The sequence below is a fragment of the Lutra lutra genome, chromosome 2 (assembly GCF_902655055.1).
Source record: "Lutra lutra chromosome 2, mLutLut1.2, whole genome shotgun sequence".
NCBI classification, from domain to species: Eukaryota; Metazoa; Chordata; class Mammalia; order Carnivora; family Mustelidae; genus Lutra; species Lutra lutra.
In genome coordinates, this window is record NC_062279.1 from 203,720,549 (window position 1) to 203,986,459 (window position 265,911).

At 39.9% G+C, this 265,911-nt stretch overlaps 6 protein-coding genes across 15 annotated transcripts; 1 reads left to right on the forward strand and 5 right to left on the reverse strand.

The window, feature by feature from the left end:
• Positions 1-1,036: 1,036 nt before the first annotated feature.
• Positions 1,037-32,158, reverse strand: SDAD1 (SDA1 domain containing 1). 2 transcript variants are annotated; one of them, XM_047719558.1, is made up of 22 exons: positions 31,941-32,158; positions 29,256-29,360; positions 28,695-28,793; positions 24,476-24,586; positions 22,718-22,789; positions 22,487-22,587; positions 20,798-20,855; positions 20,125-20,199; positions 18,899-19,000; positions 18,288-18,357; positions 17,506-17,609; positions 15,432-15,489; positions 14,283-14,341; positions 13,440-13,516; positions 13,180-13,277; positions 12,999-13,075; positions 11,923-12,049; positions 9,707-9,801; positions 9,378-9,568; positions 9,187-9,271; positions 8,191-8,352; positions 1,037-3,663 (listed from the first exon to the last, which is right to left on the reverse strand). In XM_047719558.1, the coding sequence occupies exons 1-22, from the start codon at positions 32,028-32,030 to the stop codon at positions 3,616-3,618; spliced, it is 2,064 nt and encodes a 687-aa protein (XP_047575514.1). In that variant the 5' UTR covers positions 32,031-32,158; the 3' UTR covers positions 1,037-3,615. The 2 variants fall into 2 exon arrangements, with proteins under 2 accessions (XP_047575514.1, XP_047575515.1); XM_047719559.1 differs by having other exon boundaries at positions 28,695-28,864; positions 31,941-31,958.
• Positions 32,159-45,618: 13,460 nt separating this feature from the next.
• Positions 45,619-57,656, reverse strand: CXCL9 (C-X-C motif chemokine ligand 9). 2 transcript variants are annotated; one of them, XM_047719568.1, is made up of 4 exons: positions 56,763-57,656; positions 50,834-50,960; positions 49,213-49,297; positions 45,619-48,007 (listed from the first exon to the last, which is right to left on the reverse strand). In XM_047719568.1, exons 1-4 carry the CDS (start codon positions 56,857-56,859, stop codon positions 47,903-47,905), a joined length of 414 nt encoding a protein of 137 aa, XP_047575524.1. In that variant the 5' UTR covers positions 56,860-57,656; the 3' UTR covers positions 45,619-47,902. The 2 variants fall into 2 exon arrangements, with proteins under 2 accessions (XP_047575524.1, XP_047575525.1); XM_047719569.1 differs by lacking the exon at positions 56,763-57,656 and adding an exon at positions 52,551-52,660.
• On the forward strand, positions 56,873-208,233 carry ART3 (ADP-ribosyltransferase 3 (inactive)). Of its 5 annotated transcripts, XM_047719560.1 has the most exons (13): positions 56,890-56,976; positions 176,890-177,002; positions 178,387-178,464; positions 185,136-185,847; positions 197,006-197,038; positions 197,933-197,965; positions 198,974-199,003; positions 201,285-201,317; positions 202,213-202,245; positions 202,829-202,861; positions 204,119-204,151; positions 205,429-205,461; positions 207,845-208,233. In XM_047719560.1, exons 3-13 carry the CDS (start codon positions 178,396-178,398, stop codon positions 207,976-207,978), a joined length of 1,176 nt encoding a protein of 391 aa, XP_047575516.1. In that variant the 5' UTR covers positions 56,890-56,976; positions 176,890-177,002; positions 178,387-178,395; the 3' UTR covers positions 207,979-208,233. The 5 variants fall into 5 exon arrangements, with proteins under 5 accessions (XP_047575517.1, XP_047575520.1, XP_047575518.1 ...); XM_047719561.1 differs by lacking the exon at positions 176,890-177,002 and having other exon boundaries at positions 56,873-56,976; XM_047719562.1 differs by lacking the exon at positions 198,974-199,003 and having other exon boundaries at positions 56,888-56,976.
• Positions 76,522-78,842, reverse strand: CXCL10 (C-X-C motif chemokine ligand 10). Its single transcript, XM_047719571.1, has 4 exons — positions 78,718-78,842; positions 78,077-78,203; positions 77,764-77,853; positions 76,522-77,309 (listed from the first exon to the last, which is right to left on the reverse strand). The coding sequence occupies exons 1-4, from the start codon at positions 78,776-78,778 to the stop codon at positions 77,291-77,293; spliced, it is 297 nt and encodes a 98-aa protein (XP_047575527.1). The 5' UTR covers positions 78,779-78,842; the 3' UTR covers positions 76,522-77,290.
• Positions 88,294-101,893, reverse strand: CXCL11 (C-X-C motif chemokine ligand 11). 2 transcript variants are annotated; one of them, XR_007125353.1, is made up of 6 exons: positions 101,623-101,893; positions 100,729-100,855; positions 100,544-100,616; positions 100,100-100,310; positions 99,229-99,231; positions 88,294-88,304 (listed from the first exon to the last, which is right to left on the reverse strand). XR_007125353.1 is itself a non-coding variant. In XM_047719570.1 (4 exons), exons 1-4 carry the CDS (start codon positions 101,777-101,779, stop codon positions 100,269-100,271), a joined length of 399 nt encoding a protein of 132 aa, XP_047575526.1. In that variant the 5' UTR covers positions 101,780-101,893; the 3' UTR covers positions 99,763-100,268. The 2 variants fall into 2 exon arrangements, 1 of the variants encoding a protein (XP_047575526.1); XM_047719570.1 differs by lacking the exons at positions 88,294-88,304; positions 99,229-99,231 and having other exon boundaries at positions 99,763-100,310.
• Positions 208,234-225,706: 17,473 nt separating the features above from the next.
• On the reverse strand, positions 225,707-261,549 carry NUP54 (nucleoporin 54). Of its 3 annotated transcripts, XM_047719572.1 has the most exons (13): positions 261,406-261,524; positions 260,597-260,758; positions 257,685-257,768; positions 257,441-257,587; positions 251,903-252,129; positions 249,458-249,645; positions 247,854-248,050; positions 246,489-246,543; positions 245,953-246,046; positions 233,503-233,610; positions 229,326-229,445; positions 228,727-228,837; positions 225,707-226,550 (listed from the first exon to the last, which is right to left on the reverse strand). In XM_047719572.1, the coding sequence occupies exons 1-13, from the start codon at positions 261,470-261,472 to the stop codon at positions 226,422-226,424; spliced, it is 1,689 nt and encodes a 562-aa protein (XP_047575528.1). In that variant the 5' UTR covers positions 261,473-261,524; the 3' UTR covers positions 225,707-226,421. The 3 variants fall into 3 exon arrangements, with proteins under 3 accessions (XP_047575528.1, XP_047575530.1, XP_047575531.1); XM_047719574.1 differs by lacking the exon at positions 260,597-260,758 and having other exon boundaries at positions 261,406-261,549; XM_047719575.1 differs by lacking the exons at positions 225,707-226,550; positions 228,727-228,837; positions 229,326-229,445; positions 233,503-233,610 and adding exons at positions 234,679-234,761; positions 235,940-236,075 and having other exon boundaries at positions 261,406-261,529.
• Positions 261,550-265,911: the final 4,362 nt, after the last annotated feature.

Sequence of the window (265,911 nt, forward strand, 5' to 3'; positions counted from 1 at the left end):
ATAAACAACAGAGTATGGGGCGCCTGGGTGGCTCAGTGGGTTGGGCCGCTGCCTTCGGCTCGGGTCATGATCTCGGGGTCCTGGGATTGAGCCCCGCATCGGACTCTCTGCTCAGCGGGGAGCCTGCTTCCTCCTCTCTCTCTGACTGCCTCTCTGCCTGCTTGTGATCTCTCTCTGTCAAATAAAAAAAAAATAAAAAAAAAATAAAAAAAAAAAACAGAGTATTGCCTCTTGGGCCTTTATTATTCATTTTTTAAACATGCAGTTTGATTATGCTATAAATACCTTAGTTCTTTTCATTTATAATAAACATTTCCTATTGTAAACATTTTTATGGCTTCAAAATCTTCCATCATGTGGATAAATCATAACTTAACCATTTCCACAGTGAGGTTGGATGGACAGTTGGATCGACGGAACAATGAAGGCATACAAACCCGGTGTTTAAGCAGTACGGAATTAGCTGTGCTCTGTTCTTACCTGAATTTTTAAGTAAGTACCAACTAAAGACTATACCAGGAGAGAAAAGCTTATTTCCTTATAAAAGAGAAAAAGCGCCATGTCAGTGCTTTGCTTTTCTATTAATTTTCAAGATCTTTTTAAAATTTCATAAAATACATTAAAAAATAAACAGTTAATTTTTAGTTTTAATTTTTATACAGTAAAAGGCTGTCATTTGGTAGAACTGTACTATTCTTGGTAACACAGTTTAAAATGTATTTATCTACGATAGTTTGAAGAATAGAATATTTTTTTTTAAAGATTATTTATTTACTTATTTGACAGAGAGAAATCACAAGTAGGCAGAGAGGCAGGCAGAGAGAGAGGAGGAAGCAGGCTCCCTGCTGAGCAGAAAGCCCGATGCGGGGCTCGAACCCAGGACCTGGGATCATGACCTGAGCCGAAGGCAGCGGCTTAACCCACTGAGCCACCCAGGCGCCCCAAGAATAGAATATTCTAATTAAACATTCTGATTTAATGCTGAGTTGTCATGTGACACTTTAAACGGATTATAAATTTTCAAAGAATCAGAATATGAGGTTATAAACATTTATTTAATGTTTTCATTAAAAACACAATTTATACATAACTTTTAAGAAATTCTACCACTTTTTAAACCATAACTTTTATGATTCAGGAATATTTCCTACTGCGTTCCTGCTTATCGAAAGCATCAGTTTGTTAGCAAACAGCCGTTTTACTCTCTGGCCGGCTGAACTTCCCCCTTTTTAGGATGCTCTCAGCCCTATGTTATGCCTTTTCTGATAGCTCCATAAGCAGCCTTGTGTTGTCCAGTCATTCTGTAAGTCTACCTCCCTCATTGTGTCATACGGCACAAACACTGTGGCGCGCTAAGCATTCCATATGCATTTCTGTATTTCAAACTAATCCCCCCCAAATGGAGGAGGGGTAAAACAAATAATTGTTACAACTATAATCATTGTTTCATTTCACAAAGATGAAACAAAAATAAAATAAAAGCAGGTACCTAATCGTTGATGAGAAATTTACTGAATGCTCACTTTGTGGCAAATACCATGGTAAGTGCTTAGAACATTCTCAAATTTTTCAAAACAATCAACGAGGTAGGTGGTATTATATTTACAGAGAGAGAACGGAATAAATCATGTATTCAAATACTTGCTAAGCCCTTAACTTCCTGGGCACTGAACCAGCACCAGTGATACGGCAGTGAACAGACTCTGCCTTCTGTGGAACCTGCTGGGGTCACATACAAAATGGGCCAGAATTCCAGGTTCAAACATCACTTTGTAATCATTCTGAGCTTGGAAATGGGTGTTCGTCCCTGAAATGGATCCATACTCCGGACTGACAGAAAAGCAGAGACTGAAAAGTTGAAGCTCAGACCCTGATGACCTCTTCTAGGTATTTTTACCTTCTTTGACCGTGAAAGATCACTCTGCCTTTGCTGACAGCATCCAACTTTGTGAGAATCTGATCTTCAGGTTTACAGAACATATTCTCAAGGGAAGATTTATACAATAAAAGGCATCTGGCAGAATTAAGATACTATGTGATTAAAGAAATAAGAGTTAAGACTTTCACCTTTCAACTAGCTATTTTTCTATCTTGCATATAAACCTCAGTTAAGAGCAGGGTGAAGTCACAGTAGAACAGGAGTCCGAGCACAGTACGGTCTTTGGCCTCCAGGCCTCTAAGTAGGGTCCGAATGTCCTGAGGAAGGAAGGGGGAGACTTCCAGGAACCATCAGAAGTCATCCGGCAAAGCTGTGAACCCTAGGGGCTATGCCATTTCTAATTTTATTTACCTCTCTCAAGGAGACACCCAGTTCAAGAGTACAAACAAAAAAGGAGAGAGAGAGAGAAAGAGAAGTTTCAGGTCTGAAATATCAAATTTGCATCGGACACTTCCTGTTTAACCCTGAAGCCTCTGAAGTTGACTCTAAGAACAACTCTCACCGGGCCAGGGCGACTCAATCCCTGAACTTCAAGATTTTCACAACGAAGGTCCAGTGATCTGAGGCATCTTTGCGGAAGGTCCCAAAGTTTCACGTAAAACCAAAAGTGAACACAGAGAGTGAACAAGAGAAGTTTTAGAAGCTACTTTCTAATTCTGGTGGGCAGAAAACTGCCTTTTACTCTAAAGTAACAGAGAACACTTTTCTCATCTACCACAATATGACCCAGGAAATCGGAGGCAAAGGCACCCGCTATTTCCAAATCAATGACTTGCAAACAGAGGCTGACCATGGCCCTGTGTCCCCTGAAGTCTACTCAGCCACACCAAGGGAAGGGAGACCAGCACAGCAGTCAAGACACACAACAGGACCTATCTGAGATTAGGAAGCTTTTATTGAGACAAAGCACACAGTGGGCTGAAAATACCACAGCATGAAGGCAGGCTGGGGAGACCAATCTGACTTCTTTTTCCTCTATGGTGGTCCAAATGATGAACTAAAGACACTCCACGATTACTATATACTTAAGGCAATTAAAAAAGCAAGGTCATAACCAAAAAGCCTATACCTGGCATTCAAAAAAATACTTACAGTTTTTGGATGGACTAAAAGAGCTTAATTGGCTATGAGAAACCTGTACAGCAGGGACCTGTTCTGAGCAGGTAAGCCTATATACAAGTAAGAACCTCTTACTCTTGTAACATTGTCCCGTTTAAAGAGAAAATCTTGAACTCCCATGCCCTGCAGAGGCCTCTACGACCCCAGTGAAACAAAGACCTACCTCTACTAGAGAACTATTTACACTGCGCTCCAGATACACATCCGACACACCTCTGCCCCCTCGCATTTCCCAAACAGGCTGCGAATGCCTTCTGGGAGCGTCATGGCTCACTCATTCTTGTATCCACAGTGCCAATCAGCAGGCACCCAACATTTTTCTCCTTTGCATGAATGCGTAGTGAAAATGATTTTACACCACCACTACCAGTGACATTTCACACATTCCCACTACTACCCATCTCCAAAACAGAAACACTAAACTGCTACCAAGTTTACTGTGTTTTTCACAATAAAGTACTTTAGGACTCTTTAATGTAAACAGACAACCTTGATTAATTTTCAAAATAATGATACAAATGTAGCATTCTTCTTGGGATGGAAAATTTGCTTGGAAGTTACTTCATTCTTTTTCTCTTTTTCAAAAGTGCATCTCGTAGTGCCAGCTGGAACATAAGAAAAATTATTTAAACGTGGGAGTCTTAGGTACCCCGTTATACTAATTTGGTTATACAGCAGTGTAGCAGAATGGAATCACTAAATCAACACATCATCCTGAGGTGTGAGTGTGTCTTAGCTGTGTGACGGATGCTATTCCACGAATTCCCAAGCACTGTTCTTTGATTCCTAGAAATTTTTTAAGACCCCTAGCTTTTGAATTTTAACAATATAGATACGTGATTTTATTTGTTTACTTTGAAGAATTTTGGGGGGTGGAATTGGCCTGACTTTCTATCTAAATGTTCAAATTTTTTGGATTTTATGATTTTTAAGTTATTGATTCCTTGCCTTTATTCATATCTGGGTCTTGGTATGTCTTTGTAGACAGGCAGAATAGCTAAGGGTAGACACTTAAGGTAGAAAAATTAAGTTCATTTTAACCTAATTTGTATGGCTGAGGAGGCATTTCTCCGACTCATCCATGTCTTAATTTCTCATCTGTAAAATATAGAATCACAGTACCTACTCATATTGTTGGATACTGATTGAGTTAAAAAATGGAAAGCTTTAGAATAGTCAAGGCACAGAGTAAGAACTGAATGTCAGAGGATGATGTTATAACCCAAGGTTACGTAGGTTTAATTCTGCTCATTAAACTTTGTAATAAACATCTCAGTTCCCTTCCCCCTTCAACCGCCACCATTTGAACACAAGGAACCTGTATATTCTCCCTCCTCTTCCTTTACCTTTCTTAAGGCTGCACTGCAAGATCCTCCTCTCTCTGCCATAAGCTTTACCTTCCTTTTCTAGTCTCACCTTTTTACGTATTCTTTTTAAAATTAAGATTATTTATTTATTTATTTAACAGAGAGAGAAAGAGAGAGAGAGTACACACACACAAGCAGGGGGAAGGGCAGGCAGAGGGAGAGGGAGAAGCAGGCTCCCCCAGAAGCAGGGAGCCCAATGTTAGGCTCAATCCCAGGACCCTGGGATCATGACCTGAGCCAAAGGCAGACGCTTAACTGACTGAGCCACCTAGATGCCCCACCTTTTCACATATTCTGTGAGTATACTCCAAAAATGTGTAACAAGACCTCATGCCGGGTGTCTGGGTGGCTCAGTGGGTTAAAGCCTCTGCTTTCGGCTCAGGTCATAACCCCAGGGTCCTGGGATCAAGCCCCACATCAGGCTCACCACTTGGCGGGGAGCCTGCTTCCCCCTTTCTCTCTCTCTGCCTGCCTCTCTGCCTACTTGTGATCTCGGTCTGCCAAATAAATAAATAAATAAATCTAAAAAAAAAAAAAAAAAAAAAGGACCTCATGTACACTTGTCAAGCCATGGAAGGCCCTTTTATTTAAAACAACAAAATATCATGGAGGAGTAGAAGGGGTATGAAATGTGATTTTTCCAGAGGGTGCTTTGGGTGTGAAAGAAGAGAAAATATACACTGGTCTCTAGCCCTGGATCCTGGCACAGAGCTCCTAAAACTGGTAATTTCCTAAGTGATAAGGGCATCTCCTGTTAATATTTGTCTTTGACCCTGTCCCTGACACAAGGCTCCCCAAACCCTTGTAAATTCCCCGTGATAAGAGCACTAGGAGCATCTTTTGTACTGAGGCAACCAGACGGGTTCCTGGAAATGGGCTGGTCTAAGAAAGACCTTCGAATTTTTGGCACCTTCCACCCTGAACACACATGATTTTCCAGAGAGGGGAAAGAGGCTGGAAATGGAATTAATAATTGATTATGCCTATGTGATAAAGCCTTCAAAAAATCTAGGGGTGTCTGGGTGGCTCGGTTGTTAAGCGTCTGCCTTCGGCTTGGGTCATGATCCTAGCGTCCTGGGATAGGGCCCCACATCAGGCTCTCTGTGCGGCGGGAAACCTGTTTCTCCCTGTCCCACTCCCCTGCTTGTGTTCCCTCTCTCGCTGTGTCTGTCTCTGTGTCAAATAAATTTAAAAAAAAAAAATCCCTTTAGTGTGAGGCTCTGAGAGCTTCTAGGTTAGTGAACACATCTGCACTGGGAGGGTGATGTATCCCACGTCTGTCCACAGGGACAGAAGGTTCTGCATTCAGGACCCTCCCAGACCTTGCCATATGTTTCTCTTCACCTGGCTGTTCATCTGTACCCTTTAATAAACTGGTAAACTTAAGTAACCATTGCCCTGAGTCCCGTAAGCAGCTGTAGCAAATTAATCAAACCGAAAGAGTGGGTAACTGGTCAGAAACACAGGTTATCACCTGGGCTTGTGACTGCTTTCTGAAGTGTGTGTGTGTGTGTGTGTGTGTGTTTTCGGGGAGGGGAGCTAGGGAAGGTGGCAGGTGCAGTCTCATGACACTGAGCTTGTGGGATCAATGAATCTGTGGGATCTAACACTACCTCCAGGAAAACAATGTCAGCACTGAATTGTAGGACACCTTGCCAGTATTATAGAAAATTGCTCGCATAGGGACAAAACATTCACATGCTGGGTGACCATAAATGTCAGACGTGTAATGTGTGAGGAGCAAAAGATATACACAAAAGGTAGACTGAAATGGGTTCTTCTATTTTAGATCACGTGTCCATTTGGGGGATACTCTGAAGTTGCATGGCCGATCCAGTAGCCATCAGTTACACGAGGCAATTAGACATTGGAAAAATGGTTAGTCCAAGCTGAGATGTGCCACAAGGGTAAAACACACTGGCTTTCATTTACTTCAAAAACAAGAAGGTACAGTATCTAAAAACTTTTATACTGATCACATATTGAAATGATACTATTTTGGATATATTGGGTTAAATAAGATATATTACTAAAATTAATTTTACCTCTTTTTATTTATTTTAAAATTATTCATGCAATTTGTATAGAATTTCTATTGGGAAGGGCTAGTCTAGAGAGAAGAAGAGAGTAAGAGAAAATCAGGAACCCAGAGTCAAATTTTGTAATGAAGAGACCTTGAAGAAAATATGGGGCAAGGACCCATAAACAGAAATTCTACTCTTAAGGTTCTAAATGACAAAGAAACTGGAGAACAAAGGAAAGACATTCTTGAACCAACAAGTCCAATGTCCCATGAACTCTTACTTTTAAATAAAAAATCCTTTCACCTCATGACTCAAGAGGTGCTGACGAGGAACGAAGCTAGGCTTCCATATCATGCCAGAAAAAATCTTGCTGAAACAACAGAGAAGCAGGGAGTCGGGGAACATCCTCGGTCACAAAAACTTCATAATAAAGGAAGGAACAAACCATGCTAAAACTCAGTGGTTACTGTTCTTCAACCCTACCATCCTACAAAGGTCTGCTGCAGGACAAGTTAACAGACTGAATCAATTCAACTATGAACTTAAATTGAATTGGCAAAGTCCAGATATTTATTTATTAAGATTTGTTTACTTAGAGGGAGAGTGAGAGCAGGAGGAAGGGGCTGAGAGAAGAGAATCCAAGCAGACTTCCTGCTGAGCGCGTGAGCTCAATCTCATGACCTTGAGATCCAGAGTCAGAGGCCTAACTGACTGAGCCCTGCCGCACCCCACAACTCAGGTATTTAAAATCCGAAAGGGTACTTTCTTTACATCTCAATTTTACCAACCTCTCTTCAAAATGCTGTCGCTGTATTATTTACATGATGTTTAGAACCAGAATAGTTTAGAACCAGAAAAATGAAGTAAGCAGATAGATTTTATTTTTTAAGTATTTTATTTATTTGACAGAGCCGAAGCAGGAGGAGCAGTAGAAGGAGAGGGACAAGCAGGCTCCCCACTGAGCAGGGAGCCAGACACAGGGCTTGATCCTAGGATACTGGGATCATGACCTGGGCCAAAGGCAGACACTTAACCGGCTGAGCCACCCAGGAGCCTCAGGTAGATTTTAAATGGCACCTTAATTTAGTCAATACTCCCGTGGTGCCCCCACAGATGGAACACTGCCCTGGAAATTGGGCCATTAACTTTCTGGCCTGGCAGGCTCATCCTTGGCTAGCAATCTAGGAACACTGGTTTGCTCTTGACTTGGTTTCCTGGCGATCCTTCAGAATACATTTAGAATGCTCTGGCACATTCCCCGTGGAGAAAGGTAAGAAAACATGAATCTGTTTTATTATTATAATGAATTACTAAATAAGCCAGCCAGCTGGGCAGCACGGGACTACACAGCAAAGCCTGTACATGGATAAAATGAAATCCCTAAAACCTGTAAACATAAAAGCTTTGCAAAAGGGCACATAAGGAAGGATCGTATTGTATTTCACAGATGCAGTGTCGAGACCGTTAGCATAGGGCTGACCTTACAGACCGTCTAGCCTCCACTCCTTTGATTAGAGAGGAAGAAAATGGACTCCCCTTTGGTCACACAGGTGAACTCAGCCCAGTCAGGTGTAGGTTTTACATGTCCTGACCACTTTCCCCTGTCCATGCTCTCCAATAATGCTCCCCATTAATCCTAAGACACACGTAACACAGGGTCCTAAAGGCACAACTGCCTCAAGAGTAAAGAAGTCTTAAAACGAAAACAGCGCTCTAACCAATCAAGCTTCACTGAACTCACCTGCTTTTCTCGGAAGGAACGCTTGTTTTTTGACCGGACGTTATGGCTGTATCGCATCATCATAAAATTCTTCTGTTTTTTCTTCTCTTTATTTGTGGAACTGGAAAATGGGTTCATTTTGGTTTTCTTCCTCACAAATTCTTTTCGGTCTGTCTTTCCGGCCTATTAGCACACACACAAGAACATTTCAAGGGTTACCTCCCCCACAGATGCATCTCCGCTATGCCGGGCACTCTACTGGATGCCAAGGACAAAAGGAGGATGGAACTCAGTCCTTGTTCCCCAGTAACTCGCTCGAGGGGAGAAATGACCATGGTACATTGAAATGGGGCAAGGGAGCTCAGTGGAAGAAAAGGACATAATTCAGCCAGTCAGATCAGAGGAGCTTCCTAGAAAGGAATGAGTGTTTTTGGCAGGATGAAGGCATGCACGGTGGGAGAAAGGAGGGGGAGGGTAGAGACTTTCAGGAAGTACGGACAGAGAATGAGAAGGAGGAGAAGGAGAACATGGATTTTTAAACTCATCTGAACAGGTTCCAGTACCAATGGAATGCAGAGGGTGATGTGGAACCAGTATGGGATGGTGCGCAAAACAAATAGGGTGTAGACACCGGAGCTGGCAAGACAGGAGGCTGGAGAGGCTGGAGAGGCTGGAGATGTGCAACCAGATACGGCCACAGCACCTGCCAGAGGCTTTTCTTTAATGACTATAAACATCCCCCTGCTTTCCTAATAGCTTGGATAAATGCACTGAGCCGCCCAGATACCAGCACAGGTGAAGGCCCTTTCTGTGTTCCACATCTGGTTTTGGGTTGGTGGTTTCCTGGCCATTTGTTAAAACTCCTCTAACAGAACTAACGCCTATGCATTTTCTTCTACGCTATTTATACCTTTATTTAGAACATCAGAATAAAATACTGCTCTTCATTTTAGTTCATTTTTCACCTTATTTGCTTTTTGTTTGAAGAACCAGGGACTGAAATGGTACTTCACTTACCATGGCTGTTGCTAGCCGTGTCTCCTTGTCAGACTTCGGTTTCTTATGAAGGCGTTCAATGTCCCGAAGAGAAAGCAGCTCGCCCCTGCAGTGAAGGACAAGTCTCGTCTGAAACCAGGGCGGAGGCCCTTCTCCCGATACGCTCCACCACAGGAGCGGGCGGGAGCAGCGCCCGGGATGGGTCGTTTTACCTGGACTCCTCATCACTATCAATTTCAACGTATTTCCTCTTTTGGGCTTTCCCCGGGGCAGCATCGAGTTCCTTCCTCATTTGGGCCATGCGGATTTTCTGGAAGTCTTCCTGAGTTAACACGCGGCTCGTGCTAACGGCTGCAGCTTTGGCTTTCCGCTCCTCCACGGGCATGCTGTTGAGTTTCTGCGACTTGAAAGCACACGAGAGAGGTTTAAAGAGCTACTAGTTCAAGTGAGAGCGAAGTCATCCCCACGTCCCCGCCCAGCACGAATTAGGTCTTAAGAAACATCGGAGTGAGGCCCTGTACGAGGACATTCCAGGACTTACTATTTCTTGCTGTTCTTCGTCAGAAGAGTGGAGCACATCAACCCACTCGCCGTCGGCATCTGCCTCCTCACTGAGACTGGTACTTTCCCATCCGTCTGTGTGACACACAAGACATTGTTAGTGCTGTCACTTTATGTTGTACTCACGGTAAGTCTAAATAAATTCAGCAAAAGTAAGGTAAAACTCAATGGAGCTCTACTGACCAAGAATTGGACAATGTTTATTGTTAAATAAACCACATCAATTTAACTAATTTATAGAACGGGAAATAAGCACTGACCATGTATCTACCATATGCTAAAACCTTATAATCACTTTTTTTTTTTATTAACTCTCATGACTCAAAACAAGAGGAAGAGACCCTGTAAGTTAAGATACCTACCCCAAGCCACATTGCTAGAAAATGTGGCCGTACGGTGAAATCATAAAAATCATGTCTGAATCTAAAGCCAATGTTCTTTCCACCAAAACAGCAACCGGACATTTCTCTTGGCCTCACAGCAAGGGTCTGACAACTTGTCTAAGCGCATTTATACATGTTTTTAGAAACTCGTTAGAAACAGTCATTCAGAGAACGGAAGAGGAAGATTCTGGATGTGGAAGGACCTTGTAGATACCTCAATGAGGAGGAAGTAGTTCTTAGTGGAGTCACGGCACAGTAAGCTTTCGAAATCACAGATACTTGCAATTTTTCAGTTGTTCCCCACAAGGAAGTGGTTCATCTTTCTGGTATGGCATATACACAACCACCCCTGCGGAGGCCTCAGCTCTAGCGCTGTCTGGTCACTTGCTACGTTCCATCCTGTGTCCTACACTGTAATGGTTTCTTTTTTTTTCTTTTTTTTCTTTTTTTAAGAAGATTTTATTTATTTATTTGACACAGACAGAGAGATCACAAGCAGGCAGAGAGACAGGCAGAGAGAGAGGGAAGCAGGCTCCCCGCTGAGCAGAGAGCCCGATGCGGGGCTCGATCCCAGGACCCTGAGATCATGACCTGAGCTGAAGGCAGAGGCTTAACCCACAGAGCCACCCAGGTGCCCCCACTATAACAGTTTCTTATATCCTTCAGGGCTTTGCTCAGTTTGCCTGGAAAATCTCCACTATTCTACCATTCCACGCTTATTAGTCAAGATATAGCTCATGGGTCAGCATCTTTGAGGTTTTTTTTTTTAAGATGTATTTATCTGAGATAGCACACAGGCCACTCGAGCAGGTGAAGAGGCAGAGAGGGATTCAAGGAGACTCTCTGCTGACTGGGAAGCCTGACACAGGGCTCAATGCCAGAACCCTGAGATCACGACCTTAGCTAAAACCAAGAGTCAGATGCTTAACTCACTGAGACACCCAGATGCCCCTCTTTGAGACATTTTTTGAACTTCTGAGGTAGACCTGACTTCTCTCTTGCCCTTAGGCCCCATTTCAATCATAAATCCTGGTAACACTTTATTGCTGAGCTATTTAAGAAAGGTCTTCAAGGGGTGCCTGGGTGGCTCAGTGGTTGGAGCCTCTGCCTTCAGCTCAGGTCATGATCTCAGGGTCCTGGGATCGAGCCCCGCATCGGGCTCTCTGCTCTGCAGGGAGCCTGCTTCCTCCTCTCTCTTTGCTTGCCTCTCTGCCTACTTGTAATCTCTGTCTGTTAAATGAATGAATAAATAAATAAATAAATCTTTAAAAAAAAAAAGAAAGGTCTTCAAGAACAGGACACCATTCATCTTTACACTGACAGTGGCTAGCTCACAGGTAATGCTTTACAAAGTTTTGCTGATACAATTAATGAGTTAATATGAAGAAGGCAGGACTCTAGTAATCAAGGAATAAAGGCTAATCCTGGAAATCAGAACGGAGTCTTTTCAAGCATTCAATAACGTTCAACAAGTGTTCTCCTTCAACAAGGGGACTGCTTGTTGAGGGACTGCTCAGGACTAATCCTCATCATTTTTTCTAGGCAACAAAAAAACTATTATTTTTCCCAAATGCCCTGCATGCTCTATATAAGGGGCAGCCGTCCTGAGGACGTGACCTCTACACTACAGTGCAAGTTTCCTAAGAGCAGGAACCATGCTCATTTTGATTCCCAGTGCCTGTTAACAGTGCTTGGCACACAGTCCTTGCTCAGTAAGTACCTGTTCAATGAATGTTCAGTCAGCATAAAGATTTCAAGGTCAATACAGCATAGGAGTGATTTTATCTCCAATAATGGTGAAATGAAAACGAACCTTCATCGTTTTCAGCATCCTCTTCTTTTTCAACTTCTAGAACTTCTGCTCCTGGAATGTAATCTTTAGCATCCAATTCTCCATATTCTTGCACTCTTGCTTCTAGGGAGGCCTCTGTAGGCTTCCCCTAAAGGAAAGAACATTGATTTGAAGATTTATTTATTTGAGAGAGAGACAGAGTACGCATGGGTGCTTGTGCTCGTGGGGGTAGAGGCAGAGGGAGACAACGTCAAGCAGATTCCCTGAGGGGCACGGAGCCCAAGCATGAGGATCAAGAGTTGGATGCTTAACCAACTGAGCCCTCAGTCACCTCCTCCACCCCCTAAATTAAGGGTTTGTTTGTTTGTTTGTTTTTTAAATAAGGTTTTTAATAAGCTTCTTAGCATTATTCACGAAAAGGATTCTTAAGGCACCTGGGTAGCTCCGTCAGTGAGGCATACACTCTTGATCCCAGCTCAGGTATAAAACTTAGGGTCAGGAGTTTAAGCCTCCAAAAGAAAGGACTCTCTAAGATGATGAAAGTAGAACGGAGAATCATGAACAATGGAAGTAATCAAACGACAGAATAGTTGACTTATGCCTTGGGGCAAAGTAAATCCCTCAGCCGGGACTCTGCCTCCTACTTCCTTGCTCTCCTCTGATATGATCCGGAAACTGGCAGTGAGTAGAGAACAACTACTCCAATTCTCAAGTCTTGAGATCGCCAGCTCTCTTTCTGTTTCACACACACATTTCTCTTCCTTCCCGCTTCCCAAGAGGTCCTACCTGGCTGGGGAACAGCCTGTTCAATACTGGCATCAGTGACTGACTGATCTCTGGAATTCTCATCTGTTAATGATGTCACAAGCTTTCAAGAGCAAACAGCTTGATGGGTCTGTAAGACTCAGTCAGCATTAAAGAGAGTGTGCCGACTACAGAACAGTTAAAGCGACGAGATTTAATTCAATTGAGTTCTGAGAATAAAATTACCAGTACTCATAATGGAAGCTTCAAAAACACTGAAACTCACACTGTAGGAAGCTAGTCTCACCTTCTGAGAGTGTAACCTTTGATCAACATATGCATGTCTCACTCACCCGGAATTTCTTCTGCAACATCTTAGGATTCAGTGTTCGGAAGAGCTGAATCAAAGTTCTAGCAGACATCATCACATCTGTAAAATAACACCTTTAATTAGGAACTTCAGAGCAAAGAGTCTATTGATAAAAAAGAGTCACTTGATATTCTTTGATCTACGGAGAAAAACAGGCATCTTACTCTTATCTCTGTGTGTTTTATACTGAACCAGGTCTTGGAGAAGTTCTTCAGTCATGGCTAGAGGACATCGAGCTGTTATCTCTTTTATAGCATTGATTCTAGAAAAGGAAAATGAATTTAAAAAGCCCAAACATCAATCTCAGATGGTTTAATCTAACGTTTCCTAAAAAGACTAAATCAAAAGGTATATAAATTGGGGACTTCCAAGGTCAGCAGTCCATTAAAAACATATCCTCTGCCTCCAGGTACATTCTACATACCCTACTGTCATGACCTCCCCAGAGTTCTTGTCGGTGACAAAATTGTTGGCCACAGTCATGAGCACTGACTGAATGATCTGAATTGGGAATAAAAGAAAAGAGGTGAGTGCTGATAAAATGCCTCTATCTACTCAAACATGTGAGGACGAAGGGACAACAGACTGTTCACGTAAAACTCTTCCATCCTCAGTCTGGGAGTTGGAAGGACTCAAGACTGAGAAAGATAAAAATACTTCGGGTAGCAGTCTTCCTGGCTATCCTTAGCTTAAATTCTGCTCTCTTTTAGTATTATTTTTCAAGTTGGATTTAAACAATTGCTTTGACTCAGGACAACCCAATGATTTTGCTTTATTTTATTCTATTTTATTTATTTTTAAGTAGGCCCTACACCCAGCATGGAGCCCAAAACAGGGTTTGAACTCATGACCCTGAGGTCAAGACCTGAGCCTCCTGAGATCAAGAGTTGGATGTTTAACCAACTGAGCCACCTAGGTGCCCCTCTAATGCTATTTTAATCAAAGAAAGGAATTATCAGCGTTGAAAAATAATTACTATAAATAAGTTTACTGGTACTCTTTTTAAATTTACTGATATTCTTGACTTCTCTGACAAAAGGTTTAGCAATTCAAGTCAGAATTCTCAACAACTTTTCTAAAATGAACTTTACTTTTCTATAGAAAAAAATTTTTTTTCAGTTTCTCTAACTAAACTTGTATGTCCATCTCTTTAAGAGTTAGTGTCTCTTCTCATTTTGAAGAAAAACCGGCTCTGCAGGAAAAGCCACCATGATATAGTTTGTAGTGGCACTGCTAGGAGACAAAAATAAGGGGTAAGAGTTCTCACCTCGGGGGGTACTAAGTGATGAGATGCTTGGGCAGCATACAGAAGGATCTTTGTTACTTCTAAAAATGTAAGAGAGCAGAAAGATCACAGTCGGTTTACTGTTCTGCCTCTCAGGACTACTATTAAACACGGCAAGCATGTTCTCGCCTTAGACGCTACTGCTGCTTAACTCCACCTGGAGCCCCCAGCCCCAGAGCCCTGCATGGCTCACATCTCACTTCCCTCAGGTCCCTGCTCAGTCGCTGCCTTTTCAAAATGCCTTTCCTGATATATTCTAACCTAGAACCTGCCCCAGCAATCTGTATTGTCTTTATTCTTCCCTTTTCCTCAAAATACTTATCTTCACGTAGACATTTTATACACAGCACTCTCCGGACCTCCCTCCAGACTGTAAGCTCTACGAAGGTGAGGACATCCTTTATGTTCTCTGTGGAATTCTTAGCGACTAACTCAGTGTCCAGCCTAGAAATCACTAAATAAATAACTAAAAACATAAATATATATGCATGCTCTCCCTTCAAAGGGGCAGCGTATATTAGAAACAAGACCTCCGGCCAAAGGAAGAAGTGAGGTGAATCCCAATTTGCCATTTATTTGCCGAGGGACCCTGGTCTTTTTATTTCTACTCCTCACAGGACTGAAGCGAGGATCTGGTGAGATGATTATGTAAAGCACTTAGCACAGCACCTGGCTCATGTTAGAAGTTCAATAAATGCTGGCTTCCTTTCTATCTTGGTTCAAGGTCAAAGGCAAAAGCGACCATCTCTTCTTTCCTGCCCTTATGTTGTTTTTAACTGAGAATACATGTGAGGACAATGATAACGTAACATAAAATTCTGGTATCTATTACAGTTACAGTAGGTCAGATTTCTTGTTTAGAACTTTCCACCTGTTTAAAATATTACAAAAAGACTTGCTTTGAGAATCCAGTCTTTTGTCTTCTAAAAATAACTGTTTCTTAAAGTTGATAAGCAGAATAATTAACCCATGACAGACTGGGGTAAAGAAAACAAAAGGGTTTCCCTCCCCTCTTCTTAAACAGAACACACTTTACTCTTCACTCTTGCCTTTAATAATTCCAAAACAAAAGGCATGGGTAGTTATTCCAACCCAAGGTCAGCAAAGGAACGTGGCAAGTGGGAAGCTTACCTCTTTGGTGAGGCTGCAGAAATCTTTGCAGAAAGGGGTAGAAATTGAAGAGAAAAAGCTGTGGAAAGAAGCATAATCTTTAATACTTACGTAACTGATGCTCTAGAGTTTTATTTTTCCCTAACGCAATTTTCTCACCATGCTCAACTAACTAGGGATCATTTTTTATTTTTGTTTTTTCTCAACAAGTATTCATGATCCAATGTACTGTGTTACCCAAGGAAAGGGAGGGCATGCTGCTGCCATCCTCATTATGTCAAGGAAGAAGTATATGCACAATAAACTAGGAGGAAAAAAGGCAACCAAAATGTAACATTCTTCTACTTTTAAAATCGGTGTGGCTGCAGAACTAACTTTTTTAAGTCTTCAAAGATAAAGAGGATTCTAGGAAGGAACAGCAATGATATTAAGGCTCCAAAGCAAGGGATAAAATAGTTAACTCGAGCCTGAATAGTACCTGGTATAATTTAATCACCCAAACCCCCATGGTTCTCATTTTATTACTGGATACCAGTCTAATCACACTGCAGGAAGCTCACTATTTAGCTCAACACTACTCTGAGCTCTGTATTTTACAGAGAAGACACTAGCAGTCTGGAGTCTACCTAAATAAAGGTGACAGAGTCTAGTTACTAAAGCAACTGTAGTTTAAAAACGGTAGTTGACATACAGTATCGTATTAGTTTCAGGAGCCCAGCATCGTGATTTGACATTACCATACATTACAAAATGTTCACCAAAGCAGCTGTAATCTTTAACTACAAGGAGAGAAACTTTGCACATGGACTTGTCTTACACAAAGTTCAGAATAAATTAGTTTTTTCTATTTAGCCCCAAAGCAAAACCAGGACCAGACCAGTAATAAGGAAGATGTAGATTCAGTATAAAGATGGATGCTCAACTGTAGTCAGTTGTGAAACTCTAGTATCACTTCTATCAAACCATGCTTAAATTACACATCACCTCTGCTTTTCTATGAAGCTCAAATTCAGGCCTGACATGAAATTTCTGCACAAATATAACATAAATTCATCTGGTAATCCTGCGTAGGACTAGAGCCCATGGAGAAAAGGCATTTTATTCATTAAGATGTTAAGTTTTTCTTAGAAAAAGGGAACAAGTGCTTTCACTCACATGTACTTTAAATTTTAACTGAATACATGTTGACACTGCTAGATTTTCAATAAATAAGGCTGTTTTACTTTTCTTCTTTGAATAAAGTTTTTGAAGGGGGTGCCTGGCTGGCTCAGTTGCAAGAGTATGCAACTCCTGATCTCTGGGTCACGAGTTCAAGCCCCATGTTGGGTGTGATTACATAAAAATACATACATACATACATACATACATACATAATACATACGTAAATTTTAAGAGCTTTAAAAAATAAACTTTTTTTTTTTTTTAAACTTTCCGAAGAAGGGAACACATTCAATGATGTACACAGCAGCAAATCTCAAGAGTGAAATGATAGGGAACAAACTCAATGCCATTTCTTCACGGCCTAACTTTCTAGAAATCTCATTTTCTACAATAGCAGTTGGTCTGTGAGTATGTGTGAAGTTTCCATATGTACGCACTATACAGATATACGTATATATGTATACAAAATACCACCAAGGAGCTCCTACAATTTAATTCAACATGAAATAAATGACCAGAGAATTCAGGCTTGCAAACACTGAAAATCTCCCACCAGCGTGGTCTGGAAGTCAGTAAAGCTATAAAGGGATAAAGAAACTGCAGAATGGAGTAATAGTTGATAAAAATACATAGGTTATGATGGCTCAGAAAAATGTACATGTCGATCAAATAAAGTAGAAAATCAGAACACAAAATAGTCTGTCCATAAAAATACGTGTAGAATTTAAGATCCATATTTACTGATAAGAAAACAAAGTGATAAAAATTGCTATTTTCAGAGTGGAAGATTTTATTCTTCTCTAAATTGTATGGGTTTAAATGGTTTTGAGGGATAAAATTAAGCCACTGTTCTACCTTAGTGGCTTTCCTTTCACCAGGAATAATTCTATTTCTAATATTCTCACCAAAATGAGAAACATAATGTAATTCGAACCTCGTGAATTCCCACCAATCTGGAGACGAGGTTCATGAGCATCATTTTCACCTCAAACCTCTCCGTAGAGCTCTCTAGCTGCTTTAGCAGTTTTTCTGCAAAATCTGGAAAGCAGAAGATCAGAGAAGTACACTGTGAGTCCACGGTCTGTACAGCATTATCTGACAGGTGTAGAGAGAGGCAGTCGTTAGATCAGTGACTGTGGTAGTGAGTGTGGCAGATCAGTGATTGTGCCTGAAATCACTCTGCTGAACCAGGACGGTTACGAACAGCAGCAACACAGAAGGTGAAAAGATTCACACACAGGGGAATGGACTTTCACTGGTGCCCAAAGTTAAGTCTGAAGGATCCCCAAAGTTTTGAGCATCCACATCTTGACTGTTTGATAAGAGCCCCACTTAACAGTTCTCAGAGCCTTGCTTCCCAAAGTGGGGTCCACAGACCATCGGCAGCTGGTCTACCTGGTAGCTTGTTAGAGATACAGTATCTCAGGCCCCACCCTAGACCTACTAAATCAGAATCTGCCCAATAAGAGATTATCAAGTTTTCATTTAGTCAAGCACAATGTCCTACCACTACTGTTCATTAAAGACATAAAGAACTCTTCTTCCACATTCTTATTTTGCTGTGGACAGGGAATTACAACTTTAGAACACAATTCCCCAGGCTACAACCAACTAGTAACAACAATTACTGTTTATTAAATGCCAGGGAGCTTATATTCCTTGGTAACAGCCAGAGAAAAAGCCAGAAAGGAAGTTGGCAAGTCATAATTATAATACCTTGGGGATCATGAATCAAATGAATAGCTGAAAAGTTAAACACCTCTGGTTTCTTCTTCTTCTTTTGTTTCTGAAATAAAATGAGAAGAAAAACATTCACATTATATCACACTATTGCAGGAGGGGAACCTACAACAAATTTCTTTCAAAAACTTTCTTTCAACTAGAACTAAACGTGGTTTTTGTCTTTTTACATTAAACCTCGGAAATGTTCCAGCAAATAGCACCTGTGAGACTTAAAAGAATTTAGAAATATAGACATTTAAAGACAAAGAAGGGCTAAATTAATGAGGTTTCAGACTAACCATTACAAAATACAAAATGTATTTCATTGGTATACTCTTCTGAGAAGATGAATCCAGCAAAAACACCCTATTATAGGCCATCTTGATCACAAGTGAAAAGTGAGTTTAATCAAATTTATTCAAGTCACAGGCTTTGCTAGAGCTGAAAACATTTCATCATCTAAAAAACCAGTACTTAAAAATTCATCACACATTTCTAAGTTTTTCAAAAATTCTATTTATTTCAAATTCTTAAAAGCTTTTGCTAAAAACCCCATATTCTACAGTCTAATGATTCCTACCTCATTTGCCAGGTGCAAGTCTCACCTTGAGTACTTTCATAGCCTTTTCCAACCTTTTCTTGTGTTTGGAGCTCTTCTTCCCTGTGGCATATTGCACTAGCAGGTCTCTTGCTGTTGGTCCTTCATCCTGAAGAAGAAACTACTTTGTAAACAAGGAAAATCTGCATAGAAGCAAATGGTAAGGCTTTCAGAGACTTCTTTGCATTTATACTCTGCAACTGCTATCAAAAATGAGCACGACTTAAAATTCAATAAAAAAGATTTGCCTATGTGTACAAACAGGTACATATAAAGACTGTCACTGCAGCACTGATTTTTGTTTTTATATTCTGCTTTTAATTCTTATGCAAGTATAAAATACAACTTTGTTTTTATTTGAAAAAAGAAACTGGAAACACTATCATTAGGAAAATGCTTAAGCTATAAAACATTCATATTCTGGAATATATGGAGGTTAAAAGAAGGAGGTAGATCTATATGTACTAAATGCATTGGTATATCTATACATACAACACAAAGAAAGCAGGTTGCAGACTAAGGCACATATTATTTATATATATTTCAAAGATCTAATATACATAGAACACATACACATAAAGGCATGGGAAATAAAATGGTTATCTGTGAAGATGAAACAGGGAAGTGGGAATAAGACAGGATCAAGAAAACTTTTACCTATAGTATCTGTAATTTTTTTACAATAAGAATATATTATTCACACATTATTTAATGACAAAATGAATTAAAAGAGCTTATTACATTGTCTCGTACTGTTACCACAATGCTAATATGAGAAAGGATATTTTTTCTTAGAATTTTTTGATTTTACTAAAAAATATTTTTTAATAAAGAAAATTTCATGACATATATCTTCATTTTGCCTTTTAAAAAGATGCCACGATATTACTCCTCTCCTTCTCTGCACACCCTGTGATACGGATACCATCTCAGAAATTACACGGGCAGCAATCTTCATTCTAAGTGTGTATAATGAGTTACAGGTACAGCTTTCGAACTAAGAACAAGGCTAAATGAATCCAATTAGTTCTTTACCCAATCTTAGTGAATGTAAGTGACAAATTCTAAATAGAATAAAATCTCAGCATGGCAGAACACAATCGAAGATAAAGGTACTATGTAAGCGTCTTTCTAACTTGAGCAGTCATGGATTTTATAATCTGTACTGGGAGCAACAATGAAATCTGATAGACTACGGTCAAGTTCAGAAGCATCTATGGTTGAACGTATAACCTCAGATTCTGAGTCGCTGTCCTGTTTCTCCTCTTCATCTTTCCCAAGGAAAAATGTCAAAGCAGCAACCAATATCTAAAGACCAATCAGAACGAAGTCAATTACTCACCCCAGCTTACAACAAAGAATAAATACTTCTGTTTATGCATTATTCTCGCACAGAACTAGGATCTGAAGGAACAAAATCAGACTGATGGGATTTGGGCCCATTTTTCTCAATTAAAATATAATGTTGTAACATTATTTGTCCCAAAAGTATATATAATTTTAAAAAGATATATTTAGATAAGAACAGCCAGGCTCTACGCAGTTACCCTTTAAGTAGACTATCAGGAATTTCTACATCCCTGCCCCTACCCCAAAAAGTGACATTGTAGCCTTTCTAACAAAAAGTCAAACATATTCTTAAATTTCTTTCAGCTGTGCCCGGGCCCAAAGGAATAGTCAAGAATCACAGGAGAAAACAAACACTAAGGCTATCGTTGACTACAAAGCTTTTAAAAAACTCCTAACTTCGTTTGCCTCCTCTAAAGCACAGATGACCAGGGACCCAGCCTAAACACAAAGGGAGCGGCACGACCAAACGCGAACTGCGAGCCCATACGGGCACCTCTGCCACCCATGCCCATCTCCTTGCTACTCGCGGCCTCCACACAGCCCTGCGGACGCTCACCTTGGTGACCTTGGAGAAACACGCAGTTGTGATCACATTGACCGTTTTGGCATCATTCCTGGGGTAGGACAGATGAGTGTTTTCCAAGTAAATTTTCATTCTCTTGCATTTCAAAGCATTGACAATGGCACAAAACAGACAATATATATTCCTGCATGTTAGACTCCACAGTTTAAAAAGTTGTGGGTTGGGGCGCCTGGGTGGCTCAGTGGGTTAGAGTCTCTGCCTTCAGCTCACGTCATGATCCCAGGGTTCTGGGATCGAGCCCTACATCAGGCTCTCTGCTTAGTGGGAGCCTGTTTCCTCCTCTCTCTCTGCCTGCTTCTCTGCCTACTTGTGATCTCTGTCTGTCAAATAAATAAATAAACTCTTTAAAAAAAAAAATAAATAAAAAAATAAAGTTGTGGGTTGCAAAAAATAAATAGTAATAGGAAAAAAAAAAGTGATGGATTGCTAAATTGTCAACCATAGGTAAACAATTAAACTTTAGCCCAGTCTTATGTCAGAAAACTTTGCAGCCATTTAGTATGGGTTGTTTTGAGGAATTTTTAATGACACAGGAACACAGTCAAGAGAAACAAAAAAAATGAATAAAAACTTCATAGTACGGCAAAATCCAACCATACCTAAAAATTCGTATGTTAAAGGGGGCATCTGGGTGGCTCAACTGGCTAAGAGGCCGGCTCTTGATTTCAGCAGGTCATGACCTTACGGTCTGGCATCTAGCCCCATGTGGGGCTCTACATTCAACAGGAGTCTGCTTGAGGATTTCTCTCCCTCTCCTCTGCACCTCCCCCTGCTTGTGTGTGCACGCCCTGTGATACAATAAATAAATCTTTTATTTTATACAATAAATAAATCTTTTATTTTTTGAAGATTTTATTTATTTATTTGACAGAGAGAGACAAAGCGAGAGAGGAAACACAAACAAGGGGAGTAGGAGAGGGAGAAGCAGGCTTTCTGCCTAGTAGGGAGCCCGATGCTGGGCTTGATCCAACGACCTTGGGATCATGACTGGAGCTGCCATTTAACGACTGAGCCACCCAGGAGCCCCATAAATAAATAAATCTTAAAAAAAAAGATTACATTAAAGAAAGATCACATTAAAGAAAAAAATAGAGGAGAAAATATCATAAACTATTAACAGTGATCACCTCTGGGTGGTAAAGCTATAAAAAAAAATTGAAAAACCTTTCTAGCTTCTCCTAATTTTTTGTTGCAATGAATATTACTTTTATAGTAAAAAAGACATGAATTGGGAGCAATGTACCAATAAACCAAAGTTTACAGAGCCTGATACTTTACATACATGGGATTAACGAACTTGAAAATCCTCAGAGTGGCAGAGTAGAAAGAGCACAGATTTCACAGTCTGACTCTGGGTTTGAAGTTCAGCTCTGCCCTTGCCTAACTACTAAGCTTACACTCCATGAACTTTAGTTTTGTCACCTATAAAATGGGGATAATGCCAGATAAGCTGCATTATGTTGTTCTAAAGGTTGAAAGAGATCATATGAGGTGTAGGCGGCTCAAGGAATGGTTGCCGATGTTATTAGTTATTTGGATTGCTGTTTTTAAAAAATTTCCAACTTAATCTGTAACAGAGATCAAGAAAAATATTTGTCTATATACTTTGTAGTAATTATAAATGAATGAGAGTCTCCTTCTCAAGAAACACATATACGTTACCAGATGTTTCTTCTGTAGAGCTCAATCATCACATCCAAAGATATCTTAGCTGCAGTTGCATTGCTGTCTCTTAGCATGGTGTACATGAAATTCTGCAACACCTTAAGAAAAAGAGGAGAAAGAAGACTTAATATAACACTGTATTATATGTATAACATGTACAATGTATAATATGTATAACCTGTACACTGCTGGTACATACTGCGAACATGGGAAATAAAAGGTACTTACTATGTTCACCTTATTGTTCTTGTGTTTTGCATTGATATTCTTGATATCGGTGACGATATGTGTGTATAAAGTCTAAGGAAAGGAAACAAAAACATACACATTTAACTAACATTTCTAATGTTGTTCAGTTTGGAGAAAAGTACAAATGCATGGGAGAATTTAATTTTACCTACTTTTCATTATATAAGCACCATAAATAAAACATAAAGCAGCAGCAAAAATGCAAAAGGGAAGTTGCCCTAAAAAGGTTGAACAAGGAGTTACCATATAACCCAACAAATCCAAGAAAAATGAAATATATTTTTACACAAACATTCACAGCAGCATTATCCATAATAGCCAAAAAGTGGAAACAACCCAACTGTCCACTAACTGATGAAAAAACAAACAAAATGTGGTACACCTATACGACAGAGTATTACCTGGCAACAAAAAAGAAGGGCGTACTGACACATTCAACAACACAGAGGAACTCTGAAAGCAAGATGCTAAGTGAAAGAAGCCAGACACAAATACTACATGTTGGGGGATTCCATTTGTATGAGATACCCGGGACAGACAAATCTATAGAGACCAAAAGTTGATTAGTGGTTACTCAGGCCTGAGAAAGATGGGGAAATGGGGAGTGAATGCTAATGGGAATGGGGTTTCTGAGGGGGATAAAAATTCTCCAAAATTGACTGTAGTGATGGTTGCAAACTCTGTGAATATACTAAAAACCACTGAACTGTACATTTCCAATAGATGAATCATATGTGAATTATATCACAATAAAGTTATTTTTATAAAGGAAAATTGCTCCATTTACTTAGCCCCTAACCGGTATGCCAATACCACAGGTGCCCAAAATATGCTCCCATAGACAACTTTTATGTCACAGTGAGGCCCAGAAATACAATTGCTAAAATCAAATGGTGGCAGTCTCTAATACTCGGAAAAAAAGTTTTTTAATAAATGCAAACTTAAATTTTTCTTTTTCAATTTCTTTTACAAACTTTCAGCCCTAGTATTATTACTTATACAAGCAAATACGAAGTCACAGGGAAATCTCAATAACAAAAGAAGTGTTTGGGAGATAAGGTGGGGGCGGTTAGAGTTAGCGGTGTCCAGTCCATGCTCTGATTTAGCTCGCTGGTGAAGTACAGTTGAAAAAGGCACGGGTTCCAGGGCCATACTGCCCAGGGTTATATTCTTGCCTCCCCTTAACATGGCCCGTGACTCTGGGCATCTTACTCTACCTCCTCGTGCCTCAGCCTTCTCATTTGTAAAATAACAGTAATAATAAACTGGATCTCATGTTGTGAGTAAACAAATATTTAAAAAGCTCTGAATGGTAGCTGGGAAAAACCAAGCACTCAATAAATGTTAGCTATTAGCACCATGTTGTATGCACAGAAGCACTGATTTTTTTCCTATTAAAATTATTCTTAACTGCATCCAACAACATGAAGTATTAAGAAATTAATCTATAAGTTTTAGGGGCGCCTGGGTGGCTCAGTGGGTTAAAGCCTCTACCTTCGACTTGGGTCATGCTCAGTTCCTGGGATCGAGCCCCGCATCGGGCTCTCTGCTCAGCAGGGAGCCTGCTTCCCCCTCTCTCTCTGCCTGCCTCTCTGCCTACTTGTGATCTCTGTGTATCAAATAAATATATAAATAAATCTTTAAAAAAAGAAAAAAAGAATTCAATCTATAAGTTTTAACGTCACTGCAAGGAAAAATGAAAATATAAGGGGGGAATAAAGCAATTTTGCTGCTCACCTTTCGCAGAAGCTTATCATGGCAACGCAGAAGTTCAAAGAAGAGTTCCAGCAAACTCGATGGGTTGATGAGATTCTTATTTCTCAGCAAGATCAAAGCTTTGCAAAACGTCTAAGGAAGGAAAACATACCATGTGATAATGATGAAATAAAGATGAGAAAAGGGAGCATGTATGTCCCAAAAGAACATGCTACCTTCTACTAATTAGAAACTATTCTGGGCATTAGAACAGAACAGTCTCTGCCCTCATGGACCTTCCACTGGGAGTGGGCAGAAGAGCAGACAGAGGAGCAAGGAAGCACATAAACAGGTGTATCTCAGACAGTGACATGTGCCATGAAGAACGGTAATATCACTGATACGCAGTGACTGTGGGGGGGCTGCTTTACACATGGAGGTCAAGGAAGTGTCAAGATAGGACAAACCCGGGGCGCCTGGGTGGCTCAGTCGTTTAGGTGTCTGCCTTCGGCTCAAGTCATGATCTCAGGGTCCTGGGATCAAGTGCCACATTGGGCTCCCTGTTCAGTGGGGAAATCTGCTTCTCCCTCTCCCTCTGACTCTTCCCTGCTTGTACTCTGTCTCAAATAAATAAAATCGTAAAAAAAAAAAATGACACCCCCTAGTGACCCATGAATGCACAAAGATAAGAAAGGTGGGGTAACCAGAATAAACTGGAATCATCAATCTGAATTTGTGACCTTCCAAGACAGCCCTTGGATATACTGTTAGCACCAAGAATCAGCCAACAGCACTTACAGCCTCCCGCTTACCACCAACTTTCACAAGTACCCTTATCGATCAAGGTTTGGCTTCTACTACCGTTCTGCATTAATGGAACAAGTAATCCTTGGAGAGTAGTTGATTCCGAGTCTTGTAGCAGAAAAAGCAGTAAAAAAGGTTTTAGAATGATTTCTGCCAGAATGTAAGGATGCTTTCAAAAATAACAAGGGCTTAGGGGCACCTGGGTGGCTCAGTGGGTTAAGCCTCTGCCTTCGGCTCAGGTCATGATCCCGGGGTCCTAGGATTGAGCCCCCGCATCGGGCTCTCTGCTCAGCGGGAAGCCTGCTCCCCCCCCTCTCTGTGTCAAGTAAATAAATAAAATACAAAAAAAAAAAAGAGGAGCTTAGTCAAAAGGACTGAGAAGCTCCCACTGGCCAGGTGATAATAATTTGAACAAAAAAATAAATAACACTTAAAAAAAGAAATGAATACAAGGGGCATCTTTGGTTAATGCTGGTTAAGTGTCTCACTCTTGGCTTCAGGTCAGGTCATGATCTCAGGGTCAGGAGATCGCCCTGCGGTGGGCTCCAAGCTCAGCATCGAGTCTGCTTAGAGTCTCTCCTTCCCTTTCCCTATGTCTCTCCCCTCTGTACTCTCCTCAGCACCACAAAATACATGGGTATTTTCTTCCTTCCATTAAGAAACAAAGTCTGTTCGATCTGTATTAAGTAGGAAAAAGTGAACAAAAACTTGGGAATAATTCAAAAGTCCTGGGAAAATAACAAAACACTAGGCAGAAAGTCCAGCAGCTGCTAAGGACCGGCGGTCATCACAATCAGCTGTTAGAAAGAGGAGCCACAGGTTTGTTTTAGGGATGCCCAGGTGGCTCAGTCAGTTTCGTGTCTGCTCAGGTCTGGATCCCCGGGTCCTGGGATGGGGCACCGCATCAGGTTCCCTGCTCAGCGGGGAGCCTGCTTCTCCCTCTCCCCCTGCCTGCTGTTCCCCCTGCTTGTGCTCGCTCTGTGTGTCAAATAAATAAATAAATACATAAAATCTTAAAAGGAAAAAAAAAAAAAAAGGAGGATCCACCAGCTTTTTAAAATGAATCCTTTAAAGAGGAATGTTAATTACACAGACTCAATCCCTTGTTTCCGAGGAAAGGAAATCTCCATTAATTATTTTTTAAAGACCTATTAATCATGATAAAAAACTATAAAGAAACACACACATTTACTTATTTAACAATGCCTGCAGACCGGTTTGGTTGGGTTCTATGAGACACACAAAACTTAAAGGAAACCTAATTCCTTGGGAAGACAGTAAGTCTCATACTCAAAATCCCAATCTGTATGACCCATAGGGACTTGAAGTTTTATGACGTAAGTAGACGTCCTTTGACTAACAGTCTAAAGTCTCTTTGACTAACAGTCTAAAGTCTCTTTGGCTGTGCTGCCAGGTCCCACATCCCAACTGCAAGTCATTCAGTTTACAACCCAGACCTTCAAACTCTAGCTTGTCTGATGATATCTCTTCTTTAGGGCCTAATCAAATTAATAAAATCCTAAAGAAGTATAAAAACAGTAGAATTATAAAAAGTCTGGGAAAATGTAAGAGAAAGAAACAAAACTGAATCTACACAGGTAGTATAAGTTTTGGCAGAAGATATTAACATGTTTGTGATCATAGTATTTGTGTCCGTTCTACCTGCTGTAAGGGTGTCTGAAAAGCAGATGTATGAAATCGGAAAATGCCTTAGGCTGCGTTCCCAAGAAGCAGAGGCCGATTCATCACAGTGATTTGTGGAGGGGTGGTCTCTTCTAGAAGAGAAGTAAAGGAAGCAGGGTAGGGCAGACCAAAGAAAAGCCGAGCAAGGATACGTCCTCGGCTGGAGACCAGCTTTAGTCCAGTCACACAGAAGCCTTGGAGCACAAACTGTAACACAAAGTTGGACCCACAGTGAGAGAAGAGGCTGGGCTTTTGTACCTCTGGGATAGCCAGGTACCAGTGACAAGCTGAGAGGGCAACCTCTCAGATGCTAGGGCTGTCACTTAGCCGGAGACAAGGCACAGGAGAAAGGATAGCTGGGGGCCAGTAACAGCCAACATTCACCACAGGTGAGGGACACGGGAGCACGAGGCTGGTAAAGGGGATCTCAGCCAGGACTGAATATCAACCACTAAAGCGACAATATTTAAATGCTCAAACTGGCCAGTTAATGAAGAAATTTACAAAATCAAGCATTATAGGAATGCTCCTAATCAATTCTCATTTGGCACTGCCCAATTCGAACTGAATTTTATTCAAACTCTTAAAATTTATTTATTTATTTATATTTTAAAGATTTATTTCTATATTTATTTGACACACAGAGATCACAAGTAGGCAGAGAGGCAGGCAGAGAGAGAGGAGGAAGCAGGCTCCTTGCAGAGCAGAGAGCCCGATGTGGGGCTCGATCCCAGGACCCTGGGAACATGACCTGAGCCGAAGGCAGAGGCTTTAACCCACTGAGCCACCCAGGTACCCCCAAAGTCTTAAAATTTAAAAGTAAATGAATACATAAAGCACTGTAAATTATAATTAGGGTTCTTAACACACAAGAGATTTGAGTGACTAGAAGGAATCACGTATTCAAAGGAACATCCTGGCAGGGTTAGCATGCTGGAAGAACAGAAAGATCAGACAGAGAGGAGTGCAGCAAAAAAGGAGATGAGCTCAAAAATACTGGCAGGCTCCCCTGGCTGGCTCAGTCGGTAGAGCATCCAACTCTTGATCTCAGGGTTGTGAGTTTGGACCCCACACCGGGTACAGAGATTACTTAAAAATAAAATCTTGGGACGCCTGGGTGACTCAGTCGGTTAAGCTGCTCGCTGCCTTTGGGCTCAGGTCATGATCCCAGGGTCCTGGGATTGAGTCCCGCATCAGGCTCCTTGCTCAGCACGGAGCCTGCCTCTCTCTCCGACTCTGCCGGCTTGTGCGCGTGCGCTCTCTCTCTGATAAATAAATAAATAAAATCTTTAAAAATGAAAAATAAAATCTTTTTTAAAAAAACCCCAAAGGGCACCCGGGTGGCTCAGTGGGTTAAAGCCTCTGCCTTCTGCCCACGTCATGATCCCAGGGTCCTGAGATCAAGCCCCACTTCGGACTCTCTGCTCAGCGGGGAGCCTGCTTCCCCCTCTCTCTCTGCCTGCCTCTCTGCCTACTTGTGATCTCTCTCAAATAAATAAATAAAATCTTAAAAGAAAAAAAAAAACCAAAAAACAAACAAACAAAACCAAAACATTGGCAAAAAGCAGATCATACAGGGACTTACAGGCCATGTTAGTAATTTTGAGTTTTACTCTAAGTATAGATGAGAAGCCACAGAAAGATTTTAAGGAACAGGGGACACATTCTGATTTACATTTTAAGAAGATGTTTAGCTGAGGCTGCCCTCATTTAAACACATATTATTTGCACACGTAAACACAGCACAATAGATCAATCCAAATACTGGACCTACCATTCGAAGATCTGGGTCCAAGACAGTGTGATTGTAGGAGAGAAGATCTTTCAGCTCTTGAGGAAAATTACTTAAATGTTCTGGATAGCAGTGACCAATCTGTAACAAAGCAAAGGTTCTTCTGAAGTTTCTTTCTTTCCTATAATTCATATGCACATACACATGATGCTCTGCAAAAGGAGAGTAAAAGGCTGTTTCACAGAAGTAGATGGTTTCAAATCATTTTTCTATTCTACATGCCAATTTCCTGACTTCTTTCATATTTCTTCTAATCTTAGTAAAACATGTGTGACACGAATTAGAATCTGCTCTTATGATGAATTTGACAAAAAAAAAACAAACAGCCTCAACGTTTTGCTTTGGTTGGTTCTGCGAAACGCTCCAGCAAAATCTTCTAATTCAGCTTAGGGAGAAAATAAAATTTGCAAAAAGGGAAACTTTAAAAAAAAAATTTAAATTAAATTTCCATTCCTGACTGGAATAAGGTTGGGTATTACTGGAAAAATGTTCTGCAAACTGTATAAAACAACTGGTCTATGTTTTACTCAGAAATTATCTTACCTGTGCCATAAACATCACCAGCTCTGCCAGTTCTTTGCTAGGTTTATTTGGTTGTAATTTGAAAATCTCCACATTGGATTTGTAGTGATTATACTGCTGTAGAAACTGTAGGAAAATAAAATTTAAGTTGGTCACCTTCTATTATATGGCTTTCTCAGAAAAGAATGAGAAATTACTTAGTAGACATCTCTGACAGCGGCATGGAGAAAAAGGTATGGCAAAAGTGTGCAGGAACATCTTTTCCTTACCCGCATTCTTCAAAATAAGTTTTGAAAAATGTGAGCACATCATAGGTAATCTAAAGACCCTTTCCTTTATCATTAGAAACGTAGGTGATGTGGTGTAAAGCACATTAAAGCAAGAATCAAAAACTCATATTCAATATGTAGAACACTCACAGCAGCAGAAAAATATAGGTCAGAAAAAGTAAATTTTATCGCAATGATATAAAATTCTCCAGTCAAAATCCCCATCTTCCTTCAAATAATGATTAAGATTTTATCCTGGAGTTCTAGATAGGATGTGTCAACAGCAAAAGCAATACACAAAAATAATAACAGCTTCCACTTATTCAACACTTGCTATATGCCAAGTCATTATGTACATTATCTCATTTAATTATATTTAATTCTAACAACCCAGCAATCTAATGTTGGAACTCACCAGGCCTCAGTTTCATGCCCTATATCTACTCTCCAGCCCCAGAGCACAGTTTTATTTTATTTTATTATTTTTTTTTTTTAAAGATTTTATTTATTTATTTGACAGAGAAAGAGATCACAAGTAGGCTGAGAGGCAGCCAGAGAGAGAGAGGAAGGCAGAGAGAGAGAGGAAGGGAAGCAGGCTCCCTGCTGAGCAGAGAGCCCGATTCGGGGCTCGATCCCAGGACCCTGGGATCATGACCTGAGCCGAAGGCAGAGGCTTAACCCACTGAGCCACCCAGGTGCCCCCAGAGCACAGTTTTAAATTGTGTGAGTGTATGAGAGACACTGTGAAAATGAGTATTTTTTTTTTAAGATTTATTTATTTATTTATTTTTAGAAAGAGACAGAGATGGGGCGCCTGGGTGGCTTAGTGGGTTAAAGCCTCTGCCTCCAGCTCAGGTCATGATCTCAGGGTCCTGGGATCTAGCCCAGCATCGGGCTCTCTGCTCACCAGGGAGTCTGCTCCCCCACCCCCTTCTCTGCCTGCCTCTCCGCTTGTGATCTCTCTCTCTCTCTCTGTCAAATAAATAAATAAAATCTTATTAAAAAAAAAAAAAAAAGACAGAGAGCATGAGTGGGAGGAGTGGCAGAGGGAGAGACTCTCCAAGCCGACTCCCTACTGAGACAGGAGCCCATGACAGAACTCTATCCCAGGACCCCGAGATCATGACCTGAGCCAAAATCGAGAGTCAGGTGCTAACTAAGCCACCCAGGTACCCTGAGAATGACTACTTGTATTAGCCGCCGACTCCCTACTGAGACAGGAGCCCATGACAGAACTCTATCCCAGGACCCCGAGATCATGACCTGAGCCAAAATCGAGAGTCAGGTGCTAACTAAGCCACCCAGGTACCCTGAGAATGACTACTTGTATTAGCCGCCCTAAGGAGCCCCGTGCACTCCGTATTCATTATCTCCAATTGGCTGGCATCTGTGTTAATAGCCATCTTAAACTAGCATGGTCAAAAAACAAAACTCCTGATCTCCCCCAACAAAACTCTTAGGCCTCCGCTTTCTCCAAGACCAGGAGTCAAGAAAAAGACCTACAGCCCCTACATGCTTCAGATAGGACTGTGCTCTCCTGACTCCGCATCACCACTGACAGGAGTGAGGAGAGGGCCCCAGAAGTCCATGTGCTCCCGGCAAGATCCTTATCTCACTTTTTCCCCCTCGTAGCCATAGTCCAGCCGCCACTCTCTGCCTTGAGATTGTTAAGAACTGGTATCATCAAGACCCTTAACGTTCATCGGTCACCACAAAGGTCCAGGACTCCCAGGCCATCCCTTATTCCCCTCTCTCTAATCCCCAAACCAGAGGAGTTAAGGACTCTTGGGAGCGGCCGGGACATAATACTTTTTAAAGCACCCCAGCCATTCCGATGCTTCATGGAAAACTGCTTCTCTCCGGGGGACACACTGCGGCCCCGTTTTCTTCCGCTCAGCAAGTGTCCTCTTTGTTCGTCGGTGCTGCTTCTAGAGCAGTCACATCCCTCCAGACTGGGACCCCTTCCTGCTCCTTAACTGTCCCCACGGCCAGCTTTGAATCTTGCGTCTGGAGGTGCACAGACGTCCGCTGGCAGGCTTTCCGACACACGGCTCATCCCGGGGCACCGACTTACTCAACTTAGGGGTCTCTGAAAGCAAAAGGGTGAAAACCTACGTGGAAGTTGGAGATGGGGAGGGGGCATTTGTTCCTCCATCTCTATGAGATCGGGAGAGAAACCTTAAAGCAAAATAATCATCATCATCATCATCATCATCATCTCTAAGGGTGTTCCCTTGGCAGCAGGGACTACAGAATAGTGACGGGCAGCAATTTCCACGACGTGGGGAACGAAACCAGAGACATGTCCCCTCCTCAACCTCCTCTCTCCACCCGAAGGATCCCTGGACCTAACCGAAGAACTTGGGGCGAGCCAGGACCCAGCTCCCTTCCACGCCTTCCCCCCTGCCCGGGCCCCGGCGCCGCGCCGCACGCCCACCTCCTCCACGTAGGCTGGCGGATCCCGCTTTATCAGATTCTGCAGCTGCGGCAGGTTGCTGGGCAGCTTGTTATTGTTTCTGCTAGACATGTCGGCTGCTGACGGACTCCGCAACGAATAGTTTCAAGAAACCCCACAACACCGGCAACCGCCAACAGTGTCTGCCGCGTGGGGGACTCCTGCTTCCGAGAATGACCGGAAACAGCACAAGGGACGCCCGGTAGGCGGCGCCATGTTGGCTCTTAAAAAAAAAAAAAAAAAAAAAGGCAGAAACCGGAGAGCCTACGGGAGCCTCGGAGTGTCAAATTTACTCCCACCGCCGAACTGCTTATTAGGGTTTTGATTTCCCCCCCAGAAACATTAGTTTATATCGCCATTCTGACACTCCTATGAAACAAATAGATAAGAATTAATCGTTTTTTAAATCCCACAGCCTAAGGACAGAAGCTTTTTCCTCTGGGAGTAGAGAGCACTATCTATCCCATTTTCGGGGGGAGGCGGGAAGAGCGATGAGTTGCGTGATGCTCTTTTGCTGTAACTTTAAATCGTTTTTGTTCAGTTTTTGGTTGTTTCAACCCAACGAAGGTCACCCAAGGGAAAAGGGGTGTGGCCTGGATAAAATGTAATCGTGCTGATTGATTTTAAAAATGCAAATTAATTTGTATGTAAAGGACCGCCTTTGTTATAAGCTTTATAGGGACTCTTCGGGCACAGGTTGCTGGTAATTCGGAGAGAATACGTTTCTGCAGTTTCACGGTGTGCAAAAACAAGTGTGATGAATGAATCCATTAACGACTTAGGGTATTGTTCACACAAAAATACGCGTGATCGCTCACTCTGTGCCAGGCAACGTTCAGGCACTTCGCTTGCATTACTCATTTAATCCTCGGAAAAGCCCTCTAAATTAGGTTCTGTAATTATCTGCGCTGCACAGAGGAGGAAGCAGGCTCGGTCAAACTGACTGCCCAAAGTCATACATACTGGTGTGGGAGCTGAAGATTTCAGTCCAGTTTCGGCTGGAACTAGATGAGAAAGAAAAAAAGGAGCCTCACAGCTGTCACCTAGTAACCGATCCGGCGTTAGTAGAGGGATAGTGGTATCCTCTTGCTTAAGGGAAACATTTCAGGTGCACCCGGCTGCCTGAGTAGGCCAGAGCTTGCCACACTTGATCTCAGGGGTGTCAGTTCAAGCCCCACGTTTCGGTAGAGATTACTAAAATAAATAAATTAAAACAACAACAACAACATCAATTTCACAAAACAGCAACTTCATTTCACTTCAGGTCATCACAGAACTGGATAGAATGAGCCCAAAACAAGATAACTGTAATCACACCTGAGCACAGACAAAATCAAGACTGTGTGCAAACCACCATTAATTTCTCAACTAGGTTTGGAAAATGGCTGTTCTGTTTATTAATTGTTGAGTCAGGTTCTTGTGACGTTATTAAGAAGTAAATGTAGGCAGTAAATATATATATTTTTAAAGCCTATTCAGAAGGGCATCTCGCTGGCTCAGTCTGTAGAGCCTGAGATTCTTGGTCTCCGGGTCATGAGTTCAAGGCCCAAGCTAGGTGTAGATATTATTTACATGAGTAAATAAATTTTAAAAAAAAATAAAAAAAAACCCAACTCATAGATTTAAATTAAAAATAAGTCTATAGGTTGTATTAGGAAAAAAGTATCCTCAAAATGAAATATATTAAAAAACTTTTTGAAATTATTTAATAGAATTCCTGTCAAAATCACAAGCTTATGTACTATGACTCTTCCATCGCAAAACTATGACATGAATAAAACACTCAGGCCATATCACAAACTTTTATTTGCCACCTGTATGTCAGGAACTAGGGTAGGTGCTAGGAATCTAAAAATAAATGAGGCATGGGCATTTGCCCTTGGGGAACTCACAGACTGAAAAGGGAGACAAATAGAAAAGCACTTTTAAAATGAATAAAAATGTTCTTACAGTAGAGCAGTGGAAGCCATGGAAAGAAAAACGCAGCCTAGAGGAACCAGAATGTCCGGTAGTTATGGTACTACTTGATTGAAATCCTGAAAGAAGAGGAGCTTTTCTGGAGGAGGGGAAGAAAGGCTTTCCACACAAAGAAAAAAGCCTATATAGAGGTACAAAGGCTTTAAAAAGTCTGGTGGATTTAAGGGATGGCCAGAGGTTTGGTGTGACTAAATGTTGGGAGGGGGATGTGCAGCCCAGAAGGAGCTGAGAAAAATGAGTCAGGGGAGGTTATGGAGTCTTACTGATGGGAGGAGGGTTTTTGTGCTCGTCTAAGGAGGGCGTATAAGTCTGCTCAAGAGAAAAGGAAGGCTGAGAGTGACTAACTGAATGCATATTTTTAAAAAAATTTATTTGACAGAGAGAAAAAGAGAGAGAAAGAGAGAGTGTGCCCAAGCAGGGGGAGCAGGAGAGGAAAAAGCAGGCTTCCCACTCAGCAGGGAGCCCGATGAGGGGCTCCATCCCAGGACCCCGGATCAAGAGCCGAGCAGCTGCTTGACTGAGCCACCCAGGCGCCCCCATGTTTAAGTATATGAGCCAGATCAACACCAAGAGAACTCCATATTCATTTCTATATTTAGAAATACCTATAGAAATATATATATTGAATTGGCAAAGGAACTTTCCATCTTTTCCTGATCCCTAAATAACTTTGACCTGAAGTGAGTTATTCTAGGAAAGAAAATCCCCTTTCTACCTTTGCAAAAGAGACCCTATAATAATTATAATATGGATCCGATCATCTGGGTTCAACTGGAGTAAAAATCTCAGTATTACAGGCGCCCAGACTAGGGGCTAGTTGAAATTTTGATTGCATAAGAAGTACCCTCTTCTCATATCTTTATTTGGGGTTCCTTTTGTGGGAATATATTCCAGACAGCAGCTTGAATGCCAGCCTTGAGCCATTAAATCTTTCTTACAAGCAGTGGGAAGAAGGAAGATGTGGGAAGGCGAAAGGGTGCAGCTCCCAGCTGAACTAGCCTTATAAGAGTTCTGAACAATGCAACACTAATGCATTTATCTCCTTGGTCAGAACTTTGCGAGACGGATAGTCCTACCAAGGGGTGTTCTGGCCCGGTACAATGAAGCTTTGGCTAAAGGAAGGAGAGATTGTGTTTGTTTTGAAGGATAAGGAAAGGTTTCATGAAGATGGGTATACAGCTGGGTCTTGAAAGCGTGTAGTTTTGTTATGGGGGAGGGATACATAGATGACAAATAATAACTTGATTGAGACAGGCAGTAACCTCCCAAGAGTTTATTAGTATCATCTGTGTAAGAGAACGTCATGAGGCTCCTTAGGGAATATTTCCTTCTTTGTAAAAGGAGAATGTTGAACAAACCTAGTTCTCATGCCAGCTTCATAACTGGAGGTACGATCTATATGATGATCCATGGAAATTTTCCAGTAAACTGGTGCTAAATATATTCTCTTTACTTATTCAACCTTACATAAAACAATAATACCTGGGAATGATGGGTTTGATGTGCTACTGGTTTGATGTGGTATTTTTTGAGCCCATCTAAGGCCAACACCTCTGCTTCCACAGGGGATCCTACCCTTTGTTTTTTTATGAACATGTATTTGTTTTACAGATTTATTAAGAGGTAATTAGTGTGCAAGATATTGGCCATAAAGTGTACAACTTGATGAGTTTTGATATGTGTATGCACCCACAAAATCATTATCACCAGGGTGCCTGGGTGGCTCATTGGGCATTAGCTTTAAATCTGAGTGAGGGGGCGCCTGGGTGGCTCAGTGGGTTAAGCCTCTGCCTTCAGCTCAGGTCATGATCTCAGGGTCCTGGGATCGGCCCACGCATCGGGCTTCCTGCTCAGTGGGGAGCCTGCTTCCCCCTCTCTCTCTGCCTGCCTCTCTGCCTACTTGTGATCTCTCTCTGTCAAATAAATAAATAAAATCTTTTAAAAAAATCATTATCACCATCAAGATAATGAATATATCCATTATCCCCAAGTTTCCTTGTGCTCCATTGACCCCAAACATGCAATTTGCTTTCTGTCACCATAGATAAGATTGCATTTGTAGAAATGTTATATGAATGGAATCATACATTTCTCTCTCTCTCTTTTTTTAAAGATTTTATTTATTTATTTGAGACAGGGAGAGAAAGAGAGAGCGAAAAGGAGCGGGGGAGAGGAGCAGAGTGAGAAGTGGACTCCCCACTGAGCAGGGAGCCCTCTGGGATCACGACCTAAGCCAAAGGCAGATGCTTAACTGACTGAGCCACCGAGGCTCCCCATACATTATTCTTGTGTGTTGGACTTCTTTCATTTAGTATGATAATTTTTTTAATGAGAGGTTTTTGGGTTTTTTTTTTAAGATTTTATTTATTTACTTGAGAGAGACAATGAGCACAAGTAGGGGGAGTGGCAGACAGAGGGAGACTGAGAAGCAGACTCCCTGCTGAGCAGGGAGTTGGACATGGGGCTCAATCTCAAGACCCTGGGATCATGACCAGAGCTGAAGGCAGACGCTTAACCGACTGAGCCACTCAGGTGCGCCTAGCATAATAATTTTGAAATGCATCTGTGCTGTGTATGTATATCAATAGTCATTCCTTTAATTCTTTAGTAATATTCTATCATATGTGTATAATGCAATTTGTTTGCCCATTTACCTGTTGACTGAATTATTCCCAGATTCTGGCAATCAATACTTGTGTTAAAGTCTTTATGCAGGCGTACATTTGCATTTCTCTTGGTGAATGCCTAGGAGTGGATGGTTGGATCATATGATAGGTTTTATTTAACTTTTTAAGAAACTGCCAACCAGTCCTTTGCTTCCACCATTCCACTAAAACTGTTTTCATCAAGATCACCAGTCATCCTGATGTTGCTAAATTCAATGGTCAATTTTCATCCTTTTATCTTATCTGCAGCATTGGATACAGTTGGTCTCTCCCTCCTGGAAACGTGTTTGGTAACTGGCCTTTAACTGGTCTCTCTGCTTCTTCCTTTGCCCCCCATTATATGTGTCCTTATAGCGGTGGTCGGAGGGACCCTTTTACCCCCCCAACTTCTGTTCTCACTCAGATTTTTTTTTTTAAGATTTTATTTGTTTATTTGACAGAGAGAGATCACAAGTAGGCAGAGAGGCAGGCAGAGAGAGGGGGAAGCAGGCTCCCCGCTGAGCAGAGAGCCCGATGCGATGCGGGGCTCGATCCCAAGACCCTGAGATCATGACCTGAGCTGAAGGCAGAGGCTTAACCCACTGAGCCACCCAGGCGCCCCCTCACTCAGATTTAAAGCTAATGTCCTTGAGTGGCATAGAAGGGCATACATAATCTGACCCCACACTTCCTCTCTTCTCTCCCATCACACTCCCCTTTGCCCACTCTGTCCAGGCATAATAGCTTCCTGTCTTCAATGCATCAAGCCTCAGGGCCTTTCCACTTGCTGTTTCCTTTTTTTTTTTTTCCTTGAAGATTTATTTATTTTGAGAGAGAGAGAGAGAGAGAGCACGCAAGCACATGATGGGTGGGGCATAGGTAGGGAGAGAGAGAGAGAATTTCAAGCAGACTCCCTGCTGAGCGTGGAGCCCAACACCGGGCTTAATGACCCTGAGATCATGACCTGAGCTGAAACCAAGAAATCAAGAGTCAGATGTTCAACCAACTGAGCCATCCAGGCGCACCCCTCAGCTTTTTAAAAAGATTCTTTAAATTTATTTTTAAAGAGATTTTTTAAACATTCTGTTAGAAATATATTTGCTTTAATTAATTAATTAATTAATCATTTCAAGTTTTTACTTAAATTCTAGTTAGGTAATATATAGTGTAATACTGGTCTCAGGTATAGAATTCAGTGATTCCTCACTTAGTCTCACACCCAGTGCTCATCACAAGTGCCTCCTCTGACATAAGCACCCCAACCTTTGCTCCCTCGGTTTCCTCACATGTCTGCTCAAGAGACACCTTGTTGGCAAGGCCTTCCCTGATTTTCTACCCTGCCTGCCACCCCACACTTCCTTCTTCTGCTATGTTGTTCTCCATTGCTCTTGTAAGCCCCTGGCCTAGTGTGTATTCACTAGCTCCGTTGTTGTCTCACTGTCTGCCACTAGACTATGATGACGGTGACTTTGTTTTGTTCACTGTTCGATCCTCCACACTCAGGGCAATATGTGGCACGTAGTAGGTCATCACTTAATATTTGTTGAATGAAAAAATACACAGTCTCTTGTGTCTTCCGCCTCTTTAGTTGAGTGATTTGATTTACTAAAGTAACAACTTAAAATATCTTAGACATCCGCAGGCAAAATTTACTTCAAGATCAGTAAGTGACTAAACCGTGAATTCTAATTATTGTCTCTCTTTTAGAAACCAGTAATAGCGGTCATGTTTAGAAAAGCCAGGCATGTGTTTAGTCCTTTTCTAATGAAAATATCTTGTTTTTAAGAACTATTAGATTAGCCACTGGAGGGAGCTCATGCTTTTTTTTTAAACAGGAAAATTTTATCATTTGCCAAAATGACCACAGGCAAATGTGGTGACGGCAAATTTCTTTTCAAGGTTAATATAATTTTTTTTCTCTGAAACAACCACAGCCAAGTTCTCATGTCAAAATATTCCTCAAGATCGGTCTAGTGACTTTCCTTTTTATGTCTTTATACTTCAGACTTCAAAGGGTGATAACATTTTAGTTGGATTTGGAAGATAGTGATTTTGTGAATAGTGGGGAATAGCTCCTTTGAAGATAAAACCGCAGCGCATTATATCAATATTTAATCTCATAAAGGGTACAGAAGCAGAAGCTGGCTCTTATCCTTTGGCCAGATATCTTGGGTGTGCCAGATAAAACCAGTGCGGTTCATTGCCTTATTCTGTAAGATCTGCTGTTACTGCTGGATTAATTTGGAAAATGTAAATACTATTAATGTGGTTGAGTCTTTTCACTGTCAGAGGAACCCATTAGGAAAATTCCCATCTTGGACCCAAGATATTCTAATACCACTATATAATTCTTCTATTGCATGAGAAATAAAATATATGTGCTGCCCAAGTGAGTGCAACATGAGAAATAAAATAGACTATGGCTAATTTTTTGTTTGTTTTGTTTTAGCAAAGTATACAAACATTTTGGGGTCCCATTCAAGAAGACAAGTTGCTAGAAGGGGAGAGAAGATGTCCTACGTATAAATTCTCTTCCTTTGTTGATAAATTATCCTAGCTTTTTTTTTTTCTTTCTCTCAATATTAGGAAAAAACAAATCTCTTTGTGGCCCAAATGATATGAAGGTTGTGGTGAGATATTCTCAAGGATCTGCAACCTCAAGGATCACATTTATTTTAGGAAATAAATCAAAGTGATGAGAACACTTTTCTCCTTTCCTATTAAGGAAGGTCATTGTAAGATGAGAATGCCAGTGGACCTGGGAGCTGGACCTGGGAGATCGGAGGCTCCTCACCCCCTCTCCACATTCCGATGTGGGTTTCGCTTGCTTTTCCAGCTCCCGGAGGCTGCTCCAAGGACGTAGCCTTGAGATAATGGTGTGATGTTGAGAACACCTGCACAGTATATGGGACTGAACTCAGTCAAGGCCTCTTTATAAATTTTTAGGATTTGGTGGGCTAGTGGGGATCCATTCATCCTGCTGCTGCCCAAGACAAACCTAGTGTGTAAGTTCTCTTTATTTACTAAAACCGCTACCTACCAACCTGCAGTAGCCTGCCTCATGCATTGGTCTCTCCCTGACTTCTGCGTGAAGGGGGCTGGTCTCAGGGGGCTGGTCTCAGATTACACCAAGGATGCTCTAGGGAGAGCTGTGAACCTATACCTTCCGCAGAATGTTCTTCTTAGTTACAAAAGGAATAGCATCCCCTCTGTTGTCTGACCCCCTCCTCGACCAGAGAGACCCACAGAAAGTCACTGGACGGTTGGAAACTCTCACTTTCAGGCAGAGGAATGGAACAATGTAGAAAGAACCTGGACATTACTTAGCATTGTATTTGATAGGAAATTAAGAAATAATGAAATTCTTAGAAATTCTTTTCTAATTTCTATCTCATTGCTGTCAAAATAACCTAAAATAACCTAAGACCAGAGAAGTAGTCTTCTCGCATTTTGGCAGTTCTAGATTAGTTCCCTACAGCAGTTTTTGAATATAAACATAGTTAAAGAGCACTGGGAGCATCACTGTAAAATGTGGCCAGGTGAAGCCATCAGGTAGCCATTAAGTCAAAACCATGGTGTACTGGAAAGAAGAGTGAACACTGAATGCTTTGCAAGACACTTTAGAGGTCCTAGTCCCTCATGCTTTAGTTCACAGATGAGTAAACTGCTACTCAGAGAGGCCAGGAGACTTGCCAGAACTGCTTGGCCGGTGTGTGGCAGACAGGTAATATCACTTCATTTCCAGAATCTTCATTGTACTTTCATCTGTAAGCTTCTTCCCAGTGTTAAAAGTCTGTGTTTGGGGATGTAGGAGAGAATAATAAAGATAATGCAGCTAACACTTAGTGATCAAAATGAAAAGTGTGTGTAACCTGTGTCATTTGGGTTCTCTGGGAAGCAGGCATGGAGATAGAATCAGACGTACCAGAGGTTTACGGGAGGTAACCCTCACAAAAATGAAACAGGGAGGCAGCAGAACTGGGCAGAGATAGCCTCAGACTGTGAGGCAGATCTAACAAAGTCTTAGGTGACCCGGTGGGGAGCTCCCCGGTAAAGACTGCCCAGAAGGGGAATCCTGCATTTGGCAAACACGGCCAGGCCCTAAGTGCTCTTTCTGTACTCAGTCGTTGGCTGGAAGCTGCCCAGTAAGAACACGGCCCGAAACCGGACGGGAGCCAGGCTGCGGCTAACGGGCCTGCTGGCCACTAAATGGCAGGGTCTTTGTTGCTCTGAGCGGCACGCCTCCGTGGCCGCCACATAACCCAAGTGGCCCCAAAGTGCTCTAGCCTTCTGGAGTCACCTTCAGCATCCACGTAGGGTGATGAAAGCCTCTATCCACCAATGAGAAATCCAAAAGCTTTCCCGGTATTTCCAGAGTCCCAGGAAGGCTCACATTCAACATGGAACGTTGCACAGCAATGTTTTAGAGCAGGTCATCGCGACCCAGGGAATCTCCCGCCGCCCCTTTCTACCTTTACTCCAGCTTGTTGTGTCCCTTCCCATCTCCCCCTCCTGCCTCTCTTTTAGCTGTTCCAGGATCCCCAACACCCTCCCCAGCTGCCAGAGATAATTCCTGTTTCTTTATTTTTCAGAGAAATTGAGCTCACTCTTGCTTTAATTTCCATTCCCCAAAAACTCCTGGGGCAATCTGGTCCTAATCTAAGGCTCCAGGCCAGAGATATCGATCTGCCTTGAGGTCAATTCTGCTGCTGGTAATTTATAGAAATGATTGATCACAATTTTAAGTAATAAAACTTATTTCCTGTTATATGGTTTATTTTTGACATTTCTCTCATAATTACAGATTTTGGTGTTCAGTTCCTCCTCTGGAGGAATTTCAGTGTGTGTGATGGTTAAGAAAGGCTGAGTCCAATCTGTCCCGAGCTCTACACAGAAGGCAGAGGCCAGGCTTTGTCCCCTCTAGATGGAAATACCAGCAACCCCCATCCTTTCTAAAGCAAAGTGAATTCTTTATGAAAACAGTCAACTTGAAACAGTATAATAAAATACTATATTTAAAGAATGAAATTTCTTTATTCATATAGCAAGCTTTTTAAAAAAGATTTTTTTTATTTTAGAGAGAGAGAGAGAGAGAGCGCATGAGTAGGGGGAGGGGCAGAGGGAGAGGAAGAGAGAGAGAGAGAGAGAAGCACTCCCCGCTCTCCACACTCCCCTCTGAGTGCGGAGCCTGACACAGGGCTCGATCCCACAATCCCACCATCCTGAACTAAAATCAAGAGCCTGATGCTTAACTCACTGGGCCACCCAGGCGCCCCTCATATAGCAAGCTTTTAAAGAGAGCAAATAGTTATGGAGAATTTGACATCTTTCCCTCTAATCTTGTATCAGTTTGGTCCAGTTCATAATGTTATTCACAGACTTAGATTTAAGGCTTTTTGTGATTTAATTACTTCCTTAAAATGTAGGGTCAAAAATCCTCCTAGGAACTTTTAAATAACTTCATATCAAAATGCCTCAAGTGATCTTGGCTTAGTGACTACCAAGAACCTCATTAACTCCTTATCAGCAGGGAAGGTTGCTTTCCCCCCCATCACTTAATTTCATCTTCTCTCTATACAGGCCAAAAAAGAAAGCATCTATAATTGCAACCTCCCCCTGTATCCTCCTTTCTTTGAAGAAAGTAACTTTCTGTTTTCCCAGGACGGATAAAGAAATCCCAAATAGCTTTCCCAATGAACTGACCTAGAGATCACTGACGTTTAAAGTCACAAGCACAGTTTACTGACTAAATATTTTACTGATTTCTTTACCAGCTGTTCTAATACAAAAACTTTGTTCAGATGCAAACTGCTTTCTGGTAGAGCAAAATAATTTAAATTTTAAATCAGGGAACGATTCTTAAAGTTTATGACAGGGTTGTCATAGTGGGAGGATTTCAGTGTTTCCAGGAGCATTCTGGGATGGAGTCCTGGGTGAGATGGGAAAGCCAGATTTGAATCATGAATTGGGTGGGAGTCAGATTGGGGTGAGGGGTGAGGGGAACAAATGAATAAAAGAGAATTAGCAAAGCTGAAGGCAGAAGTGAGCGTGGAAAGTTTAAATAATAGCGGTGAGAGTAGTTGTGAGTGATTTGGGAAAGACCTAGAAGAAAATTTGTGGTGAAGCATACGTCATTTAAGTAAAAAAAATACATATTAAGTCCTTCCAAATTGCCAGGCTCTGGTCTAGGCACTGTGGATGCAGGGATGAAGAGGACGACGTTTTCTGCATCAGGAAACTTAAATTAGCATTTGTGGTGGGGTGGGAGACTGGCAATTATCACAAAAGTATTCTTAAAATATTTAAAATATATAAAATATATAAATGTATTTAAAATTTCAGATTGTGATGAAGTTTGATTGATTTATCAGATTGTGATAAAGGAGAGTGAAACATTATAGTTTCCAGATCTTCAAAATTGTGTGTCCTTCTAGATAAAATTATAATAAGAATCCTCTGCTTGTGTGTCTTATTCTATGGTTAGTTTATGTTAGCATTCTTAATATTATCTCCCATTTGAATTTCTTAGTAGGAATCTTTTAAAGCTGCTGGCCCGTTTTGTGAAGGATGGCTCTGTTAGCACTCTATTTTATAATCCTTGTAATCCCAGTTCTCGTTTAGAGGTAGCCAGAGAAGGCTATGCCCACTAAGTGGCAATCCATCGTTGCAATGTCTGGAAGTGACCGGATGGGGGCATGTGTCAATGTTTTCCAGTTGTGGGTGTCTCACTTTTTGCTCAGGAAAGCTCCACAAGATATGACCACCTGACAAATGCATTGAGTGAAGCTGGGTTCAGATTTAGAGAAAATCCTCAGCTTTTTCTTTATAAAAAAAATTTTTTTAAGGAAAAATGTTATAAATATTCTCATTTCATCTGTTCTAGAGGGTACACATGCCTGACTTTGGAAAGCACGACAGTAGAGAGGGTTTGGGGACATGATGGCTATTTCATTAAGCTTGAGAAGGGACAGAGACTCTGGGACGTGACATTTGAGCTGATACTCAAATGATGAGGCAGGAACAGTCATGCAAAGAAGAAGGCACAGGCATATCAGGGAAGCAGAGGCTATCTGAGTATTATGGGAATAATGGGTTTACTGTAGGAATCAGATCTTATGCAATGAGGAAGGACCTTTGGAAGTAAAAGTCTGGGAGCATATTCAGGGAATTGGAGAAAGGTTCACCGATCAACCCTTCAGAAGCACTAGGACAGCTGGACAAATCCGACCTTGTACGAAAATCCAAGAGGCCTTAACCCATCCAGTGCCACAGTGGGACGGCTAGCGGCCTATGGGGAGCGGTTGCTTCCGTGTGACTACGGCCTCTGTGGGTGCACTTCCAAGTATCCAGTGGAGGCTGTTGGCCGGTTGTTAGTCACAATGACAAGTTTGTCATTTTATCTAATCAAGAGTAATAGCCACTCCCTCACTCCTGGCTTCCAAATCTCACAGAAGTGCCTCTTGGGTTAATTCTGACTTAGAACCACACAGGGAAGGAGATTCTGGGAAACAGAGTTCCCAGGTTAACCAAGTTGGTATAGCACAACCCAGCACGACAGGGAACAGCATGTGCCAAGGCCATGAGAAGGAAATGAACTCAGTGTGATTGAGAGACAGAAAGATGAGGCTGAGGCCCAGTTAGTGAAGGGGAGAATGGAGGGAGCATGGTCAGGAAAGCCGGCAGAGCCTAAACTCAAAGGGTTTTGTAGGTCCTGGTATGTTTGATTTAATTATAAATTATAGTATTTTAAGCAAAGGGGTGATATCCTATGAGTTGTACTTTGAAAGGATTATTCTGGCCGTCAGAATGGTAAGGAAGAGAAAATTTGATCAAAAGAGACAGGAGAGGGTGCCTGGGTGGCTCAGTGGGTGAAGCCTCTGCCTTCGGCTTGGGTTGTGATCTCAGGGTCGTGGGATCGAGTCCCGCATCCGGCTCTCTGCTCAGCAGGGAGCCTGCCTCCCGCCCCCCTTGCCTGCCTCTCTGCCTACTTGTGATCTCTCTCTGTGTGTAAAATAAATAAATAAAATCTTAAAAAAAAAAGAGAGAGAGAGAGAGAGACAGGTGAGAAAATAGGAGGCTATTACAGTCTAGGAAAGGGACAATAGTGGCCTGGACTATGAGTATAAAAATGTAGATACAGAGAACTTGTCAGATGAGCTTTTGGCCTTTTCCAATGTATTTTTTTCAGTCCTGGGAACATCTCTCTGTGTATGAGATGTGGAACCCTCTGTTGCAAGGGAGGTACACCAGAGGTGAGTGGTTACTGAAGGTTGGGACTATGCATCAGATCTATGCCGGGCCCATTCCTCACAACAATCCTGAATGAGCAAACTGGTGCACAGGCAAGTTAAACAGTATACTTGAACAAGCTCATGTAGATAGTAAGTGGTGGGCTTCTGATCTTAACCTAGGTATCTCAGAATCCAGAATCATAGCTCCTTCCACAGCCTCCTACAGTCTCTCAGCTTAAAGCTTGTGGGGAGTCATGTCCATTGTCAGCGGCTGCTTCCTGTCCAAACATCACACCTTCTGGCCGCCTCTCACATGTACATCAAATGGCATCAAATGGACAAGGCTGACAAGGTCTTTGTACATTCTCAACTTTCTTAGTCCACACTGTGTAACATCTCCAACTTCGTTTCCTGGACCCTTAAAGAACTTCTCCGATGTTTAGATCGCCACTAAAACTAAATTAGGCTTTATGGTATTTAAATATATATACTTTCAGAATATGGAAAAGAGGGCATCTTTTGTTTCCTAGGTGTATATCTCACTGAAATAGCTTTATCTTTCAGGATTAGGAAATAAACTGCCGTCTACATAACTCTTCAAAGTCAATGCTGCTTTAAGGCATTGTCGTCATATTCTCAGTTGAAGTTTTTTTCTGTCCCCAAAGAAGTCCATGTCTTTATCTCAATTATACCCTATCTGATGCAGAAGAAAATGAATAAGGACACATGAGAATTACCGTTAAACGTGTTAACAGTTGAGGTACATGTTCAAGACACTAAAAAAATAAAATCTGTATTTATTTTCTGATCAATGGTCTTTTTATTGATGCTATTGTCTTTTAACAAAGAAAGTATTTGAAAGTACAAGTTATATATGCCAAAACTGATTTGAACTTAATTATTGCTTAGAGAGTATACGTGCATATATAAGTAATGAATGATTATCATGTCATACATGTCATAGGTACTTAGTTAAAGATGTGGTCTCTGGTTATTTGTTATGCAAGATCCATTTTTTAAAAGATTTTATTTATTTGAGGGAGAATGAGAGAGAGAGAGAGCATGAGATGGAGGAGGGTCAGAGGGAGAAGCAGACTCCCGGATGAGCACGGAGCCTGATATGGGGCTCGATCCTGGGACTCCAGGATCATGACCTGAGCTGAAGGCAGTGACTTACCCAACCGAGCCACCCATGCACCCTGCACTACCCACTTTACCTGTGAGATACATGGTACCTGGGTCCAAACTCTCAAACTATGGAATGTTCAGAGTTTTCGGGGGTTACATATTGAAGGAGCTGAAGAGTTTCAGGATTAGATACGATGCTGTTTGGATGGGATCACCTCTAGGCAGCACTAGAAATCTCCTGCAATGTTACAAGTGACAAAGTCTGGCAGAGTAGGTGTAAGTTTAAATTCTGGCCAGAGATGTTCTCTCCTACACAATTCACTGAACCTGCTCTTCAAGAGGGTTTCTAGGACCTGTTGAAGCTAAATGAGCACCAGCCATGCCTCCGCCAACAGGATCTCCCGCTCCCTCCAGCTCTTGGTGTCTTAATTCTCACCCTTCCTCTGAGACCTGGTATGGTAATTAGTAATCACAATACTCTACAAACTCTGAAATGGACAATGACATTTATAGCTACCTAAAATGAGTTTTCAAAAGGCACTTGGTGGCTTTCTTGTCAGACATAGAAAACAGGCAGGTCAGGAACGGTACTGGAGGAATTTTTGTACTGGGTCGGGAAAGGTTGCACAAAGCTCCTTCCTACTGTAAATTCTATGATTCTAAGTATCCTGTACTATTTCATGAAAACAGTTCAGAATATCCGGTGATTAAACATTGTCTTCCTATTTGCTGGAGAGGCCACGTTAACATCCTGTCCTAAGGCAAGACTGTTGCATCAACCCCATTCCCGCAGTGACAATGGCCTGAAGATAAGGAATAAAAGAGGTTACCAAGGGTTAGACAATACGGAGTAGCCAGTATAGACAGTTCCTGCTCTGAGATGGCCTGGTTGCCCTCCTACCTGTCAAAACGGCAACTGACAAATTATTCAAAACCTGGTTCACAGTCTACTAGGCATGGCGACAGATTCAAGGAAATAAACTGTGGTTTGCTGCCCTCAAGGAGCTGGCAATCTGGCCGGAGAAATAGAATAAACATGCAAAAATTAATTGGAGAACAGTCAAGTGCTCAACTGTATGGTACTGAACACGTGAAAGGAGAGTTTTAAGAGAATTCAAATGTCCAGAAGGTTTTGTTTAAGAGGCAGGATTAAACCGAGCCAAAGACTGGTCCAAGTAGGATCAGTAGGGAGAAGGCGGCATTCTTGTGGAGTGCTGGGGAAAGAGTGATGAGGAGTAGAGCCAGGTGAATGACCTGTGTAGCTGAGACAGTGAGAACAGGCTTGATGGAAGCAAAGATAAACAGTAAGACATACAGTGTGAGCTTGGGCAGCTAAGATGGGGTCCCATGTCCTCAGAAGCTGGACATAAGCTTCTGAAAGCCCAGTGCTAGTGTTCTTCGGTGGTGGTCCCCAGAAACAACCAGCATGTGTCTCTCAGAAACATGGTGAGACCTGTAGGCGGGTTCAAGTACAGATGCTAAATGGCCTGGCAGCTTGGTGAGGTCCAGCTCGGTTCCAAACTCCTTGGCTTCCTAACATGTGAACAGGCTGGGGCTTGCGGGCATGAGCCTCGGAATATCCTCTGGAGGCTGGAATCTGTGGCCTGGGAAGCACAGGGCTGCTCTTCCAGGAAGCTGCTACGTGTGGGATGGGACCGTGTACAGGATGTGATTGTGTGTGCGTTTGTCCAGATGTGGGTGTTAAGACTGTGATCTTCAGCATGATGAAAGTCAGTTGGTTGGTGGTAGAAGAACAAAGTCCAACTATAGCCTGTAACAACTCTTTACATTTGGATTTTGAAAGCAACTTTCTAGCTTTAATTACAATTTCACAACAATGTTTAAACTTCTCTAGAAAAAAAAAAAAAAGCTTATGTATTAAGTTGCCATCCCCTTTTAGAATTATTTCAGTATAACTAAAAAGAACATTTTCACACAAAACACTTGCTGGTAAAGTGGTTGTTTATGTGGTCCTCTTTTGACGAGGATGTTGAGATTTTTTAACTTTTAAAACTTTCTTGCTTTTTTTATATCTTTTCCCTTTTTTTTGCTTTTTCTTTTGGTTGACCTGTGAGGAGAAAGAAAATGAGAGTAATATTCCTTTATCTTACCAGTTTTCCTTCCTTATATTATATTTGGACTCTCCAGACTGTTTTGTTTTAATCTTCAAAAATGGTTTAAATTTGCTTCACTCTCAAAAGGGCTTCGATTCTCTCTACTTTACTGACTTCGAGGAGGAGGCCATAGCCTCCTAACTGGTCTTCTTTCTTCTATTCTCCAGGCTTATTACTGCCCTTACTCCCACTCTGCTTGTCCAACCCACAACCTTCTGAGGCTAGCACTACTATCATCCACTTTTTACAGAGGAAGAGACAGAGGCTTGGAGAAGGTGGCTTGCCCGAAGTTGAGAGCTAGTATTCGGCAGAACCACTACACCATCAGACTCCAGAAGCAAGCTCCTGGCTTTGTCCTGGTCTACTTTTCTACCTCAGTCTCTTCTCTCCCTTCACGCAAACTCCAGCCACACTACCTGAGGCTCCCTGAACACAGCAAGCTCTCCTGAGCCCATGCTTTTTCATGCTGTCCTTATTCTCTTGGGGAACATATGAAAGGAAGACATATGAACAATCTTCCTTAACACTCTCTCCCTGCCCCTCCTTCTGGCAAGAAGAAGGATTACTCCTTCTATAATCCTCAAGATTCTGGTACATATCTTTATTTTTCTCACATTGTACTATAATTAATTGTTAGCACATCTGCTATAGCAGGAAGGAACTACAGCTTTTTTCCGTCTTCAGTGTCTACCTTTCAATCCAACACATATTTATTATATTGAATAAGAAAGGTAAGCTTCCTCTCCTCACGGAAAACACTTCTAGTGGGGGATACAGACAGGTGATGTTATATGCAGAAATACAATTACACATTACAATGATGACATTATTCTAGGAACAAAGTAGGAACACAGTAATTTTTAAAAAATATCCTTAAAGAAACTACATGGATTCTTTGTTTTCCAAAGTCAATTTCTAAAAGAAAGGAAATTTTTTTTTTTAAAGATTTTATTTATTTATTTGAGAGAGAGACAGTGAGAGAGAGCATGAGCGAGGAGAAGGTCAGAGGGAGAAGCAGACTCCCCATGGAGCTGGGAGCCCGATGCGGGACTCGATCCCGGGACTCCGGGATCATGACCTGAGCCGAAGGCAGCCGTCCAACCAACTGAGCCACCCAGGAGTCCCAAGAAAGGAAGTTTTGTTCCTCCTGGTCACTGACCTGTTTTTCCCACTCTTTAATCAATTCTTGCACAACTGCCACGTCTGGGTTTAGACACGTTTGAAATCCATTCCTCATTGTTGCACTGCCAAGGAAATAGCAATGAGGTTTTTTTTTTCTACTTTCAGTAATTTAAATGCCTCATTTTATCTCCAGATTTCAATCCCCTGGTTACAATGTATTTATGTCATCACTATAAGCATCTGAGACCTTCAGTTTTTCTTCCCAATTTTTTGTTTACTTAATGAGTGGGGGTACTTAGATAAATTCCTGGGAGAAACACAACCCTAAATTATTTAAACTAAAAAAATTATATGAGCATTTCTAGAGTCATTAAATATTCTTTGAAAATACATATTTAATGGCTACATAATATTCCATTGGAAGGCTACATAAGAGTTTATCAAGTTTTCATTATTATAAAATAATTGTTAAAATAATATTTATATTATAAAAAATAAAAAATCCAATAGGTACATGCAATGAGAGAAGCTTATATCTAAAGATAATATTAGTTGTGCTGTGGTGAAAATAGCCATTTTTGTTTAAATGAAGAAGCAAAATAGAAAAGTTGTCGATAGAGCTATTTTTTTTTCCAGAAACAATGAAAATCAGCATGAAGTTTGCTATATTTTCTAATGAAATTCCCTAAAACATAAAATTTTTAAAGACATGACTAACAGACTGGTTGACTATTTTAAATCACTTATGGCAGACTGTCCAGGAATAATTTAAAATTTTTTTCTTTAATTTTTCTATGTAATCTGAGAGTAAGAACAGTCATTCTATAGATCAGCCTTAATTTAGGTTTCAAAAGATTGAAACTAGCAATTCTAATCTTTAAAAAGGTTATTATCTTTACATTTTTATTTAAATTCCAGTTAACATCCAGTATAATATTAGTTTCAGGTATACAATGTAGAGATTCCACACTTCTGTATAATACCCTGTGAAAGTTATTATTAATAGGAAAGAACTAAAGACATGATACTGACATAGTAAGTTTGATTTCAATAGCAAAGAATTGTAAATAATCTACATTTAGGCATTGCTCATATGGATTATGGTACATCCATATGATGGAATGTAATTTGGCCATTAGGAATGGCATTATTAGAAAAAATGATATTACAGAAGATTTACTGACATGAGGAAATGTTCATGATATAGTGTTAATGAGAAAGCAGACTATAAAAGTATGTAACATATAATTTTGTTTTTATGTTTACATACAATACATATGTACATGTGTATATATATGTTGTATCTATAGACGTACACAAATGTAAATGAGGGAAATTTGGAAGACTAGAGGCCAAGAGGTGATCAGTATTTGTCACTGTAGAAGTGACACTGTAGAAGTATAAATGATTTTTATTTTCTTCTTTTGAGTTATTTGCATTAAATATTTTCTACATGCTTGGTGATATATTCTCCTTGGTTTAAATGTCTACCAGAAATTCCTTGTTGTTTAGAAGAAAAAAAGTAGACCACACTTATGGAGGGACAGCCATCTGAATTTTAAGTGTCTGTACGGGCAAGGGTCCTAAGGGTAATTCTGACACTAAATTTAATGTTCCTGCCAATATGGTGCATGTGTGTTGGATGAGGTTTTACTTACATGATTTCAGTTTTCTCACAATAAGAGCTTGGGGCAAATTGTTTAAGATCCTTTAAGAATTTTGACTGGATTGCTCCTTGGGTGGTGGTGATGCAGGAACAGCGTCTATTCCTCATTGTTGGGGTTCCTAAGGGAAAGAAAAAGGGTAGAGAAAAAGGGAGAGAAAAAGAAAAAAACACTGATTAAAGGGAATGTCTCAATTTAGATGATCCATCAAAATGATACATTTGACTTGGTCATGGTTGTTACTGTCACATACTGATTATGTTTGTTGGGGACTGTGATAAAAAAATAAAGTTACCACCAGTGGACCTGTGAGCTGGACCTGGGCCCTGGAAGACTTCTCTTCCTCTCCCCTGTACTTATAGTGTGGGTTCCACTTGCCTTTCTGGCTCCCAGAGGCTGCTCCAAGGACATAGCCTTGAAGTGGTTGACATGAGGTTGAAAATACCCACACTGAACACATGACTAAGCCCAGTTAGGGTAGCTTTTTAAGTTTTTAAGATCTGGTAGGCAGCTATAGGGATCCATTTGTCTTGCTGCTGCTCAAGACGAGTCCATATGTAAGTTTCCTTTGCTATTATTATTATTATCATTATTCCATTGCTATTATTAAAACTGCCACCTATCAACCTGGAATGGCCTGTCTCTTTTTTTGGTCTCTCCCTGCCCTCTGAGTAAAAGGGCTGGCTTTAGACGAGAGTTGTGAACCTACACTGTTAATCATTACCACAAACTTTTGAAAGAGGAATTATCTCCATTTTATAGATAAAGCAGCTGAGGTTCAAAGAAGTTACAGAAAGAAAGTCATTCAGCATTTACGGGGCAGGTGCGAGGTTTTACCCCAGATTTTCTTGAGTCCAAAGATACTGCTCTTAATTACCTTATCTTACAATCTTAGGAAAGGAGCCATCAAAGGAGTCACAATATTTAATAAAAGCCTATCATAGGTCAGACACACAGATATCTGATTCATGTGTGCAATGTGGGCCACAATTCCTTAGGCAACTCCAGAAGCCATTTATTATCTGGCCTTAGTGGAATGGAGTTGGTGTTGGTTTGGGCAGAAAGATCTACTTATAATAATCAATTACAACCACCAACCTCATCCTCCCCACTGCCTTGCTTTTTGACAATACTTTAAGCTTTCCAAAACTCTTTGAAATACATTATCTTCATTCCTTAATCCTTTAATTCATTCAACATATATTTACTCAGTGCTTACTATATGCCACACATTGTGTGGTTGGTAGAAAAAGCATAACTATAAAGTCTCCATTTTATAGGTGAGAAAACTGAAATCTAGAAAAGTTCATTAATTTGCCCAAAGGTGGTTAGTAAACAGATTTGGGACCTCTCTGATTATTAGACCCTTAATTGGTTAACCACAGACATACTTATCAAGAAACAATATCAGGGTTACAAAAATAATTTAAGAGACAAATTCTTTGATCTCATTACCACCCAGTTCAACAAACATTTATTGGACACTTACTATATGACAGGAATTCACATACCTGGACTGAGATGATTTATGTTTGACTTAGCAGTCTAAGATATGAACTCTGGATAATGAACTACAATACTGAGAAGCTTTTATGAACGACTCATATCACCTACTGATGCATGCCATCAACTTTATTGGGCAAGTCATGAGACTTTTATAGCAATTCACATTTCTGATTTTACTAACCTAATATAACTCCGAATCCCTTACCTTGGCCTCCAATCAGCGTCAGGAAGATGATACTCAACAAAAGAGGAATACCACCTTTCTTCATAGTGGTAGTATGGAGTTCTACTGAATTACTCCTGTATTGGATTTCACGCCTGAGAACTTCTTTAGAGAATATGCTCTTGGGAATCATATTTATTTGGGAAATCCATTTCCCAAACTAAACTCTGATTGGCTGTTCTTAGCTGACTTTGCTAAACTGACCACAAGCCCAGTGGTGCTGGGAGAAACCCTGTTCTCAGATCCAAGGGAATTTCTGCATGTTTTATTTCCATTTCACATAAATGGGTAGTTTACAGAAAGGATGTGAAACCAGCATCACTGGCACCCGTTAGCACACTCACACCTACTCACCTGGGTGAAGAGTACATTATATAATGAATATAATATTATACAACAAGGGTTAGAGATGTTGTTTTTGGATGGAAAATACTAAGGTCCAGATAAATAATTCATTTTTTTTCCACTTTTCTTACTATTTACAAAATATCCTTCTGTATAATATATAGCTACAATTTTTTTCGTCTATTGTCTACCCGATAATCGTAAATAATCAGCATCTTAATTTCCTCAGCGACCAGGTGATTTCCTACTGTAAGCATATTTTTAAAAGATTTTATTTATTTATTTGACAGAAATCACAAGTAGGCAGAGAGAGGGAGAAGCAGGCTCCCCACCAAGCAGAGAGCCCGATGCGGGGCTTGATCCCAGGACCCTGGGATCATGACCTGAACTGAAGGCAGAGGCTTAACCCTCTGAGCCACCCAGGCGCCCCTACTGTAAGCACATTAAAAAATTTATTTATTTATTTACTTGAGAGAGAGAGAGAGTACATGCGCACGCATGACTGGGGGCAGAGGGAGAGGGAGAAGCAGACTCCCCACTAAGCAGGGAACCCGACATGGGGCTTGATCCCAGGGGCCTGAGATCATGACCAGAGCCAAAGGTAGATGCTCAACTGACTGAGCCACCCATTTTGTTTTTTATATCACTGCTGCTATAGCTTATTACTATTTTTTAAGTGGTTTGACTAGTTAATACTGGGATCAGTTGAAAAAAGACAAATGGGACTACATCAAACTTAGAAATTTTTATGCACCAAAGAGAACAATAGATGGTAAAAAAGGAACTTACAGAATGGGAGAAAATAATTTCAAACTGCCTATCTGATAAGGAGTTAATATCCAAAACATATAAGGAACTGGCACGACGACAACAACAACAAAACCCCAAATACCTGGATTAAAAAGTGGGCAAAGACTTGAATAGACATTGCTCTAAATGAAATTTACAGATGGCCCATAAACACTTGAAAAGATGCTCAACATCATTAGTCAGTAGAGAAATGCAAATCAAAAGCATAGCAGATGTCACCTCATACCCATCAGGATGCCACTATCAAAAAACCAAACCAAACCAAACCAGAAAACCACAAGTGTTGTAAAGGATGTAGAGAAGTTGGAACTCTTGGACACTGTTGGTGGGAATGTGAAAGGGTGCAGCCATTATGGAAAACAATACAGAGTTTCCTTAAAAAATTAAAAATGGAATTACCATTTGGTCCAGCAATCCCACTACTGGGACTGTCTAAAGGAATCCATGACAGGGTCTTGAAGAGATGTTTGCACACACGTTTACTTGGCCTTATTCAGAATAGTTACGAGGCCCAGCAGCCCAAATGTCCTTGGCATCTGAATAGATAAATAAAATGTGGTACTTACGTAGAGCAGATTATGTTCTCTCTTTTTAAACATTTTTAAAAGATTTATTTATTTGAGAGAGTGTGAGAGAGAGACGATGAGCACAGAGGGAGAGGGAGAAGCAGACTCCCTGCTGAGCAGAGACCCTGATGTGGGGCTCAATCCTAGGACCCTGAGATCATGACTTGAGCCAAAGGCAGCCGCTTAACTGACTGAACCACCCAGGTGACCCAGATTATATTATCTTAAAAAAGGAATCCTTGTCCCATGTTATAAAATGGATGAACCTTGAGGATATCATGCTAAGTGAAATAAGCCGGTCACAAAAGGACAAATATGAAATATCTGAAGTCAAATCTTAGAAACTGAAAGTGAGAAGGTGGTTGCAAAGGGCTATGGGAAAGAGTGAGCTGAAATTAATCTTAGTGGGTATAGAGTTTCAGTGTTACGAGATTTAAAAGTTCTTGAGATCTGTTGTACAACAGTGTGACTACACTAAACACTACCGAACTGTGTACTTTGAAATGGTTAAGATGGTAAATTTGAAGTTATGTGTTTATTTGAACCACAATAATAAAATAAAAAGGGGGTAAGGGATCAGTTACAGGTAAGGGACACCCAAATTAAAGGTGACTAAACCAGAAGTGTATTTCTCCCTGACAAAGGCAGGTGGACTAGGACTTAGATGGTGGTTCCGCTTCATGGAAATCTCCCAGGCTCCTTCTATCATTTGTTTTATTGCCACCTCTGGGTTGGTGTCTCCTCTAGGTTGGTGAAGGGGTCTTTCCACCATATCTAATTTCCAAGGACAGGATGGTGGGAAGGCAGAAAAAGGGCATGTTCCTCATTTTTAGACCTATCCCAGAAGTTGCACTCATCACTTTCCAGCACCTTCTATGGGCCAGAACTTATTCACATGGCCACACCTGGCTGCATGCAAAGTCAGGAAATGTGTTTGTTCTGGTTGAACAACTAAGACTTGGAGGTTCCAGTACTTGTGAAACATCTTTTTTAAAGTTTTCAGTTAAATTCCTATTAACATAGGGTGTGATATTAATTTCCAGTGTATAGTGTATAGTCAACTATTCCATATGTCACCTGCCGCTCATCCTAAGTGCACTCCTTAACCCCCATCCCTTATCCACTCCATCCCTCACCCATCTTCCTCTGGCAACCATTAGTTTATTCTCTCTAGTTGGGTCTGTTTCTCTGTTTGCCTCTCTCTCTTTTTTCTCCCTTTGCTCATTTGTTTTGTTGTTTAAATTCCACAAATGAGTGAAATCATATGGTATTTATCTCTCTCTGACTTATTTAGGTTGGCATTATATTCTCTAGTTCCATCCATGTTGTGGCAAATGGCAAGATTTCATTCTTATTTATGGCTAAATTATATTCCGTAGTATACATATAATCACTTTCTTTATCTAATTATCAATTAACAGACACTTGAGGTCAGGACAACATTTAATCTTTTTTTTTTTTTTCTTTTTTGGTTACTGAGTCTCCTGAGACTAAACTGAATTAAATTAACTTAAATCTAAATTAAATTTCTCCCTAAAGAGAATGATTAAATTTTAAGAAATAAGATTTTGTAGGGTTCAACTTCAGTGGACCACCAATTAGTGTGTTATCTAAGATTTTTCAGTCTCCTCAAGGACCAGTTTTTGTTCCCCGAGGGCAATCTCCTTCCTCACCCCACTGAGAATGCAAGCTATAGGACAATGGGGAACGCATGTTAGCATTGCCTGTAACATGGTGCACATTTTTGGACCGGCACAGAATACTCTTTAAAGAAAACTGTGCTGACCTTTGATACAGCTTGTTGGCTTGGTTATGCTTGATTTTGGTAATGGCTGCGGCCACGCACAGAGCTGGGTTTAGGTCCCAGCTTTGCTACTTAATGACTGCCCAAAATAGTTCTACAAGCCTCAGTTCCCTCTGCTGATAAAACTATGACTGACCCCACAGGTTTTTAAAATTAAAGGCAAAAGTTCATTGTCAACTGCAAAGCACCACAAAGCTAGAGATCATTCTTTCCAGCAGAGAAAGAGATGGAAATTCTTAGGATAAATACTGAGGTCCTGCATGGCCTGCCCTTGCCCACCTTTCCAGACTCTTCCTGCATAACTCCGGCCCAACACCCTTCCTTCCCTCTGTTCCTCAAAGGGACACATGCCTCCCTCCGATGGCGCTGATTTGCTCATGCGGCTTCCCCGCCGGGAGCGCTGGGCCTGCTCCGCCTTCTTACCCTACCCAGCTTGGATACCCAGGTTGGCACTTGCCCTGGGAAGACGTTCCTGACCCCCAAACCTGGTCAGGATCCCACATATGCTCTCACAGCACCGCGTGCTGACACCGGAGGCAGCGTCGCCTTTGCCTGCGATCCTACGCTCCAGTGTCCCTGCACCACAGGAGAACAGGAACCGCGTTCGAGGATCCACGCAAGCGCACAAGACCACGAGAGAGCGCGAGTGAACAAAGGCTCCAGGCCTACCTCGATACTGCGCCTGCGCGTGCGTATCCTCCGTAATTCCCCGGGGTGGGGCGGCCCAGCTGACTTCCCTGGGGGCCGAGACGCGCGCGCTGCGCATGCCCAGCCAGCCGTCTTCCAGAACTTTCAGTGGGGACGCTACAGGCACCTCTCACGCGGCTGCTGGGTTCTCGTGCTGCCCGCGCTGATCCGGCCGGAGGAGCGCCCTGAGATAAAGGTAGTGGCCGCGCTCCTCGGAATGTCTGCTCTCTGCCCGCGTCCGGTCCACGGTCTCCCGCTCCGGAGGCTTTGGGCGGGAGGGGGACGACGCCGGGCGCGAGGCCCGTTTTGCAGTTTCCACACGAGGCTTGGGTGGATGCCAGAAGGGTCAGGGGTATCGGGTCAGGGGCTGCCCGGCGAGGCTTCGTAGGGTCCTTCGACCACAGTGTGTAGTGACCGGAGAAGGCCTTTTGGACAAGAGAAAAGAGGTGCTGGGGTCAGTTGGGAGCCACGGAAGGCCCACCTCGTTTAGTACACGGGGGGTGGGGGTGGGTGCTGGAGGCCCCGCAGCATGGCCGGGACCGTTCCGTACCGGGCATGCGCAGGCTGGCGTGACCTGTGGGAGCGGACAGAGGCCTGGGCCGCTGCCCGCCGCCCAGGCCGTGCTGTCCTCGTGTCCCAGGCTGCCCTTTGGAAGTCGCCTGAAAGCTCTGAGAACACTTTCCTGTCTGGGCAGGACGGAGAAAATCCCGTCGATTAGCGTTTATGGCCAGATGGGGCTTTTAGGAGAAACAGAAACCCAGCGAGAGGATGTTGCAGGCGTTTCTCACAGTCCGGGAAAGGAGCCAAGGCTCATCAGCACTTTGGAATCAACGATAAATTCTCACTTTCCCTTTGGACATGGCCTGAACCTGCTTGGCTCCCAGCAGTTCGTGTTCCCCAAGGAACCCAGCGCTGATGTAACTCTCCAGAGCCTCGCGGAGGCACGATTGTGTCTCCCCGTGTGTCCCGGACTTCCCCCTTTCGCCCTGTTTGGTTATGGAATTAGTGTGGTCAGTTTAATTATGGACGGTTGTACAGACTCTGTCACAGTGAAAATAGGTCTTCCTTTTACTTGTGAAAGGGGAAGTTTCTTTCAAAATGAAATCCCCAGGCCTGTTCGGATTTCTTGCAGGGTGGACTTCCCCTTCTCTCCGCAGCGATTGCTAGTATGAAAGGATGCTGACTTGAAAAGGGTTTATTTCTTACAAGTCTCAGAAGCCCCTACTTAGCCTTCCGATTTTTATTTTTTCTTCTTTTTTCCTCATGCAGAGAGTCCTTCCTTCATTCCAAACCATGCTAAGGTGTCTGCAGGCAAGTCATAGTTGTGTGGGGTTGCAAGTCCTGTCCACGTCTCAGATAACAGGAGAAACTTTCTTCTTTTATTGATCTTGGATCAGGCCTCCTGGCTTATATCTTTTTTCTATAGCTGAAGGACTAGGTTAAATCTGTTAATAAACCATGCTGAGAGGGAACGTTAGGACACCATTTAAAGGACAGCTGTGGCTGAACGCAGATAGTAACAACATTTTTGCTCTGTGATAGTCTGATGATGTGTTACCGTAGTTATTAAGGAGCTGCTGCCTAATTTGAAGAAAAATTATCTGCAGAGGGAGAAAATATTTTGCTTTAAAAACCATGTTTATTTAAAGTGATTTACATTAAAATTTCTTCTCTGGGTAACTTTACAAGAAAAAAGTCCATATTCTTGAGACTCTTAATTTAGTGTTTATCATGCATTTATTTCATTTACCAAGCTTTTAAGGACACAGATATGAACAATAATTTCTGCCCTCAAAGAGCTCACAGTTGAGTGTGGGGGGGGGAGTGGCATTTAAATTAGTGATTATCGTAGAAGTGGTATAATAAAGGCTTATACTCAGTTATTAGAGGTGTAGAAAAAGTCACAGCTCTGGTTGAATTAGGTCTGGAAGTGAGAGTTGGTTGGAATTTATTACTAGAAGAAGGTGATGGGGAGGCATTTTGTGCAGGAGGAGTGAGGAAAAGGATGCCAAAATTTGGAGACTGTTAGGAACTATGGTAAGGGTGAAGGGTACAGTGATAAAACTGAAGTGGTGAGAAATAAGGCTGGGAATATAGCAGCAACCAGAGGATGAAGGGCCTTGTAAATCCCTATGTGGAGAGCAAACCTTCAAGGATTTTGACCAAGGGAGTGAGGTGAGGAGATTCAGAAACACATAGGTACACTCAAATCCACATCAGACCCTTGTCACTAAGCAATATATTTAAATAGTCTTATTTTACATAAACATTTCATAATATTTACATAGTTTATATATTTTAAGAGTGGCTTTTTTTATATTGTAGTCTATTCTCTGACCACTGGAGTTGCTTCTGTTGGAGTTGTTTCTATTTCATTAATTCAAAAAATCTCTTATTTTTTCAAAGATTTTACTTTTTTGGAATATTTTCCTTTTTGGGAAGCATAGAGACAAGGGATAAAAACATTTTTATATTTTCTAAAACATTTTGACTGATTACTTGCCAGAAAGATTGGATTAATTTTGTAATGCCCCCGTCTGTACGTAGATGTACCAGTTTCCCAATTTCTTTGTTTTTTGTATTTACTTTTGTTTATTTAATGTTGAAACTTGGCACCTGAGATCAGTGTTTATTTCAGTTTCTTATTGAGCTTTTAGTTTGTCTTGGCTTAGTACCCGCATCTTCTGTCTTCTCAAGATCACATGTCAAATGGGGTCAGAATATTGACTTTATGAATGTAAGTCAGTTCTTTACATATTTTGAATAGGAAGCTTTAATTCATTTTCAGTTAAAGGTTCTGCTTTTTAAAATTTAGTTGTCTTTTCTTACATAATTTTTATTGAAGTATATTGCATGTTCTAAGCTGAATTGTGTTCTCTCAGAATGATATGTTGAAGTTCTAACTACCAGTACCTCAGAATGACTGTATTTGGAGACAGGGTCTGTAAAGAGGTAACTGAGTTAAAATGAGGTCATTAGAGTGGACCCCAATCCATTATGACTGATGTCCTTATGAGAACGGGTTAGGACACAGACATGTACAGAGAAGACCATGTGAAGACACAGGGAGAAGAGGGCCATCAACAAAGCAAGGAGAGATGTCTCACAAACAGACCAACTCTGTTGACTCCTTGATCTTGGAATTCTAGTCTCCAGAATTGTGGGAAAATAAATTTGTTGCTCAGGTTGCTCAATCTATGGTATTTTGTGTGACAGCCTTAGTAACTCATACAGCCTATATACAGGGGGAAAGTATGTATGTGTACAGTAACATACACCAGCATCATGACTCTGGATTTTCCCTGTCAGTGGCCTGACTGTAGCATTCCCTTCTTCCCCAAAGATGTATCATAAATTAGTTTGCCTATTTTTGAACTATATAAATGGCATTAGGTATTTCCTACTTAGTGTCTTGTCTTTATGTCTTAATGTTTTTGAGATTCATCCATGTCATGATGGAGGAGTTCCATTTTTTAAAAAAATTTATGTATTTGAGAGAAAGAGAGAGAGTGAGAGAGAGCATGAGAGGAGAGGGGTCAGCAGGAGAAACAGACTCCCTGCTGAGCAGGGAGCCCAGTGTGGTACTCAGTCCTGGGACTCCAGGATCAGGACCTGAGCTGAAGCCAGTCACTTAACCAACGGAGCCACACAGGCACCTGAGGATTTCATTTTAATTGCTCTGTTGAATTCTGTTGTATGACTTACCACAAAGTGTGTATTGAGCTAATGGGTATTTTGATATTTTTCCCCTTTTGGGCTAAACTGAGAGTTGCTTTTATGAATGTTCTTGTACATACCTTTTGGTGCACATATATATGTGTTTCTTTTTTTTTTTAAAGACTTATTTTTATTTATTTGACAGAAATCACAAGTAGGCAGAGGCAGGCAGAGAGAGAGGGGGGAAGCGGGCTCCCCGCTGAGCAGAGAGCCCGATGTGGGGCTCAATCTCAGGACCCTGAGATCACGACCCGAGCCGAAGGCAGAGGCATTAACCCACTGAGCCAACCAGGCGCCCCTATATGTGTTTCTTTTGAGTGTATTATTAGGAGTGAAATTGCCGGTTCATAATGTGTGTGTATAGTCAATGTGTACTGTTTATGCTTCCACCACCAGTGAATAAAAATTTCATCAACCCTCCATTCTCATCTATATTTAACAGCATTAGGCTCATTGCCTTCTTTTTATCTTAATTTTTTGCTCTTCAATGTTTAGAAGTTTTTCCTTTCTACATAATATTGATATCTGTTTATTTCTGTAATGTATAGATATACTTTCCTTTCTTTTGCTTCCTTTTCCTGTGCTGGACAATTAAAATAGTATCACAGGCCACCTCCTTGTGGCCTCTTTCCCCAGCAGTATAGCTCAGGTATTAATTGGCCCAAGAAATCTCCATGTGGGCTCTCTAACCAGCAATATATCCTTGGCAGTGGCAGCTCCTCTACCTCCTCCATCTTTACCCTCCATCCTTCCTTCTTCTTTTCCTCTTCCTCTTCTCTCTTCTTCTTCACTATGTACTTTTACCATTTTTCTGTATTTCTTCATAGTGCTTCAGTTTACTCTCTAGTGTCCTTTCATTTTAGCCTAAAGAACACCATTTAATGTTTCTTGTAGGGCAAGTCTGATGGTATTGAATTTATTTAGCTTCTGTTTATCTGGAAATGTCATCATTTCTTTTTCATTCTTAAAAGGTAGTTTTGCTAGATACGGAATTTTTGGTTGACAGATTTTTTCCTTCCATCATCTTTAATATGTAATCGTATTTTCTGGCCTCCATCATTTCTGATGAGAAATTGGCTATAATCTTATTGAAGATCCCTTATATGTGAGGAGTCCCTTCTCTCTTGAATCCTCTTTAGAATTCTTTGTCTCTGAGTTTTGATCATTTAACTCTTGGGTAGATCTGTTTGGGTTGATCCTTCTTGGTTCATTGAAGTTCATTGAGCTTCTTGGATGTTTGGATTCATGTAGCCCAGCCCATAATATTTGGGATGTTTTCTGTCATTTAGGCAGGTATTTTCTCAGATCCTTTTTATTTCTTCTCTTTCTGGGCCTTGTATTATGAATATATTGGTTCATTTGATGGTATTCTAAGTCCTTTAGGCTCTGTTCACTTTTCCTCATTTTTTTTTCTTTCTGCTGCTCAGACTCAATATTTTCAGTTGTCTTATTTTCACATTGCTGGTTCTTTCTTTGGCTGGCTCACAACTGCTGATGAATCCCTCTAGAGAATTTTTCTTTTTAGTTTACTACTTACCAGCTCCAGAATTTCTGTTTGGTTCCTTTTTATAATTTGTGTCTTCTTTATTGGTGTTTTCATTTTGTTCACACATCATTTTTCCAATTTCCTTCTATTCTTTGAGCATATTTAAGGCAGTCGCCTTAATGTCTTTGGTAGGTCTGGTGAATGGACTTCCTCAGGAATGATTTTCCGTCAGTTTTTTCCCTTTGATTGGGCAGTATTTTCTTGTTTCATTGTATGCTTTGTGAGTTTTGTTGCTGAAAACCGGACATTGAGTATTGTGGTAACTCTAGAAATCTGATTCTCTCAATCTTTAGGGATTGTTGATTTTGCTTTTTGACCTCTGGAACCATCTGTTGGTGACTTTCCAAAATATTTTTTGCAAAGTAGGTATTCCTTGTTTTGTGTGGTTAATGAAGTTTTCATTTCAGTGTCTCTGTGGTCAGCTAATGACTTGACATATCTCTATAAATGTAGGTCAAGAGAAGTGGAACAACACACAAACCTGCTTATGTGTGTTAGGGTAAAATTTATTTGAAGTAAATTTCAGTAAATTGAGACCTGAATCAAAGTTGAATTCCAAATGTTACTTTTGTATATCTTCTCTTAAAATGAGGACATTACATCTCAGGCTTTGCAAAATATACTTAATTCATACCTGAAATAAGGAAATATTTTGTTCCTTTTTTCTACATATCCATGTTTACAACCTAGGAACCATCCCCTTCTAATCTCATCACTCAGTGGTACTTCAGGTTAGTATTAAATGGTATAATTTTGAAAATGTGCTTATTTTCTACCTTTTAGAGTCCAGGAGATCTACAAGTCATGAAATACAGGAAATAGCAATACAACAAAAGTTAGCTTTTGGGAACTAAAAATCCCTTTGTAATGTACTATAGCACCACACACACAAAAAAAACACAACAAAAAACAAACCTTGATTTTAAAATAAAATATATTATCTCACACCTGTGTCCTGTATTTACATGGTTACCTTGATTTGACCCCCTACAAGCTTCGTGCCCCAAAAGCAGATAATAGGGGTGCCTGGGTCTCAGCTGTTTAAGCATCTGCCTTTGGCTCAGGTCATGATCCCAGGGTCCCGGGATGTGGTCCCATGTCAGGCTCTCTGGTCAGCAGGAGTCTGCTTCTCTCTCTCCCTCCCCCGCCCTATACTTATGCCATGCATGCTCTCTCTCAGTCTTACTGTGTCTCAAATAAAATCTTAAAAAAAAAAAAAAAAAAAAGAAAGCAGATAATAACCTTAGTGATGAAGAAAGTGAGACCCCAAAATTCATTTTTTTTCAGGGACATACATCTAGTAAAAGCAGAGTTAAAAATCAGTGATAGTTCTTCCTTAAACCATTTTCCTAACTCATCAGGCTTCCCAGATCACTAAATAGGTCTCTTCTTAATTTCACTCAAGCCATTCCTGACCTGCAGTTATTTTGGCTCTCTAGCACTCATCCCTAAAATCTTTCTGGTTACAGACTTTGTGCCACAGGATTTCTTCTCATTGGAGCTGGAAGAAAATTTTTTTCAAGTGCTTTAATGAAAGATTGCGTAGAGTTGCAAGTAGCTATGGTTCCAGTTTTCTCAAGGAAATTAAATCAACTTCCTGGAGACAGAAAGACTGCAGAATTAAGAGGAGAAGAGAAAAAGTCAAAGACCTGAGGGTGTTTGGACTTTTCAATCCTCCATATCTGACACAGGCTCTCCACCCCCTCACCCCGCTTTCTGCAATTTAGTTACATGCAAGATAAATTCCCCATTTTTGCTTAAACTGGTTTAAGTGGGTTTTTGTATCTTGTAACTGAAAGAACCCTAATAAAACCATGTACTTCATACATTTTTTTCCTATACAATTAAAAAAAGTCATGGGGGGTGGGTTGTACTTACTCTTACCTTTTTAGACATTGAGGATCTTAACTTTCACACGTGTGTATGTATAGAATGTTAGTGTGACTGGGGGAAGAGATGTGGAAGGATCTCAACATTGGTTACAATGAAAGAAGGAGAAGGGAATTTTTTCTTTATAAATCCTTTCATTGTTTCACATATTATTTTTGTTCTTTAAATTTTAATAAAGGAGGGATGCCTTGGTGGTTCAGTCCGTTAAGTGTCTAACTCTTGATTTTGACTCAGGTGGTGATCTCAGGGTCATGTGATTGAGCCCTGGATAGGGCTCTGAGCTCAGTGCAGAGTCTGCTGGAGATTTCTCTCTCTCCTTTTTTCTCTGCCCCTCCCTGCCTTGAGCACACACGGGTGTTCATGTACTCTCTAAATAAATAAATGCAGTCTTTAAAAAATTTTTTAATGAAACAAAGCATTTAAAAAATAAAATGGGGCGCCTGGGTGGCTTAGTGGTTTAAAGCTTCTGCCTTCGGCTCAGAGTCCTGGGATCAAGCCCCACATCGGGCTCTCTGCTCCACGGGGAGCCTGCTTCCTCCTCTCTCTGCCTGCCTCTCCGCCTACTTATAATCTCTGTCCAATAAATAAAATCTTTAAAAAAGAAAATGTACTTCTTTTGAGTTCAGATGTGCCTATTATGTTTGTAACAAATGAATGTTAATGTATAGCATTAATAACAAAGTTTATTCTAAACACTTTTTGTTTTACTTTCTGAGAACCTTTCAGACATGAGGATTGTATAAGCTTTATTTTTTGTAGTTCTTAGTTACAAAAATAATAGTTGTTACTGTTTTTCAAATTACAGAATTGAATGTGCATTTTCAAACTACATTTGGCATTCACTGAAAGATTAAATATACTTCTGGTAGGAATTGTGCTTGTGCTCCCAGTTGAAAATTGTGCTCTAACATTTTCAGCTCCTGTTATGATGTCTGCCATTGTGGATCTGTTCTATTTTACTTTTTTCCTTAGTTTTATGGTATTTGTTAATTAGGCTTTCTGGTTTCTTGCATGTCGTTTGTTGAAAATAATTCATTCTTATTTTGTGTTTATTTTGAGTGATTTATCTAGAGGTAGACATGATACATTATAATACTCATATTTCTGTTTACTAAAAATGTATAATTCCAATTTAGTTTTTGTTTACATATATATTACATATATATTTGGAATAAGTAAACAAAAACATGTATATATTATACACATATATATGGTATACTGTGTCTGATGTCTGTGACTTGAGATTTTAATGTTTCTAGTATTTTTTTCCTCAATCCTCCTTTCTCTCCAAGCTAAATAATTGTCTTAGTGTCATAGGTATGTTGAACTGTTTACAGAAGTCTGTATGTGTAGAGGGATGATGTATATCTGTAATGCTGATTCTGTGATTCTTGCTCCCTGGCTAACCTGAAGTTCTGCATGCTCCTCAATAAGAGGTTCACTTAGAGTTAAGTTACTTTGAGCAGGCAGCTACACATTCTGCTTCCTTTGTCAGATCTTCCCTGAATATACTACAATTTTAGGTCATCTATCCCTTTCCTGAATAATTTTACACTTATTTCAACATTTATAATGTTGACCATCTTACCCTATTCCCATTAATGTTCCTTTTGGGTAATGATCGAGCATTGACGAGATTAGACAAGACAACATAAATCCATATAAATTTCATTTATTTGTATTGATTACCCATCATCAGGAGATATAATTGCTCTTTAAGACCTAAATTCATGAGCAATATGTTTAGTATAATTTTTTATAACTTGTAATTGATCATTTCATTATGGATTGTTGAAGTAAATAAACAAGGAGGTTGTTACATTGATGTTGCTTGGAAGCCTATGCAAGCAAATCAAAGTCTGAGCCAGAGCCAATGCACTTGAATCTCAGAAAATTAAACTTAAAAACAACCAATCACAGACAGACAACTAGATTTTCCCAAATAAGGCAATTGCAAAAGTTATAGCCAATCAGATAAGTTCCTTGATTTGCCTCTACGTCGTCTTTATAAAAACTTCTTCCTGAGCTTGTCTATGGAATGTTCCTAAGCATTTTGGTTTGGCGCTACCCAATTTGAATTGATGTACGCTCAAATAAACTCTTAACAATTTCAGTGTTCCTCAATTTGCCTTTTAACAGGACTATTCTTGTTGATTGCCCAGAAGTTTTCCAAGCTCCTCCCTAGAACTATTAAGGCAAGGCTAGGCAGATCATATATTATTCCATCCCTACTTATTGTTGACTTCATTGCTGCATGGAATTTTATTTTTTCTTTCCTTTTCCAAAAAATTTTATTCATTTGAGAGAGAGGTGGGGGGGCAAGCAGGGGGAGGGACAGATGGAGAGGGGAAGCAGACTGCCTGCTGATTGGGAGCCCGCTGCAGGGCTCCATCCCAGGACACTGAGGTCAGGACCTGAGTTGAAGTCAGAGACTTAACCGACTGAGCCACCCAGATGTTCCTGGAACTTTCTTATAATATCATTGACAAGAAGAGAAGTTCTATTACTTACACGGTATAGAGTGGCACATTCATGGTTTAGTCTTGATTTTACCCTTTATCCCATTTAGGCAAGTTATAATTTTGATTTCTATTCATTTCAATTTCATGATTGTAAGAATATAAATATTGTTTAATTTTATCTTTAAAACTTTACCTTGTTTTATATCCCTACAGGATTTTAGTGATATTACATGTTTGTCTGATTTAATACATATTTCTACTATGCTCAACACATCTGTTACTTCCAACATAAAAGAATTCTTTTTCACCTGTTTTATTTACAAATACCACTTAATCTGAGTATTAGTATTTCTTATCTTTTATTGGTGATGACATTTGTTTTATATACATGTTTTTTTTTCTTCAGCTAGATTTTTATAATTTTGAGGTCAGGTACCATGTCTTGTTTTTGTGCCATTCGATCTTGATTAGTAAGTGCACAGTAATTATTAAGTTGAACTTCATTGCAATTGGAAATATTCTAGGAATATTTCCCTCTCACCTCATATAATAATTTAAAGGAGGTCTTTAATTTCTAATCACAAAGTTTTTGCCTGAGTGGTCCTAGAGGTTAAAAAGGGGGGATGTTATTTTGATTAATCAAATAGGCCAGATGGTCTTGGAAATTTTAGGAATACCTTGGAAATAACCACAAGTGTCTTCTTCAGGGCCCAGATCTTTGAGGTCAGCTTAGGTTTCTTAAATAAATCCCCACACTGACCCAAGTATTTTCAGTATAATTTGCATGCAGGATTTCCCAGATACGAAGTAGTATATTGGTAACCCTATGGCTGAGATGAATGCTCTGCAAACTGATATGGTTGAGGTTATAGAACTCTGAGAGTCTGGTAAAAACTATGAATTCATGTATGTATTCATTTGCTTATAATTTTAGGGAAGTTGCTGATCCCTAAAAATGACACATCCCAGGATGATCTGGTCTGGGAATACCAGCATTGCAGATTCTTTAATTCTTAAGTTCAGATTGATGTTAAGCTTTTTTCAACTCCCCTTTTTCTTTTGTCCCCCTTTCCCATTCTAAAGTTAACTAAGGGAGTTTCCTGCATCTGTGCCTAGGAAATGAGATAGCCATGCTATTTTGGCTTTAATTAAATTTGAGTGTCCTGGGAAAATGTTGCATAATATGTAAACAGCATGCTCTTCTCTATGTCAAGTGAAAATAACAAGTTTTTTTTTTTTTTTTTTTTTGAAAGAATTATCTTACAGGATGAAATTCAGGGTGGGAGAGACTTTCCCGTCCTCTGAACAGCTGTTGCTATTAAAACATTAAACTTAGTTTTGAAACATTTTTATTTTTGAAAGTCAGATAAGCCCATGCTTAAAACCTTAATTCTCTTCCCACGGGACTTCGTAGTCCAATAAACAGTTTGCCAGTGCACATGTTGGATATTGTAATGGGAGAAGGTCATCATTCCTTCTTTGCTTGTGTGGTGATTCAACAAGACTAGTAAGCTTCTCTTTATTTCCAAGTTTAGTTTCTCCTAAGACTCAAGAAGTATCTAAAGTCTTTGGAAAGTTGTCCTGTCCTTGGAGCGAGTATGTTTCCAAAGGATTCTAGCTATGGCAAATGCGAGTAACTTTTTTATTCATTAAGTGAGTATTGAGTTATTATGTGTCTAGTACTCTTGTAGGTACCAACAATAAGTAGCAAATAAGATAGGTATAGTTTCTGCTTTTACAGACCTTTATGGAGATAGAGAATAAAGACATGAAAAAATACATACTATGTTTACAGATGGTGATTGATCAAGAATGATAGTAGTGCTATTTTCTTTTCTTTTCTTTCTTTCTTTTTTTTTTTTTAATTTGTCAGAGAGAGCGCAAGTGAGCACAGGCAGACAGAATGGCAGGCAGAGGCAGAGGGAGAAGCAGGCTCCCTGCTGAGCAAGGAGCCCGATGTGGGACTCAATCTCAGGACGCTGGGATTATGACCTGAGCCGAAGGCAGCCGCTTAACCAACTGAGCCACCCAAGTGTCCCAGTAGTGCTATTTTCAATAGATTGGTGAGGAAAGCTTTCTCCGAGAAGGTGATAATTTGAGTAGAGACCTGGATAAAGTGAAGGAATATGCTATGGGAATGTGTTTGTTGTACTTGAGAACCAATAGGATGCTGTATAGCTAGAATGGAAACGTGAAAGGGAAACAGTAGGAATGATGTGGGAAAGTTATGTAGAACTTTACAGACTGTATACTGTTGAAGGGCTGAGACCAGGGGATCTATAATCTCATTTGTGTTTTTTGTTTTTTTTTTTTTTTTAAAGATTTTATTTATTGATTTGACAGAGAGAGATCACAAGCAGACAGAGAGGCAGGCAGAGAGAGAGAGAGGGAAGCAGGCCTCCTGCCGAGCAGAGAGCCCGATGCGGGACTCGATCCCAGGACCCTGAGATCATGACCTGAGCCGAAGGCAGCGGCTTAACCCACTGAGCCACCCAGGCGCCCTCTCATTTGTGTTTTAAAAGTATTACCAGCTATTGTGTAGAGAATAAATGATAGCTGGCAAGACGGTGAGCAGGGAGACTAATAATGACATATTATTACTTAGTGACCTGAAATATATCCAGTAGTGGTTTAGTGATTTTTTAATATAAGCAATTAAATTTTAATCTAGCATTGGACAAAGAAGTTTTGATACACACACACACACACACACACACACACACACACGTATGAGATATATATGATATATATAGTCCTGTTTTCAGTTCAGATCTTTCTGAGAGTTCAATAATTTCATGGTCACTGAGAACATAAATCCTAGCCCTTTAAGATTAACACTTACTGTCTTTGACAGTTGGTTTTCTTTTGCTTTAATTTTTTTCTTATTAGTGAAAATGTTCTTTGTAGAAAATATGGAAAATAAAGTAAAAAGTAAAAATCACCTATAATTCTATCATCTAAATACAGTATTTTAACTAATTCTTGACAGTTATTTTGCTCACAGTTCTGGAGGATTTCTATTTCTGGTTATATAGGTGAGAAGACAGAGGTGCAGGCAGACTTTAATTACTTGTTGAGAATCATCAGAGTAATTATTGTCATATTTTTAGTGCTTTATTGAGGTTCTCAGCTAGCCCCTGAATGGAGTGAGAATGATGGTAGTTGCCAAGTTCTAGATACAAACAGTGAATTATCTAAGTATACCATGACAAAATCAAGAGACACAATTATAACCATTTTTTTCCTTATCCTTAAGGCCAGTGTTCTTAGATCATGTTGCAATATAGAGATCATTGTGCATCGTGTATTTCCTTAGAAAAAAGAGATTCTGCCCCTCAGGTATATAATATGAATATAGAGGGGCACCTTGGGTGGCTCAGCTGGTTGGGTGACCAACTCTTGATTTCGTCTCAGATCATGATCCAGGGTCCTGGGATAGAGCCCCACATGGGCTCTGTGCTCAGTTGAGGTGCAGGTGGGGGTGTCTGCTTGGGGATTCTCTCTCTCCCTCTGCCACTCTCCCTGCTTGTGTGCGTGCTCTCCTTCTCTCCCTAAAACAAATAAATCTTAAAAAACAAAATAACATGACTATATTACAGTAGATGTGTCTATTTGTTCACTGTGTACTTCAAATTTTACTTACATCTAGACATGATGATCTTTAACTAGAAAAGGAATTCTTCATTTCTGATTTAATTTCTCTATTTTTAGCCTTTTAAAAAAATATCTGTGTAGACTTTTTCTGAGCTAGATTTCATTAGCCTTGTTTTTTGCCTTATAATTAAAAAACTCATTTAAAAAATTACCTGGCTGTGGCAGAGACAGGTACACTTTCTCTTACAATTTCTATCCCTTGTTGTGATTAGGTAAGGCAATACCTTATGCTGGATAAGGTAGTATGGACTGTAGCATTTTCAAGCCAGTAAGCCACTTCCATCCTTGTATTTCCTTTCATGGCAATCTTCAACTGAGAGAGAGAGAGAGAGACTGTATTCCTGAGTCAACATAGAAGCATTGCCAACCTACGTGGAACTTTGTATGAGCAAAAAATAAGCTTTCATTGTGTTAGGTCTTTAATATTTTGGGAGGTTTAGGACTACAGCATAGTCTAACAATCTTATATGTTATTTTTTGGGTATGTTTTATAACATGTAAATAGTTTATAAATATACAATGGTGATGGCATGCTTAGCAAAAAAAAAAAAAAAAAAAGGGTGGGATACTTGGGTGGCTTGGGTCATGATTCCAGGGTCCTGAGATCAAGTCCCACATCGGGCTCTTTGCTCAACAGGGAGCCTGCTTCTCCGTCTGCCAGCTGTTCCCTCTGCTTGTGCACGCAGTCTCTCTCTCTGACAAATAAATAAAATCTAAAAAAAACCCAAACCTTTCATAATCTACATCTTGTCTCTCCATCATTTTCTGCAGTATTACTATCTCTAATTTTATATTATTTCAGGTTGAAAACATATTTTTTCTTGTCTTTGATCATATTCTTTCCTCTGCTAGAGTTCACTTTTTTCCTTTTACCTATTAGATACAATGCATCTTTTAAATTCCAGATCCCCATTATACTTTCCCAAGAAAGGCTTTCCTAATTTTCTGTTTTCTTATACATTTGGAAATTTTTCAGTCTACAGCATTTTTTTTTGTTCAAATTTATTTACCATTATCTCTCTCACTGATAGTAACTTAGGAACACATGATATATTCATTTTTATAACTTGGTATGTAGTGGATGCAATAGATATTTGTTAAATGAATGCTATGCTTTTTTTTTAATGCTATGCTTTTTGAACAGAGCATTTTACATCTCTATTGGTTAATGCCTTTGTGAAAATTAGTAGGCAATAAAATAGGGGACCTTTTGGGTAGATTTAGGGGTCAGGAAGAATAAATGAGAGAGCAGGAAGGAGAAATTTTGCCACTTCATATTTTTCCCATGATTCAGTTAAGGGTTCCATAGTAATGGTTATTATGTACTGTATTTCTTTATTATATATCAGAATGTTGCAGCACTCTTATGCATGCTCTCCCTTCTCTTTTTTTGGTATTGCATTAGATTTTAATTTTTTTCCCCAAGTTTTTCTAACTGACATATAATGGATATAAAGTATTGTTCGTTTCAGGTATATAACATAATTCGATGTTTATGTATGTTGTGAAATGATTATCCATAGTAAGTCATTATCCATAGTTACAAATATTTTTTGTGATAAGAATTTTTAATATCTATTCTTCTAGCAACTTTTGAATACTCAATCCAGTACTTTTTTTTAAGATTTATTTTTATTTATTTGACACAGAGAGAGAGAGATCATAAGTAAGCAGAGAGGCAGGCAGAGAGAGGGGGGGAAGCAGTCTCCCTGCTGAGCAGAGAGCCTGATGCGGGACTTGATCCCAGTACCCTGAGATCATGACCCGAGCCGAAGGCAGAGGCTTAACCCACTGAGCCACCCAGGTGCCCTCTATACAGTATTTTTAAAAAAGATTTTACTTAATTATTTGAGAGACAGAGGGAAAAGCATGAGCTTGGGGGAGGGGCAGAGGGAGAGGGAGAAGCAGACACCCTGCTGACCAGGGACCCTTATGTGGGTTGTGTTTCAAGGTTGTTTTGGCTATGTGAGGTCTTTTGTCATTCCATACATGTTTAATCCATGTTTTAGGATTATTTGTTCTAGTTTTTTGAAAAATGCTGGTGGGATTTTGAGAGGGATAAAATGTGTAAACTGCTTTGGGTGGTACAGACATTTTAATAATATTTGTTCTTCCAATCCATGAGCATGGAACGTCTTTCCATTTCTTTGTGTAATCTTGAATTTCTTTCATCGTGGTTTTATACTTTCTGGAGTATAGATCTTTTACCTCTTTGGTTTATTCCCTAAGTATCGTAATGGTTTTTGGTGCAATTGTAAATGAGACCGATTCCTTAATTTTTCTTCTGTTGTTTCATTACAGCAACAGATCAGAGTGCCTGGGTGGCTCATTCGGTTGGGTGTCTGCCTTTGGCTCAGGTCATGATCTCAGGGTCCTGGGGTTGAGACCCACATAGGGCTCCCTGTTCAACCAGGGATATGGGAGGTTCTGCTTCTCCTTCTTCCTCTGCCCCTCCCCCCAACTTATGTGTGTGAGCACGTGCTCTCTTTCAAATAAATTAAGTCTTAAAAATGCAACAGATTGGGGCACCTGGGTGGCTCAGTGGGTTAAGCCTCTGCCTTCGGCTCGGGTCATGATCTCAGGGTCCTGGGATCGAGCCTCACATCGGGCTCTCTGCTTAGTGGGGAGCCTGCTTCCTCCTCTCTCTCTGCTTGCCTCTCTGCCCACTTGTGATCTCTGTCAAATAAATAAATAAAATCTTTTTAAAAAAATGCAACAGATTTCTGTGTGTTGATTTTGTATCCTCTGACTTCATTGAATTTGTGTATCAGTTTTAGCAGTTTTTTCATGGAGTCTTTCTGGTTTTGGTGTAGAGTATTATGTTATCTACAAATAGTGAAATTTTGACGACGACTTTGTCAATTTGGATGCCTTTTATTTCTTTTTGTTGTCTGTTAGCTGTGGCTTCACTTCCAGTACTATGTTGAATAAAAATGGTGAGAGTGGACATCCCTGTCTTTTTCCTGACCAGAGAGGAAAAGCTTTCAGTTTTTCTCCATGGAGGATGATATTAACTCTGGGTTTTTCATATAAGGCCTTTATTATGTTGAGGTATTTTAGCAACTTTGTTGAGGGTTTTTAGCTTGAGTAGATGTATTTTGTCAAAAGCTTTTTCTGCATCAAAATGTTCCTATGGTGGTTCTTTTTATTTATGTGGTGTATCATAGGAACTGATTTGCAGATATTTTATTTTTTAAGTAGGCTCCACCCCCAGCTTGGAGTCCACTTTGGGGCTTAAACACATGACCCTGAGATCAAGACCTGAGCTGAGATCAAGAGTTGGATGCTTAACTGACTAAGCCACCCAGGGACCCTGATTGATTTGCAAGTATTGAACCACCCTTGCAATCCAGGAGTAACTCCCATTTGATCGTGTTGAATGATTTTTTTAAATGTATTGTTGGATTTGGTTTGCTACTATTTTATTGAGAATTTTTGCATCTGCACTCATCAGGGATATTGACCTGTAATTCTCTTTTTTAGTTAAGTCTTATTTTTTTTTTTTAAGATTTCATTTATTAGAGAGGGAGAGAATGCACACGTGTGCATAAGAGCAGGGTGAGGGGCAGAGGGAGAAGCAGACTCCCTGCTGAACAGGGAGCCTGATGAGGGGCTTGATCTTGGAACTCTGGGATCATGACCTGAGCCGAAGGCAGATAGTTAATCAGCTGAGCCACCCAGGTGCCCTCTTTAGTGATGTCTTTATCTGGTTTTGGTATCGGGATATTGTTGGCCTTACAGAATGAATTTGGAAGTTTTCCTTTGTTTTCTATTTTTTGGAGTAGTTTGAGAAGAATAGGTATTAATTCTTTTTTTTTTTTTTAAGATTTTATTTATTTATTTGACAGAGAGAAAGAGAGCATGTGCGCACATGTGCGTGCACAAGCACGGGGAGGGACAGGCAGAGGGAGAGGGAGAAGCAGGCTTCCCACTGAGTAGGGGACCCATGTGGGACTCCATCCCAGGGCCCTGGGATCATGACTTAAGCTGAAGGCCATGCTTAATCAATTGAACCACCCAGACCCACCCCACTTCTTCTTTACATGTTTTGTAGAATTCGCCTATGAAGCTTTCTGGTCCTGGACTTCTGTTAGTTGGAAGATTATTGATTACTGATTCAGTTCCTTCGCAGGTTATGGGATTTTTTCAAGTTTTCTATTCCTGTTTCAGTTTTGGTAGTTTATGCATTTCTAGGTATTTATCCATTTTTTTTCTAGGTTGTCCTATTGGCATACAGTTTTGCATAATATTTTCTTAATAATTGTATTTCTGTTGGTTGTTATTTCTCCTCTCTCCTTTGTGATTTTATTTATTTGGGTCCTTTCTTTTTTCTTTTTGATAAGTCTTGTTAGAGGTTTATCAGTTTTATTAAGTTCAAAGAATGATCTCCTTTCATTAATCTGTTCTTTTTTTTTTAGTTCTTATATCATTTATTTCTGCTCTACTCTATTGTTTTCTCTCCTTTTACTGACTTTAAGCTTCATTTGTTGTTATTTTTCTAGCTCTTCTAGGTGTAGGGTTAGGCTCTTTATTTGAGGTTTTTCTTGCTTCTTGATGTAGGCCTCTATTGCTATATACTTCCCTCTTAGGACCACTTTTGCTGCATCCCAGAGGTTTTGCACAGTTGTGTCTTCATTTGTTTCCATTTATTTTTTATTTCTTGTTTAGCCCATTCATTGGTAGCATGTTGTGTAATCTCCATGAATTTGTGATCTTTAATGTATTCAAAGAAATTAAAAATTTGTAGATAAAAATTTGTAGATTAAAGAACAAATTCTCATGTACCACCTAAGCTTGTCACCTAAGCTCACCATCTAATCAAAAATAAAACTACCATAATTCAGAAGCCTCCTGTGTGTTCCTCCTGAACTGCATTTGTTTCTTACCTTCTGATGTAGTTACCCTCCTGAATTTTATGGAAGTCATTCCTTTGTTTTTGCTTGTTTTCATCATATATGACTTCATTTCTGAATCCAGTGTTTAATGCCTATTTTAAAACTTCATAATAAATAGAATTATGGTGTATATAGTTTTCTGTGACATGCCTCTTTTGTGCAGGATTATTTTTGAGATACATCCATGTTTGATGTGTATAGTTATATTTTATTTCCACTGTTGTATAGTATTCCTTGGAATTCATATACCTTGATTTATTTGTTCGATTTATGGACGTTTGGATTGTGTCCGGAGTTTTGCTGTTACGATGTTGCCGTGATCTTCTCTGATATATGTCATATGCAAGAATATATCTATGGTGTATACACAGTAGTAGAACTGCTAGGATATGGAGTGTGCACATGATAAGTTTTTTTATTTTATTTTATTTTTTAAAGATTTTTTCTATTTATTTGACAGAGATCACCAGTAGGCAGAGAGGCAGGCAGAGAGAGAGAGGGAAGCAGGCTCCCTGCTGAGCAGAGGGCCCTATGCAGGGCTCGATCCCAGGACCCTGGAATCAGGACCCGAGCCAAGGGCAGAGGCTTAACCCACTCAGCCACCCAGGCGCCCCTGCACATGTTAAATTTTATAAGATAAAACCAATGTGCTTTCCAAAGCAGTTAAAGCTGTTTCCTCTTTCACCAGCAATGGAGTGGTATACCTCATTGCTCTCCAGCCTTCCTGTCACTTGGTATTTATCCACCTTAAAAGAGTTTTGTCAGTCTGGTGGTGTCAAATGGTATCCCCAAATGATTTGAATGCAGAAGTCCCTGATTATTAGTGATGTTAAGTATTTTTTATATTCAACTTGTGCATTTTCTTCTTTCTTTTCTATTTTCCATTTTTTATTTAGCTGTTTATCCTTTCCTATTTTATTCATAGGAATTCTTTATATATTCTAGATTCTACTATTTTTTAAAAAGATTTTATTTATTTGAGAGTGAGAGACAGAGAGAGCATGAGAGGGGAGGTCAGAGGGAGAAGTAGACTCCCCATGGAGATGGGAGTCTGATGTGGGACTTGATCCTGGGACTCCGGGATCATGAACCAAGCTGAAGGCAGTTGCCTAACCAACTGACCACCCAGGCACCCTAGATGCTACTAATTTGCCATCTATAAATGCATTGCAAATACTTCCTTAGTAACTAATTGGATATTGGAGGTGAGGCAGAAGTCATATAAAATTACTTCCAGGTTTCTGGTTTGGGCAACTGAGTGGTTGCTAGTGGTATTAAACTACGACGTCGAAAATAGGAGGAGAAATAGATTTGGGGAAAGGGAATTTGAGGTATTTTGGAGTTTGATGTTTCTGTGGGATATTCAGATGTCTATGAGACATCTCCACATATGGGTCTGAAGCTCCGGCACACTGTTAGACCACATCAGTCTAAAGGAGTCTTATGTGATGGGCCTTTCCGAACACTGCGGTTGGAAGGAATATCCTAGTTCTCAAACTCATTTGTCATCTACCCATTGGATTCTTTTATGAAATACATGTCCCAGTCAAATGACCCACCAGACACTTCGTCTTAGTTATTATTTTATTACTTTTTTGATCTGCTAACAATTATATAATTTTTCTTAACATCTCTAGGAGAGCACAGTGTTTTAATTTTGAAACACATCTAGCATATTTGTCTTACATAACACGCAGGGTATATATCTAGATTTAAACATTTTTCATTGTACAATCATGTGGTATTTAGTTATACAAGTTACTCCATAAACACTGAAAACAATTAGGAAACATTATATCTAAAATTCTACTTTTGTAGCTTTTCATTAAATAATAGTATTTTCATGTACATTTTCAGGTAGTTCTAGGTTCTTCTGTTTATTTGGAGTTGCATATACATAACTGCTAAAAGAATATGAGGCCCCTTGGGAGGGGATAGCAGTAGAAGCCCATGGAGCAAAAGTTTTTCTTAAAAAAGCAGATTGTATTATGGCTATTTTGTGAAGTTCTGAGAACTCGGTTAAGTCCAGACGTGGAAATATCTCTTAATAACATTTAGAAGATAGGACAGGTGAGGAAAGTGTCAGTAGCAGGGCTAGGACCTGGTACATTCACTAAAAATACAGTACCTCAGCATAGCTTATAGTACCAGGACAGAGTGATGACCTGTCCACCTCCCTCAAGGAGTAGTAGCAGCTAAATTGGTGACAGTGGTTGGTCACCTTTTAGGAGAACTGCAATCCAGGAACAGTTAGGACTTGCATATATTGTATGCAGGAACATGATGGCAGAGGTAGTCTCTTTCTGGTCCATCTTTATCAACATTATAGTGGTCATGCTTCTCTGTTCAAGGAGATGTTTTAGACCTGTAAGAAGAGAAAGGAGGTATGAAAGTGTGTTACAATCGGCTCTGGCTTCAGCCTGGGTTCTGCTTGGAACATTCTGAGCCCCCAGGCAAAGTGTTTGGTGAGCTTTCCTGCTACTATATCGTCATTGTAGATTATAGGAGCGGCTTTAAGGCCAGGAAAGGCCTTAAAAAAATGGGTAATTTTTTACTGTATTTGGTAGGGGGATTTTCGGTAGCTTTGCTTGAATAGTTAAAGCTCTACCTCAGGGTCGACAGTTCTAGATAGGTAAGGTAACTTTTGATACTACACAAGATGACATCTTAGTATAAAAGTAAATCGAGGTAGAGGCAGGCATGGTGGTAAACACTTTCGAGCCAAGGATCCCACAGGAAAACTCAATGCAAATATTTCTGAATTCCCCAGACGGACATTTCTTAAAAAGCAGTTCTTCCGCAAAGAACAGCAAACCTACCTTTCCTTGCTAATTGCTTTCAATAAAATCTTGATTTTCTTAGACGCAGGATTCAGGCATCTTTTCTCCCCATTCTTTTTCAGTGTGGCACTGTAGAAGTAAGAAAGAGTTAAAATATTTAAAACCGTCTTGGGTCAGTAAAATAGATGGGAATATAGTTTTTAGATCAGACATTTATGTTTCATTCTAGCTGTTTCCCTTTGTTACACAGAAGTCTTAGAATCATTACAAACCCTTTACTGATTTCATGATCATACTACTCTAATATATGATTACAACCAGGGAAGTGATATTCAGATGGCATTTCACTCACATGATCTCAACACGTGGACAAGATTGACTTGCTGGAATCACCTCAAGTTTTTCTAAGGATCTTGGATTTATAGATCCATCACTGATCTTGATACAGGTACAGCGTGTAGTTCTAGAGAAAGGTATTCCTGTGGGAAAAAGAAGTACAGACAGCAAGGGAGGTTAGTGCAGTTTTCATTTTAGGCATTTAATGTGGATTGGGTAGTGCTTAGCAGAACCAATATCCCCGTGTCATTTGAGTCAGAGAAAGAATAATCCCATTGTAACACAGCTCTGAATGATTAATTAGTTGTTATATGAAAGAATGGAATTGCAACTTGTGAAATGTAAATTCATACCCTTGAGCCCAGTTCTTATGGTTAATTAAGCTGAGTTGACTACAGAAGTATCTGTGTCATCCTCTTTCCTCATTCTTTTACATTTTTTCTGTCTGTCCTTTTACCCTTCCTCTTCTGCTCCTCTGTTTTATTCCATTTGCTTTTCTGACTGTCCACTCTGTTGCCAGAGGGACTCTCTTCTTACTTACCCTTCATTTATAGGCAGGCTGTAAAACTTTTGCAAAGACACCGTTCCCGTAATTAATCGAATTTATACCCATTCGTATTTCTGATCTTACAAATTAAATCTCTTCATGTTCCTTACCTTGAGTTCCATTCAGAGTCAGAAAGATAAGGCAGAAGATAAGAACAGCACTTCGGTTCATGATGCTGTGACTGGAGGTTCCCCTGCAGTGGGCTCAGAAAGTCTAAGCAGTTGAGTGTCTCAGAAGATCTGGAGCCAGGATGTCCTATTTATTTGTAAAGGCGCTTTCCCTCGATAACTCTGATTGGATAACATTATAGTTGAGTCAGCAAAACCTGTGGCCTGTTCCTTGGGGAAGTCCCGTGTTGCAGAATCAAAGGAATTGTTAGTATTTATTGTGACTTTGAGTTGTGGAATTTCCCTCCATCTCCTTTTTTCACTAGGAGTGAGTTAGGTTTCACTTTCCAAAATATGACTGGTTTCTTGAAAAACAGTTTACTGTGTGTAAGTTTTTTTAATGAAAAAAAAAAATTTAATGAATCTTTTTAAATGAACTTTGTTTCTCATCTTTTGCCTCCTGCAAAATATAGATGTCAACTTAATCCTCAAGTCAGAGTCCTAAATACAGTTTTTTTTTTTTCAAGATTCTGTTTAAATTCCAGTTAGTTAACATTCAGTGTAGTAGTAGTTGTGGGTATAGAATTTAGTGATTCATCACTTACATACAACACCCAGTGCCCATCACAAGTGTCCTTCCTAATCCCCATCACCTATTTCTCCCCACCCCTGCCCACCTCTCCTCTAGCAACCCTCAGTTTGTTGTCTCTATGGTTAAGAGTCAGAAAGATGAATCCCCAACTTTTGTATCAGCATGGGTAGGACTGGAGGACATTATGCTGAGTGAAATAAGTCAAGTAGAGAAAGTCAATTATATGGTTTCCCTAACTTATGGAGTGTAAGGAATAACATGGAGGACATTAGGAAAAGGAGAGGAAAAGTGAATTGGGGGAAATTGGAGGGAGAGACAAACTATGAGAGACTGGACTTTGAGAAACAAACTCAGGGCTTTGGACGGGAGGGGGTGTGGGGTGTTGGGTGAGCCTGGTGGTGGGTATTGGAGAGGGCACGTGTGGCATGGAGCACTGGGTGTGGTGCATAAACAATGACTCTTGGAACACTAAAAAAAAATTAAAACATTTAAAAAAGCCTGTTTCTTGTCTTGCCTCTCATTTTTCTCCCCATGTCCATTTGTTTTGTTTCTTAAGTTCTACATGTAAGTGAAATCATATGTCTTTCTCTGGTATAATACTGTCTGGTGCCGTCCACACCATTGCAAATGGTGAGATTTCATTCTTTTTTATGGCTAAGTAACAGTTTTTTTTTTTTAAAGATTTTATTTATTTATTTGACAGAGAGAGAGAGAGAGATGATCACAAGTAGGCAGAGAGGCAGGCAGGGGAGTGGGAGGAAGCAGGAGACCATGACCTGAGCTGAAGGCAGAGGCTTAATCCTCTGAGTCACCCAGGCTCCCCAGCTAAGTAACAGTTTTAAAATGAGTATATCTTAATACTGTGTTTTGAATCTATTTTAATTTGCAGCATTAAGTCATGAATATAAATATATTTATTCACTTCATGGGTTCCAGGGATATCATATATTTTCTCTTTTTATCTCTACAATAACCTGTAAGAAAATATGAAAATTATCTTTATTTTATATATGGAAGAACCTCAGGTAAGATTTGTGTTAGGTCATACAAAGGTTGAAATCCATTTAGTTTACTTATGATGTTTTTTCTCAATATTTGTTTTAAACTTTTGTAATTACTTTTAGAGCCTAAGAAAGTTTTAAAAGTTCTTTAGTAATAGCAATTTTTCATCCTTTGTAGGTAAATCTAATTTTTGGAAATAATAGTTTAGCCACACATTACCTTTTGATCAAATACTATAAATAGGTTTGGTCTTCTTGAACAAGTTCAAAGATCTGGAATTGGTAAGTTTCAAAGAATTCCAGAATGTTTTGAACACTCATGACATCTTTAGAATAAGTGAATAGTCTCCTACATATAACTATTTTGAGGGAAAACACTACTTGTTTGGATATCTGATTTCTGTTAGTGTTGGTAAGTAAAGTTTGTGTGGTTTAGAAAGATCCCTGAATGAAATGTCATAAGGAATGTCTAGAATGCCATAAAAAAAGGATTAATAGCTATGATAAGATTATTGCAAAAAACAAAGGATTTCCTTTTTGAAGAAAATTTTTATATTTTATTTTTTTAAAAAATTTTAAAAATATTTATTTATTTATTTATTTGATAGAGGGAGAGCGTTCACGCACAGGCAGAGAGAGCAGCAGGGAAGGGAGAGGGAGAAGCAGGGTTCCCACAGACAGAGAACAGAGAACACACTGACAACATGGGGCTCAATCCCAGGACCCTGGTATCATGATCTGAGTTGAAGGTAGACACTTAACTGACTGAACCACCCAGGTGCCCCTGGAGAAAAATATTAAAAAGGGACATGAATAGAGAGACCTTGGGAGAACAGGATGGAAACAGGTTGGTTTAACATTGATACAATTCAAAGACATTGTCAAATGCAAAGCAGAGGATAAAAAGTGTCAGTTGTTAAACTGGTAAAGAAATTAGCACAATTTTAACAGGGCAAAATAGGGGCAAAACTCAGTTTCTTAGTGTTCATGTAGCACTTGGCTGATTATTCACAGCAGGTAACATCAGTCGGAAGCAGGTGATAGCCATATGGTGTAACACATGCTGGGTCTAACAGTGGAAATTCAGTATCCAAGGGATATAGTAGTTTTTTGTTTTGTGTGTGTGTGTGTGTCAGTGATTGGCAGTAGGGGACCCAAGGCGAACTGCTGTTCGGAATGTAGGCAGGCGCAGGTGAACACTTGGAACCTGGGGAAATAGAAATAGGAAATTTCATAGTCAGTTGAGCTGCGGCAGTCTGGAGATAGGCCAGCTTGAGGCTGAGTTTCATCCTCGGATTAAACTCGCTTAGCTGCTAGATACTGGTGTAGAACTTGGCACAGATACCATGAGGAGCACATATCTGCAAACTGGGCACACGTAAAACTTGACACCTCAAATGTAGGAATTTTGTCATCAGGACAATGACAAAGTTGTTGCTTGGGGCAGGCCAAAATTGCTCAGTCTGTTCCAGGGCGAAGCTCTCAAGTCAGCAAATCAGGGGATCTAGCTGGGGGAAACTGGAAAGACAAAAGGAAGGGGAATGAGACAGGAACTGCTAGATCCCAGAAGACTTTCACGCGGCAAAGAGACTTTCTTCTGCTAAGGAGAGAGACAGTGATATGGAAGGGAACTCCCATAGCTGTTTGTGCAGAATAAGAAACTAGACTGTGAGTAAAAATGCCAGAATTTTTAGAGAAATGTCTGACATCAAGGATGGAAGAGTTTCTGAACAGTTCAACGTTAAAAAAAAAGTGATAAGTTTACTTCTGTTTGTATTTAAATTCTCAGCTAAGATGCTCTCTCAGAGTTTGAGGCAGATTAGCTAGAAAGTGGACTAGATATGTTATTAATGAGAAAATATTTCTTATTTAATTGATTTTTTTAAAAGATTTTATTTATTTATTTGACAGACAGAGATCACAAGTAGGCAGAGAGGCAGGCAGAGAGAGAGAGGGGGAAGCAGGCTCCCTGCAGAGCAGAGAGCCCGATGTGGGGCTCAATCCCAGGACCCTGGGATCATGACCTGAGCCGAAGGCAGAGGCTTAACCTACTGAGCCACCCAGGCACCCCTTTAAATTAAACATTACAAAGCAAAAACTGTGCCAGGCTATGTTTGAAGTGCTTTATGATTATTGACTCAGTTATTCCTTAAATAATGACTCATTTAACCCAGAAATGTTAATTCTAAAGGCCATGTTCTTTTTCTTTTTTTAACATCTTAATTTTATTTTACTTTTTTCAGTGTTCTAAGATTCACTGTTAATGCACCACACCCAGTGCTCCATGCAATACGTGCCCTCCTTAAGACCCACCACCAGGCTCACCCGTCCCCCCACCTTCTCCCCTCTAAAACCCTCAGTTTGTTTCCGAGTCCAGTCTCTCATGGTTCGTCTTCCTGGGATCCTAACCCTTTTATCACATATGTCATTTACAAATATATTTTTCCATTTAGTAGGTTGCCTTTTAGTTTTGTTGATTGCATCCTTTGCCATGAAGCAGCTTTTTATTTTCATGCAGTCCCAATGGTTTATTTTTGCTTCTTTTTCCCTTGCCTCAGCAGACACATGTAGAAAAATGTTGCTACAGCCAGTGTCAGAGAAATTACTGCCTGTGTTCTCTTCTAGGATTTTTATGGTTTCACATATCATATTTAGGTTCTCAGTCTGTTTTGAGTTTCTTTTTTGTCTACCTGGTAAGAAATTGGCCTACTTTCTTTTGCATGTAGCTGTCCAATTTCCTCAACACCATTTGTTGAAAAGACTTTCCTCATTGCATATTCTTTCCTCCTTTGCTGAAGGGTAATTGACCATAAAATTGTTGGTTTATTCTGGGTGTTCTATTTTATTTATCGATGTGTCTGTTTTTTGTGCTGTACTATACTGTTCAGTTACCACAGCTTATGTAACATAACTTGAAGTCTGGAATTGTGATGCCGCCAGTTTTGTTCTGCTTTTTCAAAATTGGTTTGACTCTCTGGGGGTCTTTTGTGGTTCCATACAAATTTTAGGATTATTATTTTATAATTCTGTGAAAAATACTGATAGGGAGTATATTAAATGAATGCTTTGGGTACTATAGACTTTTTAATGATTTTTTTTAATAGTCCATGAACACAGAAATGTCTTTGTTTTTGTTGTCTTGAATTTCTTTCATCAGTGTTTTTGTACTTTTCAGAGTACAGGTGTTTAATCTCTTAAGTTTATTTCTAGAAATTTTATTTTTGGTACAATTGAAATTGGAATTGTTTTCTTAATTTCATTTTCTGCTGCTTCATTATTTGTGTACAGGAATACAATGGATTTCTATACAGTGCTTTTTTTTTTTTTTAAGATTGTATTCATTTATTTGACAGACAGAGATCACAAGTAGGCAGAGAGGCAGGCAGAGAGAGAGGGGGAAGCAGGCTTCCCGCTGAGCAGAGAGCCTGACGTGGGACTCGATCCCAGAACCCTGGGATCACGACCTGAGCCAAAGGCAGAGGCCCCAGCCCACTGAGCCACCCAGGCACTCCTATACAGTGCTTTTATATCCTGAATTCATTTATCAGCTCTAGTAGTTTTTTGGTGGAGTTTTTAGGATTTTCTGTCTTTAGTACCATCTCCTCTGCAGAGTGATAGCTTTACTTCTTCCTTGCTAAGTTGGATGCCTTGTATTTCTTTTTGTTGTCTGATTACTGTGGCTAGGACTTCCAGTACTCTGTTGAATAAAATTAGTGAGAGTACACATCCTTGTTTTCTTTCTTTTTTTCTTCTTGTTGCTGACATTAGGGAAACCGTCTCTGTTTTTCAGCAGAAGTTTGACACTGGTGATATATAAGGCCTGAATTATGTCGAGGTATGTCTCCTCTAGACCTCTTTTGTTGAGGGTTTTATTACGAATGAATGTTCTGCATCCTGTGGTTCTTTTCCTTCATCTTATCGATGTGTGATAAATCGCACTGATTTGTGAATATTGATCCACACTTGCCTCTCATGAATAGATCCAACTTGATCATGGTGAATGATTGTTTTAATGTATTGCTAGATTTGGTTTACTAGTGTTTTGTTGAGGATTTTTTGCACCTATGTTCATTGGAGTTAATGGTCCATGGTTCTCTTTTTTTGTCGTGTGTTTATCTGCTTTTGGTATCAGGATGATACTGATCTCGTAGAATGAATTTGGAAGTTTTCCTTCCTCCTTTTTTCTTTCTTTTTTTTTTTTTTTTGAGTATTCAGAAGAATGAGTATTAACTCTTCTTTAAGTGATAGAACTTGCCTGTGAGGTCATCTGGTCCTAGAGCTTTGTTTTTGGGGAGGTTTTTTTTTTTTAATTCAATTAGCCAACATCATTAATTTCAGATGTAGAGTTGAGTAATTCATCAGTTGCATATTAAAACCCAGTGCTCATCACATCACGTGCTCTTCTTAATATGCATCACCCAGTTACCCCAGCCGCCCACCCACCTCCCCTCTAGCAACCCTCAAGTTTCTTTCCCATAGTTAAGAGTCTCTCATGGTTTATCTCCCTCTCTGATTTCTTCCCATTTGTTTTCCCTCTCTTCCCCGATGATCCTCTTTGCTGGTTCTTTTTTTTTTTTTTTTTTTTAAAGATTTTATTTATTTATTTGACAGAGATCACAAGCAGGCAGAGAGGCAGGCAGAGAGAGAGGGAGAAGCAGGCTCCCTGAGGAGCAGAGGCCCGACGTGGGGCTCGATCCCAGGACCCTGGGATCATGACCTGAGCCGAAGGCAGAGGCTTTAACCCCCTGAGCCACCCAGGAGCCCCCTCTTTGCTGGTTCTTACATTCTTCATATGACTGAAACCATAATGATAATTGTCTTTCTCTGACATATTTTACTCAGCATAATACCCTCCAGTTCCATCCCTCTTGATGTAAATGGTAAGATTTAATCTTTCTGATGGCTCAGTAATGGAGTTTTTTTTTTTTTTTTTTTTTTAATTATGCTTCAGTTCCATTGCTGGTAACCCATCTGTCCGAATTTCTATTTCTTCCTGATTCAGTTTTGGTAGGTTATGTGTTTCCAGGTATACCATTTCTTCTGGATTGTAGAGTTTTTTCACATGTAAATTTTCATAATTCTCTTAAAATGGTTCATATTTCTTTGGTGTTGGTTGTTTCTCCTTTTTCATTAGTGATTTTGTTTATTTGGGTCTGCTCTCTTTTTCTTTTTGTTGAGTGTGGCTACAGGTTTATTGATTTTATTGATGTGTTCAAAGAACCAGCTGGTTTCATGATCTGTTCTATTTTTTTTTCTTTTGGTTTCTATATCATTTATTTCTGCTCTAATTTTTGTTATTTTTTTCTGGTTTTGAATTTTGTTATTTTTCTAGATTCTTTAGGTATAAGGTCAAGTTGTTTATTTGAGTTTTTTCTTTTTTCTTGATGTAGGTCTGTATTGATAATAACTTCCCTCTTTGAACTCCTTTTGCTGCATCCCAAGGTTTTTGAATGGTTGTGTTTTCATTTTCATTTGTTTCCATGTAATTTTTTATTTCTTCTTTGATTTTTTGGTAGACCCATTCATTGTTCAGTAGCATGTTATTTAACTTCCATGTATTTGGGCCCTTTACAGATTTTTTCTTGTGGTTGATTTCTAGTTTTATAGCATTGTGTTCAGAAAAGATGCGTGTTATGACTTTGATCTTTTTGAATTTATTAAGATTTGTTTTGTGGCCTAATATGTGATCTTTCCTGGAGAATGTTCCATATGCATTTGAGAAGAACATGTATTCTGCTGTTTTAGGATGGAATGTTTCGCATATATATGTTAAATTTATCTGGTCCAGTGTGTCATTCCGAGCAAATGTTCTCTTATTGATTTCCTGTTTGGATGATCTGTTCATTGATGTAAGTGAGGTGTTAAAGTCCCCAACTATTATATTACTGTTGATTATTTCCTTTATGTTTGTTATTATTTACTTTATGTATTTGGGTTCTCCCATGCTGGGTGCATAAATATTTTAAATTATATCATCTTTTTGGATTGTCCTCTTTTTGATTGTGTAGTGTACTTTTTTTGTCAATTGTTACAGTTTTTGTTTTAATCTGTTCTATTATAAGGATTGCTACTCTTTTTTTTTTTTAAAGATTCATTTACTTATTTATTTGAGAGAGAGAGAGAGAGCATGAGATGGGGGAGGGTTAGAGAGAAGCTGACTCCCTGCTGAGGAGGGAACCCAGTGTGGGGCTTGATCCCGGGGCCCTGGGATTATGACCTGAGCCAAAGACAGATGCTTTACTGACTGAGCCACCCAGGCACCCTATACTCTGGGTTTTTTTTTTTTTTTTTTAATTTTTTTTAAAGATTTTATTCATTCATTTGACAGAGAGAGATCACAAGTAGATGGAGAGGCAGGCAGAGAGAGAGAGAGAGAGAGGGAAGCAGGCTCCCCGCCGAGCAAAGAGCCCGATGCGGGACTCGACCCCAGGACTCTGAGATCATGACCTGAGCCGAAGGCAGCGGCTTAACCCACTGAGCCACCCAGGCGCCCCTCTGGGTTTCTTTTGACATCCATTTCCATGATCAATGTTTCTCTGCCCTCTCACTGTCAATCTGCAGGTGTCTTTAGATCTGAAATGGTTCTCTTGTAGGCAGTATATAAATAGTTTTTTTTTTTTTAATCTACTTTGTCATTCAGAGTCTTTTGATTTGGATGTTCATTTATGTTCAAAATAATCATTGATATATGCATATTTATTGAAATTTTGGTACTTATTTTATGGTTTTTTGTTGTGTTATTTTTCAAGGCTAGTGTGTAGAGCGTGGGAGAGGGGAATGAGAACAGGGCAGTGAAAAGTGCCACAGAGTTCTGTTCTTACTGAGATAAGCTGTGTCTTAGATGTTTTCCGTACTGCTGCAAACTTTTGGCTAATTTGAAGAGTTCTGAAAAAAGTTGGTTTTGATAGATTTTTTTCCCCCAATGCTCTTTTTGCTTTTACAGAGATTTTCAGAGGTCATTACTCCATCATTCCAGTATACTTTCTATTGAGTTAGTTTTTTTGTTTTCCTTTTATTAAAGACTCTTATTTATTAGAGAGTGAGAGAGCGCACAAATACATGAGCAGAGGGAGAAGGAGAGGGAAAAGAGACTTCCTGCTGAGCAGAGAGCCCAATGTGGGGCCTGATCCCAAGACCCCGGGATCATGACCTGAGCTGAGGGCAGATGCTTAACAACTGAGCCACCCAGTCATCCCTATGTTGTTCTTCTTTTTCTTTCTTTTTTTTGAGGTAAAATGTGTGTGTGTGTGTGTATGTGTGTGTATAAATGTTTCGATCTTCATTGTACTATTAAATGAATCTCACAAGTGCATACAGTTGTATAATCTAAATCCTTGTCAGGTTATAGAATATCACTAACACTCCAGAAACTCCCTTCATGCCACTTTCCAGTCTGTCCTCACGCCATCTTCTCTACTCCTGACACTGTTACTCTTCTGAATTTTTTTAACTATAGATTTGTTTTGTCTTTTTTAGAACTTTGTATAAATAGGACCATTTCAATATGTGCTATTCAGTGTAAGCCTTCTTTTTCTCAGCAGATGTCTTAGATTCATCCGTGTAGTTGCATGAATCCGTATTTTGTCTTTATTGCTGCATAGTATTCCATTGTGCAAATATACCAGTTGGTTTATCCATTCTCTTGTTGATGGACACCTCGACTGTTTACACATTTTAGTTGTTAGTATAAAACTAAGCCCGTGGAAAAAGGCAGAGTCACATTCCTCTAGGGACTAAGTTGCCCCACCTGGAGGCTTTGCTAAGGGCAAAGGTCAATCCTAGCCTGACTGACAGTTAGCCCCAACCAGGATCCTGTAAGTCTACTTTAACTATTCCTTTGGAAACTTTATCTCTAAACCCTCCGAGACACATTGACAAACATTCCCAAGCATATGGCCCACTGATACACATCTAAAGGGTCTCACATAAAGATTTTATTACTGGTAATGAATAACCTTTTTCCCAAACAATCGCTAGCCCCTCAAGGTCTTGGAAACCTTGCTTCCAAAATTCCTTAGAGACTTACAACATCCCTAATCCCCTCCCAATTTGCAAGTATGTAATGGACCAGTCCTCACATCCCCAGGGCAGCAGCTCTAAACTACCGTTTTTTGCACCAAAGACGCCTCAAGAATTCTTTCTTGTCAGTTGGCTCCGAACTCTATGTCATTGAACATTATCTGTATTCTAAGACTTCATCATATGGAAATATTCAGTAAATATTGGATGGGGAGGATAGATAGATAGGTAAATCTATACAGATTTGAAGAAACAGCATAAGTAAGAATTGTACATCTTCAAAAAGAAATTTTGTTGGCTTGTATTTATACATTAGGACATGGTTATTATTGGTTTTTCTAGATTGAGGAACCAAGTTTAACTTAAGACTGATTTCCTGAGTAGTTAATATGGATTAAAGTAAGTAGAATTAATACATATTTTCTTAGTGTGGTATAGTCCAGGCTCTTCATTCCAAGGACTGTAGGGTAACTATACAAAGGGTGATGCTCCTAAAAAGCTTCTTAATTATTTGTTGGAAGTTCTCTTTAATTATCCATTGAATTAATGAGAGAATGCAAATCTTTTCAGTGTATATTACATATACGGCCATAGATGGTGTTGGAAGAATGAGAATTATGCTTGTTCTCGTAATAGTGTTGGGACCCAAAGTCATCTCAGGGAAAATGATCTGATGTTTGTCCTCGATGGCTTGTATTCTAATTGGAAATAGCAAAAATTATGAAACAATGACTATCAATAAAGGAACTGTATGATCAGTGCCAAATGAGTGGCTCAGACAATAGATAATATATTCATAGAAGAATGTGCTTATAAAGACCAGGAGCATTCAGATGAACACTGTTGTGTCTATTTAGACACATGGCCAGGAAGGGAAAGCATATACAATTAGAGAAGTGTCATAACTAATGGTATAGGAGGAAGCCAGCCAACCAGGCAGGTAGGTTGGTAGAGTCTCTCAGGGATGGGTCACACTTTTTTAGGATTATGTAGTGTCTGGTTCTCAGTTTTATAGTCCAGAAACTTATTTTTTTCTAATCATCCAGAGTAAAGAATTAATGTTCTTAAAGAATTAATTCTGTTAACCAAACCTACAAGAGACTAAGATGCAAATAAAAAAGACAGTTTATTCATTTATAATGAGGACCTCCCAATGACTGGGAAAATTGAGTCTGGTATCCAAGTCATAATTTTCCAGTATCACAGCATCTGGGAAGTTGAATTAGTCGCCTGAATGTTGTCTGGTGAGCATAGAATCAAAATTAAGGATCCTTCTATTCTTGCTTTAAGTGGGAATTTGCTTTAGGGAAGAAACTTTTATAAATGTTATCAATGTGGAGAAGAATTTGGGAAAAAAAAAAAAAGGTATCTTTTTAGGGATAATAATAAGCCAACAGGCAATACTAGGTGAATCATTTGAATAAAAAGCTAAAGCTAAATTACAACTCTTCTTAAACTTATTTTCTAATTTTTTAAAGCTCTTGCATACTTCCTTTCTTTGTATTCACTGATCTGAGTTTAGTTTTGAAAGAAAAGAAGAGTTAAGGAAATATTCCGTCTTTAGTTTCAGTTTCAGATGCTGCTGGTTTATCTTTAAGCTTTTAATTATGGCATTAGGCCAAAAGAAACAGTCTGCCCTGATTGATTCATTATGGGCCAAGAAAAAAAATGCTTTCCGAGAAACCAGTGTGCTTAAAAGAAGTTTCCTAAAAAGTGAGCAGGAGGAGTTCAGTGATTTCTGTAGACTGGGAATTCCCTCAGTTGATATACAGTGTATCTTGGAGGGTGTAGGAGCGGAGGGCATAACTTTCCTTTTCACAGATTTCTTGTTTGTTTTGTTTTTTGTTTGTGTGTGTGTGTGGTTTTTTTTTTCCCCCAGGTAGGCTCCATGCCCAGTGTAGAGCCCAGCACAGGGCTTGAATTCACAACCCTGAGATCAAGACCTGAGCTGAGATCAGGAGTTGGTTGCTTAACCTACTGAGCCACCCAGGCACCCCTCCCTTTCATAGTTTTGATTGAACTCCTACAAGATTCCCTTAGCTGCCAAATACTTTTAAATTTTTGATAAATTTCATCGTTCACAGCCAGTCTGAGCCAAGTGCAGAGTGGGTGGTAGACCCTTAAAATCATCATGATTGGGAGAACCGAGAATAGCTTCTGTTTGGATCCATTTTAGACCATACAGTGTTCTGCTTTCTTCAGTTTATGGGATGATGGGATGGGCTAGGCATCTAGAGATACAGTATACAGTGGTGTCTCTCACTTGCTCTGTGATCTTAGATGTTAGCTATGTCTGTGCTTCAGTTTTCTTATATTTAGATGCTCATTGTAACACCTAATCCATCTACCTTTAAGGTTGTTCTAAAAGATGACAGAGTATTAGAAGGGTATTTTAACAAATCTAAGTGAATTTTTTACCAGCCAGCATTTTCACAAATATAGCCAGCTCTCTGGCCAGATTTTAGTTTTTCTCCTCTGGGCAACAAATAGTATTTTCTCTCTGGATGGTGAAGTTATTTGTGTCATCAGATGTTTCTGTTACTCAATAGCCGTAGGTATGAGTCTCTGGGTAGAGCTGAGGGTTGGAATCATGCAGTATTTACTCTTAGGAAAGGCCTTGTTTAGATAACTTGGCTTAGCTATGATAAAGTATATTGGGAATTTACAAAATAAGACAATGATGCCGTTTTTCACTTCATTTTCATTGTGCTATAACTCCTAGCCTGAAAAATAAAACAAAAAAGAAGAAAGAGAAATCCATAAGAATTGGAAAGGAAGAAATAAAACTTTGTAGAGATCATCTACATAGAAAACCCAAAAGAATTTACTAAGTGTTAAAGTAATATCAGAATTGATCAAAGTAGATAGCTAGAAGATCAGTGTATCATGTTTTCTACATCAGTAACAAATAATTAAAATGTCATTTTAAAAGAAAAAATTTATAGTAGCAACACTAGGTATTTAAAAACATGAAATAATCAGGAATAAAACTGACAAAAGACAAGCAAGACTTGTTTGTTTACAGGAAATGTAGATGAATTTTTCTAAAATCGCATCAAGTAAAATAGTGTTGAGATTAAATACAGAGTGATTACTCTTTTTATAAAGTTCAGTATAACTAAAGTTTAATATTTTGTTTAGGTATGTTTATAGAAATCTTTTTTAAAAATGAGAGAGCAGTGGTTGCATAACAATATGAATGTAGTTAATGCCACTGAACTATACGCTTGAAAGTGATAAAGGTAGCAAAATGTTATGTTTCTTTTACCACAGCTAAAAAAACAAGGGTATAATTAACACAGAACTCGGGATATTTATTATATCCTGAGTTGGAGGAGACAAGGAAACATGACAGGGAAGGAACATAGTTATACCTTTATTTTAAGTGATTGTGAATGTTCTCATGAATTCATGGGTCTTCATGGTATTACAAACATATATATGTATGTATATGCGTGCAGGGATCAGAGAAGACAATGTATGTATCACCAACTAAAATGATGATTAATCCAATCTATACACCTGAGATTCATTAAAAAATTAATTTACCATAAAGTCCTCGCTTCAGGGAAATAGTTTTAGATCCTTTATTTCTCCTTTGAAGAGGAGCCAAAGAAATGTGGCATAATTATGCCACTACTTTTCTGAGTCATTTTATATCTTAAGCATTGGGGAGTTTCCAAGAATCTCTGATAAATTATGGCAATATTTTGGTTTAGTAGAGTGATTGTTGTGTTCAAATTAACATCCTATCTGGAGAGGGTCATTGAGTTGTTAATCCAGACATCAAAGAACTAAAGAGGGAGAGATGGAAAGACTATGATTAATAAAGTAAACTGAATAAATGTGCTGGTGTGAGATAAAATTAGGGGATAGGCGAAGAAGACAGAAGGTGGGAATTGGTTTCCTTTTTGATTCCCTTTCCCCTCTCTCTCTTTCTCTCTTGTGTCTCTATTTTTTTAAGCCTTTTCTATATTTTTCTCTTTAACTTCTTTCATTTTTCTCTTTTTCTCTGTCTCTTTTTCTTCATAGCTCTAGAAGGCTGGAAGACAGTGGTTTAAGATATACTGGTGAATCCCAATACAGGGGCTCTGTAGTTTTGCATGGTTCCTAATATAAGAAAACTGAAGGATGGCTGATTTTTGTAGTAACTGCCTGAATAAACTACTCAGTGTTAGAATTTATTTTATTAATAATATACCCAAATTAATACCATATGTTTTATGCTAAGCTGTGCTGTTTTTTTTGGAATTTTTTTTATTGTGTTATGTTAGTCACCATAAAATACACCGTTAGTTTTTGATGCAGTGTTCCAGGGTTCATTGTTTATATACAACACCCAGTGTTCCATGCTATACGTGCCCTCCTTAATTCCCACCACCAGGCTCACCTATCCCCCATACCCTCCTCCCCTCTAAAACCCTCAGTTTGTTTCTCAGAGTCCACAGCCTCTTATGGTTTGTCTCCCCCTCTGACTTCCCCCAGTTTCCTTCTCCTAATGTCCTCCATGTTATTCCTTATGCTCCACAAGAAATTGAAACCATATGATAATTGACTTTCTCTGCTTGACTTAGTTCACTCAGCATAATCTCCTCCAGTCCCATTCATGTTGAGGCAAAAGTTGGGTATTCATCCTTTCTGACTGCTGAATAATATTCCATTGTATATATGGACCATATCTTCTTTATCCATTCAAGGGTTGAAGGGCGTCTTAGCTCTTTCCACAGTTTGGCTATTGTGGACATTGCTGCTATGAACATTGGGGTACAGATGGCATCTGTATCTTTGGGTAAATACCCAGTAGTGCAATTGCCGGGTCATAGGGTAGCTCTGTTTTTAATTTTTTGAGGAATCTCCACACTGTTTTCCAAAGTGACCGCACCAACTTGCATTCCCACCAACAGTGTAAGAGGGTTCCCCCTTCTCCACATCTTCTTCAACATTTGTTGTTCCTGTCCCGTTAATTTTTGCCATTCTAACTGGTGTAAGGTGGCTGTGCTGTTTTTTAAAGATTTCATATTTAATCTTAAATTTATCACATTTAGTCTTAATGATCACTTTATAAGGTGTACAAGTATCCCTTGTATTTTGGAAGCTTGTGTTACACCACTTTTTCTTTCTTTCTTTTTTTTTTTTTTTAAAGATTTTATTTAGTTGAGCAAGAGAGAGCAAGCATGTACAATTGGGGGGAGGGGCAGAGGGACAAACAGAGCCAGACAGGCATGGTTCCGTCCCAGGAGTCTGAGATCATGAACTGAATTGAAGTTGGACACTTAACCATCTGAGCCACCCAGGTGCTGCATGCCACTTCTTAACAAAAGACACATTAGTATCTGTTTTTGAGAACTGAAAGGAATCCAAAGAGGATTTTAGCTTTTATGGAAAAAAGTGAAAAGTGAAAGGGTGTTCAGCGTTTTGTTTTGGAGAGCCGTTATAAAGACAGTGCACACCTGGATACTTTATTCAGAAGGCAGTGAGAAGGTGTTGGAAGATTTTTTTAAAAGATTTTATTTATTTGACAGAGATCACAAGTAGCAGAGAGGCAGGCAGAGAGAGAGGGGGAAGCAGGCTCCCTGCTGAGCAGAGAGCCTGATGTGGGGCTTGATCCCAGGACCCTGAGATCATGACCTGAGCTGAAGGCAGAGGTTTAACCCACTGAGCCACCCAGGTGCCCCAGGTTGAAAGATTTTAAAAGGAAAATACCAGCTTTGCATTTTAGAAGGTATCAGAGAAAACCAGAACTGAACAACATTTAAAGCAGTAAAAACATATAATAAAGAAGTATATTAATTCTATGTGGATATATTTAGTACATACTCAATAACCAAACATAATTATAATCTTTTTAGTACTATTATACAAAATTATCCCATCTATTTATAAGCTCCTTTTAGTTAATTAGAGGAAACAGTTCTGAATTTCTAAATCACTGTAAATATTTGGTATCTCAGGTTATATATAGTTAAAACTCAACCTACAGGGGTGCCTGGGTGGTTCAGTTGGTTAAGCATCTGCCTTTGGCTCAGGTCATCATCCTGGAGTCCCAGGATCAACCCCCAAGTCCACTCCCTACTCAGTGGGGAGTCTGCTTCTCCTGCTCCCTCTGTCCCTCCCCCTGCTCCTCCTCTCTCGCTTTCTCTCTCTGTCCTCAAATAAATAACATCTTTAAATATATATATTCCAACCTATAGTTTTTTTCTCTAAACCATATCTTCCCCTGATCTCCCTATTTGTGTTAGTGACAGTATTAATCTTTTAAACATCAAAATCTCAGTTTTTCCTGATTCCCTGCTTTGCTTTCATTTCAGATTCAGATCCTTAGCTTTTTCCTTGATTCCTTTCCTCAGCTTCAGCCTTCACATCTAATCTGTCACTAAGTCTTAATGATTTTCTTTCAGCAGTGTAATTTCGTCATATTTCTGTTTTTACCCTTATTACTTCAGTTTAGCCCTTATTTTTTCTATCATGATAAAGCACACATAAAGGTTAACATTTTAACCACTTAAAAGTACACAATTCAGTGGCTTTAAGCGCACTCACAGTGTTATACAATCATCACTATTCTCTAAAGTTCTAAACCTTTTTTACTACCCAGACAGAAACTCTGTACCCATTTAGCAGTCCCTTCTCATTATCTTCTCTCAGCCCCTGACAACCACTAATCTGTTTCCATTTCTATGGATTTGCCTATTCTAGATAATTCATATAAATGGAATCATACATATGTTACCTTTTGTGTTTGGTTCTTTTCCTTAGCATCTTCTCCCACCCACCCCAGAGTTTTTGTTTATTTTAGAGAGAGAGCGAGAGAGTGAGAGAGATAAACAGCACAAGTGGCGGGGCGGGGGGGGGGTAGGGAGAGAGACAAGCAGACTCCATGCTGAGTGTGTGGAGCCCAAGCCCAAATTAAGAGTTGAACACTTAACTGACTGAGCCACCCAGGAGCCCCTTAGCGTCTTATTTTTGGGGTTAATCTGTATTGTAGCCTATGTCAGTATTTCATTTTTTTTTTAAAGATTTTATTTATTTATTTGACAGAGAGAGATCACAAGTAGACTGAGAGGAAAGCAGAGAGAGAGAGAGAGAGAGAGAGAGGGAAGCAGGCTTCTTGCTGAGCAGAGAGCCCGATGCAGGACTCGATCCCAGGACCCCGAGATCATGACCCGAGCCGAAGGCAGCGGCTTAACCCACTGAGCCACCCAGGCGCCCCAGTATTTCGTTTCTTTTTAATGGCTAAATAATATTCTATTGTGAATATACACCACATTTTCTTTATCCATTTATCGTTTGATGGATATTTGGGTGTTTCTACCTTTCAGCTATTGTGAGTAGTGCTGTCTGAACATTTGTGTGCAAGTTTTTGTTTGAACTGTTTTTATTTCTTTTAGTTACATACCCAGGAGTGGGATTGGTGGGTTGTATGGTAATGCTGTTCAAATTACTCCCCTTACTTTTCAAACCGGTGTTACCGGAAATGTGGGACAATATCAGGGGGTTCACTGATAGTAACATTTAATATTAGTTCAATTAGTCTCATTTTAATTTTAGTACCCCTTGTTAAATCATGGAAAGTCCCAGTTTGGTATTATTATGGCTTTCAGCCACCTTATCAACAATGTTCATCTCTCTTTGACAAACAGAGAAGGCCTGAGGTTTTGAAATTTGGCACACAATAACATCTAGCTGGAATTTAGTATTTTTTCATTGTGTTTCCTTTTATTGTTACATTTTATTTCTACAGCAGGTGACACTGATTTCATATACAGCAGTGAAAATTTGCCTTTTAATGTAAATGTAAGTAAAATAAAGGCGATACACAGATTTGACAAAATATAATGAAGATGGATCAGAAAATGTGGTAAAAAGTTATGAAGATGATATTAGAATCACATGAAGTTTAGGAAATACAGACTTGAATTATGAAAAAATATTTCTTTCCCAGTCTTTCCCAATTCCAGTCAACCTTGTGTCCTATTCCCAGAATAATTTAGAATAACTGGATGGCTCAGTCTCCTATTCTTGAACATTTCTTGAATCTCCACTTTATATAAAGAGTAAAACTCAAGGTTGTTTAGATGGACTTTTGAAGTCCTTTGTACCTTCACTTCAAACCAATTAGTTTCTGTTGCCAGTCATTCTATTCTCAAATATTTTGAAAGTCTCATGTGCCCAGCACTTTACTGTGGATTAGGACTAAAATGGCTTTCTTATTGAGTTTATACTTGTGGGAGGGAGAGTAGATATAAAGCAGAGGAAGAGTTTTTACAGTTATAGTTGCAATAAATAGTGTAATAGAAAAAAGACAGTGTTATGAAAAGAAATAAATAGGATATCTAGTCTGAGATTGAAGGGGTGGTTTCACACATGACATCCTGTTGAAAATGTCATTTAAGCTGAGATCTAAGTGATTGGTAGGCATTAGTTTAGTGAAAAAATAGGCAGAAGGAATAGTATTTGCAAAGGTATACTGAGGTGGGAAGAATCTTGGCTCAAGTTTATTTTTTAATATGCTTATTTTGCCATGAAGAAATTTAAATATATGTTATCTACTCAATAATAATTGAGTAGATTATTGCTGGTCTATACTACTTTTCTAAAAGAACCAAATTTATCATGTAGTTCTAACTCAATGAATTTTTAAAGATATTATTAAAAAAAGAAATGACTGCCAATAGTAAAATACTAGATCCAGGTCTTAAAACCATCCTAGGTATTTATATAGAAGTCTCATTTCAGTATGGAAGTTTATGTAAGTTAGTGATATAAAAAATATATATTTATGCTGTATGTCTATACTATGTCTTTATACTATATATATCTATATTATAACATACTATAATTTGTGATATAAATTATATAGGTTTATATACAAATACCTTGGATAATAGTTGACATCTCATTATTGCTTATAGGCACCAGTCAGAAAGCCAGTCAGTAAGAGGGCCTGTTTGGAGCCAGATACCCTGCTCTGCTATTTACTTATCTGTCAGTTCTCTGATCTGCTTTATGTCTGGCTCTGATATCAATGGAAAAGATGCACAAATGATATGTTAAAATTGCTTTTTAAGAAAAGATTTTATTCATTTGCGAAAGAGATTGAGAGCACAAGCATCGGGGAGAGGCAGAGGGAGAAGACTCCCCACTGAGCTGGGAGCCCAGTGCGGGGCTTGATCCCAAGACCTGGAGATTATGAACTGAGCCAAAGGCAGATGTCCAACCATTTGAACCATGTAGGTGCCCCTCTTTTTTGTTTTTAAATAAACAAATATCTAGGTATCTGTATAAAGTGCTAAATCAGCTAAGATTTTTGGTTACATACAGAGAAACCAACACTGACTGGTTAGCTTCAAAAGAAAAGGAATTTAATTGTTAGTTGAAGAATCTGTAGGAAGACTGAAGAATCAGGCTTAGAAAATGGAAAAAACCCCAAGAGAGCTAGGTTACCAGAAGGACTAGCCATAGTCGTGCTACAGGAATATGTGTTAGGAAGCCACAAACCTAAGATTTATATTACTATTACTGCCACTTTAAATACTTTTTTTTTTTTTTTACTGATAACATCTTTGTAGTGCCAGCTGGAGTTCAAAGTCTAGATAGGGTAGGAGTGATCATGCTAAGACCTTGCTCTGGCTGCCTGGGAGGATCTCCTTCCTTGGTTTTTCTCTTTTGACCTCCAACCCGGATTCCCATAATAAGGGATTTTCCCTGAGTAAGAGGGGTTTTGGACCTAGGAAGACCCCTTTAAAAAAAAAAAGACCACTGTCTTTCACAGTTACCCATTAAAATATATTTCTAAACAATCCTGTGTGATGACAGGTAGCTGTTTATTTCTTGAAATACAAGTTAAAATTGTTAAAGGCATCTCAATTTTTAGAAAGCATATTGTTTCTGTTTTAAGAAAATTTGTGATATTTTACTACAAGAAAATGATTTTGATTTTTTTCAAGTTAAAATTATCTAGATAACACCAAATTTCATGGTGTAGGCATGACTAAAAAGTAGATTATGTTTTTATGTAAGAAAAAGAATCCTGGAGTACAGATCTTTAACCTCTTTGGTTAGGTTTATTCCTAGAGATCTTACGGTTTTTGGTGCAATTGTAAATGGGATTGATATTCTGATTTCCCTTTCTGCTGTTTTATTATTGTTGTATAGAAATGCAACAAAAAATTTCTGTATATTGATTTTATTCCCTGTGAATTCACTGAATATGTGTATCAATTTTAGCAATTTTTTGGTGAAGTCTTTCAGGTTTTCTATATAGAGTATCATGTCCTCTGCAAATAGTGAAAGTTTGGCTTCCTCCTTGCCAATTTGGATTCCTTTTATTTCTTTTTGTTGTCTTACTGCTGTGGCTAACATTTCCAGGACGATGTTATATAGTTGTGGTGAGAGTGTATATCCCTGGCTTGTTCCTACCACAGAGGAAAAGCTCTTAGTTCTTACCCATTGAGGATGATACTAGCCATAGGTTTTTTTGTATATTGCCTTCATTATGTTGAAGTATGTCCTACTAATCCTACTTTGTTGAGGGTTTTTATCATGAATGGATGTTACACTTCATCAAATGCCAAATTTTGGAAAGAGCCTAAATATCCACTGATTATTGAAAGTATAAAGAAGATGTGATGTATACACACACACACACACACACACACAGTGAAATACTGTGAGATATATATATATATAATGAAATACTACTCAGCCATAAAAAAGAATGAAATCTTGCCATTTGGAATGACTCAGATGGAGCTAGAAAGTATTATTACACTAAGTGAAGTAAGTCAGTCAGAGAAAGACAAGTACCATAAATTCCACTTATACGTAGAACTTAAGAAACAAAACAGATGAACATGGGGGAAAAAAGACAAACCAAGAAACAAAGTCTTAACCATAGAGAACAAACTGATAGTTACCAAGGGGAGGTAGGTGGGAGGAAAAAATGGGTTAAACAGATGATGGGGATTAAGGAGGATACTTATGAGCACCCAGGTGTTGTAGGTAAGTGTTGAATCCACCTGAATTCTACACCTGAAACTAATATCACACTGTATATTAACTATAACTGGAATTTAAATTAAAAAAAGAAAACCCCAGAAAGAGGTGATTGCCAGACATATGTATATATTCAAAATTCAACATTTTTTGGTAGACAAAAGTGTTTTATATTTAAGTTAAAATGTATCCAAATTATTGCTACAATTTTTAAGTATATATAAAACCAAAATGCACAATAAACACACATATCCTTATTGCACATCTCAATGAAAGGGGTGCTTGGGTGTCTCGGTTGAGTGTCCGACTCTTGGTCTCAGCTCAAGTCTTGATCTCAGGGTTGGGAATTCAAGCCCTGTGTTAGGCTCCCAGTGTGGAGCTGACTTAAAAAATAAATAAATAAAACCAAGCCTCCACAACAAAATCTCAATGAAAAAAAAGTTGCTAAAAAAAGTAAAATTAAGGCCAGAAATACTAATTCAGTTATGAAATATTTATAGTCTTATCTGTTTCCTTAGCTTATAATTTATTTCATAGTACATTTCATGAATTACAGCCTTTTTATAAGATGGTAATATATATAAGAACATATATGTGCTGTGATTTTGGGGAAAAATGTGGATTTGCATTAAAAATTATTTGGGGAATATTTATTACGCACATGGATACATTCAACTCATACAGTCTCGACTCCAGCAATAATGTCAATATCGCCATTGTAAGTGAAGGTTGTAATATGGCAGGATAGATCCAGTACAAACACATAACTTTTAGATACAGAAATGTTGTCTGTTCTAACAGATTTCTGGGGTTTGCTGAGATAGAAGTGAATGAATGTACTTTACAACGGGCAGGAAGAAAATCCGTTTCTTACTGTGAAATTCTTATCACTTTAGTTGTCACAGTTAAACTTGTTCTAGGTTTTAAAATCCTCTTTCCCCAGGACTTCATACATTTTGATGTTTTAAAAAATTCATTCTTTGAATTTTCTGAAATGAGAAAATGAGAGTTTTTTTTGGCATTGTGCTGTTCTTGTTTCCCAGTGATTAAGTTGACATGTAAAAACCTCTGGCAGAAAAGGAAAGTTAGTCAAATCAAAGCCCTCTTATCAAAATGCTTCACACAAAATCCTAGCAGAACAATCTTTTCTTCAAGTCTGTTTTCTCAAAAGATCTGTCTTGGTTAAAATTAATTATAAAATACCAGTAATCTGATACGCTACCTTGATTATAATGCTTGCTTGCTTCGATTTGGGATTTAGGCATCTTTGTCCTTTATGTGCTTTAAGGTTGATACTGTTAAGGGAAGACCCAAAATAGTTTTAAATTTTGGTTGGAAAAACATAAGCAAAACGAAAACATAAAAAGGCTTCCCACCACTGTTGTCTTTAACAAGTTCATTACTTACATCACTTCTATTTTGTCACAGCTGTTACTCGGGTAAATTATGGTTGCTTTCTCAATATCTGCCACTTTCACTGCTTTTACTCCAGGGCCTATGCAAAGACAGCGTCCCCCCTTGAACATGGGGAAACCTGGAACAGATCACAGCATCAGTTACTAATACTTCCGATTGCAACAGATGATTGTAGTTTATAATTCTGGTGAAGGTGAGCAGGGTTCTCATTAAAGATAAAGATAGCAATCTGTCAGATAGCACTTGACACTGCTGTTACTGGGAAAGGAACATAAGTAACATGTTGATTCTCTCTTTAAATTTGTAAACCGCTAAAGAATAAAAGGAAGCATGAAAAGTTATTGCAGATTAAGATAATTTTCCTCGTTTCCATGCTCAAGAATATATCCAGAAACCTAATAATATTATCTTACATAAAATCTTCTTAACAGACATTTTTTTTAAAGATTTTATTTATTTACCTGACAGAGAGAGATCACAAGTAGAGAGGCAAGCAGAGAGAGAAGAGGAGGAAGCAGGCTCCCCGCCGAGCAGAGAGCCCGATGCGGGACTCGATCCCAGGACCCTGAGATCATGACCTGAGCCGAAGGCAGCAGCCTAACCCACTGAGCCACCCAGGCGCCCCTTTACAGACATTTAAAACTATTGCTAAAGGCTCTTGCCAGATATTGTAGCCAAATCAAAAATTCCATGAGGTTTATCAATTCCAGTTTCAATAATCACTTCTAGTACCTTAAACACTTCAAACATTGTCTGTCAAAGCAGTAGTAACTTCTAATGTGTGAGATTAAATAAAAATTTACCAAATCTTTTAAGATAGAAACAAAGACATTTGAAGCATTAGAAAATGAATTTATAAGCTAAGAAATAAAAGTTACCATATACCTTGAACAACTGTAGCACAGACTATCACAGTCAAGGCTATAACCATGCCCTTCACACTCATGTTTGTCTTTCCCTGCTGTTGCTGCTGCTTCAGTGTTGATACTCTTCTTGGAGGGAGTAGAAACGCTGAATGTGAAAGAAGGTTCTTGACTGGCATATGTAAGGCATTTTTATATACCTACAGTCCTCTTAGGACAACAGGAATTCCCCTTGAGTCATGCTCTTTTGCTTCCAAAAGTTTCTATTTTGTTCTCATCTACATGACACTGTCTTTTCCTGTTTGTTACAGTGCTGCGAGTATTAGGAATGTGAAAGCACTTTGTAAAGAGCAAAGAGCTATGTAAACATAGAATAAGGTACACCCAAATGGGAACCAGCCTTCTCAAAGCAGCATTTCCTAGAAATGTATTTCATTATGGGATTGACCATGGGCAATGAATTCTGATTGCCATTCATTCATTCTTTCTTTTGTTTTTTTTTTTTTGCCATTCATTCTTTCATTCAGGAAGATTGTCTTCCTACTCTGGTCACCCTCCATCCTTCACATCAGTATAAACAAAACATTTTGTTACTAAAATTTTTTATTTTTTATTAACATATAATGTATTATTAGCCCCAGGGGTACAGGTCTGTGAATCACCAGGTTTAGACACTTCACAGCACTCACCATAGCACATACCTTCCCCAATGTACATAACCCCACCACCCTCTCCCTACCCCCCTCACCCCAGCAACCCTCAGTTTGTTTTGTGAGATTAAGAGACTCTTATGGTTTGTCTCCCTCCCAATGCCATCCTGTTTCATTTATTCTTTTCCTACCCCCCAACCCCCCATGTTGCCTCTCAACTTCCTCATATCAGGGAGATCATATGATAATTATCTTTCTCTAATTGACTTATTTTGCTAAGCATAATACCCTCTGGTTCCATCCACGTCATCGCAAATGGCAAGATTTCATTTCTTTTGATGGCTGCATAGTATTCCATTGCATATATATACACACCACATCTTCTTTATCCATTCGTCTGTTGATGGACATCTAGGTTCTTTCCATAGTTTGGCTATTGTGGACATTGCTGCTATAAACACTCGGGTGCACGTGTCCCTTCGGATCACTACATTTGGATCTTTAGGCTAAATACCCGGTACTGCGACTGCTGGGTCATAGGGTAGCTTTATTTTCAACTTTTTTTTTTTTTTAAGATTTTACTTATTTACCCGACAGAGATCACAAGTAGACAGAGAGGCAGGAGAGAGAGAGGGAAGCAGGCTCCCTGCTGAGCAGAGAGCCCGATGCGGGACTCGATCCCAGGACCCTGAGATCACGACCTGAGCCAAAGGCAGTGGCTCAACCCACTGAGCCACCCAGGCGCCCCGATTTTCAGCTTTTTGAGGAACCTCCATATGGTTTCCCAGAGTGGCTGCACCAACTTGCATTCCCACCAACAGTGTAGGAGGGTTCCCCTTTCTCTGCATCCTTGCCAGCATCTGTCATTTCCTGACTTGTTAATTTAGGCATTCTGACTGGTGTGAAGTCATATCTCATTGTGGTTTTGATTTATATTTCCCCGATGCCAACTGATGTGGAGCATTTTTTCATGTGTCTGTTGGCCATCTGGATGTCTTCTTTGCAGAAATGTCTGTTCATGTCCTCTGCCCATTTCTTGATTGGATCATATCTTCTTTGGATGTTGAGTTTGTTAAGTTCTTTATAGATTTTAGATAGTAGCCCTTTATCTGATATGTCATTTGCAAATATCTTCTCCCATTCTGTCAGTTATCTTTTGGTTTTGTTAACTGTTTCCTTTGCTGTGCAAAAGCTTTTGATCTTGATGAAGTCCCAATAGTTCACTTTTGCCCTAGCTTCCCTTGCTTTTGGCGATGTTCCTAGGAAGATGTTGCTGCAGCTGAGGTCGAAGAGGTTGTTGCCTGTGTTCTCCTCAAGGATTTTGATGTATTTCTATCTCACATTGAGGTCCTTCATCCATTTTGAGTCTGGTGTAAGGAAATGGTCCAATTTCATTTTTTTGCATGTGGCTTTCCAATTTTCTCAATGACATTTGTTGAAGAGTCTGTCTTTTTTCCATCGGACTTTTTTTCCTGCTTTGTCAAAGATTAGTTGACCATAGAGTTGAGGGTCTATTTCTGGGCTCTCAATTCTGTTCCATTGATCTATGTGTCTGTTTTTGTGCCAGTACCATACTGTCTTGATGACAGCTTTGTAATAGAGCTTGAAGTCTGAAATTGTGATGCCACCAACTTTGGCTTTCTTTTTCAGTATTCCTCTGGCTATTCGAGGTCTTTTCTGGTTCCATATAAATTTTAGGATTATTTGTTCCATTTCTTTGAAAAAAATGGATGGGATTTTGATAGGGATTGCATTAAATGTGTAGATTGCTTTAGGTAGCATAGACATTTTCACAATATTTGTTCTTCCAATCCATGAGCATGGAACTTTTTCCATTTCTTTGTGTCTTCCTCAATTTCTTTCATGAGTACTTTATAGTTTTCTGTGTATAGATTCTTTGCCTCTTTGGTTAGGTTTATTCCTAGGTATCTTATGGTTTTGGGTGCCATTGTAAATGGGATTAACTCCTTAATTTCTCTTTCTTCTGCCTTTTTGTTGGTGTATAGAAATGCAACTGATTTCTGTGCATTGATTTTATATCCTGACACTTTACTGAATTCCTGTACAAGTTCTAGCAGATTTGGACTGGAGTCTTTTGGGTTTTGCACATAAAGTAACATATCATCTGCAAAGAGTGATAGTTTGACTTCTTCTTTGCCGATTTGGATGCCTTTAATTTCCTTTTGTTGTCTGATTGCTGAGGCTAGGACTTCTAGTACTATGTTGAATAGCAGTGGTGATAACGGACATCCCTGCCGTGTTCCTGACCTTAGCGGAAAAGCTCTCAGTTTTTCTCCATTGAGAATGATATTCGCCATAGGTTTTTCATAGATGGCTTTGATGATATTGAGGTATGTACCCTCCATTCCTACACTTTGCAGAGTTTTGATCAGGAAAGGATGCTGTACTTTGTCAAATGCTTTTTCAGCATCTATTGAGAGTATCATATGGTTCTTGCTCTTTCTTTTCTTAATGTATTGTATCACATTGATTGATTTGCAGATGTTGAATCAACCTTGCAGCCCTGGAATAAATCCCACTTGGTCATTGTGAATAATCATTTTAATGTACTGTTGGATCCTATTGGCTAGTATTTTGGTGAGAATTTTCGCATCTGTGTTCATCAAGGATATTGGTCTGTAATTCTCTTTTTTGATGGGATCCTTGTCTGGTTTTGGGATCAAGGTGATGCTGGCCTCATAAAATGAGTTTGGAAGTTTTCCTTCCATTTCTATTTTTTGGAACAGTTTCAGGAGACTAGGAATTAATTCTTCTTTTTTTAAAAGATGTTGTTTATTTATTTGACAGAGATCACAAGTAGGCAGAGAGTCAGGCAGAGAGAGGTGGGGAAGCAGGCTCCCTGCTGAGCAGAGAGCCCAATATGGGACTCGATCCCAGGACCCTGAGATCTTGACCTGAGCCGAAGGCAGAGGCTTAACCCACTGAGCCACCCAGGTGCCCCATGGAATTAATTCTTCTTTAAATGTTTGGTAGAATTCCCCTGGGAAGCCATCTGGCCCTGTGCTCTTGTTTGGAGATTTTTGATGACTGTTTCAATCTCATTAGTGGTTATGGGTCTGTTCAGGTTTTCTGTTTCTTCCTGGTTCAGTTTTGGTCGTTTATATGTCCCTAGCAATGTATTCATTTCTTCCAGATTATCGGATTTGCTGGTGTAGAGTTGCTCATATTATGTTCTTTTATTGTTTGTATTTCTTTGGTGTTGGTTGTGATCTCTCCTCTTTTATTCATGATTTTATTTATGTGGGTCCTTTCTCTTTTCTTTTTGATAAGTCTGGCCAGTGGTTTATCAGTCTTATTCTTTCAGAGAACTAGCTCCTCATTTTGTTGATTTGTTCTATTGTTTTTTTGGTTTCTATTTCATTGATTTCTGCTCTGATCTTTATTATTTCTCTTCTCCTGCTGGGTTTAGGCTTTTTTTGTTGTTCTTTCTCAAGCTCTTTTAGGTGTAGGGTTAGGTTGTGTATTTGAGAACTTTCTTGTTTCTTGAGAAAGTCTTGCATTGCTATATATTTTCCTCTCAGGACTGCCTTTGCTGTGTCCCACAGATTTTGAACCGTTGTGTTTCCATTATCATTTGTTTCCATGAATTTTTTCAATTCTTCTTTAATTTCCTGGTTGACCCATTCATTCTTTAGAAGGATGCTCTTTAGTCTCCGTGTATTTCAGTTCTTTTCAAATTTCCTCTTGTGGTTGAGTTCTAGCTTCAGAGCATTGTGGTCTGAAAATATGCAGGGAATGATTCCAATCTTTTGATACCAGTTGAGACCTGATTTATGGCCCAGGATATGGTCTATTCTGGAGAATGTTCCATGTGCACTAGAGAAGAATGTATATTCTGTTGTTATCCAGGTAAGAATATATGAAGGAGCAAATAAAATATGAAAAGGGTGGCAAAGACCCAGGAAAATGTGCTTTAACAAAATCAGAAGAGACCCCAAATTGTAGGGGGAAGTAAGGGGTAAAAAGAACTTCAGGAAATAAAAATTAAAAAAAGAAAAAATAAAGAAAAAATATAAAAAAGAAAAAAATATATATTAGACTGGTGCATAGAACAGAGTAACCCTCTTAATTTTGGGAGTATTTCGGTCTCTTAGAAGAAACTATCTCCCCAATTTTTAAAAAATCAAAAATACACACACACACACACACACACACACACACACCCAAATAATAAGGGTAAACACGATGAAGGGATGAAATATGATGATGAAAAATTTTTTTTTTTAAATTTCTAAAAGAGTTGATAAGATAAGTTGGTTGGGAGAATAAAGAAAAAGGAAGTGGAGAGAATTTGCTTATGCCGGAGACTAGAACAAAGCCTGTGCTGGATTTAGGGTATATTTTGATCTGTTAGCCGAAGTTGAATCCCATATTTTTTTAGAAGAAGAAATCCTCTGTGTATACAAAAAATAAAGTTAGATACAATGAAGGATAAAATATGTCTATAATAATGAAGGTTCAAAAAGATTTTTTTAATGAAATGTGTTGTTAAGATAAACTAGTTAAAAAATGTTAAAAGAGGAAAGAGTTAAAAATTTTAGCATAAGAAAAAAATAAAATTAAAAAAAAATTAACTTTGCAAGACTAAAGAATCATGGGTAGAAAGCCATGAATTCCATGCTTTGCTTTCTCCTCCTCTGGAATTCTGCTGTTCTCCTTGGTAAGTGAACTGGGTGTTGGCTGGGTTTCTTGCTGCTCTTCTTGGGGAGGGGCCTGCCGTAGTGATTCTCAAATGTCTTTGCTTGAAGTGGAATTGCACCGCCATTACCCTGGGCCAGACTAAGTAATTGGCTTGGGTTGGCTTTCTGGGGCTTTTGTTCCCTGAACGCTTTCCGTAGAGTTCCTGAGGACAGGCACGAAAATGGCGGCCTCCCAATCTCTGGCTCGAGCAGCCGAGAGCTCAGAGTTCCACTCCTCAATGCTCCCTTGGAGAAAAGCGCTGAATCTCTCCCATCTCCCTGATCTGCAGCCATGCTCTGAGCTCACCCAGCCTGTGACCAAGCGTCTCTGTCTCTGGCACACAGCCCTGTCTGAAGTCTCCAAACCCAGTAGATCCTTGCGCTCTTTCAGGGGTCTCCCTGGACCTTGTTGGTTCCCTGCTGAAAGAGCAGTGGCCTGACTGTGCCGCAGATCACAGTTTAAGGTAACCCCAAGCTGAGAGCTCACTCCTCGGCTCAGTGTCTGTATCCGGCTTCCCTGCTCTAATACCTGCGAGCTCTGCAACACTCAGACACCTTCTTTCACCCCATGGGACCTCAGACCATGCTGTCCCCGCATGAGCTTCACTCCAGCTTAGCTTCTGGAGCAATGTCCCTCCATGGAGCAGAGTTTTAAAAGTTCATATTTTGTGCTCCGTTGCTCTGCCGCTTACCGGGAGCCAGCCCCTCCTGCCGCGGTCTATCTTCCCCGTTGCTTTGGATTCACTTCTGTGCAGGTTCTGCCTTTCAGAAAGTGGTCGATTTTCTGTTTTAGAATTGCTGCTGCTCTTCTCTTCAATCTCCTGTTGGATTTGCAGGTGTTCACAATGGATTGATAAGCTATCTAGCTGATCTCCTGCTACCTGATGTGATCTCAGCTGCTACTCCTCCGCCATCTCGGCTCCCCTCCCTGAAAGAACATTCTTAAACAGTTTTTATCACCATTTGCTTTTAAGTCCAAACTGTTAATATCTAAGGCCTACATTATTTGACATGAAATGACTTTTATTTAACCTTATTTATATTTATGCTGACTATAATTGTATATCTAAATAAGTCTCCCTGTAATTCTGTATTTAATATCTATTTATTTTTGTATGATTAACAGTTTTTATGTTATTTAGTGTATAAAGTTGTATGACTTGTGGATTTTAAAAAAATCTTTTTTTCTCACGTAATGTTTTTACATCTTGGGTTCTACTTTAATGTAACCATTATTTTCTTTTTATGTATCTTTACCTTTTCCACTCAATCTTTCTCGACCTATTTGTTTTAAATGAGCCATGTGCAGATACTTTAAATGTATCTAAAGGATGCTTAATGGGTGAATTTACTTACAGAGTAATTGGTAATTAGTAAACTTTTAAAAATGCTTTCTTGCTATTTTCTGTTTTCTTTTTTTTTTAAATTCCAATATAGTTAATATACAGTATTCTGTTAGTTTCAGGTGTACAATCTAGTGATTAAAAAAGGTGAGCCTGGTGGTGGGTATCAAGAAGGGCATGTATTACATGGAGCACTGGGTGTGGTGCATAAACAGTGAGTCTTGCAACACTGAAAAAGTAAAATTAAATAAAAAAAAAGATGTACATTATTTAGTGCTCATCATGATAAATGTATTCTTGATGTTTCTTCACCTATTTCACCTGTTCCCCCAGTCACCTCCTCTCTGGGGTCAACATCACTTTGTTCCCTGTTGGCAAGGGTCAGTTTTTTGGTTTGTCTCTTTTTTCCTTTATTCTTTTTTTTTTTTTTTTTTTGCTTGTTTCTTGAATTCCACATATGAGTAAGACCATATGGTTTTATGGTCTCTAAATGACTTATTTCGTTTAGTAATATACTCTAGATCCATCCAAGTTTTGTAAATGGCAATATTTCTTTCTTTATGGTGGAGTAATATTTCATTGTATGTATATGTGTGTGTATATATCTATATATCTACATATATAGATATATACACACACCTCATCTTTATACGTTCATTTATGGATGGACACTTGGGCTGTTTCCATGATTTGTCTGTTGTGAATCAACTTGTAATAAACATAAGGGTGCATATATCCTTTTGAATTTGCATTTTCATATTCTTTGCTTAAATACCCAGTAGTGTGATTACTAGATTATATGGTAGTTCTATTTTTAACTTTTGGAGGAACCTACGTACTTTTTCCCACAGGGACTCTAGCAGTTGGTATACCTAGATTCCTTTTTCACTTTAAATGTCTTTTCTTGAACATTTTTCTTACGTGACTTGAAAGAAATGCATTGTTTTATGTTTTGCTAGTAATCCATAAAGCTTTTTTTTTTAATCTAACATTTTCCTTTGTTTACATCAACTATGAGTAGTATCTTCTGGTTCTTTCTTTTGTAAGATGAGAAAATCACTGTAACTATCACACATTCCTCCTATTTCCATCTTCTTTTGTATAATCTGGGATATATAGGTAGTCTGCTGTTCTCGGATGATTATTTTATATTATTTAACTACTCTTTTGAGAATTAACATTTAAATTTTATCCTGAAATCATGTATTTAATTACACATATTCCACATTTAAATTCTTTTAACAACCTAAAGTTTTTAAAACCTTAGGTTTTCACAATCTTGCTCTTTAATTGAGATATAATTTAGATACCAAGAATTTTACACTTTTAAAATATGCATTTAAATGTGTGTTTTTTTTTTGTTTGTTTGTTTTTTTTTAGCCAGAGAGAATACATGCATGAGCTCGGGGAGGGGAGGTGGCAGGCAGAGGGAGAGGGAGAATGTTAAGCACACTCTATGCCCAGTGTGGAGCCCAATATGGGACTAGAACTCACCTCCCTGAGTTTAAATCAAGAGTTGGACTTTGAACTGATTGAGCTACCCAGGTGCTCCAGTTACAGTGGTTTTTTTTAGTAAAGTTGCAAAATACCTGATTCCAAAAACCTTATTTTCATTCCAGTATAGTTAGCATACAGTGTTGTGTTAGTTCCAGGTGTACAATACAGTGATTTAGTAATTCTGTATATTACTTATTGCTCATCAAGATAAGTTTACTCTTAATCCTCTTTACGTGTTTCACCCATCCACCCACCCAACTCGTCTCTGGTAGCTGTCTGTTCTCTATAGTTAAAAGTTTTGTTCTCTATAGTTAAAATGTTCTCTATAGTTAAAAGTTCTGTTCGCTATAGTTAAAAGTCTGTTTTTTTTTCGCATTGTCTCTTCCTTGGTTTGTATCTAAAATTCCACATATGAGTGAAATCATATGGTATTTGTCTTTCTCTGACTTCTTTTGCTTAACATTATACACTCTGGGTCCGTCCATGTTGTTAAAAATGGCAAGATTTCATTCTTTTTTATGGATAAATAATACTCTGTTGTATATAAATACCACATCATCTTTATCCATTCATGTATGGATGGACACTTGGACTCCATTCATAATTTGGCTATTGTAAATAATGCTGCAATAAACAGGGGTGCACATATCCTTTTGAATTAGTGTTTTCATATTCTTTGTGTAAATACCCAGTAATGTGATTACTGGATCATATGGTAGTTCTATTTTTAATATTTTGAGGAACCGCCATACTTTTTTCCACAGGGGCTGGACCAGATTGCTTTCCTACCAACAGTACATGGAAGTTTCTTTTCCTCTATATCCTCGCCAACATTTATTGTTCCTTGTGTTTTTTATTTTGGCCATTCTGACAGTTGTGAAGTGATATCTCATTGTGGTTTTGTTTTGCATTTCCGTGATGATGAGTGATGTTGGACATATTTTCATGAGGTTGTTGGCCCTCTGTTTTCTTTGGAGAAATATCTGTTTGTGTCTTATGCTCATTTTTTTCATTGGAGTATGTGTTTTATTGGTGTTGAGTTGTGTAAGTTCTTTGTGTATTTTGAATACTAACTATCAGATGTGTTATTTGCAAGTATCTTCTCCCATTCCATAGGTTGTATTTTAGTCTTGTTGTTTCCTTTTTGTGCAGAAGTTTTTTTATTTTGATGTAGTCCCATTGGTTTATGTTTGCTTTTGTTTCCCTTGCCTCAGGAGACTTATCTAGAAAAATGTTGCCACAATTTATGTCAGAAAGATTACTGACTATGCTCTCTTCTAGGATTTTTATGGTTTCTAGTATCACATTCAGGTCTTTAATCCATTTTGAGTTTATTTTTGTGCATGAGTTAAGAAAGCGGGCCAATTTCATTCTTTTGCATGTAGCTATTCTAGGTTTGTCAACACCGTTTGTTGAAGACGCTGTTTTTTTCCCATTGCATATTCTTTCCTCCTTTGTTCAAGATTAATTGGCCATATAATTGTGGGTTTATTTCTGGGTTTTTTATTTTGTCCCATTGATCTATGTGTCTCTTATTTTTTTAGAGACGGGGAGAGGGAGAGTAAGAATCTTAGGCAGGCTCCATGCCCCATGTGGAGCCCAACATGCTCTATCTTACAACCCTGAGATCATGACCTGAACCAAAATCAAGAGTCAGACACTTAACCAATTTAGCCATCCAGGTGCCCCCATGTGTTTATTTTGTGCCATTGCCATACTGTTTTGAATACAATAGCTTTGTAATATAACTTGAAATCTGGAATTATGGTACTTCCAGCTTTGATTTTTTTCCCCCAGATTGCTTTTGCTATTCGGGGTCTTTGTGGTTCTATACAAATTTTAAGGTTGTTCTAATTCTGTGAAAAATGCTGTTGGTATATTGATAGGGATTGCGTTAAATCTGTAGATTACTTTGGGTAGTATGGACATTTTTACAGTACTTGTTCATCCAGTCCATGAACATGGAATATCTTTCCATTTGTTTCTGTTGCCTTTAGTTTCTTTCAGTATTCTATGTTTTTATAGTACAGGTCTTTTGCCTCCTTGGTTAAGTTTAATTTCTAGGTATTTTATTATTTTTGGTGGAATTATAATGAGATTATTTCTTTAAATTTCTCTGCTGCTTCACTTATAGTATACAGAAATGCCACAGTTTTCTGTATGTTGATTTTGTATCCTGTGACTTCCTGAATCCATTTATCACTTCTAGTAGTTTTTTGGTGCAGTCTTGAGGATTTTTTTATATAGTATCATGTTATCTGCAAGTAGAGTTTTATTTCTTCCTTGCCAATTTAGATGCCTTTTATTTCTTTTTGTTGTGATTTCTGTGGCTAGGACTTCCTATACTATGTTGAATAAAATTGGAGAGAATGGGTATCTGTCTCTTGTTCCTGACTGTAGGGGAAAAGTTCTTAGTTTTTCTTTACTGAATATGATGGCTAGGGATTTTTCATATAAGACCTTTATTATCTTGAGGTATGTTCCTTCTACACCTCCTTTGTTGAGAATTTTTGTCATAAACGGATCTTTTACTTTGTCAGATGCTTTTTTTGCATCTGTTGAAATGATCATATGGTTCTTACCTTTTCTCTTATGGATGTAATGTGCCAGATTGGTTGATTTGTTAATATTGAACTACCCTTGAAACCCAGGAATAAATCCCATTTGCTCATGGTGAATGATTGTTTTTAATATATTGTTCGATTTGGGTTTGCTAGTATTTTGTTGAGGATTTTTGCATCTGTGTTTGTTAGAGATACTGGCCTGCAGTTCTCTTTTTTGTACTGTCTTTATCTGGTTTGTATCAGGGTAATGCTGGCCTCATAGAATGAACCTGGAAGTTTTCCTTCCTTTTGTATTTTGTGGAATAGTTTGAGAAAAATGGGCACTAACTCTTTAAATGTTTGGTAGCATTCACCTGCAAAGCTGTCTGGTCTTGGACTTTTGTTGTTGGAAGTTCTTTGATTACTGATTCAGTCTCGTTGCTGGCGACCTGTCCATATTTTCTCTTTCTTCCTTGATTCAGTGGGGAAGTTGTTGGCATAGAATTTTTCTTCATACTGTCTTACAAGCTTTTGTATTTCTGTGCTGTCTGTTGTTATTTTTTCTTTTTTCACTTGTGATTTGGCTTATTTGAGTCCTCTCTCTTTCTGGCTGAGTCTGGAAAAAGGCTTATCGGTTTTGTTGATCTGTTCTCTTGGTTTTTTTTGTTTGTTTGTTTGGTTGTTTGTATTTTATTTTTTTCTGCTCTAATTATTAATACTTCCTTCCGTCTACTGGTTTTGGGTTTTTGTTCTTTTTCTAGCACTTTTAGGTATATGGTTAAGTTACTTGAGATTTTTTTTTTGTTTCTCGAAGTAGGCCTCTGTTGCTATAAACTTTCCTCTTAGAACAGTTTTGGTACATCCCAAAATTTTGGGACTGTTGTGTTTTCATTTTCATTTATTTATATCCTTGGGTTTCTTTTTTGATTTCCTGGTTAACCATACATCATCTAGAAGCATGTTATTTAACCTCCATGTATTTGTGGTCTTTCCAGATTTTTTCTTGTGGTTCATTACTGGTTTCATAGCATTGCGGTCGGAAAAGATGCATGGTATGACTTGGATCTTTTTGAATTTGTTTAGACTTAATTTGTTGCCTAATATTCTGGAGAATGCTCTGAGTGTGCACTTAAAAAGTATGTATTCTGATGTTATTCTGATGGAATGTTAAAATATGTATACATATATTTTATAAATATATGTTTTATGTGTATATAAGATATGTAAAAGAAATATATATATATACTATTTTTAAAATCTACATGGTTTGATGTGTCACTCAAAAAAGCCTTCGCTTTTTTGTTGATTTTCTGATTGGATGATCTGTCCATTGATGTAAGCAAGGTGTTAAATTCCCCTACTATTATTGTATTACTCTCAGTTATTTTATGTTTGTTATTAACTGTTCTGTGTATTTGGGTGACTCCTATGTTGGGTGCATGAATATTTACAATTGTTACATCTTCTGGTTCTGTTGTATCCTTTATTAATATGTAGTATCCGTTGTTTTTTCTTACAGTCTTTGTTTTATTTTTTAAAAAAATTTTAAAGGTTTTATTTATTTGAGAGGGAGTGTGAGTGAGAGGGAGAGGAAGAAGCAGACTCCCTCTCGAACAGGATCCCTGATGCAGGGCTTGATCCTGGGATTCCAGGATCATGACCTAAGCCAGTTAACCAACTGAGCCGCCCAGGTGCCCCCAGTCTTTGTTTTAACATCTATTTTCTCTGTTGTAAGAATTGCTACTCCAGCTTTCTTTCTTTTTTTTTTTTTAAAGATTTTATTTATTTGACAGACAGAGATCACAAGTAGGCAGAGAGGCAGGCAGAGAGAGAGGGGGAAGCAGGCTCCCTGCCGAGCAGAGAGCCTGATACGGGGCTCGATCCGAGGACCCTGGGATCATGACCCGAGCCGAAGACAGAGGCTTTAACCCACTGAGCCACCCAGGCGCCCCTCCAGCTTTCTTTTGACATCCATTTGCATGATAGATGTTTTTCCATTCTCTCACTTTCAGTACATACTGTCTTTAGGTCTAAAATGAGTCTACTGTAGGTTGCATATAGATGGGTCTTATTTTTTTTAATCCATTCTGTCATTGTATGTCTTTTGATTGGAGAGCTCAGTCTATTTACATTCAGAGTTTAATTATGCATAGATATGTATTTATTGTCATTATATTACTTGTTTTGTGGTTGTTTCTGAATTTCCCTCTGAAGTTGTTACCAATGAGAGAGTCTACATTGTGTGAATGGAGGTTTCAGTTGAAACCTTGAATTCCCCATAAAAGATTTGCCTGAGGATACGCACTCAAATAAAGACAACCAGAAGGAAAGTAGCAAGCACAAAGTGGTTTATTAATTACAGTACACAGTCAAGGTGGGAAAGTGGGCAAGGCTTAGAGATAGCAACCACACTGGGGTTAGGGATGTCTTTTTATGTTTGCAGAGGTTGTGGATCATAGCTAGGGCAGTCCAAACTGAAGTTGTTTCTGCTGGGTGGGAGGGGGAGTTTTAGGCCCTACAGGGTTCTTGCTGGAACTGTCATGGCCATTCTCCCCCACGGGGGGGGGGTGGAGTGGGTGGGAGATGGTCAAAACCACAATGTAAATACATTATACTGAAGAGTTATAAGTTACCTGGGGCAGAAGTTGAAGAGGAGAGTACATGTCCTGTACCTGTGGCTCTTGTCTGTCAGCCACAGGGTGCTGGAAATCAGCAAGACCAGCATATTAAATGCCACAAAGCCAGGATGTTGTTCCCTGAGGCTTCTAATGTGTCACCTATTCATCACTGCCTTTGCCTCCAGCTTATGTCTAACTGACTGCCTGCTCTATCATTTCTTTCTTCTCTTTCTCTTTCATGGTTTGCAGGTTTTCTTTAACAATATATTTGGATTTCTTTTTCATTATTCTTTGCATATCTAGTACTGGCTTTTTTTTTTTTTTAAGATTTTATTTATTTGACAGAGATCACAAGTAGGCAGAGAGGTAGGCAGAAAGAGAGGAGGAAGCAGGCTCCCCACGGAGCAGAGAGCCTGATGTGGGGCTCCATCCTGGGACCCCGGGATTACGACCTGAGCCGAAGGCAGAGGCTTTAACCCACTGAGCCACCCAGGTGCCCCTAGTACTGGCTTTTGATTTGTGGTTATTGTTAGGGTTGTATATAAGGTCATCTGCATATAGCTGAATGTATATTAAGACAGTCTTAAGTTTGGATCCAGTTTTTACTCCTTGCCTCCCCACATTTTAGGTATACGGTGTCATATTTTACATCCTTTAATTTTGTGAGTTCCTTGACTGATTTCTTACAGAAATACTCATTTCTGCTGCTTTTGTGTTTCCTGTTTTCATATTGTCACTTTTGTTGGTCTTTCTACTCAGAGTCCCCCTTTAATATTTCTTTCAGGGATGTTTTAGTGGTCATGAACTCCTTTCATTTTTGTTTGTCTGGGAAACACTTTATCTCTCCATCTATTCTTTTTTTTTTTAATTTTATTTTTTATAAACATATATTTTTATCCCCAGGGGTATAGGTCTGTGAATCGCCAGGTTTAGACATTTCACAGCACTTACCATAGCACATACCCTCCCCAATGTCCATAACCCTACCCTCCCCCCATCAACCCTCAGTTTGTTTTGTGAGATTAAGAGTCACTTATGGTTTGTCTCCCTCCCAATTCCATCTTGTTTCATTTACTCTTCTCCTACCCCCTCAACCCCCCATGTTGCATCTCCTCTCCCTCATATCAGGGAGATCATATGATAGTTGTCTTTCTCCGATTGACTTATTTCGCTAAGCATGATACCCTCTAGTTCCATCCACGTTGTCGCAAATGGCAAGATTTCATTTCTTTTGATGGCTGCATAGTATTCCATTGTGTATATATACCACATCTTCTTTATCCATTCGTCTGTAGATGGACATCTAGGTTCTTTCCATAGTTTGGCTATTGTAGACATTGCTGCTATAAACATTCGGGTGCACGTGCCCCTTCGGATCACTATGTATGTATCTTTAGGGTAAATACCCAGCAGTGCAATTGCTGGGTCCTAGGGTAGTTCTATTTTCAACATTTTGAGGAACCTCCATGCTGTTTTCCAAAGTGGTTGCACCAGCTTGCATTCCCACCAACAGTGTAGGAGGGTTCCCCTTTCTCCACATCCTCGCCAGCATCTGTCATTTCCTGACTTGTTAATTTTAGCCATTCTGACTGGTGTGAGGTGATATCTCATTGTGGTTTTGATTTGTATTTCCCTGATGCCGAGTGATATGGAGCACTTTTTCATGTGTCTGTTGGCCATCTGGATGTCTTCTTTGCAGAAATGTCTGTTCATGTCTTCTGCCCATTTCTTGATTGGATTCTTTGTTCTTTGGGTGTTGAGTTTGCTAAGTTCTTTATAGATTTTGGACACTAGCCCTTTATCTGATATGTCATTTGCAAATATCTTCTCCCATTCTGTCAGTTGTCTTTTGGTTTTGTTCACTGTTTCCTTTGCTGTGCAAAAGCTTTTAGATCTTGATAAAATCCCAGTAGTTCATTTTTGTCCTTGCTTCCCTTGCTTTTGGCGATGTTCCTAGGAAGATGTTGCTGCAGCTGAGGTCAAAGAGCTTGCTGCCTGTGTTCTCCTCAAGGATTTTGATGGATTCCTTTCTCACATTGAGGTCCTTCATCCATTTTGAGTCTATTTTCGTGTGTGGTGTAAGGAAAGGATCCAATTTCATTTTTCTGCATGTGGCTGTCCAATTTTCCCAACACCATTTATTGAAGAGGCTGTCTTTCCATTGGACATTCTTTCCTGCTTTGTCGAAGATGAGTTGACCATAGAGTTGAGGGTCTATTTCTGGGCTCTCTATTCTGTTCCATTGATCTATGTGTCTGTTTTTGTGCCAGTACCATGCTGTCTTGATGATGACAGCTTTGTAATAGAGCTTGAAGTCCGGAATTGTGATGCCCCCAACTTTGGCTTTCTTTTTCAATATTCCTTTGGCTATTCAAGGTCTTTTCTGGTTCCATATAAATTTTAGGATTATTTGCTCCATTTCTTTGAAAAAATGGATGGTACTTTGGTAGGAATTGCATTAAATGTGTAGATTGCTTTAGGTAGCATAGACATTTTCACAATATTTATTCTTCCAATCCAGGAGCATGGAACATTTTTCCATTTCTTTGTGTCTTCCTCAATTTCTTTCATGAGTACTTTATAGTTTTCTGTGTATAGATTCTTAGTCTCTTTGGTTAGGTTTATTCCTAGGTATCTTATAGTTTTGGGTGCAATTGTAAATGGGATGGACTCCTTAATTTCTCTTTCTTCTGTCTTGTTGTTGGTGTATAGAAATGCAACTGATTTCTGTGCATTGATTTTATATCCTGACACTTTACTGAATTCCTGTACAAGTTCTAGCAGTTTTGGAGTGGAATCTTTTGGGTTTTGCACATAAAGTAACATATCATCTGCGAAGAGTGATAGTTTGACGACTTCTTTGCCGATTTGGATGCCTTTAATTTCCTTTTGTTGTCTGATTGCTGAGGCTAGGACTTCTAGTACTATGTTGAATAGCAGTGGTGATAATGGACATCCCTGCCGTGTTCCTCACCTTAGCGGAAAAGCTTTCAGTTTTTTCCATTGAGAATGATATTTGCGGTGGGTTTTTCATAGATGGCTTTGATAATATTGAGGTATGTGCCCTCTATCCCTATACTTTGAAGAGTTTTGATCAGGAAGGGATGCTGTACTTTGTCAAATGCTTTTTCAGCATCTATGGAGAGTATCATATGGTTCTTGTTCTTTCTTTTATTAATGTGTTGTATCACATTGATTGATTTGCAGATGTTGAACCAACCTTGAAGCCCTGGAATAAATCCCACTTGGTCGTGGTGAATAATCCTTTTAATGTACTGTTGAATCCTATTGGCTAGTATTTTGGTGAGAATTTTCGCATCTGTGTTCATCAAGGATATTGGTCTGTAATTCTCTTTTTTGATGGGATCCTTGTCTGGTTTTGGGATCAAGGTGATGCTGGCCTCATAAAATGAGTTTGGAAGTTTTCCTTCCATTTCTATTTTTTGGAACAGTTTCAGGAGAATAGGAATTAGATCTTCTTTAAATGTTTGGTAGAATTCCCCCGGGAAGCCGTCTGGCCCTGGGCTTTTGTTTGGAGATTTTTGATGACTGTTTCAATCTCCTTACTGGTTATGGGTCTGTTCAGGCTTTCTATTTCTTCCTGGTTCAGTTGTGGTAGTTTATGTCTCTAGGAATGCAACCGTTTCTTCCAGATTGTCAAATTTGTTGGCGTAAAGTTGCTCATAGTATGTTCTTATAATTGTCTGTATTTCTTTGGTGTTAGTTGTGATCTCTCCTCTTTCATTCATGATTTTATTTATTTGGGTCCTTTCTCTTTTCTTTTTGATAAGTCTGGCCAGGGGTTTATCAATTTTATTAATTCTTTCAAAGAACCAGCTCCTAGTTTCGTTGATTTGTTCTGTTGTTTTTTCGGTTTCTATTTCATTGATTTCTGCTCTGATCTTTATGATTTCTCTTCTCCTGCTGGGTTTAGGCTTTCTTTCTTGTTCTTTCTCCAGCTCTTTTAGGTGTAGGGTTAGGTTGTGTACCTGAGACCTTTCTTGTTTCTTGAGAAAGGCTTGTACCGCTATATATTTTCTTCTCAGGACTGCCTTTGTTGTGTCCCACAGATTCTGAACCGTTGTGTTTTCATTATCATTTGTTTCCATGAATTTTTTCAATTCTTCTTTAATTTCCTGGTTGACCCATTCATTCTTTAGATGGATGCTGTTTAGTCTCCATGTATTTGGGTTCTTTCCAAATTTCCTCTTGTTATTGAGTTCTAGCTTCAGAGCATTGTGGTCTGAAAATATGCAGGGAATGATCCCAGTCTTTTGATACCTGTTGAGATCTGATTTAAGGCCCGGGATATGGTCTATTCTGGAGAATGTTCCATGTGCCCTAGAGAAGAATGTGTATTCTATTGCTTTGGGATGAAATGTTCTGAATATATCTGTGATGTCCATCTGGTCCAGTGTGTCATTTAAGGCCTTTATTTCCTTGTTGATCTTTTGCTTGGACGATCTGTCCATTTCAGTGAGGGGAGTGTTAAAGTCCCCTACTATTATTGTATTATTGTCGATGTGTTTCTTTGATTTTGTTATTCATTGGTTTATATAGTTGGCTGCTTCCATGTTAGGGGCATAGATATTTAAAATTGTTAGATCTTCTTGTTGGACAGACCCTTTGAGTATGATATAGTGTCCTTCCTCATCTCTTATTATAGTCTTTGGCTTAAAATCTAATTGATCTGATATAAGGATTGCCACCCCAGCCTTCTTCTGATGTCCATTAGCATGGTAAATTGTTTTCCACCCCCTCACTTTAAATCTGGAGGTGTCTTTGGGTCTAAAATGAGTTTCTTGTAGGCAGCATATTGATGGGTTTTGTTTTTTTATCCATTCTGATACCCTGTGTCTTTTGATTGGGGCATTTAGCCCATTAACATTCAGGGTAACTATTGAGAGATATGAATTTAGTGCCATTGTATTGCCTGTAATGTGACTGTTATTGTATATTGTCTCTGTTCTTTTCTGATCTACTACTTTTAGGGTCTCTCTTTGCTTAGAGGACCCCTTTCAATATTTCCTGTAGAGCTCGTTTGGTGTTTGCAAATTCTTTCAGTTTTTGTTTGTCCTGGAAGCTTTTAATCTCTCCTTCTATTTTCAATGATAGCCTAGCTGGATATAGTATTCTTGGCTGCATGTTTTTCTCGTTTAGTGCTCTGAATATATCATGCCAGCTCTTTCTGGCCTGCCAGGTCTCTGTGGATAAGTCTGCTGCCAATCTAATATTTTTACCATTGTACGTTACAGACTTCTTTTCCTGGGCTGCTTTCAGGATCTTTTCTTTGTCACTAAGACTTGTAAATTTTACTATTAGGTGACGGGGTGTGGACCTATTCTTATTGATTTTGAGGGGGGTTCTCTGCACCTCCTGGATTTTGATGCTTGTTCCCTTTGCCATATTGGGGAAATTATCTCCAATAATTCTCTCCAATATACCTTCTGCTCACCTCTCTCTTTCTTCTTCTTCTGGAATCCCAGTTATTCTAATGTTGTTTCATCCTATGGTGTCACTTATCTCTCGAATTCTCCCCTCGTGGTCCAGTAGCTGTTTGTCCCTCTTTTGCTCAGCTTCTTTATTCTCTGTCATTTGGTCTTCTATATCGCTAATTCTTTCTTCTGCCTCATTTATCCTAGCAGTGAGAGCCTCCATTTTGATTGCACCTCATTAATAGCTTTTTTTATTTCAACTTGGTTAGATTTTTAGTTCTTTTATTTCTCCAGAAATGGCTTTTATATCTCCCGAGAGTGTTTCTCTAATATCTTCCATGCCTTTTTCGAGCCCGGCTAGAACCTTGAGAATCGTCATTCTGAACTCTATATCTGACATATTACCAATGTCTGTATTTATTAGGTCCCTAGGCTTTGGTACTGCCTCTTGTTCTTTTTTTTTGTGGTGAATTTTTCCGCCTTGTCATTTTGTCCAAATAAGAGTATATGAAGGAGCAAGTAAAATACTAAAAGGGTGGCAACAACCCCAGGAAAATATGCTTTAGCCAAATCAGAAGAGATCCCAAATCGTGAGGGGGGAGAAAGGGGATAAAAAGGGGTTCAGAAAGAAAAAAAAAAAACTATTAACAAAAGAAAGCCGATAAAGAAAAAATATAAAAAGGAAAATATATATATATATATATATATATTAGATAAATTATTTAAAAAACGTTTAAAAAGAAAACGGTAAAAGTTTAAAAAATTTAGCAGAAGAAGAGAAAAAAAATTGAAAAAGAAAAAAAAATTAAATTAACTGCAAGGCTAAAGAATCATGGGGAGAAAGCCATGAGTTCCGTGCTTTGCTTTCTTCTCCTCTGGAATTCCGCCGCTCTCCTTGGTATTGAAACTGCACTCCTTGGTAGGTGAACTTGGTCCTGGCTGGGTTTCTTGTTGATCTTCTGGGGAAGGGGCCTGTTGTAGTGATTCTCAAGTGTCTTTGCCCCAGGGGGAGTTACACCCCTCTTACCCGGCCGGGCTGAGTAATCCGCTCGGGTTTGCTTTCGGGAGCTTTTGTTCCCTGAGCGCTTTCCGTAGAGTTCCGGAGGGCGGGAATGAAGATGGCGGCCTCCTGGTCTCCGGCCGGAGGAGCCGAGAGCCCGGGCCCCACTCCTCAGTGCGCCCTGAGAGAACAGCTCCCAATTACTCCCATCACCCTGGCCCCGGGCCGCGCTCTGAGCTGACCGAGCCTGCCACCAGTTCAAGGTAATCCTGAGTTTAGAGCTTACTCCTCAGCTCTGTCTCTGTAGCCGGCTTCCCCGTTCTAATACTGGTAAGCTCTGCCACACTCAGACACCCCCGATCCTTCTCTGACCCTGCGGGACCTGAGGCCACGCTGACCCCGCGTGGGCTTCACCCTGGTTAAGCCTCTGGAGCGATGTCCTTCAATGGAACAGACTTTTAAAAGTCTTGATTTTGTGCTCCGTTGCTCCGCCGCCCGCCGGGAGCCAGCCCCTCTCCCCGAGGTCTATCTTCCCGTCGCTTTGGATTCCCTTGTCCGCCAGTCCTACCTTTCAGAAAGTTGTTGATTTTCTGTTTCTAGAATTGCTGTTCTTCTTCTCTTCGATCTTCCATTGGATTTGTAGGTGTTTGCAATCTTTAGATAAGCTATCTAGCTGATCTCCCACTATCTGAAGTAGTCTCAGCTGCTACTTCTCTGCCATTTTGACTCCTCCTCCCTCTCCATCTCTTCTGAATGTCTTACTGGATAGGGTATTCTTGGCTGCATATTTTTTCCATTCAGCACTTTGAATATATCATGCTGCTCTTTTCTGGCTTGCCAAGTTTCTGCTGAAAAAACACTGGTAGACTTATGAGGTTTCTCCTCTATGTAACTTTGGTCCTGCTTCTTTAAAAATTTTTTTGTTTCTACTACATTTTGTCATTTTAATTACAGTTTGTGTTGGTGTGATCATCTCTTTTTGATTTTGTTACAGGTTCACTGTGCCTCCTGGATCTGGTTATTTGTTTTCTTCCCCGAGAATAGGGAAGCTGTATTTTCTTAAAATAGATGTTTCTGTTCCCTTTTCTCTTCTTCTGGGATCCCTATACTACAGATGCTATTATATTTGATGGAATCACTGAGTTCCCTAAGTCTTTTCTGGTTTTACATAATTTTTCTTTTTTGTTCAGCTTGATTACTTTCCATTACTCTGTTTTCCAGGTCATTAATTCATTACTCTGCTGTTGGTCATTACATCAAACCTGATTCTCATTTCATTCAGTGAACTCTTTGTTTTTACTAGGTTGTTCCTTATCTCTGTGATAAAGTCTTACTGATACCTTCTACTCTTGTCAAGTCAACTGAGTGTATTTATGATCATTATTTTACTTACTTATGTATTTTATTTAGAGGGGTGGGGGCAGGGGCAGGAGAGACAGAGACAGAGATTGAGAGAGAGAATCCATAGCAGGCTCCAAACCCAGTGTGGAATCTGATTTGAGGCTTAGTCTCTCAACCCTGAGATCATAACCTGAACTGAAATCAAGAGTAGGATGTTTAACCAACTAAGCCATTCAGGCATCCCTGTGATCAGTTACGTAAAATTCTCTATCAAGTATGTTCCTTATATCTGTTTTGCTTAGAACTCTAGCCATGAACTCGTCCTATAATTTCATTTGGGATGTATTCCTTTGTCTTCTCATTTTGTCTAAGTTCCTGTACCTGTTTGTGTTTTAAGATAGTCAGCTACCTCTCCTGTTTTTGAGGGTGATGGCCTTATGAGGAAATGTCCTATGTGTCCTGCATTATAGTGTCCTGTTCCCCAAGGCCTGGCACTTCAGGGAGTGTCTCTAGTACGTGCTGCATGCGTTTGTGAACTGGCTGCTTTATCCTTCAGGCCAGTCATCTGCAGAGGCTCTCTTTGTTGTGGGCTGTGTTTGGTCCCTCGCCTGAATGTGGCAAGTTTTGACTAGGTCTGCCTTGTTTGCTTGTGAAATGAGGCCTGTTGCCGTCACCTCAGAACCAAAGCCTCACAGAATTTCTGAGTTGGGAGACATGGTGTTGGCAGGGGTTTGGCCAAGTCTTCTGGGGGTTAGTGGGGCCTGTATTGCCATTGAGGCAAGTGTGGCTTTGAAGGGCAGCTCCACCAGAGGGCAGGAGGCTGGGGTTTGAGATAAACATGTTAGGTAGCAACTGTTGGTGCTGCAGGTTGTCCTGTGGTTATGTTGAAGGGTGGGGGAGGGAAATAGCACCTGCCAGTTCCTTTGTTCCCAGAGGGGTCCCTCCATGAGCACTGCCTCTCTGGAATAATCTCTGAGATGAATGAATAGCCTCCCCACTGTGTGCCCCAGGCACACTTCAGATCACTGTTGCCACTCTGTCCCCAGGCTTTTTGCCCTGCCTTCTGTATAAGAGCAGTCTCCAAGTCCTCTGGGCTCTCCCTGAGCCAAGCCTGCTGACTTTTAAAATTCTAGGCTTTAAAGCCCACTGGTTGCAAGAACTCATGAAATCAGTCCCTCTTACTTTCCAAGCCAGGTGCTGCCGGCATTCATCTTCTGCGTGTGGGCTCCCCCGTGTGCCAGTCTGTCGCTCGCCTTGCTCCACAACAGGGACTCCCTCCCCGCCAGGGCAGCTGTGGTCCATTTCTCTTTCAAAGCCGTCTCTGCACTTCTTACCTTCTTTCATGTGACCTCTTCTTTATCTCTAGTTGTGGAGTTCTGCGAGTCTTCAGGTAGATTTCTAGGGTACTGAAGATTATTTGATAGTTACTTAGTTGTGTTTGTGGGACAAGGTGAGCCTAGGGCCCTCCTACTCCATTGCCACTTCCCCTGCTACCCTGATGGGTCTTTTTTTTTTTTTCTTTTTAATCTATTCTATCACCCTGTGTCTTTTTTTTTTTTTTCTTAAGATTTATTTATTTCACTCACAGAGAGAATGAATGCTCAAGTGGAGCAGAGAGAGGGGCAGAGGGAGAGAGAATCTCAGGCTGACTCCATGCTGAGCACCGAGTGATGTGGAGCTTGATCTAACAACCCTGCGTCACAACCAGAGCTGAAACCGAGAGTCAGACACTTAACCAGATAAGCCACTCCGGTGTCTCCCCTGTGTCTTTTGATTGGAGTGTTTAGTCCATTTACATTTAAAGTAGTTGTTGATAGAGTATGTATTTATTGCCATTTTGTTACTTATTTTATGGTTGTTTTTGTAGTTCTTTTCTTTTCCTTCCTTTCCTTGCTCTCTCCTTTCACAGTTAGTTGGCTTTCTTTAGTGATATACTTGGATTCTGTTTTCCTTATTTCTTGATTACTATTACTGTTTTTTTTCCCCAAAGACTTTAATTTATTTGTCAGAGGAGAGCAAGTGAGCACACAAGCAGGGAGAGCAGCAGGCTGGGGGAGAAGCTGGCTCCCCACTGAGCAAGGATTTCCTGATGTGGGACTTGATGCCAAGGCTGTGGAATCATGACCTGAGCCAAAAGCAGACATTTAACCAACTGAGCCACCGAGGCGTCCCACTATTACTGATTTTTGATTTGGGGTTTGTTTCTAACAGCTTCTACGTATGGCAGTCTATATTAAGTTGATGGTGACTTAAGTTTAAATCTGTTCTTTATTCCTCCCCCTGTCACACAAACATTTTAAGTATGTGGTCTCATACTTTGTTTGCACTCTTTTGTTTTGTGAATCCTGTTAATGATTTTAAGATACACATATATTTTTTTTTACTACTTTTGTGCTTCATACTTTTCTTACTCTTACTGTAGTCTTTCCTTTCCACTCAGATGTCCCCTTTAACATTTATTGTAGGGTGGTTTAGTGGTCATGAATTCCTTTAATGGTTGTTTGGGGAACTTTTTCTTTTAAGATTTATTTACTTATTTATTTGACAGACAGAGATCACAAGTAGGCAGAGAGGCAGGCAGAGAGAGAGAGAGGAGGAAGCAGGCTCCCTGCCAAGCAGAGAGCCCAGTGCGGGGCTCATCCAGGATCCTGGGATCATGACCTGAGCGGTTTAACCCACTGAGCCACCCAGGCGCCCCTGTCTGGGAAACTTTAAAAAAAAATTATTTATTTATTTGAAAGAGGAGAGAGAGAATGAAAGAGAAAGCACAAGTGGGGAGGGGCAGAGGGAGAAGCAGACTCCCTGCTGAGCAGAGCCTGATATAGGGCTCAATCCCAGGACCCCAGGATTACAAGCTGAGATGAAGGCACACACTTAACCAATTAAGCCACTCAGGAGCCCCTGAACTCCACCAGATTTCTGATGTTAAAGGGGAAAGATCTGAAAGATGAGCACAAAGAGAAGAAACAAGCCTTTAGCTTTCAGTGACTGAAGATTTGAAAAATAGTTCCTGACAGTTCATTTTACTTTGCTTTTTAACTGTGTGTGTTCATGCTGGTCACATACAGGCTATCTGTTTCTTGTTCCTGGAGTTGAATAATGGTTTTCCATTGACTGAATTAAATTTATTGTAAAGGAGAGGGTTTTCTGGAATAGTTAAGCTACAGGTGATTTATTGAACTACAGCTTTTTCATTTTCTTAGAAATTACTCAACTAAAATTTTATATTCCATTCCTTTTGTGAAAAGAAAACTTAATATTTGCCCTTTTGGAATGAGACTTATCAATTAACAATTAAAATAACAATTAACAATTGTTATTTGCTTTTTTTTTTTTTTAAGATTATACTTACTCATTTGAGAGAGAGAACCAGCACAAGCTGGGGGAGGTGGGAGAGGCAGAGGGAGAAGGAGATTCCCCACTGAGGAGGGAACCAATTGCAGGGCTCCATCCTCGAACCCTGGGATCATGACCTGAGCCAAAGGTAGATGCTTAACTGACAATACAGGTACCCACATTATTTGCTTTTTAAACCTGGCAAAGTATAGCATATAAATATTGTTTGTTTTATCTAGGACCGATTTACTTGCCCTGACCTGTTACTTTTTTGCCAAATTGATTTTATTAGGTTATAATTAACAAGTGTCAAAGAGAAAGCTACTTGATTTGTTTTCGTAATAATTCAGAAGGAAAAAAAGAACATGGGTTTAAAATGAATTACTTCTTTTTAAAATTGAGGTAAAATTTAAAAACCTCATATGGTAAAATTTAGAACACAGAATAAGAAACAATCAAGTTCTGTTACATCAGTAAATAGATTAATCCTCTTTTCCCTGTCTTCTGTACTCCTCACAGAATGCTGCCATTAGCATGTATTGAGCCAGGAGCAGTGGGTTGTACAAAGTAGCTTCAATCTCACCATAAACCTCAGAGAAATCATTTTTCTCACAACAAAGGCAGCTTTGTGGATAGGCCTTAAACTGGCCCCCTGGAAAATGACTGTAATCCACAACTGCCAGGTCAATGTGGATATTCATGTTAATTTTCTGAGTTGGGAAACAACATGTCTATTGTTAGGGGTTAGAAGCATGTGAGAGATTAGCAATGAGCACATTTACAAACAACTAATTGAAGGAAGTTTCATTCAGTAAGAGGGAAAATTATGCAGTAGCTTCACTTATCATTAGTTTACTTCCATGCTATTCAGAGAAGTTGGAAGAGAGAAGAAAATAGATCTGGCTGGTATTATTTCAGGGCTAGTTGGAAAACAAGTAATGCACAAAAGGATCGTGCCTGGAGAGATGAGTCCTGCATGTGAATGTTAAAGGAGCAGCTATGTATGTAAGGTATGAAGCTGCGTTGAATTTATTTGTATATATATTTTTAATAGGATAAGAAAATACGTGCTTATAAGGAGCCTTTCAGTACATGTGACTTGCCAGCTGCAACTAAAGGTTAATCAGTGTAATGTTTTAAATAGGAGATAGAGTGGAAACTATAAAAACAAAAGGACTAGAAGGATTTTTTTAAATTACAGTATTATCTTTATACTTAGAATAAATGACACTTTTGGTTTCAAAACAAATACAACTTCTAAATATTTAGAATGGCTATGTATTATTTTTACTTTGTACATTATGCTATTTTCCTTTTTAATAAAAAGCCAACAAAACTCTATTCTCATTTTCTTATTTCTCAGATTTTCCTAACTTCCTGGTTCCACCTTAGGCACATATACAACCTAGCTTACTTTCAGTGTTTCTTACTTCCCTATTCTTAATTCCCTATTCTTCAACGTGGGGGTAGGTAAGTACTAGGAGCTGTAGTCGGGAAATTCGGCTGACTCCTTAGTGCTAGTTCCTACTGCACATCTTGCATCTGTACCAGTCATGGGCTGAATATATGGTGGTAATAGAATGGGTGATAGAGAGCACAGTTGCCACCGTTTGTTGAATGGCTGGCATATGCCATTGTACATACCTGTCTCACTAGTCCTCAATAATTCTATAAGGAAAGGCAGCACCATCAGCTGTTTAAAATGAGGCTTCACAAGATTATGTAACTCTTCTTCAAAACATTCAGTAACACTTTAGTGAGTAACAGAATTAGGACAGTGATAAGCACACTGGAGTTCCCTTCTGTGATGAAATGGGAATGAAAGGCAACCTCAGAGCTCTGACTATGTGACTCCCAGATATAAGCCTCCTGGAAAATAGAAAACTCAAAACAAGATTGGAGTAGAAGACTAAGTATGGAACAATTTTGGGTAAATAGACTCTTAGGGTCTGGGTGAATGAGCAGTTGGGAAAGCTTGAGAAGGTCTAGAAACCATGTAATTTATATTGTGAGACTTCTTAAACTTTTCCCTTTGTTAGTATTATTTATCCTCTATTTGCCCATCATGACTAGCAGTAGTGACTCTTAGAAAACTTTAGAACAACTGATGCTTATGCCAGGTATAGAGAAAAAGGAAAGAAGCCAGTGTTCTTTATACAGTTAGCTGAGATGGACCACTAGCTACTGGTCTTAGGCAGTAGTTGAAGTCAGTGCAAGAGACAGCCAGCAGGTCAGTGCCTCTCCTTGGGAATTGATACTGGATGAAGGCCTTAGATCTTCCAGGGGAAATAGGAAGGATAAAGAAGGAGGTGATGAAACTGTTTTAGGACATCAATGTTACCTGTCACTGTGCTGCTCCTTATTGTTATCCCTTCATCCCACTACCTTCCCCCTTTTCTCTAGCCTATGTTCCAAATCCTTTCTTAGAGTTCCAGCAGCCCTGGTTTCTACCTGTCTCCTCATCCCAGGCCCCTTCCCTTCTTGTACCTTTGAAGTTTGAATTTACATATTTGGAAAAGTTTGAATTTACATATTTGGAAGGATGCCAGGAATCAGCCCAGCTAGTAGATGGAGTTCTGTAAGAGTTGAACCAGTGGAGGAAGAGTTTTACTTATAGCTCTGGAGTCTTCCCCAAATCTGAAGAATGTGCAGAGTCCAGAACTGAGTCTGGAAAACTAGAGAGAGGCTGTGAACATATTGCCAAATTTGAGGGCTCAGAAATAGGTCTCACATTGCCAGGAATCCGAGAGTTAGGGAAAGAGAAGAAAAAAGTTTTAGAGTGAACGGGGAGCAGCCTTGGGAATTGCCAAGAATAAACATTATTGCTTAACAGCAGCAGAGTAATGAGATATTGAATGATTTTGATATACCAGGAAAGAGGCAGAGTTCCTATTGTCCATCAGGTTAGGGACAGAGCAAATAAAAATAAGAGATGTATTCTGACATCTTAAGTTGAGACCAGTAGTGTATTTCTCCCTGAAAAAATAATACATATTAAGTTAGCTAGATTTCTAGGCTAGCCTCCTAATAAAGAGTTAACCTCATAAGGCACTTGAAATATAGACTCTGGGGGAGGAATGCTGATCAGTTATTTTGTTTTTTAAATATTTTATTTATTTATTTATTTGACAGGTCACAAGTAGGCAGAGAGGCAGAGAGAGAGAGGGGAAGCAGGCTCCCTGCTGAGCAGGGAGCCCGATGAGGGGCTCGATCCCAGGACCCTGAGATCATGACCTGAGCTGAAGTCAGATACCTAACTGACTGAGCCACTCAGGCACACCAAGAAGAACTTGCTATTACGTGGCTTGTACACATACTCCATGGCCATTGAATCCAGTGTAGAAATACCAGTTTGGAAAGCACCTAGATTATAAGCGAAGGACGTACACTTGCTAATCTCGAAGTTTCTGCCTAAGAAGCAGGAACTTTTTGGGACTGTGCTGGGATGGAGACACTGGTAGGTGCTACTTTTGCAACCTTATTCTAATGTGCTGGTGCCTGCACCAGCATTTGCCATTTTGGAACTCTTCCTCTAGCCTGTTGGCACAGGAGGACACAACCTGCTGAGGGCCCAGCCCACCCCTACCTACACTGCAGTCTTGCATCACAGCCAGACCAATAAGAGCTCCACCTACTCTCATGTGTGGCCTCACCAAAGCAGGCAGGTGTGTACCACTCCCACACGGAATGCCCCTTGAGTGCTTGGCATTGGTGGCCAGAGGGGATAGCACTTCTGAGTTCCATTGTATATTTCTTATGCAAAACTACTCCTTCAGGGATGGGAGATGTACTTGATTTGGCTAATACATAAAAACAAAGATGCAGGCAAAATGAGACAGAAGAATATGATCTGAATGAAAGAAGTTCAAAAAAAGACCTTGATGAAACAGAGTTAAGAAATGTGCCCATAAATAGTTCAAAGTAATGGTCATAAAGATGCTCACTGAACTTGGGGGAAGAGTGGGTGAACACAGTAAGAACTTCAACAGAATTAGAAGTATAAGAAACTGTTAAACAGAATTTAACTGAAAAATACAATAACTTAACTGAAAAATTAATTTACTCGAGGGGTTCAATAGCAGATTGAATGAAGCAGAACATGTCAGTGAGCTGGAAGACAAAGCAGTGGAACTTACCTAGACAGAGCAATAAAGAGAAAAAAGGGTGGTTTTTTTTTTTTTTATATTTATTTGACAGAAAGCACAAGCAGGTGAGTAGCATGCAGAGGGAGGGGGAGAATCAGGCTCCCCAATGAGCAGGGAGTCTGATGTGGGGCTTGATCCCAGGACCCTGGGATGATGACCTGAGCTGAAGGCAGACGCTTAACCAACTGAGCCACCCAGGTGGCCCAAGAAAAAAGAGTTTTAGAAAGTAAAGCTACCTTAAGTTCTTTTGGAACAACATCTGGAGGGATAACATTTGCATTACAGGGGTCCCAGAAAGAGAAGGGAAAGAAAGTACCAGGAAATTTACTTCAATAAATAATGGCTGAAAACTTCCTTTATCTGGGAAAGAAAACAGGTATTCAAGTTCTGGAAGCCCAAAACTTTCCAAATATGATGAGCCCCAAAAGATATATACCAAGACACTTTATAATAAAAATTGTAGAGAGAATCTTATATATAAGATTGATATACTTATATCAAGACACTGTATAATAAAAATTTAAAGAGAGAATCTTAAAAGCAGTAAAAGAAGAACAACTTGTTATATATAAAGGAAATTCCATAAGGTGGTTGGTGGATTTTTCAGCAGAAACATTGCAGATCAGAAAGAAGTGGCATCATATACGCAAAGTGCTGTGAAGAAAAAAAAACTTCCAACCAAGAATTCTCTAACTGGAAAGGTTATTATTTAGAATTAAAGAGGCGACCTAAAGAGTTTTCCAGATAAACAAAAACTAAAGGAGTTCACCACCACTAACTGGTCTTACAGAAATGCTAAAGAGACTTTAAAGTGAAAAGGGATTAATTAATAACAAGAAAACAAAAAAAAAAAGTAAAAATATCACTGGAAAAGGTCAACATATAGTAAAGATAGTTGATAAATAACTTCTAAAAAGAAATATGAGAGTTAAAAGTCAGTAGTGAAATTAACTAAAACTACAATAAGTTAAGGGATGCATAGAATAAAAAGATGTGAAATGTGACAGGAATATAAAACACGAGGAATGAGCAAAAATGTAAAGTTCTGGAATGTGTTCAAATTAAAGTTTCTATTTATCGTAAAACCAACTGTTAAATGTATAATATGTTACATGTGAACCTCATGACAATCAGAATCAAAAAATTACTGTAAATACACCAAAGAGAATGAGAAAGGACTCTAAATATCACACTAAAGAGTATCATCAAATCACAAGTAGAGAAAGAAGAAGGAACAGAGAGGATCTATAAAAAGAACCAGAAGGGGCACCTTGGTGGCACAGTTAAGTGACAGGCTCTTGGTTTCAGCTCAGGTCAAGATCTCATGATCCTGAGATCAAGCCCCATGTTGGGCTCCACAGTCAGCATGGAGTCTGCTTGAGATTCTCTCCCTCTACACCGCTTGCTCATTCGGTCTCTCTCTCTCTCACTCAAATAAATACATCTTTAGAAAAACAACAACAGGATACAATTAACAAAATGGCAATAATTATATAGCTATCAATAATTAAATGTAAATGGACTGAATTCTCCAAAAGATAAATAGTGGCTGAATGGATTAAAAAAAATGAGACCCAGGGTGCCTGGGTGGCTCAGTGGGTTAAGCCTCAGTCTTTGGCTCAGGTCATGATCTCAGGGTCCTGATAGAACCCCGAATTGGGCTCTCTGCTCAGCAGGGAGCCTGCTTCCCTTTCTCTCTTTCTGCCTGCCTATGTGATCTCTCTCTCTCTCTCTGTCAAATAAATAAATAAAATCTTTTAAAAAAATGAGACCCATCTGTATATGCTGCCTATAAGAGATTCACTTCTGAAGTAAGGACACAGAGAATGAAGTGAAGGGATAGAGAAAGACATTCCATGGAAATGAAAAGAAACCTGGTGTGGCTATACTTATATCAGACAAGATATATTTTTTAAAAAGATAATTATTATCAAAATAGACTTTAAAACAGACTGTACTAAAAGACAAGGGCATTATATAATGGTAAAGGGGTCAGTTCAGTAGGAGTGGTAAATAAATATACACCTAACATAGGAGCACTAAAATATATAAAGCAAATATTTACAGACCTAAAGGGAGAAATTGACAGCAGTACAATGATAGTAGGGGACTTAAACACTCCACTTACATCGCTGGATAGATCAGCCAGACAGAGAACCAATAAGGAAACATCATCCTTACATGGCAAATTAGACCAGATGGACTTAAAAGATATGTATGGAACATTCCATCCCAAAGGAACGGAATACTTGAGCATTCTTCTCAAGTGCACAGGGAACATTCTCTAGGATAGATAATATGTTAGGACACAAAACAAGTCTTAATAAATTTGGAAGGTTGGAATCCTATCGAGCATCTTTTCTGACCACAATGGTGTAAAACTGGAAATCAATTAAAGAAGAAAACTGGATGGGCACCTGGGTGGCTCAGTCAGTTAAGTATCCAACTCTTGGTTTCAGCTCAGGTCATGACCTCAAGGTTGTGGGATCAAGCCCTGCACAGGTCTCCCCACTTGGCAGGGAATATGCTTGATTTTATCCCTCTGCCCCTCCCCTCACCTTTTTCTCTTTCTCAGTGTAACTCTTAAAAGAAAACTAGAAAAACCACAGAAATGTGGATATTAAGCAACATGCTACTTAACAACCAGTGGGTCAATGAAGAAACCAAATGAAAAATCAAAAATTACCTTGAGATAAATGAAAACAGAAATATGATATACCAAAATCTATTGAATGCAGCAAAAGCATTTCTAAGTGGGAAGTTCATAGAATTATAGGCCTACCTCAAGAAACACAAAAAATACTAAATATCAAACTTGACACCTAAAGGAACTAGAAAAAGAACAAATGAGGCCAAAGATTAGTAGAATGGAGTAAATAATAAAGATTAGGTGAGAAAGAGACCAAAAAGACAAGTTAGATCAGTGAAACTGGTACTTTGAAAAGATAAAAAGGAGATATTCTTTCAGCTCGATGCACCAAGAAAAAAAGAGAGGGTTCAAACAAAATCAGAAATGAAATGAAACTAATATAAGTCTGTATGGTAACTATATAGAATTAAAATATTTAAAAAATCAGAAATGAAAGAGAAATTAATGAAGAAATATATAAGATCATAACAAACTACAGTAGACTCTTGAACAACACCAGGGTTTAAGGGAACCAACCCCCTGCACAGTCAGAAATCCACATGTAACTTTTGACTCTCCCTGAAATTACTAATAGCTTACTATTGACTGGAAACCTTACTGATAACAAAAGCAGTAATTGAACATAATTTGTATGCCCTATTTATAATATATTTTTAAAATAAACTAGAGAAAATAAAATGCTAAGAAAATTATAAGGAAGAGAAAATACATTCGTAGTACCATATTGTTCATGTTGAAAAAAAAATCCATATATAAGTGGATCTGCATATTTAAACTCATATTTGTTCAAAGGTCAACTGTACTATAAACATTTATATGCCAACAGATTGGACAACTTAGAAGAAATGGATAAATTGCTAGAAACACAATCTTCCAAGACTGAATCATGAATAAATAAAAAATCTGAATAGAGTTCTAGTAAAAAGATTGAATCATAATCAGAAACCTCCCAAAAAAATCCCAGAGCCAGACAATTTCACTGGTGAATTCTACCAAATTTTAAAAGAAGATTTATTACCTGTTGTTCTCAGTCTTCTAAAATGAGGAAGGAATGTGTCTAAACTCATTTAATGAGGCTGTCATTACCTGGATACCAAAACCAGACAGGGACACCACTAAAGAAAATGAGAGGCCAGTGCCCCTGATGAACATAGCTGCACAAATTATCAACAAAAATGAGAAAATCAAATTCAGAAGACATTAAAAGGATTATATGCCACAATGAAGTGGGATTTATTCCAAGAATGCAAAAATGGTTCAACGTCAAAAAAATCAGTCAGTACAAATACACCCCATTAACAAAATGAAAGATAAAAACCATATGGTCATCTGAATAGATTTTTTTAAAAAGCATTTAACAAAATTCAACATCCATTTATGATAAAAATATTCTTGACAGTGTAGTAGAGAGGAAACATACCTCAATGTAATAAAGGCCGTATGTGACAACCCCATAGCTATTATACCATACTCAGTGGTCAAAAGCTAAAAAAGCTTTTCCTTTATGATTAGAAACAAGTCGAGGATGTGCACTCTCACCACTTTATTCAATATGGTATTGGAAGTCTTGGTGACAGCAATATGGCAAGCAAAAGAAATAAAAGTCATCCAGATTAGAAAGAACTAATAAAACTGTCATTCTTTGTATATGATATAATACTATATACAGAAAACCTTAGTTTCTCCTAAAAAGCTATTAGAATAAACTAATACAGTAAAATTGGAGGGTGAAAAATCAATACACAGAAATCAGTGACATTTCTGTACACTATAATAACAAATTATCAGAAAGGGAGGGGTGCCTCTGTGGCTCAGTGGGTTAAGTCTCTCCCTTCAGTTCAGGTCATGATCTCAGGGTCCTGGGATCGAGCCCCACATCGGGCTCTCTGCTCAGCAGGGAGCCTGCTTCCCCCTCTCTCTGCTTGCCTCTCTGCCTACTTGTGATCTCTCTCTCTGTCAAATAAATAAATAAAATTTAAAAAAAAATTATCAGAAAGGGAAATTAAGAAGGCAATCCATTTTATAGTTGCACTGAAAAGAGTAAAACACTTCAGAGTAATTTAACCAAGGAGGTAAAAAACCTATATAGTGAAACTGTGAGACGTTGTTGAAAGGAATTGAAGAAGACACAAATAAATGGTCTATGCTTATGGATTAGAATTAATATTGTTAATGTCCATGTTACTCGAAAATATTGTTAATGTCCATGTTACTCAAAGCAAACTACAGATTCAGTGTAATTCTTGTTAAAATTCCAATGGCATTTTTCATAGAACTAGAACAGATAATTAAAAATTTGTATAGAACAACAAAAAATACCAAATACCTAAAGCAGTCTTGAGAAAGAATAAAGCCAGAGATATCATGCTTCCTGGTTTCAGACTATACTATAAAGCTATAGTACTCAAAACAGCATGGTGTTAACATAAAAACAGACACAGGGCACCTGGGTGGCTCAGTGGGTTAAAGCCTCTGCCTTCAGCTCCGGTCATGATCCTAGGATCGAGTCCCACATCGGGCTCTCTGCTCAGCAGGGAGCCTGCTTCCCCCCCCCCCCCCCCCCGCTCCCTCTGCCTGCCTCTCTGCCTACTTGTGATCTCTGTCTGGCAAATAAATAAATAAAATCTTTTTAAAAAGCCCAGACACACAAATGAATGAAACAGAATTGAGAAGCCAGAAATAAATCCACATGTATATGGGTATTTAATTTATGACCAGGAAGCCAAGAATATACAATGGAGAAAGGATAATTTTCTCCAGTATGTGGTGCTGGCATAACTGGATAGCTACACACAAAAGAATAGAAGTAGAGCATTATCTTCATACACAAAAATTAAGATGGATTAAAGAAATGACCTGAAACCATAAAATTCCTAGAAGAAAACATAAGTAAGCTTATAAACATGGTAAGCTCCTTGACACTGGTCTTAATGATGTGTTGTGGGCCTGACTGTAAAAGCAAGAGAAACAAAAACAAACAAATGAGACTATATCAAACTAAAAAGCTTCTGTTCAGTGAAGAAAACCATCCTCAAAGGCAACCTACTGAATACAGAAGATCTTTGCAAATCATATAGCCAATAAGGGGTTAATAGCCAAAATACATAAAGAAGTCCTACAACTCAATAGTGAAAAAAGCAGTCAGATAGAATGGGCAGAGGATCTGAATAGACATTTTTCCAAGGAAGGAATACAGATGGCCAACAGTCACATGGAAAGACGTTCAGCGTCACTAGTTATTCAGGAAGTGAAAGTCAAAACCACAATATCACCTCACACCTGTTAGAATGGCTGTTATCAGAAAGACAAGAAATAACAAATGTTGGAAGGGATGTGGAGAAAACAGAACACTCATACACTGTTGATGGGAATGTAATTTGGTGCAGCCACTATTGAATCAGCCACTATAGGAATCTGGTGCCGATTCCTCAGAGAATTAATAGATTCATAGTATGATTGAGCCATTCCACTTCTAGATATTTATCCAGTGAATGTGAAAACACTAATTCAGAAAGATATATGCACCCCTCTGTCACTGAAGCATTATTTACAGTAGTCAAGATATGGAAACAACCCAAATGTCCATTGATAGGTGAATGGATAATGGATAATGAAGTTGTGGTATATATATGGACAATGGAATATGTCATATTCCATAAAGAAGAATGAGATCTTGTTATTTGCGAAGACATAAATGGACCTTGAGGATAGTGTGCTAAGTGAAATAAGTCAGATGGAGAAGGACAAATACCACATGATTTCACTCGTGTGGAATCAAAAAAAGTACAAAAATTCATAGATACAGAAAACAGATTGTTTATCAGACTGGAAGGGGATTGGAGGGTAGGTGAAATGGGAGAAGGCGGTTTATTATATGCTGATTGATGGCACCTAGACTTTTGGTGTAGTTCATAAAGATACCGAATTATGTTACACATCTGAAACTTATATAATGCCATATACCAATTTTATCTCAATAAAAAAATAATTCAGAGTTACCAAAAACAGGTCTATCCTTTTCTGAGGCAATCTCTGTTAACTACTTATTGTTTTTAGTTCTTCAGAGAATAATTACTCTTGAACATTGATAGCAGCTCCCTTTGGTTTTCATCCATGATATTCAGAGCTGTGCTTGAGCACTCTTTCATTCTCTTTTCAGAAATTTCTCATGGCATGCTGACTGTCATAGATAGCAACTGTGTAGGAAACTAGGAAATCCCGTCTGAGATGGTCTGATAAGAAGCCTTTATGAGTGCAATTGACACTTGAACAACATGGGTTTGAACTGTATGGGTTCAGTTATATATGGATATGTTTTGATACAGTACTGTAAATACATTTTCTCTTACAATTTTCTTAATTTTCTTTTCTCTAGCTTATTATAAGCATACAGTATATAACATACAAAATATGTGTTAATCAACTATTTATGTTATTAGTAAGGCTTCTGGTCAACAGCAAGCTATTACGTTTTTGGGGAATCAAAAATTATACATAAATTTTCAATTGTGTGGAGATTCAGTTCCCCTCATCCCTGCATTGTTCAAGGGTTACTTGTAAAGTGTTAATTTCTCATAAGTAACAGTTGCAGTCTATTCAATAAAATTAAGTAGAATCATATTTCATTTAGAATTTAGCCAAAAAGTTCTGCTGTTACTCTCATGAATACTTTAATTAATATGAAGGCCCTTTTCTTTTCTTTCCTTTTCTTTTTTTAAGATTCATTTCTTTTGGAGAGAGAGAAAGCAGAGTTGTGAGGTGAGGAAGGGGCAGAGGCAGAGAAAAGCAGACTCTGCCCAGCACGGAGCCTGACTCAGGGTTTGATCTCATGACCCTGAGATCTTGATCTGAGCTGAAAACAAAAGTCAGACACCTAACAAGCTGAGCCATCCAGGTGCCTCATGAATGCCCTTTTCATCTTAATACTGAGATTACCTATTTATTTTATTTATTTATCTTTTTAAAAGATTTTATTTATTTATTTATTTGACAGATCACAATTAGGCAGAGAGACAGGCAGAGAGAGAGAGAGGAGGAAGCAGGCTCCCCGCTGAGCAGGGAGCCTGATGCAGGACTTGATCCCAGGACCCTGAGATCATGACCTAACCCAAGGCAGAGGCTTAACCCACTGAGCCACCCAGGCGCCCCTATTTTAAACCCAACTTGGTAGCCATTGTAAAAGTGGCTTTGTTTATATTCTTTAAAATGAAGGGAGATTGTGATATATGGAGTACTTGTAGTACTTTGTAGTACTTTGGGAGTTTGAATGAATTACTTGAGTCTGGTTACCAGATAATGTAGAGACTGAACCCGAACTTCCTGTAACTGCCAGAGGTAGAGGTTTCTACAAGGTGCATATTACTCGGAAGAAAGATACTATCTTTTAGTCAAAGAGAAAGTTGATAAAATGCATATATTAACAGTTTACTGAGCTTTATAATTCTAGGAATTAATCACTGCCATTGCATTTGTTTAGAGAAATTCATTTCTTTCTGTCATCAGGAGCAAAAAAAGAAAAAGCAACTAGTTATTTAAAAGGTGAGAAAAAGAGCAGGAAAGGTTATTTCTCGGTTTTAGTTTAAAAGATTGATAGTTGAACCTTTGAATTTTTATCTAAAACCTTGAATTAAGTGGCTTTTAACTTACATTCTCAATTGTTCTCAATTGATTTTTCTGTTTTTTTTTTTTTAAGATTTTATTTATTTGGGGGGGCATGCACAAGTGCAGGAGAGAAAGAAGCAGACTCCCTGCTGAGCAGGGCCTTCACAGGGCTCGGTCTCAGGACCTCAGCTGGGATCATGACCTGGGCCGAAGGCAGATGCTTAACTGACTGAGCCATCCAGACGGCCCCTCAGCTGATTTTTCTACTTGTAGGTATCTCAGAAGAAAAATAAATGTTTTTGACTTGCCATTCAGTACTCCCTTTACATATTCAAGCAGTCCCTCATTGTGTGGACAACTGAGTAAAACTACTAAATAACTCTGACATTTTAAAAAATGAATTAGTGAAGTTCACTAGCATTAAGGGTAGGGGAATTTACATAAAAAAACCCAACCAAGCAATCCATATAAATATTAGTTGGAGAACTCCCACATTTTTACATGTCTGATGAGGAGAGATGAGGGTTACTGAATAAACCATCAGCTAAATGAGTTGGATGTGTAGCACTAACACCAAGAAAATAAGCAAAAGGGTTTTTTATAGGGATATGGTCAAGAAATCTGTGAGTTATGGGTTAAGAAATCAGAACCTACATTTTTGTAGATGTTAATTAAAATGGTGGTGTAACTTTTAAACTTGAGAGGTCTCTCCAGGACAGTAACTTTGTTTGATTTATCTGCTATTTTCTCCTAATTGCTTTACATAAAACTTTTTTCCTTCCAAATATGTGTGTGTGTGTGTGTGTGTACATATATATATATATATATAATGTAAATATATTTGTGTGTGTATATATATATATATATATGAATGAATATTTAAGTTGAGGTGTAATTGATATACAATATTATTTTAGTTCTAGGTATATACAGCATGATCTGATATTTATAAATGTTGCAAAATGATCACTACAAATCTAGTTAATGTCCATCACAATACATACAGAATTTTTTCTTGTGATGAGAACTTTTAAGATCTACTCTCTTAGCAACTGTCATGCATGTAATACAGTACTATTATTAACTAGAGTTGCTGTGCTGTATATTACATCCTCATGACTCATTTCATACTGGAACATTGTACTTTTTGACACCCTTCCATCATTTCACCAACCTCCCAACCCCCCACCTCTGGCCATCTGATTTCTCTGTGAACTTGGTTGTTTTCTTTTTAGATTTCCACATGTCAAATGAGGTCAAGTAAAGTCTTTTTTTTTTTTAAGACTTTATTTATTTATTTGAAAGAGCAGAGTGAGAGCAGGAACAAAAGCTGGGGGAATGGGAGAGGGAGAAGCGAGCTCCCTGCTCAGTAGGGAGCCTGATGCAGGACTTGATCCCAGGACCCTGGGATCATGACCAGAGCAGAAGGCAGATGCCTAACTACTGAGCCACCCAGGTACCCCTAGTAAAGTCTTAATAAATATATTTATGTAATTCTTGGCTTACAAAATCTAGTTAATTTTTAAGGTGCCTGAAATTCAAGCCCAGGAATACTGTAGAACTTAGCCATTACATAATAATAGTATCTTTTAGAGCTGTTGTGAAGATGTTGCCGAAACTTCTTTCTCTACTTTCTTTCTCTTTCTGGCCACTAGCCACTGTAGACCTATACCTGAATCTATCCTATGACAAGAAAGAGTAGGCTGGGGACAGCTGTGATCTCAGGAAAACCTGATATTTGCAATAGACAAAGAAGGGGAGACATGAGGAAACAGAAAACCTCAGAATCTCATGCAGTGCTTCTGGTTTAGAAAAGAGTATCTCTGTGGTTAGTGAAACAGTGTGCTGATGCTGAGAGCTGAAGGATATATAATAATCAGTTATGCTAAAGGGTGTATTAGGATTAAACATGGAGGAACCCTGAGTTACAGAGTCAAATATCTATTTCCTAATTTTATTAGTACTGTCATATATTCTTTTTTTTTTATTATTATTTATTTGACAGACAGAGATCACAAGTAGGCAGAGAGGCAGACAGAGAGAGAGGAGGAAGCAGGCTCCCTGCAGAGCAGAGAGGCCGATGCGGGGCTCCATCCCAGGACACTGGGACCATGACCTGAGCTGAAGGCAGAGGCTTTAACCCACTGAGCCACCCAGGTGCCCCGTGCACTGTCATATATTCTACTTAAGTTTTTGATTGATAAAGGGAATACCTCATTTTATTGACTCCACTTTACTGCACTTTGCAGATGTGTTTTTTATATAGATTGAAGATTTGTGGCAACATTGTGTTGAGTGCCATTTTTCCAAAAGTGTTTGCTAACTTTGTGTCTTTGTGTAACATTCTGGTAATTCGTGTAATAGTTCAGGCTTTTTCATTATTATTATATTTGTCTTGGTGATTTGTGATCAGTGATCTTTGATATTACTATTGTATTTGTTTTAGGGAGTCATAAGTTATATTAGATATAATAAGGGAGTCACTGATTATATAAGATGGTGAACTTAATAAATGTTTTGTGTGTTCTGACTGCTCTGTTGTTCTCCCATTTCTCTCCTTTTCCGTCTCTTTTCCCTGAGACAGAACATATTGAAAATAAGCCAGTTGCTAACCCTACAGTGGCCTCTAAGCGTTGAAGTGAAAAGAAGAGTCACATGTCTCTCACTTGAAATCAAAAGCTAGAAATGATTAAGTTTAGTAAGGAAGGCTGAGATGGGCTGAAAGCTGAACCTCTTTCATCAAACCGTCAGGTTGTAAATGCGAAGAAAAAGTTCTTGAAGGAAAGTGCTGCTACAGTGAACACACGAATGACAAGAAAGTGAAACAGGCATCTTGCTGATACGGAGAAAGTTTTAGTGGTCTGGTTAGATGATCAGACAAGCCACAACAGTCTTGTAAGCCAGTGCTTAATCCAGAGCAAGGCCCTAATTCTCTTCAGTTCTATAAAGACTGAGAAAGGTGAGTGAGTTACCGGACATGTTTAAAGCTCGCATATGTTGGTTTAGGAGGTTTAAGGAAGGAAGCGCATCTCCATGACGTCAGAGTACAAAGTGAAGCAGCAAGTGCTGGTACAGAGGCTGCAGTGAGTTATTCGCCAGATCCAGCTGCGGTAATGAATGAAGTGGCTAAATTAAACCGAGTTTCCGTGTAGCTGTTTTGTCTATTGGAAGAAGATCCTGTCTAGGACTGTCATAGCTAGAGAGGAGAAGTTAATACCAGGCTTCAGAGCTTCAAAGGACAGGCATACTCTCTTGTTAGGAACTGATGTAGCTGGTGATTTAAGTTCAGGCCAGTGTTTATTTACCATACCAAAAATCCAAGCTCCATGTTGAGCTCTGTGCTCAGTGGGGAGTCTGCTTAAGATTCTCCCTTTACCTCTGCCCATACCCCCTTCCTCCCAACCCAGTTCTCTCGTTTGCTCTCTCCCTCTAAAATAAATGAATAAATCTATATATCTTTTATTTTTAAAATTTTATTTTTTCACTGTTCCAAGATTCATTGTTTATGCACTGCACCCTGTGCTCCACACAATACGTGCCAACCTTAATACCTACCACCAGGCACACCCATCCTCCCACGCCCTCCTGTCCAAAACCCTCAGTTTGTTTCTCAGAGTCCACAGTCTCTCATTGGTTTGTCTCTCCCTCCCGATTTTCCCCAATTCACTTTTCCTTTCTTTTCCTAATGTCCTTACGCTGCATCTCCTCAGCCTGCGCTCGGTACAGTAAAAAGAACAACAAAGCCTTGGCAACAGCAGCACATCTATTTACAAAATGGTTTAATGATTTTTTTTCAAGTTTTCATTTAAATCCTAGGTAGTTAACATACAGTGTAATATTGGTGTCGGGTGTACAATATAGTGACTCGGCACTTCCATACAGTATTTTAACCCCACTGTTAAGGCCTAATGCTCAGGGAAAAAAGGTTCCTTGCAAAATTTTACTGCTCATTGGCAGTACACCTGGTCACACAAGCTCTGTTGAAGAGATGTGGTGAGATTAATATTGTTTGATGCTTGCCACCACAACTTCCATCTTGCAGCTCACGCATCAAGGAGTAATTTCAGTTTTTCTTATTTAAGAAATAAATTTTGTAGGGCTACTGCTGCCATTAATAGTGATTCTTCTGATGAATCTGACAAAATAGATCAAAAACCTTCTGGGGACCTGGGTGGTTCTGTCGGTTAAGCATCTGCCTTCAGCTCAGGTCATGATCTGGAGTCCCAGGATCAAGACCGACACTGGACTCCCTGCTCAGCAGAGAGACTGCTTGTCCCTCACCCTGCTCATGCTTTCTCTTTCTCCTTGTTGCTCACTTGCTCTTTTGCTCTTAAGTAAATAAATAAAATTAAAAACGAAAGACACCTTCTGAAAAGGATTCACAATTCTGGATGCCATTAAGAATATTAGTGATTCATAGGGAGAGGTCAAAATGTCAACATTAGCAGGAGTTCAGAAGACATCGATTCCAGTCTTCATGGATTCCTTTGAGGGGTTCAAGACTTTAGTGGAGGCAGTAACTGCAGATGTGATGGAAATAGCAAGAGAACCAGAAGTGGAGCCCGAAGAGGGGATTGAATTTGCTGCAATCCCACAATAAAACTAACTGATTCTGACTTGTTTCTTATTGATGAGTAAAAGTGCTTTCTTGGGGCACCTGTGTGGCTGAGTGGGTTAAGCGTCTACCTTTGGCCCAGGTCATGATCTCAGGTTCCTGGGATCAAAACCCACATCGGGCTCTCTGCTCAGTGGGGAGTCTGCTTCTCCTTTTCCTCTGCTTGTGTGCTCTCTATATGTCAAATAAATAAGATCTTTTTTAAAAAAGTGGTTTCTTGAGATGGGATCTATTACTGGTGAAGACACTGTGAAGACTGTTGAAATAACACAAAGAGCTTAGAATATTACATAAGCTAGCTTTATTAAGTTATTAAGCTAACTTAAAGCAGCAGCAGGCTTTGAGAAGATTTACTCCAATTTTGAAAGAAGTTTTACTGTGAGTAAAATGTTGTCAAACAGCATCACATGTTACAGATAAATTGTTTGTGAAAGGAAGAGTTGATCGATGCAGCAAGCTTCATTGTTTTACTAAGGAATTGCTACAGGCGCCCCAGCCTTCAGCAGCTATTACACTGATGAGTCAGCAGCCGTCAACATTGAGGCGAGAAGACCTTCTACCAGCAAAAAGATTACGACTTGTTAAAAGTTCAGATGATGGTTAGCATTTTTTAGCAGTAAAATATCTTTTAATTTAGGTATATGCATTTTTGGGGCTCCTGGGTAACTCGGTCAGTTAAGTGTCTGACTCTTAATCTTAGCTCAGGGTTGTGAATTCAAGCCCCACATTCAAGCCCAGCATGGAGCCTACTTAAAAAACAAGGCATGCACATTTAAAAAAATATATAATGCTATCGTACACTTAATAAACTATAATAGAGTGTACACATAATTTTCATAACACTGGGAAACCAAAAAATTTCATTTGACTGACTTCTTTGTGATAATGTGTTTTATTATGGTTATCTGGAACTGAAACTTCAGTATCTCTGAGGTATGTCTATATAGGAAAGCATTCTTTTGAATACTGTAGAAATTAAGGAAGGATGTCACTTAAATAAAAAATCTTGATTAACCATTTACCCCAGAGACTGGTGTAGACAGTATGAAACAACTAGGATGTCTACAGTTACAAAACAAAACCCAAATCCCCAGAAATTGTTTTGAGACAGCGCATCAGTTTAAAAGGTGATGTTAGAGAGGAGAAGGGAGTTGGGGGAAATTGGAAGGGGAGGTGAACCAGGAGAGACTGTGGACTCTGAAAAACAATCTGAGGGGTTTGAAGGGGCGGGAGGTGGGAGGTTGGGGGAACCAGGTGGTGGGTATTGGAGAGGGCACGGACTGCATGGAGCACTGGGTGTGGTGCAAAAACAATGAATACTGTTATGTTGAAAAGAAAATAAATAAATAAAAAATAAAAAGGTGATGCTATTCATTGGGAACACGGAGTAAGAAGCAGAGTTTGGTACAGAGACTATGGAGATTGTGTCTTGATAGGATAGTTCCTTATTTTAAAGTATTATGAGTTCCTAGTTATTAGTCATAAGCCAAATTCACATGTAAAGATTATTTTCAAGATACTGCTACTAGGGGAGGGAGGTGAGGGGATGGGGTGGCTGGGTGATGGACATTGAGGAGGGTATGTATTGTGGTGAGTGCTGGATGTTAGGCAAGTCTGAAGAATCACATACCTGTGCCCCTGAAACAAATAATATATGTTAATTGAATTTAAAAAAATTGAAAAGACAAAAATATATCACTACTACCCCACCAACTGAGATAATACTCCCATAACAAATGAATTTTGAATTGTCCAGCATTGGATTGCTTACCTATGCAATGGGTTTACCTCAATATAAAAGATAATTTAGAGTGGACTATAGGGTGCTTATAATAATTAGCTTAGTTGCTTCTGCCATGTAAAAATCACACAATAAAAGAAAAGAGACTGTGTCCCATGTTCCCACCTTTCTACCACCTGTCCTTTTATTTTTCCCCTTCTGTGTTAAATTTCTTCTTTCTGTCATCCCTTCCTGGGGCTGAACTTTTAATAATACCCCAGCAAGAGAGGATGATACCAGCTTGACAGTCAAAGTTGTGTTCCAGAGGTTTCTTCCGGTTGTTTCCCAGTTAAACAATCCTTTGAATACAGAGTGTAGGATGCTATTCTGAAACTATGATGTATAACAACTTTGGTTAGGGGTGGTGGGAATAGGTAGGGGTAGGGAGTGGGTGGCAAATTACTTTCTTAGCATAGATCCATATCAGTCTGAAGCTTAATTTAGAGTTGGGGAAGGCTACTCTTAGAATGGATTATGATTTAAGGACTGGGAAAAGCAGGGTGCCTGGGTGGCTTAGTCAGTTGGGCATCTGCCTTTGGCTTGGGTCATGATCCTGGGGTCCTGGGATCAAGCCCCGAGTTGGGCTTCTTGCTTAGAAGGGATTCTGCTTCTCCCTCCCCATGCTCGTGGGCGCTCTCTCTCTCCTTCTCAAATGAATAGATAAAATCTTAAAAAAAAAAAAAAAGGCTGGGAGAAGCTTTAGAACTATGACTCTTAAATAGCCAGAGGTTTGATGAAATACTGTGAAAGACTAAAGGAGTAAAGGTGACTTAAGAAGGAAAAGCTGAGTCAGGTACTGTTGTCATCACTAGTCATCAGGCAACTGAGTATATGAAAAGAGTATCTACAGTATTCTACAGTATTCCTCTTCATTAAGAATTTTAGGTTTAATCTAGATTCTACAAACTAACTAGAGTATTCCCTGAATCTTAATTCCATAATTTGAGAAATAAAGGGCTACTGAATCAGACAGTTTCTAAGTTCCCTTTAAATTCTAACAGTCTGAGTATTGGTGGTTCATCAGAGCATTTCATGCCATTGAACCCCTTCTTTATGGAATTCTCTTCCTTTGGTTTCTGTGGTATTGTACTCCTGGTTTTTCCTTGTGTGTCTCTGTGTGTTCCTTCTTTGCAGGCCCATCTTTCCCTCCCTGTTAATTGTCATCTATCCATCTGTCTTTTTCTCTCTTTCTTCCTCTTTCCGTTTCTCTTTTCTCTCTCTGATTGAGACCTAGATAATCTTACCACTTTCTGTCCTATAACCTCTGTCCTGTGTCATTAGCCATGTGTTAGGCAGTAGAGTCAATGATAATGTTTCAGTAATTACATATACATCACTAGTTCCCAAATTACATTTCTTTTCTTTTTTTTTTTTTAAGATTTTATTTATTTATTTGTCAGAGAGAGAGGGAGAGAGAGTGAGTGAGCACGGGCAGACAGAGTGGCAGAGGGAGAAGCGGGCTCCCTGCCGAGCAAGGAGCCTGATGTGGGACTCGATCCCATGCCGCTGGGATCATGACCTGAGCTGAAGGCAGCTGCTTAACCAACTGAGCCACCCAGGTGTCCCCCAAATTATATTTCTAATCCCGACCTCTTGGAGTTCTAGACCTGGATGTACAACTATATAGTCAGATTCCCCTTTAGGTACTTAGGAGGCACTTCAAACTCCACATATCCAAATCCAATGTCATAAATTCTTTCCTCCTACGGTATACCCAGTCTGAGTATATGGGGCTATCACCCAGCAGTTGCAACCAGTTGTGCAAGCCAGAAATAAGGGAGTTTGCAGTAGTTTCTTAACTGATTATCCTGCATCTGTTCTGTTCCTTCTCGAATCAGACCTCCACAGTGGAGCCTGAGGGATCTTTTTAAAAAGGCAGATCCGATCTTGTGTCTCTGTGATATTCTTAAAACATTCTGAAAGCCTTCAGGATTAAGAACCAATTAATTACGATGGCCCTGCCTGCCTCCCCGACTTCATCCTCCACCACTGTGTCCCTGGTTATCTAGCACCAGCAGTACTTTCTTTCAGTTCCTCCAATGCTCTGGAGTCCTTCCTACACATCCCATAGGGCCTTTGTCTTGCACATCCCCTTCCCCTTACACATGTTGCTCATTATTCTGCTTTGAGCTCTGTAGTAACTTTTTGAGTAGCCTTCCCTGATCCTTTAGTCTAGGTCAGATTCCATTCATTAATTAATTATGAAGTAGGCTGCACACCCAGTGTAGAGCCTAATGCATGGGGCTTGTACCCATGACCCTGGTATTAAGACCTGAGCTGAGATCAAGAGTCAGATGCTTAACTGACTGAGCCACCCAGGTGCCCCCAGTTTCCTTTATTAAATAGTCTCATAGAGGGATGCCTGGGTGGCTCAGTTGTTTAAGGATCTGACTTCAGCTCAGGTCATGATCTCAGAGTCCTGGGATTGAGTCCCACTTTGGGCTTCTTGCTCAGTGGGGAGCCTGTTTCTCCCTCTGCCTTCTGCTCCCCCTGCTTGTGCTCTTTCTCTCTCACACTCTGACAAATAAAATCTAAAAAACAATTTTTAAATTGTTTCATAAAATGTCTTTTTCATACCACTTATCGCAGTTTATTATTATATACTTCTTTATTAGTGTTTGATACCTGCCTTCCCCACTAGACTATGTAACTAGTGTTATAAGGGAAAGACGGTTTCCTGTTTTTGCTCACTGTAGATTCTTACAGAGTTCACATGATATATCATATCACATGATAGATAAGCATTATCTGTAGAGGGAATAATTTTAAGTAGCCATGCAATGGAACTTTTTTATTCATCTTTCATCAAGGTTGGCACACGAGTAAATGTGGACAGTAGAGTCTTCAGCCTCTCCCTTTCTGTGAGCTTTTTTCCCCAATTAAGATACTAATCATTCTGCTTTTCTTAGCTTTGGATTTAGAGAAATAAGATAAAAGCAAGCAAAAAAACAAAACAACAACAAAAAGAACTCCCTCATCTTTATATTATCAATCTGGTTGCTCTCCATTTGTTTCTTTTCTATTACAACTACTGGAAAGAGAGAGCAAAGTGTTTGAGAACATGAGCTCAAGCTAAAAGACCAGGATTCAGGTTTCAGCTCTGCCACTTCTAGAGGTATGACCTTGCTTCAGCTCTTCAAGTGATAAAGTGAAAGAAGTAATAGTTCTTTATAAGGTTGCTTTGAGGGTCAAATGACAGTATGTATGAAGTGCTTAGCAATGTGTCTGGCCCATATATAATGATCAGTAAATGTTAGCAGTGATTGTAATCCTCGTCGTCGTCATCATCATCGTTTTTAATAGTACTGTGTCCCCTTACCTAACAATTCATAGGTTGTAGCTCTGACTCCAGTGTGACTTGACTTGGAGATACGGTCTTTAAAAGAGGTAATTAAGGTTAAATGAGGTCATAAGAGTGATGCCCTAATCCAATAGGACTGGCGTCTTTACTAGAAGAGGAAGAGACACCAGGACATGTGCACAGAGAACAAAGACTGTGTATGGACACAGAGAAAATGTGGCCATCTGCAGGCCAAGGAGAGAGACCTTGGAGAAACCTTGATCTTGGCACTTTGATCTTGGACTTCTAGCCTCCAGAACTGGGAGAAAAATACATTTCTATTGGTTAAGCCACCCAATTTGTAGTATTTGTTATGGCAGCAACAGCAGACTAATATAGTCATCATCATCACATCCTTTCAGTAATGTCTCTGCATAGTCTCTATACTTTCTCCTTGACCTACTGATACCAGATTTTTTTTTCTGTTGTTGAACAGTCCAGAGCTACTGGTTATTCTTATAAAACAAGGTTCAGAGGACTCTTTTTGTTTCTTATCTAGCTTGACTTCTTTGTGGCCTTACACAATTAACTTTTTTCTTCCTCATGAAAATTTCTTTTCTTACAACTTAAGCTTAGTCTGCTTCCTCATTTCCTTCTATAGCTCCTCTCCATCTGCACCCAAATGCCCATGTTCTCCGGGGCATCGTCTTCTGCTTCCAGGCCCACTACACCGATGAGCTAATATGGGAGGCAGAATGACAGCTCCCCAAGTGTGTCCATTCCTTAATCCCTGGAGCCTGTGATTATGTTATATTGTACGGCAGAAGGAGCCTTGCAACTGGAGTTAAGGTTGTGGATCTTAAGATGCATATATGCATAAAGTGGAACCAGTGTAATCACACGGGCACTTAGGAGTGAAAGCGAACAGCCGGACACAACAAAAGAAGGGAGCTGGATTCAAGTATGAGAGGGGCTCCTCCTGCTGTTTTTGGTTTGGAAGATGCAGGATGGTGTTACCACCTTTAGAGTCTGGAAATTCCTCTAAGCCGAGAGTCAGCAGGGAAGCTGGGATCTCAGCTCTACATCTTCAAGGAGCTGAATACTGCCAACTATCTGAATGAGTAGAGAAATCGATCCTCCCCTGGAGCCTCTAAAAAGGAATTAGCCCTGCTAACCTGTGGAGAGCTATGTTGGGCTTTGGATCTAGGCACGCTAAGATAATACATTTGTGTTGTTTTAAGCCATTCAGTATGTGATAATTTGCTTTGGCAACAATAGAAAACTACTGTAACTATTGACTCTTAGATTTGAAACACTATCTCATATTTCTTTCCGAACCATAAATTCAGCTGCCTACTGGATTATCTTCTCTGTGATATCCTGTAGGGACCTCATACTCATTACAGTGAAATGAAACTTCCCTCTGAAACCTGCTCCTCTTTCATACCTTGATTGTCACTGGTCTTACCCATTCAGTTACCTGGGTCAGAAATCTGGGAATCAGCTTACTCTCCTCCTTCTATTTTACACTATCCCTCTATAAATCCCTACCCCATGTCATTCGTTACCAAATCTTTTTGATTCTAGGTTTGTGACACTGATAAGAGTCAGGCTCCTGCCACTTTTCACTTGGATTTCTCTAATCTATCGACACATTGTCTTGCCTCTATTTAAAATTTAGAGCTAATCTGTATTTACATTCTGTGAAGAAACAGGACCATTCTGAAATTGGGTACTTCTCCCTTGCTTCATGGTTTTCCATTGTCATTTCAGAAAAGTCCCAATTTCTAAGCATTACACACAAGGCTTTTTTATGATCTTGGCCCCTGCTTACCTCCCTAGCCTTCAGTCTCCTTAACACATATCATGCCGTCCAGCTAGATTGTGAAACTTGTATTTTCTTCAGTGTGTGCTGCTGTTTTATGTGCCTTGTCCACACTCTTAAATCTGCCTGGATGCTGTCTGGTTTTTCTCCTGACTACTATTTGGTCTCCAGGCTTCAGCTGAACCGCCATTTCTTTCGGCATCTCTTCCCCATTTCAGGCTGAAGTAGTTGCCCTCCTTTGTGGACCCGTAGTGCCCCACATATATTTCTGACCTAGCACATACCTCACATACTATATTTTTTGTTTGTTTATGTGGTATCACTGCTCTCTATAAGTTCTTTGACGACAGGGGATTTTACTTTTATTTTTGTGTCTTAAGCACCTGTTACAGTGTCTGATACTTAGGGGCTTAATAAATAATGTACTTTAAAGAGTGAATAAGAATTCCAAAGTACAGGATTGTGAAAAAGTGGGTTTCCACATAAATTTTTAGAATATCTTTCCCTGTGCAGTCTAAGGACAGTATTAGCCTGCAGTTTCTGAGGTGGCTCAGCGGCGGTCTTTTGTCGGTGTCCTGTAAAAGCTCTAGCAAGAGCGCATTTGAATTTGGTGTTTGGGATAGGAGTAGGCAGGCACTCCGTTCTTTCAGAGGAGAAAGCAGTTACGGATGATGAGACACATGTAAGAAAGCTACTACATTTTCTCATCTACAAAAGGGACTACCCCTTTTAGTTTTGCTTCCTCTTTTTTAAAAAGGCAGGATTTCTTGTTCTGGAAAGGAGTAAGCTTAAATTAACAAGCTTAAGTTATCTTCAGTTTTCTTTTGAGTTTGAATGGTATTCTAATAGCAGTTTCTTCATATGGGGCTTTCCAGCTTTGGGAAAAGAATCAATAACTAAACTCTTGAAACACATTAGTCATGCCCAGAGACAGAATTTTTCTGTATCCTTCAAGTTATGTAAAATGTTCACCATTTTAGTATTGTTCTTTATGCATATTTAAAAAGGAAATGTACAGGGTAAAAAATAAAAATTACTCTTCCTTTTTTCCTGCTCTTTTAGGAAGGCATAACTTCCACAGGGCCTTTCCAGTTAGTAAATCAGATCCTGTTTACCCTTACATTGTTTCCTTAATCCACAAGGTCCCATGCAATTCTGGACATCTTATAGCTGATGAATGAATGAAAATAGCGTATTTTTTATTCCATTGAAAAGCTTTTTTGTCCTTCCTAAATCTGTTAATTAATCAATTTTATATAGAGAAAAAATGAAGATGAGAATATATATATCGCTTCATCTGCTTTTAAAAAATAAAAAATACATATGGCTATTGCATAGATGATAGCGATAATTAAATTATGGTATGAGAAAGGAAATATAGAGAGCTGTTTTCCTACTACTTGAGGAGAAGCAGCATTGGATGGAAAGAGTAATGAAGTGAAGAATGAAGGAATGATGGGCCAGATCTAACTTGATACTACTAGAGTGTTTGTGGGCCTGGCATCATGGGAATTGGGTTAGCCCACTCTCTGAAAGCTGTCCAGTTCTGTTCACTGTCAAGATTTTAATGAGGTTTAACTGTAACTCTTTTCTTCCCACCATTGTACCTTATGTCATTTAGTAGTGCATCATTATGATAAGGGCACGATTATAGGGCCACATGGTTTTCTAGAAATTTCTGACATCTGGTTTCAGATATCAGTTCTGTCTCCAACCCTGCAATTTCAGTTATTGTCATTGTTACCATGGAAAGGTTTAAGAAGTTTATGAGGACCTATACATGTTTGACCTCATACTATATTGTTCACTCACTCAGTTCAGCTACATTTATAAAGGTTTGGGGTTTCTTCAGATATAGCAAGAAGGCTTCCTGTTCTAGTTCAGTAGTATTCAAAAGAAATATAAAGCAATCCTCATATATAATTTAAAATTTTCTGGTAGTTATGTTAAAAAGAGATGAAACAAATGAAATTAATTTTAGTGGTATATCTTTTATATAACCCAACATATCTAACTAAGATGTTTTAGTTTTCTTACTATGTGTTTTTATACTGCGGTAACACATTTCATTTGGATGCTGAATTTTTACCAGAGATACTTGATCTTTTTTTAGATTTTATAAAATTTAAAATAGTTGAAACAGACATACTTGAGTTTTAAACATACTTAATTTTTTGGTTAAATCAAGTATCATTTAAGAAATGAAATAATTAAAAAATTTGGTTCCTTTGTCACTTAGTCACATTTTAAGTGCTCAGTAGCCATAGGTATAATTGGGCAGTGTAGTTCTAGCTTACTTTCTCTATAAAGATTGCTTTCCTACAGATAATCACTCGGCTAACTCCCTTACCTCCTCAGGTTTTTGCTTAAATCTCACCCTCTCAGTGAGGCCTTCCTTGACCACTATTTTAATATTACAACCTTACTTCCCACACTTCACAATTTGAATCTGCCTTACTCTACTTTATCTCTTTTCAGTGTATAATTGCTAATTTATTATTTATATTTATATTTATGTTATTTATAACATTATTCATTGTTAGTTGCCTCCCTCCCTCTCTTCTACCTGCTAGATGTAGGCTTCCTGAAGGCAGGGATCTTTGTTTTGTTCACTGACACATCCCAACATGTAGAATAGTGCTTGGCCTATAGCATGTCCTCAGTAAACTTTTAGAATAAATTTATAAATGCATGAATCATGATAAAAAACATTCTGAAAAATTTTTAAAGATTTTATTTATTTATTTGACAGAGTAAGAGGCCACAAGTAGGCAGAGAGGCAGGCAGAGACAGAGAGGGGAAGCAGGCTCCCCACTGAGCAGAGAGCCCGATGCAGGGCTCGATCCCAGGACCCTGAGATCATGACCTGAGCTGAAGGCAGAGGCTTAACCCACTGAGCCATCCAGGTGCCCTGAAATTATTTTTTAAAAGACTTATTTATTTGAGAGAACGTGTGAGCAGGGTGAGGGGCACAGGGGGAGAGAGAGAATCCTTAAGCAGACTCTGCTGGGCATGGAACTTGTCATGGGGCTCGATCCCAGAACCCCAAGATTATGACCTGGGCCCAAATCAAGAGTCAGACACCAAACTGACTGAGCCACTGAGGTGCCTGCATCTGAAATGATGAATATACACTAGACTGTGGATATGATTCACACAGCGTTCAAAGTATTATTGAGCAAGTCCTTCTTAAATGTATCTTGAATACATTTTCTGTAATTGATACTGTTTTAAGCTGAGAGTAGTGGAGAAAGAAATGAGTACAAACAAAGCATATATAACCTAGTTATGTAAGATTCACAAAAAGAGCAGAAAAATATGAAAAATGCTGCTTTCTATTATAAACACTATAGAGAATTGACTTAAAATAAGGTACTTTGGAGGTGCTGCATATATCCCTTTGAAAACTTCCTAGTAAGTAGTTACATGTTTATCATTAACTATTTGGAGACTTGGGGAACACAACAAATAGGAAAACTAAGCATATTATAAAACTCACACTTGAAAACTAGGTTTTTTTTTTTAAATTTTATTTTTTCAGCGTTCCAAGATTCATTGTTTATGCACCACGCCCAGTGCTCTGTGCAATATGTGCCCTCCTTAATACCCACCACCAGCCTCACCTATACCCCTACCCACCCCTCTCTTCCAAAATCCTCAGTTTGTTTCTCGGAGTTCACAGTCTCTCATGGTTCGTCTCCCCCTCTGACTTCCCCCAACTCACTTTTCCTTTCCTTCACCCAATCACCTCCACGTTATTTCTTATGCTCCCCAAGTAAGTGAAACCATATGATAATTGACTTTCTCTGCTTGACTTATTTCATTCAGCATAATCTCCTCCAGTCCTGTCCATGTCGATACAAAAGTTGGGTATTCATCCTTTCTGATGCAGGCGTAATATCTGTTGTCTATATGGACCACATCTTTATCCATTCGTCTTTTGAAGGGCATCTTGGCTCTTTCCACAGTTTGGCAATTGTGGCCATTGCTGCTATGAACATTGGGGTACAGATGGCTCTTCTTTTCACTACATCTATATCTGAGGGGTGAATACCCAATAGTGCAATTGCAGGGTTATAGGGAAGCTCTATTTTTAATTTCTTAAGTAATCTCCACACTGTTCGACATCAGCCACAGCAACTTCTTTCCAGACATGTCTCCAAAGGCAGAGGAAACAAAAGTTAAAATGAACTTTGGGGACTTTATCAAGATAAAAAGCTTCTGCACGGCAAAGGAAACAGTCAACAAAACAAAGAGGCAACCCACGGAATGGGAGAAGATATTCACAAAGGACACCACAGACAAGGGGCTGTTATCCAAGATCTATAAAGAACTCCTCAAACTCAACACCCATAAAACAGATAATCATGTCAAAAAATGGGCAGAAGACATGCACAAATCTTTCTCCAAAGAAATACAAATGGCTAACAGACACATGAAAAATGTTCATCAGTAGTCATCAGAGAGATTCAAATCAAAACCACATTGAGATACCACCTTACACCAGTTAGAATGGCCAAAATTAACAAGACAAGAAACAACAAGTGTTGGAGAGGATGTGAAGAAAGGTTGGTGGGAATGCAGGTTGGTGCAGCCACTTTGGAAAACAGTGTGGAGATTCCTTAAGAAATTAAAAATTGGGGGCGCCTGGGTGGCTCAGTGGGTTAAGCCGCTGCCTTCGGCTCAGGTCATGATCTCGGAGTCCTGGGATCGAGTCCCGCATCGGGCTCTCTGCTCAGGAGGGAGCCTGCTTCCTCCTGTCTCTCTGCCTGCCTCTCTGCCTGCTTGTGATCTCTGTCTGTCAAATAAATAAATAAAATCTTTAAAAAAAAAAAAAAGAAATTAAAAATTGAAAACTAGTTTAACATCATGACAGTGAAAGGGAGAATAATTTCAGTTCTAAAAATGGAATTTAGATAATATAATTCTTTTAAGAAATGGTGATTTTGGGGCACCTCAGTGGCTCAGTTGGTTGAGTATCTGACTCTTGGTTTTGGCTCAGGTTATGATCTCAGGGTTGTGGGACTGAACCCTGCATTGGGTTCCCTACCCAGTAGGGAGTCTGCTTCCCCCAACTTCTCTCTGTCTCCCCCTCCCTCCACTTGTGCACACACTCTCTCTAAAATAAATCTTTTTAAAAGAATGGTGGTGGAGGGATGCTTGGGTGGCTCAGTTGACTGAGCATTAGATTCTTGGTTTCAGCCTGGGTCATGATCTTGGGTTGTGGGACTGAGCCCTGCATCAGGCTCTGTGCTCAGCGGGAAGTCTGCTTAAGACTCTCTTCCCCTCCCTCATGCTCCTCCCCCACTCATCACACACACGCTTTCTTCTTCTCTCTCAAATAAATAAATCTTAAAAAAAAAAAAATGGTGCTGGAACAACTGAACATCCCCATGCAAAAGAATGAACCTAGTTGCAGACCTTAAACCCATTTAAAAAATTATCTTAAGATGGATCATGGACGTAAATGTAAAATGAGAAGCCAGAAAAGATAAAACATGTAACTATGGTTATAGTTACATAAGTTCTGTTACCGTAAAAGATGTTCTAGAAAATAACATAAGAGAAAGCCTAGATGACCTTGAATATGGTGATGATTTTTCAGATACAACACTGTTTCAACCCATGAAAGAAATAATTGATAAGCTGGGCTTCATTAAAATTAAAAACTTCCCTGTGAAAGATAGTGTTAGAGAATGAGAAGACAAGCCATCGACTGAGAGACAATACATCCAAAGACACATTGAATAAAGGATTGATGTCCAAAATATACAAAGAATTCTTAGACGTTAACATTAATAAAACAGAAAACCTGATTTTAAAATGGTTTTTAAACTTAAATTTTAATTTTAATTTTAAATTACCAAAATCTTAACCGATGCCTCACCAAAGATGATATATATGGATGGCAAATAAGACTTATGAAAAGGTGCTCCACATCATATGCCATCATGAAATGCCTATAAAAACAACAGTGAAATTTCACTGTCCATCTATTAGAAGAGCTAAACCCAGACCACGGACAATACCAAATTTTGGCATGAAAATGTAGAGCAAGAGGAAATAGCATTTATTGCTAGCAGAATGCAAAATGCTACAACATTTGGGAAACAGTTTGGGGGTTTCTTAGAGAATGAAATATATTCTTTAATATATAGTCCGTCAGTTGCACTCCCAGTTTACTCAGAGGAGTTGAAAATGTACGTCCACACGAAAGCCGGAATACACGTGCTCGTTTATAGTAGCTTTACGGATGACTGCCGAAACACGGAAACCATCAGTATGTCCTTCAGTGGGTGGGTGTATAAATAAACTTGTGGCTCATCCAGACAGTGGAGTAGTTAGCACTAAATGGAAATTAGTATGGAATGGAATGGGATTATTTAGCCCTAAAAAGAAATGAGTTGTTAAGCCATGAGAAGACATGGGGAAACTTAAATTACTTTACTGAGCAAAAAAAGACAATCTGGAAAGGCTATCTGTTGTATGATTCCAGCTCTATGACATTCTGGAAAAGGCAAAACTATGGGGACAGTAAAAAGATAAGTAGGTTGAGGCAGGGAAGACCAATTAATAGGTGGAACATAGGATTTTTAGGGCAGTTAATGTGTTCTATATGAGGTTATAGTGATGGATACATGCCATTGGACATTTTTCCAAACCCTTGCTTGGAATGTACAACACCAAGACTGAGCCCTATAATATAAACTATGGACTTTGGGTAATTGTGTTACTATAAGTTCATCACTTGTAACAAATCTCTGGTCGGGGATGTTGATAATGGAGGACACTATGCATGTCTGGAGGCAGGGAGTATGTGGAAAATCTCTATACTTTCCTCTCATTTTGCTGTGAATGAAAAATTGCTTTTTTTTTTTTTTTAAAAGGCTCCATGTCTAGAGTGGAGTCCAATGCAGAGCTTGACCTCACAACCCTGAGATCAAGATGCTTAACTGACTGAGCCATCCAGGTGCCACTCTAAAACTGCTTTTATCTGTCTATCTATCTATCTATCTATCTATTTATTTTAAAGATTTTATTTATCTGAGACAGTGCACACAAGCTAGCGGAGGGGCAGAAGGAGAGAGAGAAGCAGACTCCCTGCTGAGCAGGGAGCCTGATGCAGGGCTCAGTCTCAGGATCCCAGGACCCTAAGCTCACGACATGGGCTAAAGGCAGATGCTTAATGAACTGACGCACCCACGCACACTAAAACTGCTTTTTAAACAGTTGAATTTATACAAATCCTTGAGAATCATCCATTATACAAAATTGTGAGAGAAGATTATTTTGAACCTAGAGTTATATACTAGCAAAACTATTAAACATATTCACATCTCAAAAATGAAAGTACTAAAATATTTATTTTTCCATGCATCCTTTATGAGAAAATTATTTCAGAAGTTATTCCCACCAAATAAACTGGAAGAAAAAAGCTCCATAATACAAGAAATGGAAAAAGTACCCAGGGGTACTTTAAAGATTTTCTAATGTGGTTGTTGACCTAGAATGCAGTTGGTCCAGATTAAAACTAGACCTTAAGAACAAACAAAAATGGGTTCTAAACAATTGAATTGGAAATAGAAATACATTAGGGACAACTCCAGAAATGTAAAAGAAAAATAAAAAATTGTAATGACCAAATATGAAACAGACTAAAAAAGGGCATGATTTCAAATGATTTGTGGAATATATTCTGCTAGAAAGGATTATTAATTTGATCTTCACATTAGGAATGTTTTGCTTTGAATGTGATAATGATCATGACATTGGAATATACATTGATATACTAGTGGTATAGTAGTAGTATAAGCAAATAACTAATAGTATAACAAAAAATAGAACAATATTGGGGGGAAAAGATAAAGCTGCAGATACCACAATTGCAGGTTTAAAGATGTACCACAGGAAAAGAGCAGAGAACCTGTTTATGATTGTATGGTCAATTAATCTGTGACAAAGGAAGCAAAAATATACAATAGGGAAAAGATAGTCTTTTCAGTAAATGGTGCTGGGAAAACTGGACAGCTACATGTGAAAGAATGAAACTGGGCCATCTTTTAATACCATACACAAAAATAAACTCAAAATGGATTAAAGAACTAAATGTGAAACCTGAAACCGTAAAAGCCCTAGAAGAGAACATAGGCAATAATTTCTGACATAGACCATAGCATTATTTTTCTAGCTATGTCTCCTCAGGCAAGGGTAACAAAAGCAAAAATAAACTATTGGGGCTACATCAAACTAAAAGCTTTTGCACAGCAAAGGAAACCCATCAACTAAACAAAAAGGCAACCTACTGATGGGAGAAGATATTTGCAAATGATATATCTGATAAGGGGTTAATATCCAAAATATATAAGGAACATCTGCAACCCAACACCAAAAAGCCAAATAATCCAATTAAAAAATGGATAGAAGACCTGAATAGACATTTTTCCAAAGAAGACATTCAGTGGCCAACAGACACATGAAAAGATGCTCAATATCGCTCATCAAGGAAGTACAAATCAAACCCAATGAGATGTCACCTTATACCTGTCAGAATGGCTCAGATAAAACAGGAAAAAACAAGTGTTGCCAAGGATGTGGAGAGAAAGGAACCTTCGTGCACCGTTGGGGGGAATGTAAGTTGGTGCAGCCAGTGTGAAAAACAGTATGCAGCTTCCTTAGAAAATTAAAACTAGAAATATTATATGATCCCAGTAATTCCTCTGTTGGGTATTTACCCAAAGAAAATGAAAACACTAATTTGAAAAAAATATGTGCATCCTTTGTTTGTTGTAGCATTATTTACAGTAGCCAAGATATGGAAACACAGGTGTCCATCAATAGACAAATGGCTAAGGAAGGTGTGTGTGTGTGTGTGTGCAGACACACTATATATACATATGCACCATGTGTCCATCGATAGACCAATGGATAAGGAAAATGTGTGTTGTGTATACAAACTATAATACATACATAATACACAATACACAATACACTGTGTGTACATACACACACCATATACGCTATTCGTGTCTATGCATGTACACACAGGAATATTTCACAGCCATAAAAAAGGATGAAACTGTGCTATTTGTGACTATATGGATGGACCTAGAGGGCATTATGCTAAATGAAGTCATACTGAGAGGGACAAATACCATATGATTTCACTCATAAATGGAATCTAAGAAATGAATTAACAAAAAGCAGAATCAGACCTGTAAACACAGAAAACAAACTCATGGTTGTCAGAGGTGACGGAAGGGGAAATGGGCAAAATGGTGAAGGGGAGTGGGAGATACAGGCGTCTAATACTGTAATGAGTAAGTCATGAGAATAAAAGGCACAGCATAAGACATCTAGTCCCTGATACTATACTAGTGTGTGGTGACAGATGGTGGCTACACCGGTGGTGAGCATAGCATGAACTAGTGTATAAATTTAAATCACTGTGTTGTACACCTGAAACTAATGTAATGTGTGTTGACTATACTAAAAAAAAGAAAAAGTTAAAATAGTTGAAAGTGATTATTGCTGGCAACAAATGGAGCAGGGGCTGTTGTTTATCAGTACAAACTCTCTGAAAGCGTTGATGTTTAAGCTGGAAGTATTACTTGTATAAAAAATCTCAAGAAAATAGACATAATTGGAATAGATATATTCAGAAGAAAGGGTAATTATAAGCCAATATTCTTTGGAAGAAAACCAAATTATACATTTGTAAGAAAGAATAAATACTTCTCTGTTCCTTTCTAACAATATGATACCCAAACTTCCTCCTCTTAAATCTGTTACCATCTCCAACAACATCCTGAGGCCAAAGACCGTCTTAAAAATGTTAATATTCCTCACCTTACTTACAACATAGCACTCAGTAAATAACTCAGTTGTTTGTGTAACCCTCGGTGCATTTCAGGTCCTGGTCACCCTACTGAGACAGAGCGAGGTATGGAGATGTCACATTCACATGGCATTAGTTTCAGTCCAGCACTTAGGAAAATACTAACCAGATAACTGAGTGCAACCCACGTTTAAGTATTCTTATTGCAGTAGTGAAGAAAATAAAGTTAATTTACAAATACTAGAGCATCGACATCAAACTCTGTGGTCTGGCACATAGTAGACAACTCAAGATTTTGTTTTGGTTTTTTAAGTATTTAGAGTGGAGAATAAATGGATGAGTGACTGTCTTTGTAGAATCATGTGGATATGAAGAATTCGACAAAAATCTGCCCCTGGAGTTGCCTGTGTAGCCAGTCAGTCCCTCAAGATTGGGTCCTTGCGTGGAGAAAGATCCTCACGTTGATGCCTATGTGCTGTGTTCTCTCATCTCCTTTTCCTTTTAAGTCTGTGTTCCTAAATTATTGATACTTTATTTTCTCTTTTAAAGTACTTGTCAGTGCAAGGGATCCCCTAATTTTATTTTAATTTTTTTTAAAGACTTTATTTATTTATTTGACAGAGATCACAAGTAGCCAGAGAGGTAGAGAGAGAGGGGTAAGCAGGATCCCTGCTGAGCAGAGAGCCTGATGCGGGGCTTGAGCCCAGGACCCTGAGATCATGACCTGAGCCGAAGGCAGAGGCTTAATCCACTGAGCCACCCAGGCGTCCCGGGATCCCCTAATTTTAATAATGTCATATTTCAGTTTTTGGTTTTCTTTCTTATTTAGTGTTAACATGGTTCTCAATAAGAAGTTTCATTCACAAGCCATTGTCCCGGAATCTTGGTTTGCAAGTTTGGGAGTATCCCGAAAGGAAGAACTGCAAGCGGCAATGGTCATATGCCCTTATTTCTTTTCCTCAGAGGCGGGGTATTATCCAAATCAATGATTGGCATATGAGAAACCAAATCCTTAACATTTATTATAGGTCATTTGTATTCATTGAGTGATGTCTACCTGGAACATTTTTGGTTTTCAATAAAACAATTCTCTAAATAGTTTGTTCTTAAAATTTTGCTGCAGTAGACTTAGTTACTCTGTTTCTGTGGTGAGTGTTTAATTGTAGATTGGACCCTGCAGCTTTACTCCACAGAAAAGTGAATTGCTAACTTCATGATTCTTGTCTAGATTTCTTGACAACCAGCCAAATTACCTGATTTAAATAATAAAAGATGACAGTAGATGTCTGGGTAGTACAAAAGTTTCTGGGGTGAATTGTGGAGCTGGAAACGAGATTTGTAAGACCCTAACAGGTTGGCTAAGGACATTCACAGTTCACTTGACTTTAGCCTCCATCCAGCAGTAACGTATGGGAAAATACTCATGGAATAACTTAGTGCTTCCCACTTACAAGTGTTTCTATCACAAGGCTGAAGAAAATAAATTTAGTTTACAAATACTATAGCATCGACATTGAACTCCATGGTTTGACACATGTGAACTTGTGACTGAGTTTGTGTGTGTAACATGGTCCAATAGTATAAGACTGCTGAGTCACTGAGGATTATGGTTTCAAGTCCTAGTTCATGTAACTGTTCAGTGAGGCCAAAATTATAAGCCCAGGTGACCAGAAACAGGACTCCTTACCACTTTCACCTAAAGTTCTTATTAGTATAATTTCTTCCCAAGAAATTAGATAGATTAGCAAAAGCTAAATTATTTCTTCTGGTGACTAAGGTTTCTGATAACTGTTCCTGCTAATATTTATTCTGGAAGTCTTTTTTTTTTTTTTTTTTTTTTTTTAAGATTTACTTATTTATTTGACAGAGAGACAGTGAGAGAGGGAACACAGGAGGGGGAGTGGGAGAGGGAGAAGCAGGCTTCCAGCTGAGCAGGGAGCTCAATGTAGATCTTGATCCCAGGACCCCGGGGTCATGACCTGAGCCAAAGGCAGACGCCTAATGACTAAGCCACCCAGGCGCCCCTTATCCTGGAAATCTTAACCCTCATAAGGCTCCTGACGTTTTTTACTCCCTCTTCCATCCCTCTTTTTATTATATAAACATGTATGAGCTACTCGTAGAATGAAAGACATATGAAAGACACATTATAGGAGATGCAAAGATATGCTGATGACATATATAATGAGGGACATGTGAGAAATCTTTGAAAGAGTTTCTTTTAAACACCACACGTCTTGTACTCTAATATAACTTACTCCACACGTATTCATACATACACACTTGGAAATCATTGCCAGAGACCCGTTTTCCTTTTTTTTTTTTTCACATTTAATTTTATTTTAAGGACTATTGTCCTTGAAAAGAATGTGTTTCTCACTGCAGGAGAAAAAAAAAAAGTTGAGAGTTAAAGCCTAGAGGTTTAAAATCTACCAACAGAGCAGTGTCTACAAATAAGACACTGTATCATTGTATATGGAATGTTATAGGAGTAATATTTTGAAAATACTATGTAGATAACCTTTTTATTTCCTCTTACAAAGTTTTCTATGTCTGTACTCCAGGTCACCTTTAATATTAATTCATAAGTAGTCTAAGGGAAGGAAAAGGCAGATACAGCAGAACAAGGGGGATCATACGATAGAGGAGCAGAAGTAGCTTATAGGAAGGACCTCTAAAAAGAATTGGGAATGGAGAGCTGTTTCCTGAACAAAAAGAAAAGGAGAAGGGGACAAGATTAGACTCCCATATCCTGGCTTCCTTGGACTGAAACCCTGGAAAGGGTTGATGAAAGCGTTCAGAAACTAGCTGATAAGTTTTAGGGTATCCTTAAACAATTGGATTGTTTTGACTCTCCTTGAACAAACTGGATCATTTTCAAGGTCTCTTAGAAAAGCACCAAGTCAAACATGGGACCACCCAAGCAATAAGTTGGAAATAGCAAGCAGCAGAATGTGTTGAGAACAAAGTTTCCTCTTCAGTTTTTTACAGAATCAAGGTTATTGTGAAAGGACTCCTAGGTTTGCCTTTGGGCCTAGTTAAGATATCAGGGAGCACAAACCAGCTGTGATTTTATTCTAAGAGGATGCCCAGCAAGGCCAAAGAAGCTCATCTGTGGTAATGAGGCCGGAGGGCATAGAAATTGTTCAGAATACCCAATGCCAACTGGACCCCAGAAGCGGTAGTTATCGAACCAGCAGTTAAATGTCACCAGTGCTGGAGACCAGCCTAACCACTAGAGCCAGCGGGGCACAGACTGTTTCCCTACTAGCAGAGTGCCTCAACGTAGAGGGAGAACAATGTGCCAAACAAAGCTGTATTTCTTTATATTGGAACTCCGCTTTGTTCACAAACCCTTGTGTCCATTAATGGTAGAAACGTTAATCTTTCCAATTAAAATTTAGTCATTTGTAAGTTGAAACAGTCTTCTTTGAGTGGATAGTTAAATTCAGAATTGTTTTCTCCCGTTCTCTTCTGTCCTTCCTAAGAGCAGGCTAAAATCTTGCCATTAGAGGAAAGACATCTTGTTCTTGTGCTGACCTCTAGTGGTCCCTGGTGTCTGATCCGGCTTGGTTTTCTTTGGATGATGGTAATGGTAATTTACATTTACTGCTGTAATGTCCTGGCTTGGCCTCTGGTCTCTAAGATACACGTACTTATCTGATCACAACCCTAATTTCCTTTGGACCTCCCAGCTCTTTTTCAGCCTTTTCTATGGGCCATTGCAATATTACAGTTCCTTTTAGTAGTAGTTTTCAAATTGGGATACATTTAACTCTTGGTATACACAAAGACATTCCAAGGAATATGAGAAATTTGTTAATTTTTAAAAATCAGCTGTGTTATTTATATAAATTTATTAATTTTAAGAGTACAACACTATGACTTTTGCCAGATATATACCATCACATAACCATTAATACAATCATGATGTAAAACATTTCATCACCACAAAAAGTTCTTTCATGCCCCCTTATAGTCATTCAGTGTCCTCCCTCCACTCAAGCCTTTGGCAATCATAGACCTTTTTTTTTTTTTAATTAAAATTTGAATTTTTTATTTTATTTTTTTAATTAACATGTAATGTATTATTTGCCTGTCAGGCTTACACGCTTCACAGCACTCACATAGCACATACCCTCCCCGATGTCCATAACCCAGCCACCCTATCCCTACCCCCCACCCCCCAGCAACCCTCAGTTTGTCTTGTGAGATTAAGAGTCTCTTATGGTTCATCTCCCTCCCAATCCCACCTTGTTTCGTTTTTTCCTTCCTTGACCCCTGCAATTCCCCACCCTGCCTCTCAAATTCCTCATATCAGAGAGATCATATGGTAATTGTCTTTCTCTGATTGACTTATTTTGCTTAACATAATGCTCTCTAGTTCCATCCACGTCATTGCAAATGGCAAGCTTTCATTTCTTTTGATGGCTGCATAGTATTTCATTATATATATGTGTGTGTGTATATATATACACACACACACATACACACCACATCATCTTTATCCATTCATCTGTTGATGGACATCTAGGTTCTTTCCATAGTCTGGCTATTGTGGACATTGCTGCTATAAACATTCAGGTGCACATGTCCCTTCGGATCACTACATTTGGATCTTTAGGGTGAATACCCATTACTACAATTGCTGGGTTGTAGGGTAGCTTCATTTTCAACTTTTTTTTTTTTTTTAAATTTTTTTTTTCATTTTCAACTTTTTGAGGAACCTCCATACTTGTTTTCCAGAGTGGCTGCACCAGCTTGCATTCCCACCAACAGTGTAGGAGGGTTCCCCTTTCTCCGCATCCTCGCGAATATCTGTTGTTTCCTGACTTGGTAATTTTGGCCGTTCTGACTGGTGTGAGGTGGTATCTCATTGTGGTTTTGATTTGTATTTCCCTGATGCCAAGTGATATGGAGCACTTTTTCACGTGTCTGTTGGCCAACAGATCTGCTTTTTGTCACGACAGTTTTACCTTTTCTAGAGTGTCATTTAAATATTATGCTGTATGTAGCCTTTTGTAACTGACTTCTTAGCATAATGCTTTTGAGATTCATCTGTGTTGTTGCAGGTATCAGTAGTTCATTCCTTTTTTTTAGAAAAAGAGCTTTATTGATAATGCAATTCAGATACCGTAAAAATCATTTATTTAGAGGATACAATATAATGATATTTAGTATATTCACATAATTTTTCAGCCATCACAGCTGTCAGTTTTAGAGCTACTAATGCAGCAATGTGAGTAGATTTCAAAGTATTTTGCTAAATCAGTCACAACTTTACCACCTTGATATTAGTCACAACTTTACCACCTAGGATATTGGCCTTAAATTCTCCACTTTAGTGGGGTCTTTGTCTGGTTTTGGAATTAAGATAATGCTGGCCTCATGGAATGAGTTTGGAAGTTTTTCTTTCATTTCTACTTTTTGGAACAGTTTAAGAAGAGTAGGTATTAACTCTTCTTTAAATGTTTGGTAGAATTCCCTTGGGAAGCTACCTGGCCTGGGCTTTTTGTTTGTTGGGAGACTTTTTGATTACTGATTCAATTTCTTTGCAGATTACGGATCTGTTCAAATTTTCTATTTCTTTCTGTCTCAGTTTTGGTAGTTTGTATGTTTCCAGGAATTTATCCAGTTCTTTCAGATTGCCTAATTCGTTGGCATATAACTTTTCATAATATTCTCTTAAAATTGTATTTCTGTGGTATTGGTTGTGCTCTCTCCTTTTTCATTCATGATTTTGTTTATTTGGGTCATTTCTCTTTTCTTTATTTAAGTCTGGCTAGAGGTTATCAATTTTATTGATTCTTTCCAAGAAAAAGCTCCTAATTTCATTGATCTGCTCTGTTGGCTTTTTAAATTTCTGTATCATTTACTTCTACTCTAATCTTTATTATTTTCCTTCTTCTCCTGGCTTCAGGCTTTATGCTGTAATTTTTCTAGTTCCTAGTTGTATGTTTGAGACTTTTCTTGCTTTTTGAGGTAGGGTTGTATTGCAGTATATTTCCCTTTTAGTACTCTTTGCTGTGTCCTAAAGGTTTTGGATTGTCATGTTCTCATTTTCATTTGTTTCCATGCATTTTTAAATTTCTCCTTTAATTTCCTGGTTAAGCCATTCTTTCTTTTTTTTCTTTTAAAGATTTATTTATTTATTTACTTGATTGATAGAGATTACAAGTAGGCAGACATGCAGAGAGAGAGAAGAGGAAGCAGGTTCCTCGCTGAGGAGAGAGCCTGATGTGGGGCTCGATCCCAGGACCCTGGGATCATGATCTGAGCTGAAGGCAGAGGCTTTAACTCACTGAGCCACTCAGGCACCCCTAAGCCACTCATTCTTTAGTAGGATGTTCTTTTTTTTTTTTTAAGATTTTATTTACTTATTTATTTGACAGACAGAGATCACAAGTAGGCAGAAAGGCAGGCAGAGAGAGAGATAGAGAGAGGAGGAAGCAGGCTCCCTGCTGAGCAGAGAGCCCAGTGCGGGGCTTGATCCCAGGACCCTGAGATCATGACCTGAGCGGAAGGCAGAGGCTTTAACCCACTGAGCCACCCAGGTGCTCTAGTAGGATGTTCTTTAACCTCCATTATATTTGTGGTCTTTCCAAATTTGGTGAGTTCAAGAAGGGCGGTTGCATTGAGCACGGGCTTCGAGTTCATGGCAAAGAGTAGCAAAAAGCCAGCGTCTCGGTTAGCGGCCTGCAGCAGGCATCCCTGCTCCTGTGCTAATGAGCCAGATAGCTCAATGGCACCCACTGGCTCTTTTGTCCCTGGGGAGGTGATGCCACATCTCCCAAATGCACTGCAGGAAGGGGGAACTGTCTCTCACAGTGTGACCTGGGGAGCTTCAGATCACACCATCTGCTCCCAGGCCTCTGCCCACTTCTCTCCAGGAGCACCTCTGTACCCGCCAGCCCTCACCCAGTGACCGCATGACTTCTAAAACTTCAGTCTCGAAGCTCAGCCACTTGTAAAAACTTGCAGTAATCAGCCCCTCTCGTTTTCAACCTCAGTGGTTTTGGAGAAGTGTTCTTGTTATTTAATGCCCTGCACTCTATTCTCTCTCTCTCTCTCTCTCTCTCTCTCTCTCTCTCTCTCCCCCTGATCAGCATTTCCTCCCTTCCCTAGCACTCGCTGTTCTTTTCTCCCCCAAATCACATCTCCACATCTCCTACCTTCCATGACGTGGCCTCTTTTTTCCCTCTTCGTTGTGCTGTTGTTCTCTCAGTCCTCAGATTGGTTTCCTGGCATTCTGAAAGATTTGATATTTATCTAGCTGTGTTTGAGGTGTGAGGCAAGCATAGGGCCCTCCTCCTACTCCGGCCTCTTAACTCCCTAATCATTCAGTTTAAATTGCAGACTCTGCGTGTACTCCCAATTTCCCTTGTAATACTTCTTTGAAAACCATAGTACTAAAAATAAACAAAAAACAGAAAAAACAAACAAAAAAACTATAGTAATTACTGTGTTCTAAGATATCATTTGCTTATTTATTTTGTTATCTGACTGCCTCCTGCCACAAGAATATTAATTTAACAAGGGCAAGATGTTTGTTTATTTTGTTCATTAATCTATCCCCAGTACCTAAAGTGGTGCTGGGACATTGTGAGGACTCCTGGAACAGTGCACAGATAGCAGACTGAAACACGTCCCCGGTCTTTCTGAGAAAGACCTGTTTGTCCAGGAGCTTTGGACTGAGGGGCAGGCTTCTGGTTTGGCGTGCATAGGAAGGCCTACGAAATTGCTATTAGGGAACAGAGGCCGATTGATGCTCTCCCTTTGTACTCTCCCTTTGCCTTGCTCCTGCTTGCCGGTATCATCTGGGGAGGAGCTTATGCTATTCTCTGGTGCCCTGATTTTTACTATTGATGCCAGGAGATACCTCTCCATCACCTGATTTGGTGGTAGCAGCTCCTGGCCCATAGGACTATCACCAACAGAGAATCCTTACATAGCAGTATCACCCCCAGTGGCTATTCCAAGAACTACCACAGCAAGAGCCAGTAGACCCAGGAACTCAAGTCTTTTTGTGAAAAAGGCTCCTTAGTTTATTGTCAAAGTTGAAACCTCAGGGGCAGGCTTCTGTTACACACATGTAAGGGCAGAAACCTTCCCTGACACCTCAGAGAGTGGGCATTATCTTTATGCTCTCCCTCTGTACACTGTAGAGCACCATCATCTCTCATAGCAGAGTTCTTATATGTGTCCGGTATCCTAGTTTTTATATCTGTTGCCTGGTTTAGTGGCTGTCATCCAGGGAATACCCTTTGATCACTCTTGGCTCTCGTGGCCAGGGGCGCTGGTGCTCCTGTGTCTCATGGGACTGTAACAGAGTCCTTGATAGGTACCGATCCCAGGAGACTGTACAGACCAGATCGAAACACACCTCTAGTCTTTTTGTGAAAGAAGCCTACTTGCTAGTCCTAGAGCTTCAGCCTAAAGGACAAATTTTAGGCTGGGCACACCTTTAGCAGCTGTACAGGTGCTCTCAGTGAATGTGGGCGAGGGAATGCCATGTTTGCACTCTAGCTCACTCATACCTCCCGGAAAGGAAATCATACACTTGCCTGGAGCCCCAATTTTGTGCCTACTTGCCGGGAGACCCCTCCAGATCACCTGGCTCTGGGGTCCAATCTGGTTAATTACTGGAACCTATTAAAAATAAAAATAAAATACGCTGTTTGTATAATTACAAAGTTTTGAGAGACAGCTAAGAGCAAGAACGGTGTTGAACAGTAAGTTTTATCTTCGCAAGGCCAGCCCTTCAAGATGGATAAGCAGTTGTTCCATCTGATGCATAGAAACCAATGTAGGCAGTCAAGCAAAATGAAGAAATAGAGGAGTATATTCCAAATGAAAGCAGAAAATGAAACCCCGGGGTCGGGGGGGAACCTTAATGAAATGGAGGTAGGTAATTTACCTGATAAGGAGTTCAAAGTAATGGTTATGAAGATGCTTACTGAACTTGGAAGAAGAATGGATGAACACAGAACTTTAGCAAAGAGAATTTTAAAAGATGAAAAGATAGTTTAAGGGACTTATAGAACAACTGCACACAGACTAATGTACACCTTATAGGGTGAAAGAAGAGAAGAGAGAAATCTGGGAAAAAAAGAAGGAGGCAAACAATTTATTTGAAGAAATAACTGAAAACTTCCCTAATCTGGGGAAAGAAACAGACTTCCAAATCCAGGAAGTTGAGAGGATTCCACATAAGATGATACCAAAGAGACCCACACCAAGACACATTATAATTAAAACGTCAAAATTTAAGGGAAAGGAGAGACTCTTAACAGCAACAAGAGAAAAATAAGTTGTTACCATGTGAGGGAACTCAAATAGGCTATGAGCGTATTTTTCAGCAGAAGCCTTGCAAGCCAGAAGGAAGTAACACAATATAGTCAAAGTGCTAGAAGAAAAAAATTTCCAACCAAGAATATGCTACCCAGCAAAATTATTAATCAGAATGAAAGGTGAAGAAAAGAGTTTTCCAGACAAAAGCTGAAGGAGTTAACCACCATCAAACTGGCCTTAAAGAACTATTAAAGGGACTTATTAACTTGAGAAGAAATACAAACAGTAACAAGAAAACATACCAAAAATGTATCTCTGGTAGAGGTGAATATTTACTGAAAGGAATAGAATAATCTCTTAAAGCTAGTATGAGGGTTAAAAGACAAATATAGGGGCATCTGGGTGGCTCAGTTGGTTAAGCGTCTGCCTTTGGCTCATGTCATGATCCTGAAGTCCCAGGATTGAGCCCCACATCAGGCTCCCTGCTCAGTGGGGAGCCTGCTTCTCCCTCTGCCCCTGACCCCATTGTGCTCTCTCTCTTGCTTTCTGTACCTCTCAAATAAAATTTCTTTTAAAAAAAGACAAATAGGGACGCCTGGGTGGCTCAGTTGGTTAAGCCGCTGCCTTCGGCTCAGGTCATGATCCCAGCATCCTGGGATCAAGTCCCACATCGGGCTCCTTGCTCGGCGGGGAGCCTGCTTCTTCCTCTGCCTCTGCTGCCACTCTGCCTGCCTGTGCTCACTCGCTCTCTCTCTCTCTCTCTCTCTGGCAAATAAATAAAATCTTAAAAAAAAAAAAAAGACAAATATACAAAATAATACAAAAAAGACAACACAAAAATACAAAAAATAAATGTTGCTACAATAATTAGTTAATGTGACATCACATTAGTTTAATGCGACATCAGAAACAAAACATTAGAGGGAGAATAAAAATACACTTTAAAATGCATTCAAACCTGAGTTGTTACCAGCTTAAAATAGACTTACAAATTTTTATATTTAGGCCTCATGATTACCACAAAGCAAAAACCAGTAGTGAATGAACAAAAGGCAGTGAGAAAGGCATCTTAAACATACCACTAAGGAAAGTCATCAAACCACAATGGAAGAGAATGAGAGAAGAAAGGAACAGAGGAAGTACAAAACAGCCAGAAAGCAAATAACAAAATGGCAGTAATAAGTCTTTACCTATCAATAATTCTTTGAAGGTAAATAGAGTAAATTCTCTAATCAGAAAACGTAGAATGGCTAAGTGGTTAAAACAAAACAAAAAGATACTCCATGCAAATGGAACCCAGAAGAAGACTGGGGACTTGAACACCATCTACTTACATCAATAGATAGATTAGACTGCAAAAACAAAGGAAACATTGACCTTCAGTCACACATTTGAGCAGATGGACCTAACAGGTATATACAAAACATACCATCCAAAAACAACAGAATACACATTCTTCTCAAGTGCACATGAAACATACTCTAGGATAGATCAAGTCTGCACAAAACCGAAGATTGAATCCTATCATTTTTTCCAAACCCAGTGGTATGAAACCAGAAATCAATTATAAAAAAGAAAACTGAAAATTTATTATGTGGATATTAATGTATTACTGAACAGCCAGTGGGTCAGTAAAGAATTCGAAAGTGAAATCTGAAGAGATACCTTGAGACAAATGAAAACGAAAATACCAAACCAATATACCAAAAATTATGGGATATAGCAAAAAGAGTTCTGGGGAGAAGTTCATAGCAATAAATGCCTACCTCAGAAACAAGAAAAATCTCAACCAATGTACACCTCAGAAACTAGAAAAAGGACAAATGAAGCCCAAAGTTAGGAGAAGGAAGGAAATAAAAGTCTGAGGAGAAATAAATGAAATAGAGACAAAAAGATGATAGAAAAGATCGATGAAACAAGAGCTCGTTCTTAGAAAATATAAACAAAATTGCAAAACATTTAGCTAAACAAACAAAGAAAAAAAGAGGGCTTAAGTAAAATCAAGGATGACAGAAGATTCATTACAACTGGTACTACAGAGATACACAGGATCATAAGACACTATGAACAATTACACACAAACACATTGGACCACCTAGAAAAAAAAATGGATAAATTCCTAGAAATATAAAAACTTTTCAAACTGAATCAGGAGGAGAAAAATCTGAACAGATTGATTACTGGTAAGGAGATTGAAGCAGTAATTTAAAACCTCCCAACAAAATTCCAGGACCAAATAACTGCACTGATGAATTCTGTCAGTCAAAGAAGAATTAACACCAATCATTCTCAAACTCTTCAAAAAATAAAAGAGAAAAGAACATTCTAAACTCACTTTATGAGGCCAGCATCACCATGATATCAAAACCAGACAAGAAAAGAAGAAAATGGCAGACCGATATCCCTAATGAACATAAATGCAAAACTCCTCATCAAATATTAGCAAGCTGAATTCAATAATACATTAATAGGATCATACCCTGTGATCAAGTGGAATTTATTCCAAGGGTGCAAGGATGATTCAGCATTTACCAATCAATCAGTGTGATACACCACATTAATAAAATGAAGTGAGAAAATCACATGATCATTTAAATAGAAGCATAAAAAGTATATGACAAAATTCAATATCCATTTATAATAAAAGCTTGCAATAATGTGGGTATAGAAGGAACATCCGTCAACATAATGAAGGCCATTTATGAAAAGCCCACAGCTGACATTACAACCCAGTGGGGTTAAGTGAAAACTTTTTCTCTAAGATTAGGAAAAAGACAAGGATGCCCACTTTTTTTTTTTTATTATTATTCAATTATTTGAGAGAGAGACTGTGCATGAGCAGGGGATGGGGAGAAGGAGAGGGAGAAAAGCAGACTCCCCACTGAGTGTGGAGCCCAGTGTAAGGCTGGATTCCAGGACCCTGAGATCATGACTTGAGCTGAAACCAAGAGTCAGTTGCATAACCGACTGAGCCACCCAGGAGCCTCAAGGATGCCTGCTCTTGCCACTTTTATTCAACATAGTGTTGAAGTCGTAGCCACAGCAATTAGGCAAGAAAAAGATGAAAGCCATCCAGATTGTAGAGAAAGAAGGAAAATTGTCACTCTTGAGATGACATGGTATTTTGTATATAGAAAACCTTAAAGATTGCACCAAAAAACTGTTAAGACTAGTAAATTCAGTAAAATTGCAGGATACAGAGTCAATATACAGAGGGTTGCCTAGGTGGCTCTGTTGGTTAAGCATCAGCTCTTGATTTCGGCTCAGGTGATAATCTCAGGGTCCTGGAATTGAGCCCCAAGTTGGCCTCTGTGCTAAGAGGGGAGTCTGCTCAAGGATTTCTCTCCCTCTTCCATTGCCCTCCCCCTGCTTGGACTCCCTCTCTCTCTCTCTCTCTGTTAAAAAAAAGTCCTTCAAAGTCAATATACAGAGAAATATGTTGCATTTCTATATACCAATAACAAACTATCAGAAAGAGAAATTAAGGGGGCACCTGGGTGGCTCAGTTGGTTAAGCGTCCAACTTTTGATTTTTGGCTCTGGTCATGATTTCAGGGTTGTGAGATCGAGCCCCACACTGGGTTCCAGACTCAGTGAGGAGTCAGCTGGTGATTCTCTCTCTCTCTCTCCTCTCCCTCTGCCCTTCCCCCCACTTGCATGCATGATCCCTTTCTCTCTGAAATAAATAAATCTTAAAAAAAAGAAAAATTAAGAAAATAACCTTCATTTTCAGTTGCATTAAAATGAGCAAAATACTAGGAATTAACCAAGGAGGAGAAAGACTAACATACTGAGAAGTATGGCATTGATGAAAGAAATATAAGGAGACAAAAATAAATGGAATGAGGGGCACCTGGGTGGCTCAGTGCTTAAGCCTCTGCCTTCAGCTCAGGTCATGATCTCAGGGTCCTGGGATCGAGTCCCACATGGGGCTCTCTGCTCTGCAGGGAGCCTGCTTCCTCCTCTCTCTCTCTCTCTGCCTGCCTCTCTGCCCACTTGTGATCTCTCTCTGTCAAATAAATAAAAAAAAAAATCTTTAATAAAAAAAAATAAAAATAAATGGAATGATATTCCATGCTTCTGAATTAGAAGATCAGATTGTTAAAATGTTCACACTACCCATAGCAATCTATAGATTTAATGCAACCTTTATCAAAATTCCAATGGCATTTTTTTTCACAGAAATAGAACAAGCAATTTTAAAATTTGTGTAGAACCACAAAAGAATGCAAATAGTCTAAGCAATCTTGAAAAAGAAGAACAAAGCATCAGGCTCCCTGATTTCAGACTATATTACAAACCCAGAGTAATCAAATTAGTATGGTATTGGCATAAAATAGACACACAGGGGCACCTGGGTGGCTCAGTCAGTTGAGCATCCAGCTCTTGATCTCAGCTCAGGACTTGATCTCGGGGTCATGAATTCTAACCTCACATTGGGCTCCATGCTGGGCACGGAGCCTACTTTAAAAAACAACATCTTCTGGGGCACCTGAGTGGCTCTGTCATTTAAGTGACCACCTTTATTTAGCTCAGGTCATGATCCTGGGGTCCTGGAATTGAGCCCTGCATTGGGCACCCTGCACAGCAGGGAGTCTGCTTCTCCCTCTTCCTCTACCCTTCCCCCTGCTTGTTCTCTCACTTGCTGTCTCTCTCAAATGAATAAATAAATCTTTATGAAAAAAAGTTAAAAACAAAAGCAAAAAACCAGATGCACAGATCAGTGGAACAGAATAGAGATCCCAGAAATAAACCCATACGTATATGGTAAATTAATTTAGGAAAAGACAAGAAGAATATACAATAGGCAAAGGACAGTGTCTAATAAATGGTATTGGGAAAACTGGACCATTTACAAAAATTCCCTCAAAATGGATTAAAGACTTGAAGGTAAGACATGAAACCATAAAATCTGTGGGAGGAAACATGGAGTAAGTTCCTGGACATCGTAAATTGGCAGTAGTTTTTGGATTTGACACCAAAAGCAAAGGCAATAAAAGCAAAAATAAAAAATTGGGACTACATCAAACAAAAAAGTTTCTACACAGCAGAGGAAACCAGTAGCAAAATGAAAAGGCAGCCTACTGAATGGGAGAAGATATTTGCAAATCATATATCTGATAAGGGGTTAGTATCCAAAATATATGAAGAACTCAGACAATAGCCAAAAACAAAAAAAATCCAATTAAAAAAATAAACAGATGCTCTTAATAGACACTTTTCCAAAGAAGACTTACAGAAGGCCAGTGTGTATATGAAAAGATCTTCAAAGTCACTAATCAGGGAAATTCAAGTAAAAACCACAGTGGGCTTTCACAGTACATCTGGTAGAAGAATGGCTGTTATCAAAAAGAACAAAGCGGGGGTAGGACTGCGAAGGGAAAAATACCAAGTGTTGACAAGGATGTGGAAAAGGGGAATTTTGTGCACTGTTTGTGGTAGTGTATATTGGAGTAGCCATTATGGAAAGAATATGATCCAGCAATTTCATGTTTGGGTATTTATTTATTTATTTATTTTTATTTATTTATAAGAGAAAACAAAACACTAACCTGAAAAAGCATGTATCACCACCATGTCATTACAGCATTATTTACAATAACCAAGATACAGAAACAACCTGAGTGTCCATCAGTGGATGAATGGATAAAGAAAATGTGTTTGTGTATAGATACATGTATATGCACACACATATATACACATATATAAATAAAATGGAATATTATCAGCCATAAAAAAGAGTAAAATATCTCCCATCCATTTGTGAGAACATAGATGGACCTCGAGAACAGCATGCTAAAATGAGAGAAGTCTAAGACAGAAACGTCACATGACCTCATTTATACGTGGAATCTAAAAAGCAAAAACAAAAACCAAAAAAAACTAAGCTCATGGATATAGAGAACAGATTGGTGGTTGCCATACTGGGTATTGGGAAGGTGGATGAAAATGGTGGAGGAAGTCAAAAGGTACGAATTTTCAGTTGTAAAATAAATGTCATGGGGATATAATGTACAACATGGTAATTGTAGGTAATACTACTATTCTGCGTATTTGAAAATCAATAGAGTAAGTCTTAAAAGTTACAGCACACACAAAAATTTGTAATGATATGGTGACAGACATTAATACTAGACTTATTATGCTGATCATTTTGCAATATACACAAGTATAAAAACATGTTATACATCTAAATCTAATATGTTTTATATGTTAATTATACTTTGATTTTTAAAAAGTTTAAAAGTGAAATAAAACAGGAATGGAGCAAAAGCATATCAGGCATAAGGAAGGCCAGACTTGCCTTGAACTTCATGCAGTGTTTGTTAACATGCTTTTTCGTGGACTCCATCTTTTGTGTGATATACAGACAAATTTGGTAGGGTTAGTGCCAAAGACAGGAAAATCCTACTGAAAGCTCACATGCTTGCAACTTAAAAGAAGGTCAGTAATGCCTGAAGACATGTGCAAACCCTCTTTTTCCTTTTGGACCAAACTTTTTTTTTTAATGGTGCTATTGCTCAGAGTCTGTTTAGTGTATTAAGTTGTATTTTGAACTACCTAGCCATGGGGTAAGAAGAAGTTAGAGGCTTTGAAGGCTGAAGATGAGAGGTGGGTTTTATAAAAATGGGTGCACTTTAATACTTAAATGTTTAGTTGTATAATAATATATGTACATATGCACACATACAGAGGAAAATACACATAAGCATATAGCTTGGTGAATATATTCACAACTGAGTATATCAATGTAATCAACACCCAGAGCCACACCAGAACTTAACTGGCATCCCAGATGCTCTCCTTGTTCCTCTTCCAGGTCTACTTACTACTCAGAGCAACCAGTATTCTGATTCCGATGTTATAGATGGGTTTTATTTGATTTTATTCCCTATCCCAATTAAATCATACAGTATATACATGTTTGGGTCTCTTCTTCTGCTGGAAAATATTTTGTTAAGATTTATCCACATTTCTTACATATGGTTATTCTCAAGCCACACAAAATTCCATTGTATGAATATAACAATGTATCCATTCTGCTGTTGTTGGGCATCTGGATGTTTTCCAGTTTGGGGCTGTTACACATCATGCACTATCTAATACATTATATTAATGTATTTTGATATATATGCACAAATTTCCTAGGATATATCACAGTTTTTTAACCACAGTCCGTGAACTCCCACGTGTTCCTCAGCAGTCGGTATATTTACTCTGTGTACTTACTCAGATGGGGACTGTAGTTGCAGGTTACCAAATCCTTCCCTTAGTGTTCTCACTGACTTTTTCTAAAACTCATTGGGCTTTTTAACATATATTTTGGTTAAGTATGAATATTAATGTGTTTTTTCAGATTGTGAGTGCTTTTTATTACTTCATTTTACTTGCTTGTGTATCCCAGCAGCTGGCGCCCTTCCCTGAAAAACCGTAAGCTGGTTGAGTGAATGGCGATAGCCATCATCATTGCCAGCGATGAACGCGGCAAGTTCCCTTAGTTACGTGAGCCATCTAGTTAGGATTTTTCCTTTGCTTTAGTTTGACATCTCAGAGTCAAAGGGTCCGGAGTAGGAGGTGATTGCTCTCCGAAAAGCCTACAACGGGGCTCGGAACTGGACATGCTGTGTGGTTAGAGGGCATTGCTGTGGCTTTACAAGCCTCTGGGAGATTTCATGTGTTAACAGCAGTGATTCCAAAGGATAGTGTGGGGGCCAGATATAAATAGCAGAACACAAATGGGGTAATGTGCCACTGCCAAGCTACTGCTGGGGGTGTTTATAAAAAGAAAAGCATTCCCTTCTCAGCTCTCACTGTCAACAACCTCCCATCCTGAAGACACACTTACCACAACTGAGAGAGTGGGGAACAGTCTGAGACCTAGCATCATTTAAACCTCCTCCACAGGCAGAAAAGCCAGGTAAACATTTTGACTTATTTACACTCAGACTAGAGAAGTAATGGATTTTCGGAAAACCCTGATTCAGAGCTTGCTTGGCATATATTGCCTTGTGACAGTTATCTGTCAAGTTTTATATATATATATATATATATATATATATATATAATATATATATATATTTAGTTAAGAGAGAGAGAGAGTGAGAAGGCCCAAGCTGGGGGAGAGGCAAAGGGGGGAAGGGAGAAGCAGGTTCCCAGCTGAGCAGGGAGCCTGAGGTAGGGCTTGATCCCAGGACCCGGGGATCCTGACCTGAGCAGAAAGCAAACACTTAACCGACTGAGCCCCCCAGGTGCCCCCTGTAAAGTATTATATTTCAAATCTTTTTTAGAAAGTAAAGTTCAACACAAAAATGGCATTTTGGTAGTATATTTTAGTATCTCTAATGAAAGAAGCTGTGCCTGACTAAAGACGGGAATGTGAGACCAAGGAGAGGACTCCCTATGCTGTTCATTCCTGCTTGTACATGCCAGAAAATGGTGCTTAGTAGGATGAAGTAGAGAGCTCAGTTCAGTTCCAGTAGTGTCAGCTTTGTTGTAGGTATGTGGAAGGAACCAGCACTGAATTGAATCGGATAATGGCTGTGGGATAGCTTCAGCTCCTGAAGGCCTTTCACGCTCCTATTTACCCCTTTCATTTTCCTAAATAATGGGACAAGTATTGGGCATTTGGCCAAAGGAGTTGTTTAATCTTATTAGAATTGCTGCCTACCTAATTTTTCCTTATTTTCATTCTTGCCATCAGAAATTTATGCAAGACACTTGTTTTGTCCTTGTGCTTCTCTTGAATCTGAGTATTTGGGTAGCCCTCCAGTGAGTACCATTACTAGTCTTATCATTCCCTCTATCCTACCCAGATGGGTGTCACTCAGTTTGCAGAGAATAAAAGAATGGATGCTGTGCATGGGCCATAACTACTGGGGAATTTTTGGAAACTGGGAGCTAGGAAACCACCAGTCTGAAGTGGTTGTTTTTTAGTTTATGTTATTTCCTGTGTATGCTGGGGGGAAATTCAGAGATAGGAAGAAAATATGACTTCCAGTGACTGTCTATGGTGAGAGAGAAAACATGGCTGGAAGAGAATGGAAATGGACAGATTTAATCTTGAGCAAATTTCTGAAGTTCTCTGAGCTTTTGTTTGCCTATCTGTAGAATGAGGGTGTTAGGCCACCAGACAGAATCTAATGGCCCTTTCAGCCATTGGAAATTAACTGATGATCACTTCCTGACCATCATGGTGCCTAATCTCACCCTGAATGAAATACATAACAGTGTGTCATCCTGCTTTCCTTCCCTAAACCTCTTTTTTAAGTCTGCTAAATTGGAATTTCTTCATTTTAATTTAGAAGAGAAAAATGAAGGCAAGACGTTTTGATATGGTCACCATGCTGCTGGCAGCTCTGATTCTAATGGACATTTTCCAGGTAATGTTGGGAATGGGAAGTATGTAGTCATTGAATGGGAACTCTTGATATAATGTTGCTTGAGGCATTTGTATGGGTTGATGTTGGAAATGAGAGTGGCTAGAATAGATAGAATAGGTAAATTGGTTTTTTACAAGTAGCTTTTATCTTTTCATTTTACACATTAGATACATAATAACTGTAGAAAGTTGAAAAAATTAAAATTAAGCAAACAGAAGAAAGTAAAAATAATCCATAATCCTTCCACTTAGAAGGAAAGACTCTTAATCTGTTGGTGTGTAGTCTTCTTGGCTTTTTCCTGTGTGTGTGTGTGTGTGTGTGTGTTTGTAATTTAGAAAAATGGATTCACACTGTACAAAGTATTATTTTATTTTCCTTTTTAAGTTACTACTGTACCTACATGTCTATGTCATTAAGTATTCTTAAAATATGTATATTGTCCAAATAAAATGACACTGCAGTGTTTGGTTATGTATGTTTTATTGAACTATATAATGACCATTTGCTCACACCTGGTGTTCCTTTTTTCTGATAAAACTTTTATGATTTTATTTGTTGCAGTTGAATCTTTAAACGTTCTGTAACATATTCTTATGTAAGATATGAGTGAGCTATCTCATTTGATTTCTTCCCCGCAATGTTAACTGTCACATCACTACTGAATATTTTCCCACTGTTTTGAAGTGCCTTTTTTTTTTTTTAAAGATTTTATTTATTTATCCGACAGACAGAGATCATGAGTAGGCAGAGAGGCAGGCAGAGAGAGAAGTTGAAGTGCCTTCTTTAAGATATGTTAAGTTCTTAAAATTTTGTTTTTGAATTAAATATTCTGATCCCTTGGTAGAATCATTGTGTATTCTGTTGCCTGTACTACAGCATGATTTTTTAAATTGAGGCATAATTTACATACCATAAAAATCCCACCATTTTAAAGTACATAATTCAGTGATTTTCATAAATATAAATTTATGTGAATTCATTAACATGAGTATTTATAGGGACGCCTGGGTGGCTCAGTGGATTGAGCCCTGCCTTCAGCTCAGGTCATGATCTCAGGGTCCTGGGATCAAGCCCAGCATCGGGATCTCTGCTCAGCAGGAAGCCTGCTTCCCCCCTCCCTTCCTGTCTACTTAGGAAGTATCGTAGGATCTTTCTCTCTGTCAAATAAATAAATAAAATCTTTACATCATAAACATAAATTCATTGTGTTGTACAACCACCACCACTATCTCTTTACAGAACATTCCCATCTTTTCTGTCTCTTTACAGAACATTCCCATCACCCCCAAAAGAAGGCCCTGTAGCTATCAGCAGTCAGTCCCAATTCCCTCTTCCCTACATGCATTGACACCGTTACTGCTTTCTGTTTCTGTGGATTTGCCTATTCTGGGTGTCTCACCGGAATGCAGTCATACAGGATCTGGCCCTTTGTGTGGCTTCTTTCACTTAGTGTTTTGCTTTCAAGGTTCGTTCGTGTTGTAGCATATCCTAGTACTTCATTACTTTTTAAAGCTGAATAATACTCAGCCCGAGATGAGGACCTGAGCTGAAGGTGGGCGCTTAACCGACTGACCCAGCCAGGCACCCCTATCTCTTTATTAATTGATGAACATTTCGGTTCTCACTTTTTAAAGGCTCTTAGGGGTGAATAATCCTGCTTTGAACCTTCATGTACAGATTTTTAAGTGAACATGTTTTCAGTTCTCCTGGGTGTACACCTATGAATGGAATTGCTGGGTCATATGGCAACTTTATGTTTTCCTCAGTGGCTGCACAATGTTATGTTCCCCAGCAGTGTATGAGGGTTCAGGTACTCTACATCTCTGCCAACACTGATTTTCCCTTTTTTCCCCCCTTCTGATTATAGCCATTCTAACAGGTATGCAGTGGTAGCTCACTGTGGTTTTGCTATGAATTTTTAACATTCTTTTGTAATATAATTTTCGTGTATGTTCTGTGAATGTTCCATAATTTGTTTTACCAGTTTCTTTTCATTAGCATTTAGGTCATTTCCACATTTTTTGGTAATATTTTTGTATTAGCTTTTTGCTAACTAAATTTCATTAGTATGGGCTTTTGTTTCAGTGGATAAAACAGAGGAAGAAAATATAATCAGTGTGTTCACCTAGCCTTTTGGACATGTCCCTTAATGTCCATTCAGTTGTCCCTGAATGGTGGTGGCATTTGTGAACTTTTTCAGTGCTCAAGGCACTCACTGTACAGAACACAGAATCAACTGTGGCTTTGGGCCAGAAAGACTTAATGTCTAAAATTAGACCTGTGGAGACTGGTTAGAGGCATAGGAAAAGATAGGAACATACTGGACAGGATAGGATAGGATATGACTCTGATATGATGTGACTCGGATATGATGTGAGGAATGTGGGAGGTGGTTTCAGGGTGTGATGTCTTATATTGAAGTCTTGAAGATGAATCAGTATCAGTGCCCAAGATACACCGTGGTACGTTCTGTGCTGCAGACAAAAATGCATTTCTTGGCTAGGAGATGGTAGTGACTTAATCTCCTAGAGCTCAGATTCCCACTTCAGGAAACTCAATGACTTCCCCAGCAGAATATTTTGTGGCTGGTAATAAAGACAGTTTCTGATGCTGGCCCAGTTTCTTCATTTGTAAAATGATGTTATGAATTGTCTGCCCAACCTTTGTAACAGGTGTTAGGAGAAAATTAAAGCCTTCTGAAAGTGCTGCGTAAATATCAGTGGTCTTTGTCATTGGAAACAGGACATTTGTTTAAGAGGACAGACTATGGGGCCAGATTGTGTGGCTTCATATCTCAATTTCAGACAAGTTACTTCTATCTGTCTTAGTTTGCTCATCCTTAAAAAGGGACTAATGGTATCTGCCGCACGGGTTGCCGTGAAGATTAAATGAGCTCGTTAATATATAGGAACACTCAGTGCTTGGCATACAGATGACACCTGGGAGAAGTTTGCTAGGTCTTAGTGATGGAGTGGCCACAGAGGGTGACTGAGAAGAAGATACATAGGAAAACGCAAAAATGAAAGATGGGTCTGTGTAAGCACCAGGCTGGTGGTGGTGGTTGTAGGGGGTAAGATGAGTTTGCTCTTGACTATTGACAGTTGATGGGTCTTTGTGCAGTTCAAGTGGAGTTACCAAGTAGGCAGGTGGTAATATGCGTCTGCACTTACAGGGACAGGTCAGAGGTATTTAGATGATAACTGACACCATGTGCGTGTATATAATTGCCTAAGGGTAGAGTTGAGAGTTAAAAAATAAATAGCCTTGAGCAATTCCCAACATTTAATGGCCGATAGAGTATGTTGGGTCTTCAAAAGAAGAGGTGTTGCCTCAGCAAGAGCTGTTTGGGTGGAGGAATGGGGTGGGAAGCCGACTGAAGAGGACTGAGATATGAGTAGGAATGAGTGGAAATGAGTGGAGATAGCGAGGGTAGATGTTTCTTTTGAGAAGTTGGTCTATGAGGGGGAGAAAAGAGATGGTAGGAAGCAGATAGTTAGCCTGGGATGTTTATTTTGCTTTCTTGAGTTGATTCTCTCTCTCTTTCAACCTTCTCCCTCCCCTTACCCCTGGCATACACACTTTCACACACTCATACACACACTTTTCAAGAATCATTTGTGAGTAAAAAAAATAAATAAAAGTCATTCATGTGGAAGCTGCAACTTTAAGAGCTCCTGACTAAGGGTCTTTATAAAGTTTTTAGCTGCGGTCTCCTGCTTAGGCTGCGGCTTATGCCGCTACTGTACTATTACATGCATAGAATAGTGGAAAGGGAAGATGATGAGGGCATTGTCCTTTTATTTGTAGAAACCCTTAAGTGGAGTCCCCGGGCAGATTTTCTTGTCCTGTGTTTTGATCTATAGGCCAGAGTACAGGTTCTTATTTTGCAGGATTTCTTTTTCTTTAGTGCCCTCAGTTTTTGGTCACATCACTTCGAAGGATGAAGAGGTAGACCCCATGAGGTGGCAAAGCAAAGTTTATTGGGTGATAGCAAAGTGATAGTACAAAGCTCCTGAAGAGGCAGGGGACCCAAGAGGGTTGGCCTGGGAGTTTCTATGTCTAGGGGTTTTTATGGGCTTGTTGGCTAGCTGTTTTAATCTGATTAACCCTCCCTGCCCCTGTCACCCAAACAGATTTTGTCATCTGTCTATCGTGTGCGAAAGGGTGGAGGGCTCTTTCCCGAGTGGTGTAAAATTCTTTTAAGGATGGTCTCCTCTTGGGGGCCGGGGTGGGAGGGGTCGTCTCTGCCTGCCTCTCTTCCAACTATCCTTTATTAATTTAGTTCACTTAAATATTTTGCTAGTTACTATGCTGGAAGCTTGGAATTCAAAAGGCAAATGTGACACAGATCCTTCCCTGAGGAGCTTCCAGTATAATATGTATATTCCTATCATGAAATAATGAAAATAACCCCAGCGTGTTGAAGGCTTAATAGGTGGTAGGCAATGTAGGTAAGGGCTTTGCGTATATTCATTTTATCATTAGTTCTTTACAACAGTCCTGCAGTTAAGATATTATTGCCTTTATCCTCGTTTTTAGATGAGAAAATTGAAACTCAGAAATGTAAAAAGTAACTTTCCCATATCAAATAGTATCTAGTTACAGAATCTAAACCTAGATTTGTCTGGCTCCAAGCTAGTGCTAATTATATCATACAATCCCACTTACTATGTTACAGGTATCATTTAAAGGTACATTAGGCTTTTTTTCAGTTGTGTGCAACAGAAACACAATTTGGACTAAGTAAATAGGGAATCTTGTAAATAGGGAATCTTGATACTCAAGTATCTTGATAGAATCTTGATACGCAAGGAAATAGGGAATCTTGATACTTATGACCAAGGTAGAATACAGTCTTCAGGTGCAGCTAAACTCAGGGCCTTGACTAATGTCATCAGGGCCTCATCTCTCTTCTTTTCAGCACTGCAAGCCTTCCTTTGTTGGTTTTATTTACAGACAGGATTCTTCATGGAACTATAAAGGATAACTATTGGCTGCCCCAAGCCAATATCACCCTTAGAGCTTATGGTTGTAGAGGAAGAAAGCTTTTTTCCTCTTCCCAGGAGTGCTCTGGTTTTTAGACCTGCATCACTGGAACACCTGGGTGGTTCATTCAGTTAAGCATCTGATTCCTTTTGGTTTTAATTAACGTATAATGTATTATTTGTTTCAGGGGTCCATGTCTGTGGTTCATCAGTCTTAAACAATGCACAATGCTCCCCATAACACATACCCTCCCAATGTCCATCACCCAGCCACCCCATCCCTCGCACCCTCCCTCCCCTCCAGCAGCCCTCAGTTTGTTCCCTGAGATTAAGAGTCTCTTATGGTTTGTCTCCCTCTCCGGTTTCATCTTGTTTCATTTTTTCCTCTCTTCCCCTACAATCCTCTGCCTTGTTTCTTAAATTCCGCATATCCGTGAGATTATATGACAAAATGTCTTTCTCTGATTGACTTATTTAACATAATACCCTCTAGTTCCATCCACATCATTGTAAAAGGCAAGATTTTAATTTTTTTAATATTTTATTTATTTATTTGACAGAGAGAGATCACAAGTAGGCAGAGAGGCAGGCAGAGAGAGGAAGAAGCAGGCTCCCTGCTGAACAGAGAGCCAGATGCGGGGCTCGATCCCAGGACCCTGAGATCATGACCCGAGCCAAAGGCAGAGGCTTAACCCACTGAGCCAACCAGGCGCCCCAAGATTTTAATTTTTTGATGGCTGTATAAAATTCCATTTGTGTGTGTGTGTGTGTGTGTGTGTGTATGTATGTGTGTGTGTATACACTGCATCTTCTTTATCCATTCATCTGTTGATGGACATCTGGGCTCTTTCCATAGTTGGCTGTTGGGGACATTGCTGCTATATATATTGGGGTACAGGTGCCCCTTCAGATTACTACATTTGTATCTTTGGGGTAAATATCTAGTAGTAAGCATCTGATTCTTGATTTTGGCTCAGGTCATGATCTTAGGGTTGTGAGATTGAGCCCTGCATGGATGGGGCTTTGCGCCGCTGAGGGTGGAACCTGCTTAAAATTCTTCCCTCTCCCTGTGCCCCTCCCCACCCTGCCTGTTTACATGCTCGCTCACTCTCCTGCACACGCGCTTGCTGTCGCGGAAGAAAGAAAGACCCCTGCATCGTTGCTTACCATTGCAGCAAGGTGCAGATCAGTTCTACCCAGCCCATGCGGGGGAGTCCGCAAAGGAAAATGAATAATATTTATCATTATGTATTTATCATGTACAGTATTTCACAGATGGGATTTCAAAATCGTTCGGCAGTGTTAAGGGGTTGAGAGAATCTAGCTAAGAATATTGTTCAAAGCCAGGGCTGCCACCCATTTCTCCAATTTCACACGTACTCCTTCCTCTGCACCATAAAGTGCAGATGAACGAATTACAGACCTAATCATTCCCACACTTCTCAGGGCTAACATTTACTTTGTCATACAAAGAGATCACAGCTAAGAAAAGTTATCAGTAACAGTGGAATATACTTCCTGTATAAAAATCATGCCCCCCCCAAAAAATCATGTCCAAAGTTGTTCTAAGTAAGGGAGAGATTCTAGGCAGGGCATGAGAGTATGAGAACAGTAAGGGAGAGAAAATAATATACACCAAATATCTCATTTCAAGAGCATTCATTTCCTTTTCCTTTTCTTTTGAAGGCGACGGCGGAGACGTTGGACATGGCGGATAGCGCGTTCGACGATGAGTACCTGAGATGCACTGACAGAATGGAGGTCAAATATGTTCCCCAGTTGCTCAAGGAGGAAAAAGCAAGCCATCAGCTCTTGAAGGATGTGTGGGAAAATGCAGAAGCCAAATGGGAAGCCCAGAAGACGCGCACCTTCCTCCCGATGAGTTTTACAGATAACCACGGAATAGCACTGACGGCGTACGCTGCTGAAGCTCGAGCGCAGACTCCCTTTCACCGCATGTTCAACGAAGCTGTGAAGACGGCCGGCCTGTCTCGGAAGGATTATGTCTATGACTTCCAGTTCAAAGCTTTTCATTTTTATCTGACAAGAGCGCTGCAGTTGCTGAGAAGACCTTGTGAGGACAGTTACAAAGCTGCGGTCTATAGTATAAGCCAGGATGTCTCCTTCACGCCCGGAGGGCCCAGCCAGGCCAGGCTTGGCCAGTTCACGCTGGCATATTCCGCCAGACCTCAGGCTGCTGACGACCAGCACGTTCTATTAACCATCCGCACGTGCTTTGCAGTTGCCATGGAACACTTCTTTGATAAAGAAAGTAAAAGAATTGTTTTAATACCCCTGAATGAGATTTTTCATGTGTCACAGGATGGGACCAGCAATAACCTTATCCTTCAAAGCACCAACAAGACCTGCAGCCATTACGAGTGTGCTTTTCTAGGCGGTAAGCGTCTCGGTTCCGTCTGTGGCTTGTCTGGTAGGGAAGGAGCGGGATTCTGAGACCCAGGGAGAGGTCAGGAAAGTGACAGTTGTTTGAGAGGAAAAATGACATTGATGGTCCCTGGTTCCTTTCATATCATTAGTCCCCCCCCCCCCCGTAATTTAATTTTATCCAAATAATACATTGTAGCACTCTGGAAGGTTACAGAAATAAAACCCTATAAGGCAGTGGTTCTCAACTGGGGCAGTTTTGCCCTGGGGTCATTTGGTAATAACTGGAATTTTTAAATGTCACAGTCATCCCAAGTTGCTACTAGTAGCATCTAAGGGGTAGAGGCCAAGGACACTGCCAAACAGTAATGCTCAGAACAGCACCCCGTGACAAAGAAGTACTTGGCCCATAACCCTGCCTGTAAGGCTTACAATGAAAAATAGCACCTCCTGCCCCATTGTTCCCGATCTCCAATTCTTACTCCTCAGTGGCATTCATTTTTAATTTTTCAGCTAAAATTAAAAAAATTATATGAGAGTGAGAGCACAAGCAAGGTGAGAGGTAGAGGAGAGTGAGAAGCAGACTTCCCACCAACCAGGGAAGCTGATGGAGGCTCGGTCCCAGGACCCTGGGATTATGACCTGAGCCGAAGGCAGACGCCAAACCAACGGAGCCACTGAGCTGCCCCTAAGCTAAAGTTTTTAATGATATGCTTCAGCATGTTATTTCTTGATTTAAAAATTTTTAAACCTCCTCAAATACATCATCAGTAACTCAGACTCTTGTATTTCTGTGGCGCTAGTCTTAACCTGTTGGTTTTATTGATTCATGTTTGCGGCGTGACTGCTGTCGCTGTAGGCATCAAGCCGGGTGCGAGACAAAGGGCAGTGCGACGGCAGCTAAATCTGCCTATTTCATCAGGGAAGTAAAAGCTTTCCCAGAAATTGCTAGTAGATTTCTGATTATATATCATTGACCAGAACACCTACCTGATAATCCATAACTTGAAGAAAAGCTCGGGAGAGAGGAAATTAGCTTTTCCAGCCTCTCTAGTATAGGGAGGCAAGGAGAAGGGAGTTAGGAGTTGCTGTCATGTCAGTAAACCAAATATATCTGATAGCCTACCCTGCACTCCTCCTCACTGTTCGTGCCTTTCTCCTTTCCCAGCCTCCCAGTCAGAAAGACTGGTGCCTTTTTATTTACTTACTCATTTATTTGTTTATTTAAGATTTTATTTTTTTTATTAGAGCACAAGCAGGGGGAAATGGCAGAGGGAGAGGGAGAAGCAGGCTCCCCACTGATCAGGGAGCCCCATGCGGGGCTCCATCCCAGGACCCTGAGATCATGATCTGAGCCAAAGGCAGGTGCTTAACTGAGTGAGCCACCCAAGCACCCCCAAACTGGTACCTTTTTAAATACCTTTTTTATCCTATATTATTAGTTATATGATTTTTTCTGTTGCCTTAGTTTTTTATATCCCTTCAGTAATTCACTCCAACTCCTTCAAAATATAAATCTCTACTTAGTACATTCAAACATATCAGATTCTCTCTCTCTCTTTTTAAATATATTCCTTCTGGATTCCCGCCATCAGACTAATCTATGATGTACTCTTCAGGCCTGCTGAATATCCTAAAATCTCCTCATAGCTGTAGAGACTTTCTTTTGTTTCTCCCCTGTGAGGAATCCCCTGTATCTTGGATTTTCTGCTCTTTCTTGAATCTTGTTCTTTCTTTGTTTGGCAAGGGTTTGTGTTCTCCAGAAGTTTTCTGAGAAAAAGGGACATTGAGGGAAATTTTTAAGACTTTGCATGTCTGAAAAATCTACCTGTAAGCTTGAACAATAGTTTGCAAAGATTTGTATTTTTGTTTTGGAATTCATTTTCCTTGGAATTTTGGAGATACTCCTTCATTGTCTTCTGGTGCTGCTGTTGAAAAGTGTGAAGCCATTCTAATTACTGAAACTTTGAAGGAGACCTTGTTTTTTTCTTTGGATGGTATTAGAATTTTTCCTTGCCCCCAACATTCTGAGATTTTATGTTGTTCTGGCTTAGTGTCTAGGAGCGAAAGGTTAATAAAACCCTTTCTCCTTCCTCCTGTAAAAATGGCCTCCCATTGATCTTTTTTTTTTTTAAGATTTTGTTTGTTTGTTTGACAGACAGAGAGAGAGACCACAAGTAGGCAGAGAGGCAGGCAGAGAGAGAGGGGGAAGCAGGTTCCCTGCCGAGCAGAGAGCCTGATGCGGGGCTGGATCCCAGGACCCCAAGATCATGACCTCAGCCAGGTACCCCCCGTTGATCTTCTAACGCAATTTCTCTGTAATCTGCTGAAGGTGAAATGACAGCTGCGTAACCACAGAACACCACGTAATGGCAAACACAGCCCTTCACTGGTAAAATGCATCTGAGCTGGGAGGGTTGTGAATGAACTATAAATACCTGGGGGAAGCCAGAGCTTTGGGCATTCCTGAAGGTAGTGTGACGTAACGCTCATGTTTTTCTTGCTGAGTCCTGAGCTACACTCACGGACCGGCATGAGAGATACTGTCCTCATGTGGCATGAGGCTGCTGAGCTAGGATGGTTCCTGCACCCCCCTGTGGAAGCTTGTCTCCTTGTACCCGAGCCATCATTTTGGGAGAACAGGCCTGGATTGCTGTGAGGACTTGCACTGAAGGGACATATCTGATTCCGCCCTGCTCCTGAATACTGTGCTGTGTTTCTTGCCTTGCATTCTTCTGCAAAACCGAGTAAACAAGTGAGAGGAGAGCCTTTGGGGTCTCATGAGTGTGGCTGTCTAGCGGAACCCAAAACCAGGGCTCCTCATCAATCAGGGTGGGTATCGCAGTAGTGCCTCAGAAGTGGGATAGACTTTTAGACCTTGACTGCTTGTGGCCAAGGCACTGTGGGATTAAAAGAGAACAGGTAGGAAAGTGCTGATGAGATACCATGCATGGGTGCGGGGCTAGTCTCCTTAAGATTTAATGGCAGAAGTATTGTGGCCACTGAGATGCCTGGGGCACAAAACTTAAGGAAGGTCCTTACTGTTAGGTCATACACTTGTACCATCTGCAAATTTGCATGATTCTAAGAGTGAGTGCCTTTTTAAATTTTCCACTCATAGGCACCTCATTTGCCTCGCCCCTGTCCGGACCTGAATTGCAAGTAAATGAGACTAACTATTCACGTTGAGAGGACAGATGAAGACTGAAGCGAGTAAATCAGTATTAAGAGGAAAAGTGCCCATTCCCCTCACCAGCCATATAGTGGAGCTGACCCAAACCTAAGCCAGTTAGAGCTGACTCATACCAGTTAAAGGAAGCTGACTGTGGGCACCTGTCTCGTCCCAGTTCCTCGCACAGCACAGCAGCTTGAAATTGGCCATGGCTGAGAGCTTTACCATGGAAATCATGGAACAGTACAAATCAGGACCCCACCACCCACCCCAGCAGCTGTTCAACTAAACTAACACATCACAGCCAGGAAGCCAGTTGCAGCCGGGCTGGCAAAATCCTCCCGCTCTGGTGCTGCTGATGGATTCAGCCAAATGCCATTGTGGAGGTGCTGGTTATACAGGAACCCCGGCCGCGGTAGATAGAGGCCAAATCGGTCATTGGTTGGTGGACAGAAGGGGTAGTGGAACCCACAGAGTTGTTCATGAGTGGGATTACGGTGATCAAAAGGGGTGGAGCCATCGGGTTGATTGAGAATGAGTGGGTTTAGGTCTGCCTGAGGAAGCGCAGCATGAGCTCCCGAGAGGGAGGAAGGAGCGTGCACGCGGCCGTGGTATGCCACAGCATCCGCAGGGGCCGTCCCAGCAAGTGAACGTCCGACCTTTGCGGCCACTCACAAGCACTGTTTGGGGAGTCCTGACAAAGACAGCTGCACGCCATTGCGTTGATTTAATCCCAAACTGTAATCTACCCAGTGTCCTCTGCTGCCATCTGGAGACAGCTGTTGGGATCTCAGGGGCAGACACGGAAGTAGTTAAAGCTAGACTGTTCTCAGTACTCAAAACTTAAAAACTTAAGCCAGTACTTAAAAATTCAAGCCAGAGGATATAATCAAAACCTTGTTCCATTGTGACTGAATATAACTCTAGATGTTGTTTCTAAAGGGTATTAAAAAAAGTTGTTTCTAAAGGGGATAAAAAAATTACACCAAATTTAGTGCTAACACAGTCCTGTGTTAATTGTTTTTAACTTGCTTATGATTTCCCAGATACCTAATTTTTGTAAAGACCCACAATAAATTTTTACCTGAAAAAACAGGTCATTTGGCTAGGAACTGGAGAAAACAACCAGTGTCCCATTAGATAATACAGTTTCCTGGTGGTCAAAAATACTCATCTTGGTCTTAATCCAGGAATATGTGAGAGCACTGTGAGTAAATGGTAACAAAACCCTGTCTCCTTCCTCATGGGGAAATTACTGCAGGTTAACCTTCTGCTGTACTGCTTTTCTAGAAAGCTTGATTAAAGGTGGAATGTCAGTGGTATATTCAAGCTGTGTTCTCTACTTTTAAAAAAGACCCCATTTAGAAAACGTACATGGCTTGGGAAGGCTGTAGATGAATTATAATACCTGGTAGAAGGCCATAGCTTTGGGATTCCTTGGACCTTATAGTGCAGACACAATGTAAGGTGTTACTGGAGAATGAAGTCGTAGAGTGTACACACCATACTCTGAACTCCCATCATTTTACTGAGCAGGCTGGGTATAGATCATCTGGCATTTTGGCCATTGTTTCTATAGAGAGGGGCCAGGCTGCGCACGTGTAAATATTTCTGCATATTAGCAGTCATGGCAGGGAATGGCAAGATTCTCTGGCTGGAAACTTGGCCCTTTTGGAAAGGAGGAGCCCCTGGACTCCAGTGGCTGGTATTAGTAGATTTTGTTACTCTTACTCACCTGTTGAACCAGCTCTCTGCTGAGCCGTCAAAGGGGAAAAGAAGATTTAGAGATTTAGTTTTTGTAAACCCACGTCTAACTCTTGAGGGCTCATTAAACATAAATATCTTCATTGGTTCTAGCAGTCTGTTTTCGCTTTCTCTGGGAGCAGTGAAGTTTCGTTGCTGCTGTCTGAGATTGGCTGGTACTGGGACATCAATAAGATCTCACGTAGACAGGCCAGATAGGACGTGACATAGTCATCCCCAGGAAAATTCACAGTGTGAGTCAACACCTAGAGCAATTTGGAAGGCTGTTCAGACTGTTGATCTGTATTTATAGCAAATGAGAGCTCTTCACCATCAGCTTCCTCCAGACTTTCATCTGCCAGACTTGTTCATCCCTATGAATCCGTCAGGATTCACCCAGAGAATTAGAATCTGTAGAAAATATAGAGGAAATGTATGTATTAAGTCACTAACTGCAGGGAATTGGCTTACGTGGTTGTGGGGGCTACAAGGCAAGTCTGAAATCTGTAGGTCAGGTTGCCAGGAAGGGCAGGCTGGAACTTTGGGCCGAGCTGAAGCTGCTGTCTCCAGGCAGAATTTCTTCTCCTGGGAAGCCTCAGTCTCTGAAGGCCTTTCAGTTGATTGAATCAGGCCCACCTGATGGTCTTGGCTAGCTCCCTGACTGAGGTAACGGATTATAGACTCTTACCACACCTACAGAATACTTGCAGGGCGACAGCTAGGTTAGTGTTTGGGTAACAGAGGACGGTAACCTAGACATCTGACATAAATAAAACTGACCCTCACACCTCCATTAGTTATCTATCACTGCATAACAAATTACTCCAGAATTTAGTGGCTTAAAACAACATTTATTATTTCACAGTTACCTTGGGTCAGGAATCTGGGTGTAATGTAGCTGAGTCTTTTGGGATCTTGCCATCTCATGAGGCTACAGTCAGCATATAAGACTTGACTGGGAAAGATCTGCTTCCCAGCTCACTCACATGATTGGTGTAGGATTCGGTTCCTTCATGGCCGTTGACCAGAGGCCTCCCTTATTCCCAGCTACATGGGCCTCTCCACAGAGTATCTCACAGCATGGGAGCTTGCTTCAGCAGAGAGCAAGGAAGAGAGAGAGCAAGAAAGAGTGCCAGTAAGTCAGTCTTTTGCAACCTAATCACGGAAGTAACATCTCATCACCTGTGCTGTATTCCGTTTGCTAGAAGCAAGTCACTAGTGCAGTCCACTGTCAAGAGGAGAGGATTATATAAGGGTGTGAATACCAGGAGGCAGGGTCATTGGGAACCATGTCAGAAGCTGCCTACGGTAATCCCAACCCATTACATAGTGTCGCTTCCTCTTGGGCATGACCCAGATTGGCTCTCCTTTTTCCATAATGATGAGTTCCACAGTGACCTCTCTGGCAAAGGAGACCAGCTACAGAACTGCTCGATGTCAGCCCACAGTTTCACATACTGGTGTTTTGATCTAATCAAGATGATCTCTTTGTTTGCTGGGCTTATATGGAATATATATTCATTTACTAAAGTAAAAGCAGGTTTTCTATAAATGTCCATCCACTGAGGTCAGAACAAGTACACCTACACAAAAAGGAGGCGAGTGTACTAGTCCCCCAGTGCAACTCATTTTTTAGCACCTAATTCCTTGGTGCTTAGGAACTCAGCCAAGAGAGGTTAGCATGGTTGAAGGTTGACTTATAAATAGCGGAAGACAGCCGGACCGGTCAGCCCTGCAGACATCTTTACTGGGGAGGCTGACAGAATTTGTTATTGGAAGTCCCAATCCTTTGCTTATAGAGCCAGAAGCTTTAGTAGAGACCGTGGCCACACAGGCTGGATTTGTCGGGCCAGACTCCAGATGCCTTTCCTGAGATGCAGTCAGTGCACAGGAGCAGGTAGGTGTATAGCATAAAGACTGACTTGATGAGCTGGGTTTGCTGTGTTTGTTTTCATAGAGAGGGACTGCGCGTGGTTTTTTCTTCAGTAGTGCAGTTCTCAGTGTCTCAGTGGCCCGGTCATACAGCCTTAAAGCATTAGCGTTGCCACTCGTAGAGTTCAATCAGTCCCAAAGTGGTGCGAGGACCCCTGCCAGGATCACATTTGAAGTTCTGCTCCTCGCCAGAACATCCAAGGCAATGGACCAGTTACTACTACAGTGGACAAATACGGCATTCCGTAGAATTTGCCCCACCTGGGGTGGGCTTTTATTAGAGAATTTGCTGTCTTTCCCGGTGTGAAGTCTTGTAGGTAAGGCCCCCATTGAGTTAGTAGTTTGGGTAAAGTAGTAAGTAAGCTTTTGTGGTGTCTCATGAGGAGGTTCTCAGATTTTCTTGATTCATGGTGTTCCTAGTGGTGTCCTAAGTATGTCCATAGGCTAAAAGAAATACCTGAAAGTTCCATTTATAAAGTGAAGTCAAAAAACTCAGTAAGTATTATGTTCATGTAAGTATTATGTACATCTTAGTAACTTTGAGAAAGTAATCCACAAAAATTAAAAAATATATTATTTCATTCTTAGCCACAATAACTTGCTAATGGGATATGTATGTGCCTATTAGACCCTGCACAGCTTCTCAGACTTTGGATCAGATTACATACCATCTTATTTGCTGATCCGCATTGATTTTCATATATATTTGCTTTTAAAAAAAAAAATTATATTTGCTTTTTTAATCACAGTTGCTGAAAACCCAGCCTTGCAAATACATGATGTCATCAAACAGAATGTAGCATGGTATAACTCTGAAACTGCATTATACCTCAAGCTAGTAGTTCATGCTGTGTCTGACAGGTTCCACGTATATCTGTGCTTGTCCTACAATTTTATTTTATCTATTTTTTTTTTTTTATTTGACAGAGAGAGATCACAAGTAGACGGAGAGGCAGGTAGAGAGAGAGAGAGAGAGAGAAAGGGAAGCAGGCTCCCCGCTGAACAGAGAGCCCAATGTGGGGCTCGATCCCAGGACCTTGGGATCATGACCTGAGCCGAAGGCAGCGGCTTAACCCACTGAGCCACCCAGGTGCCCTATCCTACAATTTTAAAATATCCCTTGGGAGCCCTGTGAGTTTTGGCCACTGTTTGGAAACTATAGGCTCCTGTTTGTGAAAGTGGTTGAGGCTTAAGCAGCCTGGTTTGACTCTTACCTGGAAGTCAGATTTCCATGTGACGGAACCTTCAGGGTTTTATCCTGCGGGACTTGAGAGAGAACCCATTGCATGATAAGACGGCACGCCGGAGAGTCCGGACTTCCCTGCAGCGCCAGGCTGGCCATAGCGGCCCTGCGAAGGGAGGCAGTGGTTGTGTGCGGAAACCCGGAGGGCAACAAACCCGCCTTAGTCGTGTTGCTGGGAATTCCAACCAGCTGCGAGCTTGGTCACAGACATCTGTAATTTCGTAGGATCCGAAGCAGATCCGGAGCTCCTGAGAGGACTTGTCTGGACTGTTTCGGAGTCTTCTTACTGTAGAGCTCGATGCTGAAATGACAACTTAGAAGCTTTTCCAGCATGCTGGTGGGAACAGACCCGACTCTTCTTCCTGTGGGTTCTTTTCCTGGCCTCCCGAAGGTTCCTCGCATGTGTAAGCTGATCAGTATTGTGCTCTATACTTGAAGATCTCCGGAGCTCTCTGTGCAGCTAGCTACCTTCTTTTTAGGACTCTGTAAAAATCGAAATATCTTGGTATTTCTTTTGTGGAAAAAATGTAAGCTATTCCATGGTTATAATGTCATTCGAGTTTTCTACTTACTCTTGAGTTATTTTTGGTAAAGTCTGCTTTTCAAGGCACTTGTCTTCTATTTCAAGCTTATTGGCCTAAAGCTAGTCATAGTATTTCTTGGTTTTTTATACCTACCAAATCTGTGCTTATATTCTCTTCTTCCTTTCCTTATATATTATATTTCTGCCTTCTCCTGTTTATTTTTGGATCAGTGTCCTCCATTTTAACCCTGCTACTTCTTTAGAAACCCAAAATAGTTTACTTCCTGCTGCTGAAACACTAATGAAAAATTAAATCCAAAGTCAAATAGGGAGGAGAAATGCAGTCTTGAAGAAATGGATCTGTGTTAAACATTAAAGGAGATCCATCCTCTACTAGTGACAAGGCTCTCAAAAATGTGGTGCATAGCGATGCCTGGGTGGCTTAGTCGGTTAAACATCTGCCTTCAGCCTAGGTCAGGATCCCAGGTCCTGAGATCGAGTCCTGTATCAGGCTGTTTGCTGAGAGGGGAGTCTGCTTCTCCCTATCCCTGCCACTCCCTCTGCTTGTGCGCTCGCTCTCTCTTCTCTCTCTCTCTGGCAAACACATAAAATATATTTTTTTAAAGATTTTATTTATTTATTTGTCAGAGAGAGAGAGGGAGAGAGAGCGAGCACAGGCAGACAGAATGGCAGGCAGAGGCAAAGGGAGAAGCAGGCTCCCCGCCGAGCAAGGAGCCGGATGCGGGACTCAATCCCAGGACGCTGGGATCATGACCTGGGCCGAAGGCAGCTGCTTAACCAACTGAGCCACCCAGGCATCCCAAATAAAATATTTTTTAAAAAATTTGATGCATTAAAAAAATCACTTGGAATCCTTTTTAAAATGCAGATTACAAGGCATCACCCCTAGAAATTCTCTATCAGTAGTCCTGGCTAGGGCTCAGAAATTTGCAGTTTCAGTAAACACCCACATGATTCTGAAGTATGTGATTAGAAGACTACACTTTGAGAAACCTACTCTAATTTATGGTACAGATGAAAGGTAAAGGCTTTAAAATCCCCCAGTGTCTCATCCCCTGGGTGAATCTCTCTATTATACCAATAGTTTTCTTAAGTCACACCTTCCCTTGCCTTTACCTTACCCTCAGCTTAGCCCTCTGAGTGAAACTTGCACTCTTTGATCTCCTGCTAATGCAATATCTTGTATTAGTCTCTAGCCTTTTTTTTTTTTTTTTTTTTAATTTCTAGCTTAGCTAGACACCTGGGGTTAGCCTCAGGGCACCATCCAAATTCTAACGGATCCGTACCATTTCCTGGACCTGTGGAAACTGGACCAAGTCACCGAGATTCTTGGTTCAATCTCCACACACGGAACAGGATTTGAGAGCAGATTACAGAAAAGCGCATCTCTCATAGTGAAGACAGACCTCTTAGGGATTCCCCCATTTTACATGGAGAGATTCATCTTCAGGTAGCTGAATATCCAGATTGGATCAGTGAGTCAGCCAGACCTGGAGAGGAGACCACAGAACCCTAGGCCTTCTCAGCATCCTGGGAAGCCCTCGTGGCCCATGCTGGCACCAAATCTTAACATCCTCCCACGGGAGTCCCTGCCTTCCTGGCTGCGGGGCAGGCCAGCGCTGTCCCTGTGTGTCATGCCTCAGAGGAATCCCGCAGCTCTGGTGATTTTTTGTATAAGGCCCTAGACTTAGCAAGAGGGTCTGGGGCCTTATAAAGAGATAGTGGTAGATGCCATATTCCGTATTCTTGCTTTCCAAAAACTGTGGATTTCCTTAATATATAAATCAGTGTTCTGGAACAGACCACAGATCAGTGTTCTGGGATAGACCAATGTGTTTCTTTATGTGAATGTGAAGGATCTTTTTTTCTATATCCAAGGATCTTGAAGATCTGATTGCGATTCTTTTTCTCCAATGAATAGGAATTGTCATAGGGGCACCTCGGTGGCTCAGTCAGGTAAGCTTCTGACTCCTGATTCAGGCTCAGGTCAGGATCTCAGGGTATGAGATCGAGCGCTGGTTGTGCTCAGTGCTGGATGGACGTGGAGTCTGCTTAAGATTCTCTCTCTGCCTTGTCCCCTGCTCTTGTGCACGCACGCACCCATTCTCGTCTAAAAAAAAAAATTTCATAGTGAAAGGATAGATTTTCTGTTGAGGACATTTAGTATCTGAAGAGAAGATTGATTGAACAGACAGACAAATTTTTTCCTAACGTTTGCGGACTAATCATAGAATAGAATCAAAGTGTTGGCCTTGGATGGGCATTTGGAGGTTATTTGGAGCAAACTCCCAGTAAAAGATGCAGATAAGGAAGCGGAATTCCAGAAATGTTAGATGTTTTATCAAAAATCATACTGCTCTTTGATGGCTGTAATGTGAGCACAAAAATGTAGTTGTTCCTCATTTCGTATCCCACCAAATTACGGATCTGATAGATTAAAGCTGACACATTAGGTTACCAGTAGCTCTAAGACCAATTTGAAATCTTTACTAGGGCAGAGTGTGTCTAACTAATAAAGCTTTATCTTCATATTTCAGGACTAAAAACGGAAAATTGTGTGGAGAACACAGGTAAGATACGCTGTTAAAATATTTCCTCTGTAAGGGGAATGTTACTTCTCCCAGGTGTGGGTCAGAGCCGCGCCACCATGTTGTCGTGCCACAGCCATCATTTTCTCAGGGCTGAGCTGTGCCGCGGCCACCGTCTTGTCGGGTGGAGGGCCCACGGGCCTCTGTTGCCCTCTCTCCACCCCATGCCGTGCCTGTGGCGATTCTCGCAGACACTACATTCTCCTTGGGTGGGCAGGGACCACGCCACTCTCACCCTAGCCTGGCCTTGTAGGCGCTGAAGGACTTTTGAAAGCCCCTACGTGATTCCTGTGCACAGGGCCAGATTCATATTCCCGTATTTTGACATCTTAGGAAATAACATTGGGGAGACTAAAAAGGGAAGGAATTGAGTGTGGATAGCTGAAGGGGGGAGACAGAGGACGGAATGATAATGGGTCTGTCTCACCTTCCTGGGCACGGGGGATAGGAGGAGGTAACAAAAACAAACTTCCCTAGAGGACCGTGGGAAAGATTTGGGAGGATAAAGGGGAATTCTAGGAGGGAGGAGCATTATCAGATAAGCCCAAGAGATTTGAACCAAAGGTTCCAAAAAGTGCTTTAGGTTAATGCATGCTTTGGGTGGATCCTTTTGAAGATATCCTTGTTAAAAGATTTGGGAATAAAGGTCTGTTTCTAGCTGTGTTCCTGGCCAGTTTTTCTGTGAATTCTTCATGTAATTAAAATAAATCCATACCCATTTGTTTTTGAGATTGAAATTTTAAATTTCTCATATTACTATATTTTTGGAAGCCAACTTAAATCTTTTTTATTAATGAGCATTTAAAAATAGACTGAGTCTGACATTTATTTACATCTGAGCATAGTACTAGGTAATGAAAAATGTCTGTATTTCAGAACATCATCTCCCCATCTATCTCTACAACCCGGGTAAGTGGTCTCTAATTTTTTTTTTTAAATAGTCCTTACATGGATGTTTAGTATTTACTAGCTCTTTCCTGTTTAGCAAATTCACTTCTTAGCTTAGGAAAGAGTACTTTGCAGATATGAGAGTGTAACTTGAGAAATAAGAGAAGGGGAGAAAAGAATTTATTCTGGGGGAAAGTTAGCTTTTTGTAAATGGAAGGTTGGGTCTCCGGAGATATGAATAATATGGAAACATTCTGGGGAGTAAGGTTGGTAGGACCCGAAGGGCTAGTCGCTCTTGACAGGCCTGCAGGCCTCTTACGGAGAGCTCTGTATTCATCACTGAGGTTAGCCTATGTGGCACCACGCATCCAGATGAAAGGGGAAAAGCTACTCATTTTCATCTGTCAAATATGCTGATATTTGTTATCATTTGGCTAAATAAGATGTCTGGGCGATTGGATGCGTCCCCCTAAGTTTCCACTTCCGTTGATATGACTCAAATCACTTTTTTGCATTTAAGTTCCTTATTATGTGTTCTGCGCCTGTAGCTTTAGTAAGTTTTTCTTCACTGAAGAGAGAAAAGCATCTGGGTTTTCCTTAAGTATGATATTTGGAAGACACTTCCTGTCCCGAGGTGAAGCATTTTGTGAAGCTTCGCATGCGCCCGAGGACTTGCATAGCCTCACTCTTACCGGCCCATTGCAGACGCAAGTTTTACTGGTCATTGCACAGCACTTCAGCTCAGTCTTCAAGACGGATGTTTTTCTACCTCATTGAGATCCCCAGGAGACTTTGTCTGTGTAATGATTTTTCTTCAGAAAAGGGGCCAAAGGGGGCCTCTGGAAGGTTCCAGCCCAATGTGGTGCATTTAGATTCTGGCTGACACTTAAATTTAGTAGCTCTAGTTTATTGGGTGTACCAAGTGGTTCTTTATGGTTCTAGTATCTGAGAATAGTTTGCTGTAACTATAGTAATTCTCAGTTATTTTGTTTTATCATTAAAACGGATAAGTTTCTTCTTATAACTTAGGTGAGAAAGACCAGAACATTGAAGACACTGGTAAGATATTTTTGTAAACTCCGGGGGTTTTCATTTGCAGTCTAGCTCTCTCAGGGATGGAAACAGGTAAGCATAACACAGTCGGGAAAAGTGGGAGGAAGACAGAACCCACGTTAGCTTATTAGTTTGGTATATCAGAGCCGTCCTGAGTTACAGGTCGACCTTATAAAGATGACGCAGCTGCCTTCTCTCTTGCTTAACGCTCCCATTTATCTCCAAGATGACCAGAGAGCATTTAGAGACATGACACGAGGAGCTGGTTCTAAAGGGCCTGCTTCCTGCGCTCCTTGTGGCAGCACGTATACTACAGAGCATATTTTCTGTTTTTGTGTTCGCTGTCACAGCATAGAGGAAGGTGTGACTTCACAGACTCTTGTAACCTAGGGTGTTGGCAGGGGCATTGCAAAGTGTCATTGTTTTTTTCTAAATTACAGTGATTTTGTGTGTTTATTTCTGTTTCCAGCAATCTGAGTAATAGGTGCTTTTAGCTGTATCTATCTGATTATTTCATGTATTTTGAAGTACAGCTCATTCCCAAGTTTTTGTTTTTTATCTTTTTTTATGATATTACTCAAATGTCCTCAAGGGTGCTGGGACAGGGACACTCATAAATTAATGGTAATATTATAAATTGGAACTTTTCTGAAGGACGGTTTGATGGTATGTATTATTAGCCTTAAAAAGGTCCATACCTTTTAACCTAGTTACAGCACATTAAGATTTGTACTAAGGAAATAAAGATTTGTGTACAAAATGGTTACAGTGTGTGGTGGCCAAAATTTCTGAATAACCTTAGTATCCAACAGTTGGATATTGTTAAATAATATCCATATAATGAAACACTAAACAAGTTAAAAATCATATATTTTTTTAAAGATTTATTTATCCATTCAAGAGAGCGCGCTCATGCACACGTGTGAGCAGGGGGATGGGCAAAGGAAAGAGAAGCTGACTCCATGCTGAGCCACCCAGGTGCCCCTAAAAATAATATTTTTGAAAAATATGAGAAGATGCTTATAATATAGTGGCAAGTAAAATGTGTAAAAAAGCATATGAACTGTAATAGCAGTTTATTTTAAAATTTCAAAAGAGGAGCACCTGGGTGGCTCAATTGGTTGGGCATCCGACTCTTGATTTTAGCTCGGGTCATGATGTAAAGGTGGTGAGATCAAGCCCTGCATCAGGCTCTGTGCTTTATTAGTAGGAGTCTGCTTATCTGTCTGTCTCTCTGTCTCTCTTTCTTGCCCCCCTTCTGCCCTCCCCCCACTTGTGCTCACTCATGTGCTCTCTCTCTCTCTGAAATAAGTAAATCTTGAATGTCAAAAGATACAAACTTCGGTTATAGGAGACCCAAGTATTGGAGATGTAACATGTAGCAGGGTGAGTAGAGCAGCGCAGGGGTGTGGCGCTTCGGAAAGTTTCTAAGAGAGTAGGTTTTGAGAGTTCTTACCACAAGGAAAAAAGCCATTTTTTCCTTTTTTAAAATATCTGTATGAGATGCTAGATGTTACCTGTGATCATTTCACAACATATATAAGTTGCATCATTATGCTGTACACTTTTAACTTACACAGTGCTATCAATTACATCTCAGTAAGGCTGGAAACAAAAATGGTATGAATATATATATATAGCAAAGAAATTGAAAGGAGATATACCCAAAATATTGAGGATGAGAAGCTCTGAGATCTGGGATTAATCCGAGTAATTTTTTTTTTTTAAGATTTTATTTATTTATTCAACAGACAGAGATCACAAGTAGGCAGAGAGGCAGGCAGAGGGAACGGGGGTGGGGGGAGCAGGCTCCCTGCTGAGCAGAGAGCCTGATGTGGGACTCGATCCCAGGACCCTGGGATCACGACCCGAGCCGAAGGCAGAGGCTTTAACCCACTGAGCCACCCAGGTGCCCCGATTATGAGTAATTTTTAATTATTTCTTGGGTTTTTCCAGATTATCTGTAATTATAATATATTATGTAATCAAGAAGTTTTATTTTTAAGAATATGACAAATGTAGGTGGGAGTCTTTGGATTGAATCTTAAAAAAATAAAATAAGAGCTGTTTTGCATAATCTAGGAGAGAGCCTGGGTCGCTAGACATAGTTGTTCTCACCATAAGTCAGTCAAGCTCTGGTGGATTAAATTTCTCCCCTTTTACCCTGGTCCCTGCCGTCTCTCAAAGCTTTTCGTTTTCCACTGTAAATAGCCATATCAATACAAGGTTAAATTAATTTTCAAGTTGATTGCGTTTTTCACTGAAGAGTTTCTTTTCTCATCTTTAGGAATGAAAAGCCAGGAGTCCCCAGTCTTACCTGGTAGGTACCTCTTCCTTATCCTCTAAGACTAGCTGCAGGGTTAGGAGGAGACATAAGGGCTTACTCCTAGGACTCAGGACATTCCTGGACATGGAGAGTTTGAGGAATGAGTTAAGTCAGAACAGAGGTACTGCATTAATTCATGCTTACTTAGTATGGTCCATGCAGTGTACCAAGCACTTGTACGACTTATTTCCTTTAATCATCACTTACTCCAGACCTACAGTGTATTTCTTTTGCGTAAATAAGGAATTGAAGCTCAGAAAGATTCAGAAGCCCGACCCGTCAGAGAGCTGATTATTATGATGACAATAGAACTAAACCAAGTAGACTCTTTTATTTTATTTTATTTTTCAGTGTTCCAAGATTCATTGTTAATGCACCACACCCAGTGCTCCATGCAATACGTGCCCTTCCCAATACCCACTCAGTACAGTTTCATTTAAAAGCTGCTGTATTGGGACTGCCTTGCAAAGATAAGATTGGAGAGAGAGGGGCCAGATCCTGGAAGTTCTTTTTTTTTTTTTTTTTAAGATTTTATTTATTTGACAGACAGAGATCACAAGTGGGCAGAGAGGCAGGCAGAGAGAGAGGAGGAAGCAGGCTCCCTGCTGAGCAGAGAGCCTGATGTAGGGCTCGATCCCAGGACTCTGGGATCATGACCTGAGCCGAAGGCAGAGGCTTAACCACTGAGCCACCCAGGTGCCCCCGATCCTGGAAGTTCTTAAAGTGCAGGCCAAGCACTGGGCTTTGTCAAAGAGCCATTGAAAGGTGTTTTTGTTGTTGGCTGTTTTCTTCTTCCTTTTTTTAGGGTTGGAGAGGGGGGAGGTGTAGACAAGAGAACATTCACAGTGCAAGGAAACTGATTAACCCTAATACTCATTTCTGTCTTGAGGTATGACAAGCCGTGAAGCCACCCAAATGCCTGGTAAGATGGCTTTCTTTTTACTCTCTGGGCCCAAGTGTGAGATGAGAAGAATTCCCCTAGGCATTAAAGAACATGTTATCATGAGACTCTTATTCATTAACATTTGCCTTATAGCTGCCTACTAATCATTCTTCAGATTTAGCTGGGGAAGAGAGTAGAGAGGAAAAAGTGTCTTTCTTCTCTAGTGTACGTGTGTTCCTGGAGCAGGAAAGTTAGCCTGTTTGGGGCATGGCTGAAGGCAAGGGTGCTGGAACCCGGAGGTATGCAAGCCAGCACTTTCTAGGTTCCACAGCTGAAGTTACTCAGTAGAAAGCTCAGCTTCAGCAGAAAGCTGACTTTTAGCTTTGGCTAGGAACTCCGCATCTAGAATTTACCAACTAACAAAGTACAGTCTTCTGGCATACGGACGAGCTAGGTTTGCATGGTGGGGGTTCTCGCAACCCAAAGTTGTAAATAAAGAGTCAGAAACCGCACCGCAGTGGGAGCTTTGGCACGTGTATCACTTAAGCTCGTCAGGGAAGAGCTGGGAAAATGGACTCCCCGGAGCAAACTGTAAGTCACTGAAAACTTCTTTCTCACTTAGGAATGAAAATTCCAGAAACTGTTTCACTACCAGGTAAGCAGTAGTTGGCATAGGAGAGAGGAAGCTGCCAGTCGGGGGGTATAGTTATAGTTGTCACCATTAGAGGATGCAGGGGAGCCTAAGAACTTTGCACAAGATCAGGTAAGTGAGTAAAGGACCCATGTCTCTTAACTTACGATGTAGTACCCATCCCTGGAGACTTGTGGATCTTCAGGTGATTTTCCAGTTTCATTTTACCGTGGCCGGTGTCGCCTGCCCATCAGATACAGCCATGAAAATGCTAAATGAGAATTTAAACGGTGTGAGGCTATTAGTGAGGACGAGGCCGAGGGGCCTTGAGCTTCGGTGGCCAGAGAGACTGAACAGTAATTTGTGTCACGTTCCTCAGAAAGGGCTCAGAACTTATGCTTATAGAGGAGGAAAAAGGTCCCTAAACTTAATTTTTCTCCTGGAACAAAGAGAAGTTTATTTTTTAAAAGTAGACATAATTTACAAGAGAGCTATGGACAGTAATAACACTTCTCTGCCTTAGAATTGTCACCTTTCGAATAGGCTCATACTTGTCATGCTTACCTTATGGGGATATCTCTGCGGACTAGAAAAACACAAAATCTCTGGGTGCAAACCCCCATTTAATGCTTAAATCCTTCCTCCTGGGTTCATGTAGTATTTTGAAAATAATTTTTGATATGTCTTATTATTATATAATGAATAGCACGGTGCTGAGCTTTGCCTAACGTCGCTGTCTGTGGAAAGAGCACAGCGCTGTGTGCAGAAACCGCATCCGCACAGTTAACCGCCTAACTCACAGATACGGGCCTAGAGAGAAGGTCCAGCAGCTCTTCTGCCTTCACCCGGTTTTGTCACGTTGGGCCAGTGTTTATTTGCTCACAACTTCGAAGTGAACCTCTACCAACACCGATGGCCCATCTTGTGTGTCTACAACTCTTCAGCTCAGTGACCTGAGTTGGCACAGGGTTCTCATGGGCTCCTTCGAGGCACGGTGATTATCTGAAGGCAGCTGCCCAGCGGGGTGGGAAATGATCACAGGCTGTGTAGACAGACCCCGTTTCAATAAGTCTTTTCTCTGCCATTTTCCTCTGGGTAACTTTATATAAGTTATTTCACTTTTCTTTGCTTCTGCTTTCGAATCTGTAAAGTGAAGAAAACATTGTCCAGCAAGACTGATTGAAGTCCTAATGAGATAAAGTTTGGCAAAATGAATGGTAATTTAAAGTAGTAGTAAATGGTAGTTGTCTTTATTATTATCTGAAATTCTTTCTCATTTAGGAATAAAAGTGGTACAACTGGATGAAAAACCTGGTAATAAATTCTTTTTTGGGGGTGGACATATCATGGTTTTCTGGGTCCTTTACCATCATCATTCAGTTAGTTAAGTCTTAAGAAGGCAAAGGAAAACACCTGGACTGTCCATCTCCTGGCACTGCAGTCTGCCAGCCAGAAGGAGAAAAGGCTGAGAAACACGGAGAGCAGCAGGCTGCCATTATGGCTGTCTGGGCTAAGCACAGAAAAAGACCGCTGGCTTGCAGCTGCGGGCGTCTATTCCAGAATAGGACAGGAGGCTTCCCAAGATAAGGTGGCTACTGTGAGGGAATCTGTAGTAATTGGAACAGCATTGTCAAAGAGCCATCCGTGGGAACCCTATGGCGTGAGACCATTCTGTGTTCTCACTGTGCTCACCATGTCCTCCAACAAATAGGCCACTAGGTTTTGCTGGGAACGTTTCGTATTGTGCTCTCTCCTAGACAAATGTGTGTAGTGCAGGCTTTTTAGAAGTGGCAAAAAACATTTACACATGATCTCATTCAATCCTCTTAAATATTGTTATTGCCAGTTTAGAGATGAAGATATGGGATATAGGAAGCTTGAGGAACCTGTTAAAGACGGGAAAGAGAAAACTGGGACTCAGACTTCTCAAATTTTGTTCACCTTCTGTCATATGACACTTGTCTTCCAACCAGATGCAGTTACAAAAAATACACCTCTGTCCTGGGCCCCTAGAATTGGTATTTGGCTTCAAAGCTGTCAAAATATGGCAATATTGTAATATTTCAGTGCTAGTGTAGCATTGTAATTGAGGTCGTATATCACAGTAATTGAGAGCAGAGGCTTTAAATTTAGACATTGCTGCCACTGACTACCTCTGTGATTTTATGCAAGTTTTGAGGAACATCTGTATAATACTGATAACTATACCCACCTTCTGAGACTGTAAAAAACGTGATGATGTACATAAATCATCAGCACAAAGTATGACACACAGAAAGCACTCAATGATGGGTATTAATGTTGTACTTGGGAATTAGTTCAGTGTCCAGAAAAAGTACCTTTTTTGTATATAAAAGTTTAATCTTTCTTTTAATGAAAACAAATATACATAATGGTGAAAAAAATTCACAGAGCAAAGTGAGAAAAAATTAAACCCTTCCTCAACCCCACGCATAAATCTAAACGTGATACTCTGCCCTGCAGACCCATTGTCAGAGACAACCAAGTTTGCCTAATCATTTAATCAGATTTTTCTCTTCTGGGTAAATAGATGTACAATATAGTTAACCCAAAATCTGTTCATATTTTAGAAGACAAAAGTCAAGAAGATATCGGCAATCCTGGTAAGAAATATTTCATTTCCTTAGTTGATAAATGTCTGATCTGCAATATAGAAAAAGTGACAGACTTATTTTTCAATAACAGGTACAAAGTTTCAAGAGTTTAAGGCATCATCATATGGGATATAATGTCATATCCAAATATTTATTAGTGTGATATGGGGGGAGTAAATTAATTTCTTAAGCAATCATTTTCAGCTGTGTGTTTTGTTTAGAGCAGTGGTTCTTAACCCTCTCAATCCAGTCTCCCTTTTTATAACAAATATTTATAAAGCCTTTATAGTGTCCTGGAATAACATTCATAGATAAGAAGACCTACTCACACCCATAAGAATATCAATATAATGTTATTTATTTATATAACTATAATTTATAACAAAATTGCATAGATTTCAATATGTAAGGGTCTACATTATACTAAAAGAAATAATGGACAGATGATTGTATTTACTTATACAAATTGGATCTAAGGAGGGCATGTGATGTAATGAGCACTCAATATTATGTAAGACTAATGAATCATTGACCTCTACCTCTGAAACCACTAATACAGTATTTGTTCATTGAATTTAAATAAAATTAAAGAAAAAAAGCAACTTGAAGCAGTATGCTCTTTTTAGAGATCCTGAAGATTACATACAAATGGAAATGATTTATAAAAGCAAAATTTTGGAAAAGGTTTAAGACAAGGAAATACTCAGGATCAAGATTCTAATTCACAGTTTCCCTACACTCATGCTGACATGAGTGTATATGTGGATAACTTTTAGTAGGGATGGTCCCATTAAAGACAAATTTAGCTTTCTTTTTTTTTTAAAGATTTTATTTATTTATTTGACAGAGGGATATCACAAGTAGATGGAGAGGCAGGCAGAAAGAGAGAGAGAGGGAAGCAGGCTCCCTGTCGAGCAGAGAGCCTGATGCGGGACTCGATCCCAGGACCCTGAGATCACGACCCGAGCCGAAGGCAGTGGCTTAACCCACTGAGCCACCCAGGCGCCCCGACAAATTTAGCTTTTTAAAAACTATTTTATTTATGTGAGAGAGAGAAGGAGAGAAAGCATGAGCATGGGGGAGGAGCAGAGGCAGAGGGAGATAGAGAAGCAGACTCCCCGCTGAGCAGGGAGACCACGTGGGCTCGATCCCAGGACCCTGAGATCATGACCTGAGCCGAAGGCAGACTCTTAACCAACTGAGCCACCCAGGCGCCCCAACAGATTTAATTCTTTAAAAAAAAAAAAAAAAAAAATATATATATATATATATATATATATATATATATATATATATACACACACACACACACACACACACACACACACCTGACAAATTCCAAACTGCCTGATAGGGGGCTGTACTGATCCCTTGAGAACCAGTGGTCTATAGTAACAAACTAATGTATGAGTCTACCTGTCTGTCCTTTTCCCCATCTGTATACATACATCTGTATGTTTATAATTATGGTTGAGTAAATTGATAATAGGAGTTAAAGACTTATAAAATTTATTGGTTGTTTCTCTAGGCCTTGTGTATGAAGTCTGAGTGTGATTCCATTTGGATACTTCCCAGTCCTCCCTTGTATAGTCTAAACCGAAGCACAGCCATCATTCAATTACATAATTCTGTGTGAAACAGATCATCCTCACATGAGTGGACTCTACTGTTTCTTTTCACTAGTTCAGGTGAAAGGGAAACTGTTTCCTCCAGACCAGTGATCCATGTATGGAGGGAAAAAGTTCATTTTTTTTCATTTGGCAGGGCTTAGTGTTTAAAAATGCAGCTGTATTTAATCACATATTGGTAATTATTAGCATATACATGTGAAATACAGTCTTGAAATAGAATCAAACTCTACCTTGCATATATATACAAAAAATTAAAACAAAAAATTGCTAAGAAATTCTAGAGAACTTGAAGAACAACAAAAGGTATCTTGTCTACAGAGATACTAAAAAGGCTGTGGAGGGTGCCTGGGTGGCTCAGTGGATTAAGCCTCTGCCTTTGGCTCAGATCATGATCTCAGGGTCCTGGGACCAGGCCTGCATCTGGGCTTTCTGCTCAGCAGGGAGCCTGCTTCCCCCTCCCCTGCCTGCCTCTCTGCCTACTGCCTACTCTCTGTCAAATAAGTAAATAAAATCTTAAAAAAAAAAAAAAAAAAAGCTGTGGCATCCTAGGTAAAAACTATGTCAGCACACCCTGGTGATATACATGAAAATACAGCCTGAAATCTGTATTGAACTGTACTTATTCCAACATTGTTTCTGGTTAGCGTTTGAGGAAAGTTTGTAGTTCAACTTGAACATCTACATCAGGGTACCTGGTTTAGGTGCATGAGGCTGGCTATCAGAAATGACATGTGTCAGTGACTGTGTGTTCTCATCAACAGCTCCAGATCTGGTTCCAGTTCCCGGTCCCAAAACCCATCCCTCTGCATCCTCTGGTGAAATGCTCCTTCCACCGCTGGGGACATTCATCATTTCAATCATTGCTTCTGCTATAAATCTCTTTGTTGCTTTGTAGTCTAATGTATTCTTTATTTACTTAAAATATACTCAAGGAATCCCACAGGAAACCGGCAACAGGAATGATGTATTTTTTCACTTGTTCATCAAAGTCATCTGATAAAATGAGAACTGAGTATTTGTTATTTACTTTGTAAATTCACAGTTGGTCCAGATATATCATAGAATTCATTTTCCATTTATTTCTATATTTATGATTGCAAAAAAAACCCTGTATCCTTCTGATTGAATTCAATAAAAGACTTTAAATTTATTGGATATAATTTCAGTAGAATTGCCAGATATTAAAATATCCAGTACCGTTAGTGACTAACAAGAATTTAATTCCTAAATTAGAATTTTAAGGAAGTTTTACTCATCTTTGAAGGATCAAACTTTGACTTCAAATACTATCATCCAACAATCTCATCATCTTTCCTTGATATATAAACACTTTGTATTTCTGTAAACATGATTGTTTACCAAGTTTTTCACATATGGTCCCTGACTTAAATCTCATATTAATTGACAAAAATAGACAGTAGTGAAGGAATGTATATGCTAAGTAAGCAAGGAAAAAATGAGATTATACACTATATTACTCTTTTCCCCAGGGTATTGTGGTAGTTGAATAGTGACTGGTTTAGGCATGGGCTTTGGTAACTGGCACTTGTTTAAATTTTGCAGTGTTTCAAAAAGGATTTAAGTCTGGGGCGCCTGGGGGGCTCAGTCATTAGGCATCTGCCTTTGGCTCAGGTCATGATCCCAGTGTCCTGGAATCGAGCCCTGCATCGGGCTCTCTGCTGGGCAGGAAGCCTGCTTCTCCCTCTCCCACTCCCCCTGCTTGTGTTCCCTCTCTCGCTGTGCATCTCTCTGTCAAATAAATAAATAAAATCTTTAAAAAAATTTTTTAAAAAAAGGATTTAAGTCTACCTTGAAAGATAAGAGAAAAACTACTTAAAATCTAGACTTAGGTGTTACGGACTCAAGCTTTTTTAAAAACGTTGTCTGCACACTCCCCCCCCCCCCTCCACCAATCTGGCATATTTATATTTGTTCATTTATTTATTTATTTGGAAGGTTTTATTTATTTGTCAGAGAGAGAGGGAGGGAGATCACAAGCAGGGGGAGTGGGAGAGGGAGAAGCAGGCTCCCTGCTAAGCAAGGAGCCCAATGTGGGACTCAGTCGCGGGGTCCTGGCACCATGACCTGAGCTGAAGGTGGACGCTTAACTGACTGAGCCGCCCGGGAATTCCTACTTATATTTATTTTAAAATTTTTTAATTGAATATAGTTGACACGCAATATAATATTGGTTTCTGATATACAAAGTGATTTAAGAATTCCGTATGTTATGAAATGTTGACCACAGTAAGTGCAGTTACCAACTGTCATTATACAAAGTTATTACAGTAGACTTGATGATATTGCCTATGCTTTATTTTTCATCCCTGTGGCTTACTGTTTTATAACTGTTCGCACCTCTTAATCCCCTTCATCCATTTGCCCATCCCTGTACCTGTCTGGCAAGCTCCAATTCTCTGTATTTATGGGTCTGTTTCTGTGTTTTGTTTGTTCATTATTTCTTTAAGATAGGACCTATAAATGAAATCATATGGTATTTGTCTTTCCCTGTCTGAATTAATTAGCAAAATACCCTCTAGTTCATGTCGTCACAGAGGACAAGATTTCCTTCTCTTTATGGCTGAGTGATATTCCACTGGTTATATACCACAAATTCTTTGTCCATTCGTTTTCAGTGGACACTGGGTTGCTCCATATCTTGGCTATTATAAATTATGCTTCAGTGAACTTGGGATACATATGTTTTTTTGAGTTAGTGTTTTGGTTTTCTTTGGCTAAATATCTAGTAGTGGAAATACTGGATTATGTAATATTTCTATTTTTAATTTTTTGAGGAACCTCCATTCCATTTTCCGTATGGGCTGCACCAATTTACATTCCCATCAGCAATGCCCCAGTGTTCACTTTTCTCTGCATTCTCACCAACACTTGTTAGTTCTTGTCTCTCTGGTACTAGACATTCTGACTGGTGTGAGGTGATACCTCACTGTTGTTCTGGTTTGCATTTCCCTAATGATTAGTAATGGTGAGCAGCTCTTCATGTGTCTGTTGGTATTCTGTAGGTCTTCTTTGTAAAAATTCATATTTGGATCTTCTGCCCATGTTTATTTTTTTGATTGTGTGAATTCTTTATATTTTTTAGATATCATCCCTTTATGAGATACATAATTTGCAAATATGTTCTCCTATTTCCATAGGGTTGCCTTTTTGTTTTGTTGATGGTCCTCTGCTGTGCAAAAAGCCTTTCATTTAATATATTCCCAGGTATTTATTTTTGCTTTTTTTCCCTGTCTGAGGGGACAGATCCAGGAAAATATTTCTGGGGCCAATATCCGTAAGTTTATTACCTCTATGTTTTCTTTTAGGAGTTTTATGGTTTCAGGTCTCACATTTAGGTCTTTAATTCATTTTGAGTTTATTTTTGTGTGTGTGGTATAAGAAAGTGATCAAATTTCATTCTTTTGCATGTAGCTATCCAGTTTTCCCGGCACCATTTATCAAAGAGACTGTCTTTTCCATGTTGTATATTCTTCCTTCTTTATCATAGATTAATTCACCATATAAATATGGGTTTATTTCTGGCCTCTCCAGTCTGTTCAGTTGATCCGTGTGTCTTTTTCTGTGTTGGTACCATACTGTTTAGAACACGACAGGTTTATAGTATAGTTTGAATAAAGCAGCATGATACCTCCAGCTTTGTTCTTTCTCAAGACTGCTGTCAATTTGGTGTCTTTTGTGGTTCCATACAAGTTATAGCATTATTCATTCTAGTTCTATGAAAAATACTATTGGCATTTTATAGGGATTGTACTGGCTCTGTGGATTGCTTTGGTTGGTTGGATATTTTAACATTTCTTCTTCAGGTTCATTAGCACAGAATATCTTTCCGTTCATCTGTGTCATCTTTAGGTTCTTTCATCGGTAATCTTAATCATTCCAGAATACAGGTCTTCTGCCTCCTTTTACATTTATTCCTAGATATTTTGTTCTTTGTGAGGTCATTGTACATGGGATTGTTAATTTCTCTTTCTGGTAGTTACTAGTATATAGAAACACAACAGATTCTGTATACTAATTTTTTATCCTGCATCTTTACTAAATCATTTATTAGTTCTGGTAGTTTTTTGGTGGAGTCTTTAGGGTTTTCTATTTAATAGTGTCATGTCACCTGCAAATAGTGACAGTTTCATTTCTTCTTTACCAATTTGAATGCCTTTTATTTCCTTTTCTTGTCTGATTGCCAAGGCTAGGATGTCCAGTACTATGTTGAGTAAACGTGGTGAGGGTGGACATCCTTGTTTTGTTCCTGATCTTAGAAGAAAAGCTTTCAGCTTTTCACCACTGAGTATGTTAGCTGTAGGCTTGTCATATATGGCCTGTTATTACATTGAGGTACGGTTCCTCTCTACCAACCCTGTTGAGAATTTTTATCATAAATGGATGCTGAATTCTGTCATGTGTTTTTTCCTGCATCTATTGAAATCATATAATTTTTATGCTTAATTTTGTTATTGTGATACATCATGTTGATTTATTTATAGATATTGAACTGTCCTTGCATCCCTGAAATAAATTCCACTGGGTAGTGGTGAATGATCCTTTTATTAATGTATTGTTGAATTTAGTTTGTGAATATTTTTTGGAGAATTTTTGCATCTATGTTCATCGGGATATTGATCTGTAATTTTTTTTTTTTTTGTAGTTTCTCTCTCTGGGTTTGGTATCGGAATAGTACTGTTCTTGGTAGAATGAATTTGGAAGCATTCTTTCCTACTCTACTTTTTGAAATAGCTTGAGAAGGATAGGTATTAACTCTTCTTTAAATGTTGGCTAGAGGACACCCAGGTGGCTCAGACAGTGCAGGTGTCTTTAGCTCGGGTCAGGTCCCCAGGGTCCTGAGATCGAGTCCTGCATCGGACTCCTTGCTAAGCGGGGAGCTTGCTTCTCCCTCTGCCTACTGTTCCCTCTGCTGTGAGCTTTCTCTCACTCTGACAAATGAATGGATAAAATCTTTTAAAAAAATAAATATTGGGTAGAAATTATCTGTGAAGCTATCTGGTCCTAGACTTGATGTTAGGAGTTTTTTAATTACTGATTCAATTTTGTTACCAGTAATTGGTCTGTTCAGTTTTTCTCTTTCTTCCTGATGCAATCTTGGAAGATTGTATGTTTCTGGAAATGTATATATTTCTTCTACATTGTCTAATTTGTTGACATGCATTTTTCATAGTTGTCTCTTGTCTTTTATAATCCTTTGGTGTCCGTTGTAACTTTTCTTTTATTTCTGATTTGTTTGGGTCCTCTTTTTTCTTGATGAGTTTGGTTTAAGATTTATCAGTTTTGTTTATCTTTTCAAGAAACAGCATAGTTTCATTAATCACTTATATATATATTTTTTAGTCTGTATGTTATTTATTTCTGCTCTGATCTTTTTTTTTTAAGATTTTATTTATTTATTTGAGAAAGAGATCACAAGTAGGCAGAGAGGCAGGCAGAGACGGGGAAGCAGGCTTCACGCTGAGCAGAGAGCCTGACGCAGGGCTCAATCCCAGGACCCTGAGACCATGACCTGAGCCGAAAGCAGAGGCTTAACTCACTGAGCCACCCAGGCGCCCCATCTGCTCTGATCTTTATTATAATTTTCCTTCCTCCTACTAACCTTGGGCTTTGTTGTTTTTCCAGTTCCTTTGGGTGTAAGATTAGATTGTGTAAAGTTTTTGTTTCTTGATAAATAGGTTTAGTGCTACTGACATTCCTCTTAGGACTTCTTTTGCTACACCCCAAAGATTTTGAACCATTGTGTTGCCATTTTCATTTGTCTTGAGGTATTTTTTTCATTTTTCTTTTTGATTTCTTTCTTGACCCATTGTTTATTGAATAGTATGTTGTTTAGTCTTCATGTGGTTGTGTTTTTTCAAGTTTTTTCTTGTAAGAGAGCTCTGGTTTCATAATGTTATGGTTGGAAAAGATCCTTAATATGATTTCAGTCACCTTAAATTTATTGAGATTTGTTTTGTGACCTAACATGATATTTTATGGAAAATGTTCCCTGTGCACTTGAAAAGAATGTATATTCTGTTGTGGGATGGAATATTCTGTATATATCTGTTAAAACCATCTGGTCACAATTTCCTTACTCATTTTCTGTCTACATTACCTGTTGATGTAAGTGGGGTCTTAAAGTCTACTATTAATTGTATCAGGGCTAGTTTCTCCCTTTAGGTCAGTTAATATTTACTTCATATATTGGGTGCTCATATGTTGGGTAATTATTTGTAATCGTTATATCCTCTTGTTGGATTGATCCCTTTATCATTTTTTAATACCCTTATCCCTTGTTATAGTCTTCATTTCATCTACTTACTTATTTTTAATCATTTTTTTTCATTATGATAAGTGCACTCTTTAATCCCAATCCCTTATTTCTCCCTCCCTCACCCACCTCCTCTCTGGTAACCATCAGTTTGTTCTCTGTAGTTGAGTCTGTTTCTTGGTTTGTCTCTCTCTCTCTCTTTTTAAGATTTTATTTATTTATGACAGAGAAAGAGCATGAGCAGAGAGGGGTCAGGCAGAGGGAGAAGCGGACTCCTTGCTGAACAGGGAGCCCAGTGCAGGACTTGATCTCAGGATGCTGGGATCATGACCTGAGCTGAAGAAGGCACATGCTTAACCAACCGAGCCACCCAAGTGCTCTCTCTCTCTCTCTTTTTTTTAAAATTTCCTTTGCTCGTTTGTTTTGTTTCTTAAATTCCACGTATGAGTGAGGTCATAAGGCATTTGTCTTTCTCTGAGTGACTTATTTTCCTTAGCATTATACTCTCTAGATGCATCCATGTTGTTGCAAATGACAAGATTTAGTTCTTACGGCTGAATAATACTCCACTGTTCTGTACACCACCTCATCTTTATCTGGTCATGTATCGATGGGCGTTTAGGCTGTTCCATAATTTGGCCATTGTAAATAATGCTGCAATAAACATAGGGGTGGACATATCCCTTTGAATTAGTGTTTTTGTATTCTTTAGGTAAATACCCAGTAGTGCAATTCCTAGGTCATAGGGTAGTTCTATTTTTAATTTTTTGAGAACTCTCCATACTATTACAGTGGCTGTGCCAATTTGCATTTCCACCAACAGTACAAGAGGGTTCCTTTTTCTCCGCATCTTAACTGACTCTTGTTTCTTGTGCTTTTTATTTTAGCCCTTCTGAGGAGTGAGGCGATACCACATTGTGGTTTTGTTTTGCATGTCTCTGATGTTAAGTGATGTTGAACATCCTTTCCTGTGTCTGTTGATGATCTGGATGTTCTTTGGAGAAATGTCTGTTCATATTCTTCTGCCCATTTTTAAATCAGATTATTTGTTTTTTGGGTATTGAGTTGGATCAGTTGTTTAATGTTTTGGATACCATTTATCAGTTATGTCATTTGCAAATATCTTCTCCCATTCAGTAAGTTGGCTTTCAGTTTTGATCGTTTCCTTTGCTGTGTGGAAGTTTTTTATTTTGATGAATTTCCAGTAGTTTATATTTGCTTTTATTTCCCTTGCCTCAGGAGACATGCCTAGAGGAATGTTGCTACCAGATATCTCTGGCTGATACCAGAGAAATTACTGTCTGTGCTCCCTTCAGGGGGTTTTATTTCAGGTCTCACATTTAGGTCTTTAATCCATTTTGAGTTTATTTTGTGTGTGGGGAAAGAAAGTGGTCTAGTTTCATTGTTTTGCTTGTTGCTGTCCAGTCTTAGCACTATTTGCTGAGGAGACTGTCTCTTTCCCGTATTCATTCCTCCTTTGATGACGATTGACTACATAATTGTGGATTTCTGGAGTTTCTGTTCTTTTCCATTGATCTGTGTATCTGTTTTTATGCCATACCGTTTTAGTTACTACTGCTTTGTAACATAACTTGAAATCGGGAAGTATGATACCTCCAGGTTTGTTTTTCTTTTTCAGGATTTCTTTGGCTGTTCAGGATCTTTTGTAGTTCCATGCAAATTTTAGGATTGTTCTAGCTCTGTGAAAAATGCTGTTGGTGTTTTGACAGGAATTACATTAAATCTGTAGATTGCTTTGGGTAGTTATAGGCATTTTAGCAGTATTTGTTTTTTTTCCAACCCATGAGCATGGAATGTTTTGCATTTCTTTGCATCATCTTGAATTTCTTTCATCAGTGTTTTACAGTTTTTAGAGTACAGATCTCTTATCTCTTTGGTTTTTTCCTAGATATTTTGTTTTTGGTGCAAATGCAAATGGGATTGTTTTCTTTTACTTTTAAAATATTTATTTATTTGAGAGAGAGAGAGAGACAGAGAGCACAAGCAGGAGGAGGAGCAGAAGGGGAGGGACAGCAGACTTCCCACCAAGTGTGGAGCCCAATTCGGGGCTTAATCCCAGGACCCTGGGATCATGACCTGAGCAGAAGGCAGATGCTTAACTGACTGACCCACCCAGGCTCAGTTTTCTTAATTTCACTTTCTGATGCTTCATTATTAGTGTATAAGAAGGCAACAACAGATTTCTGTACATTGATTTTGTATCCTGCAACTTTACTTAATTCATTTATCAGGAATTTAGGGTTTTCTGTCTATAGTATCATGTCATTTGCAAATAGAGTTTGGCTTCTTCTTGCCGGTTTGGATGCCTTTTATTTCTTTTTTGTTGTGTGATGCCACTAGGACTTCCAGTACTACGCTGAATAAAATTGGGGAGAGTATATGTCCTTGTTTTGTTCCTAACCATAGGGGAAAAGCTCTCCTATTTTCACTGTTGGATATGATGTTGGGTTTTTCATATCAGGCCTTCATTATGTTGAGACATGTTGCCTCTAGACCATTCCCTCTAGACCTACTCTGTTGAGGGTTTTCATCGTGAGTGGATGTTGTACTTTGTCACTTGCTGTTTCTGCAGCTATTGGAGTGATTGTACATTTTTTATCCTTTCTCCTGTTGATACGGTGTGTCATGTTGATTGTTTCGTGAACACTGAACTGCCCTTACATCTCAGGGCTAAATCTGATCTGATTGTGCTGTATGACTTTTTAATGTATCGTTGGATTCAGCTTGCTAATGTTTTGTTGAGGATTTTTGCATCTGTATTTATGAAAGGTATTGCCCTGTAGTTCTCTTTTTTTGTAGTGTCTCTATCTGGTTTTGCTATCAGGGTGCTACCAGCCTCATAGGATGAATTTGGAAGTTTTCCTCCTTCTTCTGTTTTTTTGGAATAGTTTGAGAAAAATGGGTACTAACTCTTCTTTTTTTTTTTTTTTTAAGATTTTATTTATTTATTGGACAGACAGAGATCACAAGTAGGCAGAGAAGCAGGCAGAGAGAGAGGAGGAAGCAGGGTCCCTTCTGAGCAGAGAGCCCGATGCGGGGCTCAAGCCCAGAACCCTGGGATCATGACCTGAGCTGAAGGCAGATGCTTTAACCCTCTGAGCCACCCAGGCGCCCCGGTACTAACTCTTCTTTAAATGTTTGCTAGGCTTCACCTGTGAAGCCATCTGTCCTGGACTTTTATTCGGGGGGAGTTTTGTTTTGTTTTGTTTTAGTATATCTTTTTGTATAGGTTTTTTTTTTTAATTTTATTTTTTATAAACATATATTTTTATCCCCAGGGGTACAGGTCTGTGAATCACCAGGTTTACACACTTCACAGCACTCACCATAGCACATACCCTCCCCAGTGTCCATAATCCCACCCCCTTCCCAACCCCCCTCCCCCCATCAACCCTCAGTTTGTTTTGTGAGATTAAGAGTCACTTATGGTTTGTCTCCCTCCCAATCCCATCTTGTTTCATTTACTCTTCTCCTACCCCCTTAACCCCCCATGTTGTATCTCCTCTCCCTCATATCAGGGAGATCATATGATAGTTGTCTTTCTCCGATTGACTTATTTCGCTAAGCATGATACCCTCTAGTTCCATCCATGTCGTCGCAAATGGCAAGATTTCATTTCTTTTGATGGCTGCATAGTATTCCATTGTGTATATATACCACATCTTCTTTATCCATTCGTCTGTTGATGGACATCTAGGTTCTTTCCATAGTTTGGCTATTGTAGACATTGCTGCTATAAACATTCGGGTGCACGTGCCCCTTCGAATAACTACGTTTGTATCTTTAGGGTAAATACCCAGGAGTGCAATTGCTGGGTCATAGGGTAGTTCTATTTTCAACATTTTGAGGAACCTCCATGCTGTTTTCCAGAGTGGTTGCACCAGCTTGCATTCCCACCAACAGTGTAGGAGGGTTCTCTGGGGGAGTTTTTTGATGACTGATTCAGTTTCACTGTGGTAATTGATCTGTTCAAATTCTCTATTTCTTTCTGCTTTAGTTTTGATAGGTTATATATTTCTAGGAATTTATCCATTTCTTCTGAGTTATCCAATCTCTTGGGATATATTCTCTTATAAATGTTTGTATTTCTATAGTCCTGGTTGTTATTTCTCCTTTTTCATTAGTGAATTCGTTTCTTTGGGTTCTCTCTCTCTCTCTCTTTTTGCTTTTCTTTTTTTTTTTTTTTTTTTTTTTTTTGAGTCTTGTTAGAGGTTTATCCATTTTGTTGATCCTTTCAAAGAATAAGCTTCCTGTTTTCATTGATCTGGTGTTTTTTTGTTTTTGTTTTGTGTTTTTAGTTTTTGTGTAATTCATTTCTGCCCTTTATTATTTACTTCCTTTTACTGAGTCAGGGTTTTGTTTATTGTTGTTTTTCTAGCTCCTTTAGGTATAAGATGAGGTTGTTTACTTCAGATTTTTCTGGTTTCTCGATATAGGTTTCTATTGCTATAAACTTCCCTCTGAGAACCACTTTTGTTGCATCCCAAAGATTTTTGGACTGTTGTGTTCTCATATCTGTTTGTTTTCATGTAATTTTTAACTTCTGCTTTGTATTCTTAGTTGACTCATTCATTGTTTAATAGCATGTTATTTAACCTCCATATATTTGTGGTCCCAGATTTTTTTCTTGCAGTTAATTTCTAGTTCGTAGTGGTATGGTCAGAGAAGATGTATGGTGTGGCTTTTTTTTTTTTTTTTTTTTTTTTTTAATGGTTGAAGCTTGCTTTGTGGCCTAAAATGTAATCTTTTCTGGAGAATATTCCATGTGCACTTGCAAAGAATGTGTATTCTCCTGTTTTAAGATGGAATGTTCTGAATATGGATGTTAAGTCCATCTGGTCCAGTGTGTCATTCAAAGCGATTGTTTCCTTGATGATTTTCTGTTTGGATGATCTGTCCACTGGTGTCCCCTACTATTACTATACTACTACTGAGTATTTCTTTTATGTTACTGTTTTATATATTGGGGTGCTCCCATGTTGGTTGCATAAATATTTAATTGTTATATCCTTTTACTGGGTTGTCCCTTCTATCATTATATAGTATACTTGTCTTCTGTTACAGTCTTTGTTTTAAAGTCTATTTTGTCCAGTGTAAGTATTGTTACTCTGGCTTTCTCGCAGCATCCCTTTGCATGATGTTTCTCTATCTCTTCACTTTCTATTTTTAAAAAAGATTTTATTTAATTATTTGAGACAGAGAGAGCGAGCATGAGTGGGGTGAGGGGTAGAGGGAGAAGCAGAGTCCCTACTGAGCAGGGAGCCCAATGCAGGGCTTGATCCCAGGACCCTGAGATCATGACCTGAGCTAAGCCCAAGGCAGATGCTTAACCAACTGAGCCACCCAGGCGCCTCCTCACTTTATTTTTTTGAAATTTATTTTTATTAGAGAGAGAGAGAACATGAGTTGGGGGAAGGGTGGAGGAAGACGCACTCCCCACTGAGCAGAGAGCCTGACTTGGGGCTCAATCCCGGGATCCTGGGATTGTGACATGAGCCAAAAGGCAGAGGCTTAACTGTGCCACCCAGACGCCCCACCATCCCCTCACTTTCAGTCTGCGGGTGTCTTTTGGTCTGAAATGAGTCTCTTGTAGGCAGCGTATAGATGGGTCTTTTTTAAATCTACTCTGTCACTTTGTGTCTTCTTTTTTTTAAGATTTGTTTACCCATTTTAGACAGCACGTGCATGCACGGGGAGGAGCAGAAGGAGAGGGAGAGGAGACTCCCCACTGAGTGTGGAGCCCAACGAGGGGCTCAGCCCTATGACCCTGAGATCATGACCCAAGTTGAAACGAAAACAGACACCCAACAGAGCCACCCAGGTGCCCTACACCCTGTGTCTTTCGATGGAAATGTTTAGTCCATTTACATTCACAATAATTACTGATAGATACGTATTTATTGCCATTTTGTTACTTGCTTTGTGGTGGTTTCTATAGATTTCCTCTAATTATTTTCTAGCTTTTATGGTTTTTGGTTTTCTTTAGTGATATACTTGGATTCCTTTCTCTTTATTCTTTGCATATCTTTATTCTCTTTATTCTTTGCATACTGGTTTTTAATGTGTGGTTTCTATTAGGTTTGTATATAATGTCTTTTGCACAGAGCAGTCTATATTAAGTTGATGGTCACTAAAGTTTAAGCCCATTCTCTACTCCTCCCCTCCCCGTGTTTACCTCCTTTTACCTTACAAATCCCTTGACTAATTTTTACAGAAATATTTATTTTTACTGCTTTTGTGTTTTTTATTTTTCATACTCTGACTTAATGGTTTTTCTACTCAAAATTCCCCTTTAGTATTTCTTGTAGGGCTGGTTAAGTGATTGTGAACTCCTTAGTTTTTGTTGGGGAAACTGTTTATCTCTCCTTCTAGTTTGAATGACAGTCCTGCTGGATAAGGTATTCTTGGTTGCAGATTTTTCCCTTTTCGGCATTTTGAATGTATCATTTCACTCTCTTCTGTCCTGCAAAGTTTCTGCTGAAAAGCCTCTGATAGTCTTAGGGGGTTTCCCCTTGCATATAACTGTCTTTTCTCTTGCTTTTAAAATTTTGTCTTTATCATTACTTTTTGACATTTTAATTCCTATGTCTTGGTTTGGACCTCCTTTGATTAAATTTGGGGTGGGGGGGGGGGAATCTCTGTGCCTCCTGGATCTGGGTATCTCTTTCCTTCCCCAGATTAGGAAAGTTTGGAGCTATTATTTCTTCCAAATAAATTTTCTTCCCTTTTCTCTCTTTCTTCTTCTGAGATCCCTGTAGTGTGAATGTTATTACACTTGATGGAGTCACTGAGTTCCTAAGACTATCCTCAGCTTGCCTAATTTTGTCTTTTTCTCAGCTTAGTTACTCTTCATTACTGTGCTTTCCAGGTCATTAATTTGTTCCTCCACTTTACCTAGCCTGCTGTTTATTCTGTCAGGTGTATTCTAGTGTCATTGATTGTGTTCCTGTCTGATTGGTTCTTTTTTACCTCTGTGTTAAGGGTCTCACTGATGTCCTCCACTCTTTTCTCCAGACCAGTGAGTATCTTATGATCATTACTTTAATTCTCTTCTGGGCATGTTATTTATATCCTTTTCACTTGGTCTCTTGCTGGGGTTTGGTCCTTGTTCTTTCATTTGGGAGATGTTTCTCTGTCTCATTTTGTCTGACTTTCTATACCTGTTTTAGGTTAGGAAAGTCAGCTACTTCTTTTGCTCTTAACAATAATAACGTGAAGGAGCGGTCCTGTGGAGCGGTCCTGTAGTGCCCTGCAGTGCAGCGACCCCTGGTCCCCAGTGCCTAGTGTGTCTCCTGTGTGTGTCACGTGTGCTCTGCTGTTGAGTCTTTGTCTCTTTTTTCCTTCGGTCCAGTTTCTGCAGAGGCTCTTTGCCTGTTGTAGGCAGCACGGCGTGCAATGGTCTGCCTGCAAAATGAGACCTATCCCCCGCCAGAGGAACCGAGGTCCTGTAAAAGGGCTGGGTCAGGGGAGGTGGTGCGCGCAGGGTTTGCAGAGGTCTTCTCCGGGAGGGTCCCAGGGAGCCAGGACTCAGGCCGGTCTGACTGGGAAGGGCGGATCCGCTGAGGCAAGGGCTTGGTGCTGGCCAGGTCGGGAAGGAGTTTGAGCACCACATTACTTTCCATAGGTGGCCGTGGTTTATGCTGGGGCTTGGAGGAGGAAAATGGTGCCTACCAGCTCCTTTGTTCCTGGAGGGTTTCCCTGTGATGCCCGTCTGTGGGCTGCCTTCTGAGCCGAGGAAATCATTATCCCTCCCATCTGCCCCAGGGGGGGTTCAAACTGCTCGCTCTAAGCTGTATTTGTGGGTTGTTTGTTGTGCTTTCTCTTCATGGCGGAGACTCCACTTCAAATGCTGTCCAGGCTGAGCCGAACCCGCTAATTTTTTTAAATTCTGGGCTTTAAGTCCTGCTGGTTTTAAGAACTCAAAGTATTCAGCGCCTCTCACTTTCAAAGGCAAGTATTACAGAGATTTGTCTTCGCCATTTGTGGACTGACTCCCTCCTGTGAAAGTCCGTTTTCTGCCCTTCTCTGCACAGCAGCCCCTCCCCACCGTGGACGCCGTGTGGTCTGATTGGCCCCTCAGCTGCACCTTCGCCCTTCCTGCCGCCTTCCCTGTGGCCTCTTCTAGCCTTTAGTTGTGAAGTGTGTCCTGCCAGTCTTCACGTTGTTTTCCAGGCTATTTACACTGACGTGGGTGTTGTCTAGTTGTAGCCATGGGACTGGGTGAGCTTAGGGCCCTCTTACTCCCCCATCTTCCCAGCCAGCCAGTTTCCGTTTAGAAGTCTGCTGCGTCTGACATCTGTATCGCTACCTTGGCTTTTTTTTTTTTTTTTTTTTTCCCCTGGCCTCATTTTGCACGGAGTATCTTTTTCCTTTCGCTTTCAGTCTGTGTTGTCTTTAGGTTTGAAGGGAGTATCTGGTAGGCAACATACAGATGGGTCTTGGTTTTTTTTTTTAATCCATTCAGTCACCTTTTGTCTTTTGATTGGAACATTTAGTCTCTTTACATTTAAAGTAATTGTTGATAGGCATGTCCTTATGTCATTTTATTGTTTCATGGTTGTTTAATGTAGTTTCCTGGTTTGGTTTTGTTATTTTCTATACTCCACTAGGTGTGGAGCCTGATGTGGGGCTCAATCTCACAACCCTGAGATCATGACCTAAGCCGAAATTAAGAGTCGTATGCTCAAGTGACTGAGCCACCCATCCTTTTTTCTTATCTTGCTTTCTTTCCTTGTATTTGATGACATCCTTTAGTGTTATGCTTGAATTCTTCTTTATTGTTTGTGTATCACTTACAGGTTTTTGGTTTGTGGTTACCATGATGTTCCTATATAACATCCTGTGTGTGTGTGTGTGTGTGTGTGTGTGTGTGTGTGTGATGTGTAGATGATATGTTAGTCTGTAGTAAGATGATGGTCATTTAAGTTCAAACACATTCTAAAACCACATTTTCTATGTGCCTTGTCCATGTTTTATGTATATGATGTCCTATTTTACATGGTTGTGTATCCTTTAGTTATTGTAGATATAATTGATTTTACTACTTTTGTGTCTGAACCTACATACTAGCTTTATAAGTGATCTTGTACTTTTACTATATTTTGCTTTCACCAGTGAAATTTTTCTTTCATGGTTTTATTCGTTACAGCCTTTTCTGCTTAAGGAAGTCTCTTTAACATTTCTTATAAGGCTGATTTAGTAATGGAACTTTTTAAAATTTTGCTGGGAAACTCTGTATCTCTCTTTCAATTCTGAATAACTTTGCTGGGTAGAATATTCTTGGTTTTAGGTTTTTTCCTTTCAGCACTTTTAATATATCATGCCACTCGCATCTGGCCTGCAGTTTCTGGTGAACGGTTAGCTCATAGTCTTATGGGGTTCCCCCTTGTATGGAACTAGTTGCTTTTCTCTTGATGCTTTTAAGATTTTATTTTTGATTTGACATTTTAATTAGTATGTGTCTCGGTGTAGACCTTCTTGGATTCATTTGTTTGGGGGTTCCCGGACCTGGATGCCCATTTCCTTCCGCAGTTTTCTGCCTCTTTCTCTCTTCTCTTGGGATCCCTCTAAAACAATTGTTGGTACAGTTGATATTGCAGAGTTCCCTAGCCTTCTTTTTAAAATTCTTTTTTGCTCCACTTCAGAGGTTTCCACTACCCCGTCTCCTGGTTTGGTGAGCTGTTCTTCTGTGCCATCTGACATGCTCTTGGTTCTCTAGTGTAACTTTCATTTCGGTTATTTTTCCACTCTCACTGGCTCTTTGTTCTATTTGCTACTTGTCCGCTAGAGTTCTCAGTGTATCCACTCTGGTCGCAAGTCTGAGCATCTTTATGACCATTACTTGGAAATTTTATCAAGTAAATTGCTTGTCTGTTTCGCTTAGCCCTTTTCCTGAGGTTTGTCTTCTTTCGTTGTCTCATTTTGTCTGTTTCTATGTATTGGGTAGGTTGGTTACATCTCCTAGTCTTGAAAGTAGTGGCCTTATGTAGAAGTCATCCTGTGGGGCCCAGTAGCGTAGTCCCTTTCGTCACCAAGACCCAGCACTCCAGGGGAGTCACGTGTGGGCTGCATGCACCCTGCTGTTGTGACTGGGCCATGACTGCTAAGGATGCACTGGTGGGTAGAGCCGGGTGGGCAGGGCTGGCTGCAGTGACTGGTCACGACTGCTGACTGCTGCGGGCGCCCCGGTGTGTGGGGCTTGTTCCCTGCACGGCCGGCTGCCAGGCATGGCTGCAGCTGCTCTGGGTGTGCTGACGGGGGCGCGGTTAGTTCCTCTGCAGGTGCTGGGAGGCCTCGATGCAACTGTTGTGTGTGTGCTGGAGGGCAGGGCGTGGTGTCCCCCCCCCCCTCCCTGGGGTGGGATTTGTTTTGGGAGGGTGGGGCGGGTGGGGGGGGTTGCTAGGAAGAGGTTGCCTGCTGGGCCTAGCGTGTTGGGAGCTGCTCTGGAGGGGACCCTGCTGGGACAGGTCCACAGGGGAACACAGGGCTGGATGAGGGGTGATAGCAAGGTAGACGGAGTGTCAGTGGTTTCCTGCCAGCTCTGGCCAGTGAAGCTCGAGGAGGGAGGTCATGAACAACTGTGTACACCACCATGTCTTTCCGTGGAGCATCGGCAGATCATACTCCTCCAGCACCTACCCTTATAATTAGTCAATAAATCTTCCCATCTAAGCCAGACACTGAACTGCTGCCTTCGTGCTGGTTCTTGAACCGTTATATAGGGTTCTGGCCCTTTAAGAGTGGAGTCTCTGTTTCCTGTGGCCCTCCAGGTCTCCCAGTGAGAAGTCCTGTTGATTTGCAAGCCAGAGGTTATTGTGGCTCATCTCCTCAGTGACCTCCAGGGTCGTGGAGTGCCCTATTTGGGATCTGACCCCCTCCTCCGGGAAGCCCTCCATACCTGTGTATCCCTCTTCCTCCAGGGTGACCACCACGCTAGCTAATTCTCAGCTGCATCTTTGCAGCCCCTGCCCTTCTGAGTGTGTTTCTGTCTAGCTGTGGGAGAGCTGGGCTGTTAGTGCTGAGGTCATTTTCAGAGTTGGCTGCATCTTCAGTGTCTCTGTGGCGGGAGGAGAGCCCAGCACCCTCCCATGTCACCATCTTCCCTGCAGTCTCGGTGCGCTGCAGTGCTGCTCATCTCTCCTCGCGTTCAGAATCTTGAGTGGACTATTAGAACTTCTAGAAACTGTGCTGGAGAACACAACTTAGTCCTCAGGCCAAAATGGGTCCTTGCCCCTCCTACCCAGCACACAAGAATCTGTCCTGTACTTGCTCTGACCGCACCTCTACCGAGTCCCGTTCTCCGAAAGGCCACAGGAACAGAGGATAGACCCGCCTGCACACATGCGGTCCGTGGGCTTGAAACTTACGAGGCCGGCTGGTCCGGTCTTTAAAAGGCAGATCCTGGGCCCTGCCTAGGAGTATTTATCTTGTGAAAATATCAGCCCAAGAACATCAGAGCATGAAAAATGAAGGGCTAGAGAAGTGAACGTGGCATGCGTGATTAGCAGTCTGTGCACTAGCATTTACGGCTCAATGAGTAAAACTGCTCGTTGGTTAGATCAAGTCCTAATACGAGGGTGTCTAGGACAGAAATTCCTCCTATACTCTGCTACATGGAAGAGAAGACTGAGATTGGCTGTTTTCTGGGCCAAGGAGAAAACACAAGGGAAGAGAAATTCCTCTTCCAGCACAATTGGAATGGCAACGAATTGATCAGGACGGTATGACGGAAGAGGGTATGACAAGTTTGGCAAAAGTGGCTGCAAACTTTTAGCAGCTAACTTAGAATCATATTTAAAAATTACCAGTCTCCTGGTTTGCAACTGGACAGATTTGTTCAGTGGGATCTGAAAGGATGACCTCTGGATATTTAGCACTCCTCACCTTCCCTGTCAACACAGCGCCAAGATTCACGGGCCGCTTCTCAAAACACTTCTCCTTACAAGCCAATGCAAAGTTAGAGCATTACAGGAGCATTACAACAAAAGGGAGAGCATTACAACCTGGTCAACAGGCCAGGTTGAAGTCTGTAGTCAGAAACTTCAAAATTATCAGACTTAAAAAATCACTTTCACATGATGTCTAATTCAGATTTTCCAGTGTTTTCAAATACGATAGGGAATTCTTTACCATAGATGACACTTGAAATAAGTTTTATCTGCCATAACCTTGTCAAAAATATGTCAGCATTGATATATTTTCCTTAGGTGGGAAAAATCAGACTCAAGGAAAGACTGAAATTCTTGAATTGTGAGGATGATTTAATACTTGTGAAGACATGGTTACTCTCCCATAGCCAAATAATGCATCAGACAGAATTACATAAAAGTAATGACAATCAAGAATTTATTTCCATTTTCATCTTTAGAAATAAAAAGGCCTAAAAAAAACAAAAAATGTTGCAAAAATGATAAAATGTAATTTTGCTATATCCTAATCACTTAAATGTGTTCTGTAAATTTCAAATAAGTAAAATAATATAAAAATATATTTTCAAATCTTTATAGAATGAAAAGAAAACCACATTAATCATTAAATACTCTTCGATTTCCTTTACTCCTCCCACAGATGAATTCACAAATATAAAAGCTGATGTACACTGACATTCTGAAGTACGAAGCTCCAACAGCCAAGTGGCCATGTAGTTTATGTTGTTATGTGCAAAGCAGGTGTTTCATATCTACTTGCTATGGAAAGCAGAGTAAAGGCTCAATGGAAAATAATCATTAAACACTGATTAGTTTTAAGAACAATGCTGTTGTCAAAATGTACAATAGTACATATTTTTGGTAATCACGTACTTCTCTTTTATAGTGGAGAACAGTTTTCAGGCGTTAAATCTGCCAGAGGCTCTGCTCTCTCTGAAGGGCTGTGAAGCGGATGTCATTTCAGATCTGATGAAAAGTAAATCGTCCGTAACCTCCTCAAAAGCCTGGAGAGGACTGTTTCCCTTTTTTCCCCTCCGTGTGGTCAGTCTCCTTCCTAAGGAAGGTCTGATGTACAGAGGACAGTTTGACAAGCCGCTAGCGGAGGTCGGTGCAGCGTCAGCTAAAGCCCCCACCTCTGACGTGGATGGTTTCATTCAGTCCGTGTTCTACCAACTTGATGTCTTCCAAGTCATCCTTTATGATGCTGATCAGGTGGCTGAGGCCCTCCTGTTGTTGTTTCAAATGCTAGAAGAAATTTAAAAATAGATTATAGTAATCTATCAAGCTGCAAATTGCCCCCAGGAATAAGGACTTTTTTTCACTCTTTTACTGGCAATACAGCCCTAAAACCGCTGCTCTCCAGGGCACGTGCACACCACACAGCCGCACTCCGTCTTTTGCGACCACACTTCTATGACCCAGAATAACGCGCCGTGAAAAACAAGCTCACGTGACTCTCTGCAACAGAAATTTTACAGAAGACGCAGATTTTGTATTAAAATAGAATGCAAGAAGGTACCCGAATACTGATGACCAGCACAATCCTCGCTCTGTAAACGGAGTTTTCCAGTTTTGAGTACAAGTACGTGACGATAGTGGTGGTAACCACAGCTGCTGACCATTTCAAGTATCCAGGTGTTAAGGCAGTTTTTAGAGCCTCACGGTTACTAAATAAGTTACTTAACATTCTTTTAGGCACCCTGTGGTGCTGCAGCGAAAACAACTGAGATGCAGGTACGAAACCTGGTCAACTTCCTAAACTAGGTGAGGAGATGTGATTCGATCCCAAAACAAACACCGCGTTTTGCTGGTGCGGGAGGTGCTTCTGTTACTCCAGATGACTGCAGCAACTCTAATCCGGCTCTTCACCTCAACAGCCTGAAGTCCTTCTCCGCTAATTTTACTGTAGGTACTTACCATGGGATGTAATCAAGTGTCTAGGTACCCAAGTTCCCAAGAACCCAGGACTGCAATGCTGGCCTTCAGCTGTGTAAAATGACAATATCCATTCCAAAGCACATAATAAAACTGGATTTGTGGATGACAATTTTAACCATCTAAAATCCTCAGGGCCCTGCTAACAGTCCCACCATGTTCTATAAAATTTACCATTTTTCTATCTTTAGATATAATTTGATTTAATGAAAAATAACCACGGACTGTATTTATACTGGAGAAAATAAATCTAGAGCAGTACTTCCCCAAAATTTTCAAACCAGATGAGCCTAAAAATGGAGCGGCTGTGGCCACCCCAGCCTCCACCTAGGTCCCCCGAGGGCTGAGGGCATCCGTAACCGGACCTATTCACAATTTCTGTGGCATACAAGCTGGGAATACAGGACACAGAGCACTTACTTCTCAGACTTTAATGTACATCCACATCACCGACCGTAAATGAAGTGTGGATGAGGCAGGTACAGAGTAAGGACTGACATGATGCAGCTCTAATGTCTTCTCAAGTGCTGGGGCCGCCGCCACTACCGCCTACCACTGAAATACCAGGGACTAGCGACTTTCTGCCTCTATTAACTGAGTTCATCTTTTATTATAAAATATAAAAAACATGGAAATATCCATTTTTTTTTTTAAGATTTTATTTATTTATTTGACAGAGAGAAATCACAAGTAAGCAGAGAGGCAGGCAGAGAGAGAGGAGGAAGCAGGCTCCCTGCTGAGCAGAAAGCCCGATGCGGGGCTCGAACCCAGGACCTGGGATCATGACCTGAGCCGAAGGCAGCGGCTTAACCCACTGAGCCACCCAGGCGCCCCGGAAATATCCATTTTAACCATTCTTCAAAGTGCACAGTTCAGCAGCCTTAAGTATATGCACATTATATGAAACTCTACAACTTTCATCTTCCCAAGTAAATCTGTACCTCATAAATGTATGTTCCTCACTCCCCTCCCCTCTGGCCCCTGACGACCGCCTTCTACCGTGAGCCGCACGCGGTATCCTGCAATGTGTCCTTTGAAACTGGCTTATTTCACTTGCCCTAACATTTTCAGAATTCATCCATGTTGCAGGGGTGTGAGAATTTCCTTTGCTTTTAAGGCTGAATGATAATCCTACAAGGTACATACGCCGTATCTGGTTTATTCATCGGTCTGTGGACACCTGGTCCCTTCCACATTGTGGCTACTGGGAGTACTGCCAGGAACACAGGAGCGCAGCATCGCAGTCCCGACTCTCGGTTCCTCCAGGGGCACATCCAGAAGCAGAACTGCGGGATCATACGGTCCGCAGAGGCTTAATTTTTGAAAAACTTCCACAGCAGCCACACCATTTTACATCACCACCAGCGATGCGCAAGGGTTGTATTTTAATCACATCTTTGTCAACACTTGTGTTTCTCTTTTGGGCAGCAGCAAGCCTAATGGATGTGAAGTGACTTCCCTTTCTAAAAGGCGCTGGTGCACTTACCTGCTTGATTTCTCGTAACAGATCTGCATCTATGTAGTATCTCTCCTCAGATTTGACTGCTCCAAAATGATTCTGCATCCTGATTTGGGACATCAGTTCATTTAGTCGGCCCTAAACACAAGACCACGTCAAATTACAACTGCTAACAACAGGTTTTGTTGTTGGTTTTAAGATCTCTTTATTTGAGAGTGTGTGTGTGCCCATGTGTTGGGGGGAGATTGCAGAAGGAGAGGAGAGAACGTCAAGGAGACTCCCCGCGCCCCCTGCCCCAGCAGGGAGCCTGCCCCGGAGCTCAGTCTCACGACCCTGAGATCATGAGCGGAAAATCCAGAGGTGGACATTTGACTGACTGAGTCACCCAGGCAGCCCAAGAGAATCTTCTTTTCTGAAAAGGATGGTACTACTCTGGTAAGTTGTCTCTTTCTCCCTGTTACTAACACGATTACGTTAACACTAACACAGGCCAAAACCAACATTAAGAATCTACTTTAGTAAGGAAGTTTTGACTAAAGATGACAAAATATTTTAATAATTACCAGTATATAAAATTCCTCTTTTTGAAGACTAAGTTCTAGCTTTATGGGCTCACAAATGCCTACCTTAAACTGGGTAGGTGCGTTCAGTTCACACTGGATTGTGTCCAGCTGAACTCGCAGCTGCTCCTCGTCCGCCTGGATGGCGTACCCACTCTTCCTCTGGATTTCCTGTTTGATCAGGACCTGGGTGAAGAAGAGCCGCCAGCAACACCAACAGTTCTCTTTAGTCACGCAAGTAATTTTATTGCAGTCAGTTGCTGAAAGAAACCAGCTCAACAGTGCACTCACAACACAGCGGGAATCTGAACAGTTCAAGATTTGAATCAGGTTTGCGCGCTTTTACTTGGCGGTCGGCATTAGTGTACTGATACGTGCCTCTAATTTGTTGTTAATGCCTGCATAATTTTTCATGCATTAGTGACCAATAATTTATTTAGTTATTCCTCTTATTGAGAGGTATATATGTTGTCTCTGGTTTCCATGTTATAAATACTGTAATAAATATTTCTCTATCTCTAGATTCGCTTATATAGGTCCCCCACCCCCGAGAATGAAACTGCTGGGTTGAGAAGCATGTTTTTAGTCTAACAGAAGCTAAACTGGTTCACAAACAATTCAGATTCACAGGCCACATGAAAGTACCCCTTTTCCCACATTCCAATCAGCAATAAGTTGCTTAAATTTTCCCCAAATGAGTATAAATGGAGCCCACAGTTTTTCTTTAATCTGCCCTTTCCTGAAAATTAAAGAAACATCTTTTAATAGTGAAGAACTACTTTGCATTTGCTCTTCTGTGAACTGCCTTTACACATTCTTTGCCCACATTTCAGTTGGGTTTTTTGGCCAAAATTGAAAGATCTCTTTGTACAGTATGAATAATTAGTGCCATTTGCAAGTTCAATTTTTTCTGGTTATCTGTCGCACGACCACTGAAAATGGCTCTGGCACCTTTTGCTACAGAAAATTTTCTAATTATGTAGCCAATTTTGTTTTATAGTTCCTGGCTCTCTGGCCAAAAATCTCTCCAGTCCCTAGGGCTGTACACGTAGCTTCATGAATTTCTTAGAGTTAAATCTCTTTCATCCGCTCATTTTTGTCTGTGGTAAAACACAGCAGTTCATTTTTCCCCCTAGAGGGCCAGTTACTCTAGCATTATTTATTACATAAACCTGTGGAACTGAAATATTACCACTTGTCATACTAAATTTTAAGTTATACTGGCATCCATTTCTGGATTCTCTGTTCTGTTCCATTGATCTTTTTTGTCCAATCCTATGCAAATCCCACACTGATTTGTTACAGAACCTTTAAAACAGGTTCTAAAATCTGACAAGTCCCCTTCACTATTTTGTTTCCCCAAAAGCTATTGCCAAAACCTAGTCTTTATTCTTTATTAACTGAAAGATTTTAATTAGGGCTTTAAAAGTGTATTTTTTAATCTTATAAAATGAATAGTAAGTCGCACCTAAGAGGTTTATATGTCTACTTACAAAGACTTTATTTCACATTTTTACTTCTCTCATAAATTTATTCCTAAGTATAATTTTTTCATCATAGTAAATGGAATATTTTCCTATTTCCACTAGCAATATAAAGAAATTTTGGTTTTTGTACCTTTACCTTTTTCTAGCCATCTTACCATATTGTCTTTTTCCTTGAGTTTTCTAGATACACAATCACATCATTAGCAAAAAGGAAATCTTTTCCAATGTTTATGTTACTTACCTTTATATATTTATGAAAACCTCCAAGATAACACAATAATACTTTCTGAAATGTGATTTTAGTGCTTTCTTGAATTGTTGCTAACAATCTTTTTCATATTTTCTTCGTAAATGTGTTGATCGTGATAAATTATATGCTGATAGATAATTATATGCTGATAGATTTCCTGTTATAAAACCAACCCTACATCCCTGAAATAAACCTCACTCAGTCACAGTATATTCTTACAGGATTTGATAAGTAGTTGGAATCGTTCTGCTTCTATTTCATTTAAAACTACTGCACTTCTGCTGTTTTAGATTAGATTTACTGAGGTCTAATCCACATAGAACAAAATCCACCCACCTGAGGTGTACAGTTACTATGAATCTTGATAAAGTCATGTTACCATCGCCACAATCAAGACACAGAACATGTCCATTCCCTCCTTGTAGTTCCTCCTGTCCCCTGACCTCCCGCCCCTAGCAACGGCGCATCGGTTTATCCGCCTCTACTTCTGCTTTTTGCATAAAACCATAAAAACAGAATCGCGTCATATGCAGCCTTTAAATCTGGCTGCTTTCACTTAGCAAGATTTACATCTCTATTTATTAGACATATCTGTTACTAGATTTTTATTTTGGGGTACCAAAAACAGATGTAAAATAGCCCAGCTGCTCTGCAAAACAGTTTTTAGCAGTTCTTCAAAACAATAAACAGAGTTACCACGCAATCAAGTAATTCCAATGGTCGGCTTATGGACCCACGAGAAATGAAAGCAAACATTCACACAAACATTTGTACACAAATTTTAACAGCAACATTCATAATAACCAAACGGGAAACAACCAAAATGCTCATCAATTGATGAATAGATTAAAAATATGGTGTATTTATAAAACGGAATATCATTCAGCAAGCAATAAAAGAAGTATTACATACAACAACACAGATGAGCCTTGAAAACATTGTGTGACATGAAAGGAGCCAGTCGCAAAAGATCGCACGTGTCCTGTTCCATTCATATGAAGTGTCCAGAACAGGCAAATCCACAGAGACAGGAAGTGGCTGCCTAGGGCTGGGAGGTCTGGATGAAATGGGGAGTGACCGCTAGCAGGGATGGAGTTTCTTCTTAGGGCGATGAAAATTCAAAAATCGATTGTAGCAATGTTGCACAGACTAAATACTAAAACCCACCAAATTGTATACTTTAAAAGGGTGTACTGTATGGCTGGTGAATTTTATCTCAAAGTTATTTTAAAAAATGAGGAGATGGTCTATATATTTTTCCTACAACTTCGGAATTAGCGCTTTAGTGGTTAGAGTTCAGCAATCACACTATCTGGCCTTGGTATTTTTCCATGGTTGATATTTAGTAAGTTTCTCAATTGTTTCTACAGGCTATTTAAGATGTTTGCGTCTCTGTTGATGAGTTTTTAGCAAAATTGCAATCAGCAAAATTTAGCGATTTTCTCTAGCTCCCAAATTTGTTGCCATGAATTACATGTAGTATCTTCTCATTCTGTTCTGTGTTATCTATAGTAATGTTTCTTTTCTCACTGCTAATTCTTCTTTTCCTTCTTCAGAATCATAAAATATTTAGCTATTTTAAAAGATCTTTTCAAAGATACAGCTTTCAATTTATTTTCTGTACTATGATTAATTTTCTGGCTTCACTCATTTCACATCTTTGTTTCTCTCTTACTGACCTCTCTTGATGGACTAACTTTGTGAGTACTAGGTTCCTTATTTTTGCGTTTGGATTTTATTTTTTTTAATTTTTTTTTTAAAGATTTATTTATTTATTTATTTATTTGACAGACAGAGATCACAAGTAGGCAGAGAGGCAGGCAGACAGAGAGCAGGAAGCAGGCTCCCTGCTGAGCAGAGAGCCTGATGCGGGGCTCGATCCCAGGACCCTGAGATCACGACCTGAGCTGAAGGCAGCTGCTTAACCCACTGAGCCACCCAGGCACCCCTTGCGTTTGAATTTTAAAACGAAGACTTAAAGGCTATAAATTTTATTCTGCCTACAGTTCTTCCTGTATTCCATTGATTCTGGTAGGTAATGTTTCTGTCTTCATGATAGTTTACAATTTCAATTTTTGTTGTTGTTCATGCTTTCATTCCCTTTTGTTAATTTTGAAGTTCTATTGTTGTTTTCATCCTGTTTTTTCATTAATGGTTATACTCCCCTTTCTAGCACTGAAAATTGAGTGTTTTTTTTTTCCTACTACTTTTTGAAAACATTAATGATCTGACACAGGCTTTCTTTGCACCAAGATGATTTATTTCTTCACTGGTTCTACCCTCTCAATAAAATGTGAATTTTAGAATATATTTACTTTCTCACCCACTCCTGTGAGACCTCTCCTCCACTGCCTAAGTTTTACTGAGAAAAGATCAGTACTTTCATTTTCAAATTACTATTACTTCCTTTCACTGTGTTTTATTCTCTATTCCAAAAAAATTCTCTATTAAGCACGGTCTCACATACAGTCTTAAAAATGTTCAAAAAAAATTTGCAAAGTACTACCTGTAAGGTTCTGTGGGAAAGGTCCATGAGTTTCCTCTTATATTGTGCAATTTTGGCCATAGTTGTAGTTTGATTCTTCTGTAATTCACTGATATCTTCAGATATGATCTATTTTTTTAAAAAGTTTTGAAGGTAAGTAGAGACATCACAAATATCAGGGTTATCTATATGCAAAACCTAATTCTAAAATGAGACAAAGTCATCTCTCAAAATATAAACTCTTTAAATCTGCTTTATATTTCTTCCCCTTTGTGCATCTGAAAATTAAAAAGTACCATTCAAAGGTTTCTTAAGAGCTCTAGGAAAGTTAGTGATGAGACAAAGCCTACAGAAAAATAAAACATATACTTCAGAAATAAGGAATTTGTAGTAATATTAACAACCAGCCCATGAATGGAAAAAGTTAACAGCTATAAAGTGACATCCAGGAGTGGCCTTAATAGACCATTAAATTTCCAGGTATAGTATAGTCCAGTCTTAGCTGTTACAAAATACTTAAGAGGGAGTGATCAAGCGTAAGGGAAAAGGAAAGATCTTAATCACAGAACCAAATACACTTTTATGCCTCTGTGTCTTGGATTTGCTCTTTGCCTGGCTTGAAATCATACTGTTCTGCCTTATGAAGTCTTAACCTTACAGATGGGAGCTAAATCTGATTTCATTAAAGCTACCCAACCTGAATTAATCCATAACTGTTCCTATCATAATCAATCATTCTATGGCATTGGCTTATATTAAGAGGTTTTAAGAAAGAGGTAAGAAGATTGTGCAAGACATATTTTAGTACGTACACCTGGACAGGTCACCTTTTAAGGAAACTTTCCAGTGATAGGTCATGCTGAAGGAACAAAAGTAGGTAGCCACGTTTTATACTATGTATTTTAGGCACTTCCCCTACCCCAGTTTTGAAAAGTTGGCGGCTTCCAGACACAAAAGAATATAGTGGTTTTCTCAACCAGCAATAACTAAGAAAAAATAGAAATATACCATTCAGTATTTATTCACAAACACTAAAACAATCTAGGAATTAACCCTAGAAAGAATGTACAAGGTTTTTAAAGAAAGTTCTTAAAACTGTTTCAATGGATGGTACCTCAGTGAGTAAAGAAACGTAACATGTTCATGATGGAATAATTTATTAAGATTCAATTCTCTACAAACAACATGTTTAATGCAATTCCAACCAAAACGCTAGCATTTCGACAAACTGATTCCAAGACTATTATAGAACAGTAAAGATCCATAAAGATGCAACAACTCTGAAACAAAGAAAAAATCAGAGGTTCACTCTACAACACAATGAAATACACTACTAAAGCCAGAGTAAAAAAAAAAAAAAAAAGTGAAACTAATTAAAGAACAGAATACATCACACACATACACTTACATATTTACATATGGTGACCTGACTGGTTAAATGCTTTGATAAATCACTGGGGGAAAATAACACTGGATGTTCTTTATGGAGGACACTGGAACATCTGACCCATTTGAGAAAAATAAACTTGGGTTCATACTACTTACTGTGTAAACTTGAAACCCATGAGGACAAAAGACCCAAATGTGGAAGGTTAAGCTTTAAAATATTACGAAAAAAAATGTAGGAGACTCAGCTCTTGGGGTAAAGAATGATTCCTTGAGCAGATTCCCAAGAAAACAGGGCAAGATACTAGTAAGTATTATTGCACTAAAGTTTCCTGTTCAACTCAGGACACTGCAGAGTTGGAAGAGTTGAGAAAGTAGGAGATATCTCAATAGAATCAGACTAGAGATTAAAATCCAGAGTAATGGTGAACTCCTGAAATTCAGTAAAGAAAAGTTAAATGCAACAGAAAAACTAGCAAAAGATAGGAATTAATTTTGATTTTGGACAAGATGGACTCAAGTATATGGCACTCTGTCTCTCCTATGGAACATGGTTTTAAAACTTGAACAGAATGCAAGGGCGACGATTAGAGGACTCTGAGAAAGAAAGAGTGGCAAGAGGCCTGGGGAATAAGACATGGATCTGAGGTACCACTGACCTGGTAGTGAGTTACCACGGGCCCCCACCTCTGGCATACCCCACTCTGGTTACAACAAAGCCCAAAACTGAGAAGCGAGCATCATGCTGACAGCTCCAAGAAAAGCCTATATTAGCACTGATGCGGGCGTTACGCTGTATTACCTGAGAAGGTTTCCTCAACTCCAGTACTGTGGCAGCCCTTCCTCGTCCCTGAGGGTTATGTTTTTACAACCCCCCAATGGATGCCTGAAACCATGGAGAGTACCAAGCCCTATATATTTACTATGTTTTTTCCCACACGTACAGACATACATATGATAGAGCCTCATTTATAAATCAGGCACATTAAGAAATTAATAAACTAGAACAATTATACTGTAGTAAAAGTTACATGAATGTGGTCTCTCAAAATACTTATTGTGCTGTACTCACCGCTGTTCTTATGATGATGTGAGGTGATAAAATCCCTACCCGGTAAGATGAAGTGAGTGGCGGAGACATTGTGACACAGTATTAGGCTACTGTCAGAAGGGTCATCTGCTTCCAGAGCGTGGTTGACCGCAAGGAACTGAAAGCACGGAAAGTGAAACCGTGCATCAGGGGGATCTACTGCATTAATCTGGGCCAGACAACTGTTGCAGAGGCACAGTTCCGTACACACCAGGATGTGTATCAGCATCCTTGCCTCTACTCAACAGACACCTGTAGCACTCCCCCAGCTCTAACAACCAAACAAGTCCCTAGACAGTGCCAAATGTGCCCTGGGGACGAAACACCACCCCGACACCTGCTGAGAGATGCCCTCCGGCCATCAAAACAAAATTGTTGAAAGGACAGTAAATTAAAACAGATGCTAAAAAGTGTCCAAAAAACCCAAATGAAGGCAGAAAAGAGGAAACAGCATATTGTCAGAATACATGAAGCAAAAACTGACAGAATTGAAAGAAGAAAAAAAGAAATCCACAACTGTAGCTGGAGACTCCCAATTCTCTCAAAATAGAACTAGTAAACAGAAAAATCAACAAAAATCAAGACCTTGAACAATCTACCAATCAGTTCTCACTAACAGAAAACTCCGGCCAAGAACATCATTATCTACATTCTTTTCAAAGGGATGTAGGTTAAAAACCTTAAAACAACTGAAATCATACAAAGTTCTCTGACCATAAAAGAACTAGACTAGAAATCAACAAAAGTAAAAGGAAACTCTCCAAACACGTGGAAATGAAACAATCAGTCAAAAAAACTAACATAGCACCCTCAAGTGAAATTAGGAAATATTTTGAATGTATCAGAGATGAAAATATGACATTATCGGATTTTGTGGGATTTAAAGCAATGCTGAGAAGGAAATTATTAGCATTAAATGCTACACTAGGAAAAAAGTCTCAAATTAATAACCTAAACTGCTACCTAAAGGAACCAGAAAAAGAGAAAAATAAACCCAAAGCAAGCAGAAGAAAATGGTTAAAAAGAGAAATGAAATAATAAAGAGAATACTAGAGAAAAATTAATGAAACCAAACACTTGGTTCTCTGATGAGATCAACAAAATTGACAAACCTCTACTAAGACGAAAAACCAGAGGGACCAGCTTCTTTGGTCTTCCTTTGAAGGACTGTGGACATGCCAATTTATAGTACCGTGGCAACTCATTTAAAAAATGATGCTGATAAACCCAATGTGTCCAGCCCAAAGATAATGAAGGCTCTGGAAATCATGTCACATAAAAAGCCATGCTTAAGTTTATAGCCAGAGAAGAGAATAATAAAAAGGAAGAAATGATCACAACGTTCAAATATGTGTAGGGCTACCACAGAAAGCACAGTGACTACCTACAAATCAGTGCCAGAGAGAACGGGTGTAAATTATACCAAAGCAGACACTGGGTCCACGTAAGCAAGAGAACTTTTTTTTTTTTTTTAAGATTTTATTTATTTGACACAGAGAAAGATCACAAGTAGGCAGAGAAGCAGGCAGAGGCGGAGAGGGAAGTGGGCTCCCTGCTGAGCAGAGAGCCCAATGCAGGGCTCCATCCCAGGACCCTGAGATCATGCCCTGAGCTGAAGGCAGAGGCTGAACCCGCTGTGCCCCAGGCGCCCCCGCAAGAGAACCTCTATCAGCTGACCGTGAAACACGCTGCTACGTAAAGTGGTGCGCTTTTCACTCTTCTGTCTGAATGAGTATGTTATCAGGAATTCCACATAAGAGAGTTGGAGGTAACCGCTAAGAACCTGTAAGTATTTGATTAGAAAGTCTACTTAGTAAGATATTAGTTAGATTTCAGCACTCAGTAATTCAAGTGCTTCATTAATCTACCATTCTCTGCCAACCAAAAGAATCACAACTGGGAGGAGAGGCCAGATGGCAGAGGAGCAGGAGACCCTATTTCAACCGGTTCCCAGAACGGAGCTAGGTACCTACCAGCGCGCTTGGAACACCGTGACATCAGCCTGACACGAAGATCATACACTTCCGGATCTCTACAGGCCAGAGGACTATCGACGAAAGTGACAGAGGAGCTGGGAGTGCGCAGATAGCTACTGGAGGGTACACAGAAGCGAGCCACTGGGAAGTAAGACCCCAGTACGGAAATGCCCGCGCTTGGGGACCAGCAATAACTTGGGAGACTGGTGGCCCCAAGTGGGAAGGGCCTGATAACAACGCTCACACAGAACGTCAGGGATTTCAGGGACAACTGTTGAGACGGGGCAGCCGCACGCACAGACCGAAGCCCAAGGTCACAGGACGGCCGCAGCCGCGTCTGCCTGCACCGGAGCCAGCTGGCCCAGGCTCCAGTCGATGGTCCCTGGAGACAGTGGCTGGAGGTGTGCGCCGCCTGTGGGAAGCTGCGGTGTTGAATGGAGTTTGCAGAGAGGGGGCATCTGTGTTCTGGACCATTCAGAGAGGAGCAAACTGTGGCTTCTCTCTGAGGCGGAGGTCTGGGTGCAGAAAGTTATTACTTTGCTCTCACCCTCTGAAAAGGCAGAAAAACTGCCAGAGAACAAAAACCCCCAGAGAGCAAAAGCCTGAAAAACCAGTTTCCACAGAGCACAGGTCCTTGATGGGCAGGGCAACTCCGCCCAAGCAGGACTGACTGAAAAACAACACACCAGGCGTTGCTCCTGGCCTAGAGGCAGAGAAGACACCCCCAAGATCAACAGGACAGAAAGACCTCCGGACATGTGATCATGAAGTTCGTGAATCATAAATTTAGAGAAATTGTCTAAGGGCAGCTAGGGGAAGAGATTCTTTATGTACAGTAGAAGGAACATCAGAATTACATCAGACCTGTCCACAGAGACCTGGCAAGTCAGAAAAGGCCGGCAAGACATACTCAGTACACTACATGAGAAGAACATGCAGCCTAGAATACTTTATCCGGCAAGGCTGACGTTCAGGATGGAAGGAAAGAGAAAGAGCTTCCAAGACCAGCAAGGACTAAAAGATTATGTGACCACCAAGCCGGCACTACCAGAAATACTAAGGCGGGGGGGGGGGGGTCTATAAAAGAACAAAGACCCCAAGAGTGATATAGAACAGAAATTTACAGAGACAATCTATAGAAACAAGATCCAGGATGACAATAAAACATATCTTTCATTAATCATTCCCATCATGAATGGCCTAAATGGGCCCATAAAATGGCACAGGTGGCGGATAATGAAACAGGACCCGTCCATATGTGGTCTACAAGAGAAGCATTCTGGACCTAAGCATACATCCAGACTAAAGTGAAAGGGTGGAGAAGCATCTTTCATGCCAAGGGGCCTGAAAAGAAAGCTGGGGTAGCAATCCTCATATCAGACAAATTAGATTTTAAGCTAAAGACTGTAAACAGAGATACAGAAGGACACATCATTCTTAAATCCACCAAGATCCACCAAGATCTAACAATTGTAATTATTTATGCCCCAACATGGGAGCAGCCAATTACATAAGCCAACTGTTAAGTAAAAAGACATACTGATAAGAAGACGTTAAATGTAGGGGATCTTAACACACCACGCTCGGCAATAGACAGACCATCTAAGCAGAAAAATCAACAAAGAAACGAGCTTTGAAGGACACATTGGATCAGATGGACCTCATATATATAGAGAATATTAATATTCCACCCTAAAACAACAGAATACTCATTTTTCTCGAGCACACATAGAATTTTCTCCAGAATAGACCACATACTGGGTCACAAATCAGGTCTCAACCGACACCAAAAGACTGAGATTATTCCCTGCATATTCTCAGACCACAATGCTTTGAAACTGGAACTTAATCTCAAGAAAAAGTTTGCAAGAGGGACGCCTGAGTGGCTCAGTTGGTTAAGCAGCTGCCTTCGGCTCAGGTCATGATCCCAGCGTCCTGGGATAGAGTCCCGCATCGGGCTCCTTGCTTGGCGGGGAGCCTGCTTCTCCCTCTGCCTCTGCCTGCCATTCTGTCTGCCTGTGCTTGCTCTCTCTCCCTCTCTCTCTCTGACAAATAAATCAATAAAATCTTTAAAAAAAAAAAATGCTTTAAAAAAAAAAAAAAAGAAAAAGTTTGCAAGAAATTCAAAAACTTAGAAGCTAAAGACCATCCTGCTCAAGAATGTTTGGCTTAACCAGGAAATCAAAGAAGAACTTAAACAATGCATGGAAACCAATGGGAATGAGGACACATTGGTCCAAAACCTATGGGATGTGGCAAAGGTGGTCCTAAGGGGGGAAATACATAGCCATCCAAGGCTCACTCAAAAAAAAAAAAAGAAAGAAAGAAAGAAAGAAAAAGAAAAAAGAAAAATCCCGAATACACAAACTCTCTTTACACCTTAAAGAACTGGAGAATCAACAACAAATTAAGCCTACCCCACGCACAAGAAGGGAAATAATAAAGATTAAAGCAGAGATCAATGAATTAGAAACCAGAGATATAGTAGAACACATCAACACAACTAGAATCTGGTTTTTTTAAAGAATAAGATCAATAAACCACTGGCCAGACTAATCCAAAAGAAGAGAGAAAGGACCCAAACCAATAAAATTATGAATGAAAGGGGAGAGATCATGACTAACACCAAGGAAGTAGAAACAATCATCAGCAATTATTATCAACAGTCATATGCTAATAAGTTAAGCAACCTAGAAGAAATGGATACATTCCTGGAAACCTATAAACTTCCAAAACTGAAACAGAAGAAACTGACAACCTGAATAGACCAATATCTAGTAATGAGACTGAAGCAGTGATCAAAAACCTCCCAAAAAACAAGAACCCAGGACCTGATGGATTCCCTGGGGAATTCTACCGAACACTGAAAGGAGAGTACCTATTCTCCTGTAGCGGTTTCAAAAAATAGAGAGAAGGAAAACTTCCAAACTCTTTCTATGAAGCCAGCATTACCTTGATCTCCAAACCAGACAGAGACCTCATCAAAAAGAATTTCAGACCAAGATCCCTGAGGAATACGGATGGCAAGATTCTCAACAAGATCCTAGCTAATAGGATCCAACAGTACATTAAAAAGATTATCCACCATGACCAGGTGGGATTTATCCCTGGGATGCAAGGTTAGTTCAACATTCGCAAATCAATCAAGGTGACAGAACAAATCACTAAGAGAAGAGAGAAGAACCACATGGTCCTCTCAACTGATACAGAAAAGGCATGTGACAAAGTACAGCATCTTTTCCTGATTAAAACTCTTCAGGGTATAGGGAACATTCTTCAACTTCACCAAATTCATCTATGAAAAACCGACAGTGAATGTCATTATCAATGGGGAAAAGCTGACAGTCTTTCCAATGAGATCAGGAACACGACAAGGATACCCACTCTCACCACTCTTGTTGAACACAGTACTGGAAGTCCTAGCAACAGCAATCAGACAACAAAAAGAAACAAAAGGTAAGTCAAACTCTCTCTTTGCAGATGACATGACACTTTATGTGGAAAACCCATAAGTCTCCACCCCCAAATTACTAGAACTCACACAGCAATTCAGTAACGTGGCAGGGTATAAAAATCAAGGCACAGAAATCAGCTGCTTATACACTAACAATGAAACTGTAGAAAGGGAAATTAGAGAATTGATTCTGGTTACAATAGCACCAAAAACCTAACTGAAGAGGTAAAGGATCTATACTCGAGGAACTGCAGAACATTCATGAAAGAAACTGAAGAAGACAAAAAGAGATGGGAAGACAGTCCATGCTCATGGAAGAATAAACATTGTTAAATGTCTGCACTGCCCAGAGCCACCTATACGTGCAACGCCATCCCAACCCAAATACCATTGGCATTCAAAGTGCCAGAACAAACAATCCTAAATTTGTATGGAACCAGAAAACACCCCGAATAGCCAAGGAAATGTTGAAAAAGAAAAACAAAGGTAGGACTTAGCCTGATTTCAACCTTTATTACAAAGTTATGATCACCAAGACAGCATGGTACTGGCACAAAAACAGACACATAGACCAGTGGAACTGAGTAGAGTCCAGATATGGACCCGCAACTCTACGGTCAAATAATCTTTGACAAAGCAGGTAAAAATATCCAGTGGAAAAAAGTTTCTTCAATAACTGATACTGGTTGGGGCGCCTGGGTGGCTCAGTGGGTTAAAGCCTCTGCCTTCGGCTCAGGTCATGATCCCAGAGTCCTGGGATCGAGCCCCACATCGGACTCTCCGCTCCGCAGGGAGCCTGCTTCCTCCTCTCTCTCTCTGCCTACTTGTGATCTCTGCCTGTCAAATAAATAAATAAAATCTTTAAAAAACAAACAAAAAAACAAAGAGAAAACCCATGGAATGGGAGAAGATATTCACAAATGACATTACAGACAAAGGGCTGATACCCAAGAACTTCACAAACTCAACACCCAAAAAACAGATAATCAAGTCAAAAAATGGGCAGAAGACATGAACAGACACTTCTCCAATGAAGACATACAGATGGTTTGCAGACACATGAAAAAATGTTCTTCATCATTAGCCATCAGGGAAATACAATTAAAAACCATATTGAGATACCACCTTACACCAGTTAGAACGGCAAAAATTAATAAGGCAAGAAACAATAAATGCTGGAGAGGATGTGGAGAAAAGGGAACCCTCTTACACTGTTGGTGGGAATCAAGCTGGTGCAGCCACTTTGGAAAACAGTGTAGAGTGTCCACAAAAAATTAAATATAGAGCTACTCTATGACCCAGCAATTGCACTACTGGGTATTTACCCCCAAATATACAGATGTAGTGAAAAGAAGGGCTATATGTACCCCAATGTTCATAGCAGCAATGTCCACAATCACCAAATTGTGGAAAGCCAAAATGCCCTTCAACAGACGAATGGATAAAGAAGATATGGTCCATATATACAATGGAATATTACTCAGCAGTCATCAACACGGATAGGACTGGAGGAGATTATGCTGAATGAAGTAAGTCAAGCAGAGAGAGTCAATTATCATATGGTTTCACTTGTGGAACATAAGGAATAACATGGAAGACATTAGAAGGAAAGGAAAAGTGAAGGGGGGAAATTGGAGGGGGAGACGAACCACAAGAGAGAATGGACTCCGAGAAACAAACTGAGGGTTTTAGAGGGGGGGGGGGTGGGGGGATGGCTGAGTGTGGCAGCAGATATTAAGGAGGGCACACATTCCATCGAGCACTGGGTGTTATGTGTAAACAATGAATCTTGAACACTGTATCAAAAACTAATGATGGGGACGCCTGGGTGGCTCAGTCGGTTGGGCAGCTGCCTTCGGCTCAGGTCATGATCCCAGCGTCCTGGGATCGGGTCCCACATCGGGCTCCTTGCTCGGCGGGGAGCCTGCTTCTCCCTCTGCCTCTGCCTGCCATTCTGTCTGCCTGTGCTCGCTCTCTCTTCCTCTCTCTCTGACAAATAAATAAAAAAAAAATCTTGAAAAAAAAAAAAAAAAAAAAAAACTAATGATGTATTGTATGGTGACTAACACAATTAAAAAAAAAAGATCACAACTTTAGTCTTTGTTTTGGTAAGACCTTATAAATAAGTGTTTAATTAAGAAAATAATATGCAAGAGGCTGCTGGGAAGATGGCAGAGTAGGAGGGCCCAGGGCTCACCTCTTGCCACGTGGCTTCCTAGAGAACACCCACATCGGCATAAATAACCCAGAAAGCAACCTGAAAACTGGCAGGACAGACTCCACAGCCCAACACAGACAAAAGGCCAGGCAAAGGAGATCCACCACACAGTGTCACAAGCCTGGCAGTGTGCACGCAGCCCAGACAAGGGCCGGCATCACTCCAGAGTGAGTCCTGCTCCAGGGAGAGGGGAAGATAACCACATACCAGTCTGGCTATGAGTCCAGCAGTGGGCTAGGGCAGACAGCTGGTCTGACTGCAGGCCCCAGCCACCAACAAAAGCTTCTCAGGGGACAACACAGGGAAAGTGTCTGCAGTTTGGTGCTACTTCATCTTTGGCAAACACCTGCTCTGACTCAACTCAAGCCCAAGGCAACCCTGGACTGGCCCACCAACACCACAGGCACCAGACTCTGCCCACAACAGGCACAGAGCCATTGCAAGCTGTACCGAAGGCAAACACAGCTTGTCATGTTAGGACACCCCTGTAGCAAAACACGTAGGAGACACACCTGATGCACCATTTTCTGGTGGAGACACTGCACTGCAGGACCTCTTCATAAAGTCACTACCTTCAAGTGCAGGAGACATAGCTGACTTTCCTAACATAGAAACAGACACAATAATAGACAAAATGAGAAGACAGAGGAATATGTCTCAAATCAAAGAGTAGAACAAAATCAGAGCAAGAGACCTAAACGAAATGCAGATAAGTAATCTGATAGCAAGTTTAAAGTAATGCTCATAAAGACATGTGCTAAAATTGAGAAAAGAGTGCACGACTTCCCTGAGACCTTCCACCAAGAGATGAGACATAAAAAAGAACCAATTACTGATAATGAACTCACTAGATGAAGTTAAAAACAGACAACCTGGAATAAACAGCAAACAAGAGGAAGCAGAAGAACACATCAGCCACCTGGAAGACAGAGTAATGAAAAGTAATCAAGCTGAGCAGATGAGAGGGGGGAAAAAATTATCCAAAATGGGAATAGACCCAGGGAACTCAGCAACACTATCAAGCATGACAGGTGCATGATAGGGATCCCAGAAGGAGAAGAGCAAGAAAAGGGGGCAGATTTGTCTAAAGGAATAAGAGCTGAAAAAATCCTGAATCTAGGGAAGGAAAGAGAAATCCAGATCCAGGAGGCACAGAGAGCCCCCCACAAAACCAACACAAAGAGGTCTGCACCCAGACACAAAGTAAATAAGATGGCCAAAAGTAGTAATAGAGAATTTTAAAAGCAGCAAGAGAAAGGAAAGCAGTTACATACAAGGGAAACCCCATATGGCTATCAGTGGGTTTTTCAGCAGAAACTTTGCAGACCATAAGAGAGCAGCATGATAAATTCCAAGTGCTAAAAGGAAAAAATCTAGAGCCAAGAACTCTCTATCCAGCAAGACTTTCATACAGAATAGAAAGAGAGAGTTTCCCAGAAAAACAAAAGTTAACGGCAAACCAGCCACATCCCCATCACACACGGATGCCATTGGCCTGTGAACCCCAAATCCATAGTCCAGCTGCCCTCCTGCCTAAGTCAGCATGCACAGCCTGCCACCTGCTCAATGCCAAGTTAACATGCCTCTTCACCTCAGACTGCCAGAGACTCAAACTGACACTGTTCTCCTAAAATTCCAGGCCCTGTGCTCAAGTCTGTGCACAAAAGTGGGCAAAATTTTAGCAACAGAATGAAGCAACCCAAATAGTGACACTAACTCTGTTGAATATATACGGGATAAAAGGAGTGTCATAGGCTAAGAACATCTCCAACAAGCACATCAAAGGACAATACATACAGCATGATTCTGGTTAGTGAAAGAAACAAACCCAGGAAAAATAAAGTAAGATGAAAACAGAGGGAGACAAACCATAAGAGACTCTTAACTACAGGGAACAAACTGTTTCTGGAGGGGTGGTGCATGGGGGGATGGGGTAACTGGGTGATGAGCATTAAGAAGGGCACGTGATGTTACATGCAACTGATGAATCGCTGAACTCTACCTCTGAAATTAATAATATACTATATGTTAACTAATTGAATTTAAATTTTAAAAGTCCCCCCCACCCAAAAATAATAATAATATGCATTCCCTGGCTGCAAAAGGATATAACAGCCTAATAGCAATGGTAAGCCAACAATTCTAAATTCTTTGTTAAAATATACCAAATCAGATTTACATGATTTTGGAGGCTATCTACTAAGCAACTGCACAAAACTATAATTGTTAATTTTACAGCATACTCCATATTATTTAACTCTAAGACATAATAGTAATCCACACAGTAAAAAGTGTCTATAATCTCTTTTACTATTGCCAGAGGCAGAGAATGAAGCTAAATGCTTACATCTAATCTGGTCTGATGCTGCTTAGTCATCTGGTCTTGAACCTTCAGTCTTCGAAGAAGTTCTTTGAAACCCACCATGGGTACAGGAATTAACCTGAAGAAATCGAAGTGGTCAATTATCAGATTTTAAGCCTTTTACTACTATTACAAAGTACCAGAAATTAGGGTTTTTATAATAACATTCATGTAATTTCACAATAAATTTCTAGGGTTCAAAGACAGATCAATGACTATGAAATCAACAATGTTAAATCACAGATTTTTTTCAACCTTCTTATTTTACGAATAAAGAAATAAAGTTCAGTCAAAATTTATACTTTTAAAGGCAAAATTAGGGGAATGATACTCAGATTTCAAGGTTTTCACCATACTGTACAGCCTTGTCAGTCAACAAGTAGGCTCCCAGCCCAACGTGGGACTTGAACTTACAATCCCGAGACCACGAGTTCCTTGCTCTACCAACTGAACCAGCCAGGCGTCAACATTCTTCAGCAAATATTAGTCCTTATATGGAAATACGATGAAGGCGTACTCACTTTTCTGAATCAGGGTTGTCCACCTTGGCTTGTTCCCAGATAATAGGATCAACACCTACAAAAAGGAGAAATACTTTTTCTGAAAGAAACTATTCTCTGTTTTTATAGTATTTGTATGGGAAAGGCCTTCCTAAAATAAGATTTTTTAAAAATCCAGAAGCTGTAATGAAAAATGACGATTCAATGACAATTACAAAAATGAAAATTTTTGTTAGGATAAAGCTTTGAAAAAAACTGTAGACTGAAAGGAAGTATCTACAACCTATAGGATAATAGATTAACCTTCAGAAAAACAGAAAAAGCTCCTATAAATCAGAAAGGAAAGCAAAAATATCTAATAGAAAATGGGCAAAGGACATGAAATGTTAATTCACAAAAGATAGAACCACAGCTAATAAACATATTTAAAGATGCTCAAATGATTAGAAATCAGGAAATGCTAATGAAAGTAAGTGACTTTTGCAATCAGAATGGCAAAATTAAAAAAGAGTGATAATCTCATTGCTGGCAAAAATAGATGAAAATGAGAAAATATTTAAAAAGAAAAATACGAGAAAAAGAACACATTCCTGTCACAGTGTGTATACGACTTTCTTTGGAGAGCAACCTGGCAGTATCTAACAATACATAATCTCGACTCAAATTTCATTACCAGAGAGCTATTCTAAAAGAATTTACAAGGCTGTTTAATTGTTGCATAGTTTATAATGATGAAAAGGTGGAAACGACATAGAAGTGAAGTGATGCAAGGTACATCCATGGTATTCCATGTAGATTTTTAAAAAGAATATTTACCAGTGTGTACTGGTATGGGATGGGAAGGGCTACGAAATACTACAACTGAAAAGGCAAGTCCCAGTAGATGTACAGTGCAGAATCCTTTTTTTTTTTTTTTAAAGGATTTACATGTACATATGCTATATTAAAATCACAGGTAAAGGACTAATAAATTATTAGTAGTAGCTATTTCTGTGGGAAGGAGATTAACTGGATCTGTAATTCAGTCAATCTAGTTATGCCGTCTACATCATATTTTTTGGTGAGAACACTTATTTAGGTTTTACTCGAATTCTCAGCACAAGTTAGAAGAAAATAAAAATATTAAAAGTAAATTACCTTGGGGTAGCTGGATTATGGATTATTTCTCTTTAGTTTGTCATTTCCCAACATTTCTAACAAGCATATTAACTATAAAATATAAAAGCTAAATGAATTAATACAATGAAAACATTTAAAACTTTGTCCCGAATTAGAAGATATGATAGACACTGGTTTTATTAATAACCAACTAATACCTACCAAAATAGGGGAAGCATTTTTATCTCTAAATCTTTCATTTCCTCAAATCTGTGACTACAAACGTACCAGCAGGAGGATTCTGTAAGAGTTGTTTGATTTGTGCAGGAGAAAGTTCAGTTCTAGTCATAGAAAGGGTTACTCCAAGTTGCTGCAACTGTGTTTTTATATTCGTTTGTTCAAAATGGGCATACAGTGTTGTAGCTGGAACTCTTCTTGAAGTACCATTCGGAGAACGTTCAACAACATAAATGACAACTTCTGTCCTGGGAGACAAATAACCAAGTTACAAAACAGCACAAAACTCATAGCTACAACTCAGTATCAATGTAGCTTGTGATTTTCGAAAGGTGCTAGCTGAATTCAGAAAATGTTTTAGAAGAGAAAATAGTGATCATGGTATCTCCCCAGCTAGAAGAGAAAATAGTATTTTCTTAAATCTTGGAAAATAAGGAACCCTTACTTAATGTTATGTTCACTTGTATATCAGCTTAAATGATAGTTAAAATGAGACATAGGATACTTATAAAAGGTTTGCTTCACTGCAAAGTCCTATGTAAATGTTACTATCTTTTCCAGAATTGAGAAGTACTTTGGAGGTTATGTTCAAGTTATCTGATCTCAGGTATTATATATTTCACTAATTCTTCTAGGGGCGCCTGGGTGGCCCAGTGGGTTAAGCCTCTGCCTTAAGCTCAGGTCATGATCTCAGGGTTCTGGGATCGAGCCCCGCATCGAGCTCTCTGCTCAGCGGGGAGCCTGCGTCCCCCTCTCTCTCTGCCTGCCTGCCTACTTGTGATTTTTGTCAAATAAATAAATAAAATCTTTTTAAAAAAATAATAATTCTTCTAACCCAACATATCCCAAAGTAAATGTTTTTACCACTAAGTATGAAAATTATACAGAAGACATAAGAAGTAAATGAGTCATATTTCTCCATGAATGAGTATGCACAGTTATCAGTTAAAACTTTCTAATAACATCTTTGTGGCCTTTGATTTGCACACACAGCCATGATTAACATTTCTTCCTGTTTCTGAACGAAAAATCTAAGGAGTCATTAGTATCCGGTAAGTTAAGAACTCCAAGATTAAGGGGCACCTGGGTGGCTCAGTTGGTTTAAATGTCCAACTCCTGATTTCAGTTCAGGTCATGATCTCAGGGTTGTGAGATCACTTGGCCTCTGCATGGGTGTAAAGCCTACAAGATTCTCCCCGCCCCCCCGACCCTGCTCCGCCCACCTCTGATAGACAGATAGATACATAAATATATATAAAATAAAAGTTAACTCCTGGGGCACCTGGGTCACTCAGTTGGTTAAGCGGCTGCCTTCGGCTCAGGTCATGGTCCCAGAGTCTTGGGATAGAGCCCCACATCAGGCTCCCTGCTCAGCAGAGAGCCTGCTTCTCCCTCTTCCTCTGCCTGCTGCTCTGCCTACTTGTGGTCTCTATCTCTCTAATAAGTAAATAAAATCTTAAAAAAAAAAAGGAACTCCCAAGATTAAGCAAAAAAGCTTTTAAACAAATGTTGTTATAAATACTGAATAATAACTAGCTGAGTAATAATATTCTGCTCAAAGATTTAGTTTGTGCTTTATTAACAAAAACGCTGTTGGCTCACTCTCTTTGGACCAAGGCGCACAGAAATAAGTAGTACATTTAATGTATACTTACTGATCATCTGGCAATGTTTTAATACCCTCTACATTTACAGTAAGGGTCTGGTTTCCTCCCAAAACTTTATGCAATGATTCTACCAACTGCTGTTGTTGGCTTCGAATATCTGTTTCTTTTTTGTTGAAAACTAAAACCACCAGCCCATCTTCATCTTTATTATTGGGCATACAACTATACCCCACGGCCTGCAGAATGGCAAAACAAACAATATCAAAACTATGAACAGATTTTACATCATATGTTTAATATTAATACATTAAGTATCTGCTAAAAAAGGGAAAATGGTTTAATGCCTGCTAATGAAGGAAATAATTATTCTTGCCACCACTCTGTGCCCTAGGTCATCACACAAGGATAAAGAGAAACTATTTTAGCCAAGAATAATATAAACTTAGAGTGAAATTAGAATTTCCTCTTCAATAGAGTAACCAAATAGCCTTCCCTTCCAAAAAAGTTTGATAGTCATTACTGTTGGGTGTTTCTGAACTCTGAGGAAACAATTCTGCGTGTCATTATAAAAAGGACCACAAAATGGGGCGCCTGGGTGGCTCAGTGGGTTAAGCCTCTGCCTTCGGCTCAGGTCATGATCTCAGGGTCCTGGGATCGTGTCCCGCATTGGGCTCTCTGCTCAGCGGAGAACCTGCTTCCTCCTCTATCTCTCTGCCTACTTGTGATCTCTCTCTGTGAAATAAATAAATAAAATCTTTAAAAAAAAAAAAAAAAAAAAAGGACCACAAAAGTCATGGACCGAGACCTAATTTATTTTACTATATTGACTTACGGAATCCTAAACTAAGTTTTAGATATAGCGAAGATATGATTACTATAGTTTTTTCTAAATATAAATACTTTTAAAGTAGAATAACACCGTCAAACGTATAACACTATAAAGAATATCTACGTCGTTTTATGGGTTCATGTAATATAAAACTATATGAAGCATGTTACTTTTTAACATATAAAATATGATAAATTATACCTAAGGAATTACCCTTTTAGATAAAAGCCTTTTCTTTTGTCACCACTTATAATGCAACTTTTTAAAAAAGATTTATTTATTTGTGGGGGAGGGGTAAGGAGAGAGGGACAGAGAGACTCTCCAGCAGACTCCCTGCTGCGTGAAGAGCCCTCTGCAGGGCTATATCCCGTGACTCTAAGACCGTGACCTGAGCCAAAATCAAGAGGCAGATACTTAACTAACTGAGCTACCCAAGAGCCCCATAATCCAACTTCTAAAAAAAGAATTTAAATTCATTCTAGACTAGTTCTCATTTTACCATATGTACGTTATATATCAACTTAAAAAAAAGTTATATCCAATCTATGTCCACTACATAGCTCTTAGTCACTACACAAAAGTATTAAAATTCCAATTATATACACTTAAAAATTCCTTTTGTTAGAGTGATAACAGATGTTTTACTAAGAGAAGCTGGTCACTTTCTGTCGTTCAACCACGTTGAGAAGGGTCCGACCCTCAGTCTCCCAGCCCCACACAAAGGCTTACATATGTACTGATTAGAGACAGACACAGGCAATAAAAACTGGTTTGGTTTTGTTTTCTTTTTGTGCCACTGAAAAGTGGCTGGGCTGCCCAGGTGGCTTAGTCGATTAAGCGCCTGACTCTTGGTTTAGGCTCAGGTCAGGATCTTAGGGTCATGGGATCAAGCCCCAGTCAGGCTCCACAGTCCTCTGAATCTGCTTGGGATTCTCTTGAAGAATTCAAGATTCAGATTCTCTTTAAATCTCCTTGGGATTCTCTCTCTCTGTCTACCCCTTACCCCACACACATGCGCGCTCTCTACAAAAACCTGTAAACGCGTCTTTCTAAAAAACTGGCTGGAGTACAAACTGGATTGCAATACATTATTTATGAATAATATGCCATCAAGTTGACCTAAATACTCTCACTGGCTGACGAAACAATCTCTGAGAAGTCGAATTCAAAGGAGAAGGTTGTCGGGTAGGCATGGAATCAGAAGAAAAAGATTATACTGTTTTAATGGCGTTAGCATCCAGCTATAATTGTGACAACAGAATGATACCTGCCAAATAGAACATACAACCTGTCTAGCCAGTACTCTGCTGGTTAGAGTACACATTCCTGGAGAATGTCAGATGATTCTCACTAAATTCTAGTTTTGGGTCTCTACTTCAAGATGCCAAGCAGACCACCCTGCTTCTAACATGTTTTCCTCAATTTTAAATTACATTTTGATCATCCCTTCCCCTTCATTCATACTCTGGTCACCTTCAATCACATGTACGTAAGAAAGCACTTCACCTTAATAACTTCTGTATCCTTAAAACAAAAGTGTAATTATACCATATTCAAAAAGTACTAAAGACAAAGCAACTGTTTTCTTCATATGATTTTAATCCAAGTATCACATTCTCTCTTACACACACTCTTCAAGTGAGGATCAAAAGAAATACTAATACCTTAAATCGGCAAAAGGGATTTTCTTGTGTGAACTCCACTGGTGGAATGTTATTGTTGAAATATCCTTTTCCTGTTCCCCAAAAGGCCTGCAGTTGATTCCATTTTGCTAAAATAGCATCCCTCTCATCTCCTAATAGCGTTGGAGCAGAAAGAGCACTTGCAGTATTTATCAGTTGGTTGGACTGTGTAGGAGCTTGTGTGGGCTGACTGAAGAGACCACCTAATGCTAGAAACGTACCCCATAATTAGTATTTAAAAAAACAAAAAACAAAAAACCAATCAATCAATTCAGACCCTAGGTATAGTAGGCAGAATAATGCCCCTTCCCCCCAATGTCCACATCCTAAACCCCGGAACCTGTAAATATGTTACTTTACACAGCAGAAGAAACTCTGTAGATATGATGAAATTAGGAGATTGAGTTCAGACTATCCTGGATTAGCACTTAGTGGCCTCAACACGATCATAAAGGTCCTGAAGAGGGAAGAGGGAGGTCAAAGTGAAACGTGACGATGAAGGAAGGGGCTACAAGCCAGAAAATGCGAAGAGAGACTAAAAGCTGGGTAAGGCCAGGGAACGGATTCTCCCTTAGAGCCTCAAGAAGTAACAGCCCTGCCAACATCTTGATGTCAACCCAGGGAAACCCATTTCTGAATTTCTGATCTCCAGAACTGTAAGATAATAAATCTGTATTGTCTTAATACATACACTAAGTCTGTGATACTTGGTTATGGCAACACTAGGAAACTAATATACTGGGACAATCCTTATAATGATTATCTTCTTAATACAAGCAATTCTACTACCAGTACATCAGCTGGGTTCATATCAGACCCACATCAAAAAAAAGCACATACGGATATGATATGGAGAAGTAAAGTGTGTGAAGCTGCAGAATGGGTTTTTAAGCCTTTATTGCTCTTATATGTGTAGAATAAATACAAACTGGAGGACCCAAAATAAGCAAAAAGAATCATTATACCAGTGTTTCATCAGTGCCAACGTGAGCACTTCGCCTTACATGTAGTAAAAAGAACAACAAATGAACCAATCATCAGGATTCTAAGCTAAAAGCTTTAGCAGACCGCGTAGCTTTGGGCAAGTCACTTAACTTCTCTGTGCTACAATTTCTCCAATAGGAAGGGTAAACTTGTTAGATCAGATCAGATTCTCCAAAGCGGGAGGCAAGTAACCCCAGGACAAGAACTTACAGCTGTCCGGCAACAGCTGGGTCAGCAAACGGACTAATGCGCATGCCCAACAGTTCTCTTTTCATGATCTGATGATGCATTTTAGAAGTCTCAGCTTGGCGCTAGTCCGCCCTTAACGCCTCGCACCTGCTTATTCCACGTTTTACCAAGGGAAAGAACAAGGCTCAGGGCTTGAGGCAAAAGTATTAGCTGGAATCTACTAGCACTATGACATTTTCTGTGTACTCGATTTCAGTTATCCTGTCTTTATGGCAAATGATACTGGTTTTCCATTTATAGCAGGAGTACAAATCTTCCTTTTAAAATAAATATGTAAAGTTAAAAAGTAAAGTGACTTAAAGCTCTTAGTAATACAAATGGTACAGAGAGAACAGAAAAACCACGAATACCAAAATGCTCTGAGTTCAGGGCCGCTATATGAGCCGCTATTTAAGTGTTCTTTCAGGTCGACAGGTTCTAAGTACCACAGGGTCACTGCGGCTGCTACAGGGCTAGAGAGGGTCTCTTGTTACCCTCCAGAGAGATAATATTAATTTCCAAATGGGCACATGTAAAAATTGTAAAGAATTGGACTAGAAGCCAGAAGACTTGAATCCTGGTTATTGTAAGCTCTACAAGCTATTTACTGCAGGGGCGCCTGGGCGGCTCAGTGGGTTAAGCCTCTGCCTTCGAGGCTCAGGTCATGATCTCAGGGTCCTCGAATCAAGCCCCACAGGAAGCCTGCTTCCCCCGCCCCTCTCTGCCTGCCTCTCTGCCTACTTGTGATTTCTCTCTCTGTCAAATAAATAAATAAAATCTTAAAAAAAAATACTTCATCAATCCAAAAAAAAGTGGGGGGGGGCGAAGAGAGGAGGAGATGATTAGTGTGGCAAATTCTGACTTTTGCTGAATCTATTCAGTAGAATCGGGGTCATTTTACTCTTATTTTTGTGTTAAATTTCTCATGTGAGTAAAGAACAGTACGTATTCATTGGATCTGAGAGGACTAATGATCTTAACTATGTGAATACAGAAAACAGAATCCGGATCAGTGCAGGCTGAGAGGTAAGAGAAGACAACAGATAGAGATCTCCCTTTTCCTATTTCACATTTATGAAGAGAAGAGAAGAGCAACTGCAATGTGACTGTGCGATTAAAGTTGTTTTGTTTTGTGGCCACTGTTTTAAGAAAAAAAGAAACTTCGGGTTATTTAAATATGGGTAAGAAGGATCCTTGGGGAAAGAAGCTGAAGACTGCGTTGGGGAGAGGAGTGTTGCTAGAAGAATCCACAGTCCGAGTGCCCCTGGGAAGAAAGAGATCCACAGCACAAGGGAAGGTTAAAGGAGGAGTATGGAGGGAGGCAGATGAGCAGATCTGGCAGTGGGAGACTGAGGAACTGCAGTGCAAGAAGGGATTTTATCTTCTCTTTGAAGTGGAGGTCAAGGCCATCTGCTGAAAGAAAGAGCAGAGAAATCTGAGATCTGAAGAGAATAAAGGTCTGTTACAGAAGGTGGGAGAATACATTAAATAAACTTCCAAGGATTACCAGGCAATGCTGAGGCCCCAACTTACGTCAGTGATTAAGAATTTAGAGGTCCTATTCAATCTTTTGTACTGTGTGATTTTCTCAAGCTGCACCTAGAGAGACAATTGGGCTTTCCCGAGGTCGGGATTTTTTTAAACCCTCAGGCACAGGATACAATGACAAGAAGTTTAGGGTACGGGCAACCAGTGACTAATTAGCTAATTAGGGAGGGCAGTGAAGATAAGGAGGAGCTGATGGAAGAACAGAAAATGGTCTAAATGGTCTAACGGTCTAACGGTCTAAATGAAAATGTCACCGGTTAAAGACCTAATGAGGTCTAGGAACAGCTATATTCGAAGTATTTAAAAAGGCAGGCTAAAAAAAACAATAGATTATGGGATGTTCACATTCGTGATTCTGAAATTAGAACATTTTCAGATGTTGCCAAGGTCCGGGGTAAGAAGTTTAAGGGAAATGGAAGAGGTCTTTGGAATGACAGGTAGACGGCAGGGCTGTCTGAATATACAGCCACGTGATGTTTAAGTAACCCAGAAAGAGAGAAGCTGAAAAGAAAAGGAGGACTAACAGCCAGTTGCCAAAGTTTTCAATGGATAAGAGGTACCATCCAGAAGTCAGCAGCTAACTGAGATTAGACATCGCACAGAAGGTACAGCCAGAGAACGTGCATCTCATTCAAGCAGGGGTTTTAAGACTAATGCAACAGCTCCATCATCTTTGCAGATTAAAGTCGAAACTCCTTACAGCAGCAGCTCCCAAACTCATCATGCTCTGCCATGCAAGGATGCGCCTGCCACTTCTTCCCTCCACTTGGAACTCCCCTTTCTGACTCTATCCAACTAATTCAAGATTCAACTCTTCTGTATTCCACAGCACCTTCTAGGGACGCATTTTAGTGCTTTCACATTATGTATGTATTTTGTATAAGTGGATGTTTGTTATTCTAATTAGACATTCGTTATTGTCTCCTTGTAGGCTATATGCAGGAACTGTGGCTTTTCAACCTTAGATACTTAATCCCTGACGTACGATATACCGTCAGAAGTGGCTGCTACGTAACTGAGTAAGTCCCTTTATTCTGCAAACGAATAAAACCAAATTCAAAGTCCCATTTTTCCTAATGAAAGTGTAATTATAATAACTGAGAGTTGGGGAGACTTTCAAGAAACAAAGAAAAAAATCCACTTTCTCCTTCTCCTAAAGTACTCAGATGTCCAACAAATTTTGTATTTCTGCAGGATAACAGAAAAAAGAAATGACTAAAATACTAGAAAGAAGAACTGAGACTACTATTCTATTTTCTTTGTCCTACTGGCTAGATAGTTCTTGAAATTCATGCTTAATAAACTAATAATCTTCAATAATTGAGTAGGATGAATTTTAGCCAATCAATCAAGTTACCTAAGAACAATGAAATGAAAGTGATTTAAGAGGTAGCAGACTGGAATAGTGAAAACAGCATTACACTGGAAGTCAAAGAACTTGAATTTATGTTTCTGTTCTACATCTTGGGAGGTCTATGGAAGAGTCACAATCTCTGTTTTCTCTCTTCACCTATGAAATGGAGATAACAAGAGTACTCTTTCACAGGATTCTTGTGAGAGTTACATGAATTAATCCATAAAGATAGCCCTGGAACATATGCCATACCAGCTGGGAAGGGAGGCTATCAAAGACTAATTCTAAGCTTGTACCAAAGGACTCGAGGCCAACCTGAAGAGGCTTGTATCTCAGGCCAAAGATGGAACAATTTAAGTATCAATAACTGCAACAGATTAAAAAATACCAAAGAGTTGAAATACTTAAGTTGCTAATATTAAGTAAAAATTAACTGGTCTCCTTTGGAGAATCACAGGGAACCAACTCTTTATTTTTGAAAACTAATTATAAATATGGAAAGAATCAACCAAATAGTAAATTAAAAAATATTAAAAAGTATTACAATACACGGAAAAGAAGTCACGAGGTTGGAGTACCACTTTGCAACCCCTGAGAAACCCCTTGCAACCCCACGGCTGCTGCCAGCGCAACCGAAAACAGACACAACTGACCTCACATATACCTCCTGATAAAGGATGCGGTACCACCTGCAGTCTTGCAACCCCACAAAAACTGAACTATCCACGTAAGACAGTGCCTAGATCCAGCCCAATTCACAAGAAACACAGAAGACAACAAAGTATGTTAAACTACACCGCAGGAATGCAATACAGTAAGTCCTGACTTGAAAAATCCTACAGGATAAGGATCGCATTTCTTTAACAAACTGGACAAACAAAAAAGGAGGGCCAACAGGGGAGCTTACAAAGGTTTAAGACACATAAAACTAAACAATAATGCTTACAAACTTAATGACAAAACTATACAGTAAAGAACAGGTGACCACGACAGACAGGACTACAGTTCCTCTGACAGGGAGGGGACTGCACGGGCAATGTGGGGGCTGCCCAAGTGGCTGGCCAGAGGCCGCCTGCTGACACAGGCAGTAGCTACAAGGGTGTTCACCTTATACACAACTCATTAAGCTGTACTCCTGTGCAGTTCTCCTTTTTGGGTTACTTTTAGCAACAACATAAACGGAATGCTATCACACACAGAGGCTTCATAATCCTGACCATGCCAGTCTGTCTCCGCAACTGCTATCACATATAAACATGAGAAGTCGCTTTCGGAGTCTTGTGGAACATAATACTGATAAATCTTCACAAAAAGATATCTGTTAAAGTGTTCTCAACAGTGCACTCAATGTTGGCTATATGTTACAGTTTTATATTTGAAGAAAGATGAAGACCTCTCATACTTACTCGTCTGCTGTGGCTGCTGCTGTGTATTAAATCCTCCAAATCCCAGTCCAGTTCCCAAACCAGTACCTAAACCAGTACTACTTCCAGTTGTTGTGCCAAAACCAGTACCAAAGCCAAAACCTTTGTTCTGAGTACCACCAAAGAGTCCTTTGAAGGAAAAATTTAAATTGCGTAAGTTAAAAAAAAAAAAAAATCTGATCTCTAGCTCATTTACATCTACAAATGCCTTCAGATATCCTCTTACCAGTAGTGCCTGTGTTAGCTGGAGCAGAAAAGCTGAATGCAGAGCCTGCTGTTGTAGTTGTTGTCCCAAATCCTCCAAACCCACCTAATTTAAAAAGGATAAATGAAAGAGAGAGGAAAAATCTTTTGCATACGTAGTAATTTTTTCCAAATTATTTTACATCATTGCCACGTAAAAAGAAAATACTTTGATCTAATTTTTCCTTTCTCTACTTTCAACTTCAATTTTTTAAAAACTGTACTACTAATCAAGTCAGAATGTTGCAAGAAATAAGTAAATATTTCAAACAGAAATACCACAATGCAATACATACCCTTCGACAAAAGGGCTGATTTAACACTTACAGCTGAGAAAACATGTTAGGCCTATTACCATGCTTAACAAACTCGAAAATGACTATGCATGTACTTTCAGGGCAGGTGTTGCAAATTCAAATGCCTACAAGATTTAGGCTGAGAATAGTAATGAGTGAGAAGGACTGGGTGTTTACTGACTGGTAGAACTGTTCCATGTGAACAATTTTTTTAAAGTGGCAGCAGTTTCTAAATTCCGGCAGATTACTGCTGAGGGAGAATGTTAGTTTAGTAGTGTTGTATACTCCCATTTTTCCCAAGAGAAACACAAGATCTAGATTTTCTATGTGAAATTTACAGAATTTTAAACCCTAATTTAGTTTTTTTTTCTGGCAAGAAATTCAAATATTTTTAAAATAGTGTGTCCAACACATCATACTGGCAGACGGTGGTGCCAGTTTGCAACTTTGGCTTTGGTGAATGAACTCCTATGCTCACTTAGCTTATGTTTCCACTTGGTCTTCATGAAAACTTTAGGAACTTCCCAAAGGAAACATACTCCCCTCCTTACAGGAACATGTTTCTTGAAGGAAGAGATAAGGGGGAAACACCCCCGCAAGTGGAAGGCAGTGGGAAGGAAAGAGCAGAACTAGCACAGCTCTCTGTCCCAGACTGGCAACTGACAGATATACAAATTTCGTTTTTAGGTAAGTTTAGAAATGAAACTCATCTTAACCATATGTAACTTGACATATGAATGGGATGGAATACAAACAATCTAATATTGTTTTGTTTTTTTCTTATTGTCAGTTTTTACCTGATTACCAATATGGTGCCAAAAATCTTAAGAGAAAGGTTTGAACCATTAGTGCGGAGTTATGCCACAGCTTTTGCAATTCTAACTTTTAATCTCATATATCTCTAGTATAAGAGACAGATTCATGTTACATAAAACATATAAGGAGGGAAAAAACCCCAACCCTCTGATATTCATCATATAATTTTGATTTGGAAAATTACTTAAAAATACAGTGTTTGTTGTAGTCATAACCTAATACTCTATTTTCTTGTAGGTTTTTTTGCAGTATTGGAAACCATAAACATTTTGATTTTAAAAATATCACCTAGAAGTATAGAACAGTGTTCTCAATCTTTTTCATTATTCCTCCCTTCTACAGAAAAACTATTCTATATTCTGAATTGACTACACAATATTAGTATCTTATCATGCTTCCTAATACTAAAAATGTTTATTAGTAATAGTGGATCTGCAAAGACACAAAATAAACCAGAATTTCTATCATCCCTTTGCTGAAGGCTCAGTTAATGAACATCTATAAAAGTGGTTAAAATACAGTTATATTACCACAACTCAATAATTAACAGTGATAACTCCAAATGAACATGAAATCAAGCAAATACCGTAACTTTATTTATTGTTGCTGAATTACAAGCTCGGTGGCTTTGTTTGGAAACACAAATTTCAAAATAATGTCGTTTCACCCAGTGCCAATTTTAAGCAAACAGGGAAAAATAAAGATACCAATGACAGTGATACGTGATCACTTTAAATATACCTTAACAATAATGGACAGTTTTATCCTTGGAATCCAAGGTTTCAAGTATTCTTCAAAACGTTTCAAATCAGATGCCAAGGTGATATTCGCACTGCAGTAACAAACACTGCACAAACACCCAAATAAATCTTAGGGAATACTGTTTACAAAATGCATATAATTGGCATGGGCGTAAGTGGCATAATGTAAGAGAATACGGACAATAAATTCATATACGAGCAGCAGAGGAACAAGACTTTTCCATAGGATACTGTATGTAAAGTACACAGACGTATTTTAAATTTATATACACATATATACACATTATAGTTTGTTTTGCAAATTTCCAATGAGCTTCAATCCATACAGATACTAAAATCTTCATTATTATTTTTTTTATGCAAAGATGTCTAGCCTACGTACTAGAACTCAACGCTCGGTTACAATAAATTAAATCGCTCTGCTCATTTCTCAAAAAATCCAGTGAAAACCTGGGGGCTCTTTCTATAACTACGTATCTTATAGAAACGTATCCTAATCCGCTGAGTGAATCAAGGAACACATTACGGTTGCTACACACCTTAAAACAACAAGACGGGGTACTGCTGTTCGCATAAGACTTGTTTCTCTCGGGAAACACAAGGACAATCAAATGAAATTCCAATGAAAGATGCAAGAAAAATGGAAAAAAGTGACTGCAGGAGTCCAAGAATCCCAGAGAAGTGGGCCTGACTGCCGGGCTTCTGTTTTGGGAGAGATCGTAACAATTTGGAAAACACTTTCTACTCAGAATCACCCATTCCAAAAATCCTTATCACTTGGAAGGTACATTCGGTTCCATTGAATGGAAGTTTAACAAAGGAACATTATGCCTTGAGAGACTTCTCAAACCCAAATCTTTTAAGACTGTCAAAACTGGATACAAATGCTTTGGATTCGACCCCAGGACACGAATTTCCCTCCCTCGTCAGACAGGTCGTGTTCCTTCCCAAACCAGGAATCGCAGAATATTCTTGGACTCCGGCGCCCGACGCTCGTCACACAGACGACCCGCAGTATCTACCTGCGCTTGCCAGGCTGTTACCAAAATTGAACGGAGTCGCCGAGGTCGTCGGAACACCGAAGTTCCCAATATTAAAGTTCACTGCGGGATTAGCAGTTAATCCGAAACCCCCAAAATTAAACCCACTGGCGGTGGAGTTGGCAGTCTCAAGCCCACCAAATCCTGACAGGCGCGGAGGCAGAGAAACGAACAGAAATGTAGAACGGGGGAGGGAGAAGGAAGAGAAAGAAGAGAAAGCGAGATCAGGGTTAGCGGAGTCAGCAGGCGCTCCGGGGGGGCGAAGACAAACCCGGCCCGGGCTCTAGGCGGGTGAGGAAGGCGGAGGCGGGGACCGGACAGAGGAGCGCGAGCGCGACGTCCCGCCGCAGGGACCCCAGCGCCGCACGCAGCGCGCGGCCCCCCGGCCCGCATCTCCCCGAGCCCGGCAGCGAGGCCCGAGCGGGGGCCCCGCGGCTGAGGGGCGGAGGACCGGGCGGGTCTCCCGCGGCGGGAAAGAGGAGCCGCCCCCAGTGTCTCCCAGGAGGGCTCCCGGCGGCCGGAAGCCAGCCGTGGGAGGACAGAGCCCTGCGGGGACCCACGCGCAGCGCCAGAGCCCCAGGCTGCGCCGCGAAGCCCCCCGCGGCCCCCTCAGGAGTGGCCTGGGCCCGCTCAGCCGCCGCCCGCCCTTTCCCGAAGCACGAAACCCCCCGAGCGGCCGAAGACTCCCCCTCCCCCTCCCCCGGGATCCGCCACCCGGAGAATCTCGGACCGAGAGGGTGGACCGGAGGCCTCCCTTCCTCTCCCGGAGAAGGTCCGAGAGGATCACTCACCCGCGGGCGCCGCAGTGGCTGCAGCGGTGCCGGAGGTGCCCGCAGGAGCCCCAAAGTTGAAAGCCATGTCGCGGGAGCAGGGGACCGAGACTCTGCTCCCGCGACACCCGGTGCACGCCGCTTTTCAGTCCCGCGGGGAAACCGCCCTTGGACTAGGGAGTTCCGCCTCTTTTTGGGCCCAGCCTACGAGGCCGGAACGCCGGAAGGGAGCACGCGGCGGGGGTGGGGGCGGGAACGCCCCGCCGGCTTCCGGGGGCTTTGGGGCTCCACGTGGCCGGGGGCGTCTCAGTCGCCGGCAAGTGCTGGGACTCCGCGGGACGTGCGGTGCGAAAGCCCCTAAATGCTGCCGTAGGGAGGCCCCGTGGGAAGGATGTGCGGGAGGTTGAGTAGGAGTGTGATGAGGACCCGAGAGGAAGGCCGCGGCCTCATCTCCGTGGCGGAGAGTAGATGGAGGATGCTGAAACTCACGGAAGTTCGCGGAGCAGCCTGTCACCCAGTCAGAGGGGTAAATGGGAAAAAAAGGGTTAATAGAGATGCCTTTGAGGATGGTATCTTTAGGTTTCTTTTTTTTTTTTTAATATAACAAACCTTCTAGAATTATTTGATTCTTAAATCTATGTGCTCGTATACTTTAGTAAAAATAAAAATTAAAAAACCCACATTGTGTTTATCAAAATGACAAATCCTTGGACCCATCTACTTTTAGGAATTCATCTTACAAATGGGCAAAATTTTGTACGCCAAGTTTGTTGGTTAGAGCATTGCATATAATAAGTGACTGGAAACACACGGGTTTGCTTAAACAGTTGTATTCATACAAAGGAGTACTATTCAGACATGGAATGGGAACAGTAAAGCTCTTTATGTGCTTAAAAGAAAAAGATCTCAAAGATGTATTAAAGGGGCGCCTGGGTGGCACTGTGGGTTAAAGCCTCTGCCTTCAGCTCAGGTAATGATCTCAGGGTCCTGGGAAAGAGCCCGGCATAGGTCTCTCTGCTCGGCAGGGAGTCTGCTTCCCTCCCACCCCCCTCTCTCTGCCTGCCTCTCTGCTTACTTGTGATCTCTCTCTCTGTCAAATAAATACATAAATAAATAAATCTTTAAAAAAAAAAAGTATTACATAAAAGACAATTAGAAAACCTTCTCTGGTATGCTACGATTTTGCTGATGGAAAAGGGGGTTTGAATATGCAAATACACATTCTTGTATAAAATATTCTTGGAAAGATAGATATAAAAAAGTGAGTGACATTAGTTAACCCCTGGGAAGATGAACTGCATGTCTGGGAGATGGTGGAAGACTTTTCACCATAAACCCCTTTTATGCTTTTTGAAAATGTAAATGGTTTACCTACTCAAAAAATTAAATCACGCCAACAGTGGTAATCGCAGGAGTCCCAGTGAGAGTGCTGACGAAGGGAAGAGGACAGCAGGAAGGGAGACAGGAGCAGATGGACTCGATTGACAGGATGTGGAGGGAAGGGGAAGGAGGAGTCTAGCAAGAGTCCCCGTTTTCTGGCTTGCAGGACTGGGTGGATTGCGGTGCCTTTCCCCAGTAATGGGAATTTGGAATGAAGACAAGAAAAATGAATTCCTCTTTTTTTTTTTTTGCTTTCTGGATTTGAGGACGATCTGGCGGAGGATATCCAGCAGGTGTTGGCATGTGCGGCTGAGGTTGAACGACCCGTATGTCGGCTGTAACTGTTCAGGTTGTAATGGAAGTCAGGGAGTCAATGGAATGGTCAGGAAGAGTTATCAAGCCAGAAGAGGTTGCAGCTGATGGCAGGTATTGAGAAGAAAGGAAACGGCCCCCAAGGGAGCCAGAGAGGGCATGGTCAGAGAGCTAGGAGAGCCAGCAGAGTGCAATCACAGAAATGATGGAGGGAAGGGGAGAAGGATCGGGGATGAAAAAGAACGGGTGAGTCTATCTCCCATAGGAAGCCTTCCCTGACTACCCTTTCTAAAATAGCACGTTCCAGTCCTGTCACTGTGGCTTCTTAAATATTCCTAGTACTCACCATCACACCTGTTTATTGCTTCCTGCATTTAATATAAGCTCCACCAGGGCAGGAACTTTTTGTTTGTTTGTTTGTTTGTTTACACTGGTTTTATCCCTACTGCAAGCAGAGGGCCTACCCCTGTAACAGACCTTATTCAATACTGTGGAATGATGAATGAGTCCTGTGACATGTCCCTCTCCCTTGCCTTTCCCATATTCATCTCCAAGTCCCACATATTTTATCTTTTAAACATTTCTAAAATACTTCATCTCCCCTGCCATCTCCCTGATTCCAATTACCATTATCTTTCGCCTAGACCAGGGATTAGCAAATGATGGCCAAATGCGGACTGTTGTCTATTTGGGTAAAGACAGTTTTACTGGCACACAGACACGCTCGTTTGTTTACCTGCTGCCTAGGACTGCTTTTATGATCCAAGAGCAGATTGAATAGTTGTGACAGAAGAGGTCTGCAAAGCCAAAACTTTTTCATCTGGCCCTTTACAGAAAAGGTTTGCCAACCCCAACCATGACATTGCAGGAGCCCTTGTAGTGCGGAGAGCAGGACAGTCAGATGGTGGCCTCATTCTGGGTTGCCCAGAGAACCAGCTAACTGTGGCTGGGAGTTCCCCCCTCTGCTGGGAGAAGGGGCTGCAGCCAAGCTCAGGTCCCATGGAACCAGGGGCTTCTTTTCCCCCGTGATGGAGACTGTAACACTCCACTGGCAGCTGACACTCCCAATTTCTATACAGCATTCACCCCAATCCAAACTGCCTGTTGCTCAACGGCTTGTACATTCCTTCATGGACAAGACTGCTTCTTCACGCTTGTCCCTTCAAAAGGGGGACTAGAAGGCAGATCTGTGCTCTTTAGTGAGACCAGACAGTACTCTGGCCCTTGGCTGGCCTCTCCGTGGGATGACAGGAGGTTGGAGGGTTCTGTGCCTTTTATCTTGCTGTTCCGGCCCTATACATTTTTATTTTCCCCAATATAACCAATTACTTAACCCCTGCTACGCAGCTCTGTGGAGTTCTCCTTGGGGTCTGATGCATGACACCTATCTCACATGCCAACGCAGACCCCAAAGGGACACACCCAACATGGCAGCCTCCTCACTGACCTCCCTGTATCCATGTAGACTCTTCCAGTTTACTCACCTCGTAGCCAGAGCAGGCCTCGCTAAACAAACCTGCCATGTCCTATTTTCTGTCACTTGTAAACATGTTCCTTCCTGCTCCTGCCCCCTTTGGTTAAGGGCCAATATGTCGGCCTACTGACCCCCAGTGCTGCTAAGGGGCTTCCGGCCTCTAGAGAAAGCCGTGGGCAAAGAAACTCAGTGTGCACCCGCTTCAAACGGGTCAGGCTCTCCGAAACCGTCCACCAGAGCTAAGCAGAACTCAGAGGTCGCCCAACAGGTGAGATTCAGGCCTGCATCTGTCACGAGGACAAAGAACATCTTTCAAATGAAACTCCAGAGACAACAGTCATCTGATGACATCACATACGATTTCCAGTGCAATTTCATAGAAACAGTTTTATTAGTGAAATACTTCATTGCGTTACGGGTAGAAATAAACAAGTCTAGAATCACATGAAATGAACCAATTATTTCAGCTACAGGAAGAGCATTCTGGTCAGTATTCTGTTTGATGGCCACGAGCAATTACTTCCAGAAATAATGCCCAGACGGCAAGCGTGAAGGTCACCCTTTGCAGAACTCGTGTCTCAAGCAATTTAAATAAAAAAAAAAACAAAAACCAACCTCCCTTCAGTAAAAACCCCAATAGGGGCTAGTCCTATAGTACTCACTGCACTTGACCATTAGTGATCTTTCCAGAACATAAAGAAATTAAGTCCATTAGGAAAAGCCTTGAGCTACCAGTGGCAAAGCCCATTCCCTGTCCCGTGTTCAACTCTCAGATTTCCCTGAGAGAGGCAAAGTCACCTCCCTCTGTTTGATTTCTCCCTAAACGGAGTATCATAGTACAGGACACACATATTTTGTGATAACAACAATCACAAAGACTTTGGAGGCCTTTCCAGGATAAGGGCTCCGAGAGAATCAGTGCGAGGAAGTCTGTTATGTTCAACCTAAAGCCCGATAGGCATGTTTGTTCTTCTTAACTGATAACCCTGACTGCAGTTTATGGGCTTGCCACAGATTTTTCAGAGACATAATATCACATGGGATGTTAAGCCAAATAACTATTAAGAATTGCAAGGCGGTAATGTGTTTTGGTCTCCCTGCCTGTGTGGGAGTCAGTCTGAAAGCGTACATGGGCTGTTATCATTCATAGTATTTAGAAATTTCCTCCTCACAGATGACTATACCCTGATAATAGGATGAACCAATAAACATGCACTGGTTCATCAGTTTTATTCATGTGGATAAGTGGATAAACAAAAGATTATAGTTAAATATCGATAAATTAAAAAATCTAGATATTGGGGCACCTGGGTGGCTCACTGGGTTAAGCCGCTGCCTTCGGCTCAGGTCATGATCTCAGG

Coding starts and splice junctions, on each gene's coding strand:
- SDAD1 (XM_047719558.1), bottom strand. CDS start 32,030: ATGTCTAGCAGAAACAATAACAAGCTGCCCAGCAACCTGCCGCAGCTG. Junction 20,200..20,797: donor GTTTCTCCAAGGTCACCAAG/GTGAGCGTCCGC, acceptor ATTGGTCTTTAG/ATATTGGTTGCTGCTTTGAC. Junction 19,001..20,124: donor ACAGCGACTCAGAATCTGAG/GTTATACGTTCA, acceptor TTTCTTCTTCAG/GATGAAGGACCAACAGCAAG.
- CXCL9 (XM_047719568.1), bottom strand. CDS start 56,859: ATGCGCAGCGCGCGCGTCTCGGCCCCCAGGGAAGTCAGCTGGGCCGCC. Junction 49,298..50,833: donor TGTGAGAAAACTGAAATCAT/GTAAGTAAAACC, acceptor TTTCCTTGGCAG/TGCAACAATGAGGAATGGAT. Junction 48,008..49,212: donor TTAAAGAGTGGGAAAAACAG/GTCAGTGACCAG, acceptor TTCTCCTCACAG/GTCAACCAAAAGAAAAAGCA.
- CXCL10 (XM_047719571.1), bottom strand. CDS start 78,778: ATGAACCGAAGTGCTGTTCTTATCTTCTGCCTTATCTTTCTGACTCTG. Junction 78,204..78,717: donor GACTCTGAATGGAACTCAAG/GTAAGGAACATG, acceptor TTTTTCCCACAG/GAATACCTTTCTCTAGAACT. Junction 77,854..78,076: donor TGTCCACGTGTTGAGATCAT/GTGAGTGAAATG, acceptor TTACTTCTACAG/TGCCACACTGAAAAAGAATG.
- CXCL11 (XM_047719570.1), bottom strand. CDS start 101,779: ATGCCAGTCAAGAACCTTCTTTCACATTCAGCGTTTCTACTCCCTCCA. Junction 100,856..101,622: donor CTGTGCTACAGTTGTTCAAG/GTATATGGTAAC, acceptor GATCTGTTCCAG/GTTTCCCCATGTTCAAGGGG. Junction 100,311..100,543: donor AAGCAAGCATTATAATCAAG/GTAGCGTATCAG, acceptor TTCTCATTTCAG/AAAATTCAAAGAATGAATTT.
- ART3 (XM_047719561.1), top strand. CDS start 178,396: ATGAAGGCAAGACGTTTTGATATGGTCACCATGCTGCTGGCAGCTCTG. Junction 197,039..197,932: donor AAATTGTGTGGAGAACACAG/GTAAGATACGCT, acceptor TCTGTATTTCAG/AACATCATCTCCCCATCTAT. Junction 202,862..204,118: donor AGAAACTGTTTCACTACCAG/GTAAGCAGTAGT, acceptor TTTCTCATTTAG/GAATAAAAGTGGTACAACTG.
- NUP54 (XM_047719572.1), bottom strand. CDS start 261,472: ATGGCTTTCAACTTTGGGGCTCCTGCGGGCACCTCCGGCACCGCTGCA. Junction 246,047..246,488: donor GACAACCCTGATTCAGAAAA/GTGAGTACGCCT, acceptor CGATTTCTTCAG/GTTAATTCCTGTACCCATGG. Junction 228,838..229,325: donor ACGCACCTACCCAGTTTAAG/GTAGGCATTTGT, acceptor TCTTGTGTTTAG/GGCCGACTAAATGAACTGAT.